The following is a 288,358-nucleotide window of genomic DNA, read 5'->3' on the forward strand; positions in this document are numbered from 1 at the left end:
GAAAACAAGTTCTGTTTTTCTTGAGAATCTTTTCCTGAATTCCACCCTCTCCCTGGACCTTACGGGCTCCCACATTCTTTAAATATATAGACTGGCTCTAATCTGAACCCAAAGTGCACTTGAGTTTCATAAAGATGTTCCATGTGCTCTTTCTTTAGGGTAATTATGGCTATGTCGAGGAAAAAAGAAAAGAGAGAAACTCCATCTTTTTAAAAATTCACTTTTTAAAAATTTCAATTTGTTATATATGACAGTAGAATATATTACAATTCATATTACACATATGGAGCACATTTGTTCAATATCTCTGGTTGTACACAAGGTAAAGTCACACAATTCATGCCTTCATGGGTGTACTTAGAGTAGTGATGTCCATCTCATTTCACCGACTTTCCTACCCCCATATTTCCTCTGTTCCCCTCCCTCCTCTTTGCCCTATCTAGAGTTCATCTAATTCTCCCATGCCCCCCTCAACCCATTATGAATCAGCCATCCTTAAATCGGAGAAAATATTCCATATTTGGTTTTTTGGGGATTGGCTAACTTCACTTAACATTATATTCTCCAATTCCATCTATTTACCTGCAAAGTCCATGAATTTATTTTCTTTTAATGCTGAGTAATATTCCATTGTGTATATGTACCATATTTTCTTTATCCGTTCATCCACTGAAGGGCATCTAGATTGGTTCCCACAGTTTAGCTATTGAGAATTGTGCTGCTATAAATATTGATGTGGCTATGTCCCTGTAGTATACTGTTTTTAAGTTCGTTGGGTATAGTCCAAGGAGTGGGTTAGCTGGGTCAAATGGTGGTTCTATTCCCAGTTTTCTAAGGAATCTCCATACTGCTTTCCATATTGGCTGTACCAATTTGCAGTCCCACCAGCAGTGTATCAGTGTACCTTTTCCCCCACATCCTCACCAACACTTACTGTGATAACTTCCATTCTGACTGGAGTGAGATGAAATCTTAGAGTAGTTTTGATTTGCATTATTTTAAAACCAAGCATTTATTAGAAATTGTTCCATAAAAAGAACTAATTTTAGTAGTTAGAACTATAAAATACACTTCATGAAAGTCATCATAGTTGAATTCTATTGCTAATGTCTTAAATTGTCATGCTACCATGAAGTATTTCTCTGTTACACCTGGGGAAAGGCCAAGGAGATTAACTTAAGCTGCTCTAGAACTTATAACTAATTAATGGCAGAATTAAGACAAAAAATTTGAGTTTTTAAGCCTTTTACTTAGCTTATAAAATGACAATAAGGAAGAAAATGACAATATGCCACTTGACCTTTTCTCCCAGAATAAAAAAAATCACCTGTGTTCTGCCAGCATTCTTTCAGTGATATTTTGGTTTCTGAAGAAATAACATAGTAGGTATCACAGTATGGCAAAATAGATAATGTGGTCTCTACTTGGTGCTTTAACTCAAAGGCAGACTTAGAAGAAGTAGATATGTCCCTGAGAAGCCTGTTTCAGTGGGATTCAACTTAGTTTCAGGGATCATCTAAAACTTATTACTAGAATTAGAAATGAACAAGGAAGACAAAGGACTGGGAGTACAGCTCAGTGGTAGGGTGCTTGTCTAGCATGCACAAGACCTTGGGAATGTTCCCCAGACTGGGGTGGGTGGGTGGGGGAATATGACATTTAGACATTTAGATGGCTATTGCTAACTTGAATCCCTTTCAGAGCATTATTAGCATAACTAATTCCTAATTCTTTCCCATTTGGTAGATGTTATGAGGACTAAAGAAATAATTTTGAACACAAGTCTGTTCAGGCCATATGCAGCAATGGAAAACCATTTACTATCCAGTTACCATGTGTTAGGGGTATGCCAAATAAGCACAGCTATAGATCCTGTCCAGCAGGGAAATTTGACTAAGAAAACCCTAAACTCTTTTTTAACAACAGTTGTCTTTGGATCTTAACATAAAACAGTTTGTTCTTAAGCCCATTTTTTCTTTAAATAAACCAGACCACACTTGTGGGGTCACAAAACCCAAGTATCAAAGCACTAAGACTGAAGACAAATCAGTTAGGATACCTACTATATGAACAGAACATAGTGTTTGCTTTGTCAAACCTTTCTACTTAACACCGCTTTCCAATCAATCCTTCTCGAACTCAGTCCTCAATTTTCCCAACTTCAACATTCCAATGTACCCAGGTCATTATTGGATTCAGCTTTCTGGGTTTTTTAATTTGCTATATATGTCCTCTACACTAAATGTGATTAATCGCAAAAAAAAAAAAAAAAAATCTTTTCAAGAAACCTTCATAAAAAAAAAATACCAGATTCCCCATTAACAAGACAAAGAAATCAAGTTTAACATTAAGGCCAAAACAGATGACAATAGTCTGTCAAAACATATAGACGGCACAAGAAAGCTCTGACCTCAGATGCCCTCTGCTGAAGGAGTCACTGGCAAAATTCCAAGGTGTAGTAGATGTGTCTTTCCTCACTCTCCTTGAACTGCTGGATGCTGAAATCATCTGACTGGGAAGGGTCATTTCTGCCCCTGCAGATAAAGCAGATATTTTTAAGAGACTTTTTTTCTAGATTTTTTTTTTTTCTTCTGCTTATGTAGATGTATTCTTTTCCTGGTACTGGAAGCCCTGGATTATTTTGAGAACTCCCTTGAGGAATCTGCTATTATATCTGTGGCTTCCTTCTTGTATTTCTTCTGATTTTTTTTTTTTTGTGTGTGTGTATGTTATGTGTGTGTGTGTGTGATCTTTTGTGAGATTTGCTTCTTTTTGTGAGATTTCTTTGACTTCTTTGCTGGGCTTCTGTTCTCGCGACTAAAAGGCTCAGGTGTCACTCCAGATAAACTGGGCTGCACAAAATAACCACACAAGAGACACAAATACCTTTTTCTTTGGGGTCGCTGTGACGGCTCCTCTGACCTTAAGGGTCCGCAGAAAGAGAGCGAGCGAGAGAACGCGCTGACCCCTGTTTTTGAGGGAAGCTATTCAAATGAGGCAAGGGGTCAGGTTTCAGGGGGCTGAGTCTATCTTCATGATGTCCACTGTCAGCAGGTTGACTGACACCTGGGTAGGCCACACCCAAGGGCACAGTAAGAGAAGGGGACGCACACAAGGCCCTTCCACGGAAGATTCTATCCTAAACAGGGCAAGGGGTTATATTACAAAGGAACAGGTGAGCGTAGCTTCACTCATGGGGCTGTAGCAAGACACACCCATGCACGAGACATTTCTGTGACTGAGTGCCTCAGCACCCAACTGGGGAGTGTGACCCCATCACAAGGTTGGTCTCCCACACTTCTTATGTTTGCAGGGTTCGCAAGTAGATGATTTTACCTGGGGAGATGTTTCTTTTCCCAATGGTAATATCTTGCTGATCAACTGTCGGTTTCAAACTCTTCAGGGTACAACTCTTTAGAACCACTGTGACCCCATCTCTCTGGCAAGTTAGCTTCATAATCCTATAGCTTCTTGTTCCAGGATTTAGCCTTCAGAAAATCATCTTCCAGTGTTGCAGCAATTTGATTCTTTGGCCTCCAGTAATCTCTCTGACTTTCTTCATCAAAACCATCACGATGTATCCGACTGGAACTTCTGGGTGACATTTTCCTTTTCGTCCCCTGGTAAGCATTCTCCATCTGTCTCTCATAGTTCTCTTATTTCCCACTTATCTGACTCCTCCTGAATCTGATTGTGAACATCTGTATGCCAGATGACATTCCTCAGGAGGACTTTCCCCAGTGGAACCCAGGATATTCTTCACTCCCTCAATCCTGAGGAAATCAGGCATCTTGTTAGTGTGAGAAAAAGAATCACTCCATTACAAGATCTGCTCTGACCCAGGGAACCAAGGAGTCAGGGATCAAAGGCACCGATACAGTTTCACCAGCGTCAATGCAGCCTTGTGTGGCAGGGATTGGGGGAGGAAGGTGAAACTCCATCTTTTTTGAGCTCATGAGTCTTCTGGTGAATTCATCTTTGGTTCTGTGCATTTAAATTAATATATTTTGTTCTGGATTGTTTTGTCTAACTGAAATTATTTTTTAGCGATCCAATTTTTTTTTTTTTTTTTGTCTTGCTGTTTTTCTACAGACACTGATTATTTTTGCATTAATGCTCAACATACTGGAAACTAAAAGACATCTTCTCTTTTGGAGAGTCCTGAGAAGAAAAATAAATAGCGGTGATAGTGGAAGTAAATCTGCCCCCATGTAGAATGAATGACCAGCTGGACCTTTGCTTTCAGCATCCACCATGGCTGACAGATGTTACTCCAAACACCACCCAATGGCTCTTCCCATGTCTGAGTCATACTGTAAAAAATCTGTGATAGGCTCTATTTTAATTTTAAAGGGTTAATTATGACAGCGTGTGTGATAAACATCTGTGACTCTTTTGTCTCCTACCTGTGGGGATCTATTATCTGGTAAAAGGGTATAAAATATTTGTTTCCAGTCTATATTTACATATACTTGCTCATGCTTGTGTATTCTATATTGTGTCTACATTCATGTTCCTGTCTATATATCATGTACATGGTACCAAAACTGGCTTACAGATAAATGAGCACTCATTTAAAAAAAATAGATCCAAATTGTCTTTTAGTTCACATGATTTAAATTGGTGTAAAAAATGATAAGAGTAAAAATATCTTTAAAATTACTATTCCATGCCTATTTCTAGATGGTCAGTCAAAAGAGTATCACCTTCTATAAAAATGTTTAAAATATAATGTGAATTCATATTAAAATTTTATATTTTTATAAAAATCGTTTTATATTTTCATAAAATATTTTATATTTTTCTTCCACTGAAAAAAAGATGGTTTAAAATGTTAACTAGGTTTCTCTGATATCTAGGTTTGTATGGATAACCTAAATTTAACTGTTACAAATGGGTAAATTAGGTTTAATATAAATGATATTAATCTTCATATATATGGTTGTTAGAAGAGACAACTGAATAATTTACAATATTAAAATACTAAAATATCAACTTCTAAATATAAATTCAAGTACTCTTGGATTGAATTTAAGTTCAATATAAGACAGCAGATATTGGGGCATATTAAATGTAAATTTATGAATTGGTGATAAATGTAAGAACTTTTTAAGATTGCTTTGTTTCTAGATTTCACTAAAAGCAAGGTTACTAGGAGTTAAAGTTCTAAAAGATGTAATTCTATATGAAAAAATACAAAGGACTGAATTTCTGTTTGGAATAGAAAAACTATAAAAGTAAAGTATTTCATCAAAATAAAACGAAATAACATATATATATAGATATATCTATATATATATAGATATATATATATAGATATAGATATATATAGATATCACAGATACCCATTTTGGAGATCAGGAACAGGTCCTTATTCCCCAGTGTTGAAAATTAAACATCCAAGTAACACTGAGGCAAGTGTAGAAAGCAAGTTTTATTTAAGAAAGTAAATCTGATAGAGACAGATTTCTCCAAAGAGAAGGGGACCCAGAGCTGGGTGTCTATAGGATGGGATACATCTTGTTTTTATATAGACCCAGAACCTTTCTTTATCATCACTGCCTTCTCTTTCTTCTCCATATATGTGCCTGGGAGCAGGGACCTGGTGGTTAATTGTTAGCAACACAGAGTGCCTAGGAGCATGATTGCAGAGACTAACAGCCCATTATCCTCTGATAACCAGCCCTCATCCTCTGTTGACCCCCATCATTTATTACACTGACTGCCTGACCTTCATTCCTGCCTCAGTGTGCTGTGGAATATGACATATCTTGTCCACTTAGGCCAGGTGGTTCAGCAGGCAGATTATTTTCTGGCAAGAAAAAGCATGTGGAGGAGGGTCAGTACAGTGGGCCCATTTTATAGTATTATTTTCTTAACCTCTTGTTCCCACTACTCTCATCTGTCTGACCCCTTAAAATAAACACACACACGCACACACAAACACACACACACACACACACACACACACACCTTCGCGATGGCAAAAGGTGTGACTTTGCAGTCAAGGGAGAGAAATTAAGAATGTCCACGTGCCTCTGCCTTTGTCAATACTTTATTCACTCAAATCACTCAGTACAATTTTTTCACCCTATAGGTTCTTAATCAAGAAAATGACAATCCTTAGTGCTAGGCACTGCAATAGACATAATCAATTCACAGCAAACAATTCTAGATTAATTCCAAGCATTGCAATTATCATGACTTAATCATCACTTAATCATGACAGGCTCAGGACAGACATTCCTTCTGCATGCTAAGTCAAGTTTCAGATCAAAAGTCTTAAGCCTTAGGCTTTAATTCCCTAGATGCACACTCACTCAGACCACGGTGATCAGATTAGGAACCAAGGCAGGCTTACTCCTAGGGTGGAGCTGATGGATGGTTGAGGAAAGGGCCAAAGGGAGAAGTTGCGGCTCTCACCAGGGTCAAGATGTGGCTATAGAGTTTGAGAGCAGTGAGGAAGATACAGAAGATCAGGCAAACGATGAGAAGAGCTGGGACGTCAGCCAAGGTCCTCATCAGGCTCTCCAGCATGAGGGCATCAGTGTTGGCTGGCTGAATGTCTGTTCATTTGCCCCATGATTTATACTAAATTTGGGGGCTTTTGACCACCCTTTCAATACTTATCAGCTGCCACTGGTTCTCTCAGTGATGTGATTTACCCTGGGTTTAAAGCATCTGATCTGATGGTCCCCACCCTGGCTTTCTTGCCTTTCTCCCTTATTGGGGTGAGGACAACTTCACTCTGAGCTTGTCAGGATGGGGAGAAGTGACTTGTTTGTGTCTGAGAGCCATACTGGAGGGCTCCATAGGTGTGCCCGGTGAGACTGCAGGTTTCAAACTGAAGTTTTAAAATGGAGTTGCTTAGGCTCAGGCCTAAGGCCATCCTTATACATCTCTCTCTCTCTCTCTCTCTCTCTCTCTCTCTCTCTCTCTCTCTCACACACACACACACACACACACACACACACACACAAAATCTATTATTTCTGAAATGGGGATTTTAAAATATTTCTGGAAAGGGAAACTTGATTTATTTAAAGGCTGACAACATGGAAGATATTTTGCCACTTTTTCCGCAAAAAGAAAGTTAGGAGTTCTCTTACTCTTTCTGCTTAATGCATGTTTCAAATGTAATGTTGAATAATGTTAACTGACATTCAGACAGACTCAGTGTTACAGCTTAGAAATTAGAGGTCACCCACCCCAAAGCTCATGTATGAGACAATGCAAGAAAGTTTCTTAATCCAATAGGTGCCCTAATCCCCAAAGGCAGGTGGGATGTGGGTGGAGGAGTTGGGTAGATGAGGACATGCCCTTGGGGTATATATTTTGTCCTTGAACGAATCTGTCTCTCCTCTGATTCCTGGTGCCATGTTCCCAGATGCTTTCCTCAGCCATCTTCTTCTGCTATTATGTTCTACCACGCCTTAAACCCTGAGGAATGGACCTGGCTGCCTGTGGACTGAGACCTCTGAAACCAACTTTTTTTCTATGTCCCCATTTCTTCCTTTTGAAATGGAAATTATTACTATGTATCTTTATATGTGGGCTATATGTAACTTGCTTTTGATATCACAGGGGCCCTTGCTGAGAGTTAGTCTTGAATCAGAGGAAACTTTGGACTTGAACTTTTAGGCAATCATGGAAGTGTTAAGACTCTGTGAACTCTTGGAAATGAATTAAATGTATTTTGTATTGTGAGATGAACACAAGCTTTTGAGGACCAAGGGAAAAAAAAATGATACAGTTTAGATATTAGATTCTCCCCCAAAAGCTCATGTGAGACAATGCAAGAAGTGAACTGATCAGGTTATGAGAACCTTAACCTAATCAGAGCATTAATTCCTCCCCTTCCCACCCCCTGCCCCCAATTGGGTTTAACTGGGTGGTGATTGTAGGAATGTGGGGTATGGCTGGCTGAGGGGAGTCTGTCACAGGAAACCAGGGAGCTGAAACTACAAACCTGGCTCTCCTGTTCCAATGAAAGAAAATTTAAAGTCAGACACCAACAGCCATGCAAGATAACTTTATTATAAGTGACGGTCGAGTAGAAGTGAGGAAAAAATGAAGAGAATGCAAAGTGAGGCTCAAGCAGAGAGCACTCTCCAGACAGCGTGGGCCACCTCCAAGCAGAGAATGACAAAGAAGACAATGCTGTCACCAAGTTTATTCCTGTTTCATGATTGGCTTGAAAACGGATGTCCTCCTTCAGCAACCTTCATCAATCAGGTATTCAACTCCTTCATGTTGGGTGGTGGAGGTTTGGACCTTAGTTGGTCCTCTCCATAATTGTCATAGTATCCATTATTGGGGTGGGGGCTTCATCTACCAGTCAATCCTTGTTCATGTGGGCATTGGTTTAGTGACCAGTCAGAAGCTACCTTACTGCACCTGCACCACTAAAGAATCCTCCCCCACTTCTGAGCTGGTAAGAGATACTGGGGCTCAGGAAATACTTAGGCTCAGGCCTAAGACCTGATCCCACCCTGTCCCAAGCAGGAACACTAAGCAGGACTCACACTGGGCTGATGCTCCGCCTCAGCACAGTTCTAAGGGCACCTGACCATGGAGCCATCCTCCTCTCCACAGGCCACATCCATTCTGAGAAACACAGGGCAGAGAAGAACACCACAAATGGATATGTGCCCTACTTCGCACCTGGCACAATGAGACTTTGAGACAATTGCCTTTGATGGGAGATAACTGAAGGAACTCAGATGCCAGATGCCGGAGGTATTCACAGTCCTCACTCATGCAGATCCAGATGTCATCATCAATCCAACAGGTGTCCTCAATCTTAATTTCCTGTTTTATTTTGACCCCCTAAGTTCTTCTTTCTTGAGGTATTCCCCTCATTATCTCTTCTATTTTCAATTGTTTATCCTCAAGGTTTATGTACTAATGTTTTTCCATAGGTTAGCTGCTAAAATTATTTACTCATGTTCCTTGGCAGTAACTTAAAAAAAAAAAAAACGTTAAGAGTAACTTCAAGTAAACCTGTGACCTTGCTATGCATTTCACAGTTCATCACTAACTGCTACCAAACAGGTAGGTCAATGGGAGCATGCCCTTGGAGGATATAGTTTGTTCCTGAGGGAAGCTGAATTCTCTGGTTTCTGGTGCCATGTCCCCAGCTGCTTTTCTCATCCACACTCTTCCACCATGATGTCTTGCCTTACCTGGAGCTCCAAGGAATGGAGTCGGCTGTCTATGGATGGAAACCTCTGAAATTATGAGCCCGAAAATGAACTTTTCCTCCTCTAATTGTTCTTATCAGATGTTTTTATCACAGCCAAAAAAAAAAAAAAAAACTATCAAAAACACTCAGGAAACAATAGATGAGAAGTTTGTAGAATGATTTTTTTTTTTAAAGGCAAAAGTCAGCTTAAGAAATAAAACATTATAACAATGGTGTGTCAAGAGGAAAGACTCACTTGAGATAAGGCTCCTCCTCTTATTCTACTTTATCTTAGGATGGCTTCAAAGTAGGGTAAAATTAAGGTCATTTCAACTTATGTTCAAAAGAAAGCTTATTGTGACCTCAAAATAAAAAGACAAAACTTTATTTAGTTTTGGGTAAATAATAAAATATATTTAAAGGTTGCAATTTAAGGGTTGCAAAAGAGTAAAATTCGTGATTGACTTGCTTAACTTATGGGACTTTTTAGAGGGAAAATAGATATCAAAAATTCATAAGTGTTATAAGAGTTATGTTTCTTGGTTCAAAGTTATGATATGAACCAAATGTTTTTTGCTCTTGTTAATTTCATTTTGAAATTCCTTCCCTTGTAAAACTTTATTACTGTTGCCTGTGTTTGTTGAAAGTACTACTTCTAACAGAACAATCTGAGGTAATTAGCCATTATCCCTAAGACAGACAGGATCTGACTCCCAGTACTAATACTGACCCCCAATTAAATGGAAGAGTTGACACAGCAATATTATAAAAATTAAAATTAATTAATACCCATTAATACCACTTTATGACTGATGAAAATAGCCTGCTAGATATTTAAAATCAAAACTTGGAGAACAAAGCCAAGAAAATAAAGATCTAAGAAAAAAGCAGCCAACATTTTAGCCCTTGCCCTCTGAGGTCAGCCAAGGCCCAGGGAATGATGTCAGGGCCCTTCTGAGGGCCATGGGACTCTAGTGAGTCACCCGACCTCCTGACCATGAGGATCATGAAGATCCTAGAACAGGAAGCCAACCAGTGCACATTCTACAAAGAAGAGGGTCATTGGAGATGGCAATGTCCCTGATGCCTCTAAGAGAAGCCACATGTGGTTAGCAAGACCATGACTCATCCTGGCAGATGGCAGAACTGGTAGAAGAAAGCTAAAGAAGCTAAGAGGCTGCTCACAAGTTCTCAAGAGAGACCCTGAGGAATCTGACTTTAATAGTAGATAGGAAATGGTTAATTTTTGACCAACTTGGTCTTACACACTTGGCAAGAAAGTATGCTCAAAGCACAGCCATACACAAATATAAGGAAATATAAGTACATTTTAACTTACATCTTTACTGTAAGTTAAGATGTACATTTGTGTCAGCCCCGCCAAAAGGAAATGAAATAAAGCCAGGTGGCTATAAAGAAAGTGTTCTTACACAGAAGTACTTATCACAGAGGACTTTGCCAGAGTCACTGGTTTGTCCTGAGTCAATGTGAGCCTGGACTCAAAGACCTACAAACCTTCCTAACCTCCTACATTGGTGGACTTTATCTGTTTTTCACTTGTGGGATAATCTGGCCCCAATAATCATCTCTCAGATTGGTCTAAAAGACATAATGTGGCATTTGAAAGCCCTAACTAATATAACTGAGAAAGCCGGAAATTGTGCAGATAAATGGATCTCTCTACTAAACACAGAAGAAATGCCAGTGGGGTGGGGGGAAAGCCTATTTTATGAAAATCAGATGGCACTAGATATTTTAACTGTAGCTGAAGGGGGGGCACTTTTGCCATTATAACAATTAAATATTATATATTTCTAACAACTTCGCTAATGTTTCTAAAGCATTTATTGGCCTTCACTCATAAATTAATGCCATGCTGGATCCCCACCACGGGCAGGGACCTAGAAGAAACTGTCCTGGTGTGTCCAAGCCTCCACTAGCTATAATTAATTACATCCTCTTAAAAAAAATTACCTTTTCTGGACCATGTCTTCATTATATCTTGCAACCATGTCTCCAGAACCCTCCCTTTTCACCAAAACTGTGTCACAACCCCCAGTCGCCCTGGTGGCCGAATATCAAGACCTCAGAAAGAAAACATGAGCTGGTTAAGAACACAGGGAATTGCAGCAAAACCCAGGAGGACTAATTTTCGAGAAAAATCTGACTCTGTGAGCACCATACCCTCTGCTCCTCGGAAGTACTTGGAGTTGCCTCGCCGTGTCACCTCCCCTCTCACCCTAGTAAACTTTTGCCTGAAACTCTTATTTCGCTGGATTCTTCCCTGGGGAATCGCAGGAAGCCGCACCGCAGGGCTTCAGCGGGGCAGGTCCCCGTCCTGAAGCGGGACAACTTGTTTCCTTCTTCACTTCCCATCCGCCCGGTACCCCAGTTGGAGCCCACTGCAGAGAAGCCCTTCTCCGAGGGGAAGCACCCCTGGGCCGGCTCCTGTCCTGGGCCGCGCACCTGAGCATCTCGGCGACCCTGGCGGCCCCTGGGTTCTTGATTTTATTCCCCAAATCATCCTCTTCAGCCTCCCTTCCCCGCCTCCGGGTCTTTCCTTCTCCTTGCAGGGCCCACCAGTTCGCCCGCGGCCTCGCGGTGCCTAGCAGTCTGCGGAGCGGGCGGTGAGTGGGGACAGGGACGCGGGCGCCACTGCAGAGGTGACGCGGGGACAGAGTCGGGCCGCGGGGCTTTGCGGGGCGGGCGGCGCAGAGTCCCGGGCAGAGGCTCCGCAGCTGTTCAGTCGCTGCACCGGCAGGTGGATGCCAAGTTTGGTTTTTGCGGTGTAGACACCGCGGGCTGGATGGCAGTGACCTCCAGCCCTGGGGCGGTGGTGCCCGAGCGCCCCCTGGATCTCCGTGCGGGGCAGCCGCCCTGGTGGAGACTCTTTGTCGGAGGGACTCATTCCGCCCTGGGGACAGGCGCTCTCTAGGGGTAGCGGCACTCCAGCTGGCCTCTCTTTGGCGTGTGACAAGTCCCTCTTGCGGGGTCTTCTGGTGGCTCTCACAGGTGATGCCTGGCTGCAATCCTCTTACCTCCACTCCACTCGGGCCAGCCACTCGCTAGTAAAAAGGTTTAGAGTCACTTCTTTATGAGGCTGCCAGGAAGGATAAGGGAGAGACCCTATCACACTGCCATTCAGACAAGCCTGGAAGATGTAATTATTTGGAGTTGTAACTCCATTCTTTCTACAAAATAAATAATTTATATGTCTTGTGAAATCTGTATTCTGCTTCCCCCCCCCACACACACACACACTTTATTAAGATTCCATATTGTTTGTGCTTTTTGGTGTTTAAAATTTTTTTTTTATTGGTGAATTACCTTTATACATAATAGTGGGATTCCTTGGTATGTATTTATACATACACGCAGTACAACAATATGATTTGGTCAATTTCACTCCCCAGTACCTCCCCCTTCCCACCCTTCCTCCCCAGACCCACTTCCTGGACTCTATTGTTCAGCATTGTTTTTAATTTTACATCGAATAATCAAAGTTGGAACCACCAAAGCAGATTCAGGAGAAGAAAATACTGGATATGGTTGATTTCCCACTCACTAAAAGGGATATAGATTCAATTTTTTAGATTGCATGTGTCTCTAGTAGACATAGGGAATCTTCTATCTGCTTGACATCATGTTTAATAATGAATCATCAGCACCATTTCCATTAAATTTGAAAAAAATAGGAATGTTCATTTCATCATCACGTCATCAATGTGACATTATGCATTTCAGTGCCTAGGAAATCGGGTAGAACAACTGACATTATTCTAAACAGAAAAAGAAGCCAGAAAAGAGCCACTGTTACTCACACATGTGGTTGTATTCTTTGTGAATGTTGCTGATACCCAGACAAAGCCATTCTTATCAGACCCAGACAAAACTGAAATGGGAAAACAAGGAAGAGAGAGGCCTCCTGCCTTCTTCTCCTAAGATAAGTACTTTTTCAAGGACCTCTAACGGCTCACAGGAGATTATGTCTTCCAAAAGTCTCCATGTTTTGCAAGGCTTCATTTATCTAGTGTTTTCTGTAACAAAGTTTAAATTTTACATTCTTTAAGAAAGACTGATCTAATGCAGACAAGATGCTCACCCCAGAACATTTGCTCAGCAAGACTGATCCTTCTGTGAGCTGATGCCAACCCCAGCCTGGTCTTCAAAACCGAGGGACTGTGTCTATAAGTACCTTTTAAACACATTTCTCCCTTTTTGCCTTTGAGAACTTGCCTTTGTAATCTCCCTGAAGAGGTCCATAGTTGACTGTGGGATTCATATTCCCGATGCTCTGTTATTCCCCAATAAACAGCATTATTCTTGGAGATTCTCTCTCTGATTATTTTTCAGGTAAATACTTACACGTCAAAAGAAACAAAGCTATTTGGAAAAGTAAGAAATTTAGCAAACTGACCAACAACATTTAATTTTAGCCTGCATTTTTAAAAAAATATTTATTTTCTAGGTGTAGATGGACACAACCCACAATGCCTTTTTATTTATTTTTTTAATGTGGTGCTGAGGATCGAACCTGGGTCCCAACTGCACTAGGTGAGCGCGCTACCACTGAGCCACAATCCCAGCCCTAGCCTGTATTTTTAAAATCCTTGTCAGGTTATCAACAAATATTCAAATATGCAGGACCTATTTTTAAAAGATATGAAACTCTATCTACCAGGAAGGAAAATTCTTTTAACAGTATTATAAAAATTTGGAAAAAGTATGGATGAAAATATATTTATAACTCTTTGTGAAGATTTCATCTCTCTCTAAAACAATCTATAAATTTAATATAGTATTAACAGAATCTTTTTTTATGATTTCACTGTTTGATTCATATGGAAAATGAACACTTGAAAGTAAATAGGAAGATTTTTAAAAACAAATTAGGTGGAGGATTTTCCATATATTAGGAAATTTTATAAAGCTCTAAAGACAATGGAGTAGACCTAAGACCAGCTAGGTTAATGAAACTGAAGAGTCTGAGTCCCAAGAATAAATGGAAATATGATACTTCAAAGCCAAAGGTAAAGCTGGGGAAGAAATTCTTAATAGCTCATGCTTGGACAGAAAGGAATTTATTTTGAAAAAATATAATATAGTTCTGTTTTTTGTTGTCTTAACTCCCATAGAGATTCTAAGTGATTTACTAATTTAAATATGTTGTGTGTAAATGTAAAAGTAACCAGCACCCTGACCAACTTCATTAATCTTAGTCTATAGAAAATGTTAAATTGACTCTAGATGCCTAGAAAAAATTTTAAAACCCTATTCAGGTTACCAATGAATAATAAAATATACAGGGTTTGCAGGTCTCTGAAAATTTTTGCACAATGCAATTGAGAATGCATTTTAAAGCATGATTTAAAAACCAAACTTCATTAAGTAATAAATATTTTAAACATTTTCATTCAAAATGGATGCAAAGTGAACACATAATTAATAAAATATGCTAACATTTCTACAACTCGAACAAGTGATTTTCAAAATCAACAATTTAGTTTGAGGGTAAAGGCTAAAAGCCAATTCCCATAAAGAGAAACGCAAAACATTAAGCACAGTTAAATGCTCAGCCATGCTGATTAACAGAGAAATGCAAATTTAAATAAAATATTTTATGAACTGTATTAATTTTAAAAGTATTACAATACTATGTGTTGCTAATTTTTGTAAAATTATATTCTGGGTTCCATGGTTTGAATATGTCTCCTACAGTTCATGGGAATCCTAGCTGCTCTGAGAATTCTGTTAATACTCAAGATAACTTGCAAGACATAATATTATATATAGCACAATAGCTTCCAAAGTCCACTATGCAAAGGAAAGTCTGGGATGCCCATTGTCTTATTTGTACATTGGCACACTATAGTTAAGATGGTGATCAGGTGGCCACTTCCTGCAGTTACAGCTTGTTTACAAGAGAAAGCTCAAAATGGAGTTAGTAATGTTAAAGCATGTCACATTGATTTTAATTGAACACCCACTTACTTAGGTTTACAAGAAGCTTAACCTGTCAAACACATATCCAAATACCCTTACTTTGCAATTTGGACAGAAGTCACTACACAGCATCTGGTATGTATCTTACCCACCTCTGACAATGTTTTAGGTATTGACAACTTGGAAAGATAAACTCCAAACCATCCTGGGGGAATCTTGCCTATGGTCACAGGTATTAAATCTGTCTTACGTGGATTTATAGATGAGGAAGTGGTCACCTTTCCTCCACCATGGAGGACAGTGGTCATCAGACAATACGGATTGCCAAGGTGTCACAAAGAAATAGGAGAGACTATTCTGGGGATGCAATGTAGAAGTCACATGGGTCATGGAGAATGACAGTGGCTTACAGAGAATTAGTGGTGACTCCCATATCTGCTGCTGTGCAGAACATGACTTCTTTGCTTGAGAAATTAGCATCTTACTGGGAACTACCATACAGTTGTGAATATAGCTGACACCTTTGTTAGTATTTCCCCAGTCATGGACTCCAGAATCAAAATTCTCTCATGTGGAAAAGACAACAGTGGACCGTTCAGGTGCCTCCACAATGACATACATAGACATACAATCTGCCATGGAATGGGGTCCTAGAATATGACCCTCTTTTTCTACCTATCAATCAATTTGTAGTGATCTGCTATTTTCTTTGTTCTGTCTTACCCTTTGCATGTAGAAGATAATTCTTGGTTGAAGCAGGGAGCTTTCCAATAAAAATTTGACAAAGAAAATATATCCTAACACATTCCTAGTGGAAACATGTATTAGTAAAACTGTTTTATGGAAACAGCTGGTAACACTTTATAGTGTTCATTTAGTTGTTGGAATTTATCCTGCAACACATGGTCCCAACTGTTCAAATGAAAATCTGTTGATGTTTACAGTATGATTGTTTGTAATCCAGGAAATTGGAAACAGTTATAAGTTTATTCATAAGGATTTAGTCATATAATCTATGATAGATATGTGATCATATGACAAGTTAAATTTTATATAATTAAGAGTATTAGGTTGCCCTAAATGTTCTGACATAGACACATGTCCATAGCACATTATAAACTAAAACAGAAAGAAAAGAACAAGATGGAAATTTACTTTTTACTTGAATTATACTTTAACTTGCTCTTCTGTTTCTGTTCTCTAATTTATAGCATATGCAGTTTCTGTATGGATACAGTACAGATAGTTTTTATTTTAGCATATACATATGTGTGTATCTGTGTATGTATATGTATGTATGCATGTAGTATGATGTGATTTTTGTAAATAAGTGCTAACAATATAGAAACAAACCTTTATAGGAATACAGACCAAATTATAAGTGTTCATGTTCTGTTACATAATTCTATATGTATACCTGTTTCTAAAGAAAACGTGTTATCATTGCAAGAAAAAAAAGGATTTTCTTCAACTATGTATACAGAATATTTCTGTTTTAATCCCTGTTCTCTTGCTAAGGACATAGTACCACAGAGTGTAGAAGCCATAAAGAAAAGTAGTTTATTTTGACTGCTTGGTTCTGGAGGCACAAGTCAAGGGGTCACACCTGGGATGGCCCCTTGCAGGCACCGTTCCCAGGACAGTGCTGTTGGGGGAAGTAGAACCTCTGGGAGGTGGGGGCCTAGTGGGAGGCCCATAGGTCATTGGAAGCCTGCCCTCAAAGGGGATCATGGGATCCTGGTCTCTTCCTTTCCTCTTTTTCTTTTTTCTCCTGTCCATGAGATGAGTGTTTTTGGTTTTTTTCTTCCTCCATCAAAACAATGGGGCCAACTGATCATTGACCAGAATCTCCAAAACTGGGAGACAATATAAGTCTTTTCTTGTTATAAAGTGATAAAAACAGGTATTTTGTTATAATGTTGGAAAGCTGACTAACAGAAAATATCTATCTACATAAATTCTGCTTCTAGGAATATATCCCATAGATATAAATGCACAGTTGCACAATAAATACATTTTTTTCTTATTGTTTGTAGTAGCAGAAATTTTGAAGAAATTTAAATTTTCATAAGTTGATTGTTAATTGTTAAATTGTTTAAAAAAATATGGAGCAGCCATTCGAAAGATAAAGTTTATATGAACTTAAAGGCAATCAATCAGAAGATTTCTAACAAGGAAAAAATGGATGCACAAATATGCACATAGGTAATATTATCATTTTATTATAATATATACATATTATCTTGTGTATGCCTAGAATGTTTTCTGGAAGAAACAAATATCTGATATCAGTTGTTGTCTATGAAAGATAAGAAATGGGATTGGCATAGAAAAGACCCATCCAACTGAGAGAAATAATCAGTAGGTAACTGCTCCAACCTTCTTTAACTATTCCTTATAAACATTCTTTAAACACCTCAGAAGTATTTTAATATTTTTATTTCATAATCTTATTTTTTTTCTTTTTCCTCTTTGCAGTTAGCTTTATATTTATATTTAATGACAGTTATCTATTTGAGAATAGGTGATTATTCTCAATATGCCTGCCATACCCATTATTTCTAATTCTTTGGTTATTATAAAGAATTTAGCAGCTACTATTCTATATAGCAGGATCATGGAGTAAGTGCTGGTATATGTTTAAGAGAATTACAAGTTTAGCTTTATGATTTGACAGAGCAATAGAGCAATATTGTAAAGGAATGCAATAGTAGTGGATATATATATATATATATATATATATATATATATATATATATATATGTAAAATTCAATGAAGTATCTCCCACCTGAACTAATAAACAATCTAAAAGCAATTAAGTAAAGGAGATTTTACAATATGCACATTCAGTTTTGGGTGAAGATGAGACACACAACTTGCATAAATTCTGTGTTTTATTTTGATTCCAGATCTGTACAAAATTATTTTTAGCGGGAACACACATCCACCCCAGTGGCATAGAGGTATCATGAGGGTATTTGTGTCAGATTCCTAAGGAATGTATTAAAGAGCTTTACATAATACATCACACCAACACTTCATTTAGTATGTATTGATTGATTTCCAAACATGTGCTGTTACTACTTCATGCAGTGAGAATACAGGCATGGAAAAAAGCTAAAAGTTTCTTCCCCTAGGAGTTTACATTCTGGTGGGAATTTCTACCCAAATCCAATCCTTTTTAAAGCTCTTTCCTCCTTGAAAAATTCTACGTGCTAACTGCCGCTGCATCTCTCTCTCCTTTCTCCCCCATAGTTTCCTTACCAGAAGCCTGCATGCTCTACTTCCCCTTCCCTCCTCCAATGCTCTGGGACCACACAACATCACTTCCCCACTAGAGAGGGACATGTGTTTCCTTTTCAGCCCATGGTTTTGTTGGGCAATAGTAGCTTGCACAGACCACAGCTCTCCTTTCCATAAACACGATGCTCATAAAAACAATCTTCAAGAGCTCTGTTTATCTCATGAGACATCTAAAGACAGAATATTTTGTGAAATGAATTCCTCCTCTATTCATTACACTCACTAAAATATCTAACTCCCTTGCAACTAATGTTTTCATTACCCATGGCAAGGTCACATACGAATCTCCATTCATAATCCACAAAACTTTGACTGAGCCAAAAGCATAGACGTTTAAAACATATTCCCAAATCAAAGCCCAGGTACTCAGTTTTGTAATAATTTCATATTAAAAAGCATATTAAACTATCCATTTGTGCCTTTTGATTTTACCAAACCTATCACCATAACTACTTTTTTTTTCATAAAAAAGAAAACATTATCTCATGAATTGTTTTTTTTTCTGTCCTCTTTCTCCACTCCCCCACCCTTCCTCAAAGGTCAATATTGCAGAACTTTGATATGGTCCAAAAGCAGGAAGCCACAGTGGTTAAAGCACAGAGGAAGCTGTATGCTTGAGGAAACCAGTCTAACTTGAGGTCAAGTTCTGATGACACATGTCACTAGCCATTGAGACCTAGCGATGGGCATAAATTTATCTTCGCTGTGCCTCAGTTTCTAATTCTGTTATAGTACCTGCCCTATGGAGCTTTTTATATAATTAAATGGATTAATCTCTCTTTCTAAGCTCTATGTTGTGGAAGTGACAGTTTAAGAGCAGGGATGGTTAGTAATGGAATGGCCAAGTTCTAATACAACATATCATTCATAAAAATAATGATTTCTTGGGTGTCTTGGCCTCTCAACTTTCTTCATGTTTCTGTGAAGACTTAAGAACTTTTTAAAAAAGTAAACAAAGGAATACTTAACAAGTCTACTGAAGTTCTGTCCCAAGAATCTGGTTGCACCCTGTTATGGTTTGGATGTAAGGTGTCCCCCAAAAGCTCATGTGTAAGAAGCTCATGTGTGGGAAGGTTCAGAGGGGAAATGATGGGAGGTGAGAGCCTTAACCCAGTCTGTGAATCAGTCCCTGGATGGAATTAACTGAGTGGTAGCTGAAGATGGGAAGGGTGTGGGTAGTGGGGGGGTCACTGGGCGTTCGTTTGGGGCATATATGTTATATCTGGCAAGTGGAGTCTCTCTGCTTCCTGATCATCATGTGAGCAGCTTGGTCCACCACACTCTTCTACCACACTCTTCTACCACGATATTCTGCCTCACCTTAAGCTCTGAGGAATGGAGCCTGCTGTCCATGAACTGAGACCTCTGAAACCCCAAGGCCCCAAATAAACTTTTCCTCCTCTAAAATTGTTCCCGTTGGGTCTTTCTGTCACAGCAGTGAAAAAGTTGACTAGGAAACACCCTAAAACTATAAGATTAGGGAAGAAGTAAGGTCGATACTCCGGAGCAACCCTGCCAATTCTGATTTGAATTATTTTTTTTTCACAGCAGCAACTTCACTGATCCTGCACTGAACGTTTGTGTCAATACTGATTTCCTCTCTCACAGAGTTCTGGTGAGCCGGCTATGTTAATGCTCCTTCGAGAGTCCTCAGGCAATCTCAATGGAAACACACTGCATCGGTGACCTTTAAATTTTCGGTTTGGAGGAATGTTGGCCTAGTGATCTGTTATATTTCCAATTGTCTTTATTATGCCTCATTGAAAGAAATGAATAAAAAGTGGCAAATTTTAAAATTAGCAATAGATTACTTAAAAGTGTCTTCTACAAACGGAAGGATGAGATCCTTTTGAATGTGATGTAAAATTACATGGTCTTGCTATTCTGTAGTATTTTTTAAAATTAGGAATTCTTTTAAGTGGATTAAGTCAATTTAAATTCAATATTCAGTTTCAAGTAATACATAGGTATTTATACTGAGGGAATAACTATGTGTGTATTCAATGGTTTATACACAGGTACATTTTATAGAATTCATGATTCACAAAAAAAAGTAAAATAATTGTGATTTGGATAGGAAATGTCCCCCAAAGTCATGTATTAAGGTTTTGGCTGTGAGCCTGTGGCATTATTAGAAGGTGGTGTGACCTTTGGAGAAGGGTCCTAGAAGGAGCAGGTAGATCACTGGGGTCAGGCCCCTAGAAGTTTTATTTTGTCCCTGGCCTCTTCCTTTCACTTTCTGTGCCACAAGGTGAGCACCTTTGCTCTGCTCTTCCCACCCCACCTTGAGGTTCTGCCTCAGCACAATTGCACAGTGATGGAGCCAAGTGATCATGGACTGAAATCTGTAAGATCACAAGTCAAAATAACCTTTCTTCTTTTAAGTTGTTTTTCTCATGTATTTTGCAACAGCAGCAGAAATCTGACTAAAGCAATAATAATAGTACAACAGTTTGAATAAGTGAAAGTATATCTAGTCTTTGTAAGCTATAGCCATTTCTTTGTCACCACTGAATTATGGCTTAAAAAATATTGATTATAACCAAAGTATTTTAATAACATGACAATATTATAGTACCTATAATGAAGATCCTAATTTGTTGTAATAACCCCCTCCCATGAATACACACAAAGATCTATATGCACACAAAAGCATTATACCAACATATTAAGAATGGTTACTTTGGAAAAACAAGAATATAATTCATTTCTTATCTGTATTTGCTTGCATTTCTCATTTTTACATAGATAAAATGTTTTTTTTTGAGAATAAAATATATTATTGTATGTTTGTTTATGTAATGATCTTCTAAACTTTTGACATTTTTATTTATTTGTAACAACTATAGTACATTAGCCATTATTTTCTGTGGATATAAAAAATACTAATATATTAGTCTTTTACTGCAAAGGCAAATCAATGTTTCATGTTTAGGTACAGCATATCTTCTTGTTTAGGACCATTAGCATCATCAAACAAAAATAAAATCAGCTTGGTTAAAAACAAAGAAAATCACATTTATTTGAAACAAACTAAGTTTGCAACCTGGGAGACACAAATTCAAGTAGCCTTACATTTGTGTTCCCAGGCTAAAAGAAAGTGGCAGCTGTTTTTAAAATCTGAAACTGCAAGAGGTAGTTACCACTTTTGTTGAAGATTATGATTGACACCAGCAAAAGTGAAGTGAAAATTATCTTGTGAAAAAGGGATGGGTACCCCTGAGTCTCTGTGCAGTTGGGAGAAGAGGTTCATCATACATAAGGCCAGTGGAGGGTAACAATGTTTCAGGAAACTGTGGTTTGGCCCAGTCACCTCACATGGTGAAGGACACATCTGTATTGCAGTTCAGAAGCAGTATTCATAGGGATGCACCTGAAACATGATCCAACCATGGCCTCCCAGCTCCATTTCAAGTGCAATCTGTTTTTTGACAGAATATCGAATTGTATGCATTCAGATGAATTCCCTATGGTGAAAAATAAGGTTTATGAGATCCGAACGCTTGAAAATTATCAACATTTACAATTACCAATAGCTTCATCAAAGCATTCTCATAAGCAAATGTGTTATCTTTTATATGACTAAATCCTAGAGTAATAGGAAGTAAAAAATATTTAATTCTTCACATTGCAAATATCAACCAAAAAAAGAACCAGGCTATAATATAAACAAAGAAAGTGTTTATTCAGGAACAGTAATCATGATTCAGTTATCCAACTAAAAGGGATAAGGTGTGCTCAGACAAAGGACAGGGAAAGGGGAGCTTTTAAGGAATCCAGCAGAAAGATACTCTGATTTTGATTGCAAGATTGAAATCTTTATGAGTGGTTGGTAGGGGCTGCAGGTAGAAGGTTTCATAGTAAGATTGTTGCAAGGCAATGAGCAGAGTGTCTTGTGAGCTGTCAGCTCTGGAGAAGGAGGGGGTTGCCTAGTCAATCACCCACAGCCAATTCATACTTCAAAGAGGCAGATTCAAGATGGAGTTTGTCTGACTTTAAGCAAATTCTATACAAGGTTTATAAAACAAAAATCACCCTCAACAGTTGTATGTTAAAGAATATTACCCTAAATGCATGTATGACTACATGACCTGTGTGATTCCATGTCATGTACAACCAGAAGAATGAGAAGTTATTCTCCATTTATGTAGGATGTGTCGAAGTGCATTCTACTGTCATGTATAGCCAATTAGAACAAATTAAAAAGAATATCATTAATTGTACATAGTAGGATTATAATGAATACCATTTTCCCTAATTTTCTGAGGCTGTTTTTAACCCTATTTTTTATTACCTGCTTTCTAAAAAGTCTAATATTGGAGCTGGATGTGATCTCAACAACTCAAGAAGCTGAGGCAGGAGGATGGCAAGTTTGAGGCCAGCCTGAGATAATAAAAATAAAAAGGGCTGGAGATACGGTCCAGGGGTCAAGCACCCCTGAGTTCAATATCCAGTACCAAAGAGGAAAATAAAAAGAGTTTAATATACGAAAAGTCCCTTCATCTGAATGATAGAGCATGGTGTTCCTGTCCTAAGTAAAAGCAGATGAAGTATTCTAGCTCATTGCCCTTCATTTAGTTAGAAATAGTAAAGGCCATTCAGCAACGTCTCCATTTCTTTTCTTACAGTTCTTTCTTTCCATCTTAAATCTAGTAGGCACAGTGCTCATAAAATCTTTTTTGCCAGAACCATGGAGTGGAGGTGAGAAGGAGGAAATTAGTGGTGTCATAGTCTTAACTCATGAATGTTCAGAAATACACATTAAATGGCAGGTTTTAGGTCACTGGGGTCAGGTCTAGAGGCTGTGGCAGCTTTGTGGAGTGAGCCTGTGTCCAGGACGATGACTCCTGCACTGTTTTAACGCTTCCTCCACCTACTTCAGCTTAGTGACTTTCCACTTCCCTTGAACCACACAAACGACCGCCATCTCGACTGCAATAAACAGTGATAGAGTGGAAAGGACGGGGTCACAGATGCAGAAGGCCGTGATTTTAGTGGGCTTGACACTCATTTTCTCTGAGCTCATTTCCTCCTCTATTAAAAAGGAATAAAAGTAGGTATCTTAGAGTAGGGTTGTTATTAGAGATTATATGTAAACTGACACTCGCTGTGCATTCTGTAAACGATAGTCTTAGTTGATATTGTTCTTATTACTTATCATCACCCAGAATTCAGAAATATGTCAATCATGAAATAATTTAGTTTCTCTCTCTGATAATAGCCTTTTTTTTTTTTCTATTTGAATCAAAGGAATTCTAGCCCATCTCATTCTTCTAAATCTCATTTCAACTTCTCGTTCCCTTCTTTGAGTTATTCTTATAATATTTGCATACATATTTTCAATTTAAGTGTTCAATTTGGCTGGGCACAGTGGTGCACACCTGTAATTCCAGTGGCTCAGGAGGCTGAGGCAGGAGGATCACAAGTGCCAGGCCGGCCTCAGCAACTTAGCGAGGCCCTAAGCAACTTAGCAAGACCCTGTCTCAAAATTTAAATAAATAAATAAATAAATAAATAAAAAGGGCTGGGGATGTGGCCCAGTGGCTAAGCACCCCTGGGTTCAATCCCTGGTACCAAAAATAAATAAATATATATTCATTTGGTCTTGATTTGGCCCCTTCTTCAGCATAACATACCTCAGCCTGAACTGTTGAGTCCTGCTTTCCAGTCCTTCTATTTACCCCACCACCTTCCCTGTAGTTAAAGTCATCACCACCCACTGTTTCCCTGGCCTGAAAACTGGCACTCTCTTGTGTCCTCTCTTCTCCTTGGTCTGTCAGGGACTCCTGTGGGTTCTCTGTCCAACCCATGTCCTGCCTCTGTCTGTCCCTCCCCAGGGCCAGCCTGCACCGGCCACCTCAGCCAGCAGCAGCTGTCACCTGCACTGCAGTGGCCCCCTCCCTGCTTCTGCCCCCACCTCTCAGGATCCAGCCTAAGTCAGATCTGCCCACCCCACGGGTTAAAATCCTCCAGTTGTCGTGATGACCAGTTCCAGCCCCCTCACCATGGCCTTTAGGTTGTGAGCCGACCTCTGTCTTCTGGGTTCTCTTCCTTCACTGTGGCCCTGTCACCCGACCTCTTTCTCTTTCTGTCCCTGGAGCACCCCAAGCTCACTGCCACCTCTGGGCCTCCACTGCCACCTGTGAGCTCCCTGTCTTCCTGGAACTCTCCCCACCATTTTATTGTGCTGTTTCCTTCTCAGGGACCAGGAAGCTCAGAGGCCCCTCCTGGGAGAGGCTTTCTGTGACCTTCTGGAACCTCTGCTCCATGATCTTCTTCAATCTTCAGTTTTATTCATAGTGGTGCTTTGTAAGTTTGAGTTTAAATATCTGTTATCATGTTTTTAAACCTAAAACCACCAGCAGTGTGGACAAGTTCACTGTCTGATTGTTACTGTATTTTCCCCCTCTGGAGCCCGGTTTGGTAAATATTTGTTGGGTTAGTGAAGGAATGCACGAAAGGGAAGTACAGACGGAAGTGTGGGAGGATGGACAGTCTCATGTCCAAATTCTGGTGATTCTTTAAAATTTTCACAATCCTTGTGACAAGCTAAGTCATCTTTGCTTCTCGCAGGGTTGGAGAGGGACCTTGTCCCCTTAACCAGAGTTTTTTTTTTCCCCACTGGAACAGGAAGAAGAGGATGAGACAAAAATGGTATCGCTACTACTTTTAAGAGAAATTTGATTAAAAAAAAATCTGAAGGGCTGGGGATGTGGCTCAAGCCGTAGCGTGCTTGCCTGGCATGTGTGTGGCCCGGGTTCGATCCTCAGTACCACATACAAACAAAGATGTTGTGTCCGCTGAAGACTAAAAAATAAATATTAAAATTCCCTCTCTCTCTCTCTCTCTCTCTCTCTCTCTTTAAAAAAAAAATCTGAAGTCAGATATTATTGATGCCCTATACTAATTCATGACTGAGTGTTTCTCTTTTTAAACTGTGGTGTGTTTTTAAAGAAGTCTGCTTTCTCTGACTGGGATCTTATTTACTTTGACAAAGTTAACATTTAACTGATCCCCAGTTGGAGGTAAGGACAGTGGGAGAGCCAGACGATGAGAGTACCAACTAGTGATTGGGGTCAGAGCCAATAGGGCAGAGTCATATTCACCACATTGAAGTTAAAACCTGACTTCAAATCCCAGTATCTTACTTTTTATCTACATGAACTTGAACAGCAATAATAGAGAACACAAGTCTGCATCATCCTGGTTTTAAGCCAGTTTAAGCCCTGGGTCTGCTACGTAAGCGCTTTATGAGACAGGCAGGGATCCACAATTACTTCATCTTGTCACTCTTCGTTTTTGTACTTGTGAAAAGGGCATACATATTTCATAAAGTGTAAAAGGATTAAATGAATCAATAATCTAGAAATCTCCCCACTATGCTTTTGGTGCATGGCATGTCTTGTTCTGTGAAAAAGCAGCCTCATTACTTTTAAGAAGCTGTCATGTGGCCATGTGACTTCCAAGTGAGAAGACCATGCCAACTACCAGTATGTTGAAATGCTAATGATGTAAGATGCCTGCATTTGATTTTGAACATAGAACCCTCTGGACCATCTGTCCCTCCACTTGCAGATTACCCCGGAGGCTTGCCTATGGGATACTACAGTCCACAGCTGCCCAGCACCTTCTTCTTGTTCAACTTGGTAGTACCCATCCTATCCAGGATCAGTAGCAGGTATCCTCTGTTAAATCAGCTCACTCCAATTCCATGGGTGCCATGGCCATTTCCCCTGCCTGGAACACTTTGCTCAGTTACTCCACACAAATCTGAACTATTTTCACAGGAAGTATGACCATAGGGCGCCAGTAAAAGATAAAAGACTGGATATTGTGAATAAAGGAGGCCATCGGACACCAGAGCCCAGGCTTCTGGGATGAGGAATGGTGGCGCTCACTGAAGAGGGTCAATGAATATGGGAGGCTTTAGTGAATATTGTCTTTTTAAAGGACTTGGGTTGACTTTTAAGATGGTCCAGATACCATCTGGAAGGAAAACAGAAAAAAACAGGAGTAGAGAAAAGCTCTTGGTTGCTGGCTCAGTTACCTCATTCCTGGCAGTAGTGGTGGCTGTCAGAGCAGGCAACCCAGAAGGACACTAACAGCTTAGTCGTAGAGGGCTTCCACCTGTGATTTCCTTCTCCACTGCAAGTTTCATCAGCCACTTCACTCCCTTAAACACCTGTTTTCCAAATATAAACAGGTGTCTCCCAAGCAATTGTAGCTGCCCACCATGTTCCTGAAGTCCCCCATGAATTGATGATGGCCTATTTTCTTTCTATACAAATATTATGGAGCCATGCTGACACCTAGATCAGAAATGAGAGGAACAGGCAGATTCAGTGAACCAAATGCTATCAGCTCGAAGAATTTACTGGGAACAAAACTTGTATTAAATTAGTCTCTTTATAAAATAACTATAAAACACACATAGAGACATTAAAATGCTAGAACAAACCTCTTCACTGTGTCAAAATTTAGGAATTTTATTCTTAATAGATTTGTTAGATCTTTTTCATACTTGCAAGTAAATATGGGAATTTGTCCTTACAAATCTGACATCTCCTAGACCATTTCTCTTTCTTTTAAAATGGTAGTTTTTAAATTGTTCAAGTTAAAAAAAAAATAGTTGTTCACATTCTCCTATTACCCTGACAGAAGTTAAATAAAAGATAAAATATTTTCACTTTTCTCTTCTTATATGTGTTTTGAATTTAAAAAAAATAACAAGAAGAATGAAATAAAAATGATATAAGCTTTGGAGTCAATGTGTTTTCAACTCTGGCTCTATCTTAGTAGTTCTGAAACCATGAACATATTTCTTAACCTGTTGGTGCTTCAGTTTATCACAAATAAGATAGTGCTACCTATCCCTACCTTGTTGGGCAGCTATAAGAATTGGTGATGTGTAATACAATGCCCAGCACACGGTACTGAATGGGTGACGGCTAGATTGATGTTACCTAGTTGAAATGCCTCTTTGGTTGTAAGTGTCAGGTGCATGCCCAGTAATTTTCCTCTATCTTCCTCAGACATCTGAGATCTCAGGTATGGATTCTTAGGATTCCTTAGAGGAACTCTGTTCAATATAGCAGCATCATAATGTTTCTAAGTCTTGGCTTTGCCGATTAGTCTACTAACTTGTCAAAAGACTGCTTCTTAACCATCATGATATTTGGATAGAAATTGCCTATATTAAAGGGCTTTGGTTATCAGGATATTTTGTTCATCAAAGGACATTTTAATCAGCAGTAAATGTTTTTACTTTTTAGACTTAGGACTTTAAAATCCTCAAAACTTTTTGAAAAGATACTAAACCATTTTAGTGGCCACTTTAAAAAATGTTTTTATTAATACACAATAGTTACACATAATGTTGGGGTCCATTTTGACTTAATCATAAATGCATGGAATATAATTTGCTCCAATTCAGTTACCAATGCTTCCACTTCCTTCCCCTTCTCCTCCCCCTATTCCCCATCCTCCACTCCATAACCTTCCTTCTATTTATTTATTGTTTTTGAATTGGTGCTCTTTAGATAAACATAAAGGAGGCATTCATTGTGGTATATTCAGATATGTACATAGTGACCACTTTTGAAAAGATTTAAGATATGTTTATATCCCCTCCCCTGACTGTGTTTTCATACACAGAAAAGCCTTCCTTAGGCACAGACTGCGTTCTCTCCACCTCCTATAATCAAATATGTAAGGGGAATGTCATACCGAGAAACGTCACTTGCAGTTTTATTTATTTATTTTTGTAAAGAGAGAGAGAGAGAGAGAGAGAGAGAGAGAGAATGAATTTTAATATTTATTTTTTAGTTTTCAGCAGACACAACATCTTTGTTTGTATATGGTGCTGAGGATAGAACCCGGGCCGCACGCATGCCAGGCAAGCGCGCTACTGCTTGAGCCACATCCCCAGCCCACTTGCAGTTTTATTTATTTTAATATCTATTTTTTCAACAAGTTATTTCATTTTTTAATAACTTGTTCAAAAAATATTTAAGGAAATAAAGCATTTTGGTAAATTTTACCTGCCCAAGAACTAGTAGTGACATAAAATTGTAGAAGATGTAATCAGTCTTCTAGTAGGTTTTGTATCTTCTCTTCCATTAAAATGTTCTCAAGTATGACAGATAAAGGACCATCAAATTTCTATCTTGGGAGTGATGACCAGGCAAAAGTTAGACAAAAATTTCCTCTAATGGTGCTCCCAACCTCCCTTCCATGTTCCCCATCCAGAATGCTTCCATTCCTTTTCCCTAATCCCATTCACATGTTCCTGCCCTCTTAGACTCTCCCCTTATGAAAGACCCTGGAATTATTAGCTTGAGTGAATGAAATTAGAATGTTCATCTCTCAGAGCTACATGTGAAATAACATAAATTTGTCCAACATTGTAGGAGGCCTTCCCTGGTGGATTTACCTTCCTTAAACCATTGAGAAAATTATAATCTCTACGGTTGGTCCATGTGCAGACATCCTGGACTTCCAAATTGTGTCTGTTAATTTACTCTACCTGAGATAAGCAACTGACAAGAGGAAAGTAAAGTTAAAACTCAGAGTTTTGGAGGTTTCATTCTATGATCATTTGTTCCCATTTCTTTGGGCCTATATGGAGGCAGCATGTCATGGCAGAAGAGCAGGGTAGAATAGCATGCACACCTCATGGCTAGGAAACAACAGGGAAGAGGAGGAGAAAAATAGGATTTTATGATCCCCTTCCAGTTACCTAGAGACCTCCTGGTAGGTCCTGCCTTTTAATGTTTCTAGCACTCCCTAGTAATGTCAAGGTGTGGATCAAGATTTTAACATGTAGACCTTTGGGAACATTTCAGGTCCAAAGCAACTCCAGTCTACTGGTGGCATATCAGAGACCAGTGAGACCCACCGAGGTAGGAACAGCCCATGTAAACAGCTACTTCAAGATACTGACACTGGCCGGGTGTGGTGGCACACACTTGTAATCCCAGCAGATTGGGAGGCTGAGACAGGAGGATCTCGAGTTCAAAGTCAGCCTCAGGAATGGTGAGAGTGTAAAGCAACTCAGGGAGAACCCGTCCTTAAATAAAATACAGGGCTGGGGATGTGGCTCAGTGGTTGCGTGCCCCTGAGTTCAATTTCTGGTAACAAACAAACAACAAATAACCTGACACTGTAGCAAGCTGATGTTTCTGATATTTTAGACAAATGTATTAGTTTTTTACAGTGGATCTAGAGGAAACATTCTTATTGGACAATTCTTTTCATATCCCTCAGATCAAATAAAGATAAGCTAATTTCAGTTAATAAAATACATTTTTAGAATTTAATTTGTTATAAAACTTTTATCATCAATTTCTTTTCTAAGGCTAACCGGTTTTAATTCTGTCATTTCTATCTCTCTTAACCGCTTGTTATCTGCCAATAGTTGTTCCAAAATTTTGAGATTCTGCAAAGTATATATAATTCTGCAGTGGTCAGCAATATTTTAATCAGGTAGAAATTTGCATTATTGAATACCCAGTTCCTTTTTTATATTGATCTCTTTCTGGTGATATAAGAGAAAAGACTGTCCTCCAGAAATTAATGTGGGGAGTTATTATATTTAACTTTATATATTTATAAGTCTTATAATCATTAGCTTTAGTCTGAAAAGAATTTTGTACATTATATGGGCAATCCCTTGGGTATGCTTAATCTATCTACCCATAATTTACCTTTAACAGATAAAGACAAGAAGTAGCAGAAAAATGAATTGAATTACTAGATTTACTGAAATCCAGTCCAATGTCTTTTCTTTCAAAGTAGGAAGGCAAATTTGGACACATGAATTCTACCCTGTGTTCATCAATGAAGTTTTGCTTGAGGCTGTAGCTCTGCAAACTCATTCCTCCACAACACAAGGCCTTCAAATCTTCTTGGTTCCTTTTTCTATGTTAATTAGTAATGACCCTGATCATCTTACCAAATCAACTAACTTATCACACAGTGTATAATTTCATTAAAATAGCTTTATAATTAAAGTTCTGAATAGAAGTAATAAATAAGATCAGCTTTATACAAGACACATTTAATCTTTTATGAAAAAATATTATCTTGCCTTGAGATTAAAACAAATATTTTCAATACTAAAGGATATTAATACTTGAATGAGATTAAAACAAATGTCTTCAATATTAAACCACATCAATACTTAAATGAGATTAAAACAAATATTTTCATCCCTAAATTATATTAATATTCATAAGGTGATGGAATATTTTGATGTTGCAATCAGTCCTGTGTGTTTCAACTGAATTTTAATTTTTTTTAGTTGTAGATGGACACAATGTCTTTATTTTTTCATTTATTTTTATGTGGTACCCAGGATTGAACCCAGCGCCTTGCACGTGTGAGGCGAGTGCTCTACCACTGAGTTACAGCCCCAGCCCCCTCAACTGAAATTTTTAAAAAACTATTTTTCTTTTTCCATACACCCTGAAAAATGATGCAGGAAGCCTCATTGAGGCCAGTTTTAACAGCTAATTATTTAAGATAGTTTTCTCATTTTATCTCACAGTGATGACAAAGTTTGAAAATAATAACAAATATGATATTAAAAACAGTGCAGACCAGATGGTTTACATCGTAAATGAAGACACCGATGACTTTACCAGGAATGCTTATCGGACGCTAAGGCCCTTCGTCCTCAGGGTCATTGACTTCATGGGACGAGAGATCATGACGATGCAGAGACCTTTCCGATGCACCTGCTGCTGCTTCTGCTTCCCCTCAGCCAGGCAAGAGGTAGAGAAGAGCAGTCTCAGCCATTGTCTCTTCCTGATCCAGCCTCCACCGTGTGGTGTGCTCCTTCCAGGGCTCCACGGGAGGGTTTCTCACTGGCTCTGCTCATCAAAGGAAAGAAGATGGCAGGAGAAGGAAGCCACATCCTCTGACCTGTGAAGAATTACACAGGGATTTTTCTTGCAGTTCATTCTCTTCAAGTGCTTGTTGGTGGCTTAAGCTCAAATGAAGGCTATTTGGGCCATGACTCCATTTCTGTCAGTTGTGTCTACTGAATTAGAAGTCTGTGGAGATCAACAGCAGTCACACACTTTTTGAAATGCACGTACATATTCCTGCGCAAGGTGATACTAAGCATAGTCACAATTGGAAAGGACTTAAGACATGGAATTAGAATGCAGATGTGCTGAGTTAAATTTGCTGATTTTTCTATTACCTGTCAGTTCTAGGAAAGTTGTTTGCTACAGGAAAAAGGAAAGCAGTTTTAGTGAGCAGCCAATCAGAGTCTGAATTGTAGATACACCCCTTGCATAAATTTGTACTGTTTACTTAACATCTTTGGGCTTCAGTGAACTTGTACACAAAGGTGCATAGAAATACTTTACAGAATTCCTGGGATATTTAAAATGCATGTTATGCTAAGTATCAGCATTTACTAAATGTTAATTAATTCAGTCCTCCTTGTGCTTTGACTTCTTCAGTTATAAAATGGAGATGTGAGTACTATCACTTAGGATTGTTTTTAGAATTCAGAACAGCACCTGGCCTAGAGTCCAGTGTTCAAGAATGTTAGTTATCATTCCTAGATGTTTTGCTCCCTTGTTACCAGCTTTATATTTGAGATGGATCTTCACTACTGTCCTTGATTCTTTTAAATATACTAGAAATTTTCTTCATATTCATTACCTGAGTTTTCTTCTTGTATCTTATATGTGTAACTTTACAACATTACAGGAAGCCATGAGGTTGTAAGCTAACCAAAATTGCAAACTTGGGGCTGAGGCTGTAGCTCAGTGGTACACCATGTGCTTAGCATGAGCCAGGCCCTGAGTTCAATGTCCAGATCCTCACAAAGAAATTACAAACTTTCCAAAATTATGGAAAACTTATCCCACAGTACTATCTGGATCTCATTCTGATTTCTATAGCTTAACTTGTATTCATGCATGTCTGTGTGTATTTAAGTCTCTTCAGTCTTATCAGCTGCATGGATTCCTGCATCCACCGCCATAATGCAGATATTGGTAGCTCTGTGTCTCGACAATCTTCTTCTATAATCACAGGCACCAGAATACTGAAAAGTCAGTTGACTATTTTTAGCAAATAATAAACAGGCCTGTTTTGTATTTGAGGGGAAATATGACCTCTTTCCTGCAGGTTCCTCCCTGTGGGGATAACCACGGAGAAATGGCTGAGTAAAGTGTGGCCAGGACCTTGACTTTCAGCACATGCTGCAAGATGTTCAGTAGAGCAAGACACACATGCAGTGCTACCTCTCCAAATGGTAATTTCCCTGATCCTTAAATGAGTAAGAACACAGAGATTTTGTGAAGTTCGTATGTGGCATCCAACTTCTTCCGCTGTTTCATTTGTAGTTGGATATACAGTGTCCTCTTGGTGTCACTCTTGGCTTTTGGGCAGAATACTGGAATCTGTGCAGGGCTTCTTATAGCATCCACAAATAAGGAGCAAGAGAATGCACAAGCCCAACCTGTGGCTGTGGCTGGGGCTCTGCTTCTCAGTGAAACCAGCACCCACACAATACTCAGCATTTTCTGTAAATGGATTAACCAACTAAATCATGCTATGCAGTGGGCAGGTTTACAGTATCACTTATAAAATGATTACTGTAATGGAGAAGTTAACTAACTAGCTGTCATAAGATAACTTGCAAACAATTGCCGGTACATGGTATTTTTCCAAAAATGTGAGCTCTTTTTTCAGATTGACAAAAAGAGTAAGACAACACTAAAAATATTAAACCTCTGAGAGACATAGCCAACCTAATGTTTTTATTTACATCTGACTGTATGTAATTCACCATGCCAAAAATTTCCAGGGTGGGAATATAGGTCCTGAATAATCAAATAGCCTAATACTTTATCACAGATAAAGAGCACTTATAAGACGGGGGTAGAAGTCTGTTTAGATACACAACAATAAAACTGTAAAATTCATAATGGGTTACATTATAGATTTTTCTTTGGTTAAAAATTATTTCATTGTTACCTCAGTTGCTATGGATAATTCCTTATTTCTCCACAAATGTAACAAAATACATTCCCAGAAATGTCTGCTGGATTTCTTAAAATTCCTCTCTGAATGCCTTACAATACATCGTCACTCACTATATAAATTCATTAAACTGATTATTTCTCATTTCATTTCATCATGCCACCAAATATTGCTTATGTAACAAGAACTTCATTGTAGGCAACAGAATATGTAGGTGAGTCTTGTTCTGGGGAGGAGGAAGTACATTATTCCCATGACCAAGTGACATTACGATACTTGTCCTAAGCAAGTGGTAGGGTCCTATTTGAGATACAGAAGTCTTTTGGTGTCTTCAGATAACCTAAAGGGGACACAGTCTATTTAGTCCACAAAATCTTACGTGATCCTATGGATTTTGTGAAATGCACAGTAATTTGTGTTCATACTTCTCCACGAGTCTTCCTAAAAAAAAAAAAAAAAGGAGACTCTCTGATCCTAAACTTTTACCACACTGAGAAAAATTTAGAAATTAATCCAAATCATACTTTTTGCAACGAGCTCCTCCTAGTGCCTCATTTGAGAATGAGCAAGGAACCCCAGCATAAGAACTGTAAGATATGCCCTAGCTTAGCTAACAGGCTGCAATCTGCTTAAACCTTCTTGGCCATAATTCCCCCATTTGAAATTACGTAATCACTGCATTCTTTTCTGGCATTGCAATTATGCCATCTCAGTGTAAGTTGCTTCTAATTTGAAGAAGAAAACATTTACTTTCACAACTTCTAAGCCTAGTCAAGTCACATTTTCACCTTCTAGATCAAAGCAAGCCCTTGATGGTGTAGCTCAAGGGCACATCAGCAGTACTGTCTGGAGTGCAATGGCTGCTGTGAGCAATGGCCAACGCCAGCCACCTTGATCTCTATCTCCCACTGGACCTGGGTGAAGAGAGGAAAGCCATGATTTCAGACCTTGCTTCCTTATTATGAGCCTGTCATTTTTTAGTTATCCTACAATTATTTTTCTCATAACAACCAGTATATACGTGGGACATGATAGTACATGCCTGTAATCCCAGCTACCTGGGAGGCTGAGGAAGGAGGAAAGAAAGTTCCAGGCCACTCCCAGCAACTTAGCAAGCTCTATTTCAAAAAATTAAAAATTAAAAGGACTGGGGGAGTGGCTCAGTGGCAGAGCACCTTAAGTTCAATCCTCCCTACCAAAAAAAAAAAAAAAAAGTCAGTACAGCATACAGTAAAAATAGTACACTTGGAAACTAGTATACCTCCTGATTGGTTCCCATGACTTGTTCACTTACTAGTTACATGACTTGTAATCAGGTTTATTGAAAAGTCGAGTGTGTAAATTTTGGTTGTGTATTCACCTCCACCTAAGTCAAAACCAGTATCTGAAACTTCAAGATAGTCAATGAACATTCATGGAATGAATAAAAGACTAAATGAATGAAAAATCCCAGTAATTGTAAAATACTGTGCTAGGTATTTAATGAGACAAGAAGATGAATGGAATAGGACTCTATCCTTCACCAAGTATAGAGCAAGTAAATATATAATTATAGCACACAGCTGAACAAAAACCACTCCATAGAATAAATTTAAATTAATCAGCTGCACATCAATATCACGTGGTTCTCACAACCACAAGGTAGGGGTAGGAGGAGGTGGTAGGACTGGGGTGACTTTGACATGTGCTCCTCAGGTAAAAGCTGTATACACTTAATCAACCATGTGTGCATCTTAAAGTATATACCCAGGTGATGTTTTCTGAATTCTGAAGAGTTAAAATATGTGTTCACCAAGATAGACACATGGTATTTATTAAGCAAATAATTTTTACTGAAAAATTCATGAGTATAGCTTAAATATAAACAAAAAGTAAATAGCAAATCCCAGATACACATATTGTAATTATTAAGTATAATAGTTTTCCTTCAATTGTCTCATAGTTCTTAGTTCTGCTGCTTTTCAAGAGAGAAGTCAGCTATGTGAAATGACCTAATTCTGAGATTGCTAGGTTTAAATCAAGATTTGATTCCAGGCCAGATAGATATGTATCTGGGCATATCTGGAGAAAACACAACATAACATAAAATAGGTGGAGTAATATGAACAATTGCCTGTAATACAATAATGATAATGGTGATGCTGATATTGGTATGAACACCTACTCCTTTTTAGTGTTTCATAGATATATATGATATATATATATATATATATATATATATATATATATATATATATAAAAATATATGTATATATAGGTGTAGTTATGATTCTAGTTACATTCCATATATACATGCATTTTATTTTTATAAAAAGCCTATGAGATAGATTGGCATAATAACCCCCATTGTAGATACGAGGAAGTATTCTGCACAAGCTCATCAGCTCCCTATATGTCTATGAAGTCATTGTTTGATACTGGCTGTACCCTAAACTTTCATACCCTGTACTTCTCTTATCTCTGTGTGATGTTGGGTCACTTTGTGTGCTAATAAAGAAACACAGAGGAAAGGAGAAGATAGTGGGGGCAATCATCACATGTGTTTTGAAGTTCAGGGTGATGGCTAAGAGCATGTGAGGTGTAGAGGAGGTCCTATCTACAATGAGCTCTCTCCAAATAAGTTTGCCCTTGTTTCTAGGGTGCCCTAGCAGTACTGCTAACTGAAGTCCACTTTTTTTTAAGTAAGCAATTTTTATTGAAGTTTAAATTGTAATATAGAAATACATTTTAACTGACTTAAGTCCAACACCAATGAAGAGAAACATTATGGCACCAAATTTTTCTTTTTCTATTATACTGGGACATCTTGTTACTCAATGTATAATTTTCATTTTTCTAGGCTTTGTTTCACATAAATTTCTGCAAGTTTCCAGTGTTAGAAGCCTGAAGTCTTTTAGGAGAAAAGAAAAAAAAAATAAATCAGTCCTCCAGCCATGAATGTCACCAATCTACTGGGATATTGCTCCAAAACAAAATCCCCCTTGAGACTAAGTCCTCTATAGCAACTCAAAACATTAGGTGCTGTGGTCAGGGAAGACTCAGACAGATCAGGCTGATTGAAAGCTTCCTCAATGAAACAATCAATCAAAAGCATGTTTGAGATACAAGTCAAAATAGTGTTCTAACCACTTGATTTAAAACCAAGTAGATTTTATGTTTATAAACACTTTTTTAGTTTTGCTTATGTTTTGTTTATAATTACAGAAGGAACAAAGCATCATCACTGCTCAATTCAGAAATTATTAAGAAAATATTGTGAGTACAAGAAATATAAAGTCTAGCCTGGCATGGTTGTGTACATCCCAGCAGCTCAGGAGGCTGAGGTAGGAGGATCACAGGTTCAAAGCCAGCATTAGCAACTTAGCAAGGACCTAAGCAACCTAGTGAGACCCTGTCTCAAAACAAAAAAAAATGAAAAGAACCAGGGAGGTGGCTCAGTGGTTCAGCACCATTGGGTGAAATCCCTGGTAAGGAAGGAAGGAAGGAAGGAAGGAAGGAATGAAGGAAGGAAGGAAGGAAGAGAGAAAGGAAGGAAGGAAGGAAGGAGAGAAAAGAAATATAAAATCTAAGTAATTTTTCTGGGTATCTAAAAGATTCCAACTCTTGAAAGCCTATATTGCTAGTCATTTCCTGATGAATACTTTTGGAATTTTTAGTTTTATTTATCTATCCTTACATTCTGCTACATGGTAATATATGAATATCCTGGGCAGTTTTCCTTCTGGGCAGTCATTAGGTTGGTCCTATGAAGGTCATGGTGGAAGGAAGATGACACAGGAACAGTTGAAGTCATAGCACCCACTTGACAGAACAGTCTTCAGATGGAAGACCCCTGATTGTGCTTTGAACCAAAGCTTACAGTATACTATTAGTGAAAATTAGTGGCAATAGGTATACTTAGTGATAAAAATCCTTTTATATCACTACTTAGCAAAGTTAGTAAAGGCATGGTTCTCCATTATAAGCTAATCTCACCTATTAAAGAACAGAGTATAGCATAAGGTATACAGTTCAGTCAGTGCATCTCAATCTGTAACTCTGTATGGGTCCTTCCTGATAGTCAACATTCAAGATGCTTAAATTTTCTTTGTTGAAGACTTTTAATGTTGTCACTTGCCTTCCAGAAGTTTCCATGCCAATAAAAAGGAGACCGAATTAACATGCCCTGAAACTGAGAGCCCTTCTTTCACTTTCCACCTGGGGTATAAGGTTGGTCCAAAAGCCTACAGGTTAAGTGTGTTGCTTCATTTGTGGGGCTGGGAGGAAGACAATATGTTGAGGGAAGAAATCAATTAAAGGAATACAAATGCAAAAACACTAATTAAAATTAATACCCCAAATGAGTAATTGGAATCATTGTCTTAAAGACTTAACCTGTGAATGAAAAATTTAATTGCTTCTGCAAAAAAAAAAAAAAAAATCTGTATGAAGTAGAAACTGGTTTCCTTAACAGTAGAGAATATGGTTCTAGAAAATGGAGGTAACTGGATATAAGTTTCTGACAGCAATTTAATAGAAGAGTCCCAAATTATTAGGCTGAGGCCAATACCTAGCAAGGACAAAAGCCTCTTCTTTGGGGAATTTTGAATAATACTTGCAGAAATATTATGACGTGCATAAACTGAACTGAATTGTTTTCACAAGTGTGGTGATGTTTTACATAGTAATTTTTTTTTCTGCATGTACTTCAATTTCACAGCAAGAGTGGCATAAAACACCTAAACACAGAAGAGAACATTCATGCAAGAGAGCTAACTCCTTGATGTAATAATGAATACACTTCAAAATGATTATGCTGTCCTTCATCTACTGCTTTCTGCATCTACAAGGTGGTGGTTAGGGAAAGATTTCCAGGGTTTGGTCTGGTTGCCTTGTTACCCAGACAGGTAATCCCAAGTATACAAGTACCAATAATCAGAATTCATATGTTCCAGAAAATATGTGACACCATTTGGGAAAATCGCATTAAGAAGCTCTATTTCTTCCTGGAAATCCCAAGATGGGTGTCTTTTGGTGAGGAGGCTTCATAAAATTCTTCCAAGTATTAAATAAACTTTCAACTAAGTCAAACCCACTGTAATCCCTAGCAAGCTTCCACAGGGGACCAATGCTTTCAGCAAGAGGGTGGTACCATATGCCTTCAAAATGAAACAGCTCTTGGACACAACCATGCTACTCTCTGAGTATATAAGCTTCCTGCTTGTCAAGTTTTGTTATACTTAGGACTGTCATTGCACATCTTTCAAAAGTACATCCCATTCAGATCCTGGAAGAGTGACAAGATCCCCCAGACCCTCGGTTTGCATCAGAGTGTTGCCAGGAGAAGCAAACCTCCACCAGCTTCTTGGTCCCTTGAATAAATGTGCAGCTTCCATTACTGTGAGAAGGTAACCAACCAACAACCACAGAAAATCAACTAAGTTAAACCTCTTCTTCTGCCGCTGCCGGAGATTGTTCCAGCAGTTACTAAAGTTTAGTTTCCTATTTTTTTTGCTATAATTCTATGTAAATTTTTAAAAAATGATTTTTAAAACTTTGTGTGCACTTGCACATGCGTGTGAGCAAACATTGAACTTGAGTCTGTTGGAAAGAGAGGCAGATACAGTTCAGTTGCTCTCTCTTTTTTTAATATATGGCAGCAGAATGCATTACAATTTTTATTACACATATAGAGCACAATTTTTCATATCTTTGGTTGTATACAAAGTATATTCACACCAATTAGTGTCCTCATACCTGTACTTTGGATAATAATGATCATCACATTCCACCATCATTAATAACCCCATGCCCCTCCCTTCCCATCTAACCCCTTTGCCTTGTCTAGAGTTTATCTATTCCTCCAATGCTCTCTATCCCTATCCCACTATGAATCAGCCTCCTTATATCAAAGAAAACATTTGGCATTTGGTTTTTGGGGATTGGCTAACTTCACTTAGCATTATCTTCTCTAACTCCATCCATTTACCTGCAAATGCCATGATTTTATTCTCTTTTATTGCTGAGTAATATTCCATTGTGTAATATGCCACATTTTTTTTTATCCATTCATCTACTGAAGGGCATCTAGGTTGGTTTCACAATTTAGCTATTGTGAATTGTGCTGCTATAAACATTGATGTGGCCATGTCCCTACAGTATGCTGTTTTTAAGTCATTTGGGTATAGACCGAGGAGAGGGATAGCTGGGTCAAGTGTTGGTTCCATTCCCAATTTTCCAAGAAATCTCCAAACTGCTTTCCATATTGGCTGCACCAACTTGCAGTCCCACCAGCAGTGTATGAGTGTGCCTTTCTCCCCACATTCTCGGCAACACTTATTGTTGTTTGTAGTCATAATAGCTGGCATTGTGACTGGAGTGAGATGAAATTTTAGAGTGGTTTTGATTTGCATTTCTCTAATTGCTAGTGATGATGAACATTTTTTCATATATTTGTTGATTGATTGCATATTATCTCTGAGAAGTGTCTGTACAGGTCCTTTGCCCATTTTTTGATCGGGTTATTTGTTTTTTTGGTGCTTAGCTTTTTGAGTTCTTTATATACCCTAGAAATTAGTGCTGTATCTGATGTGTGAGGGGTAAAGATTTGCTCCCAAGATGTAGGCTCTCTATTCACCACACAGATTGTTTCTTTTTCTGAGAAGAAACTTTTTAGTTTGTGTCCATCCCATTTATTGATTCTTGATTTCAATTCTTGTGCCATAGGAGTCTTATTTAGGAAGTTGGGGCCTAATCCGGCATGATGGAGATTAGAGCCTATTTTTTTCTTCTATTAGATGCAGAGTCTCTGGATTTATTCCTAAGTCCTTGATCTATTTTGAGTTGAGTTTTGTGCATGGTGAGAGATAGGGGTTTAATTTCACTTTGCTGCACATGGATTTCCAGTTTTCCCAGCACCATTTGTTGAAGATGTTTATCTTTTCTTCAATGCATGTTTTGGGCACCTTTGTCCAATGTAAGAGAATTGTAGTTCTGTGGGTTAGTCTCTGTGTCCTCTATTCTGTACCATTGGTCTGCCACTGTGTTTTGGTGCCAATACCCAGTTCAGTCTCTTGTAGGCTGCTGCTTTCCAGTGCTGCTTTCCAGTGTGTGGGCCCTCAAGCCAACTTTTTATGTTATACCCTCAGTTTGCTGTTTTCTGAGACAAGAATGCATTTTAAATGTGAACCCCTCAACAAAGGCAACATGTCATTCTTAATTCATAGTGGGTAATTTTTTTCCTTACCTCCAGCACAGGAGGAAACAATCAAGCTTCCTCTTCTTTGCTGGTGGATGAATGTTTCCTAGCCCACCTTTTTACTGGGGTGTATCACTTTAAATGATCTCATTTTATTCAGGGCCTCTGTTATAATATCCCCCTTGCTCTGGCCTAAGACCCCACTCACCACTGCTTGCCCATGATAAGTGAAATCAAGAGCTCTTGTTAAAGGAAAATTAGCAACTTGCAGAAGCCAAAGAAAAGTGTCAATGTATTTGTGAATACCAGAGTATTCCTTAGTTTTTGGCCCCACAAATTTCTCTAACTTTTCTCAGAGCTTAGCTTTGCACTAGATTTTAATTACACATAACTTTGGCATTTCTAATTCTTCACATGATCTTCTTTGTGTTTCTGCCACAAAGGGGCCTGGTGTGATTGTTAAAATCTCAAGTGTGTTTTTGCATAAAGAACATAGGAGAGGATATTATGACATCATCAAAAAACTAAAATAATTTTCTGCTTTAGAATTTTTATTGCTGACAGTAATTTAAAAGATGCCCCTTTTTTTTCCTTCTGGAGATGACAATAGATGGTGTCTCTGTCATAATGTAATTTATGGAATTTCAGATCCTTTGAACTCGTTTGTTTCCATTACCATTTTATTAGATAATAAACCATCCAATTAATATAGTAGTGACTGTTTTATACCCAGGCACAAAAATATTTATCTTGCGATAATTATTAAAAGCATGATTTTTCTTGAAAGTTTCCAAAGCATATTTTCTCAGTTGTCTTAGCTTGTGTCCATCTTGCTGGCTTATGGAGAGATCCCCTTATATTATCTCTGCCCTTTGCCTGGGAATAAAATCACTTGGGAGATAGACCCAATAGTGAAGCAGACAGCATTTTCATGCTAATAATGCCATTTTTAAGACATAGTTACATTCTCTGGCAGAAATGGCCTTGCAGAGGGTACATGGTCGGAAACACTCTTACCGCCCTAGGCAGAGCTGGGAAACCACAGTCCTCTCTTGTGGAGACTGGCCACTAGAAACTCACTTCACAGAGGAGCTATGATGTGCGTTCCCTGCAGAGCAGCTGCCTCTTCAAACAAACAGCATTGAACTATTCATACCCAGTCTCTCCTTTCAAACTCTCCAGGCCAATTATTCATCTCTGCTCCCTGAGGCAAGAAAATGAGAGAACAGAGAGAGGTCAGGGTGTTCTCTAACACCACTAGAATCATGGAATCATGAGTGGAAAGTAATTGTAGTGGTGGTCATATCTGCCCCTTAGGTCTCTTAGATTTTGCTGACTTTATATGAAACCAGGAACAAAGAGACGATTTCCAACCCCGAACCCCTGCCCCACCATGTAGCTAGATGCAGTGTTATGATGAAGTTCTGGATCATTAGAAGTGGATAGTATATTAGAAGATGATTAGCATACACACTTTCCTGACCCTCTCTTCATTCCTCCTGGTACATGGTGACATAAGCACCCTTCCTGGAACATGAACTGATTTAGAGAATGGAAACCAAAAGTGGCAAGTCAACATTGCAGATGAACCTCATTTTCCCAGAGACTCTCAGTGTCAAGGAAGCTAACACAGAGCCATCCTGTGATCTCTAGATTAGCCAGTGATAGACTTTCTCTGAAGAAATAAAGCAGGATTTTTGAGTATGTGTTACTTTACCAAAACGACAATCCTGAAAGATATATTTTCTAATGTGCAAGTTCTTTTAAATATATAGATCATTAGATGAAGCATTATTTAAAAAAAAAATCTGTGAAAGAGTTGATGACTATATCTGGAACAATTTAATTAAAGTACCATGATCTGATAGAATTTTTTAATTTGTTCTAATTATTATAATCAGAACATATATAACTAGAATGCACTTTGACACATCATACATAAATGGAGCACAATTCCTCATTCTTCTGGTTGTACATGATGTAAAATCACACCGGTCATGTAGTCATATATGTATATAGGGTAATAATGTCTGATTCATTCTAAAATCCTTCCTACACCCATACCCTCTCCCCTCCCTTCAGTCCCCTCTACCTAATCCAGAGTAACGCTGTTTTTGCTTAGCTATCCACCCTCCTATTGTGAATTCCCAAAATGGAAGAAAACCCTTGAAATACTATGAATGAAATCTTAATGGATATTGAGTTATTTTCTTTTGTAACTGGCTTTTGGGTGACATGATTGAGTAAGGGAAGACTGCCAGGGACTGTCAGAGACTAGAGACCCTAGTGACACCTAAAAGGAGAAGCCAGTATTTTGCATCAGCTATTTAACAAGGGGACCAAGATGGACACCGTGATGGTCAGAGAAGACCACGTTCAACAGATTCATTAAAAGAAATTTTCAGTATGGATTAAAAAAAGATCCAATTTTATGCCACATACAGTTGTTATACTTTAAAATAAAGACACAAAAGTTGGCACTAGTAGGTAAAAATATGTGTGATGTAGACATAAGAAGACTCGAGTGTCACTTCAGACAGACTCATTTTCACAAAACAGGTGTTAGCAAAGATGGTTGAGGGCATTTATGATACTAAAACATTCTATTTTATTTTGTGCAAATATTGAAATATAAAAAGTATACCTAAAAACAGATCTTCAAAATTTGTGAAAATATGTAATATATCTCTTTCTTTCTTTGGTACCAGGGATTGAGACCAGGAACACTTAATCACTGAACTACATCACCAGCACTTTTTAAATTTTTTTAAATTTAGAGACTGGGTCTAGCTAAGTTGTTGATGGTTAAATTGTTGAGACTCTCCTTGCACTTGCTATCCTCCTGCCTCAGCCTTCCCAGTCAGTGGGGTATGCCACCACTTCCGGCTGTAATATATTTCTAAATAATCTGTGGATGAAATAAGATATCAAAAGAGGAAACAATACTAAATAAGAAATAAAACATACAACATCAAAGTTTATATCTAAAGTGAAGCGTTTAAAGTGGTGCTTACAGGAAAACTTCTATTTTAATCTATATTAGGAAATTATTTCTAAAAAGAATTCTTTAAGGTTTCATCTAAAGAACTAAAAAAAAAGATCAAAGTACATTCAAGAACAGAATTAATAAATGCAAGAACGAGATTCAATTAAATATAAACATCAACAAAAAAATATTAACAAAATTCACAAACCTCATTAGACTTACCAAAAAAGAAAAGGGAGAAAAAATAAATGTGTTTATTAGGAATGGAACAAATGAGATACAACAGACAAATTTCTGAAAATTCAAACATGATTTACGAGAACTAAGGCAAGATAAAACAGACAACCTAAGTGTTCCTGTGTTTACCTCTGGAATTAAAGTTGCTATCAAAGCCTTACCTGCAAGGAATTCTTCCTACCAAGATGGTTCACTTATGAATTCTAACAGTTAAGAAATAAGTAATACCAGGGGTTAGGGTTGTGGCTCAGTGGCAGAACGCTCGTTTTGCATTTGTGAGGCACTGGGTTTGATCCTTGGCACCACATAAAGGTGTGGTGTCCATCTACACACGCACACACACACACACATACACACACACACAAACACACATACGAAGAAATAAGCAACACCAATATTACAAAAATTCTGACAAAACATAGGAGAGAGCTGGGGTTGTGTCTCAGGGGTAGAGTGCTTGACTAGCATGTGTGTGGCACTGGGTTTGGTTCTCAGCACCATACATAAATAAATCGAATAAAGGTCCATTGACAACTAAAAAAAAAAAAAAAAAAAAAAAAGAACTTAAAAAAAATCATAGGAGAAAAAAACACTAATTGGTCAAGACAACATAAACTAAATATGGAAACCTGACAAAAATATTATAAAACTAGAAAGTAACAAACCAATATTCCTCATAAATAAAGACAAAAAAACCTTTAACAAAGTATTAGGAAGTCAATTCCTCCGTAATGTATATTAAAGAGCAATACATCTTAATCCAGGGGTTCTTCCTAAGGAAGTAAGGCTGTACAGATGTTCCCAACCAACATAATTCACCATAGTAGAATTACAAAACATAGAATCAAGATGAGTGTTTCAATAGATTTCAGAAAGGCATTTGGCAAAATTCATCTGTGCCAATTCTCAGTGAGAGAGGAACAATAAGACACTTTCTCAATCTGAACCTGACAAGGTTTGACAAGGATGTCAAAGGGATCCAACAGGTACAGGAAGACTTTTCAAACACTGCTCTGGACACCTTGAGAGCCACGTGGGACTAATTAGCTTCAACACCATCTAGAGTGAAACACAAGAACGAGCTAGGGCTGTGTTATAGAATAAATGTAATAGATAAGTTGGTGAAGGTTTTAGAAAAATTAAAAGAGTACAGTATCTTTGTAACTTGAAGATAAGCAAAAGTTTCTTAGAATGAAGGAAGCAATGACTGCAAAAGACAAAAACAATTAAAATATTTCATGGAAATTAAAAATTTTTGTTATCAAAGACAAGAAAAAGAATAGATGATACAAATACTGGAAAGACATATTTGCAAATATATCTGACAAAAGACTGTTATCTCTGTGTGTATAAAACCTCTTTAACAAAGTAATTTGAAGACAAATAACTTAAAAATGAACAAAATATTTCAATGGACATTTAATAAAGGATGAGATATGAATAACCAATAAACACATGAAAAATTGTTCAACGTCATTTGCCATTGGGAAAATACCTTTGAAAGTCATAAGAACGTAACCATATATAATCATCAGAATGGCTAAAATGAAAAAAGAACTTGTTGAATTTTGGAGAGAATATAAAGCAGCCGTGACTCACACATTGTTGAAGGGAGTGTAATATGGTACAACCACACTGGAAAAAGTTCTGGCAATTTCTTATAAAACAAAGCCTATGTTTATTTTTTGACCCAGCAATTCAACTCCTAAATGTTTATGCAAGAGAAATGAATGCACATGTTCACTAAAACACTTGTCCAAGAATGTTCATAACAGCTTTATTCCTAATAGCTAAAGGCTGGGAATAGCTTGTTTTTCTATCAACAAGACAATGGATAAAGAAACCGCAGTATATTCATACAATTGAACTCTATGTAGCAATACAAAGAAACACTTCCCTTAAGTCCTGTGTTCTCAGAACTGTTCCACAACCACCATTTTCCGTGCACTGAGGAATGGAATTGGGCCGGATAGCCTCGGTTCCACATGCAAAAGCTAAAGAATAATTTCAGAAAATTGTTAATTTTCAAAACACTGCATGAGTAGAGGAGTACTTTTTACTTCCATTTAGATTAGAAGGGTTTGGCTTAGGTTCCACATGTTTGTAACCCATCTTTCTCAAATGACTGCAATGAAAATTCATACCTCTAAGTGAAAAAGTTGACTTTCCAATTGCACAGATGTTGGGAACATTGATAATGCAAAACAGCTTTCTCAGGTTTTGTTTGAGAGGGGAAAAAAGAAAGGCTAGAATCAATATGGTTGCACTTTATAGTTTACGTTCAGTTTACGTGTGTGACGTAACTTGTGGAGACAGAGATCTAGAGCTTAATTTGGCCACTACATGAGTAATTTTCATAGATTGTAACTTCATGATTATGCATGAGCAGATCCATGTACCCTTTTTCTGGCCATCAGAACTAGACTAAAATGCTCGAAGCCCTCAGGGCAGCTCTCCATGATCTTCCTGCTCATCTGCCTCCAAAGGTACTGACATTTACTTTTGCCCTAACTTTCTTTACTCCCAACACAAAACAAAACTTACTTTCCTGTCCTCTCGTCTAAAAGACAACCAAACCCCTGGTGCATGGACTCCTTCCAGCCACCAAAGCATACCAAAGCAAGCCAATGATGCCCTTCTTTCCTTTCTCTTCTGTCCCCTATATCCCATCTTTCAGAGTAGAATATTATCCAGAGTGTGGGTTTGAGTTGGCAACATTAACAGAATCTGAGAGTTTCTTAAGAAAAGAAAGAAAAGCTAATTCAAGAGCCCAACCCTAGACATACTGAATCAGAAACTCCAGGAATGGGGTCAATAATCTAGGTGTTAACAATCTCAAGTTAATTTTAAAGAATTGAACCCAGGGTGTTCTACCACTGAGCTTCATGGCCAACTTTTTTTTTTTTTTTTTTTTTTTTGTGAGACAGGGCCCTGGCTGGCCTTGAACTTGTGGTCCTCTTGTCTTAGCCTCCCAAGTCACTGGGGTTACAAACCTGTGACACCATTCCCAGGTCATGGTAAAGTGTGAAAAATATAAAAAGCCCTGGAATAACACAGTGGTCTCAGAACTTCCACAGGCCAGAATCACCTGGGAGCTTTAAAAAACTATTGATGCTTGATCTTGGTGAAGGGTACGTGGGTATTCGCTGTAATGTATTTCAACTTTTCTGTGTGTTTGGCAATTTTTATAATTAAATATTGGGAAAAACAATATGCTTGCATTGTTACTTATCATTTATACATACATTTGATGAATTGAGTTGGACAGTCTTCAAGGCAAATTAATTAAAGACAGATGCATATGAGATTTAATTTTTCTCATGATTTCCAAATTTCTCCTTGTTTATTTTTCCCCATTTTTCCAAATTTTTTCCATATTTGTAATTTAATTCACTGATAATTATCTGCATTATAACTCATTCAGTTTGTTATGTCATGGTGCTTATCACATAGGAAAAGCAGAACTGAGAAGTGATGCTCAGAATTCACTGTTGGGGGTGTCTGCAAGTCTGCCCTAGCACACCCTGTTCTGACCTCATAAAATAGTTGGAAAATCATACTTTATTTGCTCAACAAATTGGTATAAGATTGGAATTCCTGTTTAATTTTTAAAATTTTTTAGCATTCATGACGTTTTCATTGATGACTTTGCACACTGTTCTTATTTCTCTTGACAATCATATATTCTCTCTCTCTTTTTTTAAATTAAAATAAGTGAAAAAAAGAAAGAAAGAGAGAAGAAAGAAAGAAAGAAAGAAAGAAAGAAAGAAAGAAAGAAAGAAAGAAAGAATCAAAAGGCAAAAAGAAACTCATAAGCCTGCAGCCTGAAAAGTACATTTGTGGCTGGCTGGATAATTAGCAGTGGTTTGTCAGATGCTATTGAGGAAGGATTTATGCTAATAGTGATTCACTTTATCTTATAGGAAGACATTAATTTAATCAGCAGCTCACTTTCTCTTTAGCGAAAACATTAGCTAAATTGCATGGGGGAAAATAAAACCCAGAAAAAGAAACTAATTGGAAACATTGCTTTCAGGTAATGAAGCACTTACACATCCATTTTAGGGTTTCATTAAGTTTTAGTTTTAGGAAGTTTACACACAGCTCACCTGAAAAACACATAATTTTAATGGGAATGTATAGGTGCCAAAGCCACTGTGGGAAATTTTCTTTTTCATATTGTTGCATTTAATTTTACCAAACATTTCATCAAAATTTTGGTGGTCTGGGGGCAAACAAATGAACTAGACAATATTCCATTACTTACAGAGCTAAGGAGCAAAAATTTAAACCTCTACCAGGTGGTAAGAGCCATTAAAGAGGAGTCTATAGGAACACAGGGAAAGGTGGTGCGTTCTGTCTGAGAAGCAGGAAACTTGGACAGTGCTGTCATCTCTCTTTTCCCTTTATGTCTTCTCACTTCTTCTTCTCTCCTCCCCACCCCTTCTCATTTTGGGGATGAATTCCAAAGGTGGAAGTGTTTCTTCAGGAAACCAGAGGAAGTCACATCTGTCCCACATCCTGCAGCTTGCCAAAAGGTTTGCTCAAGCCAAAATGAAGAACATTGTAGACAGCTACAGCACTCCACGGAGTGTCTTATTGGAAAACTCTGGAAGGCAGCCTCGTGGCTGGAGAGCACTTTGGCACCAAGTGAGCACAAGGAGTACCAGCCCTGGTGGGAAGAAGAAATTGATGTCTGAGAGGGGAAGCAGTTTTAGTAATGATGAGAAGAAATGGAACAGTCCCAGGATTGTCCAGGGATGTTTTTGTTAGTTGATTAGCCTAGGTTTTTTTTTTTTTTTTTTTTATTCATACTGATTACAAAGATAGAAACTATTTAAAGAGCTGTCTAGATATTTTCCAGAAACAGGAATGGTTTCATAATTTGTTGGACCCAAAGAAAACTAGAAATGTGGAGTCTCTTGTTTAAAAAAAAAAATATCTCCAAGACAGAGACAATAACAATTTAAACCACATGTGGAACCCCTGAGCAATTGCACAACACCTAGGCCTATGAAGCCAGCATTGGAAAGAGGGCGATATCACTTTACATGTGGAAGAAAGCTAACCCTTCCCTGTTCCATCCAGTTTAAAATGTTGTAGGCACCAAGATAGAGTAAATGCAGGTCTGAATCCCAGCTTCATCTCATCAACTAAGGATTTGGGGAAAGTTATTGTGAGTTCATCATAGAAATATAGCATAGAAACAAATATTCCATTCAAGTTCAAACAGCACATGTAGATTGTACATATAAAATTTATTCTTGTGTATTTATGAATAACAGAATGTATTATAAAATAATAATGTGTGAAATTAGTGGCATCAAGACCTTACTATTTGTTTTGGAATAATTGAATTAGCTAAAACACTCTTTGGGGTTTCTTTTTTTTCTTTGCTCCTTCAGCTATCAATTTCATATCTCATTCCCAGTGCTGAGCTGTCAGTTACAAGTTAGATTCACCATAAAAATATTGTTAAGAAAAGGTATTTTTTTGCCAGGGACGATGGCACATGCCTATAATCCTATTGGCTCAGGAGACTGAGGCAGAAGGATTGTGAGTTCAAAGCCAGCTTCAGCAATTTAGCATGACCTTTAAACAACTTAGCCACACCCTGTCTCTTAATAATATATTAAGAAGGGCTGGGCAGGTCACTCAATGGTTAAGTGCCTTTGATTTCAATCCTAGATACCAAAAAGAAAAGAACATGTATTTTAATATTTAAATTAAACTTGTATATTTATGTTAAGACATAATGTCATGTGCATTATACATTCTGTGTATTTTATTCTTCATTGTAATCTTTCACCATTATTTTTTGTCTTCATAGGTAGATGCTTTTAAGTTATATAGTTCTTAATAACTTTGAAGAAAATATAATTTATATTTTGTCCTTCAATATTATGCATAAGAACAGGAGAGCTATTTCTCAATTTTGGAACCCTCTCCTTAAGAGTGATCTGACAACTTCCTGCACTGTCTCCAGGTGCTAGTAAGCCGGCTTTTCCCAGCACATCCTTAAGAAACTGGCACTAACATTTTAAGTATGTGTTCTCCTGAGCAAGATCACCTCTATTCTTACTCCATTAAAAAGGGAATGCACCAGGGCCAGAGTATTTCCACAAGCACATCTGTTATGGTTTTGGATATGAGCTGTCACCCAAAGGTTCCTGAGTTAATGCAGGAGTAATCAGAGGTGAAATGATTGGATTGTGAGAGCTGTGACCTCATCAGTCCATCCTGTTTGAATGAACTGACTGCTGGTAACTATAAGCAGGTAGGGCAAGGCTACAGGAGGTGGGTCATTGGGGTATGCGCTGGAAGGGTGCATCTTCCCTGCAGACACTTCCCCTCTGTCTGTGTTTCCCAGCTCCCATGAGCTGAGCAGCTTTCCTCTGCCATGCCCTTTCTCCATGATGTTCTGCCCCACCTCGGACCCAAAGGGATGAAGTCAGTGAAGTCAACTGAAAGTGGATTGAACCTCTGAAACTGTGAGCCCCAGATAAATGTTCGCACCTCTAAGTTGTTCTTGTCAGGTATTTTGGTCATGGGGACACAAAGCTGACTAACACCACATCTGTGTAAGATGCTGCAAAAACAGGTTCCTGCTGATCCTCTGTGAATAAGTTTCTGCATGCTTTAGGAGATGCTTGCTACTGTGAGCCCTGAGCCTTTGAGAAACAAACCTTATTAGGTCACTGTGGGATAAACAGAGGCAAGAATTGAAGCTTTTTTAAAAACCATGATAAGGATATGAGATCTTCCATTTTAAAAGATTTTTAAAAGTATAATAGAGTTTTGTTAACTATAGACACAATTATGTAGAGCAGATCTGAAACTCATCTTACAAAACTGAAACTTTTGATCTATTCAGTAGCAGCTCTCCTATTTCCTCCTTTTCGGTCCCTTGCAAGCTTTTCCTCTTTGCTTCTAAGAGTCTATTTTAGATATCTCAAATGGAATGATATAGTATCTGTCCTTCTGTGACTAGCTTATTTCACTTAGCATAATGTTCCCAAGTAATTATGTATCTCATTTTACCAGCAAGAAATACAAAGTCAGGTGGAACCAGTTAAATATCCAAAGTCATAAACCTAGTGATTAGCATTGGTGTGCCATTTGAACTTTCTATTCTGAAAAAAAAAAATATTCACCAGTGATATAGGCATCTGGAAAAAAAAGTTGATAAAAGTATTTCTCAGTCTCTGCTAGATTGTCTCACAATCCCTTTACATTTATTGACACATTTTATGCTATAACAAACCTCCAGGACAGGTGCTATTGTAGCATCTCACAATGGGGAAAACTGAGAACAAAGCAAGTTTGGTGACTTCGTCAAAGTCACCTGTCAATGAGTTGCAAAGCTGGAGTTCAGTTCTAGGAGTTCTGGAACCAAAATCCATGTTCTTGCTTTCTAGCTGTCCTGAAACTCACATGCTGGCTCAGGAACATTTCTCCAGAGTTGGGAAAGGTACCCGACCATAGCTGCTCTTTGGCTATTTACCCAACTTATCCTAAGGCAAGAGAAGAAGATCTCCCCATGGAGGGTCAGATTGGACATCCTCAGGGGGACATGACAGGGGTTTCAGTTCAAGGCACTGGTCAGGGCAGAGTGTAAGGACAAAGGTAGCCACAGGTAAAAGTATCAACTGCAAATGTTTCTTCACACACACACTCCATTTCCAGTGTGAACTCTCTGACTTGGTTTGTCCTGCACTGAAAATTATGTGATTATTTGAGGCATAATCTAGATTCAAAAGCCACAGGCTCACTAGGATGTATCTATTTTTATTTGCCTGGCTTTTCAGAAATTTGTAGAAATTCCCAATTCCTGAAGTTGAGCTCTCAATTCTCCTAAACTTTTTTTTTTTTTTTTTTTTTTTTTTTTTAGTTTGGATCGAACTCAGGGGCACTCAACCGCTGAACACATCCCCAATCCTATTTTGTATTTTATTTAGAGACAAGGTCTCAGCTGAGAACTCATGACCTTCTATCTCAGCTTCCCAAGCCACTGGGATTACAAGTGTGTGCCACCCTAAAGAAATTTTCTATTTTTTCCCTTTACATTTGAGGAAGATTCTAAGTTTATTCTTGTTGCTTTTTTTTTTTTTTTTTTTTCTTTTTTAGCTTCATCAAGGACTGAATCTCAGGAAACAAAAATTGGAAACAAACATTTCAAACACTCATCTGGCTTGAGTGGCTAGCATGGCCCTGATCTATAGGTAGATTCTTGATTAATAAATAAGACAGGAGAAGCTGCAATGGTGAACAAAAGGAGAGCACTAGTGAGATATTCTAAGGCAAAGTGCCTGAAAAGTGTCAAATCAGAGATAAGACAAATGCCAGGTTCCCAGGGCAGAAGCCCAAGCATCAAATGAAAAATGGAAAAACAAAAATAATTAAAAAAAAGAACCAAAGTTAGGAAACACATGGAAATGGAATGTAAGTGTTAGCAGGCCAGGAACACCAGAGAGCAGGGAAGGTCTGGGAAGACAGCCAGACCATTGTGTGTTCTGGGCCCATTCCTGTAGCTCAGTGATAATGGTTGCACAACTGGAGTACACCCAAACTTGAAACTGTACACTCTGAAAGGGTAAGTTTATAGGAAGTGAATGCATATCCCTAAAGCTGCAAGTTTTTCAAAGTATATGGTTGGGATAGACAAAAAAAAAAAAAAAACTAGAAAAGAGAATATAGCAGGAAAACTCTGTCCCTAGCAATTCCAGGATTCTTAGATATTAACTCTAAACACTGATGCATATGTAAAACTGAAAGTGTAATGTCATCTGCCAGCCATGGCTTTTAGCATAGTTAAAAATCATGAAATTTAAGCCAGGCATGGTGGCACACACCTGTAATCCCAGCAGTTTGGGAGGCTGAAGCATGAGGATCTGGAGTTCAAAGCCAGTCTCAGCCCAAGTGAGGCACCAAGCAACTCAGTGAGACCCTGTCTCTAAATAATATACAAAATGGGACTGGGGATGTGGCTCAGTGGTTGAGTGCTCCTGAGTTCAATCCTCAGTACCAAAAAAAAAAAAAAATCTTGAGATTTAGATAAAAAGATCTGAGAAAGTGGCAGAGGAATTGCTAATTTTCTTGATCTGACAAACATGATTTTAGCACTCTAGTATGTGAAAGTAAGTTTATTTTCCATTCTGAGTTGTTCAGAACTACCAAAGGAATATCAAAGGTTTATTTTAAAATACTATGTTTTATTGGTTGTAATGATATAATTCATATAAAACACTTTCTTTAAACCTATAACTAAAAATGTTCTTGTTCTATTTCTTATTTTTGAGCAAATATGCATTGTAGTTGACAATATATATCCTTTATTTTTTACCAGTAAGATGCTCAGTCACATCTTGATCTATTCAAGTTAGGAAACATTCAAAATTTGGATCAGGCTCAGTAGAGCACATACAAATGTTAAATTTAAAATAAACACGTAATTGATATCATTAGGCCACGTCCAGCTCATGGCTAACTTCGCAGTAGATGTAATAACATTTATCATATTTGCTACCACGTCCAAGAACATTCTTACTTTGTTGAAAACATCTTCAGGGAAAAAGAAAGAGAATATGTAGACATAGTTTAAATAAAACAATAGTTTTAATCCCTTCTTTGGACGTGTACCATAATAATGGAGAAACAAATTACAAGAATAATTGACATTGAAACACTTAATTTATCCAATATGTGCTCAGTGTATTGTTAGTTTACAGGGTGTGTTGTTAAGTGATCTTGAATTTTAATATAATTAAGGCAATGAAAAAATTTTAAAAAATGGAACACATATTATGTCCTTGGGCCTAGTGCCTGCACGACTTTCCGTTTGGCAGTACGCAACTGTTCAAGAATTCTAGTTAAAAGATACAATGTCCATTTGCAGTACATCTTAAATGCAAAGGTGTCTTGGCCTCTGTGGTAACAATTGTGGTTATACAGGTGCCAACGTAGACACAGGCTTTGCCTCCATAGAGTTTAGTCTGTTAAAAAAAAAAAAAGCGAAAAATAGACTCATAAAGCTACGAAGCTCATGGCAGGAGTGTTTAACCCCTGGGTCAAGGAAGGCTGGCAGGAGGAGGGGTTCAAAAGGCTCTGGGGTCAGGACTGAGCCCAGGCCTAGGCAGGAGTCACCTAGGGCAAGGGCAGAATGGAGGCAGGAGGGGGAGCAGAATTGTAGGGGAGATGACAGAGCCAAGGGACAGCTATGGCAAATAACATGGTTTGGGGGAATTGGTTGGTAGTGGGTTCTGATGAGGACCACCAGGAAGTGATGGGTGAGATACAATGGAGAGGCAGAGGGGTCTCACGTGCCACCCTAGAGGCTGGCTTCATCCTGCACGTGTCAGGGAGACATGGTGAATTTAAACAGGAAAATTCTGTGGTTTCAATTGTATTCAGTTACATTATTATGATGGCATATGGAATGAAGTAATTTAAAGACTTTGGTAGCATGAAGGGGAGAAGAGAAAATTATTTGACAAATACTTGGGGAGTCAAGATATATTCACATGTAACCGTTGATTAGAACTAGATTAATGAAGTATGGAAAAGTTTTGAAGAAGACTTCTGGTCTCTAGCTAAGTGGATTGTGGCACTTTCAGCCAAGATAGGAAACATACAGGAAGAGGTCCGAGGTAAAATGAACTTTGTTTTGGACCTGGGGAATTTGGGGTGCTGTGTCATACACAGAAAAAAAAATTGCTGGCACTGTGAGCTGATAGCCAAAGACAGGGATCTGAAGGAAACTAGAGGTTTGAGAATTTTAAACTTGTAAGTAATTATCCAAGACATTTAAAAAGGGATTTTCCAACAAATGTGTGCCAAATAATGTAACCAGGTAAAATGAATATATAAGGATGGTGTGGAAAAATAGGCCATGAAAGAGACAAAGAAATGCAGAAGTCTGAGAACCAGGAGGAGGCAATATCATGGAGCAAAGAGCCAGAGTTAAGAAAAATAAAGACTGAATTGTTCCCACTGATTTAGGAATAAAGAGGTCATTGGTGAACAATGTCAGAGTCATTGCCATGGAGAACTGAGACAGAAAAAAGTTGAACACACAAGAGTTGGACACTCCAAAGCAACAGAAATGGAAGGGACAGCAGGACTGCCAGGGGAGAGGGGAGGACACAGCTGGAATCTGGTGTGTGTTCTCTCTCCAGGAAGCAGCACAGACACACCTGGGGCTGAGAAGTTGGTGCAGCCTGTTGGCACAGGTCGCCTTGTTGAGAGGGGATCAGCCAGGCCACACCCCATAGCCGCTTTCACAGGCCCAGCCTGGACTTGAGTGTTTTGTAATTAATATATGCACTTTTGACATTGAGAAAGAACTTTCTCTTTTGTTCTGCATTCAGGGATCTGTTTGAGTGTGTGTGTTTCACCTGATAGGAGCGCTTGCTTTTCTGTATTTTTTGAATTATTCATAACACAAAGATTCGTTGATCATTTTTAAAATTTTTTAAAAGATGTTGATGAATCTTTATTTTAATCCATATACTTATATGCAGTGCTGAAAATCAAATCCTAGTGCCTCACAAATACTAGACAAGCACTCTAGCACTGAGCCACAATCCTAGCCCATTCACACATTATTTTTAATCAGGAAAAATACTGAGTATTTTCAATTATGAACCTAACAAAATCAGTGGACAAGGGAAGCCAAAGGAAAACATCTTATTAAATTAAATGAGTGGGGAGTGAATGGTCTCTTTCTTTGTGACATTAACTTGGAAAGTGCTGAACTCACAAGGTAGCATACACTTAACCAGGAAAAATACATAAACACTGAGAGCAAACAAATTATACAAGTGAAGTAACTAGACTTATTTTTAAATGTTCTATTATTTATTTTTGGATGCTTATACAAAAACCTGTTTCAATTAATACTATTTCTCTAAGATTTAAAACTCATCACAGTGTAATTATATACTATGAAGACTGAACAAGAAAAAATAGAAAGTAGACTTAAAAAATGTTTGGTAACTATTATGTATTTGTGACTATATTGCTGACAAATTAGATTTTGAAGCCTAATAGATATAGTTTGCAAAATTATCATTTTGTATTTAGTCACTGTCAAACAGGTGGCTCTGTTATTGTGAAATTTATTTTAAATTATACTCTCTGTATTTTCTTTGACCAATAATTGGCCTTTATATGTGAAGATAATTTTAGTTCATTTTAGAAAATGGTTTTGTATATTAATATGTTAAGTATGTACTTATATTTTTATTGAGTCTTTCCTTCCAGAAGCATTATATATTTTTTCTGTTTTATAATATTTATTAAAGCTGAGGTCCCATTCATGAAGTCCCTAGCCTTGCTTGTTATATTTACTTTTAAATTCTAAAGTTTATTCTATTGTGCATGGATCTATTGATTGATTGATTGATTGATTTTACTCTTTTCTTTTCTAGGATTAGTGGAGATAATATTGCCTGGGGGGAAATACATTTAATAAATGCATTCATAAATATAAAAATTTTAAGTAGGAAAATTATATAGTATTTGAGAAAGACAAAAGAGGCAACTGTTGCAAAGTTTCTGAGGTAGACATGTGACCCTAAAATTCAAAAAAGGTACCCGGATGACTGGGAGACAAGGTCAGAGGGACCAGGCCACATTGGTCATTGTGAGTACTTTGGCTTCCTCTCTGACAACATAGGCAGAAGAATAGCAAGTCAACCGTCCTTTTCTGATGCATTTGAAGAAAAGCTCTTGACCCAGCCCAGTGCTCAATTGCCCCTGTTTATCTATGTAAAGAGCAGGAAGGATCTGTCCATACTTAAGTTTCTTCTTGGCCTTCATTGGTGGACACTGTCCACCTGGGATTGCAGCCAAAGAGTCCACCATTCTGCATTGGCTGCCCACACCATGGGAAGCAGGGAATGCTGCCCCTCATTTTCACCCTGACACCCACTGACACAGAAGGATCAAACAAGTGAGAGTTGGTGATGGAAGACACAGTCACCTTCTAATCATCTCCTGTAAGAATCTCCTGCTCCAGATTCCAAAACTATATCTGTTGATCTTGACCCAGTTCTACAATGTGCTCTTCATTTTTACTTCTCCATACCTCAAAATATGACAAATACTGCTACTTTGACTTCTTCTACTACTACTATTTAATACTAACACTACTACTACTGCTACTACTACTACTACTACTAATAATAATAATAATAAAGTAACAGATACCAATTAAAATGAAGATATTTCTATAAACTTACGAATAGCATTCATAACAAATATCCATTTGATCGTTTAACAATGAAGCTTACATATCCTCTGATATTGTTTAGCAAAACATAATTTATTTTATTTTTTTTTTAGATATTTATTTTTTTAGGTGTAGATGGACACAACACAATGCCTTTATTTTTATGTGGTGTTGAGGATGGAACCCGGGTCCCGCCCGTGCTAGGAGAGCGTTCTACCTCTGAGGCACGATCCCAGCCCCAACAAAACATAATTTAATGCAGACAACTGGTAAACCAACAGTCCAAAAAGTCTTGCTGGGTAAAGCAAAGCAGTAGTTTAGCTATCTCTGACTGTGGAATCATACTTGATTGAGATTATCAATATCATCATTATCATTATCATTGTCATCATCATTTAATGCTTTTTCACCACTCATTATTTGCTCTATTTTGCTAACCCCTTTATACACAAGGTTATCTCAATCATTAAACAACCAGTTTGGCAAACACTACTATTTTACTATTGCAGAGGATGTCACAGAGATATATAAATATATCTCAAATCCCAGTTGTTCTTACCTGATTCCACAGGCAGGGGAATCAGCAGGGACTCTATTTACTAAACCAACCAAAAGGGTTTGGAGAATGGAAACATAAAGGCCACACAGTATATGAAAACATGTAAAACTTTGTTACAAAATCCTCCTCCCAGTTTACCTACTGAGCAGTTCAAAACTTGCCTTAGTGAGCCCCAGGCAGCTCTCAAGCAAGCTCTGCAGGGTATGCAAGCCAAAAATTCAAACTTTAGCTCCAGGGTACTCTCTTCCTGAAAAAAGACAGCTTTTTCTTCTTTCAAATACTGATGTGTATTGTGAAATAACAAAATGTATTATATTAATTTGAATTACTCATAAGAAGAAGAGAGAGAGCGCAAGAGAATGAATGTACTGTCCCTAATTTCCCAAATGTGAAAAAACCACGATTGGCGTCATTGACAATCATCTTCATTGATGTTGTCGTCATGGTTGTCACTTGTGAACAGGTTTTTCCCACAAACACACAGTGACCTTCTAAGCAGCATTGGGTATGATCTCGCCTACCAGAAAGCAACCTCTCTGCTTGTGTTTGTTCTCAGGTTCCACAACTGGAGGCTGGATAGGAACCAGGCAGGCCTGGAGTCTCCTGCATAATCAGTTCATGGAGCACTTTGGATGGCACAGGAGGTCCACCTTGAAAGCTTCAGAAAAGCTGTTGATTAGAAAGTGGCATATTGAAAGGAAATCTATAGCCCTCCCTTGAAAATTCTGCCCTGTGTTTACAGCTCTAACACATTGAGGTGCTAAGTTGCTTCTAAACAGTTCTTCAAATACCTATGACAACTGACCCACCCTTCCATTTTTCCAAATCTTCATTTTTCCAGGGTGACTATCTTTAGGTTCAGCTGTGTTTTCAAATGGAGACGTTTCCTGAGGTTCCCTCACTCTCCCATGGCCTTTCTTTAAGATGTTTTCACTCCACAGGACTCTGGAATGAGACCCAGGAACTAAGTGACCCTGCAGATACCATCTTAGCCCTGCAGAGTGTATGGTAAAACCATGTCACATTTTGTGTGTGACTCTGGATGTCTACTACTCTAAGTTGTAGCATTAATTTCTTTGGCAGTCACATGAAATGGCTGAATTTTTCTGAGTACGCAGGTGATTTACTCTATAATATTTGTTTATTTTTCCTGAATGCTGCCAGATACTTTTTGAATTTTTTAGTTGTAGATGAACACAATACCGTTATTTTATTTATTTATTTATTTTTATGTAGTGCTGAGAATCGAGCCCAGTGCCTCACATGCGGGAGGGAAACACTTTACCACTGAGCCACAACTCCAGCCCCTATAGATCCATTTTTAATTAAGATTTTGTTGTTGTTTTAATAGAGATCATATGTAAAATCACCATACTTAAAGTCAAATTTATAGTTAAATCTCTGCAAAAACTTTCACGAATTCCTTCAATATCAACCAACCCAATCATGAATTTATTAAACTTCTCACAGTTTGAACTTACTCATCTTTACTTGATAAACCTTTCATTTACTCAGATTTGGCTTAATAAAGATTAAAGAGAAGTACGTCAAAAAAAAAAAAAAAGTTTGAAAGCAACTGTGTGATCATTAACTATTGTTCTTTCAAAAAACTTAAGAGCATTTCTATTAATTCCTTTTAATATCAGCATGTGAGATTTTCCCAATTCTTTCTGTCCTCAGAAAATTTTGATACTACAGATTATTTCAATCTTGGTTGGGAAACAGAAACTCTGTCTTGTGGAGAGAGATGGGTACCCGACTGTCATGGTTCAGGCTGCTATAACAGAATGCCACAGATGAGGTGGCTTAAACAGCAAACATTCATTTCTCATGTTATGGAGACTGGAAGTCCACAACCAAGCTGCCGTCACTGTCAGGCTCTTGGTGAAGGCCCTCCTCCTGGTTTACAGAGGTTGTCTTTTCCATGTATCCTCACCTAGTGAGGAAGACAGAGAAGGGAAGCTCTCCCCTCTCTCCTAATAAGCACCCTAGTCCCATTTGTTGGATGCCACACTCATGATTTACTACCCCCCATGCCCTACCTCCTAATACTGTCACATTGAAGGTTTAGGGTTCCAACATAGGACTTGAAGGAAGTACAAATATTCAAATATTGACTTCATAACACTGACTTTTTAAACAAAAATGCTTAAATTTCCACCAATACTTTATTTGATGATGATGATGATGATGATGATGATGGTTGTGGTGGTGGTTGGATGTGAGGTGTCCCCCAAAAGCTCACATGTGAGAAAATGCAAGAAAGTTTGGAGGAGAAATGATTGGGTTATACCCTTAGTATAAGCAGTGAGTTAATCCCTGATAGGATTAATTAAATGGTAGGGTGTGGCTGGAGGGGGTGGGAATAAGGCTGTAGCTTTGGGGTATATATTGTATGTGGAGAGTGGAGTCTCTCTCTCTCTGCTTCACAGTGGTGTGAGCTGCTTCCCTCTGCCACCCTCTCCCACCATGATGTTCAGCCTCACCTTGAGCCCTGAGGAATGGAGCCAGTCTTCTAGGGACTAAGACCTCTGAAACCCTGAGCCCTCAATAAACCTCTACTCCTTACAGTCGTTCTGGTTAGATCCTTTTTTCACAGAAGTGAAAAATCTGACTAAAACAATTATTATTTAGTATTGGGGATTGAAACCAGGAGCACTCGGCCAATGAGCCACATTCCCAGCCCTATTTCGTATTTTATTTAGAGATAGGCCTTAGAGCCTTGTTTTTGCTGGGGCTGGCTTTGAACTCCAGATGCTCCTGCCTCAGCCTCCAGGGCCACTGGAATTATAGGCATGCACCACCACACCTGGCCATCAAGGCTTCTTAAATAAAGTTTGGGTGTCGGAGGAGTGGGGGCTGGGTGATTATCTCCTTTTGCCACAGTTACTCCCAGCTATGATTAGACCTTTTAAACAAGGTTTGTCAGACTCACTCAAGGTCTCAGAACATTGATCATAGTTGTTTTCAAAGGGGTGCAATTGTCCTTACTAGTGCATATTGTTTAACAGTTCAAAGCCAATAGTTTTGAGAAGTAGCCTCATGTTTAGGGATGCTCCTCTCCTGTGACTTGACAGCTACTACCATGGCAGGTAGGCAATAATGAAGTTAAAGGGAGCAGTTTTCTAATGTCTTGGAAGGTTGTCATTGCATTTGAACTTGGAGACTAAAGGCCTTTACTTTTCCCTTGCCTTTTATTTTTAACTTCTCTCCAAAAGAATCCCACCTCAGGAACATGCTATATGCTTCTCTTTGAACGATCTCATCAAAATGTAACATGGCATTAAAATGGCATGTATTTTCTGATCTAGTATAATTGGCTTTGACATTGCTATAGTTGGAAGATGGCCCCCAGAGCTCATGTGTTAGAAACTTCATCCTCACTGCAGCAGTGTTGGGTGATGTGGCCTAAAAGGAGCTGACTAGATGAGTGGACTGATGTTGGGATCGCAGGATTGGGTTAGCCATCACAAGAGGGGGCTGTTAGAAAAGTGAGCTTGGGTCCTCCTGTTCCTGTCACTCTCCTTGTCTAAAACTGTACTCCCTTGGTGGCATTGTTCAACATACTCCTCATGATTCAGAAAATTTCAATTGTTCAGCCCAACACACATTTATTATCTGTCTTCCACAACAAAATCACAATCTACTCTGTTCCCAAAGTCTTCCTCATATAATCCAATGGATACGTTAGTATGTTAACTTATTTTCTTAAAATTGTGTCCCATGCTTACATTTCTAAGCATAACACTTAACAACTGTATACAGCTAGGAAAACTTATACAGTTCTTAAGCTGCCCCATCTCTGTTTCTCTGAGCTCCCTGGGTTTCTTCTACCCTTCTCTACACCAAAGCACAGCAAGAGTCCTGTAAGGCAAAAAGAACCAACATTTTATATTTTTCCCTTCATAAGTCAAGGATTTCTTTTTTTCCCTTTTTTTCTATTTTTGTACCTGGGATTGAATCCAGAGACATTTTACCACATCCCTAGTCCTTTTTATATTTTATTTTGAGACAAGTTGTCACTAAATTGTCGAGGGTCTCACTAAGCTACTGATACCGGCTTTGAACTTGCAATCCTCTTGCCTTATCCTCCTGAGCCATGAGAATCACAGGCATGCACCGTTATGCCCATCTTTCTTTTAATTTTGTTTGTTTCCAGATACGGCATGTTCATTCAGTACCTTCAGCAGGTATGTGGGTGGAAAACGTTGATATGGAAGAGGCACAAAACTGGGAACTGATAATCAGAATGACTGGCATCCTAGAACATCAAGGTGTGGTAGGAGCAGGTGGTGGCTACTGGGAAAGTGCATAGTAATTATTACATTAATGGGATCACAAGGGAAATGTCTGTCACCTGGACCCAACCCAGATCTTCATTTACACACATCTTTGCATGTATGAGACAGATAGCATGCTTCCAGTTAGTTTTCACTATTCATTTTTCTTTTCACAGATTAATAATCAGAACCCTTTTTAAGAATTTAACTCTTATTTTGATTCCCATGATACCCAAAGAGATTGATCAGGGCAATATGTTTTCAATATTAGTTGCATGAAATAACAGAAGAGTGCCCAACAGTGTGTGTGCTTGTGCTCCCTTGTTCTGTGGGAGTTCTAAAGATAGAATTTCCTAGCCTTTCAAATTATGACAAGTGGCCGACATTCCTCACTGTAAGTTCAGCTTCAAACTTTCTTTAAGTTTAATTATTGGCATCTTTTAAAATTGTATCATATTCCTGGGTATGTGCAATAGCATTTCAGAACATATCTAGTTGAAATATATGTTGAACATATATTATTATGTATCCAGACTCAATTTGAAATCTAAATATAATGATGAATCTGATTACAAAAGTGGTCTGCAGAACGCAACAACATTTTGGAAATTTCTACATTGATCATTTGCTTAATGGGTGAATAGAACAGGACAGGAAGAAGGCGCTAGCTGGGGAGTTGAAATACTTACGGAAGAACTGATGACGTGCACCTCATCCTCACACATTTTTTTGTTACAGAAGTGCCATTTTATTTGTTGTGCTTTGTCTTGTTCTGATTTTTCAATATGCAGCCTTTTCCTCCCTCAGGATCTTTACGCTTTTTGTTCTGTCTTTCTGGAATGCTAGTGAAGACCATATTTATGTACACCTGGCTCTTTCTAATCGTTTGGCATGAATGGCATTTCCTCTGGTGTCCTAGGTGCTTTTTCTGAACACCTTTTGCAATGTAACCCCACCTCTCCATCCTCCATCATTCAATCCCACCACCTTGTTTAGTTTCTTCCACACTACCTGTCATGCTCTGAAATTACCCTGCAGTCCACTTACTTGTGCATTGGCCCTGGCATGATAAGTGTTCAAGTTCAATAAGGGCAGACACTCCATGTTATTCTCCGAATCCCCAGCACAGGGCTTAACTTCCTCAGTATGTCGGAATGGAAAGGTTAGACAGGATTTCCCCAGAGAGGTGACATCTGAGATGAATCTGGAAGAACGAGCAGACATAGCTCAATGGAAAAGAGGATATGAGACAGTGACACAATATTTGTCATTTTGTCAAAAAACATTATGAGCCAACACAATGCAATGGTTTCCTGATGTACATAATATTCAGCGTCTTGCAAAACACAGAAAACAGGTAGGGCAGTGGAAGAAGGTGAAGCAGAAATACTAAATGGATGTAAGAAAGTTAGGACAAGAGAAACAGCAAGAGTTTTCTTGGAAACCATAGACCTTATAATGAAAGATTTTTCTTAAGAAATAAAAAATTTTGTCAAAGAAGTAATATCATCGGCTTTGCATTTTAGGAGAAATTTCTGAGCATTTGTGTGGACAATAGATTTTGTTTCTTTACATGTCTTAATTTTAAGACTTCAGTTAATTTTTTAAAAAGTTCATCGTTTTAAAATTCTGACTTACCCCAAGAATTTAGTTCCTAAATGTGTTCCTAAAATGTCAATTTTTTTTTAAAAATGAGCCAACAACTCACAATGCATATACATACTGTACAAAAAGGGGCTATGCTAATTCTTTATCCACATTTAAGGACAATAGCCAACTCCTAGGTCTTTAGTGCTAGTCATGCCTTAGAATAAAAAAACTTCATTTTATAATTTTATGGACTGTGATACTTAAAGTTTCCAGGTATAAAACTTAAATTTGAAATACTCTTCTCATCCACTGATAATTAAATAATTTGCCTGATCTCAAGAAATATTTTCATTTCTCCTTTCTGCTTTTGGGAATGCTGACCTCAAAAATTTTCTACTTCCACAAACTTTTATTGAATTACAGTAAGCATTTTGGCATTTTTCAAAAATGCATAAAAAAGAAAATCACATAGCCTGATCATCAGTGAAGAAAGTATACTCTAATTAAAAGTATTTGAGGGGCTGGAGATACATAGCTCAGTTGGTAGAGTGCTTGCCTCACATGCACAAAGACCTGGGTTCAATCCCCTGCACCCTCCAAAAATATATTTGAAACATTTTGTAGATATATATTTATTAATAAATATAAAGTAGACCTAACATAAAATAATGTTAGATTTTTAAAAGGTAAGAATAAGATTTAAATATATCCAGCTGAAATGACAGAAAAGGTATTTAATATGCTGTCTGAAAGGAAAAATAAGGAAATGTAATATAATTAAGTTTCAAGGAACAGAACACACTTTTTAAAAATGATTATTCTAATGTTTTTTTCTTCATTGAAATGAATATCCTAATTACAATTATAAAACTATGACAACAGTCTTTAGATTCAAGACCGACTTTGGTACACCTGCTGAGCCAATCATGTCATCCTCTCGAACTAAGGTCTTGCCCTTCCTACCATCTTTCCACCACTTCCATATCCTGGTGAGCCCATGTTTATAAGAGCAATCTGTACTTCCTTTGTTCCCGTGCTTGTATAATCACATATGAGCACAGTAGTGTGTGTGTGTGTGTGTGTGTGTGTGTGTGTGTGTGAGTGTGTATATATATATTCATATATATATGAATATATATATATATATATATATATATATATATATATATATTCATGTTGTAGGTATTTGCTTTAGTCCATTTCTCCTACTAGAAAAAGTAGTTTCAACAAGGTAACTTATAAACAACAGGAATTTATGTGTTATGATTCTGGAGGCAGGGGAATCCAAGATCAAGGTCAAGAAGACTTTGTGTCTGATGAGGGTTTGCTCCTCGCTGCTCCATAGATGGTACCTTGTTGCTGTTTCACTTTCACCTGGTGGAAGGGGCAAGGGTTCTCCCTTAAACCTCACTCACAAGATATGAGCCCTCCTGACCTGTTCGCTTGTTAAGGGCTTCAACTCTTTCTATTAATTCATTGGCCATTTAGGTTCCCATTTAGGAGATTGGGGCAGACACCAGCATTCAGATCACAGCAATATCTTCATGCATCCAAGTACACGTGTGTAGGTTCTGTTTTCACAAAAACGACAACAAAAACAACCAAAAAAACTCATCATTTTTTAGTGCAATTTCACTTCAAAAAAATTTAAGATCTACTTTTTGTTTTCTTTTTAAGCAATTATTTCTAATTGCGCCTCTTGAAGTAATAGTTAAATGATTTTGATAGGTGTTCCATGTGTTCCCCAAACACTTCAGTCATTCTTTTATATTGTTTATTACCATGTTTTTGCAAATGCAACTCATTCCGCACTCCATGTACCAAAGTCACTTTGATCCAGACAGCAAAAACAAAATCAAGCTTTTAAAATTATATAAGCTACATCCGCAGTCACATAATGATATAAAAATATCTTTTCAAAGTCACTGTCAGCCTTTCTTTCCAATATTGTGGAATGTGCAAAGATTCAGAAAAAGAAAGAGAGACAAACTGCCAAAATTTTCAAAAAGAGAAAAATAATATTGACAGTGAGAGACTACACACACACACACACCACATTGTATTTGTTTCCTAGTGCTGCCTTTTAAAATTTATCATAGGGCTGGGGTTGTGGCTCAGTGGCAGCGTGCCTCGCGTAGCTTGAGTTCAATCCTCAGTACGACATAAATGTAAAATAAAGATATTGTGTCCACTTAAAACTAAAATAAATAAATAAATATTTAAAAATAAAAATAAAATGTATCATGAACTGGGTAACTTTACACAACAAAATTTTGTTTTCTCATAGTTCTGGAGTCTGGAAATCTAAGCAGGGATGATTCTCTCTTGGGGGCTCTCTTAGCACCTGGCAGCTGCTAGAAATACGAGGTGTCCTTTGACTTATAAACATGTTATTCCAATCTCTCCTGCTGTGTTAGATGGTATTCTCCTTGCCTGTCTCTGTGTCCAAATTCCTCTCCTCATGCAAGGACATGGTCACTGGATCATGGAGTGCCTTAATTCATTATGGCTGCATTTTAAGTTCATTATATCTGCAAAGATCCTATTTCCAAATACGGTCATGTGCATGGAAATGAAAGATTTAGGGCTTCAACGTATCATTTCGGGGGAAAAAAATTCTACCCATGAAACATTGTAATATCAATTTCAGGCAAATTTATAGTAAAAAAATTAAATAATGTATGCAAGAATTTAGTGAAAGGAATAACAGATAATTTTAACAAAATTCTGTTCTCCAATGTGACATCTTAAATAATGGTCTTATTTCTCTTCCCTGATTGGCAGTGTAGAGAGACTGTGAAAATGTCATGGTAAGGGCTGGGGATGTGGCTCAAGTGGTAGCGCGCTCGCCTGGCGTGCGTGCGGCCCGGGTTCGATTCTCAGCACCACATACAAACAAAGATGTTGTGTCCGCCGAGAACTAAAAAATAAATATTAAAAAAAATTCTCTCTCTCTCTCCTCTCTCACTCTCTCTTTAAAAAAAAATGTCATGGTAAGTATCATTTTAAACATACATTTAGCATAAATTTTAACTTTCATTGCTATGGGCAAGAAATTAAAAGGTGAATTGTGTCATAAGACAATCTAAGTGGATTTTTACCTGGTTGAATAATTACAACAAATATTGATTTTGGAATTTCTGTCATCTTAGAGGTGAGTCTTTTGAAATGGACTATCAGATTTTTTATTTGGCTCAACATTTTTATCAGTAATAAGATATTAGACATTGATAAACAAAGTACCAGATTTTCTATGATTGAGGGCTGGAGGTGCAACTCAACGGTAGAGTGCTTGCTTCACATACCCAAGGTCATGGATTCAATTCCCAGTACCACAAAAATAATAAATAAATAAGCAAATGCCTACAATAAAAAAATGAGAAAAAGCTCACATTTTAGGAAAACATAAATTAACCCTATCTGATTTTAGTTACAAGTTCAAGAAGTTAAATGGGCTGAACTGAAGAAAATGAAATTATATAGGTACAATGTGATTTTTCTGTTTCTAAAACAAAAAGTTCCATTACCCACACACATCTTATCCACAACTCTACAGAGCAGGTCTGATGAGCTCCCTAGACAGGGCTAAGCACACTGTGTTGTCAGGTAGCCACTGACTGCGTCACTGGATGACACCTCTCCAATTCAGCCTCAGGTCAGCAGGTGTAGTCGTAAAGGGAGCAGGAAACTTCCACCTGAGGCACTTGCTGTGGTTTGGACATGGTTTGTCCTTTTGAAGGACCTCATGCTAGAAGCTAAGTCCCCAGTGTGATGGTGTTGAGGCAGTGGAACAGAATGGTGAGTCCCAGTGGGAAGTAATCAGGCTCCCCTCTTACGGATTAATGCAGATCTCACAGGAGATTAGCCCTTTGGAGAGTGGATTGTTATAAAACACAAACTTGGCTCCTTGGTACTCAGTCAGTTCCCCTTCTGCTAATCTTCCATGTTATGATGTCACCAGAGGTACTTTGTCAGAATGCTGGCACCATTCTCTATGGACCTTCTAGTCACCAGCATCATGATGAGCCAAAGAAACCTCTTTCTTTGTGAAGTATATACCCTCAAGTATTGTGTTGTAGCAACACAAAATAAAGAAAAACAGTGCTCTAGAGAAACACATTTTGTTAGAAGGATTTCTATTTTTATGGACTTTTTGGTTAATGAGTTACATTATAACAACATGTGTCAAACCCACCCATGAGGAGGAATGCAACTAGGAGAATGTATACCCTGAAACACATCGTTGCTGGCATCCTGTTCCTATCTAAAGCTGCACCCACATGGGAATGTTTCCGATTGTCCATGTGTTCTTCTCATGCTTATTGGTTGGGAAAAAAGTGTGTCCTGATGGAGAGGTTTTAGATAGCATAGAGGATCAACACTGAAAACTGTGCACAGTTCACTTTTTACTGGTTGATGACAAAATCACCACGCCATTATTCCAGTTGCTGGACAAACTCTGACTCCCACTATGCCTTTCTCCTTCCACCCCCTACTCTGGCCTTGTTATCATCTTCACACACCCTGGTTAAAAGCCATTGAGTTTCAGTTTTCTCACCCTCACATACAGAACTCACTGAACCCAAGAGTTGAGTTAGGAAGTAAAAGTTCATCTAACATATACTAATAATTATAATTCCTCCACTCTACAATGAAAGACAGACCCTAATTAACTAATGTTGGAATTCAATTAATCACAAATACACATGAGTGATGAATATGTCAACAAATTTAACTCAACTAGGCTTCACTAGTAGAAGTGCATTGGCAGCTCATTGCATTTTAGACGCATCAGAACAAATATTAGAAGGCAATTAATAAGCCTAAGGAAGTTGATCTCAAGGTAAGGGATCCGCCATCATGAGAAACATCACAAGAAATGGATGTCTTAGGAAGAAAACATTCACAGAGACTACTTACAAAAAATTAAAGGATTATTGTATTAAAGTACAAATGCATTCTCTTTTGGAACCAAAGATGTGTCGTGGATATTGGTTTTGTTTAATAAAATGTGCTTTTGAACATTTTGGTTTATATGGAAGTGACTGATTTAAAAGGTTAGGGGTTAGTGAATTCCAATTATGATATCAGCTTATATTGGAACAACTCTCCAGAGTAAACAATAATAAACTAGAAAAAAAATTAACAAGCTTATTTGAAGGCACTGGAGATCAGTCAAAAGCAGACAGAAACTAGAAAACATCTAACAATTAAAAAAAGAAAAGCAACAAAACCTAATAAAATATATGATTGTTCTGTTTTTCTCCCAGTCCTTGGTCAAAGGACAGTTAAAACTCAAGTGTTTATAGTTATTGAGCTATGATGTCAGTGAAGAGGTTCCTCATCATCAGAGGGACTCAAGTGGACAAAGATAGAGGGAAGAACACACTACTTGCCTATAAACAACATCAAATCCTTTGCTGAATGTCGAACTGTACAAGTGTGTTAATGAGCTTTCCATCACTGTAACAAAATACTTGAGATAATCAACTTAAGAAGAGGAAAGGATTCTTTTGGCCTACAGTGTGGGAGGTGTTGGTCCACAGTCAGGTGGCTCATTGTGTTAGGGCCTGTGGTGAAGCCAGCACATCATGGTGGGAAAGTATGGCAGAGGAAACAGCTTAACTCATGGCAGTGGAGAAGCAAGAGAGAAAGAGGAGAGGGCCAGGTCCCAATATCCTCATCAAGGGCACAACCCCAATGATCCAACTTCCTTACCCTAGATCCCACTTCCTAATGTTCTGCCACTTCCCAATATTGCCATGGGCTGGGGACAAAGCCTCTAACATCTGGGCTTTGGGGGACAGAGATTCAAATCATATGGATCAACATGTGAGGGTCAGATGAATGAAACCAGCAGGAAGCAACAGCTGAGAGGACAGAGCAGGGATTTCCATCCCTGTCTATCATGAAGGAAAGAGACTGGAACCTGAGGCTAGACCCAGACAGAGGGGCTTGCTAACCCCTTCAGGCCTCTGAAGACTGCCCTACCCGAGTGCACACGAAGGTTCCAGAAGTGAAGAGTGTTAAGCCTTCAATGTCTGCCAGAGAACAATAAGTGCTCCTGGAGGAAGGAATGTCAGAATCCCTTAACGTGCTATCCAGTGTCCTGTGTACTACAAAAATCTAATACATATCCTAAGAAACTGGAAATTATGCCTATTGTCAAAAAAAAAAAAAAATCTTACAGCAAAAATGAAGCCCACAGAAAGAGAACCCAAAGTGAAACAAATAATGGACTCTGGTAGTAAAAGAAATATTATAAATATGGTCAAGAATTTAAAGAAACTTATGTTCTTAATGAATGGATATAGAATCTCACCGAGACACATGGAAGCTGCAAATAGCAGTCAAACAATGCCTGAATCATGAAAGTATAATATCTGTCATAGAGTTACCAGCAAATTGAAATTGGGAACAGTATATCTTTTTTATTTTTTCTTTTTCTGGTTGTATATGGAGTATATTCACACCATACCTGTACTTTGGATAATAATGTCCATCACAATCCACCATCATTAATAACCCCATGCCCCCTCCCTTCCCATCTAACCCCTCTGCCCTGTCTAGAATTTATCTATTCCTCCCATGTTCCCGATCCCTATCCCACTATGAATCAGCCTCCTTATATCAAAGAAAACATTTGGCATTTGGTTTTTGGGGATTGGCTAACTTCACTTAGCATTATCTTCTCTAACACCATCCATTTACCTGCAAATGCCATGATTTTATTCTCTTTTATTGCTGAGTAATATTCCATTGTGTATATATGCCACATTTTCTTTATCCATTCATCTACTGAAGGGCATCTAGGTTGGTTCCACAATTTAGCTATTGTGAATAGTGCTGCTATAAACATTGATGTGGCTGTGTCCCTGTATTATGCTGTTTTTAAGTGTTTTGGGTATAGACCAAAGAGTGAGATAGCTGGGTCAAATGTTGGTTCCATTCCCAATTTTCCAAAAAATCTCCACACTGCTTTCCCTATTGGCTGCACCAATTTGCAGTCCCACCAGCAATGTATGAGTGTGCCTTTTTCCCCACATCCTCACCAATACTTATTGTTGTTTGTATTCATAATAGCTGCCATTCTGACTGAAATGAGATGAAATCTTAGAGTAATTTTGATTTGCATTTCTCTGTTATCGATGATGAACATTTTTTCATATATTTGTTGATTGATTGTATATCATCTTCTGAGAAGTGTCTGTTCAGGTCCTTGACCAATTTATTGATTAGGTTATTCGTATTTTTAGTGTTTAGCTTTTTGAGTTCTTTATATACCCTAGAGATTAGTTCTCTATCTGATGTGTGAGGTTTAAAAATTTGTTTCCAAGATGTATAAAGGAAATTGGGGCTATTCCAACATGATGGAGATTTGGGCCTTGTTTTTCTTCTAATAGGTACAGTGTTTCTGGTTTAATTCCTAGGTCTTTGGTCCACTTTGAGTTGAGTTTTGTGCATGATGAGAGATAGAGATTTAATTTCATTTTGTTGCATATGGATTTCCAGTTTTCCCAGCACCATTTGTTAAAGAGGTTTTCTTTTCCCCAATATATATTTTTGGTGTCTTTGTCTAATATAAGATAATTGTAATTTTGTGGGTTAGTCTCTGTGTCCTCTATTCTGTACCACAGGTCTACCTGTCAGGAACAGTATACCTTGAAATAAGACCTATAATTTAAATTTAAAGAGAGAAAAAAAATGGAAAAAAATGCAAACAAAGTCCTGATAGTCTTTTGGACACTCATGTGATCAACATACATTTAACTGAATTGTCAAAAGAAAGAGAAAGAGACAGACAGACGGGGAGGGAAGAAAGAGAATAGGAAAGATTAGTAATTTAAAGAAGTAATAGGATTGGTACCTAAAAATGCCACCTTTGTCATCCATGAAAGTGTGCAGGCTGGAAGACAAACAGGTCACACAATTTTAAGACAGGTGTGAGTCATTCTTCTTTCCCACAAAACCTGTGAATTGGAAGGTATGATCTTGAAGGCATATTTTCAATTATTTGTTTATCCCTCAAAGCAATGTTTCACAAGACATCTTTTGGTCTTAAATTTCGGGCATGTTTAATGTGGCCACCATGCATATTTACATTCATAAGTTCAATTTTGTGGCTCCTCTTATGAACTTAGAAACCAAGTAAATATTATATTTTTTATTTCTATGGCTTTCAGGGCCAATTTCTTTGTTCTACACTTCAAAAACCCATTTATGCACTTAGAAATGTCCCCTGAAATTAGTAATGGCAGAACAATATTAATTGGTAAATGGGTTCCGACACAAACACTAACAAATAACGTGCATGCAAAGGAAGATGGAAAATTCTAGAACTCTACACCCACATCCCTTCCCCTACACAAACTTCTCCCGCAATGGAACAGTGCCAAAAACTCTTCAGGGCTTAATCAATTTTACTTCTGTCCAGCTGTGATTCTTCATGAGGTCAGATGACATTTGGGTGCCCCCCCCAACCCACCCGTTTCCAGCATTGAATTGTGGTCTCCCCAGGAACCACCAGGGACCTGAATCTAATTAGTCTGAAAGAAGCCACTATGCCTAACAACAGTAATTAACAAATGGCATGCTTCTCTCACGTCAGAAAACACAGCAATCTTGCTCCCATTTCTTCTCTTTCCTGGTGCCCCCCACCATTCCTCCCTGATCAGATTGGCTCTTTCAATCCTGTGAAAAGGAAAAGAAAACGCCTGGGCCCCTTGCCCCGGGGCTTCCAGCCAGCCCTGCGCCGCTGCTGCCAAGGCCAACTCTTCCAGCCAGGGGTCTGGGCCGGGAGCAAATGCAATACAAAAGACTTGCGAAACACAGCTTTCTCCTTTTTTCCATTAGCAAAGCTTTCTCCCGGGCCCGGCCTGCCTCTCCAGATCAGAGGCCACCTTCGACTGGCTCCTATCTTTTCTTTCACCTCCTATGAGACCTGTGACAACTTGCTTCCTTCTTCATTTCCCATCGCCTAGTACCCCTAGGTGGTGCCCACTGCAGGGCGCCCACCCTCCAGGAAAAGGCACCCCGGGGCGGGCTCGTAGGCCTGGGCCGCGCACCCGATCGTCTGGGCGACCCTGGCGGCGCGCCTGGCCCCGCGCCCGACTCCCATCCCCCGCGCGCTTTCTCTGTTTTTATTCCAAAAATCCTCCTCTTCCGCCTCCCTTCCCCGCCTCCAGGTTTTTCCCTTTCCTCGAGGAAGCGAATCAGATCGCGCAGGGCGTCGCGGAGCCGAGCGGTCTGCGGAGCGGGCAGTGAGCGGGGACCTGGGCGTAGGAGCGGGGACGGAGCCTTCCCGCGGGGCTTTGCTGGGCTTTGCGGGGCGCGCGGCGCAGAGTCCCGGGCTGCAGCTCGGCGGTTGTTCAGACGCTGCATCCTCAGGTGGGTGAGAAGTTTGGCGCTTGCGGTGCAGACAAGGTAGCGACTTGCAGCCCTGGAGTGGTGGCGCCCGAGCGCCCCCGGGGTCCGTACCCCTGATCTCCGCACGGGGCAGCCGCCCTGGTGGAGACTCTCTGTTGGGGGGACTCACTCCGTCCGGGGGACACGCGCTCTCGAGAGGCGACGCACTGTACCTGGCCTCTCTGTCGCGTGCGACAGGTCCCGAGTGCTGGGTCCGCTGGTGGCCTGGCTGCAGTCCTCCTGCTCCCACCGGACTCGCCAGCGGCTCGCTAGTAGAAGGGTTTAAGGTAACTTCTGTAGGTGGCTAAGGGGAGGCGGGGATGGAGGGGAGGAAGGAGAGTTACAGGTTTTTCACACCGTCAATTCAGGCAAACTGGGGAGATGCTATTGATTTGAAAGTGTACTTGTTCTTAAAAAAAAAAAAAAAAAAACTGTTCACATTTCAATATTTTCAAATATTTTTTTCGTTTATTTTATGGCTTTGTTGAGCTACTCCTGGGACCTATAATTTAGTCTTGATTTCAAACTTTACATTGCATATTTAAAATCGAGCAATTAAAATAAGCATATTATATATTTAAAATGGAACCATGTAAAACAAATACATGAAAATATTGTGCATTAAGTCTTATTTCCCACCTACTTAAAAGAGGATAGACTCAGTATACTAAATTGCATGCTACTGTAGTAGCAATAGATAACATTCAGCTCTCTGCTGTTATAGTTCATTGTGAAACACAAGCATCCTTTCCATTCAATTTGAATGAGGCAAGAATGCTTATAATCGTGCTCTTAAGACCTTGTTGGGCATTGCACAGGCTAGTAACATTAGTCACAACACAGCAACATTCTGATTAGAGAAGAACACCCCGGTTTTCTATCTTGAATGTTCATAGGCAGCAACTTCATAGGACAAGAAAGAAGATTTAACATATTTTTCAACTGCATTATACTAAATTTATATGAGGCTTCACATGTAAATTAGAATATTCAATAAAGCAAAATCAACTTGAATTTGGCATGAAATAAAAAATTGAGAAATCTGTCCTATAAAATATATAAAATTCTAGGAATTTAAATAAAAATAAGCTACATGTTTATATAAGAATCCAATAAAATATATAATATTTAAGTAGGTAAAATGTCATTTCCATAAAATAATTTACAATGTAAATAGAATCCTAATTGGCATCTTAATTTTTATTAACAAGGCTGTTTAGCTTATGAAAGACTACTTGAAAATATGAAGATCTCAGTTATATATATGGATAACTTGACCATATGATTAAAAGGTATTATAGAGTCATAGTTTTTAAAAGACAGCGAGCTGACCCATTACCAAATATTTCTGTGAAATTGAAGAGACAGTTTTAAGAGTAAAAGGAAAACTGACATTTGAAGCATACATTTTAAACAAAAGGAGAAAAAGAAATGACATTCAGTTGATTGTGTTTGCACAACTAGGTATTTATCTGGGAAAACTAATAATACAACTGGAACTTTTCCTCATTTAATACACAAATATAGTCTATTTTAATCCAAATATATAAAGCCTAAAAAGAAAAAGAAAATCTGAATGTACACATGGCATGTGGGGAAAACATTATTCTAAGCATAATACAAAACCTAGAAATATTTAGGGATAGGATTTTTATTAGCACATGCATATGAAAACTAGATACACACAGGAGGACATTGGGCATTGGAGTCTTATAGTATTGAGGATCAAACACAGGCCCTCCCCATGTGCTAGGCAAGGACTCTGTGGCTGAGGTGCATTCCCAGCCCTTTTAAAATGTGTTTTCTTCTTCTTTTTGAGAAAGGGTCTTCCTAAGATGCCCTGGTAGTCCTCTAACTTGAGATCCTCCTGCCTCAGCCTCCCAACTTTCTTCAGTCTAGATGTGTGTTACCATGCCTGCTCAGGCCAGCAGTATATTTACAACAAAATATATTTTGCTAATATTACCTAGAACTCTTATGAATGATCTTGAAAATCAACAACCCAATTGAAGATTAAGAGTCCATTCAAAATAAGATTTTAAAAAAATACAGGTAAGCAAAAAATGAAGGCTCTCAGTCATACTAATTCAAATAAATTAAGATATCAACTTTTGCCTGATAATACTTACAGTTGTTGATAATGACTTGAGAGGAATATACTTTTACAAACTTATAAGGATAATGTGAATTGGTAAAAAAAAAAAAAAAAAACTTTAAAGATGATAACTATTAAAACTTTCAACTGTTCCTTCACTTATTGGAATTTATTCAGTAAAACATTCTCCCAAAAGTTCAAATAAAAGTTTATGTCAAGCCATAAGCCAGGCATGGTGGTGCGCATTTGGAATCCCAGCAGCTCCAGAGGTTGAGGCAGAAGGATCACAGTTTCAAAGCCAGCCTCAGGAATTTAGTGAGATTCCAAGCAACTTAGTGAGAACCTGTCTCTAAATAAAATATTTTAAAAAGGGCAGAGTTTAGTTCAGTGTTTAAGCATCTTGGGTTAAATCCCCAGTTCAAAACGAACAAAAATCTATGTCAAAAATATGTGTCAAAGATGTTCAGTAGGATTAATTCTAATATCCTAAATGTGAAAACAATTCTAAAACCATTGATTAGGATTTGGTTGTATAATTATGGTTCATCCAGTGGTGAAATCATAGATAATCTAAAAAAACCAAAATATTTGGTAGGTCTATATGATTTCACATGGAAATATGTCCAAATATATTATCAGAAGCACAACCAAAATAAGGCAGAGCATAGTATATGTACTCTGTGTATGTAAGCATATACAAACTGTGCTGTACATACACACGCATGCACACATTTGCGCACACACAGAGCAGCATGTTTTGTAAATAATAATTTGCAATACAGAAAAAGTTAGGCTGATATGGATATTCATGTTCTATCATATATAATGAAAAGTTATGTTATTAGAATAGGAAGATCATAAGATGCTCTTGTGATTAGTAGTTTATACAGAATATATCCCTCCTGAATATATTAATTATCATTCACAAAGCTTTCCATAATCTCTTCATTTGCTTTCTCTTTGAAGATAATTCTTTTAGGTACTGTTGAAAATCCTTTCCTTTTTCTCCTTCCCTAACAAGGATGCTTACATTTATTGTAGGCACAGATGTGAAATATTCTTTCTGAAGGATTTCACAATCCATTAACTGTTAAAACGAAAAACTATAGGACTGTTCTTCTAACACCTCTTATGCCTTTCATGAGCATTGTACTGAAATTTATATTCCTAGTTCCCATCCTTTACGATAAGAGAGAGATATGCTATTCTTTGAGATGGAAAGCATCTAAAATGGACTACAAAAAAAATTTAAACAATTCCATGCAAAAAGTACGGTTGTTAAACATGACAAATTTTGAAAAAAAAATTTAAGCATAAAATATTAATATCATTCTTCTGAAAAACAGAAACAAAACTAATAATTAAATAAACTAATGACAGGCAGTACACAGAAATGGAGTAGTAAATGACTTTCAAACTTAATAAAAGCTGTTCAGCCTCCATTATCATATATAAAGAAATGAAACTTTTTTTTTAACCTAGCTGAGTAGAAATGGCAAAGGTTCTGATAAAACACTACGTTGGGTGTATAGTTTTTTTGGTTTGTGTGTGAACTAATTCAAATCTTTGGAATATAATCTGCTTTTATCCAAAATGCACAAAACTTCAATCTTCTCATTATGCTTCCAGGAATTTAATGCACAAATTTTACAAATATATATATATATATATTACATATATATATGTAAGTTTGTTTCAGTATTGTTTGCAATAGCATAAATTTGGAAACAATTTAAAATTTCATTATTAAGCATCCAGTCAAATACCTTATGGTACATTTATTAAAAATAATAATGTCAGGTGAGCTGAAATAGTCAATAAGACATTTTAATAAATGAAAAAGACAAGTATATGGAAAAGTATATGGAATACTGCCGTGTGTATTTAAAGTCATATACATTTGTTTGTATATGCTTAGAAAATCTCTAGGAAGACACAGAGTCTAATATACAGATGTTTAATAGAGATTGGGTAGGAGGAAGTCTTTGTGTCATAGCAATTTATGCATAGCTTGACTCTTTGAATAATTTTTGCATATAACATCTATTTAAAAATGTCCTTTTTATATAAAAATAGATTTGTACCAAGATGATCTAATTTTAAGCCACATGATATCCTCCTGTTTGAGTAGCCAAAAAATGACACATTAAGTGTTATCTGGCAATTTTCCATATAGTGTTGATGGTGTGGTAATGTTTTCTTAAATATATTATAGAAACATCATGAAAATATTGTTCTTCTGATAGTTTTTTAATATTACATAAAACAAATTTCTTTCTTGGAAACTAAAATGGAAAAACCTAATAATCTCTTTAAACAATTGGAACTAATTTAATATATTTAATAAAAGTTATAAGTTTTCTTCCATGCAATCTCATGTTTCATTTTAAAATAAAGCTACCATAACAAACCTCCAAGATCGTCAACATTGGCTACAAAGAAGGAGATATTCTACCATATGCTTTTTCTTTGGAAGGATTCATGGTGTGAATAAAATGAGAACTATATTTAAGTTGTAAAACAATACTATAAAACTAATTAGATGTTATCAACATTTTTCATCTGTTCATAGTGAAAATTAATCATTTACAAATTTCTTATAGGATTGATTTTATGCAAAGATGCAAGTAAATTAATATATATAACATGTACAGTTGTAACAAGATTATTTTTATGTGACATTTTTAATGGATATTTTTATCCCAGTAGACTTGTGTTTATCTTGTCAGTTTAACTTTTATAAATGCTTTTTGAGTTTGATAGCTCATCTAATTCCAGCCTGTATTTTAGCAGCTTTTTAAGGTGTCAGGGTGTGGAACACGCATGACTCAGTCGTTTCAGTCGTTAGACCTTAATCCACTCATATGGAGCCCACTCAACTATTGATTTCTCTGGTAACCAAGAAGCCCAGAAAACTAGTCAGCACAATGCAAAACAGGAACCAAGCATTGGGCTTAAAATCTGTAAAGGGAATTTTACATAAAAGGGTATACATATGTTTCATCTTTGGTGAACTTGGAGAAGTAGTTAGTGATGCATTCACTGTAAAGGAATATATTGTCAGTTTTCTCCTTTTTTAAAAAAAAATCTTGACATGAAGTATATTTTTTATTTTATATTTTTTGCAGAAAAATTAAAAAGGAAATATTGTTTACATCTTAACATATTTCCTCCAAGTTTTCCATAATTAAAAAAAAAAAAAACAGGGACTAGGGTTGTAGCACTTTCCTGGCACATGTGAAGCACTGAGTTTAATAAAAATTAATAAATAAATAAAATAAAGTCATTGTGTCCATCTATAACTAAACATAAAAATAAAAAAACCGATAAGCCACAGGTGTAACAAGATGCATGATTGTCTTTTTCAAAACAAAACAAAAAACATAACTATCATAATTACCCAATTTATATTGTTAACATTTTATGATGTTTATGAAATCATTTTAACTAAAATTTTCAAGGAATTATTCAAGGAATATGATTTTTGTTGTAATGTTTCACTACAATGGGTTTACTTAACCATTGTGCTAGATAATTATGTAGTTTACAGTTACCAGTTTCCATTCCATAGTCTTTCTATGGAAATCAGAAAGTATCACTTAAAATAAAAAACATTACAGCATATTTTAGATTTTGGTATGGAGGAAATGTAGTAGGGTTTACAAAAGAGATATGGCAAAAAATTATATTAGTATTGTACTGGTAACATTTTTGCATATTGATCTTGTGTCTTGCCACATTCTGAACCAGTTCATCAGTTGTAACAGTCTTTAATGGATTCCTCAGAAACCTGAAAATACAAGAAACATCACAGTTCTTTATTCCTAATCTGGATGCCTCATTGCTGCTGTTCTAAGCTAATTGTTATGGCCCCAAAACCTCCCTGGTCATTGTAGTAGAAGTGCATCAGTGAATCCTGTCATCCTTTCTCTTAGGGGAAGCAGTCAGTCTGCCTCAGTTACTGTGATGTTGATGGTGGAGTGCCTATAGGTGCCTCTGATCAGATTCGGGAAGTTACATTCTCCTTCTACATTGTTGAGTGTTTGATTTTTTTTTTTAATCAAAAAAGGGCATTGGATTCTGTCAAATACTTTTTCTGCAATATATTGAGATTTTTGTTTGCCCATTTTATTACTATGGTACATTTATTTATTTTTTTTGCATGATAAACGTTTTTATTAGATAAATCCCAATCAGTCATGGTGTATTACCCTTTTTATATTGCTGCGTTCAATTTCCTAGTATTTGTTTCATAATTTTTTTGTGTGCATTATAATTATACATGATACCGGGATTTTTTATGCTGTATTTGTACATGCCCATAACATAATTTGATTAATATAATTTCCAGTACCTTCCTTTGCCCTCCCATCCTCCCTCCCCATCCACTTGCTCTGATGATCTCCCTTCTATTATTATTATTATTTTAATTAGTGCATTATAATTATATATGTATATATATGTGTGTGTGTGTATATATATATATATATATATATATATATATATATATATATATATATATAATTATATGTATATGCACATGCACACACACAAATGCGATTCTCTTTGGTGTATTCATACATAGACATATCATGGTTTGGTTGACTCATTTCCCAGTACTTCCCAGTGATCCTCTCTCCTCCTTCCCTCTGTCCCCTTTCTCTACTCTATTGGTCTCCTTTCTATTTTTTGTTTGGGTCTTGCCATGTTGCTAAGGGCCTCACTAAGTTGCTGAGGCTGGTTTTGAACTTCCAATCTTCCTGTGTTAGCTTCTCAAACTGCTGGGATTACAGGCAAGCACCACCATGCCTAGCCTCCTTTCTATTTTAGTGAGATCTCTTTTTAAAAAATTTGTTTTCTGCTATCCCACTGCCACCAACTTCCACACATGAGAGAAAACATTTGACTTTCGAGGTCTGCCTTATTTCATGTAGCGTGATGTTACCCAGTTCTACCCACTTATCAGCAAATGACACAATTTTCTTCTTCTTTATGCTGAGTAAAACTCTGTTATGTATGTGTACCTCTTTTTCTTTATACATTTATCTGTTGGTAGGCACTTGGGCTGATTCCATGACTTGACTATTATGGATTGAACTGCTGTAAATATGGTGTGCCTATGTCACTGTACTGTACTATGCTGATTTTAGTGTTTTTGTGTCTGAATTCTTTAGGGATATTAGCAGAGCTTCCTTTTCTTGGGATGCCTTCTTGGGATTGTGATATCAGGTTCATACTGACTTGATAAAATGTTCTATTTTCTGGAAGTTTTATTTTATGGAGGAGTTTGTGAAGGATTACTATTTATTCTTTATTAAACATTTTGTAGAAGTCATCAGAAGAGTCTTCTCTGTCAGGATTCCTTTGTGGGGAGATTTTTGAGCACTCTATCATTCTCTTGTTATAATTCTATTGAGGTTGTGTTTCTTCCTGGATCAATTTTGATGGTGTTTTTCTAGGAATTTTTCTAATCCACTAGTTTAGCTAATATTTTTGCAAAGGTATGTATGATTTTTTTCCTTTTGTGCATTATTGCTGGGGTCAAACCCAGGGCCTCACACATGCTAAGGATATATTCTGCCACTGAGCTATATCCCCAGCCCAGTTCTTTTTCTTCCATAATATTTTCTCTATTTTCTTCAGAGTGGTTAATTTTTTCTTGATTTATCATTAAGCTCAGTAAGTTTTTCCACGTAAATCTGCATTTGTCAATTGGACTCATCCAGTGATTTTTAAATTTTGTTATTGCAATTTTTAGTTAAAATTTTTCCCTTTGCTCCTTTTTACATTTTATTTCTTTGCTGAGACATTTAATCCTCTGAATTTTTAAAGCACTGCTTTAAATTTTTGTCATATAATTGCAAAATCTATGTCATCTAGGCATTAACATCTTTTGATTTTCTTTTCATGGGCTGACATTTTTCTGATTCATTGAAACTTAATTTTGTATTCTGTCCTAGAAATTTTAAAATATTATTTTATGAGTCTCTGAGTCTTGTTTAATTCTGTAGAGAAAATTAATTTTATAAATATTTTTGCAGGCTGTTGACCCAGTTGGGTGGAGGCCACAAGTTCTATTTGCTAATTCAAGGATGAGTTTCATTTTTGTAATCTTTAACATGATATTCAGATCTCTCTGGTGTATATACAACCCAGAAAATGACCAGTCTGATACAATGTTTTCTGGGCAGTGTTTTCATTTACTTCAGTTCCCAAAATTTTCGTGAGTTAGATCCTGAGGATCAGACCCGTACATGCACTGTTTATGGATGAGCTTAGGAGATCATAAACAACTTTTGGGGGACATTTTCCCATATTTCTGCTGCTCTGTGATCTCCTTGCTATTTACCAATTTTCTGGGCCTCTCTTTTTGGCTTCTCTAGCCAGAAACATGAGCTTTCTCTTACTTTATTCTCCTGTGGGCCTTCCACTAATTCACTTGCATTAAAGGATAAGTCATAGCAATGGAGGTTCAACCCAGCCTCTTGGTACCACAGCATTTGTATGAAGGAAGAGTCCCTTCTCTTATTATTGCCCACACCTGCCATCCTGCTGTGATACAATTAATACTTTCTCCACAGTGGGATTATCAAAATCTGGGGCATGAAGGAATGGGGCAAAGGAACTATTAGGGAATTCTCAAACTATTGTGAGCTTCAGAAATCCTCTTTTCCTTGCTCAAGCTAAGCAAGAGGGCCTCTCTTAGCACCTGGTGCCTGTGACTGCATTTCAGACTGCCTTGAAATAGTTTCAGGCCATGAAGACCAGGAAAAAAAAATATACAAAACTGATTCTGTTTTGATTATACTTCTCTAGGCTAATTGCTTCATGCTCCTGCCTCTATTATAGATATGTATGCATGAATTATTGTAGTAACTCTTCAGTGATCAAGTACAATATCGCAGTTCAGTTCTGACGCCAACCTCCCAGAAATAGCACAGATTCTGAAAGTTTAAGAGCACAATTCCAACAAGACTGCCCTCACTCCAGACACCAGCCACAAGTTTGGAAGTTTCCAGGCCACCAATACTTAAGAAAGTGGTTACAGATTTGAGGATTCCCATCCACCCTCACAGAATTCAGAACAGTGATTTGCTTAAGATTAAAGCTCTAGTACAAAGGATCCAAGTCAGAAGCAGTCAAGGGGAGAGACACATGGGTGACAACTGAGACCGTCCTGAACATCCATTAACTTCCTTAACTTCCATTCCCTCTCTCTGGGGCGACAGGAGATATCACCTTCCTGGCACATTGGTGTTTACTAACTGGGAAGCTCACTCAAGCCTCCATGTTCAGTTTTCATTGGGGTTTCTCAGTCTCTTTTTTAAGCAAGGCATATACATTTTTTTTTTTTTTTTTTAGAACTGTTAGCACACTAACTGATATGTACCCAGCTTGGATAGTGGTTGTGAAATACAATGAGGGGTATAAAATGTGAATAATTAGAAAACATCTACATTTTTATTTGTTAAGAGTTGATTAGGGTTTTCAGATGAATCAGGTGAAATATTTATGATCTCATTTACATTTTATACTATGAAGTATACAATAATACAGACTTGGTCCATTTTCCATAGTGTTTCAGGATGATTGAAAAGAGCCTCAATGTTTATATGTTGAAAATATGATGAACATGATAGTCTTTAAGTTTTAGAAGAGGTATCTAATGTAGTTTTCATTATCTGCTCTTTTTAAAATCTCCTATTAGGTAAAACCAATCATCTGAATAATATTACTAATGTTGGTATTCTAAAGGAAAATCAAATCCTGTAGACATTTAAGCCATACTCTAATTTGTTTTTTTGTTTACCTACAAATAGGAAAAAGCCCTTTAGCAATGTTTTACATTTTCTTTTTCCCAGTTCTTTTGACTTTGAAATTCATTATAAGGGGTGTTTATGATAGTGCATCTTCTAGAACCTTACTCACTGGAGGGAGAAGCTGCTGTCTGCTCAAGACCCCGCAGAAAGTATTACACGTGGATAATCAGTAATACAGGTTGGAAGGCTCAATGGCTATTCACTGTTTTTGCATATAGACATTTATTTTGTTCTCTCCATCAGTGGGGATATTTTATTAGTGAAATAATAGTAACCATGCAAATGAGGTCTTGCCATGTGCCCACTCTTTAAGTCCCATCTACATGGAATTATTTTAGTCTTCATAGCAGTTCTGTGAGGTTGATCCAGTTGCCACATGCTCATGATACACAGAATAACCCAAGAACAGACTGGTCATCATGGTCACTTGGCTCTTAGGAAGAAACCTGGGACTTGAATCCACACTAAGGACCACTGTCCATATTGCCTGACAAGTGCTGGCGTACACCCTGTAACAGCCATGCAATCGTCTGCTCACCTCCAGGTACACTGAAGAGGGGAATAAAATCTCTGAAGGATGTCAGTCAGCCCAAAGGATGGCAGGAGAAAGGAGAAAGATGGGAGATGGTGGCACCTGGTATACTACTGTGCAGGGACTAGCTATTTTTCTAAAACAGCTAAAGATCTGTCCATAGATGGCCTCTTGCTCTTTCTTTTCTTCTCAGGGATGGGGGCATTGGAGACAGGTAAGACCCCAGGTTTTAGAATGCATGTGCAGGTTCCAAGCCTTATGCCTAGAGATTTTCACTAGCCCAAAACTTTTCCTGCCCAGAGGCCGAGACAGATGATAGATCCCTACTGATACTAACAGGAAAGAGCTGAACACTGGATTTTATGATCGAAGTTTCAGATATCCCTGGTGTGGACTCTGTAGCTTTGTGCTCCATGACACAGAAGTGAAATTCAAGAGTGAGCATATAACAGCTGCAATGTTGCAGAAAAGCGATATTCACGCAAACCCTCCCTTGCTGGAGGATGTTGTATGAGATATCAAGGTTTCGGTGCAATTCAGCAAAGCCCATTTTCACCAACCTGGTCCTCTCCATCTCATGACTCCTTCCCTTTGCATCATGTTCCAGTCAGTATAGCTTCCCCTGTATTAACCATGCATACCCCAAATGCCAAGGCCTTTGCAACTAAGAGTTGTCTGGACCTTGTAACACTGACCTGTTAGGGAGGCATGGCTCAGTTTTCTAGACCAGTTTCCATCCAGTATGCCAAAAGTCGTCTCTTCAACCTGTGAGGTTAGACCACCATTAATCCCTTTAGCCCCTCTTCCTCATGCAACCATTTTTCTGATTTATTTTTCACTGATTTCCTAGTATTTCCATAGAAGTTAAGGGAGTATAAAGGTCATTGCATTCTAGCTTTGCCCAGCTAGAAGTTGTCCTGCTTCACAAAACATTTTGACTAAAATTGTTGTAAAATTGTATAAGAAATGGATGAAAAGTAAGGGTGGTGAAAAGAAAAACACAACTAGTGGTCCAAAATACGAAATAGGCTTTTTAGATTTAAGATTTTCTCCCTTATTACCTTTTAGACAAGTTGTCTATGATATATTTTGATGTAAGTCCTCCACTTCCTATGTTTTTTTTTCTTTTTTTTTAATTGGTTATTCAAAACATTACAAAGCTCTTGACATATCATATTTCATACATTAGATTCAAGTGGGTTATGAACTCCCATTTTTACCCCAAATACAGATTGCAGAATCACATCGGTTACACATCCACAATTTTACATAATGCCCTATTAGTAACTGTTGTATTCTGCTACCTTTCCTATCCTCTCCAAAGTTCTTTAAAGGACCTATGTTTTTTTTTTTTTTTTAATTTTTTTTAGCTGTAATTGGACACAATGCCTTTATTTATTTATTTATTTTTTTTAATGTGGTGCTGAGGATTGAACCCAGGGCCTTGCACATGCTAGACAAGCACTCTACCGCTGAGCCACAACGCCAGCCCCCTTCTTATGTTTTTATGCTTGAGTTTTGTTGTGTTTCTTAGATCTGTGAGTTTATACACAACTAGAAGTCCAAAGGACAGGGGAGGTAAATAGCCCTTCAAGCACCTATAGTATGCCATTTCCTTGACTTCAATTCATTAATGTTAGTTGATTTTTAAAATGTTATAGATATCCAAGTTTTACAGATTGGCTTATTTACTTAATTGTGCTGCTGGGTATGAAACCCAGGACCTCAAGCATGCTGGACAAGCCCCTGTCACTGAGCTACACCCCCAGCCCTGATCAATCTACCTTTTCAAGTTGTTATTCAATCACTTAAATCAGATTTGGATTTTAAATTTCGGCCTGGTATGATCTGTTAGTTTTCTTTATATCAGTTGTAAGTGTGCCTGATTATAGGATCATCCAGGACTATCATAAAAGTCAAGATTTTGAGGTTTATACCCCAAAGGTACTACTTAAGGTTTGGGGTACAAGATTCTGTGAATTTTTTCAAGTTTTATTTCGAAAATGAAATATTTGAAAACTAATAATTTTCAAATCTATGTCCTTACCTAGACTCAGCAATTATTAAAATTTGTTCATTTTTACCATTCCATAGAGTTTGTCACTATTGATAGCTCCATAGGTGATAGATAGATAGATGAACAGATGGCTAAGTGGGTGGGTGGAGAGAAAGATGGATAATCTTGACCCTTTTCACCAAGGCACTTTAATCTGTTTGAATTAGTTTCATGGCTATCATAGAGTTTCAATAGTGATCATGATCCCTTGATACTTTGCAATCCCCAGATTCAACAACAAAAAAGAAGCAGCAGACTTAACTAGAAGAAGATTACATATAACTGTCCAATGATTCTTGTTCATTGTAAAATCATGTTTTGCATATGAAGATGCAGGTTTAAACATATGTGTGCCCTTTAAGGACAACGTGTCACTTCTGTTTCCATCAATCTGATAGGACTAGAACATGGCAGGGGTTGGAGCCTTTTGTAGACCACTACCAACCCCTTTAGCCCCTCTTCCTCATACAACCATTTTCCTGATGTTTTTCTTATTCATCAGCTAGTATTTCTTTAATAAGTTTTCCTCCATATATGTATAGGATAGTGTTTTGTTTAGTTTTCCTCTTGAATATTCTAAAATGGAATCATTATATATGTTCACCCATCACTTGCCTTTTTGATACTTACTCTACTTGCGTGGCTGTGGTTTGCTTTGGCTATGGTTCACTTGCTGGTGCACCAGAATGGTTGACCACTGATGGTCACGTTTTTTACTTCTTTTAATATGAAGAGGGGTGTCAAGAGCCTCTTGTGTATATCTGTGTACGTCTCCAGGAGTCACTTGTGAGTATGTCCTTGGGAGTGTTTAGAGTTGAAACTTCCAGAAAGCCATGGTCATTATCTTAAATAGTAGGAATAAATATTATTGAAGAATAGGACTACCTTGCTGAACTCTTTGCCTCACCTAGAATTGGGTCTTTTTTGTGCCCAAATGCCTTTTTTTTTTTTTTTTAACTTCTTGAGATACACAGAATATTGTACTTACTATAGTACTTACTATAGATCTGAAGGTGAGTGGACATGGTCCAGGACTGGATGAACTCTCCCCTCATCAGACAATCATTTGAGCCAAGAATCTACACACTGTCTCATGCCACTGTGGTTTTCATTGCATCCAGTGGTCCACCTGGATGGCCCGCTCATCTTCTTTGACCTATCACTTCACTCTGATGACTTTTTACTTCACTTGAACACAAATTGCCACAGCCCATACTCTGATAAACAGGGTGATGTGTGAAAAGGGAACGGTCTTAGGATTTAGAAGTACTTGCCTTTAAATGGGATGGCCATTTATCAATTAAAGTGATGTTGTTATAATTATATATATAAAGTGCAAGGCCATTTGCCTAGTCTTTGATAAGTATTCAGTAAATTATAGCCTCTGTTGAGATTGTTCTCCTTGTTACTTTTCATCACCCAAAACTCAGAAATCTGGAAGTCATAAAAAAAAAAAAAAAGAAAGAAAACAAATCCTGATTGAATCTGGAAAATTAAATTTCAGTCCACCACACCCTTTCTTTCAACTTCCAGTTTCCTTCATCAAGTGTTTCTCATAATATTCACATACATATTTTCCATTTAAAAGTCCAAGTGGTCTTGCTTTGGCCCCTTCTTCAGCATAACATACCTCAGCCTGAACTGTTGAGTCCTGCTTTCCAGTCCTTCTATTTACCCCACCACCTTCCCTGTAGTGAAAGTCATCACCACCCACTGTTTCCCTGGCCTGAAAACTGGCACTCTCTTGTGTCCTCTCTTTTCCTTGGTCTATCAGGGACTCCTGTGGGTTCTCTGTCCAACCCATGTCCTGCCTCTGACTGTCCCTCCCCAGGGCCAGCCTGCACCGGTCACCTCAGCCAGCAGCAGCTGTCACCTGCACTGCAGTGGCCCCCTCCCTGCTTCTGCCCCCACCTCTCAGGATCCAGCCTAAGTCAGATCTGCCCACCCCACGGGTTAAAATCCTCCAGTTGTCGCGATGACCAGTTCCAGCCCCCTCGCCATGGCCTTCAGGTGTGAGCCGATCTCTGTCTTCATCTCTCACCTGGGTTCTCTTCCTTCACCGTGGCCCTGTCACCCGACCTCTTTCTCTTTCTGTCCCTGGAGCACCCCAAGCTCATTGCCACCTCTGGGCCTCTGTGCGAGCTCCCTGTCTTCCTGGAACTCTCCCCACCATTTTATTGTGCTATTTCTTTCCCAGGGACCAGGAAGCTCAGAGGCCCCTCCTGAGAGAGGCTTTTCCTGACCTTCTGGAATATCTTATTAGCTTTCTTCATAACTGTGCTATCTAAGTTCAAAATATTCGTCAACCTGTTTCTTTTATTTGTACCCCACTGAAGTCTAAACGGCAGCAGAGTGAGCAGCAGAATGTTGGGGTTTTGTTTTTGTTTTTGTTTTTTTTTCTGTATTCTCAACCTCTGTAATAATGTCTGGTATATAATAGGAGTTCCGTAAGTATTTGTTGAATTCATGAACTACTGAAAAAAGGGTAACTGGAGGCTGAGAACTTACAGAAGTTTTCACATCTATCACTCAGTAATAACAGTAAGTACATATCGTGTGTGTATATATATACGTGTATATATATGTAAAAGCATTAACTGTTTTTGTTTTTCAGGATTGACTGGATTTCTTCAAAATGTCAGGTACTATTTCATGAATAAATTTGAACTCGATTTATTTTCAAATGTGAATTGTGATATTGCTTTCCTTAAAAAGGGAGTTGTTATCATTTTGAAGGTTTTTATTGTTTAGCATTTGGAGATGTGTGTGTGTGTGTGTGTGTGTGTGTGTGTGTGTGTGTGTTTGTGCGTTTGCATGTATTCTGTTTATTCCTGTGAGCATCCCTATCTGTCTATTAGAAATAGTTTAAATAGCATTTCATATTGGCCCATATATATCGAAAGATCTTTTGAGTATGTGGAGGAAATTAGAGAAGTAAAAATATGTCTACATAGAGCCATGGTGGTGAAGAGCAGACAGTGACATATGGCCTTGACAGAGAAGACCTGAAGGTAGGACTGCGGTTTCTAGGAACTTCAAGAGAGAACACCGCGATTATGAAATCTGTGTTTACTATGGGATAGAATTTAGCTGTTTGCTTAGGAAATTCAGAACATTTTCTTACAAGGACTGAAAAGCAAAGTCTCTCTATCCTCAATTGGAGGACGAGGCATATCCTCATGCAAAGGGACTTCAGTCCCTCCCCATTAGCAGTGACTGTAGATGATAGGCTGTTTTAGATAGAACATAGTAAGAAGGTGAGTCACCAGGTATTGACTGATCTGTACATAACAGACATGTGCTCCGCTACCAGTTTTCAAAACTACTGAGTATTTGTGGTGGTAGATACTAAATTTCTTTCAACACCATTTGTCAAAAAGAATAAGGAGAAATTAAGGTCACTGTGTATTTGCATATATTCTCCATATGATAGGAAAATGGCTCTTTGTTTTCATGAGGGAGTTTATTACACAGGCAGGAGTGAGCCTCAGATCAGCTGAGCCACAAGTGTGAAAATTATTGCTCTAGTCACAAGCACAATGAATTCTTTTAATTTATCTGGCCTAAAATCTATAATATGAATTAGTAGGTTAATGTGTAATAGATGACGAATTATAGCTTGTCATAACAAATATAAGCATATTCCTTGACGCATACCAAAAGAGAAAAATGATTGCATTTTATAATTATGTTATCATTACCCTTGTCAATCATGTCTTCTCTTCCTCAAGATCTAGTCCCTACAGCCCAGGAGCAGCCCACAGGTGAAATGGAAACTCAAATAAAATCACCAGACGCACAGCCTGATGCTCCTCCTGACTACAATTCTCATTTTGTGGCAGGTAGGATAAATATTTAGAAAACTATAGTTACTTGGTTAAAGTTGATTTTCACATTAACTGATGATAATAACATTGATTCATTAAGTAAATACTGAAAGCTGTTAGAATGCCAAGGTTTTTACAGTCCATCAGTGAGTACGTATTACTGTCCTCATAGGATGGACAGGCTACTGAGGAGGAAGTTGTACAAACGTTGATAGCATGTGTTATTTGTGATCTACTGTGGACATAAGAAGAGAATATGCTAGGGCCATCAGGATAGTATCTGACTCTGTCACGGGTTTGGGAAAGCCCTGACAGAGAAAATAATTTCTAAGTCTCAGTACACTTTGGTGGTGACTTAGAACAATGGGTACTTATGTACAAGCAATATAAATTATATAACTAATATAAATTTGAATTATTCACCTCTTTTTAGAAAGCACATTGGCGATGTATAAAAAAATTTAATATATAATTACTTTTCACTCAAGAAATGATTTTAGTTAGTATTGTTTAGAGACTTAGAAAATTCTAGATATGATAGTGCTATTTTTTTTTTGAATAGGTATTTAAATGTATATTTAGAGGTGGAAATGACTGGGTAAGGTTCTGAAAGGGTAAAGAAGTCCCAGTTTCTGTAGGATGATGGCAGAGACCTTTTCTTTGCTCTTATTCTATTAGCCATGGAGCTCAGGTGTCCTTGGGCCCCACAGTGCATTCTGAAAACAGCGGATTTTCCTTGCCCTTTTCCTAAATTATATTTCTGCAGATGAGATCCTTTATAGCACCTCAAAACCGGCCAACCTCTCCCAAATCCGCATACTGACGCTCCTAAGGTCCAGCCATACTTTATTTAACCATTTCTCTGTATTTCGCTTCAGTGAAAAACAATGTACATAACCTATTTTATATTCAGCAATCACTCTGTATGTATTACAGCAAAAGGTCCGCCATTCCTCAGAAGCAAACACTGGTTGTAAATCACAATTGCTCATCTGCAAAATTACCTATTTTTCTCAATGTCAAAAAAACTAGTTAAAGAATAGAAGACATCCCTTCAAGTGAAATGACTATATATGTTGAAAAAATACTAGGAGTGCAGAGCATGCAACCAGTGAATTTTCAGTTCTAAACATATAGTAAAAGCCCACTCTGATCACCACCCAGTGGCTGGGGGAAAATAGGGACTTATGACATAAACTGTATTCTGGTAATTCACAGTAAGGAACTTGAAACACTGTGCTTGAGATACTTGGTTTTAACAAATGCATTTAAATTTAATTCTGTAATTTTCACTTGCCTTATAGTATCAAGTATGTGCTTTTACTAAAAATTAGTTTGTCACTATTCTTATTTAGAAGAATAAAGAAATCATTGTTATATGTAGTTCTACTGGAAAAGGAAATGGCATGATTTTTTAAAATCAGAAAGAATGATAATATACAATATAACCAGGAAAACTCAAATCCCATATGGTACAGTTTCTCATACTAGTTTTGGTAGATAGTTCTTTTTAAAAGTTCTTTATTTTATGGAAGTGTGAGATTCTCTAGTTACACAAAATTAAATGTGATGTTTCGCTTTCTTCTATTATGTTTTCGTGCAGAACCAATCAGAACTGGTAAGGTCAGTTTCAAAGCTCAGAATGGAGAATAATATACTAGTTTCCCACACATAATTTTTTTTCCTCACTTCTCTTAAGTCTGGATAAAACATACTTTTAATAAAAACCATTTATTTACATAAAATTTGTAAATAAATTTTCTTAGAAATATAATCATTATACGGAATAAGTCCCCTAATGTAAATTATGATTTTCTTTATTGATTTATTGACTCAAAATTTTATTACATGCTCTGGTTTTATATTAAAAGTACATGGTATGTTAATAATCAACTCAGCAAACTGAATATTGATTAGTATTCCTATGGTGTGATAGTCATTATGTACCTTATATCATTAAAGTGATATGATGACTGGTAGTCTTTAGGAAATTTGTGTAACTTTTATTCATTTAATGCTGACTACGTTGTGGTCTAACGGCTGTAGGCCTTTTCATCTCATGCAGCTCCAAGTGGATCTCCTTTGTAGTCACCGTTATTCTCTCTGTTTTCTGCTCACTCTCATCCAGCCTCCGTCAGAAACTCTGTGTGCCTTCCCCGAAGCACTGGTGATTCCTGGCATTCCTTGATGCTCAGCTCTGTCCAGCCTCCCACTTTCACCTCCTTCATTCGCCCTCCTGTCACAGGCTCTCATAAATGATCTTTGAAACACTAGTGCTTTTGTTTGCATTGTGAATCTCAGGTCCACGACCCATTTCAATCTGTTGGGCTCTAAACTTACATCTCCAACAGCCTGTAGACTGCTTCCTCAGGATAGCTATGAGTTCTCAAACTCAACAGTCCTCCATCTATCTTCTTCATCTTGCTCCCAAATTCATATCATTTCTCCCTATTCTGCAGGCTCATAAGAGCCCAAGTCAGAAATTCTTTCCACACATCCAGCCTGTTGCTAAGACACCACTGTCTCTTAGATGTTAATTATGATTTCTGCGCATTCTGTTCCTTTTGCTACTGTCAAACATCCTTCCTTCCATATGGATGCTCACAGTGATCCTCTATCTAATCTAACCCTCTCATATACAAAGAGTTCTAAACATAAAACAACCACTCCACTTTCCATTTTACTGATAGAGAGTTCAAGCACTTTGTAAGGTCTTTTCTATTCTGTACTCCCACCTGTCTTTCTTTATTTACTGAATCTCCATACACAGCCCCCCCCCCTCTCTGTAGTACAAAGCTTCTTCTGTTCACCTGCTCAATCTGGTCTATTTTCCAGTAAAATCTTTCCCCATCAAGGAGGTGCTGGCTGGGTCCAATATGTTGTCATGTAGGTCACAGTGTACCTCCTCTACCTAGCGTAAGTGCCCTTCCTCTCTAATCCCTTAACACATTATGCATGCATCTATCATTACAGCAGTAACTTGCTTCATGTTACCCATTCACTTTTTCTTACGAATCTGTGTATCTTCCTCAGGATTAGGTGTCCTTAAAGGCAGTCATGTGTTTGTTCCTCTTTCTGTTTCTAACCTTGAGCAGGACCTGTAATGGGCTTATGGATTGCTTCTTACTTAAAGAAATGTTTATCTCAGCCTTGTTTAAGATAGCATTAGGAGCATCTGTTTCACACTTCTTGACTTTTATACATGAGATTTTTTTTGAGTACCTGGAATGTCCCAGACTAAATTAGCTGCAAAGGCCACTCTTCCCTTTAATGTCCACATCATAGGACTAAAAGCCTTTGTCCAGTTTGGCTTGCACAAGTGCAGGTATGCTCTATATCTCATTCCAAAGAACTTGGTGAATGTCACTTCCTGAGCTCTCTCAGCATTGGTTGCCTCCAGAACAATTCTTTGCCCCAGTGATTTCCCAGTATGTATGTGTATGTGTGTGTGTGTGTGTGGGGGGTAATATAGATTATGTTATGTACAACTTAAGAACCTTAAATAGCTACTACCTAGGATTGCTTTTCCAGTCTGGAGGTCCAAGCTCTCCACAGAGTCCCCTTTTGGGAATTCTTCCTTATTTCTGAGTATTAGCATAATTAAACGAAGGCTGGGTGCCTCTGCAGTCAAAATACTTGAATTCTAATTCTATTTCTGCCACCTATCATGCAGTGACACTAAGTGGATTACTTATCTTCCTTATGTCTCTGTTTCCCCCTCTGTAAATTAAAGATAGCAATAGTACCTACACACAGATTGATAATAAGTATAAGAATACTTAATACTTATAAGTTCATTAAGGCAGTTCTTGGAGTATAGGCGCTCAGTAAGTGCTTACTACAATCTTTCTTGTGTTGTTTTTGCACCATCAGCCAAGCTCTCTAACAGTAGTTCTTCCTTTTCTGCTTGGTGTCTGGGATCCAGTTCTTTGGGGGCTCAGGGAGACAGCATAGTCTCCTCCCCTCTCAAAAAGTCCTTTTCCTTTTGCAGGAGTGGACTTTTCATGGTCAACTGTCTGTGGGGCTGGCTCCATTTTTCAGGAGCTATCAGTCCCTGCAGTGTACCAGCTCTGTGGCACTGCATCTTTGATTGCCAAAGACACCAGATTTCCTGGTCTTATAGTCCCACAGCCACCCAAACCTGAAAAATTTGGAGAAATACACACCATTGATGTAACTCCAACAACATAGTCTAAGTTGGACCTCTCAATCCCAGTCTTTGTTCGGTCAAGTAAATTTATCTAGGCACGAGGTAAAACTTCAGTGTACTTACCTCTCACACCTTCCTGCTGCCCTGTGGACTGACAACCCAATAATTTTTGAGCAGATACTCAAGAAAACACATATACGTACATATACACATTACAAGGACACAACTTAATCTTCAAAAAGAAACCACACTTTAAACTATATTTAGTTTTTTTTTTTTTTTTAATTTCCCCTCAAGGAGGAAATATGCAGAGAAATCTCTCCAGCCATGGTAAAGAAGCTCTTGTCCATCAGACCATGGTGATTTAATTGTGTCTCCATCTTCTCAGTTTCACAGCAGAACCTTAGTTTCCTTTATATTGATTAGTAAAAGTTCTATAAGACACTGGCTTCAATCATTAGTGATGATGTTAACTATGGGTGGGTTAGCTACCAGAACCCATCCATAGTACACAATGCATATGCAGATATACTTGTAGACATTTATATATAACTAACACCAAGTCATACTCAAAACAGTGAGCACCTAGTATACTGGCAATAAAGTTTGAATGTTTCTTTTTAATTTTAGTCTAGTCTATATCATTTTATTTTAAAAATTGAAATTTGGATCATTAAATTGATTTTATTGTCCACAAATGCATTTTCAGTTTGTAAGACACCACATCAAAACTGTGTTTCTCAAACTTAATGTTGATAAGTGTTACTGAAATAGCTATCGATATAAGAAAAATATGCTTTGAGACAAAAAGTGTTACTAGACATAAAGGATAGTTCTAAATAATCAAGGATCAGTTGAACAATAAGAACAATTATATATGTATTTACATAAAAAGGACTTCAAATATGTGAAGGAAAAACTGACAGAACTTAATAGCAAAATGGATAATACAAAAAGCAATAGTTGTAGACAGTAACATCCTACTTGAAATCATGAATAGAACACTGTATGATCAAGAAGACCAAAAGGGAAACAGAAGATGGAGACACTACAAACCAATCTAGACATAGCAGGTATCTGTAGATGACTTGACCCAATAACAGCAGAGTATACTTCTCAGTCCACAGAGGACAACCTCAGGGATGGACAACTGGTTAGCATAGAAAACAAGGCTCAGTAAATGTCAAGCTGATGAAATTCAACAGAGCATGTGCTCATACCACAATGCAATAAAGTTAAATATCAGGAATAAGGGAGGGAAATTTGAGAAATTTAAATCTGAAAAATGAATCAATATGAGGAGATTTAAAAACACCTTAAAGTTTCTGTAAGCATAAAACTATCTCAAGAGAAATGAGAAAACAAAACACAGTATACAAAATTTGTAAGATGTAGCTGAAGTATTACTCAGAAATCTATACCTATAAACACATTTCAACAAAGAACAAAGATTTCAAGTCAATAACTCAAATTTCTGCCAAAAAAAAAAGAGAAAAGAAACTTAAATCAAGCAATATGACATAATAAAGATTAGGGCAGAAATAAATAAAATAGAGAAAAGAATAATAGGAAAAATCAGAAGTCAATTTTTTGAAAAAAAATTTAAAAATTAAGCAATTTTAAATCAATTTGACCAAGGGTTAAAAAAATAAATAAAAGACTCATATTGCTTCACTTAAAAATGAGAGTCAGGCTATTACTACCAATGTTGCAGAAATTTTAAAGTATTATAATGTAATACTATGAAATTGTATGCCAACAAATCAGAAAACCTAGATGAAATGTACAAATTGCATTTTACCCAAGATACAAGCCATAGAAATTTACTAAAATGATTTAATATTGATCTGAAAAGACCTATATAACAAGTATAGAGATTAAATTAATAACTTAAAAATTTCCTACAAAATAAAGTCTACGCCCAGATGGATTCATTAGTGAATTCTTCTAAGTGTTTAATAAAAAAAAATTTTGATACAAATCCCTTGGAAGAATAGTTAGTACTTCTGGACTCATTCTAGGAGGCCAATATTATTCAGCTAGAAAAGTTAGATAGAGACATCACAAAAGACAAAACCACAGACCAACCTTTCTATAAATAGATTCAGGTGTATTCCACAAAATACTAGGGAACCAAGTCCAGCAACCTAACAAAGGAAGTATACTTGGAATTCATTTTAAGGGTGAAAGATTGGTTTGTTGTATGAAAGTTACTCAAATTTTATGTTTTATTGATAGAATATAGGAGAAAAAACCCACAAGATTACATCAGTAGATACAGAGAAAACATTTGAAAATGTCCAGCATCCTGCATGATTAAAACAGTCAACAAGTCAGGAATAAAAAGGAACTTTTCAGAATGATAGACATCATCTTAGAAAACCCATAACTAACAATGTATTTAATAGTAATGACTGAAAACATTCCCTTTAAGATCAAGAACAAGACAAGACATCTTCTCTTGGTACTTCTTTTTTTTTTTTAAAGAGAGAGAGAGAACTTTTTAATATTTAATTTTCAGTGGACACAACATCTTTATTTTATTTTATGTGGTGCTGAGGATCGAACCCAGCACTCCGCGCATGCCAGGCGAGCGCGTTACCATTTGAGTCACATCCCCAGCCCTTTTCTTGCTACTTCTATACGTCATTGTACTGGAGGTCCTAGCCAGGGCAGTTAGGCAAGGAAAAGAAATAAAAGGCATCTGTATTGGAAGCAAGAAGCAAAATTATCTCTATTTTCAGGATATATATATATATATATATATATATATATATATATATATGTAAAAAACTATTATTCCACATACAGTAACATTAAAAATAATAAAATAATTCAAGAATTCAAGTACAGTGACATGTGCCAGTAGTCCCAGAAACTCAGGAGGATGGGATCAGACGATTGTCTAAAACCAGGAGTGTAAGGCCAGCCTGGACAACATAGTGACAACAACTGACTCAAATAAGTAAAGAAATAGAAATAATATGGATTAAGTTTAATGAAATTACAAGACTTGCACAATGAAAATTATAAACTTTGTTGAAATAATATTTAAATAAATGGGAAGGAATTCCTTGTTTATAGATTTGAAAAATAAATATCATTAAATGGTGATATTCCACAAATTGATCTACTGATTTAACACAATTTTTACCAGTTTCCCAGTAGGCTTGACAAATTCTAAAACAATACATAGAAATGTAATAGACTCAGAATATCTTGAACAATCTTGAATACAAATTTAGAGAACTTACAGTCTGCAATTTCCAAGGTTGCTACAAAGGTGGGGTAGTCAATACTATATAATACAGGCATAAATATAAACATGTACACAAATGAGATTTCAGTTAAGTTTATAAAACTTAGGATTTCAGTTAAGTTTATAAAAATTTAGCAGAATCTGTTGTATATCTTGATAGGCAACCACGGCTCTGTTACTTGCAGACTTTAATTAATTAATTGTAAAAATTGGGAAAGCAAAAGAATGAAAAAATTATTAATGACAATTATTTTTTAAAATTCTTGATTTTAGACCTTTGGTATAATAAAAACATCCTAAAGTCACACATCAGTTGATGTATGGTAAGTCATCATCTTCATTACTCTTAATACAATGTTGTATCTCTTTAAGGAAATCCAGATCCCTTAACTGACTTGTAGTGACAAAGACAAAATTCATCAGTTCTGTTTTGAAGGTGGAGTGGGGAGAAATGGTGGATAGATAAGTACTGTGGATCGACTGTTTGTGTCCCCCTGAAATTTACCTGTTGAAGCCCTAATCCCCACGGTGATTGTGCTCAGAGGTGAAATCTCTCAGAAGTAATTAGGTTATGAGTGTGGAGTCCTCATCATGGGATTGGTGCTCTTCTAAGAAGTGACCCAGGAAGGAGGATTCTTTTTCCATGAAAAGACATCATGAAGGTGGCCCCTGGAAAACAGGAAGTGGGCTCTCAGCAGACTTGATCAGGCTGGCATAGGAGTTTGGACTTTACAGCTTTCAGAAATATGAGAAAGAAGCGCTTATTGCTTAAGCCACTCAGTCTTATTGCTTAAGAAATTTAAATGATGTCAGAATTGAGGAGGCGTCTGAAATCTAGAGGAGGATTTAAAAACTTGTGATTGACTCAAAGCCCAACAAAGGGATGGTCATTGGACCATCCCTTTGAAGTAAAATAGAACTTACTTTATTTCTTTTTTTTTTTTTAAAGACAGAGTGAGGGGGGGGGGGAGAGAGAGAGAGAGAGAGAGAGAGAGAGAGAGAGAGAGAGAGAGAATTTTAATATTTATTTTTTAGTTATCGGCGGACACATCTTTGTTTTTTGTATGTGGTGCTGAGGATCGAACCCGGGCCGCACGCATGCCAGGCGAGCGCGCTACCGCCTGAGCCACATCCCCAGCCCCAACTTACTTTATTTCTAAACTTAAAAAATAACAAATGTAACAATAAAAATTTAGAGTGGTGATTATGTACTAGGCCTTGTACTAACTAGCCTATGAGAACCTAATGAAGTATGTGTATTATCTCCAAAAAGAGAATCTAAGGCATTGGAGGCTAGCATGTTCATGTTTCAATCCTTATTTTTGTAATTATCTTATAAGGTTTAAGAGAATTAAATGAATTAATATACAAATAAATCCTCTTAGTACATGGTTGGTAGATGGTACACACTCGGAAAATGAAAAAAAAATTTTTTTTTTGATACAAGGCATGAACCTATGGGTAATTTCCCATTGAGTTATACTCCTTGTCCTCCTTTAAAATTTTTTTCTTTTTTAATTTTTTATTTTGAGACAGGGTCTCACTGATTTGCAGATGATCTTGCTAAGTTGCTGAGGCTGGCTTCAAATTTGTGATCCTCCTGCATCACCCTCCCATGTCACTGGGATTTACAGGTGTGCACCATCTGGCCCAGCACAGCATGTTATTTTTAGGAAGATGTTGCGTGGTCCATTTTATCTTCACTTAAAAAAAGAAAATAAATCACACTCGCTTTCAGTATTCTGTAGTGTTAATGATATATAATGGATGCTTGCATTTGTTTTTTAACCCAGGACCCCCTGGACCGGCTGTCCCTCCACCTGCAGGTTACCCAGGCGGAATGCCTATGGGATACTATGGTCCACAGCTGCCCAGTGCCTTTCCCTTGTATCAACCAACTGGTAGTATCCATCCTATCCAGTATCAACCTGGCAAATATCCTGGGCCCAATCAGCTTGTTCCAGTTCCATGGATGCCACGGCCATCACCCATGCCAAACTGCCCTCTTGGCCTGGAATACTTAATTCAGGTACTCCACCCAACTCTGAATTGTTTTCCCATGATGTGTGTGACCATGGAGCTCCAATAAGGGACAAAAGTCTGAGTAGACTGGATGAAGGGGCTGCTCAGTGATGACAGAGCCTTGTTTATTGAGACGATAGGAAACTGGTAATGATTTCAGAAATGTGGAAGAGGAACACTGAGTACAGATGATTTTGGTGGGATGAGTGTGGCTTTCATAAAGGAATCAGATTCATATATTAGATATTCCATATGGCCTCTTGGGAAATTACTGAGTGCCTTGGCCCATAGCTTTTGCTCCTTACCCATTATTTTTCTTATCCCTTCTTGTCACTTCCAGATACAATATAAATAAAAATAGGGGACTTCCAAGGTGAGGGTATTGCTTCAGGCCAAGTTCCAGAGATCCCTTCCATATAATTAGAAACAATGAGTCCCAAATTTCTACCTGAATATGCATTCTGGAGCCATCAAGATCTCAGACCACAAATTAGGGCAAAAATGGTGGTGAGGGGGGATTGACATAAAACTCCTTGTATGTATAATTTTGTCAAAAGGAACCCAAATATTACAAATAATTACAATTCTATAATAAAAATCATTTTAAAGAAACTGGGGCAATGTGTAAAGTGTACAAGTAGTATTGTTTAAAGCCCTGTGTCAAAAACTCAAAAAACCTGCTTAATGAAAGTAAGATAAAACTAATGGTAAAAATTTCTTCTGAATCATTTGACTCTTGTTGGCTTTTGAAAAAAAGAAGGTGTTGAAATATAAGTAAGGCATTCCCAATCCAGCATGTATCTCCCCAGGTAGTCAACTGAGTTTTTCTTGGAGTTGCCAGTTTCTCTTTTTGATTCCACATATTGATAAGGATCTGTTAATACTGTGTGTTGAAAACCATTGGTACAGTGTTACAGTGTTGATATATGAAAGTCAATACAGTAAGATCAGGAAAAGTTGAAGTGTACATGAGCCAAATTTTTTATTCAATTACTGTTTGAGTAGATTAAAAATAATACAAGCCCAGTCATTCAAAATGGTGGTATAAGCCCTTGCATTACTTCAAAAGTTTATGAAGGTTTTATAGTGAGTCAAGTTTAGATACCTTCATTTATATACTAGATTAAAAATATAGAAATTTGTCTCTGAAATCCAGTATCTTTTGGAGTCATGTCTCTTTCAAGATTTTCTGGCTTTGTTTAAGTATTAGAAGAACAGTTTCTGCTATTACTGTAATGGACTTTAAAGTAGTATTTTTTTATGAGTTCAATTTTCCCTTTTAGGAATGTTATATGTTTAAAAAACTTGAAAAAAGGAAACAAATAAAACAAGGTTTTATTAAAACCTGGTCTTTAATTTCATATCTACCTCCCTACTAACTAAAACTCTGAATAACTTTTCTCATGCCACTCTATGAAGTTGTAGTGAGAATTTTTAATGAGATAATGGTTGTTATATCCCTGATATTTTTGGTACACAGGGTGTACCCAGTGGATGACAGCTGTATTAGTGTTTATTAAAGACACCCTTGTGAGTAAGCACAAATAGAGTCAGTCATTTTTCTGATGGTCTTTTTGAGAACTCACATGCAGGTTGTATGATGCTTTTTCAACACTAACAAGACTCCATAATAGTCCACAGCAGGGTCATATTATTTCCAGAATACTGGCTTTGCCAATGACTTCACCAACTGCTCAACTATCTCCTTTTCCAGCATAGTGTCTTTCTGGGCAAACTTCTTCCACACATTCATAGGCATCTAATTCTCAGAATATTTTTCTCTGCAATGGACACTTTCACCACTGAATGAATATTTACTTTTTAATTCTGCATTTTAAAATCATGGATTTTATAAATGGAAATTTTACCTATATTGGTAGCTACTTTTTGATATTTTATATGTTTAGGCCGCATCTCTTGATTGAGGTTTTTATATAAGAAAAATATTTTAACTAATATCAGTTATGTCTTTCTACACCCTATGTAATTAATCATACCACAGAATGTTCACACCCAGTTATCTTAAGTCTTATATGTTACCACAGCAATCATATATTTTTCCCCAATTAACATATTGATGAATATTTAGTGAAATACAGCATTCCAGGCACATTCTGGGCTCAGGGATTAGGAATGGTCAATGATCTCAGTGCTCTAAAATTGTACAGATAATGATCAGTCTGTCCGCAAGGAGATTGCTTCTGTTCTGCTAGAATATTATTGAGTATAACAGATAATGGACCCATCAAACTCTTTATGCCTAGAATGATTCTAAGTTAAATTAAAGTAGTATCTCTAAGTGAGGATGCTTCCTCTCCTCTCCCCAAGCCCTGTTCATGCTCTCTCTGCTCTCGTGGACCAGCCTTTGGTGTAAACCTCTTCCAGAGGCACCAGAGGAATAATGTATAAATGAAGACCCCTGGGGAGGTTCACCCTGGTTCCTTTGCTCTAAGCCACTGAGAGAATTCCTTCTTGGTGCCTGATCCATGTTAACTCGCCCTGAACTGCCTAAGAGGCACATCTATGGATGACAAGTCAGAGAGAGACAGGTAATCACACGAGCTGATCTAGGAAAAAATCTATGTAAACACAGCTTCTTCTAGATGCTGTTACTATAGCAATGAGATGTTTTTCTGATGTATCAGCCAGCTTTTTTTTTTTTTTTTTTTTTCTATAAAGTCAAACTGGAGGAGTGTTTTTCTTATCTGGAAAACTCTGCTAATATTCTTCTGATCAGATGCAGATAAACTAATTTCAGTTGATAGTTTTTTTATTCCACTCAATTTCAAAAAGTTTTTTTTTTAAATTGAGTCGAATAAATATATCAGGTATCACTTGATATAGTTTGATACCTGTCTCGCCATTTTATTTTTTAATGCTAAATAGATTGGATATTTTTTTACATTCTAATTGTTTTGTTCTATTCCCACAGCTGGACAACATACACGTTCTTCAGCATTTTGAGCCTATTGAACGTATGTATAATTTTGTTGTGTTCAGCAGTGTATTGATCATGGGAAAATCTGCATTATTAAATATCTAGTTGCTTTTTTACATTGATGGGGTTTTAGTGGTTCAAAGAGAGAATATTACCTTGACTTTAAGAAAACAATAAAGCAAATTATTTTGTATAGTTTTATTTATCCATCATATAAGCTCTTAGGTTTGAAAAGGATTTATGTTTTATCCGATCAGTGTGTTCTGCCTTTTACTTATACTTTCTCTTCCATATTCACCTCTCATTGATAAATAAAAGGAGAAAGGAGATCAAATAAGTTAGCCAGGAGCCCCACAGCTAATCATGGCAATGTTGGGGACAGAATCTAAATCTACTGAGTTCTCAGCCTTTGCATTGGAAGTGGAAAGAAATGGTCACAGTCAAGATCAAGCCTGTTCCCTTTCCACCTGTTCAAATGGCTGACCTGCCTATTCTACCTCTGCATATTGACTTGGCCACCACATAGAACCTCTGACTTTCCTTGTAACTAGTAATGACCCTAGTCATTTCAGCATATTTCTTGAGCTGATTAATTCACAGTTTAACATGTAATTCATTTAACTCAGATACCTCAGGAATATTATTTTCATATTTGCTTTTATGTAGAAGCACTTTTAAAATTATTTTATACTGAATATAGGAAATGTTCTAAATTTTCAAAATTAACTAATACTTATTGGTCATATGAATGATTTTTTTGGCCTTCTAATCAATTGAATATATTTCACCTGAAATTGTTACAAGTCTGTTTTGCTTTAAGTTCCTAAGAATACTAAACCAAGAGTCCAGGGTTCTAGCTCAGTGGTGGAGCACCTGCCTCGCACATGTGAGGCACTGGGTTCTATCCTTAGCACCACATATAAATAAAATAAAGGAATTGTGTCCATCTATGACTTAAAATATTTTTTAAAAAAGAGTTCTTTTTTCCCCTTAAACAAAGATTTCTTGAGGTCCATTTTAACTGATTATAGTTTAATATGTTTTTCTCATTTTATCTTTCAGAGATGACAAATTTCGAAACTAATAACAGATATGATATTAAAAACAGTGCAGACCAGATGGTTTACATCGTAAATGAAGACACCGATGACTTCACCAGGAATGCTTATCGGACACTAAGGCCCTTCGTCCTCAGGGTCATTGACTTCATGGGACGAGAGATCATGACGATGCAGAGACCTTTCCGATGCACCTGCTGCTGCTTCTGCTGCCCCTCAGCCAGGCAAGAGGTAGAGAAGAGCAGTCTCAGCCATTGTCTATTCCTGATCCAGCCTCCACCCTATGGAGAAACCTATTTTTTTTTTTTTTTTTTGCAGTTCTTGCTTTTCAAGTGCTAGTTAGAGGGTCAAGGAAAAATTAAGGTTGTTTGGGCAACGATGTCAATTCTAAGTTTCTGTCTACTGAATTGGAGAATTTGTAGAGATTGACAGTAGTCACACCTACATATCTCTGCATAAGGCAATGCAAAGAATAACAGATGTTTTTAGAATGGAAGGGAGTGCCAATATCTTTACACTACCCATCACAATTCACACCTTTCTGGAGAGAGAAGGAGCAGCTTAAATCAATGAAGTGCCTTTGTAGCTGGAACCAGAGTGCTGAGTTATGGTTTGGTTACTTATCTGTGCAGTTTTAGGATTGTTGTTTGCTACGGGAAAAAGAAAAGCAGTTTTAGAGAGAGGCCAACTAAAGTTTGAATTCCATATACACCACTTGTTATAGGGCAGGTCGCTTAGAAAACACACCAAGTCCCAGCTTTGTCCAAATTTAAGAGTCTTTATTGTCTGACTGCTTTCTATAGGACCCAAACTGTCTCTGCAGGAAACAGTCCTGAGTCACAACATTTTAGGGTATTTAAAGGCAGAAACCCGCAAAAAAACGCATCCAGGTTGTCATAGCAACAAGCAAGCAAGCAGGGGTACAGAAGCTAAATAAAGCCATTAGCAAAACAATGCAATGTCCTTAATCATATTTTCATTCTCATTCAGAGTTTCTCATGGGACTTTCCATAGTCATAAGCAGAAGGAAAGTGGGTCAAAGTGACCCTAGTTGAGTACAAGTTAAAGAATGGTTACTAACATCTAGATAATCATTCTCAGACAAGGTACATTGCCCGAAAAAAATGGGAACCAAAGAGAACACTTTTACATTGTATAAGAATTGCAATTTTGTGTTGTTTTCAAATATGCTATGCTAGGCAACTATTAATGAGTACAGAGTTGGGACTTCCCCATGGGAGAAGCATTTCTTACATGATAATGGAGTCTGTTTGGTCATTGCCCATATAGTCTAGCCCACATCAATCTGGACAATTTACTGAACCTCTTGAGTCTCTGATTCATATTCTGGGTAGGCACTACCTCGCAGAATAACTTGGATGTTTACATTATAGGTTAAGGGTCAATATTTACTAAATATTAATTTACCCACTGCCTACTCCATGCCTTAGTTTACTTGTAATGTGGAGATATTAATGGTACCTATCTGACAGGATGATTGTTATGAGGGACAAGTGATAAATAAATATCAATTCCTGAGCACAAAGCCTGGCAAATGATGTAGTTGTCAGTGAATATTATCCGTGATTCTCAAATACTCCATTGTAACTATTATTTTTGTTATAAGAGCCTTATATTTGGAATGAATCTCTACCTCCCTTTTGGATGTAGTAAGCATTGTTCTTCACATATATGTGTTGGGTTTTAAATCAAAGCCTATAAATGCAATCTTCTGAGATTACAAGAAGCCAGGATAGAGAAAAGCAAATCAAAACCAAAAGCAGCCCAATTGATGGAATTTTGTCCCATAACATGATCTAGATTTTATCTATTATTTTTAAATTTATTTTGTGTGTTTTGTTTGTGCAATTTTATCAGCTATGCAGATTCCTGTATCCACTACCACAATACAGACACCAAATAGTTCCATTAACTCAGAAATTCTCTTCTATTACCACCCTCCTCCTCCTCCTTCCTCTTCATCTCTAACTCCTGGCAAACATGAATCTGTTCTACATCTCTGTTATTTTGGCATTTCAAGACTTTTAAAATGTTAAACATTACAGAATGTATTAGTGAACCTAAACATCAGATGGTACCCAATTAATACGTACAATTTTTGCATTTTTATGTATTGGATAAAATAAATTAAACCTTTTTTTAAAAAAAGAAAACATTATATAACAAAACAAAGCCATATATTATGCGACCAAGATTATCAGTTTTTTACTTAGATTGATTACCTCATTCCTTTTATGATTGAATAATATCCCCTGGTATGAGTTTTTTAAGTGACTTATTTTTAGGCTGTTTTGATATGATAACATCTTAGGCTTAAACTTACATGAGATATTCCTTTACAATACTATCAAATTTATATGTTTGTGTTTAAGTATGACTTTATGTACATGGACAGTGTTTTGATTTGACAGTGCAGGAAACTGGTCCTGCCCTATGTTCTCTATAGTCCTTTCCCAGAATTCTTAGAAAAGTACATATTCAACCAGAGAAATAGTAGAACTTTCACTTTGGAAATCTTTATAACTCTTATTAAGTAGGAAGATCTTGTTTGACAAAGGAATATTGTAATGATAATTAAATAAAGCAAAAGAGTGGGCAATATTTTAAGATTCTCTTTAAAAATGGCTGTATCTTCCCACCTGTGCACTCTGCTGTTGGAATGCAGTAGTCCCTCCTCCTCCACTAGCATCTGCAGTTTTGCTTGGCAATTTCAGTTTCTCTGCTCTTTCAGTTACCTGCTGTCAACTGTGGTCTGAAAATATCAATGACAAATTCCATAAATAATCAGTTCATACATTTTCAATTGCTTTTCTGAGTAGCACAATGGGATATGGAACATGAATCATCTCTTTGTCCAGCGTATCCATGCTGTATATGTCACCTGCCCTGTGGCACTTGAAAGAGACCAGATTCACCTAGCTTTTACTACTGTATATAGTATTGTTATAACCATTCTATTTTATTATTAATTATTGTTGTTAACATTCTTACTGTTCCTACTTTATAAATTAAAATGTATTATAGGTATCTATATTTAAGAAAAAATATAGTATCTATGGGTTTCAGTACTAACTGTGCTAACAGGCATCTACTGGGGGTCTTGGAACATATACCTGGAGATGAGAGAGCCACTGTCATACAATTTTCAGAATGCCTCTTTCCTTTTCCTTTTTTTGTTATAATGAACAAGTCTGAGATTTGGCTTTTATCTGACTTAAAAATCTAAAAGTTAGCTTATTACTGTTTCATGCATTGTGTCAGAAGACATGAGATTCCTAGATCAGAGACAAAGGACACTGATACAGCACAACAAGCAACATGAGCATCAGTATGCTCGGGTTGGTCCCCCCGCCCCCTCCCTGTCCACCTGTCTAGGGGTTGACTTGGAGAAGCTGTGTATGTAAGCAATGCTACGTGGGGGCAGTTTAGAAATACTGAGCCTGAACAGCTGGCCTTCTTATAAGAAAGCAGAATTAAGCCTGCCCTTTGTCCCAAAGGGAAGCATGACCTCATCCCACAGGCTGCTTATTAAAATACAACTCTAATTATAGCCCAGGAGACCTAGACTTCATCTCCCAGAACCAATTTCCCTGGTCCTTGAGTGCAGGAGCATGTCTAGGCTGTGGGCATGTGTGTTGCATTGGTTTGTGTTCACCTTCCTGACCTCCCTGATTGCTGCCTCCGCAGCTGGAGGTGCAGTGTCCTCCTGGAGCCACAATTGGCTTTGTGGCAGAGCACTGGAACCTGTGCAGAGCCGTCTACAGCATCCAGAATGAGAAGAAAGAGAACGTGTTGAAAGTGCGTGGACCCTGCTCTACCTATGGCTGTGGCTCCGACTCTGTTTTCGAGGTAAATGCCGTGAACATAATGTTTCTACTGTTTTGTTTTTTTTCTAATAGATCTCAGAATTATCTCGTTTAGACAATTTTATCATGTGAATGAGTTACAGAGTAAGAAGAAGGTGTTCATTAACCAGTTGACAGGCAATGATTTTCAAGTCACTATGAATAGATTACTTGATACTTTCCAAAATGTGAAATGCTTTTTGTTTGGCTCCCCACCATCCCTGCTTCTATTTTTGTACTTGACAAAGAAAAATAAATCATTGAAAACATCAAAACTTTTAGGAGTTAGTAATCTGACTTAATCCATTTTTTTTTTCCTGTTCTTGGTTGTATTTACTTGATCATTTTTTTCTACGAATTTCCAAGATGGCAATATAGATTCTAATGGAAGTGCCCAACATAACACAGAACATGTAGTGCACTCCGAGTTGTGCCAATTGCTTATGTGTATGATAGATGTCTACCTGCACCCTCAAGAAATGGATAACACTGTCAACATGGATAAAACTCCTCATAGGTTATATTATAACAGTTTCTCAAGAAAGAAAAAATCCTTTGTTTCACCTTTATCACAGGGTTTACAGAATGATTGTTTATATCAGCAAATCTGACAAAGAAAATTCCTAAAATATTTCCTGAACTCCATATAGAGTCCTTTCTGAAGGCCTCAGAATTCAATCCAACCTATCATCTACTGAAATTACTCTTATGTGTTTCCTATAATACCCAATAAATTTCCCCTAGTTCTCATTTTATATCACCATATTATTAAACATTAGTTACTTATAAAAGACAATTTTGTAGAAAATATAGATAAGCCAAATTGCAGGGTAGGCTGTCCCTATTGCCAAGGGACATTCACGTATACTCCCTGTGGTGAGAGCCAGGGTCCCCTTTGGCATCCTGATGTATGTTTAGGCAGGGTGGATTTCTCTCCCAAAAGCTCAAGCCACAAGTAGTGGACAGTACCATGACATCTGCTTTTGCTCTTAGGTCTCTCCCATTTCCCAATTCCCATCCTTTGTTCTATGGAGAAGAATTTAATGATCAATTCCAATTACAGTCACCAAAGGAATTCCCAGAGATGGGGACATTGACTCTGGACACTAGAGTTTTTGGCACCCATGAAGGGAAAGAATTTCAGCATGCACCAGTCAAAGACACAGATTTACTCAGGAAAGCAGAAACACATTCAAGAAAGAATGCAGATTATCACAGGGTAGTGACATCTTTTAGGGTAAAGTAAGAAATACATATTGAAGGGAGATTGCCACCCATCTTCAGAGGGAGATTCTACTTGGTGTAGATGTTAATATTTATAGAAGTGCAGATGCTAGGAGCTGGATTAGAGGTGAAGTCTGAAGTTACACAATATCCTGCCAATTTTCCCATGCTTAAATATTGTCATCATGATGACATCATTTTTGCAGGAGAACATGGGCAAGAATGAAGGAGGTCTTGGACTGGGTTGCTCAGAAATGCTTGTTTTGCATTTCAAAGGTTCAGGGGGTTTCCTGAATTCCAAAGGCTCCTGAGTGCTTCTCAGTCTATCTTCTTTTTCCTGTATCCCCAAATTCCTATCTCACTCTGACAAGGTCTCCTGCTAGCTCATCTGAAGATGAGGAAAGAGCAGTCGCCTGAGGATTGCAAGATATATTTCAATTTAGTTTCCAATCAGTTTTAAAACATGTAATCCTTCTTGGCCATAATATCCTCACTTGAAATTATGTGATTATTCTTCTCCTGCCTGAATTTATGCTATCACAGCATGAACTACTGTGTGTGGAAGACTGAGACATGTGCTTTAATACTTTTCAATCCTCATCAAGTCTCATTCTTGTCATTGTAGGTCCAGTCCCTGGACGGTGTGTCCAGCATTGGCAGCATTATCCGTAAGTGGAATGGTCTGTTGTCCAACATGGGAGATGCTGACCACTTTGACATCCACTTCCCATTGGACCTGGATGTGAAGATGAAAGCCATGATATTTGGAGCTTGCTTCCTCATTGTGAGCCTTTTGTCTTTTGACTTATCCCAAGGGATTCAGCGTAGCACAGTAGAAAGGGAATCAATTTCAAAACTGACCCATTTCTGTCTGTGCGACTTTCGTTTTTATTTTATTTTGTTATATGACAGTAAAATGCATTACAATTCATATTATATTTATAGAGCACAATTTTTCATATTTCTGGTTGTACACAAAGTAGAGTCACACCATTTGTACATGTACTTAAGGTAATGATGTCTATTGCATTCCACCATCATTCTTCCCCCTATAACTTCTCCCTTTCCTGCCTTCCTCTTTGCCCTATCTAGAGTTCATCTAATCCTTCCATGCCTCTCCCCACTAACCACATTATGAATCAGCATCCTTAAATCAGAGAAAACATTCAGCATTTGTTTTTTTTGGTTTGGCTAACTTCACTTAGCATTATATTCTCCAACATCGTTCATTTACCTGCAAATGCCATGATTTTATTCTCTTTTAATGATGAATTGTGTATATACACCACATTTTCTTTATGCATTCATCTACTGGAAGGACATCTAGGTTGCTTCCACAATTTAGCTCTTGTGAATTGTGTTGCTATAAACATTGATGTGGCTGTGTCCCTGTAGTATGCTTGTTTTTAAGTCCCTTGTGTATAGACCGAGGAATGGGATAGCTGGGTCAAATGGGGGTTCTATTCCCCTTTTTCCAAGGATTCTCCATACTGCTTTCCATATTGGCTGCACCAATTTGCAGTCCCACCATCAATGTAAGAATGTGCCTTTTTTCCCACATCCTCGCCAATACATATTGTTGTTTGTATTCGTAATAGCTGCCATTCTGACTGGAGTGAGATAAAATCTTAGAGTAGTTTGATTTACATTTCTCTAATTGCTGAGATGTTGAATATTTTTTCATATATTTGTTGACTGATTGTATATCATCTTTTGAAAAGTGTCTGTTCAGTTCTTTGGCCTATTTATTGATTGAGTTATTTGTTGTTTTGGTATCAGGATTTTTGAATTCTTTATATATCCTAGAGATTAGTGCTCTGATGTGTGAGGGGTAAAGATTTGCTACCAAGATGCAGGCTCTCTATTCACCTCACTGATTGTTTCTTTTGCCGAGAAGAAGCTTTTTAGTGTGAATCTATCCCATTTATTGATTCTTGATTTTAATTCTTGTGCTATAGAAGTATTATAAAGGAAGTCAGGGCCTAGTCTGACATGATGGAGATTTGGTCCTACTTTTTCTTCTAATAGGTACAAGTGATTCTAGTTTAATTCCTAGGTCCTTGATCCACTTTGAATTGAGTTTTGTGCATGGTGAGAGATAGAGGTTTAATTTCATTTTGTTGTATATGGATTTCCAGTTTTCCCAGCCCAATTTGTTGAAGAGGCTATCTTTTCTCCAATGTACGTTTTTGGCACCTTTGTCTAATATAAGATAACTAACTATGAGGGTTAATCTCTGTGTCCTCTATTCTGTACCATTGGTCTATAAATCTATTTTGGTGCCAATACTGTGCTGTTTTTGTTACTATAGTTTAAGGTCTGGTATAGTGATGCCTCCTGGTTCATTTTTCCTGCTAAGGATTGCTTTAGCTATTCTGGATCTCTTATTTTTCCAGATGGATTTTATGACTACTTTTTCTGTTTCTATGAAGAATGTCATTGGGATTTTGATTGGAATTGCATTAAATCTGTGTAGTGCTTTTGGTAGTATGGTCATTTTGACAATATTAATTCTGCCTATCCAAAAACAAGGTAGATCTTTCCATCTCTAAGGTCTTTTTAAATTTATTTCTTTAGCATTCTGTAGTTTCTTTGTAGAGATCTTTCACCTCTTTAGTTAAGTTGATACCCAAGTATTTTATTTTATTTTTTTTAATTCTATCATAAATGGCGTAGAAATCCTTTCAGAGGATTTCTCATTGATACACAGAAATGCCTTTGATTTATGGGTGCTGATTTTATATGCTGCTTTGCTGAATTCATTTACTAGTTCTAGAAGTTTTCTGGTGGAATTTTTTGGGTCTTGTAGGTATAGAATCATATCATCAGCAAATAGTGCTAATTTGAGTTCTTCTTTTCCTATCTGTATCCCTTTAATTTCTTTCATCTAATTGCTCTGGCCAGTGTTTCAAGAACTATGTTATGTCTGTGTCACATTCTAGGTACATATTTTGCAAAGCGTTTAGCATTTGAGATCCTCAGTTTCCTCATGTGTAAGTAGAGATAAAAAAGATTTACATTTTTAAGGATGTGGATATTAGCTATCACATAAGTAAAGTAGTCAGGAGAGTGCTTGGAAGATATTAGGCATTCAATGGATTTTACATCATTTCATATTATTTATCATTCTCACTACTTCCTAGTACTCATTCTGTGATTTTTTAGTGAAATCAATAGCTCCAAGCCAATGCCCTTTCCCCAGTTCTCAGTGCCTGTCATTCTACTCCTGGTGTTGTACCATCCTCAGATTTATTAAGTTTTTCCTCCTTCTAATGATAAAGTTTTGTTAATCACTACTGAAAATGGAAAGCTTATTGTCTACCACATTTCCAGATTTTTAATTGCTGCTGTTAACATAAAGTTCCTCTTCATAAAGATTTCATTAGATTTATTTATCGTAACAGGAATGGGAGACTCCCCTAGTAAATTATAAAGGATGATAGTGTACATATTTTATGTGATTATCTATGTACTTATCCATCTGTCAACATGTGATTCTTTTTCCAATTTCAGGACTTCATGTACTTTGAAAGGTCTCCACCACAACGCTCATCAAGATAGAGAGACACAGCCAATCATCAATTATGGTTAATGCAAAAAATCGGAAAAAACTGCCTTAGGCTTACAGTTAACCCTCAATTATTTGCAAGTATATGTCTCTGCTTTGCAGATTCTTTGTATTGGGGGTAAGCTTTGACAGCCAGACTGAGAGTGTGAGTCCAAGACTACAGTCAGAACATGTGCTTCAGCTCAGAATCTGTCTACCCGGTGGCCTGGGAATTCCTTCTGAGAAGCGAAGACCACTTACCAAGGAAGCACACACAAACAAGCTTTTTAATGCTGTGGCCCTGGGATGTGGGAACATGAATCCAGAGTTCCCACACCTATAGGTAGTGAAATGGCAGACTGCTGTTGGGACCTGGCTTCTATCTCTAGCCCTTTCCCCTTTCTTCTCTCTATTAATATGTCCTTTAGTAGGAGGCAAACTCAATTTCTGGTAAAAATAATTATATACTTCATCTGTAAAGACCAAAGGGTAGACAGACAGAAATATTACATTGTATTGTAAAAGGAAATTTTTACTTGTGCACCAATATCCAAACCTCATTCTGGCCAGGCACAGTGGTGCATGCCTGTAATCCCAGGGGCTCAGGAGGCTGAGGCAGAGGATCTTCAGTCCAAAGCCAGCCTAAGCAATTCAGTGAGGCCCTAACCAACTCAGCAAGACCCTGTCTCTAAATCAAATATAAGCAATAGCTGGGGATGTGGCTCAGTGGTGGAGTACCCCACTGGATTCAATGCTTGGTACCAAAAAAATCCCCCAACAAACAAACAAACTAAAAAAGCCCATTCTGCCTAGTATATAAAAGTTTCAGCAAGAAATTCAATTTTATTACAAAATAAAACATGTATTCTTTTTTATTATAATTTTTATATATTACATGCTATTTTTTTTTTTTATTCCTGGACATGGACAATCAGAAGCTGTGTGTATCTAAAGGCAGGATCAGACTATCAGGAAAACAGCTGACCAGGATCACAGCTAACCAAGATCTCAGTATCCTAGGGACATTAATGTCCTTACAGGAACCCTGCATTCAATACATCTATACATAATAATTTGCACATTCAATGTAGAATGTCTGTTGGTCACCAATGCCTTACACATGAATGTCAAATATTGTTTGTTGAATCTCTTTATCTCACTGGATGTGATACAAAATAAATGACTTTTTCCTTTCAAAATCCCAGGTGACCATAAAACTGCTCCAGTGGCAAGAAATGTAGATACATTTTCAATTTTTAAATGTAACATTTTGTGTAGCGGTTTATAAAAGTGCAAGCTACAAATCCTGATGCTGCTTAATACTGCTTTGCTGCTTTTTATTTACATATTGCATAAATTTTACACGAAGAAAATAGTAAAACACAGCCACCGTGGTAGTTCTGTATGGTCTATAGATTATCAATAAGGATTATGCAGGACTGACAGAGTGGAAACATCCCTTGTGCTTCTTTGTAGTTAAAAGCAGGGTGGGGCAGGGCACAGCAGTACATGCCTGTAATCCCAGCCACCTGGGAGGCAGAGGCAGGAAGATTTCAAGTCCAAGGTCAACCTCAGCAACTTACCAAGGTCCTAGGGACTTGGAGAGCCCCTATTTCAAAATAAAACATGAAGAAAGGGCTGGGGTACAAAAAAAAAAACAGGGTGTTTAAATGAATACATGGTCTGACTTGACTCTGTTGCCTGTCCACTTCATTCCCAGGTATGGACTGTGTTCTTCCAACACAGCCAGTGATAGAATGGGATGCATTCCTCTATGACTTATTAGCTAAAGCAAACCTGAGTATTCTCAGATGGAGTGTTTTGAGACGAAAGCCTTAGCCCTCATTCTTTTTGCAATGAAAGAAAGGAGCCTCATTTTAAAATTATACTAATATTTTAATGGTAAAAGTTGTTTACTTAGTTATTTGTAATATTCATTTTTACATGCTGCTAAGAGCTTTTTTTTAAAAAAAATGCAAGAGCTGCTGCTTTCTAAAATAATAATTGCCTTATATTTGAAAATGAAATTATGATCCTAAACAGATAAGTGGAAAGTGAGGTCTGACATTTTATACAGAAAACCAGACAAATTGTATTCAGAAAGTTTATGTATGTGAATTTTTTATTGTTACTTTTTAGTATTCAAAGACCTGAAACATATTAATAGTATAACAGGACATATTTTACTTTCTGTTTAAGGTTTTATGGTATTAACATATCTTTTTTCAGTTACAATATCTCTTTCTTTAAAACAATGTTATGCATCATATTTTTAACATATAGTTCACATTATCATTTCTTAATGGCATTTCATTGTGTAAAATTAATCAGGTGGACTAAAAACCAAACAGAAGCCGTTTTTCTAAAATGCATGTGTTTTTAAATATTTGCTCATGTTGTTTTGGCTTTCAAATAAATGTAATGTGGTTAATAGTAAGATACTGTCTAATTCTTTGAGTTATGATTGATTCTTTGAGGTTTTTTTTTTTAGTTGTTGAGGACTTTTGTTTTAATTTATTTAGATGTGGTGGTGAGAATCGAACCCAGTGCCTCATATATGTTAGGCAAATACTCTACCACTGAGCCATCATCCTAGCCCATGATTCTTTGAGTATTTTTTACCAAAGGGATTTCTGAAGCAATTTCAGATTAGGGATTAGGCTCATTCAATGTCCTTGCCTTTTTATATAATATAGTATTCATAAAGTCACTTCTGTGGTGTTCAACAGTAGAAACTAAGATTCCTATGTAACCAAGTTAGTTACAAGAGCTAATCCAGTTATTTAAGGTGCATTTGAATTTCTAATATAATAGCAATGTTATTGTATTATGCAGGAAACCTGCTAGTATTTGCAGCTATGTCACTAAACACTGCCATTTAAAGTACTTTTTTTCTTAAGCAAATTTTCCAGAAATTATGCAAAAGAGATGGGTTACAAAACTATTTACTAGGTGAATTTTCCAACCAATTAAACATTAAGTTCAAATGTAGAATAAACAGTTATTCCAGAAACTGACATCTTGCCTCTATTGGAACAAACTGGCTACTTCTCATTTTTTTCTCTTAATTCTCAAGGTTTAATTTAATTTACATTGAAAGAGGAAAGTTTGGAAAACCCAAAGATCTGGATTTAATAGACAAATATCAAATTCAGCTGTTTGACAAGTGCTGGCTAATGTTCAAAGTGGATTGTTCCCATAACTTCACAATGCATTTCCCATTTGCCCCAAGGCTTCTTAAGTTATAAATCACATAAAAGAGAAAAACAGAATGGAACATTGTATATTAAAGGTGAGACAGTATGCTTGACAGGATACCAGTTAGCCTGTCTAATAATAGAAGGTGGTTGGCCCTTACTCAGAACTTGCTAAAATGAAAAAAAAAAAAAAAAAAAACCAGCAAAAATAAAAACAATATATATATATTTGAAATATTTGTTATAGCCACCAGTCAAAAATGTTACCATCTGGGGCTGGGGTGGTGGCTCAATGGTAAAGCACTTGCTAGCATGTGTGAGGCACTGGGTTCAATCCTCAGCACCACATAAAAATGGATAAAATAAAAGATACTGTGTCTATCTACAACTAAAAAATAGAAAAAGTCTTTTAAAAAAAATGTTACCATCCTCTCTACTCTTTTATCCTTCTAATACTTAATTTATTGAGCATCTGCTAAATTCAGGCACTGAGCTATTTCTGCAAGGCAAAGGGAAATACAAAAATGCAAAATAAATAATTACTGCTTTCCAGGGCTCACAAGCTAGTGAACAATATAGACGTTTAAACAAAACACACATCTTTGGAACATGCCCCAGAAGGGTGTTGGAATACTCACAACCACATCCCACTAGCCCCATCTCAGGTACCATAGAATATTTTTCTGTCAGACAAGTAAGACAGGCTGCATAGGCTGCATGCCAGGGAAACTTCCTGGCACTATTGGAGGTAAGATGAACTGCATATATAGCTACCTCTGCAAGATGAATTCAGGGTAAGCGCAATTGAAAAGACCAGTTTAGCAAACTCCTCAAACAAAGCAGGGATTGACTGTTCACTACAGCAAACTAGCAAACTACAAGCCCAGGACAGGGTCTGATAGGTTTAATATGCTCAGTGTTTTTCAAATGAATGGATGAAAGTCCTAATATGTGTATGACACTCACTGATAGGTGTTCAAGGAGACAGAAATGAAAACATAGACTTCCATCCCCCAGCAAAGATGACAGAAGTAAATATATTGTTGCAGTGGAAGCTAAGTAATGATTGCATGAAACAAATACACATTTGTTTCTGAAAATGTATATTACTAGCTTCTCACAATTGCATCATGAGGTAGAGTTCGGTCCCAGCTTCATCAGGAGGTGAGAGTAACATGGAGATAGGGTACTAAGCAGTTTTTTTTCCCCCCACTGAACAGTAATGAAGGAAAAATTAAGCTTGAATTAAAAGGGAGGAAAATGAAAGTCACTGGAGGAGGCAGAGAAGACCCTGGAATGCAGCTGAAAGAAAAGCTGCTGGTCTAGATGGGAACCAGAATGTGGCAAGCCCGGTGGTCCTAATCCTATGTTCCCAGTTGCCCAGAGTAGGTTGGAGGTGACTGTTCCCTGGTGGGTGGTAAAGTCATGGAGATCCTTGGGCCTGGAGTGAGGGCTGTGCCTCTGCCCATAATATCTCCACCGGTGACAACAAAGCAAATAAATCTTTAAAACAGAGCTGCTAGGTTTATCTCAAGATCTAATTCCAGGCCAGGTGAATAAGCTCCTGGGCACCTGTGGTGAAAAGCCAAGCTAAGCAGGAGATAGGTGGGATAATGTGACCCATTGCCTGTAATAACAATGATAACTGTAATGCTGATAATGATGAGAGCAGACACCACTTTCTAGTGCTTTGTATATTCCATGTATAACTCTGCATGGAATATATTAATCTATTTAATTCTCACGGCAAGCGTACGATACAGCTTACTATGATAACTACCATTTTAATTATTTTCTTTTTTTTAATTGCTTTTATTTTTTAAATACATGACAGTGGAATGCATCACAATTCTTATTACACATGTAGAACATAATTTTTCATATCTCTGTATATAAAGTATGTTCATACCAATTCGTTTCTTGATACATATACTTTGGATAATGATATCCATCACATTCCACCATCCTTGTTAACCCCCTGCCCTCTCCCTTCCCCTCCCACCCCACTGCCCTATCTAGAGTTTTTCTATTCCTCCTATGTTCCCTCTCCCTACCCTACTATGCGTCAGTCACCTTATATCAGAGAAAACATTTGCCATTTGTTTTTTGGGATTGGATAACTTCACTTAGCATTATCTTCTCCAACTGCATCCATTTACCTGCAAATGCCATGATTTTATTCTCTTTTATTGCTGAGTAATATTCCATTGTGTATATATGCCACATTTTTTAATCCATTCATCTACTGAAGGGGATAACTCCCATTTTAGAGATGAGAAAACTGAAGTTGAGTATTCTGCACAAGGTCACACAGCAATCTGTACATCCACAAACCCATTGGCAGGAGCTTCAGAAGCTACATGCTAAACCACTGTCCCCTGTTCTTTGTGGATGTTTGATTATACCAGTATTAACAAATACAGAGGAATAGAAATAGAGGACAGTGGTGGCTTGTCACCACATGTGTTTTGAAGTTCAGGATTATGGCTGGAAATCCATGAGGATCCAAGGAGGTCCTGCCTGGGGCATGTTCTCTCTGAAGAGGTTTATGTTTGCTGCTTCTGGTGCTCCCACAGTGGTAGCAACTGAAGCCCACTTTTTACATTATTCCCCCACTCTGCTCTTCTCCAAGTCAAGTTCATGTTAAAGATGACTCCCTAGAAAATGTCAACAACTCTTGTTTATGAATTCACAGAGAATATTTTTGTCTATACTTGTACCATGGGTCAAAAAAATCAAGATTTCTCTTAATTTAAGCAACATGTTTGCTTAAATTGTCTTAGCTAACAGTCATTAAAATAACTTATTAGAGTCTTTAGTTTTTTATTACAATATATGAAAACATAGATAACACAGTTTTTAAGACTCTTGATTTTTTTATGATGTCAAAGAGATAATTAGAATAACAAAATATTTATCAATATGCAGCCAAGCCACCCCCTAAGTGGGAAAGAAGAAGAAAATCCATGAACAATAGGGGGCAGCACCAACCTATGAATTTCTTTAGTAAATGGTATTTGTTTATTAGTAAATGGTATTTGTTTCAGCCAAGAATTTATCATCTTAATCTGTAAATTTTAATGAATAGAACCAATTTTAGAGTCAGAAGGCACTTTAAAGACTACTTGCTCTACATTGTAATCTATAAAGGTAGAAGCTGAGAGACAGCCAGGTTATGTGTCCAAAGTTACATTGTGAATTAGTAGTAGAACTAGCCCCCAAGTGCGGGTCTCCAATTTTTATTCATTTCCTTGCCACCATACTAAGAATTTAAAAGAGACTAAAACATTTAATGCAACTTCTTTTATAACATTGATATGTTAAACAATAAAAAAATTAAAACCAGGTTCCAATTTATTTTAAATTTCAAAACTATTCTAAAGCACATGGTCACACAGTATGCCTCAAAACACCAGCATCTTGTAGAGATGCATGGTAAGGATTACAGGGTTCGTGCCAATCATGGACAAGTAATGCAAATATCAACAACGGTAATGCAGCTACCCTATGACCAAGTGGGAAATTAATTTTTTAATCATTGGATGAAGACACTTAGGAAGAAACAGTCCATCCCAATATTCTGGAAAAAAAATTATGAAATATATTTTTCCTGTGATTTGATAGACTTAGCTGTTAACATGGTTTCTAAGTAGCATGAAAGAACATCTTGTTCCTTCAAAGGAAAGAAGTCCTTGCATCTGTTTTTCCCTTGGCTGGGATCGACAGTCGCGGCTCTCATGAACCAGTGCTTTGACTCTGTGGCTCACATTGTGGCTCCAGGCTTTGCAGAGCGTCTAGTTTAGTGGAGAGAAAGTGAACATGTTTTTCAAAAAAGAGGCGAACTTATTTCAAATTTTGATATGGTTTTTAATACTCAGGAGTGTTGATTTCAGATAACTATTAAGGCAAATGATGACTTTTCATCATAAAAATGCAAAATTTAAAATATATATATTTAGATGTTTTGTGTGAAAGGCAGTTATATTTTTTTTTCAAAACAGGAAAATCTAGGAATGTCTTTCACAGAAAATAAATAAATAAATAATATTCACACATCCCCCACTATGTTGTCTGTTCAAAAAGGAACATCAGACAAACAGAAACAGAATCAAGTCATCACCTGAGCGGAGAAAGGGAACTATGGCTCATGACCATTAAATATTCTTCCCAGACAGAACTAGCCTGCCACCTGTAGGCCTGACAGAAGATAGAGACAGAAGATGTCTGGGGACATGGAAATGGTTAATCAGAAGTCCGGCAAACCAGATGACAATCATCCAGGAAAATATACCTAATCATGGTCAGCATCTATTTTATCGCCTTGAATTTCTTATGATTATTTTTCCTAGTCGTTAGAGTAGTTCCATTTTCCTTTGTGTTTCCTGTGTCTTTGTATCTCTATCCATTCCACAATGCTTTGTGGGTTTCATTCAGGGAGTGTTCCTGCTACTTATTTGAGATATGGACAAAGGACCTGCCCAGACATAGAAATCAGGGAAGAAATGAAGCTGTTGTCTTCATTGATAGCTCTGTAAATTTCAGAGAAAATGTGTCTTTATTGTTGGTGTGAAAAACAGCATTTGAGAGATGGACACAGGAGGGAAGCTAAAGTCATTTTTATCCTGACTAGGTTGTGTGCTCATCAGCTTTGTGTCACTGTGACCAAAATATCTGATAAGAACAACTTAGAGGAGGAAGAAGTTTATTTTGGCACACAGTTCCAGAGGTTGGCTGAGTCCATTGCTCCCGGCACAAGGTGAGGCAGGGAGGAAGGGTTTGGTGGAAGGTAGATGTTTCATTCATGACAGCCAGGAAACAGAGAGAGCAGGAAGTGGGAAGAGGCTTCAGGGGAAAGGTACCTGGCTGGGACAGCCCCCAAGTGACCCCCTACTCCAGCCCCACCCCTCCTGCTGACAGTTACCACCCAGTCATTTCATTCCAACTAGGATGGACTGCTTAGGTTTTAAATTCTCATAATCTAATCTTTTCATCTCTGAACATTCCTGCAAAGACACCTCATATCCAAATTATAACAGGATGTTTCAAGGACATGCCATATCCTCTGGTCTATAGAACTGTATAGGATCAGAGTTACTCTTTCTGTCTCAGGCCGAGGTGGGAAACCAGAGCTGGAAGCTGGTCTCCAGGCTTGTCACACGGATGTGCAAGGAATATTGATCTCCTGCAGACAGGCTACCTCCCCAGAAAGAAGCAAAAGAGAGAGACTGAGCTAATCAGGCCCAATTTCTTCTTTCAGGTTCATTAGTTTTATAAACGTCATCCTTGCTCCCTATGAGGAGCAGATAGTGGCCAGGAGGGTTCTCTAATGCCACTCACTATCTCTACAAGGAATCATCATGGGTAGTGATGGTGCAGGGGTTGTGCATGCCTACTCCACACTGTTCCCCTTTCTTCCCTAACACTATACATTCCGACCGCCCTGACTCTTCATGAAGCCTGGTATACACATGGTGTTTCTTTGCAGCTGGGTGTGGAGACACGCAGTGTGCTGGCCCAGTAGAAATGAAGTGTGGCAACTTCTTTCAAAGATTCACTGCTGACTCAGGAGGCTGAGGTGGGAGGATCGTAACCTCAAGGGCAGCTTTAGCCACTTATGAGACCTTGTCCCCAATAAAAAAATAAATAAAAGGACTGCAGGGTAGCTTAGCAGTCAAGTACCCCCTGGGTTCAATCCCCAGTACCACACACACAACACACACACATTCACACACAGATAACTGACACATCTTTTTGCTCTGATTTATTATCTGCTTTCCTGAAGACTCAACTGTCGTAATGATGGCTGGCACTAGGGCACCTTTCTTGAAGCAGGAGCTGATCTTAAAAATGGAAACCATGAGTGGTGGAACAAGACAGAGGACACGTGGCCTGTTGCAGACTTCTTAGATAAAGTGGTACTGCCACAAAGCTGCCACTAGATTCCCAGACTGTCCAATGACAAATTTTTATGTAAGAAATAACATATGTATCTTCTTGAGTGTTACCTGCATCTAACTAAGCTCAGTAATAAAAAAATAATCCCCCAGCACATGTGCTTTTTAAATATACAAACCATAAGCCAGGCGTTCATTTAAAAAACATACAAACCATAAGCCACACATTCATTCAAGAGTGGATAAATTTATTTAAACATAGTAAGCTAATTTTAAATTTTAAATGTTTTTCTCTCCAGGACATATTACTGTCAGAGTATAAGCATACTAGGTTATTTGCAAGTGCTTTCTTAAAATTGGACAAATTGCTGAAATTGAACTTGACTATAAAGAGGAAAAAGTATCCCTCACACTGGAAGTTTCCAGTCTTATGTTTCCATCTCTGTCTCTCCTCAAATAAAACAACTTCTTCTATTCATTTTTCCCCAAATGTAATAGAATTTCCAAAGTTTTGTAATTAGACCCCCACCTCAATAAAGAAATAGATGTAAAATCATTTTTCACTTGAATGACACTAGAGATCACTGAACAAACTCCCCTATTTAAAATTAGTTGGTTTTTTCTTTTTCCCAATAGAATCTTCAGGCTACCTGATTTTCCCATTAACAAGTAGTTGTCCCTACTTCAGAACACAGTGTCATAACACAAACTCCAATTCCTGGAGAGTCCAGGCAAATGTCAATCAGTGAGTTAGGACTAGCAGATACTCCTGCAAACTGGAGAGCACATGTGGCATGCAAAGGGACATGCTGGGATTCAGCACCAGCAGATTTTCCCAATGGAGCATGTTGAGACTTACATGGGAAGATTGTCAGTCAGGGTAAGCTAGGTAATGTTGTGGTGACAAACAGCCCCAAAGACTTAATGGCCCAAAAGAACAAAAATCTGTCCTTTGCTTGCACTCTATGTCTGATGCTCCATCAGTAGAATGTGTCTGTTCAGCACACTCAAGGACACACCCTGGGAGAGACTCCATCTTGATATGTGCTAATGCAGAGGAGAGGGGGCAGCACAGCTCACAGACTCAGATGTTCTTCCCAGAAGCAATCTACTTCACCTACAGCTGCGGTTTATTGCCCAAGCAAATCATAAAGATGCAATTGACTTCAAATGAGCAGAGCATGCAATCTTACCATGTTCCCAGAAGACGAGAAAATAGTTTTAAAATAAAATACCTTGTTTATGTTCAGTATGAGTTTTTCTTCTTTTTTCTCTTTTCTTCTTTTACCAGCTATATATTTAAAACATATCTGTGGGATTTTGCTTTCTGCCTTCTTACTTACCACATTATGTTTACCAACTCACACTGAGGATTTATTTGGCAGCTGAGTAAAAGCAGTGGCATATTTAGGGGTTGGTGGGGGAAGACAGTGAAAATAACACACAGGTGAGTTGAGTGCACGTAGGAAGTTCCTCCTTCCTGTGCTTCGTGAGAAAGCTGCAGGCGTTTTCCCTAGTTTAATGTGGAGACTGACGAACTGTTTGTGAGGCTACAGAACAACTGGAAATCTCATAAATTGTTTCAACCTCTTTGAAAAAGTATCTAGTAAAACTAAATATATCCTTATTCTGCAAGGGAGAAATCCCACTCAGGTATACACTCAAAGAAAAGGATTTATATTTGCCAAACATGTGCAATAATGTTCAAGCAGCTGTACTCATTAGAGACCCCAAAATGGAATTAGAGATCATCTTGAATGAAACAAGCCAAAGTGAACAAAATACCTACTGGATGACTCCATTGCTATGAAATTTGAGATCAAGAGAAGCAAATCTATGGTGATAGAAGAGCAGTCACTTTTTGGAGGAGCAACTGACTAGGATGACATTATGAGAAGGAACTTCCTAAAGCGATAGAAATCTATGTCCCTTTGCTAGTGGACACGCAGGTGTCCATAAAATACTGAAGAAAAGAATTGAACTGCTCGTTTAAGATTGGTGTACTCGCTGTGTGTGAGTTACTTCTCAATTAGAAATGTTAAAAATACTTTGCCTGTATGTTTTTTAATGGCTGTTGATGAAGATGAATCCAGAGTTCAGATGGACTTATTATTCAAATTTCCATAACTTCACACTTGAAAGTTGTATAGTAAGCTAAATTATACTAAGTTTTGTAGAAAAAAAAAACATAGATCAAAGTTATAACCCTGGATAGTTCTGGAAAGAATAGAGAGTATCCATCCATATTTATTTTAGATGCTGCTGCATTACTTCAAGGGTCCTGCCCTTTGATGTTGGTTTCGTTGTCCAAGATGAGATCCAGGCATGAGTACTATTTAACATCCTCTAGGTGTTACGTGTAGAGCATGTTAAGAACCCCTGGACAGGAACCACCAGTTCCTTGCTATGACACACAGAACTCACCTGGAATGCTTTAACAAACTCCACACCCTGTTCAGATTTCAAAGTGGCTTGGGCAAGTCTAATGTGCAGCCAAGTTTGGGCAAATCTGCTAAGGCCAAAAAGTGTCCACACAACTTTTCTCCTTCAGATAAGCCAGTAAAATTAAATTTTTACATATCCTGGCCACATTTCCATATCAAATAAAAGATGACCAGTTAAATGTCAATTTCAGACATCAAATTTTTGAAAAAAAAATATGTCCCATGAAATACTGACATTTAATTATACTCACAGGAAAATATTCATTGTTAACTGAATGTTCCTGAATCAAATCAAATTTAATTGGTGGGAGAGAATCCTTCTGTTTTCTGACAATTTCTATTTCTAAAATCTGGCAAGCCTTCAAACAAAACACATGTTATTCTAAAAATTACTGACCAGCAATGCAGATTTTCTCTATAAAGAAACATTTAAAAGATTAAATACTCAAGGAGAAAAAGAAGAATCACCTTGCACATGCCCTATAAGAACTCGTGTCACTCTTATTTATTCATCTTCCTTCCCTAGGAGTTCAAAACTGTTAACAGCCGGCTCAGTGTCTTTGCTGTGCACCCTTCACCCAATTCAATAAAAGGAAATAACCCCCCAACTCACTCCTGTAATTTCCACTCCACCCTCCATTCTTCCTTCTTTTCATCAATTAAACCTACTTCAATTTTGCAAATCCTTTATTCTGAATCACACAAATAAGGTTCTATATTAAGATAATGCATAGATGCGCTGGCCAAAGGGTGTGTGTGTGTGTGTGTGTGTGTGTGTGTGTGTGTAACTGTGTATGTCAATTATTAGGACCTTTTATCCGAATATCATCCTGCTAATTATTCTTGTGGAAATGTGAGCTGGGTATCACTGTTAAATTAGGAATTTGGATAAACTTACCTCCTGGACTGCTGATTTTAGGATCAATTTCAAATATAAACCATATTGTTTACTCCTATAAATGGTTTACTGAAGGGAAAGAAGGATTTTATTGCCATCAACTCCATTTCAGCTCCATTTTCTGAACATTTCCATTAGCCTCACAAATTGCCATTAGAGACAACAAATACATGATAAGAGAATAACAACTACTTAAATCGTAAGTGTTTTTAACATTCAATTGGGGTTAGGGAGCACATATCTGATAAGTGTTCTTTTTTGCCATTGTAAGGCCTTGGAACTTGTGCATTAGACTGTGTGGGCTTTCGACCTTGGCTCAAACCCAGCAGTCACTCTTGCTAAGTGACTTGGGCTGGACATGAAGAGCTCTGTGCTCTTCCACTATGGCATCTGTAAAATTAAAACCAGAATGTCTGAATTGCTTGGATAACAGTATTATTACAAGAATTTGAATAAAATGATACATGTGGATGAGATTGGGTTTTACAAATCTGAACCATTTAACTAGGTAAAAGAAACAAAGGAAGCCCAGAGACCAAGCGTGTTTTGCCTCACACAAGCAACGTAACCAGTCTCTTGGGTAGTCTTTCATGAGCTATCAAAGCAAACTGACCCAGAAATACCATCAAGGGATAAAAGAAATGTCTGGTTAGCAGGCCAACTCTTAAGAACTGATTTTTTTTTTTTTTTTTTAAGGAAAAAGAAAAGATGAAAAGTGCCAAGCCACAAGATTAACCTCTTCTGAGGCTCCTGGCATGCTAACTGGGCATCGTGGATTTGTTAAGTAATTCTGTTCCTTTCCCTTGGTTAAATGGAAGCATTAAGTCAGCTGGAAGTGAAGTTGAGTCACAAACTTACGGGAAGATCACCAAAGTCTGAGTGGTAAAGTAAATGAAATGGGAAAAAAATGTGGATGGCTACTATCTTTCCATATGTCTAGATTAGCTAGTCTAAAGTTTTTCTTATGAAACAGAATCATTTCCTTTTTTAGAGTTGGAGGAGAATGTTCTCTTGGGTTCATCTAAGTTTGAGTATGTGACATTTTGAACAAGCCCTAAACTAAAAAACACTGTTACATTTTTTTTGAAGAATTAAAAGAATAATTGAACAGCATATTTCATGTTCAAAATGAAAAGAAATAAAATTCATTTATATTGAACACATGTCACCAAGTACAGGTGAACTATGATGGGCTTTTTGAGGCTTTGAATCTTAGGTTTATGGACAGGAGTGGCTGGTGACTTTGTACTTTTCTGAGCTAAAATGTCATTTTCCAATTGGTAAATACTTAAAAAAAATAAATAATGATGAAAACTCAGTGGCAGTTTGCTGGCACCAGAGAGAGAAACTTAGGCACAAAGGGATTCAGTCAAGACTAACTTAGCCAACTTGGCAAAAGTGAATAAAGCTGAAATATAAATCTCTTTTGAGTGGGATGCCCAGGAGAAGCCAGCTAATTCTTGAGCTGAGAGATGGGATATACAGCTGATTATATGGTAAGATTGCAACGTTGTTACATGTGCACGCTGTCTCTCTCACACACTACACATAAATCATCAGCATTCCCTGTGACGTATGTGCAGCCACAGCTTATGTGATTCTTCTAGTAAGAAACACATCAAAATGAAAACTCAGGTAACTCTGAGGTGGCTGGGTTATAAGTGATTTTATTTTCTTAATTTCTACTGTATTCCCCCCCCCCCCCGCCATCTGCCAATTCTTCTCATTCATTCTCTTCATACATTCCCATGTTTGCCTCCAAGGTCCCCTGGATCCTTCTGAAGCCTTATCCAGCCATGTGCCAAAGTATCCCACTTCACCTCTGACTCCCCAAGCCTTCTATTGGTTCTCCTGCTCATTCTCCATTCCCGAGGCCCAGCTGACAGGATTAGACTGTTCTTTACCTTAAGCTCTGAAGAATTGTTTCCTTCTCTGGAACAGGAACACAAAACTGTGACATTACTCCTATCAAGCAGTGGGGTCCATGTCCCCTCCCCTTGAATATGGCAGACTTGTGACTCTCTGTTTCAAACCAGGTGGGTGTGGCCGGAGTGACGACACAGGGCTTATGAAGCTACAATGAAAGGCAGTGGCCTTTCAGCTTCTTTTTCGGGAAGGCTCGTGCTGGCATCCTTAAGCTGCTGTGCAAATCTGAGTTGCTGAGGCTCTACGCAGGGCACAGGATCAAGGCCAGTGGAGGGATGATGCGTGAGTGCTGAGCCCAACAATCAGAGCCAAGAACCCACTCTGTGGGTGTCCCTTAGCCTTGGATTCTTCCTATCTGATGCCCCAGAAATGGAGAAACAGTGTTAGGCTGTTAGTCCTGCACCCTGTCTGAGGTCCTCAGGTGAGAATCTATGAACTTAAAAAAGTGGTGTGGTAAATTGTACCACCAAATCTGGGATATTTTATTACACAGCAGTAGTAACCAAAACAGAACTTGAGTCAGCCTTTTCCTCCTCCTCCTCCTCCTCCTCCTTTAAAATATTTTTTTAGTTATAAATAGACACAATATCATTATTTTGTTTTTTTATTTATTTTTTATGTGGTACTGAAGATCGAACCCAGTGCCTCACCTGTGTGAGGCATGTGCTTTGCCACTGCACCACAACCCCAGTCCTTGAGCCAGCCTTCTTGCAAAAGGCTGAAGTTGGCTGCTCCTTTATGACCCAGGAATCAAATGGGTTACCCATTTCCCCAGGTTTTTCTCAAATATTTCAGCAGCTCCAGGAAGAAATTACTTGGTGGTACAAAATACCATACCACTTTTTTAAGTTCATAGATTCTCACATGAGGAGCTCAGACAGGGTGCAGGACTTACAGCCTAACACTGTTACAGAGATGTGCCAGGAGGTTCTAGAGACAGAGATTCCTCCTGGTAAGTGTTGACCTTCCCTTCACAGGCCACATGGTAGCACACACTTATAATCCCAGCCACTTGGGAAGCTGAGGTAGGAGGATTACAAGATCCAGGCCAGCCTGGGAAAGTAAGCAAGACTTTGTATCAAAATATAAAACAAAAAGGGCTGAGGATGTAGATCCATGGCAGAGCACCCTGGGTTCTATTCCTAATAACACATATTGTGATAATAATAACAACAACAATAACTTGGGGTTAGACATCTTAGATGAATCTTACACTGAACAGAAATTAAATATTTTTTACCCTATAAAATCCACTAACACATTCTTTTTCATGTTCACTACAGATTAAAAGCAAGGTGACTATTTCTGAGTCAGCACATGTCTAAAAGTATAGAGCAAATGTCATACCATTTGTGAGGTTGAAAACCCACAGATAATAATAATAATAATAAATCTCTTTGAAATTAGAATCCAAAACTCCAAAAAAAAAAAAAAAGAATTGCATTGATAAAACTAAAATTATGTGTTAGATTTCTACTCTTCTCTGCCTCATCCAAAGATGTCATATCCCTCCCAGGAAATTCCATGAAAATGTCATATAATGCTCTACCAACTTAATTCACAGTTCAGTTGGACTAACGTGCATCCTTGGAGGAAGTTGGCTGGGAGCTGTTCAGAATCTGAGGCAGGTGAAATGTTTTGGTGCAGCTTTGGGTCTGTAGTGGGTCAAGGGCCCAGGGGGTAAGAGGGGATGGGTTCTGATGAGAACTCCCTGCAGAAGCAGCACTTCCCAAGGCTGAAAGGAGACTTGATACATCATTATGAAATCATGTTAACTTTCACAATCAGCTGTTTTTTATTGCTGAAATGCACAAGTGACTAGTGGTAGCATCAGTGATGTCAAACTGTGCTAAAAGAGCCTTGTGGCGATTCAGGGCAACGTGAAGCCTGGGCCTCACCTTCCACAACAGCCTCTTCACAAGGTCAGGCAGCCCAAACAGAACTTGCCTCAAGTAACCAGCTAAAAGAGCACACAAGATCTCTTTTATGGATGGACACGTGAAAGCCTCAGCAACACTGGACAGCCAGGTTGTAACATTGACTCAAATGGTCTCCATGGTGACTCTGATGTACTTAGGAGCACTCGCTGCTCTGTGATTTTTCAATGTTTTTTAGCATGCGTTTTTCTCAAGTCTCTGCAAAAAGAAAATTAATGCTAACATTAAACAAAAGGCCAAGTTTGTGGGGAACTTCTTCTCACATCAGTGCTTAAGATCTCTCCTAGAATAACACTGGATTAAGCTTAGACTGAAGAAAAATTTGTTTCTGTTGATTGTAGAATTATTAAAGTGTTATTAAAACTCTACTGAATTTGAGCCAATATTGTGGTTATACTGTTTGGTAAAATTTTTTGACTTAATGGTAAATAAAATTTAGGTTTAAATAATATACTGTGAAGTTTTCTAAATACACAAATGCCATCACAAATCATGCACTGTCTGGACAACTTGCTAGTCAGGCTGTTTTAGGTAATGGAATTTCAAAATCTGGGGATGTCTTTACAAGGAGCACAGTACATGTAGAATTTCTTATCCTGCCCTGTCCTTCATAAGACTAAAAGTAAACAATGCCACTGGGCAGATTTTGGTAATTCTCTCAGAGATGAATAATGCAAACTTACATATCAATACTAGCCCTATGGACTAAAATAGCTCTTAATATCAAACTGTTGGGATTTTAAAACCTACAGTTTTCATATTACATCTTTTATGAAAATTTGCAAAATGATTAAATTATTTAATAACCATGTTTTGAAATTTTACTCTATATATCTTAAATTTGAGTCTTATTAAAAAGGCTTTTAACAAAGCTATTTTTAACTTAGAATTTATTTTTTTTTATTCGGCATCCACAAAGTCTTCTGCTTCTAAGAAGTCTTAAAGGTTTTTTTTTTTTTTTTTATAATATGTGCTATGTTGCTTTTTTGTCTATAAATTGACTTGGTATTATGTGTGCAGATCATTTTAAATATAAATGGAAAAAAAATCATGCTATAAAGTCCTTTTTAGGGGACTGGGGCTGTAGCTCAGTGTGAGGTCCTGGGTTTGATCCTCAGCACCACATAAAAATAAACAAATAAAATAAAGGCATGCTGTCTATCTACAACTATAAAATAAAATTTTTAAAAATCCTTTTTATTAAAGTTGTTTTTTGCAATAATAAATAAAGGATGCATTCTCCTTCAAAAGTTAAGGACTCAGTCCATCAATCCTGAATGTGAAACTTCATTGAAAACAAACGGTACTTGGTTTTTATTTTTCTTTCCTAACTTGTATGCATTCTACATTATTTTTAATAGATTTTTATATACCACATGTAACATTTTATTTACAGACGCATTTTGATACTCTCCAATTATGATAAACATTCTCAGGACAGTTATATCATTATTCCTTAAAATATTCTCTGAATATTTTAGGGGAACATGTGTTGAGTTGCTGCATAGTTTAAGGTGTTAGAGTTGGTTCTCTTGCATTCCCTGTCCTGACTTTGGGCCAAACCTTCTTGCTGTGACGGAGGCTCACAACCACTACTGAAAAGAGATTATTCCTTAAAAACATTTTCTACCACGAGAAAAAGAGAATCCTATTTTAATACTATCCCCCCCCCCTTTTTAAGTTTAATGCATGTTTTTTGGGTTATTTATTTATGGGTATGATTTCTCATTTTTCTATTCCCTTTTATGGAAAGAAGTAAAAGAAATGCCTCTGTACTATCTTTGTATCCAAAGGAAGCATCCCTTCAATTCATTCTCTACAGGGAAGTTGGGAGGTTATTTTTCAACAGTCAATCTGATCATGTCCCTGTGTTATTTCAAACTCTTTGGTGACTTCCAATTGACATTTATATAAAAGCAGATCTCTCCTGCCTACCTCATCTACCCTGCCCCTTTAGTGCCACCTTCTCTCCCACAGCCCCTTGCTTACCAAGAGTCTGCTGTACGTGTTTGCTGTCCTGCTTTATGACCTCCAAATCCCAGGAACACCCTCTCCTTAATTCTCCCTTCATCCAGCAAATCTTACTTACACTTCAGGCCTTTGTTTAAACATCTTTACTCAAAGCCTTCCCTTAAGTCACCCTCTACACCTGCCCATGCCCAGGCCCTCCGTGCTTCTCTGTTTCTTGTTTCATCACGTTAGACACACTTGGAATTTTTTTTCCACCTTTGTCCTCTGATAGATTGGACATTCCAAGCAGGACTGAAAACACACCTTCTATCCCCAGGACTCAGGATACACACAGTGCACAAAGCTTTACAGAGAAGTAATTAATGTATTTGGCATTCAATAAAGCATCAAAATGATTTAATAAAGGATATTTTCATCCAGTTCCTGAGACCTGCATCTATTGACTTAAAAAACCCAGAATGCATTGCATTTCTTTAAAGGGCAGCATGAATAGTCCAGGAGGGTAGGTTAGTCAGAACCACAAATCTGTCCTTGCTAACAGGCTATATATAAATATATAAAGATCTTTTAAAAACATTTCGCCTTGGATCACTTCCTCCTCACAAACTAAGTTGAAATTTTATTTTGGTTTAATTACATAAATGCATTAAAATGAACAGATCTTTCAAGATATCAAATATATACACTTACATGAACACCACATCAATCAAGATTGAGAACACTTCCATTCCCAGGGAAAACTTCCTCTTATCCTTTCCAGGTAAACCCCCTCCTTTCCCTCCATACCCCAGCAGAAGCCCTTTTCTGATTTCAACTCCCAATGGAATGTTGCTTATCAGCACATACTTTGGATGAAAATTAAAAATGTGAGGTCAAATGAAAATGGATGGATATTTAAAATGCATTATTTGAAAAATACAAAAGAGTTGATTGACTTAAAGTTTATTTCTTCAAATACTTCTTATTCTCCAAATTTCATCCAACATAGTGTACTCATTTTTTATTTTTTCTAGGTCAATTGTAAAGTGATTGCGAGAGGCACACAAAATTTACTTATTTACACAATGAAAAACAAGCAGATGTTTTAAAAAAAACTTTTGGGTGCCTTTGAACCTTCAGGCACACCACTTATTATTAAAAAAAAATCCCAAACAAACTAACAAAAACCCAAAACAAAAATCCTCACAACTCAGCATCTTGGAGAAATAGCAAATATTTCATTGCGTAATAAGCAATTTATAAGAAAATGGATTTCTTCTGAGGAATTCATCAAGAATCATGTTATGAATGCTCTTTATAAAGAATTAGTTGACTTTAACAAATACTGCTATGCATTTTATTAAAATTAGAAAACAAACAATTTTATAAAACAGTTGCAATTTCAAGAGCTGGCTTCATAGTTTCTGTAAGGCAATTTTGTAAAAGTCAAGTCCTTCTGTTTCCTATTGACTTCTATTACCAAATGACAGAATTATTTCAATAAAAACATTTTGGTTCTTATTATATATTATTTCAAATTTGATCATACATCAAATTTATTTTTAAATAATAATTTTGAAAATGCCAGTTTGGGGGAGTATAAGATTTATAAGTCTCAACATAAAAATACCAAGTGACATTTTTCGCTTAAAATAATGAGAGACTTCTTCTGGAAAAAAAAATTACAGCTCAGCTCAACGCTCTCACTGAAATGAAAATCTAAATAGTCACTCTCCCCTGAATAATACTGCTTTATGACAACCATGATTTTATTATTGTCCTAACGCCAGCTTCCCACCATTAAAGCCCAAAAGAAATGAAGAAGTAGAGATTTCATAACAAAGTGAAAGAGAGTAGCAATTAAAAACAGAAAAATGCAATTATAATAACTTTGCGTTTGCGTTCAAAATTACACAAGGAGTGTCAATATCTTATTTTATTAATCACTATATAGTATGTAAAATAGGTATGTGTCAATTGCTGAAACCTGGTTTAGGAAATGGAACCAGTGAATGAGGTCTTTATATGTAACAGAAAAAGGAGGAAAAGGTAAATGCTCTCATTCATTCATTGGGTAGTTAATGCAGATCTGTGATTGTCAAGGCACAGTGCCAGCGCCTTGAGGGATACAAACATGAATCAGGCATGTCATTCCCTCAAACGAAAATACAACCTTACACGAGGAACTAAGTACACTCTGAAACTGCAAGGGAGACACAAAAAATGCCAGGCAGGGCAGACATGGAGGGGTCTTTTGCAGATTCAGCGATGGGGGGCGGGGGGTCCCTTGAATAAATAAAATTATTAACTGCTTCCCTTTTTCTGTTGGAATACTAATGCCTCCAAGATCATTCCTTAATGACTAAGTTCATTTCAATGATATAGTTTTTTTTTAAATGTATATATAAAATGTCGATCACTCGAATTTATACACAGTTTTTACAAAGCTAAACAAAGCAACCCTTATTAAGCAAAGGGCTCATGATTTGGCCTATCAAATTCTTTGGAATGTAAGATTTAAGTAATAGGGCTATAAGGAAAAGGATAGCTTTATAATCTGCACAGGAAGGTTTGTCCCTTTTTCCACCTGGCTTGGACAGCAATCTCTCCCTGCTTTGAATCCAAACCCAGATATTTATTCCCTATAGAAGATGGGGTAGATTATGGGACTAAGGACCTCACATCAAACCAGTGCAATAGAGGGCAACAAACAGAAAATGTGAGCCTTAAACAAATTTCTACACACTGAGTAGTAAGGCCCATGCTGTTCTTCAACCCCACCCTCCTTAGGAGCCAGCAACCACAGTCAGAGAAAGCTATACCTCTCTAATACTCAGAAGATGAAAGACTTCTTTAGAGAGGTTGCTTCCAGAGGAAAGAAGGACACTGACATTTGAAACTTTTCCCAAGCAAAATGTTCAGGTCCTCCCAACTTCCATCACTAGTTGACCAAAAGCACCAGTGCACTCTAAGCTCTCTGTGACTTTCTGAGCACCTCATTCATGTATGAACAAAATGTCAAGGATAACCAGGGGGTAGAGCTCCACATAAATACAGTGGCCAAAGCAAAGGAAGGAGTACTCATGAAATAATAGATATTCCTTCATACACAAACACTACCTTTGAGAAAGGAAAAGAAGGTGTATTTGGAATACATAAATGAGGTGCTTTTGAAGATGAATATTCAGAAGTAAGATAGAGCCCCTAAGATATAAATTATGTCACCATACATTTGGAGTGGAAGATAAATTTATAGACTTTTATAAAAGATTTGGGGTTGTAGCTCAGTGTTAGCTCACTTGCTTAGCAAGTTTAATCCCCAACCCTATGCAAAAAAAGAGAAAACAAAATAGAATTTCTAAGAAAGAGAAACAAAAAGGAAAAGAAATGGAAAACAGGAGAATAAAAGAAAAGGAAATTAGTGAACCAAGGCAGTAGGGAGAGTAGAGTAAAAAGAGTGCAACAACTTTAAAAAAAATTCTAGAACTGCTGCAAGCATTTTGGTAAAGCCAAGGAATCAGCAGAGAAGAGCCAATAGCATCAGAGGAAAATAGATATAGAGACCTAACTCATGATTCTTGGGGACACTTCCATCCTTGGATACCTAGGCATGCACAACGGTATTTACTTAATTCAAGGTGTATCATAGTGTCTCTGTAAATTTTAGAACACAGAAGATTTTAATGGGGGAAGGAGAGAGAGAGAAAAAATATGTACTTAATCAGAAGTCATTGTGACAATGAAACAAGTGATCCAAAGTTCCAGATGAAAATAACATTCAACCCAAAATTGATATTTATTTATTTTTTATTTATTTTTAAAATTTTTTGTGTTAATTAGTTACACATTATAGTACAATGACCTTGACATATAATACATTTGATTCAGATGAGATATAATTTCTCATTTTTCTGAGTGTGCAGGTTGCAGAATCAGTCATGCAGTCACATATATACACACAGTAATAATAATGTCTATTTCATTCTACTATCCTTCCAAAATTGATATTTAAAGCATGAGAGTGGACTGAAGGGATTTTTTTCAAGTTTCCAAAACTGACTCTGTTCCATGTGATTCAGAAAAAGCTGACCCCCATTGATAGGTCAAGAATAGATCCCGATGAGCAAAACATGAATGGTAATCATTTCCCCCTGGCATGATTGGGTTAAGAAAAACCACGAAACCTAATTCTGGCCAATAATGCAAGGGCAAGTCTTTTGGGTACCTTCTGGGTAAAGACAGGTTTATTCCTGTTTCTTTTATTTTTCTGGATAACTTTCTGTCAACATCATGTCAGAACTGCTACAAACTTTTTTGTACCAGTCTAAAAATCATTACAGGGAAGAGCCAATGGCACCAAAGAAAAATAGAGATAGAGAGAGACCTAACATACTATGTGTGAGGACTTTCCTACCCCTGGACACGTAGTCATGCACAACAAGTTTTATTTAATTTCAATCAAATCAGGAGGCTGAGAAACCAGCCCAGGGGGCCAGATACTAAGTGAGAGTAGAGGGATCAGAACCCAAGTTGGCCTGAGTCAAAGACTTGAGATGAACACAATGGCATATTGCAATTGCTGAAGTATCTTCAGAGATCCTTTAGTAAGGCAAATCAACTTGGTAAGAGAGAAATTGAGGCATATAAAAGTTAGGTGACACACCCTAATGGTCAATAGTAAAGACCAATGCCCTCCCCCCAAAACCCCTAATAAATGACCTTTCAATACTTTATTCTTGCAATAAATAATAACATTTTTGGTACTTTTTTTTCTTTTAAGTAACTGAAGTGGTCTGTTTTATATGTTTTTGAAGAGATGGATAGACAAAAAAAAAAAAAAAAGACACAAAAGAACAGAAGTTCCACAACTTTTATTATTTAATTATATAGCAATATCAAACAAGTGTTATCATTATATGCAATAAGTGACAAAAAACATTATCTTGAAACAATAATTTGAATTATTATCTTAATTATCTTCGAATTCTTCTAGTAGGCAAAATTTACAGCATTTACTTTTTTCTTTAATAAATTTTATTTAGATATACTATAGATTTAGAAAACTCAATTTGATTTAATTCATCATCTAGAAGAGTGATTTGCTTATGCATGTAGGTTTTCAAGGAAGAGTCTAACTGGTCTTGGGATCACAAGAATGTCTCTGATATAGTGCCGCATGGTAACTGTTGATTGATTTTGGACAATCTCACTGTACGAAGACTAATTATAACTGATTGGTTTTGAATGAGGCAATAATGCTATTTTTTTCCAATATTTCAATCATTTAATATAGTATATGTCATTTTAAATTTTTCAAACTGAAGAATTCAAAGGAGGCATTAAAGTAATTGATTTCATAATATATTTTATTTGCAGATTTAAAAATTTTAAAAGTAATTTTTAAATACTTGTACTTTAAATAATTATTTTGCCTTTTATAGTCTATACCTAATCTTTTTTTTTTTCTTTTCAGTTTGTAGTAATTAAACTTCGCACCTAAACAGTTTTTCTTTTTTTTAAATTTTGGCATAAAACTGATGTTAATTATCTCTAAATTGTGATTTTTTTAAAGAATTATATTAATGCCTGGAAAAAGATAAGAGAGCCCACACACATTAAAAAAGTAACACTACAACAGTGATTAAGAAAAACACTGTGATTAAGTAAAAGATGAATTAGAGGGCAGTCACCAAATGACTACCCTCTGACTCTAGCATGGTGGGGTGATAATGTCAGATAATTTAGGAAATACAATGCCCACAGGGAGTCCACAGCCCAGTTCACATGCAGTAAGCAAAAGAGTGATCATTAGGGCCAACTTCAAAAAGGAGTAAGCAGCTCTGTGCATTGTGATCTGTGCCTGCAAGGTAGAAAATTACACGTGAGGCAAAGCAAGCCTCTGGAACCCTGGAATACTCAGGGAGGCCACACAGACTTCTGAGGTGGTTCACGCAGACTTGGCAGGGCACAGCGGGTTGGCCAATGCCCCGATTTTCTCTTTTGGCATACCCTTTAAAGTAAATTCCCCTCCCTTTCAACTCTATTGCAAAAGTATTTCCTTCAGTGTATGCCACAGAATGCACATCCCAGATTTTAGGAATGATGGATGAAAAGACGGTTAGCACTTTAATGGCATATATTCAAAAAAATGTCCACTTCCATAAGACCAAAGCTTTACAAGTTATTATTTTATCCTCCCTTGTTTTCTAAAAAATATTATAGTTATTTATGATTTTTAACGTAATGGATTTTTGTATTTTCCCAGCTAGGCTGTGCCTTTGGAGAAATCACCAAGTGGCATTATATACTATTATTTAAAACTCAAAAGTGTTCTGGTTAAATTCAAATAGTAGTAACCAATATTCCTTAAATTCAGGTTGGCCATAACCAGCTTTGCCAGAATAAGGATGACCTGACCAGTAGCCCATCAGCCCCAGAGACACCCAATAGCAGGTAGTAAGATATGGTAAAAACAGGAGGCCCTGAGAGGGTTCAAAGGTTCAGAGAAATACAGGACTCCATTCTCTGGAAATTCAGAGAGGTAAGGAAAGGTCTCAGACTGAGATGAATTAAGCTATCAGACAGGGATCCAAGACAGTGACTTAGATACTTCAGCTAAGATGTGTAAGAAAGTGCTGAGACACAGGGGGATTAAGTAGCACTCCCTTTATTAGAAATAAAGGTCCAGTTCTAGGCTGAGTCCAGAATTATTGATCAGAGACTGCTTATATTCTCAATACTAATGGAGAGGATTGGTTCTAGATTCTAGAAGTTGGACAACCAAAGTTTAAATAGGGTTTTATTTGTATACTATTTTAGAGATAAAATATATATATAAAACATAGTGAGAAAGTATGTTATTTAGCACAAGAAAAGAAAACGTAATAATTGACTGGATCCCTGGAACTCAGGTCTCCCTTTTTTTTTTTTTTAATAAGATCTCTATTGGTGGTTTGAGAAATGATTCTTAATGATTCTTCCTGATTACAACTTGGCTTCCTTCTCAACCCAGGGTATTGTACACTCCTAACCATTCCTAATAGTCAGAGGGCTCTAACTGACACTTGAGCTTCATTAGTTTCAGGGTGAACACCCCTCCAGGCAGTACTCAAACAGGACAATGACAAATTGCTAAAGCAAAGAGCCAAGAAGAAATCATTAGAAACTATTATTGAACAAGGAAATGTGGACAGAATGCTGTGGTTCATCGCAATGAGTGCCATTCTGGTGTTATCTATGTCAACAAATATGTGGCAGCGTGGAACTTCAGTGAAACATGTTTGAAAGACTGAATGCAGACACCACAAACTTCTGCCCCTGACCCTGGAGGATGAGTCACAGCCCAGACGGTTCTGTCCCAATCCTCTCAACTCATCGAAAAACGTCTGCTAGGATCATCTTTAGAGTCCTTGTGCACTAACTGGCTCTCAGTGTGATCCTGGCCTGCACATTTTATTTGAACTTGGCTGAGTTTTGTTTTACATCTGACATCATTTTCCTAGGTACAAGGATTTCACAACTCACGTCTATGTAGGAAAAATTCCAGATGAGCATGCTAAGATGGCTAAAACATATAATCAAGGTTGAAAAAGGGATATTTAGTCTAGAAGTGTTAAATGAGAAACCAGGATATGTGTGTGTGTGTGTGTGTGTGTGTGTGTGTGTGTGTTTAAAGGGTGCTTATTTTTTTCCCAAAGACAAATAGGGAATCACAGCAGTAAAATATCTTAGAGGAAAACCTATGCTCCTGTGAGAAGTAACTGAATTCCTTGATGAAGAAATCTATTTGGCTGTTCTTGTGTTAACATGTTCATACTGGATTTGTTTGAAAGGATGTCCAACCTAGAAATAGTCACCTGGTAAATTATTCCCTTCAAATTGCAGCTTGAGGAATTTAAAAAGGAAATTGCTGGGGCCCACGGAGGATGCTACAAACCTCTCATATATAAAGGGCAGCTTCAGCCTGTGGCAACTCGATCACCCTAAAATTAGAATGGCCGCACCCTGGATTTAGACTGTAGAGTCACTGAGTGAAAGCTGTGCTTCACAGGACGCACCCTACCTCATCTCTAGATCTGTTCCTACCCAAAGTTTGGATGTTCAGCTTGTGTTCCTAATGCTAGAGATCAATGAGCTTCTCCCAGGCTTCTGACTTTGTCAAACTCCTTTCATGACTTTTTTTTCTCTCTCCCCAAATTGGTTTTCTATCTCTGAGTGTCCATTCTGGCCTGTCTAGTTGTTTTTCCATCTCATCTATTTCATTTAGCTTTTCCCTCCCTGTCCACCCCCATAGTTATTACATGTGTTCTCTAAGGATATTTGCTCATTCTCCGACAGATGTTCATTGAATAAATATTCTTTTTTTCCCCTCATACACCCACTTTTGAACCACCAAATTTTGTTGGCTGTACATTCAAACTTCCCTAGAAATGGTTACAGCCTGGTTAATGTCACCATCTCTTGGCTGGGCCATGGCACTAGCTTTCAGATTGGTCTGCAGGCTTTGGGTATCATTTTTCCATCCCTCCTCTAACCTGGCAGATGTGATCTGATCCCTTTCAGACCCTCCTTCAGAGTTGGCTCCTACTCTGTTCACAATTATCCAAACAGTTTTCAGTTCATTCAGAGAAAAGGACAAAGTTAGTAAAGGACTATCTTTGCGCCTGTCTGTCTCTGTCCTGCTTTGACCTCTTGGGCTTCATGCCTTGCTCTTCTTACCCACAGTCCCTGGACCCTCCTTGACCTCTTGCCTTTTTACAACACTCCAGATATATTCTGGCTTCAGGGTCCTTGCCTATCCCTGTTTCTTCGGCTTGGATCATAGCTCCCCCACAGTGTGCAGCCACCTCTTTTCTCACTGTGTCCTTGCTTGAGTACCATCTTCTCAGTGGGGCCTCCGAGGGCCCTTAGGGTTTCAGCCTACCCCCTCTTTCATGGTCCTTTCTGTTTACATTTCCTGATTCACTTTCTGGGTATAACTCATTACCATATAGCTTTATCATCTCTTTCCTCACTGGCGAGTAAATGTTCCATAAAGAGAGTTTTGGGTTTTTTTTTCTCCTTTTCTCTGATATTTAAGGAAGTATCTAATAAACTGTCACAGAGGAGAGAGACTTGCTAAAGGATTTAGAAAGCATAATGGAGAATGCTTAACCTCTCTATGGTCAGGCAAGATCCTCTAATAAGGTGTGGTGTAGGAGGTGACGCCTGAGCTTGGGAGATGCTGGTCTGAGGAAGCAAGGAGAAGAGGCCCTTGGGTCTCTCTTATAAAAAGGCCTGGGGACTCAGCAGCTGCTGCTGGTGCTACTCTCATTTCTCTACCCCCCTCCTCACTTCCAGCAAGCCAATCTGGCTTCTCATGGTCAAGATGAGAACATCACAGAAGGGCTGCTACACCTTTGAGCAGAGAAGGCTGGGAATGCCTGGGAATTAACGAGTGCACCTGAGCCCTTAAATCAACGACCAATTGGTCTTAGGGCGGGATATATATTTATTCTAGTTCTCTTGCTCCCTGGGCAAGCTACTTTTGAAGGACAATCTGTATATCAATTTTTTAGGACTAAGCTCTAGGTGCCCACTGCATTAGATTTACACATGCCTCCAGTCCTGGCTATCTTCCCTTTCCTGTGCCACTCTACCTTGCTAACATTATTTCCTTTAAAATCCCACAAACTGCTATTCCTTGAATCTTGGCTCTGGATTGGCCTCTGGAAGAAGTCAAATAAAGACATTGATTCCTACCCAGATTCTAGAGAATAATGACAGCGAACATTTAGAGAGATAATAAAGTAAACCAGATTGGTTGGGTCTAGGATCTAGAAAAAAGATGATTTTAGTTTTAAAGTGAAAGAATTTGAGTTCTAGGAATTTGAATTGTTTCTAAATACTTAATGAAACCTTTGAATTTGGAGGTGAAGTAATCAAAAGGATAACTGAGTATGATCCATGTAATTAATCTAGCTGTTTCATGCAGTGATACTGTGTTGGGGGTTGGGATAGTCTACAGGGTGAACTGCCAGTTACAGAAAAACCCAAGAGGCAACCCTGGGATACATTTGAGAGTGCATCAGTTAGTGAGGTGACAGTGATAATGGAAAAGGAGAAATAGAGATAAAATGTGAAGGGGAAAAAATGACAGGATTTAGAGTCCAGCTGTGTGATGTGGCAAATGTCTGGGGGTGGGGGACAGAAAAAAGACAAAAAATAAAAATGTCTGAAGTCAGACGAGTGATAGAGTAGTATCATTAACAGAGATGAAGAAGCCGGGAACCGGCTCTTGTTTGGTGAGTTAAATACAGTGTGGTTCTGCCAATGGAAGATCCAAGTAGAAATGTTTCACAGACGGCTGGGCAGGCAATTTTATAAGAAGGCAGAAAGAATTTGGTTCAGAATTTGGGCACTTTCAGAGGACCACTGAAGCATCTGACTATTTCAAAAATCCCCCCAAAGAACTTGCTTTACATACAAGCCTTGGAGGCCTGAGCTTGTGATTCTTAACAGAGAAAAAGGAAGGTCATAGTAACCCGCAATGACAGGCACATATTACAGTTAGAACATGTGCACCTGTGCATGGGGAAAGAGGAGGTGTGGGAAGGCAAAATTCCAGATTCTACCAATGCATGTTCTCCAAGATACTGGAGAACTCAGGAATCAAAAGTGAAGTTCAAGGAATTCAGCAGAGACAGATGTAGAATTATGGAGATTTGGCCAAATCTCCAGCCATTCCTAGTAAGATACTGGGACTCTGAGGATAGTTTTCTCAGCTGCCCTTGCTACCCGGTGAAGGATATTATTAAGGAATCCGTTCTCCACATTTTCTTCTTCAGACTAAATAAACCTTATTACGTTTCTGTTACAGGTCATAATTTCCATTTCTTATAATTATTTCTACTCTTCTCTGAACTTTCTCCAGTGTTCCTTGTCCTTTAAAAATCTAAAATCAGAACTTCAAAACACAGTAATAACTGGCTTAGTTATGGGCACAGGAAATGATTCTTCTTCTAAAATGTCACTCCTAGGCAAGGTATCTTAGCAGGTTTTACTTCCTAATTTTTTTCTTTTTTCTTCCTCTTTTCCTCACCTTCCCATCCTCTCCAACCCCCCCCCCCCCATGGGATTGAACACTGGGCCTCCTGTTTGCCTAGCATGTGCTCTACTGCTAAGCTACAACTCCACACCTCTACTTGATTTAAAATCTGTCCTTTGATGTTTATCTTATAATATTATGTTGATTTTAGACAAAATGTGATCATAATGGAATATATCTTTTAATATATATATATATATATATATATTTTTTTTTTTTTTTTGGTTTTAATCTCAAAAGCTCTGAGTTAGAATGGGTGTTGGTTTCAGAGTCTGTTTTTCCAAGTTTGGGGAAGATTTAGGTGGAAGATTCTAGTCTGTTATGACTTCGATTCTCTTTTCTCCCATGGCAGGGAACGTATGAAGCAAAGTTATCAAACTTTTGCTGTCATCTGTACATTGGCCCCTGCTCACCTCAATAGTTTAAACCCTGGGCTAGCTAAAATGTGAGAGAAGAGAGAAAAGAAGGAACATAGTTAGACATTTGTCAAAACTGGAAGCAATGTGGGAGTGCCCAGGAGCAAGGAGCCTGCGCTGGACGACGTCTTCGGGAGTATTTTTCCATGTGGACGGGAGGGAGATCTTGTAGGAAACAGCCCCAGCTTACACACGCTGGGCGCTGATTCCACGGGATTTACAAGCCTCGTTGCTGGAAAGAGTCTACAGCTCTCGGGGCCCTAGCGGTGTACGATGTTCACTGGACAATAAAGTTTCTGTTTAACAGAGTAAAATAAAAACACTGTCTTCCCCTTACAGGGTGGTGAAGCCGGCCCTCTGAATTAAAGGGTCGGGGGACCCTTTCCATGGTTTAGGGCTTGGCAAGACCGGGTTCAGCTAAGATTTTAGCAGCGGATCTGCTGTCACCCTGACTGCGGGGGAGCCTCCAGGTCCAAGAAGAGCAAACCCTCAGCCTCTGGGGCTGAGGTGGAAGGTTCTGGCGCGCAGGCAGCCGAGAGCGTGGGAGAGGGGGGCGCTGCCCGCCAGCCCGGCTCCGGGGGACTCCTCCCCCTCTCCCAGCCCACTCGCAAACCAAAGTACAAGGTCCTCTGTTCCAGCCAGCAGCGCTGCGTGAGCCTCTACACGTAGCCGCAGACAGCGCTTTAAATAGGGTCCGACTTGAGCAAACAATCCCAGACGTGGAGCCCGGGGGGCCAGCACAGGCGACCGCAGCGGCGGCGGGTCAGCGGGCGGCCAATAGCCAGGGCGCGGCCCGCCCTGTCACCTCCCCCTCGGGGAGTCTATAAGGTCCCGGCGCCCGCGGCTGCGCGCCTCCGCCTTGCCCGGCCCTGTCTGCTTTCTCCGCGCTGGGGCTGCCGCCACCGGGCAGGCTCATCTTGCGGGACCGCTGGGGTCCGCAATCGCCAGCCTCGGGCTGACCAGGGGGTCGCTGCGTTCTCGCGAGAAGTGCGCCGCTGCAGGGCAGAGGGGGTGCCGGAGCCGGCGCGGGCCCTTCAGGGGCGGAAGATGGGGAGGTGCACGGTGAAGTCCCAGCTGCTGCTGCTGCTAGCGCTCGTCCTCCACCCCTGGAATCCTTGTCTTGGTGCCAACTCGGAGAAGCCCTCTAGTGTCCGGGCAGGTGAGCATCCCCGCAGTCCGCCGCTGCCCCGAGAGGCTGGGTGGGATGGACGGTCCATTCATCCTCCCGCTCTTTTCATAAGGTTGCCAGGTGAGTAGGGGAGGTCCTATCTCTCCTCCTCAGGACCGCCAAGGTGAGTGGGGTAGACTGACCTTCCGCCCCAAGACAGCTGAAGTCGTCCCCAGAACTGCACCCGGGAGGCGCTGATCCCCGTGCAAGTGAGGGAACACTCACCCTCGTCTTCTCTGGGAGTTTCTCTGTAAACTGAGCGCGCCCAGATTTTGCTTCGGAATTAAGTTGGGGTTTCCTTTTGGTCTTACGAATCCCTGGACACTCCAACACCTTTCCTGCTGCTGCTCTCCTTTCTGCTGCTTGGCATGCTTTATCTGGACCAGGCAGTACTCCCTTTGTGACCTAAACACGGGACTCAGTGTAGTTTCTGATTGATGGTGACACATTCCTTCCAGTGCCCTAGGAAGCTGCTGGTAACACCTACCTCTTGCCAAAATCAATGCTCAAAAACCCTGGTTGTTTTCTGAAAGGCTTCCTGGCCACCCAGCACGTCCAGGAGTCAGCTTTCCTCCTTTGGGATTTGGAGAGGAGACTGTGGACATAGCTTCTCCTCTTTGCCACCCTTATCCTCAGCCCTGGCTGTTACTTGTGTTCGGAAGCTGAAACGGCAGCAAATAGTGCAGTTATATTCATGTAAAACAAAACATTTTACGTTTAGCCAAGAGAGACTCCGCACATGCTTGTCTAAATACTCTTCTGCTACATTTGCTGCAAAGGAGAAAACCTTGGAGTTTTTCACTTTTGTACCTTTCTGCTCAACTCTCTGAAACTGGATATTGCATTTAAATGACCTTCTGATATGCCTTTTTTTGGGAGGTGGGGGCGGACCCTTTTGGCATGTTTTTACCCACTTAAGTTAATTGGGTGCTTTTTTTTTGCTTGAGTTTTCTTTAAGCCTAAGGACAGACATTTTGACTTCAGGGTTGTTTAGAAAGTGACATTTGGTGTAGAGACCAGGCAATCCAAGAAGCAGTGGTTTTGTCTTAATCTTCAGGTGTTTGGGAAAACTCAAGCAGTCTAATCTGCCTTTCTACATTCCCATGGAACAGTACTTGCTTTGTTAGCATCAGAACTGGGAATTCAGGTGGATTTCTGTCAGTTACAGAAGGAATACTGATGGTTTAGAAATGAGTATTTGAACATGTACGATTTCTCTAAATTTGAACTAAATGTTGTCATAATTTAAAAAATAATTCACTTAGTGTAACATCTAGCAAACAGACAACAGGACTTTCAGCAAACAGAAATGGAGGCAAAACATAAAAATTAAAAAAGTTAAACTTTCCCAGAAACTATTTTGTTGTTGTTGAAACACCCAAGGAAACTTTTATAGGGAAATAAAATAACCACTGAGGGCTTTGTTATTTTTAGAGGGTCTCTTTCAGCCCTTGTATTATTTTATTCCACCTCATTACCAACCCTTCCTTTTGTAGTTGCCTTTAAAGTCAAAATTTGGCTTCTTCCCCATTCTGGCTTTTAACTTTCATGAAATTGGACACTCAACTTTTAAAGTTTTGTAACATCAGAGAAAGGGAATTTCAGATATGAATGTTTCTCTCAGCAAAAGACTAAATACAATCTGAGGAATGGTTACTTAGTAGCTGGGCACAGGGAGTTCAGTTAGGAATTAATTTGTGGGAAAATGTTAATTTATAATAGATGGAGCCAGCAGTAGCCAGTTTGATTACCAACTATTGTATTAGAGGTTCTTACAGGTTATGTAGTAAGCTCCTAAATGCAAAAGATACACTATTTGAGTATGTGGTCAGAATCATGGAATGTGATCTATTTTATCCCTTAGGCATTACAATTGAAATTACTATACAAATATCAAGCTTTTCCTTAGGATTCTCAGTTGTCCTAGATTAATAGTGGGTATATAGAAAGATGGTTTCTCATCTCTAACCCCCTGTATATGTCAGTATGTTCCAGCTAGTCATTAAGAAATGGACTAAATCAAAATTTCTTGGCCCTGTTGAGATTTGGATCCAGATGTTGGGGGCTGATCTTTGCATTGTAGGATGTTTGCAAGGCTCCTTGCTCTCTGCCCACTAGATGCCAATAGTATCCACTTATAAATGTGAGAGCAAAACATGTATCCAAAGACAAAAAAAAAAAAAAAAAAAGATGAACAAATGTGTCCCGAGGAGCAAAATGGCCCAGGCTTGAGAATCGCTGGTCTAGATTAGTCTATGTGTATCTGAAGCAATGCATAATTATAGTATTACTGGAGTAATAACAACAACTTGTTTTTTTGAGACTCAGTTACCCTATGTTGCCCAAGCTGGCCTCAAATTCCTGAGCTCAAGTGACCATCTGCCTCAGCCTCCCAAGTAGCACTACCAAATCGGGCAGCAACTCTTTTTTTCAAGAGCATATATTTGTAGTCATTTTCCATTTTTCCACTGTACTAGAGAACATAGTGTTTGCATCACATTTATCCATTTTTGGAATATAGTTTTTCTCAGCTTTGGTGCCATGTGTTGATCAGAGTTAAGAACTCTGCTTTGTGTCACATCTACTGAGAGTTCCACTGTGAACGGTGTTGGTACCCTTTTGGTTGTCGCTTTATTTTTAGATGGAGAGAATCTGAACAAGATTTTGGTTTAAAACTCATTTTCTCCTAGAAGTTTTTTTTTTGTTTGTTTGTTTTTGGTACTGGGAATTGAACCTAAGGGTGCTCTACTACTGAGACACATCCTCAGCCCTTTTGATTTTTCATTTAGAGACAGGATCTATGTAAGTTGCCTTGGGGCCTTCCTAAGTTGCTGACACTGGCCTAAAAACTTGCCATCCTCCTGCCTCAGCCTCCCAAATAGCTGGGATTACAGGCATGTGCCACCACCACCCCAACTTCTCCTAGAATCATTTATAGGAACATTTATAGAAATCATGTGTGAAATATATTTCCTTATGAGACCTTTCCCAGGTAGAACGCTTTGATTCCATCACCGTCAATAAATCAGGTTGAGACACTGATTTATTTCCCCTACTTTGTGTTCTACATGAGAGTAATAGAGGATGAATGTATTCTGGCCAATTCTTTGCAACCAGGATTCCAGAGCTGGATCAAGATTTGTTTGTGCTTTCTGCGGCACCTTGACTATTTTATTGATCTAAATTGGGTCGACACCAAGTTTTGGGCAAACATGAAGGAAATGTTTTCAGATGTTTCTGTCAAGACTAGTATTTTTCAACCATGTTCATTTATAAGCTCTTTAATTTGTTGTGGTACATTTGAGGAGGACAGGAAAGTTTTGTCCCTATCTACCGATGCAAACCAGCAATTTACAGGGTGGAGAGGAAAAGAGCAATGCTTTGGAGAAATTGCTGGAAGGGAAAAGAGAGAAAGGCTGCTCCCAGGGTTCTTTCTGTGTCTCTTCTTGAAATCCTATCCATTGTTGAAGTCTCACTCCTAGAGAATTCTTCCCTTGACTTTTGTTTGGCCCTCCTTCTTTCTAAATTTGTAATAAAGTTGGTTTCTACAAATCCAACCTGCTTTGCATTCTGGGTGTTGTTTAAGAAGTTGTAAGTTCTTTGACATGAAGGACTGAGTTTGATTCATTTTTAGGCTCTTCACAATGTCTGCCCTGTTCTTTGCCACGAACAGATTCTGGGTTCATGTGTGTTGAACCTAGGCCTCGCCCTGAGAATTCTGGAAATGGCATGCAGTCCATGAGATGACTGGTTGCTCTCTTTTCCACAACTTTAAATAACTTCTTTTCTTTCCTGAGGGACCCAGATATGGCCATGGCCTAGCAACATAACTGAAAGACCAGGCAGGCTTTTGTTTCTGAGCTGTAATTGGCAGTTCTTCTCCCTAGCTTACGGTTTCCCTTCTACCTGCCTTACTTGATAGAAAGTGGCGCCTGCACTATTACTTTCAGGAGCTTCAGTGCCATAGTCCTTTCTTGTAGCTGGTAATGTGGAGCCTTGGAATGCTACATCACTTGCTCAAGATCACACAGCTGGACAGCAGTGGAAGAGGGGCTGGTGACCTTCCTGCAGCCTCTTCTCCCTCTCTTCACTGTTGTTCAGTTGGACTCTTAGGACCAACTGGAGAGAAGTAGGGTTAGGGCTTCAGTAACTGAGAGAAGCAAAAGGAATGCTTTGCTAAAAGGGAAAGCAACCTAATTTGTAGGTTTATGTAGATACAGGGGAAAGGAATAGGTTAGCACAGCCTGTAGGAAATCAAAGGGCCCTGGGCCAGGAGACAGACTATGCCCTTGGGCCAAATCGAGGAGGTCAAAGCCAGCAATCTTTATTTATTTATTTATTTGTTTTTAAACCCTTCTTATATTGAACTCAGGACTGAACTCAGAGTTTCTTTACCTCTGAGCTACATCACCAGCCCATTTTATTTTATATTTATTTTTTAAATTTTGAGACAGGGTCTTGCTAAGTTGCCAAGGCTGTCCTTGAACTTGCAATTGTCCTGCCTGGGTCTTCTGTAGTCTCTGAAATTTACAGGCATACATCACAGTGCCTAGCAGCTACCTGTTTTTATATGGCCTGTGGGTTAACAGTGATTTTTACATTTTAAAAATAGTTGGGAAGTATCAAAAGAAAATTATATGAAATTATGCAGACATGTCTTACTGAGGCATAGCCACCCTCACGGGGGCTTGCCTGCTGTATGGCTGCTTGAGTGCATGTGGGAGGAGTCCTGTGTGTGGCCTGCGGAGGAGTCCACTGAGTCTGCACGCTTGCTGCCTTCTCCCTGTGCAGGGGGCTGTGCTGATCTTGCCTTAGGAGGTGAGGGTCCCTTTTATGCTGTGGCTCATGCAGATCTGCTGCTCTGCTGGAAAGAGCTGGGCTTTGGACAGTAGCAGCTGGCTCTGGGCATGTCCAAGGCCTGTTTTTCATTTTAGACTTTGCCAGTGATTCCCTTGGTGTTCTGAATTCAAACATAGAGCTTCTCTGTTACATCATTTTAAACAGCACTGGAAGCTAACTAGATATGTTCTTTAGTGTAATAGTGTTCACATGGTCAAAAATAAATAAAGGACTCTTGTAGCCAGTTGGAAAGGCCATGCATATTTCTTCAGAGTTTGTGTATTTTCTACAAATTTGTTCTCAAAACTTGGTTATGAATTTGTGACTTGCCTTCTCAGAGGAAATAATTAGCACATTTATCATTGAGCACTTTTATTCTTCTTTAACTATTCCTATACATTGGGCTAAATTGAGAAATTAGTGGCTTTTAAAGTGACATAATCTTTATAATTTTCCTTGCATTTTCTGTGGAGTGCTTATCTGACTAAATTAAACTTAGCAAAACTAATTTTCTTAGCTATTGAGATTGTAGTTTCCAAAAAATAGTTATTCTTGGTAGTAGAATGCAGACTGTGGTCTCCTATTTCTTGTCCTTATTACAATCTTAACCCATATGATCTATCATTCTCTATATATGACACAGACAAAAGCTTAAACTGAGCAATTTTATAGGTGTCCTATAACATTTCATAGGTTTTTATAAGACAATTGGCCACAACGGGTAAAGGCCAAGGTATAGTCTATGTTTATAGTGAGGAGAGCTTTTATACTTAGGATCCTCTTCATGAGTTTAAAATACAGTAACTTCAGGCAAGTTGACTATTTCTCATTCAGGATAATTTTTTTAAAAATTACAATTGAAGGAACATTATACAAAAAGGAAAAATTTCTGTTACATATTTTCTTGTGGGTTAAAGAGGGAAATCTACTTTTTTCAATAATTTTAGTTTTTTATAACATATAAATCTCCCTATGTAAAAAGAAAACTTTAATTCAGGTTAGAGCATTTGCATTTCTAGTTATTGGTTGACTTTGAAGTTTTTCAAGTCTTGGTTATATAATCAAGTATTAGCATATTGCAGTTTTTAGGAGATCCTTTCTTATTCATATTGACTTGACCTATGGATATGTGCCCTCCCCTTCTTGAATTTTCTTAAAGAAGAAGTGATTAAGTGAGAAAATGCTTCATTTGTGAGTTCGGAAATATAGCTCATGTTTAGTATTCTGCTATATGAAATTTTGTTTGTTTAGGTTTGGAGTTAAATTCTGTGCAACCAGGGAATAAAGAACAATTTTGCTTTTTAAAAGAGCAGTCAACAGTTAAATTTTTTTTTCCCACTGCTCTTTTTCATTATCACTTTTCTCAACAAAGTATCAGTTCTTTTGCAAGTTTCTGAGTAACAGAGCTCCCGGAGGTGTGTCCAAGACAGAGCTTCCAGTCTGCTGCACTACCCTCCTCCTTTTGGGTTGTTGACTTCTATTTCTGGAGAACCATAATCAGAATCTTCACTAGAAATGCAAATAAATAAATAGATATTTAAGTAAACAAAATTTGGATGCAATTCAAAAACCGTGATTATAACTGTAAACATCCTGTAAAAAAAGTTTTAATACAAATAAGGTTTTTAGTAAACACACAGAATGTGGGGGTGGTCCGAAAAGTGCTTCTAACAAATCTGGGAGAGTTTCTAAACTATGCCAGAGTTAAAATTAAAACTCGTTTGTTATATTGATGGTTTAATGGTTTAATACTGTTTTTGTTATTTTGGATGCGTAAGACTTCCTGGTGTTTATAATGTGGGCTTATTTTTTTTTAGCTTGTTACATTCACAAGTCAAGTGTTTTTTTTTTTGTTTTTTTTTTTTTAAGAGTGAGAGAGAGTGAGAAAGAGAGAGAGAGAGAGAGAGAGAGAGAGAGAGGATTTTAATATTTATTTTTTAGTATTTGGCGGACACAACATCTTTGTCTGTATGTGGTGCTGAGGATTGAACCCGGGCTGCACACATGCCAGGCGAGCGCGCTACCGCTTGAGCCACATCCCCAGCCCCACATTCACAAGTGTTTAAGAGGAATTCCCCGTTTGCTTTCTAGTTACTGCCAACTTATTTCAGAGTTCCTTCCAGAAAGCATAAGAAGAGAGGATTTTTCTTCTGACTTTAATGCTGTGGTCCTATTCCTATGCCCTGTGACCTGGACAGATTAAGATTCTTTATGGGTTGAAGGATCTTGAAGCATATGTGGTCTTTATCTCTCTGGTTATCATACCCAGTCAGTCCCAGGCAGTCAGGTGTAATCCAGAGATGTTAGCTGTGCCTCCTGCCACCCAGCTTGACCCTCCCACAGGCTCAGCAACAAGTAGAAGAGGTCTGTGATGCCCGCAGTCCTCGCCTCCTGACATCAGGAAGACTGTCATCGACTACTCGGTTTTAATTGGTTTGAAGCCATGATTTATGGGGTTTTAGGGTGCTAATTACTTAAAGTAGCTGCAAACTTTAGGTATTTTAAATGCATTCTCTAACAGACTCTTTCCTTCTGAGTTCTAGCTGAATACCAGCAGCTATTTCATTTCAAAAAACAAATCTAGAAATACAAAATGTAAATCATTTCTTAAAAAAAAAAAAAAAAAGAAGAAGAGACTGGTTAGCAGTTGGCAGGCTAGCTGGAGTGGCCTCCCTGATTCAGTGTGCTGGTGAAGTGTGGCGGAGCCTTATGTAGAGGGAAATGGGGCTTTGATGGGGTTTTTCCAGTTTGTCCTGAGCCAGCTGTGAGGCCCCTGGTCTTCAGAGGTCCCTTCTCCAGCTCCAGCCATGCTGTCCTTTCCTGGCCTTTAGCTGGCACCACCCCTGTGACCAGATTGCCCCACTCTTCCAAGGCCCTCCGAAATTCCTTTCAGCCACGTCTGGAGAAGGACAGTTCTCCTTTTCTTCTGACTTCAGTGTAGACGAGGCTGGAATTTTTTAAACAGTGACTTTACTAGGTAACCAAGAGCAAAACAAAACAAAACCCAAACTGGAAAATCACCAAAGCAAAGAAATGAACAGACTTACCAAGTAGACAGACCGAGTTCCTACTTTCCTGACTTCAGTATACAGTTAGAGCCGCACAGTCCTGGCACATTCTTGGGAGGTCCATAAATTCTATGTCCTTTTCCAGCTTTTCCTTCTTCACTCCTCCATCTCACTCCTCACTCTTCCCACAAATTTTGTTTTTTGGTACCAGGGATTCAACCCAAGGGTGCTTAACCACTGAGCCACATCCCCAGCCCTTTTTTTATATTTTATTTTGAGAAAGGGTCTAAGTTGCTTAGGGCCTCACTAAGTTGCTGAGGCTGGCTTTGAACTTGCAATCCTCCTGCCTCAGCCTTCTAAGCCTCTGGGATTATAGGAGTGTGCTACCAGGACCGACTTTATTATTTTTTTTCCTATTCTTTTTCTTTCTTTCTTTCTTTTTTTTTTTTTTTTTTAACACAAAGATAGCTCTTCTCCATGGTTGGATCCCACTGGGATCCCTGGATAGATAAGGGGTACTAGATGGATTATATTTTGTAGTTTCTTGGAGGTCAATAGCATGACTCTAACCATTAAGCACTGAGTGGGTGAAAGTTTTTGCCCAACTTTTTAGTTGTTGGTGGTACTGGGGATTGAACCCAGGGCTTGCACCTCCTAGGTAAGTACTCTACCGCTGAGCTCCATTCCCAGCCCTTTTTATTTATTTATTTTGGTTTTAAGACAGAGTCTTACTAAGCTGCCCAGGCCTGCCTAAAACTTAGAATCCTCCTGCAACAGTCTCCTGAGTAGTAGGATTATAGGCATGTATCACCATATCTGACTTTATAACTCCTTTTGGATTGCTTTCATTCTTGGTTCTGAGTATGAATTTGTAATTGCTTTATAAATCTATATAATTTAATAAACTCACATTTACTTATTGAATTAACTAAGCTTTAAAAATTCTTCCCTAATATATTTTTATAAGAGGTATCTAATAGTATGGTAACTATTTTGATGCAAATGTATTCAAAAAATGATTTCCATTGTATAATACTTAAGTGTGACAATTAATATTTAAACTTTTGAGTATTTATTGAATGACTAGTCTGTGTTCTGTTGCCTTGTGTGGAGGAAAAATTAAAAAAATAATAAAGCAAACAAACAAGACACACACCAGGCTCAGTTCCCCTTCCACATTGAAATTCTAAGACTATTAACAGGAAAGTAATGCACATGCAAAAGTAAAGAAGTCTGAGATGGGCTTAGGATGAAGCACGAGGAAAAGTGTCCAAGTTGGTATCAGGAACCCTGGGTCTGGAGTCCAGGTCCTCTACCCACCAATCTCAACCCATTACTGAGCCCCTCCAGATGCCACTAGTCACTTGTTATCTTCTCTCTCTGTTGTTTGGAATTTTTTGAGTTCTAAGCATCAGGATGAGTGGTAGAGACAGAGTCCTGCATGAAGCAGAAAAGCAGCTTCAAAGAAACTTGTGATTAGTTTACTTGTTGGGCCAGAGGAAGCATAGGCACATGTTTGGTTTTGTGTTTTCAAATCTGCTTTTGATTCTAGTTGTAGTAGGAGCTGGATTTGGCTAGAATAGATGTTACTTTTTTTGTTAATTAGCTTTTGATTTAGAGGTAAGAAAGGAAAGCCAAGATTAAGTAGAATTAAATTTGCATTATAAAATATTCTGAGTGTTTTTTATATGAGAGAGGAAAACAGTTCCATGTTCATATGAAACTATTATCTGTCTTCTGAGAGGAATCTTATACTATTCATCATATTTAAATATACTGAACTGTTTTAAAAAATAACTGCATATTTGCCTGCTTCCTTTCTATTAAAATTATACATAGATTTAAAAAAATGATGCTGGGAACTTTAGAAATTATAAAACATCTTTTTATGATATTTGCTCTTCAAATTATTACTGATATCCGATCACCTGCATGCACCTTTTAGATTTGTTGAAAATCTTTAAAATATGATGGCATTTTGTGAACTAGAACCACGTTAACTGAAAAAGAAAATCTGTTCAAGGGAGAAAATACACACCCATGTGTTTACTAGTCACAGAGATTACTCTTAAACCCTAAGACTAGAGCAGAAAGCATGAATGCCTTTTGATCTGAACTTTCCTTCTTTGATATGCTGCTAGGTGGTTGTCCTCACTGAGTTTGTTTGTCCTGTGTTTGCAGCTCTGGAATGGAAAGTATGTTGTGAGTGATAGCCTAATACCTGCTCCTCAGAGGAGATGGTTTTGTTCAGCGCTGTTTTCTCTTTTTCTGGCTCTTTTTCCTACAGTAACCAAAAGGATTTGATGTAAGTTGAAGGAAGTAGTTCAATAGAACAACTGGAAGGGAAAGAGTGTAACTGAATTTTGAAAACAGATACAGTAATTGCTTTTTCAGGTGTGGTCATCAGAAACCACAGGAGCATTTAGCTAGAGCGTTGGTCTTGGGAATTAACCAGGATTTATTGAATAAGCAACTAAACATCAGTAGTTGTTGCTCCTGTACTGTATATTAGGTTAAAAAAAGAGCTTGGTTTATTAAAATGATAAACTAACCTCTATGTTACTCTTAAATATCATGTACTTGTTAGTTTTATGTCCCTCAAAAGAAAGCAATTTTTTTATAGTGTAGACCGTCCTTTAGCAGCCAACCTCCTCTTCTTCATAGAAGTCATTGAGTGGCTCTGTTACACCAGTACAAATGGCTCCACGGTTTATGACTGAGTTTATTGTGTGAGATTTTTAAGAAAAGTCTGAATTAGAAGCCCCCGTGCTAGCAATGGGAAATTTTAGTTATATAAAATTGTACAGAAGTATGATTTGGCCTTGAGATTTATTTGTCAGGTTTATCCTAACTGATGTTGTAACACTTCTATTAATCATAACAAACGAAGGTCCCAGCTACTTTTTGACATTCCATGACCCTCAGCCTGTGGTGTGATGTTGTTGGGCCCTGGTGGGACATATACCCTGAGACAGTGTGTAGTACTGTGTTTGCTTCTCATTTGGTTGTAGAAGATCAGCTGGCTGCCTTGGCAAGCGGCAGCAAGCATGCATGCAGGGATGAGCTCCATGGATGTGAAGGGCACTTCACATCTCTTGGTACTTCTGATAAATTGAGGCACATGGGCTGAGGATATAGCTCAGTTGGTAGAGTGCTTGCCTTGCATGCACAAGGCCATGGGTTCAATCCCCAGCACCACAAAAAAAAAAAAAAAAAAAAAAAAAAAAATGAGGCACAAGTCTGTTGGGTCTGAATGACCTCGAGAGAGGTTCTACTTTCATTCTGATTAAACATTTGACAAGGAATTCAAGATGACGTCACTTCACTTTTCAGATATTATAGCAAATGTAGAAGCAATACAGAAGAGAGTGCTTTCTGGATATGGCCGGAGAGGGTCCTCTGTAGAGGATTGAGGTGAGAAAATTAAAGGTATATATGCTCTTGCCTGGATTGCTGGGCTGCATGATTTCTTTTAAGGTCAAATATTCACGAAAGACACCCCATGGGAGATAGATAGTGTAAGGTAGCAGTTAAGAGGATGATGTTTTAGAATCAGACGTATGAATTGAATACCACTTCTACCTCATATTCATGGGCTGTTCTTGAAACAATTTTCTTAACTTCTCTAAATTGTCATAGTTTCTTTATAATAGTAGTTGCTTCATAAAGTTGATTTTTTTTTTTGTCTGTTTGTTTTGGATAGTGGGTATTGAACTCAGGGGCACTCAACCACTGAGTCACATCTTCAGCCCTGTTTTGTATCTTATTTAGAGACAGGGTCTCATTGAATTGCTTAGTGACTCTCTCTTGCTGAGGCTGGCTTTGAACTCGGAATCCTCTTCAGTCTCCTGAGCTGCTGGGATTACAGGCGTGATCCGCCTCTTCTAGCCTTCATAAGATTGATTTGAGAATAAAATGTGAGTATACCTCTAAACAGCTTGGCACAGGGCCTGCAAACAGATTGCTGGCTATGTGCTCCAAGGCTTGTTCTCATTCTAAACAATATAATTATAATCAGCATTCTTCTAAAGTGGAGCCTAGAATGAGCCGAGCTAATTCTTGTGTTCTGATAAGGGAGAAAAAAACATAGGCTATCAGGGAATTCTAAAAATGTTTTAACAATTCAAATATAAAGGCAACTTTTTTCCAGGGGAACTCAAAGAAAAAAACATCATGAATGTTTAGTGCAGATCAGTCTCTTTGGTGATGTTCTTTGATGGTTTACTCAAATTCAAAGCTTTAAATTTTCCTCATTCCCATGATTTATTCTTGATATTCAGGAGTGTCATGGCACCCACTGTTCTCTCTCTCATTTTAAAATTTTCTTTAATCTATAATAGAAACTGTACATTTATGTGTATGTTTGTGTAAATATATGTCTGAAACAGATAAGAACTTAAAAAAAAAAAACATAGTGCTGTTATCACACTCAACAGAGATTCCTTACTGTCCTCAAATATCCATTCAGTTTCACTTTTTAAGTCCAGTCTCAAAAATGCCTTTTTGTAGTTAGTTTGTTTGATGAAATTCTCTTCTCAAATACCCTTCCAAACTGTCACCACCTTAGTGCAGGTGGCAGGACCCTGGCAACCTGAGAGTCATATTCAGTCTGCGTTCTGTATTTCAGAAAACTCTTAATTCTTATGTTTTTAAAATCAGGACGTTTTACTTAAAAACCTGTTTTTCTTTGCTTGATGGAAAAATAGAAAAGGAAGCCTGTTAGGAACCCTGGACTTGCCTTCCCACCAGGAAGCAAGTGCTGGCCTGGGAAGAGCCCTCCTGTGGGTGTGGCTTGTGCACTTGTGTCCCTCCCGGTCCCCAGTGCCCACTTGGCTCCTTCACTAATGGACTTTTGCAATCTTTGGTTTGGCCATGGATCACCAAATGAGCTAATGATAGTGCTTCTTAAATTGCTTCTCTTTTGTTATCATTGTTGAGTCCAGTGACTCTTAGCCTGTGGGTGTTTGGTAAAGTCTGTGGACATTTCATTTGTCATTAGTAGTGGGTGCTCTCCTGTGGGAAGGGGACAGGCATGCTACAAAAACATCTTACAGTGCACAGCACGTCTGCCTGCCAGAAAGGACTACGTGCCCCGAACTGTCAGCAGTGCTGGGGCTGGAAATGCTGCAGTATGGTGACCCTTGTCTGATTCCAGGCCCTGCTCTCATTGTTTCCCAGTTTGATATTTATATGGGATTTATGATCAGACTGAATTCTTCACTCTTCAGCCAGGAAGCTATGCTTTTGCCCAGTCCCGACCCCTTTTGGGAATATTTCCAAGTCCCTGGACTGTGAAAATTCTACCTATCATTTTTAAGGCCTCAATTTTAGTTCTCTGATGAAAAAATTTATGATGACATTTCATCATACTATTCTCCAAAATTCCTTTAGAAATGGAAAATTCCTTAAAGGTCTATTTTAACACTTTCCCTTACTACAATCACTGCTTCTCTAGTTCAAGAAACTAAACTTAGAGATATTAAGTCAAAAATCTATGGTTTCTCCCAGTTCTTTGCTCTCTCTTCTATGCTGAATTCTTGCTAAAATATAAGCTTTTATTTAATTAGATATGTAGTGAGCTATTCTCACCTTTTCAAGTGAAAACATTATATCCCTGGGTGGATTTCAACTGCAAGAAGACAGAAACAGCATCTCCTGTTGTTGGTATGGAATCTGTGAATTGCTCTGCCTTAGCACCTAAGCATCCAGAAGCTTCTTTGTCTGCTGGCCCCACAGAGGGACAGTGAGATCACTTACAAATAATACAAACAGCAGACACTTGCACTGGTCAGGGTTCCATTCAGGAAAAAAAAAAAAAATCAGTTCATTTTAGGTACCTTGAGTAGAGGCAGCCTAACAAAGTAGTTATGAAACTGTATAGTTTAAAAGCATGGAAGAAGAGTGGACTTTAGGTTGGGTCTGCAGAAGTGACTTCCAGAACGTGAGAGAGCTGACCAGATGAGGAGGTTGCTCCTTCTGTTCCAGTTGAAGGGGATCAGCAGGATGCCTAGAAACATGTGGCTCACACATACACTGCTATAAATGTAATTCAAGGTTGGGAAGCCGTCTCCACATCTCCTTATGCCCATGAGGCTGGTGATAGATTCTAGAATGCAAAATTAGCCACTGCCTCTGCTATTTATTTGTATCTCTCTCTCTCTCTCTCTCTCTCTTTCTCTCTCTTTTCCTGTCTCTGCCTTCCTCCTCTGCTGCCATGAAGTAAAAGGCCAACCTTGAACTACAAACACAGGGTAGTCTTTCTGTCATGCTTACTAAAAGAAAAGTCTGAAAGTAGTAGACCAAACCATGTGTCTTTCAAATCTCAGAGGAATGAATCAAAGGAGGGGAGTAATTTTCATCTAGACACTCAGCTTCAGAGTAATTGGGGAAATGCACCTTTAACTTTTTTTTTTTTTTTTTTTTTGGTACTGGGAATTGAACCCAGGGATGCTTAAAACTGAGCCACATCCCCAGCTTTTTAAAAAATTTTACTTATTCATTTTCTTATTTTCTCAGTGAGTTGCATAAGGCCTCCCTAAGTTACTGAGGCTGACCTTGAACCCATGATCCTCCTGCCTCAGCCTTCTGAGCTGCTGGTATTACAGGTGTGTGCCTGGTTAACATTTGATTTTCCTGGAAATTTCTTCAGTAATTATTTTTTTTTCTTGAAATTTGACAAACCTGTCAATAATTTTCGAATTGTGTGGATAAGTCTTTTTGACAATAGGGTCCCCAGAATGGGCTCAGCATTACACAAAATAAATACTCATCTTATTGACATGGAGATCTGTGACAAAGTCAGCTTAATTTTTTTTTTTTTTGTAGTTGTAGATGGACAGAATGCCTTTATTTTGTTTGTTTGTTTTTATGTGGTGCTAAGGATTGAACCCAGTGCCTCACACGTGCTAGGCAAGTGCTCTGTCACTGAGCTACAACCCCAGCCCCTCACATTTTGTCAGTTTTAAGAACAACTGATGAAGAAAGTGATGGGAAAAATAAATAAAACTCTAAAATAAAAGTAACTAAATAATAGGAATTCATGTTCCCTCACTTTGGGTTTTAGGCTCAGGGATCATAAGTTATATGAGGGACAGTGTAGAGAGACTTATCTCTGTTTACAATTTTATAGTGTTTTTTTTTTTTGACTTTTAGTAATTTATTCATTTTCTTATTTTCTTATGCTTTGCCTTAATACTGCACCCTATTAACTTTTGGTAAATATTTAGCTGACTAATGTTACTTTTCTGAGATGAAACAACTGGGGCTTGTTTAAGGGTTCTGTAATTTGAGAAGGTCAAGAGATAACAGAAAAACTCTGTCTCATTTGGGAAGGAATTAATTTGACTCAGCCTCTTAAGTACGTGACATTAAAAGTGCCAAGGAAAACTCTGAGTACCACCAAAGCGGCACTTTGTAATCATCAATTTGTTTTATGATTTTTATTTGAAAGTTTGGTGTTCCTGTAACTGCTTTTTATGTTTGTAGTTTCTTTGCTCATAACAGATACTATAAATAAGCTTGTGGCAAAAAATTTCTAATGAACAAATCTGCAGAGGAGGATTTTTGCATTGCAATTAGAATTGGTTTTTCTCATATTGCTTTGAATTGGGATGTGCAAACACGATTTCACCTTACTCAACTTTTCTAGGTTATCCTAACTACATGCGCACATATTTATTTTAAAATTTCATTTGTTTTGTTTATTGTTTGTGACAGTTCCAGGTGGTGAGTAGATATGCCTCAGTGATAAATGAATGAAAAAAGACTGCATTGGGAGCAGATGTATGAGATTGATTAAAAAATAATTGTATAGCTTTTTAAATTTATAATATTCAGTTTTTTTAAACCGAGGCATAAAAACTTTAAAGTGTATCTATTAAGGGAGTGCCATGTAAGTAATGTTTATATCAGGTTAAATAAGTTCCTTTTAAAATTTTTTTTATTTGCTCTATTTATTTATATATAACAGTAAAGTCTATTTTGACATATTTATAAAAACATGGAGTATATTTTATCTTAATTAGGATCCCAGTCTTGTGTACATGATGCTGAGATTCACTGTGGTATATTGATATATGTACATATGAAAGTTATTGCAGATTCATTCCACTGTCTTTCCTATTCCTAACCCTCCATCTTTCACTTTATTCCCTTTTGTCTAATCCACTGAACTTCTATTTTCCCCCCACCCCTCCTACACATATCAGAAAGAACATTTGACCTTTGATACTTTTTGGGATTGGCATGTTTAATTTAGCATAGTAGTCTACAGTTCCATCCATTTATACTGGCAAATGCCATAGTCATTCTTCTTTATGGCTGAGTAATACTCTATTGCATATATATACCATGGTTTATCCATTTATCAGTTGTAAGGCAACTGAGTTGGTTCCATAGCTATTGTGAATTGACCTTGCATAAACATTAATGTAGCTGCATCACTGTAGTATGCTGATTTTAAATCCTCTGGATATATACCAGGAGTGGAATAACTGGATCAAATGGTGGTTCCATTCCTAGTTTTTTTTTTTTTTTTTTTTTTGAGGAATCTTCATGCTGCTTTCCAGAGTGGCTGCACCAATTTGTAGCTCCACCAGTACTGTATGAGTCTTTCCTTTTCCCCACATCCTTGCCAACATTTACTTTTGCTTACATTCTTGAAACATGTCTTTTTTCCAAACATTTATTAATTAATTTTGACAAAAAACTTTCAACATTCTTTCTTCTAGCTTTTTGACATAAAAAGATCATTATTGTTATCTATGATCAGCCTAAGGTACAATACCACATCAGAACTATGTGTCTCCAACTAAAACAGCACCCATAGATCAGCACCCCACCTCCCCAACCACTGCTAGTCACCATTCCATTCTTGACTTTAGGAGATGGGCTTTTGTGGATCCCATGTGGGAGTGGGCTCACATTGTGCTTGTCTTTCTTTTCCAGAGTATTTTACTCATCACACTAGTGATCTCTAGTTCCGTCCATGTTGTCCTAAGCAGCAGAATTTCATTCTTTCTATGGCTGAATAGTATTCCATTGCATTTGTGTGCCATATTTTCATTATTCCCCAAAGTGATTTGAAGACTTAAATGTAAGACCTAAGTAGGTTCAAAATGCTGCTATATAGCATATTAGCTTTGTGATTGTGTGTGTGTATGTGTGTATTTAAAATGGTACATCTCAAAAATGTTTGCTTTCATTTTGATTAACATGATAATAAATCTTGGGTGAATGTGAATTTATTTCTGTGATGTGCTTAATACTATAACACGAGTCCAGTATGTAGGCTTTTCATCTCTAAGTTGCTGTGAAGACTGTTCTAAGAAACCTCCATGCGCTGATAGGAATCAGTGAAAACAAGAATGTAACAGATTTGATGGTCATGGCCTAATTTCATTTAAAAATTGTTCCTTTTCTTTTTTTTTTGTACTAGAAATTAAACTCAGAGGCAGTGGACCACTGAGCCACATCCCCAGCCCATTTTGTATTTTATTTAGAGACAGGGTCTCACTGAGTTGCTTAGTGCCTCCCTTTTGCTGAGGCTGGTTTTGAACTCGTGATCCTCCTGCCTCTGCCTCCTGCACCATTTGGATTATAGGCATGTGCTTGCCATGCCTAGTTAAAAATTATACTTTTGATTGCAATAAAATGAATGCTTATAACTGAAAACAAAGGCAGTCAAGAATGAATAAGTCTGTCAATGGCCTTCCCATTAACTTATAAACAACATAAAACGTTATGATAATTTTTTCTATGTCTACATCTTCATCTGTCTTTATAAGCATAGGATACACACACATGGATAGGCATTAAGAACAATTTTGTGCTCTGTCTTATTACGATATTGTAAGCATTTTTCCTATCATTTAATTCTTTTCAAGCCGTGATGTTAAAGTAACATTTTGACATCCACCTCTGGATGATAACATAGATTGTACAACTGTTAACCCACTATTGGTTATTTGGCACTAATGGGCATGATATTGTAGGGATATTATTGTTTGTAACTTTGGGTTTCTGTTTTTCACTTATTCGCATAGGATTGATTAAAAAACGATTGAAAGCAAGCAGGATTAATTCTTTTTTTATGTCTCTCACTAGGTATTATTGAGTGTTCTCCAGAAACTTGCGTGGATTGTGGCCCCAAGCCACAGTGTACGAGATGGTGTGTTGTATGGAATTCTTGGCAGCAGTACTTTTCAGAAGACTTTATTACAGTTTTTAGAGGAGAATAGTATTGGATTCTCTTTATTTTGATTTTTTACTTGTTAAAGTTATAGTGATCTATTCATATCTTTGCCTGCCAAAATAAAACCCCCCTTTTTTCCCCTTGCCTCTTCTGTGACAGCTGCATTTCAGGGGAGTGTGCAGTCTAGTCTGGTGAGAAAGCTCAATAAACGAATCAGAAGAAGGGGTGGGGACAAGGGGGTCGGGAATGTCATTCTAGTGGTTTTTAGGGAAAAGTTTTCTTGTTTCTTTATATTGGAGCAGAGGCTTGCAGGAAGGGATTGCTTCCTGGAGAAGAGGATTACAGGAACCTCACCTGCACTGAGCCCAGGGTGTGCTCTTTTTGTCTGTGGATGGCCAGGAGTCCAGTGTGCCTGCAGTAGGGGCAGGGAGGGGCACTTGAAAAGGATATCAGATTGACAGACAGGACCAGATCACTGGGGACTTGGGCACTGTGGTAAGGAGAACAAGACAAAACTCCTGGAACATTCTGAGGAGGGAAGAGACAAGATTAGTGCAAATAAGAATATTACCTATGAACATACGGACAGTGAATACAATACAGGCTGGATTTCAACGCCTCTTCTCCTTGGGCCCCTCTGGAAGGTGTCTTTGTGCATTACAGTTGCTAAACTGGATACATTATAGCCCTGAATTGATACAGTGTTAGTCACATCATTTTGGTGGCATGGTAAAGAATAGATTGATTAGGGCAGGGATAAATTCAGCGAGAGCCTTTAGGAGACGGTCTCAGTAAACCAGAAGGAGATGATGTGCCATATTTAGGCCTGGCCCAGAGAAGGTGGTCCAGAGCAACTGGGTTCTTCCGTAATGCTGATAGAATTTGCCAGCAGATTGGTTGGGAATGTAAGAACGCAGGAGTGACCGAGGACTCCAAACTGTATACATGAACAGCACAGTCAGAAGTTTAAGTCTGCATTATGTCCTCACCAACTGGAAAGTACACACTGCCTGACACGCTTTCTAGGCTCACAATCAAGAGATGGGAAATTTTTGAGGGACTTTGGTGATTATTTTACTGTCATTTTAATAATCAGTGTTATTAAAATTTATAGACTTTCTTGTATATATAATATTATCCAAGTGTTTATTTGGTAGAGTGCTAGTGTTGAAAAACAGACTTCTGAAACAGAAATCCTGCAAGGGACGTTGGAGTGTTAAACTCTAGGACAAAGGCCAGCACAGCTCCCGTGACTCATGGGGCTGAGAGTTTGGGAGACAGCGTTCTGTGAAATGTTAGTTCTAGCACTGAAAAATTACAGAGTCCCTTGAAGCAGACTTTTAAGTTTATAGAAATTGTCATATAATCAAAGCAAGAAAGACGGGGAACAAATGAGGGGGGCTATCTGGCTCTCTGGCTCTAGGATCAGTGGTGCTGCAGAGCCCCTGAGTCAGCTGTGGTTTGTACCAAAGCATCAAGCGTGTTTGATTTGATGGGAGATGGGAATGTGCTGACCTTGCACCTTTCTTATAATCCAATGCAGTATATTAATTAAAAAGTTGTATTTTGAATTCAGCTTCTATTTCTTGTTATTTATTATGGTTGAATTATGTTTAAAGGCAGGCACTGGGAGATTGACGTATTTAAACTGTGCCTAAGGGCAAGCACTAGGAGACTCATGTTCCTGGAAAATAATGCCCCTCCCACCCTACTCTTCATTAAGTTCAGTGAGAAGATCAGTCTTGCAATGCTGGAGGGTTGGGATTCACAGTACTTATACTGACCATCCTTCTCATAGAAATTCAGCTACCTGCAGTTGAAAACGATTCTTGCTCATTTTGATATGTGCTATCCTCTCTATTGAGAATGAATAGGCAGAGATGAAAATAAAACAGTAGACAGATAGACCAGGACGGAATAGGTTAATTCAGCCGGACAGTGAATTTGGCACTACACTTCTTTGCTGAGTTAATCAAACAGGGAAATTTGTTGGGTTACATAATTTTCTATTTACTGCAACAAAAGGGAAAAGTCCTTTTCATATGGATTTAGGAAATATTTTTCTTGGCAACAAAGAATGTACAATATTTTTCACCTTTTAATAAAGGACATTAAATAAAACAACTTCAGTTGTAGTTTATGTAGAACTACTGTCTTTTTAAAATATTTATTTATTTTTGCATTACAATTTATCCTTACTATTTACTGCAACGCCCACTTCTACTTGAGCGTTTATTTGCTTACACTGTTCCATCCCCAGTGGATGGTAAGATCCATGAAAGCAGGGATGAGCCATCCAGAAACAGATGCTGAGTGCTCAGCTGTGAGAGAGTTCAGTGTTTGGGACATTTCGGTGTGTACCCTCTCCGAAGTGCCAGGGCTTGCTCTGCATCTGTAGTATGAAGCAGTGCTGCTTCACAGTGAGCTGGAGTGACTGTTGCAAGAATGAAATGAGAGCCCATGGAGGACCCTCTGCAGGGCTGCCTGTGGAGTGGCGTCAGGGGTTAAGTATGCAGTGGAGGAACACAAACTTCCCCTGAGGCTGAGGATTCCTGTGCCCCCTCATAGCCTTGCCCGGGGTGCCACTTGGGTGCAGATGATTTTTCTCCCTGACCGTGGTGATCTTTTTTTTTTTTTTGAAAAAGGAAAGCGTAGAATAGCCCAGAGATCATTCTGAATTATTAACTCATCTGGGTGGGTCCTAGGCATCTGTACATTTAAAGCATTTTTGTAGGAGTCTGTGTTATGGGTGAGGGTTCGTAACTGCATTCTAAGGGAAGAAGATGGCATTTATGTGTGCAGGTTCTCTTGTCTTCAGATACCTACTTGTTTTATTTGGGTAGAGCAACTGGTTGTTTGTGTGTGTGTGTGTGTGTGTGTGTGTGTGTGTGTGTGTGTGTGTCTTTCTACAGGGGTTCTGAATTTTTTCCCATGCCATTAAAATAATTATCAAAGCAACTCAAATTTTCACCGAATGCCATGGAAGCCTGAGGGATTTCTCATTGCTTCAGCCTGGAAGAGTTTTAGGTCAGTGTGACTTTTCTTTCCATTTAAACCAGGACCTCCCTGGGTTGTCTCTTTCCTACAAACTGTGTTTGGGACCTGCATGCATTTTGAGTAAGCCACAGGATTAAATCTCTGAAGACTCTGCAGGGAAGTGATTTATTTATCACTGGTAAACATTCATGGAATTTTAATTTTAATATAGTTAACTTTGTACTTTGCACATAACTGCATATCAGCTCTTTTTAACATTATTTATGACAATAAGATAGGAAAGCTATTTAGTGACTTAATTTAATATACAGTGTGAACAAACGAGCTTGCTGCCTCTGAGGCCATTTTATATTGTAAACATTGTAAGGGGCAGCGAGGGAGCCTGCTAGCACACTGGCCTTGAGACACTAGAGTGGAGACCTAGAAACTAAATGTCTGAAGCAGCGGGTGAAGAGGCTTCCGTCTGGGGCCTTATTATGGGGCTAAGCACCCTGTAGGGTTTGATGCATTCTGGGGAATTACAGTGGCACTGAAAAGTAGTCAGAAATGATCATGAGACCTCAGGAAGAGGTTGTGTTGATTTGCTTAATTATGGCCTGACACAGAATGATGCCTATTAAAGATTGTTTAGAAGGAAGTCAAGGGCATTGTGATTTAACTCATTGGAATGTTTTAGAATGAAAAATGCAGAGGAATTTGTGAATTTGAGCGATTTTTCTATTCTTATTTTAAGCCATATTGCACATTTCTGAAGAATACACACCATATAGTTGAATCTTGATAATGTACATTATTTCCACATAGATTCTTGTTTGTTTCCTCCTACTTTGAGAAATTCTGAGATCGAGATGTATTGGGGGGTCATTGAGGCTAAAGAGATACCAAGTGCTACCCCTGCCGGGTCACAGTGAAGCCAGACTTCATTTGGAACAGTTATCTGGTGAGTGAGGTCATGAAGCCTTTTAGTAATGGGACTGTTTGCTTATTTGACTCTCTGGTGTCCAAGTCTTCAGAGCGTAGGTGTTTAAGGAGCTGTGCTAGGAACTGGCCCCTGTGACATCAGCTGAGCTTCCCACCACGGGGCCGCCCGCTTCCTGCTACAGAAGTTCCCTAAAGGAGCTGCTCACTCTTTCTCTCCCTTATAAGATGCAGAGCAGCCTGACCCAGCACATGGGGGAACATCCTGCCCCATATGGATTTATACTGGTGAGGTTAGTTTGCATTCAAAGCAGAGCTATCTTATGAACATCTGCTTTAAATATGTGTTTTGTTTATGACTAATTAATGCCTTGTTATGTTCTTCTGGAGCAGTCCTAGGTTTTGAAGAAACAATTGGTGAGGCATTCATTTCTAATGTGCTGCAGTGAGGAATTAATTGAATGTGACTGGATCAGGCACAGAGAAAGGAGGGAGGAATGAAGACAAGGAGGTATAAGTCAACTTTTTCACAGTGACCTCCTGCTCACAGTGCTCTTTGCCAAAATAGTTTTTCTCTCCCTCACTTACGTTTCAACGTACATGTTGCAGCCCTTTTAAGAAATTTCTTCTTAATGACTTCAAGTGATGGCGTTTAGACAAGAATGTGCAACTGTGGGTTCCCTTATTCTACACATTGTTTTAAGAAAAGACAGAAACGTCTGCATATTGATTTCTGCTTAAGTTTAGAGAAAATCCGAGTAAAATATTGTGAAGTGCAGAGCAGTTTTACATTTTAGGATAAGCTCAGTCATTGTCTTGTCTTATGCATTATAATCAAATTATTAGTATACACGTAGGTTGTCCACTATTCTCCCAGGAGAAAACAAGTGTCAAAGGGAGAAATGATAGAGACTGTGTCCCCTTTCAGGTAGAGGATATGACATTTAGATTTCTTATTCTCTAGAAATTCCCAGTAGGTTCGTCTGATTTGAACATTTTCATGCTTTATCCAAGCAGAAGGCTCAGCTTTTTAGGTTAGTCATTTAAAATACTTTGGGAGTCATTCGTCACTTCTCTCCTTCAGTCATCAAACTGGTCACTTTTTACCTCCTTCACTATTGCTCTTGGTCCATGGCACCATAATCTCTAGCCGAGAATATTGCTAGGAATGCCCCCTTCACCAGGCTCCCTAATTTTCCCTTCACTTCTTTCAGTGAAACCAGAGTAATCCCGTTAAACTTCAGTCAGAGGAGGAGATGCTACATGGAAGTTAGGAGCACAAACTCCTGAGCCGGGCTGTCTTGGGTTCACATCCGGGCCCTGCCATGTACTCTATATTGCATTTTGGCCCACACATTCAAATGTATAATTTGGAGAACTGCAGTACTTGGAATGAGTTCGTTAATAGTATTTGTACTTCGTTATTATTGTCAAATCTTATTTTAGAAGCTGTTATGTTGTTCCTTTTCTTGGAATCCTCTGACAGCTTCCTGTTGCTTGTTGAGTAAAGGCAGAAGTCTTTGCAGAGACGCATCCATTCACTTTGAGTTTTGCGTTTTTCTCATTTTCTCTTGTTCAGTCTCTTCTGGCCATTTGGGTGCCTGTGGTGTCCACTCCTCCCTCTCTCACTGATATATGAGGCCTGAACCAGAACCAGGCACCCCGAGATTCTTTGTATTTATGGTTTCCTCCTCCTGGGATGTTCTCCCCCAGGATCTGCTTAGCTCACTTCCTCTGCATCAGGCCTCCCTTGCAGAGAAACCTGGAAGGAATTAATGAGCTTATGACACTTTCAGAATGTTAATTCTTTGCCCAAAACTCAACGTGCAGCATCTTTCCCTTGCAGAGCCCATGAGTTCTCTGAGCTGTGGCCTTCACAGCCTGCCTTGTCTCGGCTTCCAGCTGCTCTCTCAGAGTTCCAAAGGGTGATTTGCAGTTAATCATTTTCTGGCTTTTTGAATACTGAAGATGGTAATATCCCCCTTCCAATTCTGAGTATCTATATCTTATCTTTGAGACCAATCTAAAATTGATTTCTTCTGTGGTATAACCCCAACTGTTGTTGATTTCTTCTTTCTCTGCATTATTGCATCTCATTGTTTAACCTCCTCACTGGGCTATTATCTAGAATCAGAGATGCCTAATGGTGGTCATTCATTGGCATATTTAGGGTGATGGTTCATACATCCTAAAGTCCTTAAGATGACTCATCTGGCATTCATTGGCATATCTAGGATGCTATATTTACACTATCTAAGATGATAGTTCAGCATCAGCATAAGACATTGCTTAGGCTTGTCTTCAGAATTTTTTGCCCCAGCACTTCCCATAAATACTGAGTCAGAAGCTTTAGGGCTGTGACCCAGCAATCTATGTTTTAACAAGGATTTGGGTAGTTATGATGCCTGCTCAGGTTTGATAACCACTGAACAAAGACATTGCATGATAAAGGAGACTGGGAATATCTGAGATAAAGGTCCAGTTAGTTTGTCAGTGTTCAGCAATCCCCAGGAATGGAAGGAATGTAAAGATTAGGAGGGCCAGAGGTACAAAGTTCAGAGACACAAAATCACATTTCACTGAAATACATCAAAAACTGAAGATACAGCTACAGGATCAAGAGCATCCAGGGACATGGAAATCTATTACTTGGTGCCTAAATCTGTGATTTCAACTTTCTTGTTTTGAGTAAATGTTGAAAGTAAATAATTAGAGTAGGTCTTAGAAGATCTGAGGGTTAGCACTGGGCAAGTCTTGAGAATGATAAGCCTAAGAGTGAGGCAGCCCAATGGCCTGTTCTGAGAGGTGAATGTCTGGGGTACCAGCTCAGAGATTGCAATGTGATCACAGAAAATAATCATTGAAGAAGAGGTTACAAAACCAGACTCCAGTCCTCTCTCAAAAGATGATGTCATGATAGAAACCAGAACCCTGATGGAAGAAAGTAAAAGAAAGGCTACCCACTTACTAAGGAATGGGATACATCTCTGCAAAAGAGCATGGCATAGGAGGAACACACGTACTAAGAGTAAGGTCCATGTGTTCCCCTGACTAAGGTTAAATGGCCTCTGGTGTGGTGTTTAGAGATTAGAAGGACAAGTCATTAGGGTCACCAAAGTATCTTGTTAGCTGCACATCAATTTAAATATTTTACTTGGAAAAAAAGGTCATGTACACATTAGATATCTTACTATCTCTCTGGTGCCTGGAAGATAATGGTCTGAAATTTAAAAAACGGTAGTAATTTTCTGTGTATGAATATAAATCACATTTTAATCACACGTATGTTTTTTACTATATAGTCTAGACTCTTTGATTCTCTCCTTCTTAATTAATAAATTAAATAATACTGTTCTTCTTACATCTGATGCTGTCCCTCGATGCTTCTGTGTCCACGTCGAGGGGCATGCTTACCTGTTCCTCTCCATCCCCGTCTCATGAAATTAGCCTAGATCTGGGAGTGTGTCCAGCATCACAGGGCTGATGAACCATGCTGGGTGAGGGAGGCCTTATTGGGTTGGGGGTAACTGTCTCACAGTTCTAAGATCATTCAGACACAGACCAGAGTTGTCAGTGAGAGTTCATGTTGTGTCTTTTCACATGTGCTCTGGCTCAGACTTCAAGGAGGGCACTACTGAAAACTGAGTGAAGAAATAGGAAGGGGGGAAAAGCAGGCACTTGGACAACAGGGAGCTGATTGAATCAGGGAATATTACATCTTAGGGGAGTTTTTGCAAATGTGACAAATGGTGATTGTTCCCCAATCAAAATAGTTTTATAAAGCCATTTTCTTAGAAAGGAACTGACACATAACTGAGTTATATTATCTTCTATTATTTTTAGTATTTCCAGAGTTGGTATGCTTGGACACATAAAATACATTTTTAAAAAATTCTATTGTTTAAAAAAATGCAGGGTATCTTGTAATCAGAGTTGAAATGAATAATATTAAAACTGTGACATATTAATTCATCATAGGTTTGGCAATTCATAAAAAGACTTCCTTGTTTAGAATGAAATAAAGACAGAGTAGTTTCAGTATTTTGTTTTTTCAGTATAAACATGTAGTAAAAAACATCTATCCAAAAAACTGAAACTCTAAAAATGCTAGAAAAAAATACAGAAGAATCATTTTGTAATTATAACACGTGGAAGGTCTTTCTGAAAGATGAGGCACAAAAATCCAGAAGATGTAGGAATCATTGACTGATTAAAAACAATGTTATAAAAAAAGAAATTTCTTTCTGGTGAAATTCATGCAGTAGAACAAAAAATCAAAAGCTAAATGGTAAATGGGAGGCAGATACTCTACCTAGAAGTTCTACTAGTAATTTATTGCATAGATATTGTCCTATATGTAAGAATTTATTTATGTATACCATTATCAATTATAGTTTTTTAATGGATATGAAACAGATTAAATAGGTTGCTAGCATAATGGTTAATTCGATTATGGTTCCTACATATAATAGAATAGTGTGCACCTGTGCCGAAAGATATATAAAATTTAAAAAGGAAGATATAGATTGGTGTACAGAGTATGCTACTGTGTGCTAGTATAAAATATTTACTTGTATATGCATTGAAATATCTCTTGACCATAATCAGAACCAATATCTTTGTTATCTCCTGAGGGGAAGTCAGCCAGAAGTCTGGAAAATAATATCATCGTTTTAACTTCATTATCTACTCCAAAAGTTAAAATGACAAAGAAGGAAAAAATTAGTCATGTATATGAATATATATTTTTAATCTCTAGCTTGGCACAATGGATGCTGGAAGATTTCTAATGTTTTCTGGGATATACTCCAAAAAAGACAAAACTTCTTACATAAAGATGAGAGTATAAGACAGTTTGTAGCATAAAATGAATGAGGAGATATTTTGTGCAGTCTTAGAGTAATTCCATAAAAGACCATATCTATTAATGACTTTATATGATCTTCATTAAATTTTAAGTCCTCAAATCATCTAATATGGCAATTCAGTTTTTTAGTAATGTCTTTACAGACCACTGTAATCCTATAATCCCTCCAACAATGTGGAAAACTACCAAATTGTTGAGGGAGAATTCAGAGCTGCCCAAGCAGACACCATAAAGCTTTAAGTTGGGCTTAGGATGGGCCACCACCCAATTTAAATTTTATGCAAGGTAGAAAAAATGAACAGTGTCACCTTTTACAAAACAATTTTCTGAAGGTTTAGGGCAGTGTGGAGTGGAAGAAAGTATGTTTCCCTATAACTGAAGATGATAAATGCAAGCTATGACTTTTCTTTTATTCCATTTCAGCCACACTATACTTTTTTACATCTGCTTTTGATTTTTCTTCTCAGATTCATTGTTTTCCATTCCTTTAGGTTAGGCAGACTTGTACAGAAAGATTTTTCTCTTTCCATTAAGTAGAAGTGAAGGTTATCTTGGTTGAAGCCCATCACCCTTACAACTTTCCCTTAGAAAGCGGCTTTCTCAGCATAAGTCCTTCTGCAGGTGGCAAAAGGCAACTTTTCTTATTTGTGTGTGAGGGGGCAGGTGTCCTGGTTCCTAACGTGACTGGTGGTGCTCTTTGTGTATGAGCATAGGAAGTAATTTTAGTGCCTGTGCAAAATATGGAATAATCAGTAATAGATCAAGTGTGCTTCAACAAGCTACATAACCTTGCTACCAGATTTCTGGCAGGGAGTTCACAGTTTCTGATAAAGCATTTGGCCAACAGATGGGTTACCCCATCTCCGTGGAATAAGGTTCTCATTACTGATACATCTTTCTATTTGCTGACATCTTTGAACCTTTGGAATTTAGCAGAATGAATTCCGTTCTGTCTGTGAAGGTGGTAGATCTTTTTTTTTTTTTCCTTTGACATTAAAATTATATCTAGTATATAAATTTCAAAATATATGGAGGGATCAAATGTGCGCTCCAAGTCATAAGTTCTGGAAAGTGGTCTTCTGTGCGTTAATGTTTATGAAAAAGGAAACATGCTGCTTTTGCCAGGACATCCCATTCATCTTGGCCATTTTTTTATTGTACTTGGTATGGATACAAAATTTGCCTTCCCTTAATTATTTCCCCTCCCAACACCCCAGCCAACTCTCTTTTCTAAAATCATATGGGAAAGCTCATTGTTTTTTTTTTTTTTTTTCCTTCAAATGTGATGAGTTGGTTGGGAGGTAGCATATCTGCTCCCCTCTACCCACCACACACACCCCGTAGAGAATTTTTTTTAACTATTCAGTGTATGATGTGATTGCCAGATCTATTACTATGCCGGCCAAACTCCATAGTGTGCCAGGTTCCCATACTTTTCACAGGCTATGGAGGTGACAGTGGGAACCACCTCTCCTGTTAGGATTGCTTGGTTCTGCCTTTGGTTTGGCAGACCAACAACTGTCTCAGGTGTTGGCTTGTTTTTGAATTTGTGTTCAAGTGAGGCCCATACCACACATTAAATTTTAACTCAGGTTTTTCTGACTCCCATTGAAACCTTCCTTGGCATGAACATTCTTGGTTGTTTGGATCTTATGTCCCCCTTTGGAACTCTGGGAGGAATTTGCTGGAACTTTGTGGACAGTTCTTGGCTGCAGTGCAGTCCTTGTGTTTTATCTCCATGTTTCTGGGAGGGAATGATATGGAGGTGGAGGAACGGGTCTCTTTCGTACTCATCTGTCTTGTTTATGATGTTTGGATTGAGTCCTTAGCAGTTAAGTCGTCATAGTTGTTGAGAGCAAAGAGGGGTGGCTAGGGACAGTGAGCCATTACTGAAGAGAGTTATTACATGGTGCTTCTGAATAAAGTATATTTTTTGCAGATTAAATTATATGATTTATATGTCTATATTAATGACTTTCTAAAGTGTGTAGATATTTTTGAAGTGAGGAGAGAATAAATTTATTTAATTTATTTAAATTGGTCACTGTACTCTATCAGGGTATTCATGTTATAATTTCCTTGATTGATGTTTGCTCTGATTAATATGGTTGTGAAAAAGCCCATGATATTTTATATTAAAAATTATACCTTATACTATGAGAAACTGAATCTCTTATTTTGAAGTTTCACTTTTGCCTAGTAATTATTCAAATTTTATTGGTTACAAATACCTACTGACTTTTTGTAATACAAGGATCTACTTTTATGTTTCTCCTAAATGCCTTTTATAGCACTGTGAGGGTTGCTAGCTACTAGGAATTCTTGATCATAATATTAACCTTGCTTTTAGCTCTGACATGAAATTTGTCTTCCATTCAGTGTGTGGTTGCCCAGTAGACAGAATAAACATGTGCATATAACACACCAGGAAATATGGTACCATCCCCCCAAATCAGGAAATCTAAAACCAAGTCTTTAATATTAGCGTATGTTCAGTTTTTATTTGAAGGTTTTTAGGAGTGTTTTACCGTTTGAAGTTTTTGTGAGGTTGGAGATGGTCTCTGTGGTCTCCTAGATGTCTGTCACTTCTGTAGCCTTAATTGGGCCCTGTTTCCCTTGTTAGCTGGTGTTGAGCTGGTTCCTCAACTTTGCCTCCTCCAGGATCCCTCATCCTGCAGCGTTTCTGGAAACACTGGAGATTCTTGTCCCCTAGGCCCACTGCTGTGCTGTTTTGTGACAACCTCCCCCTGGTCTGCCCAGGACTCCCCTAGTCATGAAACTGAGTGTTCTGGGAACCTGCTCAGCCACGGCACACTAGGAAGGCTGGTCTTCCTGTTGACCCACCATCATCTCTCTTCATGTTCTGTTTGTCTGTCCATTGTCCAGAGCCATCTCTGGAAGCCCAGGCATCCAGTTGAACATTAGCAAGTGCGAAGATGCCCTGTGCATAGGAAGTTGTTATTTTTGTTATCTTTAAGCATTTCCTTTTCTCCTAGCTTTCATTCAAAAATTGCTAGGGACTTCTCTGAAGTCACTCTGACACATCCTTATAGGGTTTCTCCTTGGTGAAATTATGACATGAATTGCTCTTGAGGAATTTTTGTCTTGAATCTCTTTCAACAATTCCACAAAATAAAATTTGTTCCCTTGCCACCTACACTGCATGGTTTCAGTTTATTTGTCAGAATGCTTTGAGTGACTCAGTATTTATTAAAACAACACATTTGTACAAAAAGCCCTAGGAAAACCGTATTTTTTAGTGGTTGTGAATCTCGAGTTCAGTCTAAATTGGTTGCCATCTAGCTGTAGGATCCTGGACAAGTCTTGTTTTCTCACAGGAGTTATAATTCACTATAACCCATTAGGTCCCAAGATTTCAACTCTGAAAACATGTAGATATTCAAATGTTATTTGTAAGTTATCATATAATCTCTCTAGGTGTTTCTCATCTAGGACAACAGGGACAAAATGGGTTGAGATGTCTTCAGTGGAGGAGATGCCTTCAGTGGAGGAGCAGAATGTGATTTACATCTGGCTCAAAAATTCCTTTTCTTGAGACTGATTCCTCTCTATATCTTTCTAGCATGGCTTCTGAGTCCAGAACCCGTGCCCAACCTTGTATCACGTACATATCCAGTTAGCCCTGGAGTGCCTCTTGGAGATGAACCTTGCTGCCTGTTGCTAACAGTACGTCAGGAATCCTCCAGACATGCCCGGATTCAGTGATGTGCTGGGGCTGATAGAATTCAGCATTCATTGTACTCCTGTCTCTATATTGCAGCACAAGGATACAAAGCAAAACAGACAAGGGAAAAGGTACCATGAGAGAGGTCTGGAAAAGCCAGGGATAAGCTGCCCATAGTCCTTTCCTGGTGGAATTGAACAGCATGTGCTTAATTTCCCCAGCTACTACTTGTGACAACATGTGTGAAATGCTGTCTATCAGGGAAACTCAGTAGAGAATTGGTGCCCACAGTTTTCAATGAGAATTGGCCACATTGGCAACTTGTGTACCTCATTTCCAAACTCCCAGAAGAAAAGCAGTTGTTTAGCATGAACTGCATTGTTTGTACTGTTAAGGCGCAGAGAGCCATTCTTATCTTGGAAAAGGGGAAGCTCTTCCCATTGGAGAGCCATCTGGTAAGAATCTCAGATCCGACTCTCCAGATGCCAGCCAAGGACCAATCCTGTGAGCAGGTCATTCTGAAGACAGAAGTCTCAGACTTGTTGTCTTTGTACTTCACACACAGAATAAATCTCAAAGTTTGCTTCTAGCCCCTTGACCTTTTGCCACGAAGTAAGTCCATCTGATATATTTGAAAAAAAATGCACTTTGAAGGATAATACCTGGTTCTGCTAGTAGCTTGTTAGATAACTTTGGCTAAATTATTGACTAATTTAAATCTTTACCTCCTCATCACTGAGTCTAAGATAAAAACACTAATTATATGAATTTTTTAAACTCCCTTGTTTTATACACATGTACACATGAGATTTATATTATCACTTGTTCCTGAATACATCATTGAAAAGCCTGAACATTACACAAGGTATGCTCATATCCAAACATTGCATGAGACCCCATCCAGATTATAGTTTTATGCTTTTATGTATCAATTTAAAAATTAAAAAGAAAAAAAAATGCAAAGACATTGCTGTGTGCTGAATACTGTGAGAACTATGCTAAGTACACCAGAAAACTAATAGTGAGAAAAAAGGCATCCTGCCATTCTGAAATCTAGTTGGAAATAGAAATTTTAGTCTTAAATATTAACTGTACAGATTACTTTGTAATTACAGTTTCTGGTAAATGCTCTGGAGGAGAGGTAGAGAGTACTGTGCAATGAGTAATGACCTATTCCTGTAAGTCGGGGAGGGTCAAATGTCTAAGAATTGGTTTATGGTTAAGAATTTCAAGTATGTGTGGCTCCCATCCAGAGATCAGGGAGGGGCATTAGTTGATGGTCTTGCACTCACTCCTGGGTGGAAAGGAGCAGACAATGTTGGGAAAAAGAAAGAAAGAGAAAGTTCAGTGTGGTTGGAGCAGAGAGAGCAAAGGGAAGAGAGGAAGTGGATGAGATTGGAGAGGAGAGAGGTCGTCAGGGACCCCATTGTGGTAACGGAGTTTTGGCTGCTGTCCTAAAATCAATCAATGGGAAGCCATTTGAGGGTATTTAGTAGCAGGGTGCCTTGACCAGATATTTAGGTGTTCTGAAAAGACCTCTGTGGTAATTTTGTAGAGATATGATTAGAGTGGGCAAAATGGGCTTGGGAGGTTATGGTAGATGCCTAGGCAACTGATAATTGTCATAGGTTTAGAATTATGGCTTGCTGAGAAATGCAAAAATTTGAGGTCTTTTTGTCCTCCTCCTCCTCCTCCTCCTCCTCCTCTTCCTTGTGGTACTGGGGATTGAACCAAGGGGTGCTCTACCACTCAGCTCTTAAGTCTGCTTAAAAACCCCAAACCAAAATAAACCTTAGTTGGATCTCTGGTAAAGAAAGAGATGGAATTATAACTTACTGGGGTTTTCAGATCAGCTACAAACTATCTTACTTGTGCATCCTCTGAGTAGAAAAAGATAATGAGATTCTGGAGAGTGTGTCATTCACTATGTCACGTAAAGAATAAAAAAAAAGAAGTAAGTAGAAAAGTGATGGAAACTCTATGTTACCCATAGGCCTAAACTAGTTACTATTTGATCTTTTATAGCAAAATCTTGCTCCCCCCCCCCCCCCCGTTAGTAATCACTACTTAGAAAGCATGTTCCTTTAGTGGAAAATTGAGAACCATTAACCTTTACAGATGAAGGGTGTCTTACCACAAGATAAATTAGTTGTAGAGTGAAAGCAGTGTTCTCGGAGCTGTGTGATAGGAGTATTATTCTTGATTTTTGCAAATTAAAAATCAAGGTCTGTGTGTAAAGGTACTGAGAAAGATAGGTATCAAAGGCAGGTTGCCTAGTGCTGAGCTACTTAATGGGATTCCATCATTAAAACAGTGGATTTCAGCATCTCGTGACAGGATGTGCCAGCAAAATGACTTTGTGTTTTATACTCATAGTTCATTTATGAAAAGGAAAGTTAGATCACCACTGGGTATTGATAAACTCTCCCCTGATAGCAGCAGCTGTTTGGAGGAGGAAGAAGAAATGGTTCTAACAACACGTGCCCATCTCCTCGGAAGCCTGTAGTGCGTTAGTAAGATATAGTGCATTGTGAAGTGGTTTGCGTTTGGTAAGTGATTCTTCAAATCCACTCCACTGTTGTCATGTATTTCTTACCCATGCAATGTATATTGATCTGTTTCTCATAGAGTCAAAAGGCAATGCCAGAGGTAACCATTACAGTTGTGCTTCATTTGCCTGTTCTTTGAGGCCAGGAGCCAGGTTGCCACGGCCCCATCTCTCAGCTGCAGCTGTTAATTAAGGAAAACACCAGACAAGGGGTGAAGCAGGTTTGAGAAAAGACAAACAGACACACATAGAGAGAAAAAGCTGGGGTTAGGTGGGTCATTAACCTCTGATGGAGGATAATGACTAGGAACTAGTGCAGCACATTTATTATATAGATTTCATCAAAAGGTTATTTTGGGGAAGGTTTCATCAAAGCAGTCGATCTGAAGGATGCAGGACTGGTGAGACATTGGGGTTTTCTTGCTATGCTCAGAATTCTGTGTCCCACGAGTTGGTGCCTGAGTTTAAGGTCCAGACTGATGCATCTCTGCACCTTTGCATGGAACCTTCTTGGGCTGGGTGTCATTCTAGCAACTGGGCCAGCTTTACCTGCACCTTTGCACCCAGGAAGTTCCCAGCACAACACAGCCACAAAGCAGGAAGAGAGACCATGACTCAAGTCACCATTCTCCACAGCTATTGTTCTTAAGATGATGGTAATAGAGGTTGGTAGGTTCTTACTCTGAAGTCCCTTTCTTTCTTTGGTCACATTGTTTTATCTTCTTTTGTAGAGGATGGACTGAGTAAGGTATTAATTATAGTTGTTTAAATTATAATCTTGTTTGGTTGTAACAGTTTCTTTGTGCATTTCATCTTTCCTTTTACTTAAGTGATTCAGACTATTAACAAAATTGTAGTACATATTTTTCTTCCAATTTTATGTTTGGAAGATGAGAAATTTCACATAGAAGAAATTTCACATAGAAATTTCACATTGAACTCTTTGTTTTTTAATTATAGGAACTTGCAGACATGCACGAAACTCAGTTCCAACAGTCATCACGTGCAGCCAATCTTGTTTAATCTTTGTTTTCTTCCTTCATTGTTGCTTATTTGTCATGAAGTTGTAAAACAGATCACAGCTACTATACCTTTTCATTGGGTAAATACTTGAGTATGCATATCTGAATATGATTTTAAAAAAATGTAAATGCCTTCAGCCTACTAAAAATAAATTATTTCAGGTTATCAGTAAATATTTAAGTTTTCCCAAGTCAGGGCTCAGTTACAGTTCATGATTTTTAAAGAGCTGAAATGTCTCTTAGTTGTAAGTGAATACAGGTTTTCCTTCCCTTTTTCCCTTTGGTCATTGATTCTATATGTCATTTATCCTGTAGAATTTCTACAGGATAAATGTTCTGGATTTTATTGGTGGCATCTATTTTCTGTCACTCATCATGGTCTGTCCCATTATTCCTAGTAAATTAGAATTGTAAATTATTTTGGAACCTAAGCAGGATTCAAGTTTAGGTCAATTTTGTTTTTAAAAGAAGTGGGCTCTGAATTGACTGATAAGAAGTTGAGAGTGGAGCATCTCAGCACCTTCTTCAGCTGAGTAAGATTATTTCTCATGAGAAGATGAGAAAGATGATGTGCAGAGATGCAGGTGAGGGGTCAGCTCATATACGGTGTCATTAAATGTTCCTTTCTTTGACACAATTGCATAGTCTTTTTGTTTTGTTCTTAGTGTGTAATAAGCAACAGTTCTCAAGTGACAGAGCCCTTATTTGGCATAGGATTGCTAGACACTGTCAGACTCCTCAAGTTTAAGCTTTGCCTTCTGAGTCATTGAATTTGGTGACATTTTTGTCATCTCACGGTCTGGCCAACATTACTTTCCTATTAAGGATGATAAATTCTTGCTGTTAATTTTATACTGGAAATGATTAATGTAAAACTCTGTCTAGTAAAAAAAAAATCTAAGTTTGTAGTTAATTCTTATGATTTATGTAGAAAAAAATAAAAAGTTATCTTTTAGTCTTTTTATTACAGAGAAAAGAGATCTTTAAAATATGCTCCTTCCTCTCATAAAATATGGTATTTCTTAATTTAAAATTATTATGACTGGTACCATGTCAAATTCTTTTAATCTGTTAAGGCTTGTTTGGAACTCTATAAAGGATAATTTGATTTTTTTGTAAAAACAATGGGTAACTTAAAAATATTTAAAATATGTACTTGACAATGAAAATGACTTTATTTTTCTTGGAATATTTATTTCCTATGTTGAAAATTATTTAAGTGATCACCTCTTGTTTGAAAGAAACCTAAGAATGTGGATATTTATTTTCATTGAAATGCTTTTCTTATTGTTTGACAAATGTATGTTTGAATTTACTATTTCTTTTCTTTTCTTTTTTCTTTTTTTGGATACCAGGGATTGAACCCTGGGTGCCTATCCACCGAGCCACAACCCTAGCCCTTTTTGTATTTTATTTAGAGACAGGATCTCACTGAGTTGCTTAGGGCCACATTAAATTGTTTTGGCTGGCTTTGAACTTGAGGTCCTTCTACTTCAGCCTCCAGAGTCACTGGGATTATAGGCGTGTGCCACTGTGCCCAGCTGAATTTATTATTTCTTTATGTATATTTTAGTTATTTATATTGTATTGTTTTAGTTATTTTCAAAACTTGATGAGGAATTACCTTGGTTCCTGTATAATTATTTTAACTGATTATGTGATGCAATTAATATTGACAAGTGACTTTCTATTGCTTAGGGGTTACGTAAGAGTTTCTGAATATTCCCTAATGGATGGGGAAAATCAAAGGGTATAACTCACTGCTTAGAATATTGAAGATATTAGTTTTTTTTTTCTTTTTTTTCTTAAATTTGTAGGGCTGGGCTTGATCCCAGGGATGCTCTACCACTGAGCTACATCTTCAATCCTAAGCCCTTTTTACTTTTTGAAATTTTGAGACAGGATCTCACTAAGTTGCTGAGGCTGACCTCGTACTTGTGCTCCTCCTGCCTCAGCCTCCAGAGCAACTGGGATTACAGGCATATGCCATTGCATGCAGCAACTTTGCCTTTCTTAGTCCAGGGATCCTCCTAAATCTCCAGACTGAGGGAAAAAAAAATGGCATCGCAGCCCATTTGGCATTTGCTGTTGTTTTTGTTTCTTTTATGCATTCCCAACATGCCTTTCCTGATAGGTCTTATTCTTAGTGGCTTCTGTAGGTATTAAGAACTAGCTCCTTAAATCTACCTGCTTCTGCTAAGGAGAGATATTAGGTTGAAAGTAATAATCTTTTATAACATAGTAACTCAAAACTGCATATCTACTAATTCTTTAAAGGAAAAAAATAAACAATAAATAAAAGGTGCAAATTTTGTGGCTTTTGAGACTTGTAAAGAATTCATGGTTAAGAAGGAAACATTACGACTTTGTTTTTAAAACTTACTTCAGATTTGTTGTGGACTTGGATCAGTCTTATGATTAGATCTTTTCTTTGTTTGCCTCATGTCTGTAGCAAACTGTAATTATCTGGTGCACCTCAGTGATATGTGTCATAAATCTGGAAAAATTTACAGGTGACAGTGAAGCTGGAGGATTAGATAGTATCTAAGGGTCTTACTGTTAACAGATTTTTAAAATGTGCGTATAATGGACTTTTTTTTTTCCTTCTTAATGTTGAAATACTCCATTGAGGACATGCTTTTCCTCCAACACTAATGAACTTTTTCTTTACCATTAATATAATTTGTCATTGAGGGGCTAGTCATTTGAATTGAATTTGAATTGCCTGGTTTTCAATAGCCCTGTGTTTCATCTTACGTAGAATAACACACCAGAGCATTCGCATGGGTTAATGAGGTTTCTAATCACTGTATTGAGTTGGAAAGGGTTAGCATTTAAACTCTTGGTAAACCTACTTACATTATTTCCTTCTATCTTTGCAGATAAATTATTAGTCATAACTGTAGCAACAAAAGAAAGTGATGGATTTCACCGATTTATGCACTCAGCCAAATATTTCAATTATACCGTGAAGGTATAGTATATTTTTACTTTTATAGAGGTGGTGGAATATGTGTCCAAAGTACATTTTTCATGTCAACAACAAAATCTGTAATCCTTCAAGGAAAAATGAAATTTGTTTGCATCATTGCTATTTCTATGCACATTGAAAGATATATTTTGGCCTTACTAATATTTGCCATGCAGACAATAAATTTGTTAATATTTGCTAATATTTGATATAAGCATGTTCTATAAAACACAAAGAATATGTAAATGTGGATCTGTATATACATATATAAATAATTTATTTTGCGGGGCTGTATAAACAGTAGTGTTCTTTGGTGACTGAATAATTTTTTCTGATATGGGTTGTCCACAGAGGTGGTTTCTTTACAGGGAATTGGAAGCATGGCTGTGGGAAGGGAGACCTGTCTTGTCCATCACTAAGAGTTACTTTTCCTTTCTTGTTTTGTTTCTGTATCTGTTTTAGAAGAATTTGGGAACACTAAACACGTTTAGAAGACATCTCTAGGGGACATTTTACTCATATGTGATCAGAGGAGACTTGAGGAGGTTGATAGAACTATTAAACTGAGGAGGGAGGGTCTTAGTATTTTTATTGATTTATTCATTTGGTAGAAGGATCTGCTAGCCAGATATTTTCTCCAAATAAAAGGAGAATTAGCAAGTATCTAGGCAGGAAATTAAAAAATAAATAAATAAAAGGAGGGGAAAGATTGCTTTGGCCTGGGGAGAAACTGAGCTATACTTACATGTAATTCAATAAAAGGTCGTATTCCTTAGGCATCCTCTGGAGTAGAAGGTACTGATGGTGATGCACAGCAGCTAGTCAAGAGGTGGAATTTGCAGGGAAAGAGACAGGGTGGTAACAAGGGTACAGAGTACAGTGAAAGTCAGAGGTACAGGTGCTTAATAAAGGATCAATGAAAATATGTTCAAAGTATGTTAAGAGAGACAAGAAATATAGTGACATTCACTGAAGTCAAAGAAGAATTAGGATAAAACATTTCTGAAGTCTTTTAGGAGGATCTTTTGGATTCAGACTGGGTGACAAAATAGACTGTTATGTGCAAGGTACCTGGCTAGGAACTTTCCATATGGTACCTTCTTAGTCATTATATGAACAATGTAAGGTACATATTTATTTATGGGCAAAGAGAACCTGCTCCAGGGTCCATAGCTACAACCCGTGAGGTCTTAGACCACAGTCCTATTTGACTGGCTCTGGAGTTCATGCCCTTTCTGCTGGCTTCCCATTTTGTAATGCAGTGATTTTCAAAGTGTGGACTTCAAACTACAGTACCCTCATCACCTGGGAACTAGTTAGAAAGGAAACACTCAGGCCACCTCAGAACAGCTGAATAACAAATTCTGTGCTTTCTCCAGCTGTCCACGGATTCTGGTGTGATTCTGGTGCACCCTGAGGTCCGGTGCATGCTTCGTGGCCTGACACTGCACTGTAGGACCCTCAGGTGTGGCCAGGGCAGTTGCTATTGCAGCATCAGAGCCTCCAGAAGGGTTGTGAAACCAATCAAGTAAAAGCCAATAATTCTGCTAGATTAGCAATAATTTCAATCCAGCTCCACATGAGTTTGAGTTTCCATGGGTGGAATATTCCTCCCATTCCTCATTATAGGTAGAGATGAAATGATTCTGAGAGATTTGAGGCTGGGAGTCCCACTGGCTTGCTTTGCCAACAGATTATTTGGCTCTGTGTTAAGGACAGTGGCAACTCATGGTATTTATTTATTTTTAGTTTACTTTTTTCATTTGTCTTTATTTATAGTTATGTTCTCAGTTATGTTCCCCCTAGTCTCCTAATACATCAATATTTTAGCACCTTCAGACAATGTTTTGAGAAAACAAAGATAAAACTGTGTATGATAGGAGGGACACATCTTATGCTCCTGTTGCCTCAGGGCCAGGTGTGTCAACAGTGTGTTTCCAACTCAGGAGGCCCTGTGGAGAGACTCAGGTGCCAGTGAAGGTCAAGGGTACAGGTGTAGTTCTAAGGGTACAGATGCACAGTGAAGATCAAGGGTATAGGTGTAGCTTCAAGGGTGCAGAGTACAGTGAAGGTCAGAGATACAGGTGCGGCACTAAGGGTGCAGGTGTACAGTGAAGATCAAGGGCACAGATGCATAGTGAAGATCAAGGGTACAGGTGTAGCTCCAGTTAATTGTGTGCAGGCAGTTTCTTGCATTGATCAATTCTTAACAAGAACGAAGACATTTGAAGATTTAAAAGGTAAAGAAAGTGCCCTGTTATTTGATGGCCTTTGCATTTCCCTGAACAATCCATTTTGGTTTGGTAGGAAATTGCTTCAGGGCCAGTCAAGGAGAACCCTGGGCTTCAGGGGATTTCAATCTTGATCTTACACATTTCCTACCAGATTGAAAAAAAAACTGATATGGAAGATCTCTTCATTTTCTTTTTAATTTTATGCTGAACAAAGAATAATAAGATACAAGAAATATTTCCTCACTCCAGCTGCATGCAGTAGACTTAACTTTTGAAATGATAAAATTGGGAATGGCATTTTTGGGGTGGATAATATTAAAGAAGTATGACTGATCCAGTCATTAATTTCTTTTTTTTCTGGCATCATGATTTAATGTGACACGTGGAGAGTGAGTGGGTTATGGTGTAGGACTGTAAAGTTGGCGATGATTTTAAGTTTTTTCTGGTGTTGTCATAATTTAATCTGAGTTTTGCTTAGGGTTGAAATGTTGATTTCTTTGATAGGTCCTTGGTCAAGGAGAAGAGTGGAGAGGGGGAGATGGCATTAATAGTATTGGAGGGGGCCAAAAAGTGAGATTAATGAAAGAAGTCATGGAACAATATGCCAGTCAAGATGATCTGGTCATCCTGTTCACTGAATGGTAAGAGACACACCCTGTGGATTTTTCAGTCTATATTAAATTATTTTTTTAAAAGGTTGAGATTTATATCTATGTATTATTATACATTAAATTATCTTATTGATGAGGAATCATTGTTTTAAAAAGTAGATTTTTCTCATAGTTATAAAACCATGGTCTGACATAATCGTGTAATATGTTTAAAGTGAGGATTTACACCAGGTGAAATGATGCACGCCTATAATCCCAGCACCATGGGAGGCTGAAGCAGGAGGAGCCTAAGTTTGGCCATCCTGGGAGACTTAGTGAAATCCTATCTCAAAATGAAAACTACAGAGGACTGGGGATGCAGCTCAGTGATAGAATGCTTTCCTAGCATGCACAGGCTTAGGGTTTAATCCCTAGCATTAAAAAAATAATAATAATAAAAATAAAAAAGAGTTGCTATGGACACTAATGAGAAAACATGGTATAGGCTAATGTTTTTGTGAAATTCATGTTTTAGTGAAGAAGTAAAGGTCATGTTGAACTTTTCTGTTAAGAAGGGTGGCTCAACTGATTCTGATTACCCTGGGGTGGGAAAAAGATCATGTAAAGTTATAAACACAAGTGAAATGCAAGAAAGCTGGTGTTGTTGTGAGAGAAGAACCTTCTCAATGTATAAATATCTTTTTGTTTTGGTGCTGGGAATCAGCCTTCGGTTTGCATTCAAAGGATGCTTTAACACCCAGCTATCCCCCTAGCGTATAAATACTGTATCCTCCTAGCCCATAAGTACTGCTTTTTGTATACTCCACTGTCCTGAATAATTTGGAGTATCTGCAATCTTCTCTTAGCTTCTTCTTATATTAAAAAAAAAAATAGATCAACTTGTCATGACTCTTTCAAGTTGTCACTTTTCTTTCTCACATTCTTTGTTTTTTTAATTTTTATTTTTATGTTTTTGGTTACTGATCACTCACTTTAAATCCCTTTGTATTTTCCTCTTTAACTTAGAAAGGACTTTCTGTATCTTTTATTATGAAAAAAGTTAAAAGGACTCTTATTTGCTGATGAAAACAAGAGAGTTTTTTTTTAAAATATAAGGATGTAAATAAGAGACATAAATGTGAACATGAAAGTAGAAATAATGAAGTTTCCATACCATCAGCACCTGAAAACTTGGAAAGAATCCATGATACTTGTATCTTTGGAATTTTCCTGATGTCTCCCAGGCAAGAAATTACGTTCTGCTCATGTTTACTTTTTGGGCAAGATGTGCTTTGGCATGGCATACCTCGGAAACCCTGTGGGATGAGCTTGTGTACTGGGAATTTTTCTACATTGTCTGTCATTATGTATTTTTCCCTAATAAAAAATAAAATAATCCATCATAAAAGCTGTTTAGATGAAATATTGGGTATATTTTGGTTTAAAATTACCATAGATTTCCAATAACTAGATGAGTTAGCTTGAAGTTGCCAAATGTACATTTGGGTTTTGACTGTGAAGCAGATTCTCCTTGTGAAAACTTCCACATAGGAGTGATTTCAGATTCCTCAAACTCTTCATGGGTTTACAGAAGAATCCTACCGTCTTCCCCTCCCCTATCATCCTTTTCCCTCTCCTGCCAATCCAAGCTTTAGCCTTGGGGAACTGGTGAAGTGAGGCCAGTTTGTCTCTAAGGAGACTTGGGTCTCCCTGTGATCTAGAGCCAGCTGGATGTTGGGTTTGTGTATTCAGATGATATTTAAATCCAGCTGGACAGAAACAATGGTCGTATTTTAATAGAAGGCCAGTGTCTTCGAGGTACTCTTGGTGTTTGAGATTGATCAGTGAGTCAGATGGAAGCCATGTCTCACACCTCTGAGAACAGCCAGCCAGCTGGAAAGACGGAGGCCCAGCTCAGCTAAGTTCTTGTCCAGAAGGAGTCATTAAGGTTTTCTCCACCATCACCAGTGTCCCCATCTTGTGGCTCAGCCATGGGTGCAGGGGAAAGTAGCCAAGAGGGCACAGAGGGGCGGAACAGCTGCTGTCATTTTAGGGTATATTTTTTCTCTTATTTTTTAAAACAACACTTTTAAAAAAGCATTGTATACAGTGTGTTGAGTATGATTGAACATTATGTCCGTATTGTGTACTGAGCCCAGGAGAATTGAATTCAGCTCTTTATCAATTATTTTAAATCCATTGCCTATTCTATTTTTTTAAAAAATGCCCATCTTTTGATGAAGGGTCAGAATTCAAGATACATTCATCTTAAGCAAACAAATACCTATTTTTCATGTGATTTTTTTAAAAGGATGATTCAATTAGAATAATTAGCTTTGTAAAAGCATAAGGCACCACTATATAAAAATGCACAGATTTATGCAATTATTTGTTTACATAGGCCTTTAAAATAATTTTTATATCATGACTTGTGTATTTTAAATGTAAAATTTAGTGATTTTGGTATACTGAACAAAGTTGTATAATCATCATTACTATTCAATTTTAGAACATTTCTAATATATGATAAGGGTCCTTTGTCCCCATTTAGATAGTATTTGTGCATTAAATTAGAAACAGTTTTATGAAGTTGTGTCATGAGAATGCATATTCTGAATTGAATTTTGGAACATCTAAAATAAGAGGCTGGATATTTTAAAAAACTCACTCTACAGAATAAGATTTATCATATTTAATTTAGATAAAAATTAATATTTGTCAAGGTTTTGGATTCTTTTCAAAAGAAAACTAAACCTGAGGATCTCTACATATGAAATTGCCTCCAATATTTTTTTTAAAAAGTTATTTAAAGTTTTTTTTTTTTTTTTTTTTTGTGTGTGTGTGTATGTTCTGTGTGTATGTGAGTATTTATTTGCAATTTATAGGGCTTGATGATCTCTTGGTTAGAGCAATTATGGACATGTTCAATGCATTTAGTGGCTTTTAAAGGACAAAAATTGTTCTTTTGAAGCAAACTAATGAAAATTTGAAGGATAAATATTGTTACTTGATAGCTGCAGATTCCCTTAGGAAGAGAAATTATCCTAGATGGTTTTTTAATACCTTTATCTCTCTGGAAGAGCATTTATGATAAGGTACTTTGTGTTACTTTTAGAATTGCCTTATAAAGCATGTATTTCTTTTACTGTGTTCACAATGAAGAAAGGTGAGCAGCTTTAATTTTTCTATGGGGACCACATGTTTTTTCTTTCTTTTGTAGAGACAGTGCTTAAACTAAACTGTAACAAAAAGTGGTGGTCTTGGCAGTAAATTTGATACTCACTGAATATCCTCACGTAATGCTTGCTGTGCTATACACAGTGAACTAGAAGCCAGCAGCATCCCTCGCCCTAACGGAAGCACATGGTGGAACCATTCTACCAGATTTTTGAGTGTCAGATAATGTCATTTAGTAAAAAGGTTAACACTTTTATTCTTATGGACTTGAGAAATTTTCTTTTAAACTAAGAAAATTATGTTGAAGAAAAACTATTTAGAAATAATGTCAGTGAAGTTACTTGAGTTTGAATTAGGGACAGGGCAGAATTTCATTGGCAGTAATGTGTATATCTCAATTAATCAGCACTTGAATGTGCTCAGTTTTAAAGACCCTCAGTATATGTATTGTTTACAAGATATATTTGGTGGTAGTTATTGGCCTTATGAAAAAGGAGTATTTTCTTTTGTGAAAGCATCTGCTTAAAATATTTTGGTATGTAGAAACCTTCCAGTTCATCCATGTATTTGTTTAAACATGATTAAGCCTTTGACATGAGATAAAAGGATTGGCTATTGCCAATTAAAGACAATGTAAGGAAAACTAAACTTAAAAAAATTAGAATGGGTGGGGCACAGTGGTACACACTTGTAATCTCAGTGGCTCTGGAGGCTGAGGCAGGAGGATGGAAAGTTCAAAATCAGCCTCAACAATTAAGCAAGGCCCTAAGCAATTTAGCTGAGGGCGTGGCTCAGGGGTTAAGGGCCTTTGGGTTCAATCCCTGGTACCACCAAAAAAAAAAAAAAAGTAGAATGGTAGTCAGTGCTACACCATGAATGCTGATATATATGGTTAAAATGATCTAAAGTGAAGTCATTATTTCAGTAGTTTCCTAGGTGGCTGTGGTATGGGAGGTTGGTCCAAGATAAATAAACTGTGGCTAAAAAAATGGAGGAGCAATGTAATCACACCAGTCTGTGCTGTGCTACCTTGTGCCCTATCACTGATCCTCTAGGCTGAATTTAGTTGTTTGTTCCACACTGTGAAGCTGGTTTATTTATGTATTGATGTATTTTCTGGGCACCATAGCAAGGGATCCATAAATACTGGGTAACAGTGAGTTGCTTCACAAGGAGAAACAGACCTTTTGAAGGGGAGAAATATGATGAGCATTTCCAAACTTTTTTTTCAAAATTTTTTTTCTTTTATTTATTGGAAAAATAAAATGAATTCTAAAGTCAGAGGGACATTTGGATCTTTGTAAGGATTAAAATGATTAAAAATTGACTTCTAAACAGAAACTGTGAAAAGGATGCTGTTGCCTCTTCTGATCCTTCTAATGTCAACCAGTGTTTGTTTCTTTTGGCTTCTCACTGAGCATCGTTTATTGAAAAAGTGAGTTCATGGAGCCAGTTTTTCTCTCCGCACTCAGTGTGCTGTGTATTGAGCACAAAATGTGATCTGGGCACTGACCGTAGCACTGTAGAGAAAGAGCCATGTGCAGATTCCCAGGGAGTTCTCACTTGTGTCACACCTCCTCAGCCACCAAGACCGAACAAACCTCAGGATGTGTGTTTTTAAAACAACCTGAATGTTGGCATCATCTTAACTTTAGCATCGTTTACTTTAGTAAATTATGCCAAGATCATGTTTTACTGGAGCACTTGGTGAATTGTTTGTTAGAAGATTATTTTTCTGATTTTCTTGTTATTAGTATTTGGTACTGGGAAATGAACATAGGGGTCCTTTACCACCGAATTATATTATCAGCCCTTTTTATTTTTATTTTGAGGAAGACACTCAGTAAGTTGCTTACAGCTTCACTAAGTTACTGAGGCTGGCCTTGAGATTCTCCTGCCTCAGCCTCCAGAGTTGCTGGGGTTACTGGTGTGTGACACTGCAACCCGCTGTTGTTATTGTTATAGAAGTGTAATTTATGCACATTATTCTAAAAGTAACAAGATCTATTGTATTTGTTTTCTAGTAACATTTTATACTTCTCATAATTCAAGTTAATGTGTACCTAGTATGTCCACCTTTGTTTTGTCTTACACAATTTATATAGAAACAAAACCTTCCAATATGATGTCTATAATTTTAATGGTAGATTTATTTAACAGTCTCTTCCTCCTGGGCTGTGAGGCAGGTGGAGTGTGCAGGCACTGAGAACCCAGTCATTAATGAGGGACAACATTTCATTATGTTAGCATGAAAGAAAGCCAAAACACGTCGAGGTTCCTGTTTCTATACTGTTTCATCCTTTCTTTTTTGACAGAAAGATTTAAATCGTCAGCTGTCACTTAAATATATTACACCATCTTCTTGGTCATCGGGGAAAGAGTACAATGTGCTTAGGAATAAAGTGGGAAAGGAGTGATTCTGGTTTTTTATTGCTGATATCTGCTGAGGTTTGAGTGGGCGCATTAGTGACCCATAGGTAGGAATGAGGAAGAAGGAGCATGTGACTTAAAAACACAAGGGGTTTTGGTGATCATACCTGTCTTGGTTGATTGTCCTAGCTCGTCTCACGTGTGATTGCTCTGTATGTATTCCCAAAGCAGACTGTCTACTCTTCACATTTTTAAATTTTTAAAAATTTGTTTTAATTAGTTATACAAGACTGTAGAATGCACTTTGATACATCATGCATTTTGAAGTATAACTTCTCATTCTTCTGGTTATACATGATGTAGAATTCCACTGGTTATATAGTTATATATGTACATAAGGCAATAATGGCATTCATTCTGCTATCTTTCCTACTCCTATATCCTCTCCCCTGTCTTCACTCATCTCTATCTAATAGTGAGTGTGTCTACCCTTCAATTTTGCTCTTCTTAGTAAACATGTATTCATTAAGCACCTATATGTGCAAAATATGGTACTAGCTGCTGTGGCTGGGGTCACCAACCGAGATGAAAATCCAACCCTCTGGGTACATGCTTTGCTCAACAGTTTTGTGTGTGTTGTATTTGGCACATCCCAGCTATGTCACACTAAGTGTAAGGAATTTAAAAAAAAAAGATTTATTTCTTTATTGATTCATTGAACACTTATGCACTAAATGTATGTCAGCATTCGAAGTGTTAATGTTTCAGAGATAAGCTTCATTATTATTTTAGAACTGGAGGGGAATTTTCTTTTAATTAATCTCATCATTCCCCAAATAAAGAGACTAGTGCAGAAGCAGGTGAAGCCTTGTGGTCCCCCCAGAGAGCTGCCCCTGGAGCGAGCCCACTAACGTCTTTGCCACTCCTCTCTCCCTGGCTTCTCTCCCTGCCAGGGGTTTGTCCAGCACTTGGCTGCAACTTTCCAAAACATGGCTTGTGGGAAGCGACCTTCCAACTAGGCAGTCTTTACTGACCCTGCCTCTGCCCGACCTCATGAAGTGAAATGTAAATGGAATTATATACCATTAGGAGGAAAATTTACCAAACAATATTTGGTTTTTAAAATAGTCCCCCAACTAGCTCCCTTTTCCTCTCTCCAAAGTGGCTAAAATTTATGTGATAATTTTCTACTGTGATTTGATCATAATTTATTCTGTAAGTACCTGTGGGTGGATATTTTAAATGGGTTGATTGTGTATGTGTGCCTAGGGACTGTTAAAGTGTGGTGCCTTGGTGTTGGTTTGTGGTGTTAATTTTGTCTCTGGAAATACAGACACACATTTGAAGTGAAGATGTGACAACAGAATTTTTCGTTTTTTTTTTTTTGTTGTTGTTGTTGTTACGCCTTCTAAGAGGCTTCAGTTTATGAGACTCTATTTAAGCTTTCAGACACTAATTGCTAATAGTTTGGATGATTATAACTTTTATATAAGTTTATGCTAGTGATGATAATGAAAATATTGGATTGGGAAAGAATAAGTCACAAATAGGGGAGACTTCTGTTGCTTTATTTTTCCGGCTGCATGGTAGGTTTTGCTTCTTGATGAGACTTGGAGTGATTCATTCATTCACTAATTCATTCATTTGTACAACAAATATTTATTGACTATCTTCAAAATCCAAGGCCAAGGAGATATATAGAAGAAAAAAGACATGGATCAAGCATTTGAAGGAGAAACATGTAGTCTCATCTGAGGTAAGCATTCTTAGCATGAAGGACAGAAAACAATACCTGTGGTGAAGGTGGAGAGGAGAAGAGCTGTGGGTGTTAAGAGGAAGGAAATGGTGTTTTCCAGTAATGGTCATCAAGGAGAGCTTTGTAGAAGAGGTGTCCTGGGAAAGGACCCTGAAATGTGTTGCTTTGGACCCAGTTGAGAAAATAGGTACAAAGAGGAGGTGCCATCATGAGGAAAGGTGCAGATGACACATCATATGACTCAGTTTGGCTATTAACACAATGCTGATTCACTTAGATTTCACTCTACGGGTCAGTAAACTGTGGTTCAGCCCATTTTTATGCCTATTTTTTTTTTTTTTAATTAGAGCTGTATAGTTGGTTTCATCCTGACAAACTCACACGTGCATGGAAATCGATTTCAGTTCATAATCCTCCCCTTTCCTTCCCAGCTACTTTGCCCTCTCCCATTCTCCTTTCTCTGTTCTACTAGACTTCCTTTTGCTTGTCTTTTAATTGATATTTATTATCCTTATCTTCCCTTTTATTCTAGCTTCTGCATAAGAGAGGAAACATCTGACTTTTTTTTTTTTAAGAGAGAGAGAATTTTAATATTTACTTTTTTTAGTTTTCGGCGGACACAACATCTTTGTTTGTATGTGGTGCTGAGGGTCGAACCCGGGCCTCACGCATGCCAGGCGAGCGTGCTACCACTTGAGCCACATCCCCAGCCCAACATCTGACTTTTAAGTTTCTGAGTTTGGCTAATTTCACTTAAGCATGATATTCTCCATTTCCATCCAGTTACCAGCGAACGCCACAATTTCATTCTTTTTTATGGTTGAATAGAACTCAGCCATATGTTTCTATATATATATATATATATATATATATATATATATATATATATATTTACACACACACACACACACACACACACACACAAACCACAATTTCTTAATCCATTCATCTATTGACAGGCATCTATCTGGGTTCATTCTATAATCTAACTATTGTGAATTGTGCTGCTACAAATATTGATGTGGCTCTATTGCTGTAGAATGCCAATTTTAGATCTTTTGGAAAAACACCCAGGAGTGGGATACCTGGGTCATATGGTATCATATGAGGAATCTCCACCCTGCTTTCCAGAGTGGGTGTATTAGTGTGCAGGCCCCCCAACAACATACATGGGTTCCTTTCTCCCCCACAACCTTGCTAGCATTTGTTGTTGTTTGTATTTTTGATCATTGCCATTCTGATGGGAGTGAGCTGAAATCTCAGTGTCGTTTTTCTTTGCATTTCCCTGATTGCTAGAGATGTTGAACATTTTTTCATATATTTGCTGGCCATTTGTGTTTATTCTTTTAAGAAGTTCTATGTTCAGTTCTTTTGTGCATATGTTTGTTGATTGGGTTATTGGGGTGGTTAAGTTTGTTGGATTCTTGGTATATTCTGAATATTAATTCATTGCCTGCTTTGTAGAGCAGTGTTCTGGGAACCCATCCCTGCTTGTTCATTTATATACAGTCTGTGGCCGCTCTTGCACTACAGCGGCAGGGTTACCATGTTGTTTGATGGAGACATTGTGGTCTTCAGAGCTAAACTATTTTCTGTAAAAGGTGAGAGATGGAGTGAATATTTGCTAACTCCTGTTTTAGATCACAGTTGAAAACCACTGATTGGGTCTGGGGATGGGCACTGATTAGAAGTGGGTGATGTGGAGATGGATGATGTGGCAACCCATAGGATGTCTTAATGAGTCTAGGCCAGTGCCTTCTAGAGATGCTGTAGAGGATCTGAATGCTAAACAGATTAAGGAGATGGAATCACTAGTGTTTGGCAGAAGATTTAATGACAGGCTGTGAGAGGGAGGAGTCAAGGCTACATGAACGTTTTCAATCTGGGGATGGAGTGGCTGATGGGACCATAGAACCAGGGTAACACAGAAGGGCAAACACGTGTCAGTCTCAATGACCTGTTGGAGATGGGGCTCTGACATGTCTGGTATGGGACTCAATATGTCCACGTAATGTGGACTCTATGGCTTTTGCAGGACTCAGGAATATTTACCATAGTTAACTGTGGAAAGTTTTATTTTATTCTTCATATTTAAGTGACCTGAGTTCCTATGAGAATTATTTTTATGACCTTTGTGCATTCTTTGTTGAAAACAAAATTTGAGTTTTTGTGGCCAAAATGATTTTAAGTAGAAAAACTTTCTTGCCCTTTGAGAAGTTTTAAATAGATTCCAAAAAAAAATGTTTCTAAAGTACTCAAACACAAAGGAACAGTGCTACTAGATTGAAAGGGGAAAAATTTCAACAACTTTATATTTTTATACAATCAAAATTTACTTGAATTATATGAAAATAATTTCCCTTCACTGTTTTCTTTAAAATACTTGCATGTTTTAAATTAATTCATGCTTATGAATTAATTATTCATGTGAAAATTGCCACAACTCCTCCATGACAGAATGTTGACATTTATAGTTGCCATACAGTGTGTATAGATCTGTACTGTTTTCTGGGATTTCAAAGATTTACTATTCACTTTCCAAAATTGCATTTATAGCGTTTAAATAAGTGATGCTACCTGAAAATTTTTTGAATTAATCTGGCGTAAGCCTTTGATCATAAGATTCTCTAAGCATACCTGCTCCACCCCATTTCCAAAAAATAGATTGGGTTCCTCTTTTCTTTGGCGGTCTATGACAGTGTCTATCTCAGAGAGACAGCACTCACAGCCCAAATAAAAACTACTCTTATGTCTTAATATTCAATATTTAAAAGAATTCTCAACAGCTAGTAGTTTGGAGGAAAATACCTGTATTTACAAACACAGAACTGAAGAAATCCGTTGTGCTTAGAAGAAAAAGAGAAGAAATTTGTTATTTTCTTTTTAAAGTCAAATTAATTCAGTTGTTATTATTTTTTTTAAATAAATAGGAATGGAATAGTTGTTTTGAGGTTTTAATCAGAACAGCTTTATATTTTAAAAAATACCTGCCTCTGGGTAAAAATTAAATTATTTTAACTTTTGGATTGGCACAAACTTAAAAATGAGGTATCCTCTGCCTCTCCTGTGATAGGAGCCTTCTTTTTTAGTTAATAATGGTCTTAGTTTTGGATAACATTGATGCTTACAACATCCATCATTTGTTGTTAGTTTTTAATCTCTTTTTACAAGTGATTGATGAGATCCATACTACTTCTGCTCCATTTTATAAATAAAGGAACTAAATCATAGGGAGGTTCAATAAGTTTTTCACTGTTACTCTTAGAGCAAGTGGTAACACTGGCTTTAGAAACTCAACTGGCAGACTTCAAACTGTGTGCTGTGAGTGATGTTGTGATAAGGCTGTTTAATATGTGCTTTCTTGCCTCTTGATCCTGGAAGGAAAAAAAAAAGTATGGACCAATGTGTATGTGTGTATATCTATCTGTTTCTACATACTCATATGTAGATATTTTAATTTTGAAATGATGATTTTCATAGCTAAAAGTAAAAACAAATGATAAATTTTATTCCTCCAGAACAGTTTGAAATAAAAAGAAATAATCTGTACCTCTGATCCCAATGCTGTTATTATTTTAAATATTACATAAATGAAGCAACAAAACAACAAAATTTAGTTGTATATTCTCTACGTTTTTAACTCCCTTTCTTGCCTTTTCTCTTTTTCTTTTTTTTTCCTAGAGTGAGAATTGAATATATAGTGAGGGTGTATAGGTCAGGGTATTTTTTTCACTTATGAACTCTGGCTCTCCACAAAGAGGGGAGGGCAGCAAGTTGAAGCAAGCAACTTCCTTTTTGAAACATAGGACCTGAGACTGTCTATCCAAGTTTTACCTGTATTCCCTTGAACTGAATAGGTCATGAGGCCACATGGAGCTTCACTGTAGCTTCTAAGCAGGATGGCCATATGTCTTACATTTGGTGGATTCCACTATGAAAACACGAGCCTGAGAATGTATAATGGAGGTCATTTGGCATCTCTGCTACAAGTTTAAATAATAAGTAAAAATTTCCAATACTCCCGCTAATGTGTTTAATTTTTTTTATCCATGGTGTGCTTTATTTTGATAGAATTATTCATATGTAATGTTATAATTTACTAAGTATTATGTCATGCCTAATTATTAGCCAAGCATATTAGCTAGCTCCTTGAGAATGAATCCATCTGGAATATTGACTTTGAGGAAGACCTTGAGCTGGATTTGAGAGCATTTGTTCCCTTGGATTGCTTGCCACCTGGGATAAGTCATTAAATTATTATCTTTGAAAATGTGTGGCCTTGTGATACACTGATATTAAAAAAAAATGCAAAGGTTTTGAGGTTGTAGTGAATAGGGATCATACTGCAGAGCAAAAATATTTTAGACAATGGCTTTTACATTGATCGTTGTGATTCTTTGAATAAATGATGAGAAATAAATCCATTCATAAATAAAAGGTAAATTATATTATCTATTACCACATTTTTTCAAATTTATTGAGCTGTAAAAAATATGCTGGTCAGAACAATTTTTTTAAGATTGCAGTATATATAATAACTGAAATATTAAGTGTATATTCATGATATTTATTCATAAATGATAGTGGATTAGTACAAATTGAATTGAAATATTAGGTAGTTAAAGTAGCAACATTGTTAAAAGATTATGTCTGTATTATTAATTTAGACAACATGTAATAATTTATAACATTTCAATATCAATTTAGAGCTTTTTATTTTGGTGGTGATTATTAAATAATATCAAGACTATCACTGCAAAAACTGTCTTTTCTTTGAAATTCTATTTGGCTAATATATAGTAAACACTAAAATTCAATACAATCCATGTAGTTTAAATCTGGGGAAATTTTTTGATGTGCTCTGTAAATAGCTGGTTAATTAATCTTGTGTTGGATTCTAAATCCTGATTTTTATTAAGGACCTTTTCTTGGTGCTTATATACCTAAATTCCAGCATATGTATTTTAAAACTCATTTTTTCTTTCATTGAATAGCTTTGATGTTTTATTTGCTGGTGGTCCAGAAGAAGTTCTAAGAAAGTTTCAAAAGACAAACCACAAAGTAGTCTTTGCAGCAGATGGAATTCTCTGGCCAGATAAGAGACTGGCAGACAAGTATCCTGTGATGCACTTTGGGAAGCGCTACCTGAATTCTGGAGGTGGGTGACACCTGGGGAAAATGTTTAATGCCAATCTGAATAAATTTTAGGTACTATATATATCATCATTTAAAAAATATGTAGACATGAAGTTTTAAATAACTGTCATCTTATGACTGTTATAAAAATATCAGTGTAAAATCCACAGCACATTTTAGACTTGACAAAGGCTTTTCCCATATATTATGATATTTGGTACTCTTGACAATATTAGGCGTGTAGATGTTACAATTTCTGCATAAGTGAGGAAACTTATGTCCAAATTTAATCCATTTTTTTCCATCATTGCCAATGTGAAACACCTATACAAACTTAATTGAGCCACAAATATACCACTACGGAAACTTTGAAATAATTTTTGAATGGTTATTTTGTTTGCAGAATTAACAACTTGGAACTTAATAAATTGAGGAACTTTCCCTAAAGACATTTGGTTGTTCAGGAAAAAAAACAACAGAGATCCAAATCTGATTCTAATTTTACTGAGAATTTTCTGGCTGTAGTATAATAGGTTTAGTAAGTTTCCTTTCTTGGGAAAAGGTTCATTTTCAATCTATAATCATCATGTAGCTTTTAAAAGTGGGCATTGTTTAATCTGATTATTTTTGAAATATATCGGAGTAAATAAGTGATTTGTCCTATAATCAGTAATCATGTGATTCTTCATTGAACATCTGGGTATACTTAGAGTGTTGTATTATCTATGCCACCATGAATTAAAACACACATTATCACACCCTCCCTTCACAAATAAAAACAAATTGACCTCGGATAATGTTGACTTTAAAATATGTTTCTCTTAGATGGAGTTTAATATAAATATATGGACAGAAGACATAAAAATAGGACCAAGGACTTCTTGGAGAGTTCAGTTGGATGTGAATTGCAAGCCATATTGAGAAAAGGGAACTTTTTGGGTGATCTGCATATGTGTTGCTGACATCGTTTTTAAGTGACAAAATGATTGTTAAGGGATACCAAAGAATCAGCCTTAAGCTTTTTGTAGTCAAAATTATTAGATGATAGAAAATATAAATATGTTAAATAAGTTTGTGTCATTTCATGGGTGATGTATTGAGAGTTATTTAAGGGACATGCAATATATTTGTAGATGTGTCAATTATTTTTTATAAGATTTTTAATAGTTTTTTTAAACCTGTGCCTTATGGGTATACGTAATTGTGAGATTCTCTTTGCTATATTCATGTATGTACATGAAAAAGTTAGGTCATGCCCTTGTCTTTCCTTGTCCCACCTGCCCTTCCTTCCCCTCAATTCCCTTTCTCTACTCCATTGATCTTCTATTTTGATGGAATTCCTCCTCTTGTAAATTATAATTCCTCCTCTAATAAAAGTAGTTTTAATAATAAAATATATTCATATAAGGTATATATCACATATTATGAAAATATATTTCTTTTTATTTGAGGATATTCCGGTTTGTAAAAATGATAAGGAAACATGATTTTTCAAAATCAGACATAGAAACCATTGAAAATGTTATGTGTCACTATTTAGCATACGTCTCTCCACAAACTTGTAGAAATTAAAACACACATTATCTATTCTAAAAATTTTAGAATTTTTTAATTTGGCAGGAATAACAAGAAAATGAGAAACCAGTGGTGGTTTTGTCACTTTTTCATTTTGCTTGTTCTTCTCTAGGTAACTGTAATATTCCTGAACCTGTTTCTTTGAATTCCTTTATTCCTGTGAGAGAATTTTAATTTTAATAATAAAAATTACATCTCCTTTCTATTCAGAGGAGTAGCACCGGTCCCTTTTAAAAAGTATTGTGTGTCAATAAAACACAGCAGCTTGGCTGCAGTTCTGAAATTCAGAGGTGGATCAAATGGGAAAGCTGATCCTATTGTCTATGGCTTTTTCAGACAAATGTTATTGGAGTAGTTAATGCTCATGCTCAAAGGCCAAGGGGAACAATCCAATTTTAGACTTCCTTTTTTCCAGACTATGACATAAAAACCCAGCCAGAAAATGTTTTAGCAGGCACAGTAATGAGTCGGTCAAGTAATGGAAAAATTACCCAAAAGTCCTAGATATAAAATTTCTTTGGGATTTTTGCAATCAGTGACAAGTCCCACATTCCTTCGATTGCATTAGCATCTCTGGCACTGACATTAAAACCACTGTCTTGGAGACTTTCTTCTTTCAGAAACAGTGGGTCCTCTGCAGGGGCTCTAAGAAGAGCATTTTAGAAGGTCACAGAGAAAATTTTTCCGTCTCGTTCTATTCCTAGTTTTGTCATTTTCCCTTAGTAGCACTGGAAAAAGTTAGTTCCCCTTTTGTGTCAATGAATATGGGGAATGTGATTATTTATAAAGTGTCTGATGATTTTCTGTTCTGTAATTGGTCAGGAACTTGGCTTTTGTCACTGATGTATAAGCAAAGGACACTCAGTAACTCCTGTTTGTTTTGTGATGATCTGTGAACCTCCAACCTAAGGTTAAACCTCAGGACTTCAGTTCTGTGCAGCTGTTCAGTGGGATTACCACAGCATAGGTTTGGGGCTTGCAGTTCTCCATTCTCCGTTTCTGCTCTGTTGCAGGATTTATTGGCTATGCTCCATCCGTCAACCGTATAGTTCAACAGTGGAATCTCCAGGATAACGACGATGATCAGCTCTTTTACACAAAAATATACATTGATCCACTGAACAGGGTAACTGATCGTCCACCGGTTCCTTTCTTCCTAATTCCTTTTTTATTGTTTTGGTTGCTGTGTCTATTGCATTTTATTGTTCGTTACATCCTGTTGCTTTGGTTGCCTTGTTAATATGGAGTGCTCAGAAACAAAGAACTTTTATGGACAGAATGGCAGTTGGAAAACTGAATTGCAACACGTTCTTGCCAATTACATATTTTAAAAACAAAGTCAAGGAAGCAAACAAATAGTGCCTGAGCCTGGGTCCTCCCACCTGGAAAAGTACCAGCTAAACTGTCCTTTTGCCTCCCCTTTGAGGCCAAGTCAGCAACCTTGTCCAACATGGGTGGGTCACCGAGAAAAAAAGTGAAAATACAAACTTTTGCTTTTCTGTGTAGTTTATTGAAACACATATTGAAACAACCTGATAAAAGAAACAAAAAGGAGGCCTCTCTCAGCATTATAGCTGCCCCTCTGCTGGGGGCCTACCAAGTCCCTGGTGCCTCTCAGTAGCAGAGTGAATTATGTCATCACAGCTTCTGAGGCTGGAGATTTAAAGAGGCGGTAATAAAGTTCCAGAGACTCTTGGGAGAATGCTTTTGTAAAATTTTCAGATAGCTGTCATTTATTAAGAAACAAAGAATTAGGACTGTGTATTCTTTTATATTTAGCTGTACTCTTTTTTTTTTTTTTTTTTTTTTGCCTAAGATACTTTGAAGCTATTGGATGCCAATGTACTTTTGTAATGTTAAAAAAAATAGAGTACATTCTCGTTTGTCAATCTTTTAGCCTTTCAAAGGTCTCTTTGTATTCCTATGAGCTTCTTTGTTCCTCAGTAAGTGAGAAGCCAGACTGTGTATCCACACTTCACCCAGGGAGAAACAGGCCACAGAATAACTGTAGGAAGTGGATCTTGGGTTTCCTGAATACCAAAATCAAGATTTGTTCTCTATTTCATGTAATAGCAATATTGACTTAATGTACTCAGTTGACTAAATTTGTAAAATAACACTTTTTTTTTTTAATGCTTTGAAATGGCATGTGAAGAAAACCACTTAAAGGACAGTTTTTAATTTTATAGTTAGTTGTGATACTAGGAAAGACAGGGACCTCCCTGCGAGACTTGTAACATGGAGATTGAGGGTGTAGGGGAAACACGGAAGAGCAGTTGGTGGTCCAGAGTGGGTTGTCCCCACAGATATGGTTGGTTGGTGTGATCCTTTGGCTGGAACCCCAGGGAGCTTTATAGCCCATTTCAGTCTGTAGAATTTTTGGGACTATGGAACCTTGAATAAAGGCTATGGTATAGACAGAGTCTTATGCCCTTTTTTAGTAAAAATAATTGTCACACTGGGCATGGTAGGGCACGCCTATAATCCCAGCAGCTCAGGAAGCTGAGGCAGGAGGATCTCAAGTTCAAGGCCAGCCTGAGCAATTTAGTGAGGCCCTAAGCAATTTAGTGACACCCTGTCTCTAAATAAAACATAAAAAGTATTGGGGATGTGGCTCAGTGGTTAAATGCCCTTGGGCTCAATCTTCAGTACCTTAAAAAAAAAAATAGAATAACTGTCACAAAGAAAACAATTTAAATTAGTAGTGGCCTAAATAAGATAAATGTTTTATCTATGTGTTGATATTTTTCCCTCTGTCATATTAAAAAAATTAAAAGGTAGGGAGCACAAGACTGTCGGGGTGCCTTTATGGTGTCAAGGTAGCTCTTTGTTACTCAACTGGGAGCCTTTATCTCTGATTTTTCAATGTAACCTCCTTATCCAAAATGCCAAGTGGAGCACCAGCTATCGCATCCATATTCTGGGCAGTGAAAAGGCAGAAGAGTAAAATATGGGTCATCTCAGTTTCATCAACTCTCCTGGTAGCCTTTTAGAAGTCCCACAAAATGCTTTCTCATACTTTTCTATGATCAGAACATATTTATGTAGCTGCTCATGACACACGAAGGGAATTTTGCTCTTTATTTCAAGCAAAATGCCGCACTGTGTTCTGAGTCTGCTGTTGGGGATATCACTGGGACAATAGTTAATCTTCTGTGGGCTTTTGCCACTCTGGAAATTGACTTAAATTACAGTTTGATGCAAACTGATTCAAGAATATGCTTTCCCATATTTACATAACACAAGCTAATGTTTCGTAATTTATATATATGTAATGAATATAATTTTTTAACATTTCTGGAATTATGTATTTGTGGTGTTGTCACTGGGAAACAAATTTGATTTAAAACTGTATAGCAGTGATTTGCACTTAGTGCTCTCTGTCTCAGCTAAATAGTTCAGTCATTTCAACATTTTCATTAGACAGTCAGCATGAGCATTTTAAGACATAAATTCCCCCAAAGAGCAAACTACACTAACATGAGAGTGGTATTTGCTGTTTTTCTTGTGATTTTCAATATTATTTCTATTCTTAATTTTTAGGAAGCTATTAACATCACATTGGATCATAAGTGCAGAATTTTCCAGGCCTTAAACGGAGCCGTAGGTATGCTTTCTAAATGCCGGATTCCTACATCTGAAAACAGACACCTGTGTTTTGAACTGTCTTCCCTTTGTTATATCCATTTTGGGATGGGGACTAAGGTCTGCAGTGTACATATTACAACCTTTAAAAAATATTTAATTTGAACTTAGCTGGATAAAGTTCAAAACATTCCATTGAAATCATTTCCTAAAACTAGTGTGAAAATATAAGCTTCTGGTCCTAGATAACTTGAAATTTAAATCTCTTACCCTCTGGGAATTGCAAATATATTTATGAATTAATTACACCACATTATCACACATTTTTTAGTTTAAATTCTTTGTACTATGAACTACTTGGAAGTATTAGAGTAGCTCCTTTGGACTCAGCCGCTGGGTAACCAGTGAAACCTGTATAACTAGGCTGTGGAAGAGTGTGTGCGTGTGTGTGTGTGTGCATGTATGCATGTGTGTGTGTGTGTGTGTGTGTGTACGTACTCATGTACACACTTGCACATGCAAATCTACCTGTGTGTGTTTACCTGGAGCTATGTCTTGATAAAAATATATTAACACATTAAAATAATTAATGAATACCTTTTAAAATCAAAGTATCTCAATCCATTGATTCATTCATACTTTAAAAAGTTAAAAATAGATTGTAATTCAGTACAGTTCATACTGTAAAATGATTCTGGGAATAGAAAGCCTGAGTTTGGCATTCTCAGGAGATAGGAATCTGAAACACAAAAGGAACCTGAAACCAAAACCTAGCTTCCCTTCCTCTGTTTCTTGGGTCTCCCTGGATGATTGTATGAAATCTGATTTTCAAAAACTGGAAAAACTACCGTTTCTTTGCAGTAACCCTGCAAAGTAGGCATGGGGCCCGTTCTGCAGATGAATGGCCTGCTCCCTTTCTTATCAAAGGCTCATTTGGGGGAGCACTGTGAAGATGCTTTGTTTCCTCTGCACAGCCCAAGGCTTAGCACCACGCTCATTTTGTCAGAGGAAGTGAGGTGCCCTGGAATGGGTGTGCATCTCTGTCATCATCCTCCTTCTTTGTGGGGATGTGCTGACATCGGGTGGGCACCATTTCTAAGTGTCACAACATATGGTGTGTCTTATCTACAGTAAGTTTTGTAACACACACAAGCACACACATTGAATGTCACTAAACCTCTGTTCTCTTTTTAACTCAGATGAAGTTGTTTTAAAATTTGAAGATAGAAAAACCAGAGTTAAGAATACATTTTATGAAACATTACCAGCAGTGATTAATGGAAATGGACCCACCAAGGTGAGTTGCGGTGATTGCTCTGTAGTTTTTAGGAGGTGGACTATGGAGATGTATGTGGTATGTCATCATCTTTAAAAAAAACAGAAATCAAAAACTGTGTTTTGATGTGAACAATTGATTGGCTTTGTCTTTTATACAGTATATTATCTGATTTAATCAACTAAATGGAAGGTTTCTCCTCAACAGGGTGACAACCTTTTATTCTATTTACAGCACATTGAATGAAATTGTTCTGTTTAATAATGCTGGAAGAGCTAGCTGGAGAGGGGTTCCATCTCTCCATCATTCCATATCCTCTGAACAGGAATTGCTCAGGCCATTGAGGATGATTTAATATTTTCAAAGTTAACAACACTGTTAAGATCTAGATGTAACTTGGAAGTTTCCTCTTGCACTCATTTTATACCAAAGTTAATGACAGATATAATTTGACTAATGAAACTTAGCATGTTTTTCTTTTTCAAATATATATGATTGAGCTTGCTGAAAATGTTATTGACCACAAAATATATGGATGAAAAGTTTGCATGTGTGGAACATAAATTGCTTTGAGAAAAACATAAATTCTGTACTAAAAGTAGTGCTGGACATGCTGAGGTCCTGGCTTACAATACCTGGAAAAGAGATCCACAGGTCGATTTGCCTTGTGGGAAGAGAGGTGGGGTGTAGCCTGCCTTTTCAGAGGAGGGAGGCGCCCACTGCCCACAGCAGCTACACAAGTGGCAGGAAATGGAAGGAAGCTTCTCTTCCCTCAGAATGGAAGGTGTGGATCTGCTCCTCTAGCTTACGATTCCCCTCTGCCCTTTGTCTATTCCACTGTCCTATGGAGCAGTCTTCCCTGTAGACTTCTTAGAAGCACATGACTACTGTCCCCTCTGCCAGCTCCCATCACACCACAAGGGGAAATGCTCCTGTCCTGGTCTGCTGTGGCATGCCATTGAGTCCTGGAGCTCTCTCCACCAGAAGTCAGCATCTGAGAATGGGGATCCTCTTGGGTCCAACCTGAAGCACTTTCCCATGATGCTCTGCTCTGTCTACTAATTTCCTGTTCTTTCCTCTTTAGTCACTTTCTTTTTCTAATGTACATTATGACAGTTTTACATCGTGTGAGTGTGTGCGTGTGCACGAATGGGTGGGTGAGTGTGAGTGTGTGTGAGTGCAAGCACATGTGGGTGAGTGTGTGCGTGCACATATGTGTGTGTGGGTGTGGATTCTTTCCCTGTGCTCCTTTAGTCGGTGCCCATAGGTGTCAGTCCAAGATTTTCCTTTTCTGCTCTATACATGTTCCTGAGTATTTTGCTTCCCTCCCCGTCAGCAAATTCTCTCTTAATGCTGACTGTTTTTTCAATCCTCACTCCCCCTCCTGTTCTTCCAGGGCTCTGGTCTGAATGCTCATTGGTGGATTCCATGTATACCCAGAGCTCAAGCCTCCTTTCATCTGGGCTGGTCGACCAGAATCAGAATCTGGTTTTTGTGTTGGCTCCCACGCCTGGAGCTCCCTGGTCGAATTCTTGCACATAGTGTTTTTATCTTATTTTCTCAGTGCCCATAGCAACTTCCCTGGTTCAGGCCATTGGCAACCTGGAGCAACTAGTTGTACAATGCCTCCTGCCCCCAACAACCTGAAACTAGAATATTCTGCTGAAGCAGAAGCCCCACCACATCCCTCTCTGCAGAGGGCTCTTCTGTGGATGTAGGTCTGAGTAGCATATCTGATCTTGTCATAGTAGGCCCTTTCTTGTTCTCTTGCTTAGGAGGCCACCAAATCCATTCTCCCACATATTCTGGAATCCTCTGTTCCTGACTCCCTACTTGTGACATCCTCCTGTTCATTCATTAGGTGTCAGCTTGGCTCAGCTCTCCATGTATGCTCTGTATTTCTGAAACACCCAACACTGCTTCTTTCATCACAGTGTATACCAGACACTAGACAGACATGGGATTTAGCAATGTTCATGTCTCTTGTTCTTATGGGGCCTTTAGCCTAGGAATCACAAAAATCATATTAGCCATTCACTTTTGTCTCTCCCAGGTCCCGCCACAAGTAACATATATTAAGCCTTTCTGCAGATTTTAACTGAATGTCAGAGTCCATAAACCATCTCAATGGCCTAGCATTATTCTTGGGGGTGATAAGAAAGTTCCCCCCACCAAGGCAAAAATGTCATAAAATTTGAGAAAGTTTGCCAAATGGAATAAATTCTGTTTATGGAGTCCTTTACTGTCTGTATAATGTCTGTTGGAATCTTCATTGTAACTTCAGGGCCAGTTAGGAAAGGGCTGTTACAACTCACCCTTTCCCATGACGAGCGTTCTGTTCCTTCTTGGGGATATGATATCTTAGTCAGATTTAAGTGTCCTTTAAAGAGTAAACTGGGTCCTTAGAATTTAGTGATTATGCTCAAGACCTGATGCTCAGTGATTTTGGTGTGTCTCAATTCCTTCAAAATTTCCAGAAAGGTGCTACCAGTCAAAAGCTATACAAAAGTGGCTTGTCACAAGCACAGGAACAGTGCTTCTCCATTGTTTAGAAAGATCTATGACCAAGAAGTTTTAGGAATTCTGGAAACAGTTTCAGTTTGGGTGATTAGTAGTTCCAGCATTTCAAGCTCTGTGGGGGATCCTATTGTATTTTCTCTGTCATCAACTCACCTAGTTTGGGGTACTGGGTGTAGAACCTGGGGCCTCGTGCACACTGGGCAGATGCCCTGTCCTGGAGTCATACCCACAGCCCTTCCCCATTGTTTCCTTTGAGACAGGGTTTTGGTGAGTTTCCAGGCTGGCTCTGCACTAGTGGTCCTCCTGCCCCAGTTGCCCAGTACCTGGGGTTGAAGGGGTACACCCCACAACTAGCCTGTCCAGTATATTTTCTAATAATTCTACTTGACAACAAAACATGAAGTAGGTTTCATTTAAAAACTATATTTGGTATAATATAAAAACTTGACAAAAAGTTGCATAAATAAGCATTTGACAATATTTTATTTCATACAAGTGTGTTAAAAATAAAATGCAGGTACAAATAGGCTACTGAAAACTTTATTTCGCTGTCACAAAAGGTGAAAGAATTTTTCATGTGAATTTTTATGTTGGCTTTACTTTTTGGTAAAGTATGATTATGGTGTCAATAGTTTTGAGCCATAATATTGAACTAAATATTAATTTAAGCCATATTTAAGAAAAATGTATTCTGTAAATGAGATAGTACCAATGTATATAAAAATGATTTTTTTTCTTTCTTTCTCTAAATCTGATGTTTTAAGAATAATTTAAAAATTATAAGTAGTTTTATTTTTTGTTTGTTTGTTTTTTTTTTTAATATTTTTTTTATTGGTTGTTCAAAACATTACAAAGCTCATGGCATATCATCTTCCATACATTTGATTCAAATGGGTTATCAGCTCCCATTTTTACCCCAATTACAAGTTGCAGAATGACATCGGTTACACATCCACATTTTTACATAATACCATATTAATGACTGTTTTAAAAATCACCTGTAATCTACTACCCTCCAACTATTTTCAGATGTAGTTGCTTTCTGTGCCCTCTCGGTGGCTATCCATGAGTGTTCTTGTTTTTATTCGTTTTTTATAATAGTGTCTAAACAATTTTGTGGCTTTTTAAATTTAGATTTTATTTGAAACACAATTCTGTATTTATTCTAAATAGTTTTGTGCCTTTCTAGGTACAATCAAATATAAATTGATGTTTCTCAAACTGATGACTTTAGTTTGAAACTTTACATTTTTTTTTTCCTGAAGCTCATATATTGTTAGTAAGATGCCATATGATGTTTAAGACTTGCCATCTAAAATCAGATAATACACATCTAAAGGTAATCATCATGAAGTGGGTAGTACATTTACATACAGATTAGGTAAACAGGACAAGATCAAATCACCTGCTTTGCACATGACAGCAAGTCATTTCTGCAACTAATTTGATGTGCAATAAAGATAGTGAACTTAATTTTATGAATAAAAACCACAGTGCTTGGACCACTGTGACCTTGAATAATGCATGGCTTTTTAAGAAGAAGGAAGCAAAGAAGCAAAAAAGGAAAGAACTTGTCTGGAAAAAGTCTCTCTGCCAATGACCATGACATCATGCCTGGAAATATTTTGGTATTGTGAAAGAAGAGCCAGTAAAATACTACCACCTCGTAGCCGGGAGTGCCCAGAGCAGCCCAAGTGCATAAACAGTTCTCTGCCCCTTCAGAGCTGCCAGCAGAAATGTCTGCAGTTTTTATGAAGAAAACAGATGTGAATTAGGGTGGCTGAATTGATGGTGGGTAACCTCAGCCTGTGTGGCGAGAGACCCGAAAGAGGGAGGTTTCCATTCAAAAGGACTGCTTCTAGAAACCTTAATTACCTGTGAAACAAGCTGAAATACCCAGCAGAGAATGGACAAGTTACAAAATCAAATTTTAATTCAGAAATCTCAAGGCAGAGCCTTTTTATGCTCTCATCTCTTAAGACTATTGATCATTTCATATTCATATAGGGATTCCAGCAGGCTGATCAATAATGTGTGCATAAATATTTGTTTTTCTGAAGTGTCTGAGATGGGGAAGTGTCATTCTTTATATGTGATAGGGATTTTAAGTATATCCAAGTATATATGGGGTCCTTCCCATAAAAGAATTCTGTCCCTGGATATTTTAATAAAACTATATATTTTATGCTTGCTTTTTAAAATATCTTTTGAAAATAATGCTCAATAATGGACCCATCTTCACATAAATCTGTTGTCCTTCTCCCAAACCATCATATTTTGTAGGACACAAGTAGTTAAATTAATGTTTCCATTTGTCACTGATAGTCAACAGTACACTTTTCTTTCTGTTTTTGTTAGAGAAACACAGTAGAATGACCACATGGACTCTTGAAATGTCATTAGTGAATGTCATGACTACATATTTCCTGCTTGGTAATTTGTTTTCCAAATTATCATGTAATCCAAAAGAAATGTGAATGAGTTACTTGTCCATGTCTTCTGATTTTACTGCAGAGATTAATTGAGGCTGTATCTATAGTATCTATAGCACAAAGATTTTCCCCTTTTTATTCATAGTGTATTTACTTTAGCAGCATTTATGTCAAAGGTTCAGTTCAATAGAAGTGTTTGGACAGAATCCCAAATATTTGGGAGGAATCTGTGAAATTGGCTCTGGACTCATTACTTCAACTAGGATCTCTTTTAGGATCTTAGGAAGTTAGAAAAATCTAGTTGGCATTGCTCTGTTTTTTTTAGCTTTTGTGTTTAATACATAGATATTTTTCATTTGATTTTATGTTGCTTTTCAAATGAAAAATTAATTATCATACAAACATAACAAGGATTTAGGTGTTTTAACAGTAGTATAAAATTACAGCCAGAGTTCTAGCATAGCTTCACTGGCTGGAGGTAAAAAAAAAAAAAAAATCTATAAATTTATAAATACTTCTGCCACTACTGGTATGAAATTATATAAGGAGAAGTAACTTTGTTTATTATTTATGTATTATCATAATTTACCCTAAAAGATTTTCTCTGAGCCCTAAAAACATCTTTTAGTCTGTTTCCTTCTCTACCCCATTCACTTCCCTCAGTCCCACCTCCCCAGAAAAAAAAAATCGCATACAAATACAAAATCACAGATTTTACAGGTAAAATCAATGTCAATACAGGAAGCCATAATTTAATTTATTATTGATAGGACTTGTTGATTGATCTCTTTTAATCCACAGTGCCTTACTTTATTGTTGATGGGATTTGTTGATAGGATCTATTTTAAAATTTTTAAAATTTGTTTTAATTAGTTATGCATGACAGTAGAATGCATTTATGCACTTTGATATATCATACATAGATGGGGTATAATTTCACATTTTTCTGATTGTACATGTTGATATGATCTGTTTTAATCTTTTTCTGAAACAGTGCCCAGAAGTCTGGTAAGAGGTCCCTTTGCCCCTGTGAATGGGTTTCTGTGCTAGCTCTTTAAACATATTTACCTTTTTACTAACTTACCATTTACATGACTCATTGTGTTTTTGCTAATAAGTTTGTTATTTAAAGCCATATTTCATTGTTTGACATATTTTTATTTTATCTTTTCCATTATTGTTCCTTATATGAACTAAAATGACCTTCATGATTTATACCATGTCTTGACATTTCTAGACATAGCCTGCCCTGCCTAATGGTTCAGTCTGACAAAATTACTGTTTATTGTGCACGCTAAGTGATAAATATTGGTAGAGTAACTAAAGACATGTACCTAGTGCAGAAAACACTCTTTGAAGTTAGATGACTATAGAATGAAAGCACTTTGATGGGTAAGACTTACCTTTTTTCATCTCATTTCCTATCCTTTACTAGATTCTCCTGAATTATTTTGGAAACTATGTGCCTAATTCATGGACACAGGATAATGGCTGCACTCATTGTGAATTTGATACAATTGACTTATCTGCAGTTGAGGTAAGTAGAATGGACTGTGTGAAAAGGAGTAATAAAAAGTGCATTGTGCGAAAATGCAGTGATTTGTAGGGAAAAAAAGGCAAATTATCATGTAGTTTTGATTGTATAGTATGTAATGGGCTTATAATGTTAAGCCACAGTGATTCAGAAAATTGTTTGATTAGTGTTCCCGAACTGTTTTTGAAGACAAAGGTAATAGCTGAACTCAGCAAAAGGGACTTGATTTTTAATACCTAAACTAATGATTGGTTGCTCTTGTGTTATTTTAGTTTGTTGGTATGATTAAAGCATTGAGTTACACTGCTTTGGAATTTTTATTGATTAATTTTTATCTGTACATGAGTTTTAGATTTGATCATGTCAAAAATAACATGATTATCTAACTAAGGACTGTTCTAGGTATTTTACAAACTAACTCATTTAAACACCGTAAATGCCTAAAGTAGTACTAGTGATTCATTTTTACAGATGAGAAAATTGAAGTACATAAAGGTAACAAGTAACTTGCTTAGGGACAAATTTGAAGCGTGGATTTGAATTTAGGTAACGGAGCTCTAGGCTCTCTGCTATTGATGCTTCATAGTTTTTGTGTTTGTCTTTTGTTTTGGTTGTTTGGTACTGAGGATTGAACACAGAGGCATTTTACCGCTGAGCCACACCCCAGACCTTTTTATTTTTTTATTTTAAGACAGGGCCTCACTAAGTTTCTGAGGGACTTGCTTAGTTGCTGATGCTGTCCTTGAACTTGCTGTCCTCCTACCTCAGCCTCCTGAGCTCTGGGATTGTAAGCATGTGCCACCATGCCCAGAATATCATGCACAGTTTTACCTGGATGTCATACTATACACCAAGCTTGGAGTTACTTATGGATATTTCACAGTGAATTGTAGCTATAATTTATTGCTTATATCCAAGCAATTGGAAAAATTTTATTATTTGACCATAACACATTTTTATCCCTTGTTCCATCATTTGACAGCAATTTTAGAACATCCTGTACTAACATTTATTCTTTCACAAAATTGCTCTAGTAACTTGGAAGAATATTATGAGCATGAACAATTGGATTCTACAGAGTGATTTTACCATTAAGGCTAATTTTCCCCTTCATTCAACCTAGGTTTATTGACCATCTCCAGCATGCCCACTAAGTAAAAGCAATATAAGCCAATAGAAAACTCCTGGGAATATACTTCTGATACTTCATGGGTCTGTGCAAACATAGAATATTTTCAGTTTAATGTACTCAGGCTTCTGAATTAAATAATTTCTATTTAATTCACCATCTGAAGGGAGGATAAAGACTAACTTGTCTACATTTAGGAGCTTCTGAATAAAACCCTGTTTTACTTGAAAATAAAACTTTTTGGCCAGTCTTTCAAATCACAAACTGAATGTTTCCTATCTGGAAAGACTGCCAGGGTATTTCTGAATGAGGCTGCATCATGGAGATGTTTAAAAATTTGTCTTGATCTATTTTGCAGAAAGTAATGTTCTTTGGAGGAAGAATTAATGCTTTTATCTGTTTTGTTTCCTTTTGTGTACAGTTTCTGGTGCAAAGACAGAAAACATTTATATTAATATTTTTATTTTTAATTTTTTTTCATGTAGAAGTAGGTCACTTGATTCTTATGCTATTGTGTCTGATAGTCTGTTTAAATATACTAGAAAGGAAAACTATTTCTAAATGCAAAACAAAAAAAATCTGTGCATTTTATGTGTAGTATTATGCAGTAGTGTATACAAATTAAAATTGTATGTGGGAAGCTAAGATCCCAAGTGTAGCATAATTTTAAGTATGAGCCACAGGCAATTTCTTTGTATGTAAAAGTAATTGTGGTCATCCCAGAGGATTGGTAAGAAGGTTAAATGAAATTTTACACACATATATGATGCATCTATATGAGAAATATATAAAATAACATTTTAAGTGTACATTTAAAATAATTTTAATAAACTAAACTATTGTCATCATTATTATATAAAAATAAACAGATTAATTGAGCTGTAATGTGTAGAAGCTCAGCTCTTTACTAATTTATGTGTTCTGAATATTTAACTTCTCCAAATCCCATTTTCCTCGTGTAACTTTGGGATAATAAATAGCCTCGAAGGCCGTTATGAAATTGAACAAAATGCATGAGAGAGGTATGATCTACTTTTGATGAGAGGGTTGGGATCTACATTTTACTTATTCCCCTCATTATATAGAGAACTCTTAGAAAGGGTAGATGTTTTTAGTTTTTCTGTGTTTATTCATTTAATAATAAATATCTTGGTGTGTTGATAAATCACTGGATTAAAGGTTTGATGAGTTAACAAATTAATAGACAAAAGAAGTCTAAAGTGTACAAGGTACTTCTGTGCCAGCAAATATTAAGTTATAACACATACATGCATATAAGGACACAACACATAAGGTATTTAAAGAAAAATCTGTATTCTTTAGGCTGGGTAAATAAGTCAGTTCTAGAGCACTTGCCTAGCGTCCCTGAGTCCCTGGGCTCAATCCCCAAGACAAGAGAAAATAATAAAAATGAAAATAAAAATCCTGTAATTCTTAACTTCCAACTTTAAGACATAGTTTTTAAAAGATGCTATAAAGAAGCCTTCATACCATTCTGGTATTAGCACCTGTACCTGGTGATTGACTGGGTTCCTCCTTCCCCATCTATATTAAGTTTTTCAATCCAGGAACTTTTGTTCCTTTTGCTAAATGTTGCCCATCACAAATACTAACATATACAATAGGTACTTCAGAAATTTTCATATGATGAACGAAGGATAAACAGTACACTAAAACATACCTAAAGAGGATCTAAGAAAATGTTTAAAGTAGAATGCATTAAGATAAAATATGCTAATGAAAGAAAAATAGCTCTTCTCATATTTAATATAACAATGAAAGAATGTAAAAACCTGTTAGTGGAATGAAACAAAAGGGAACATTCGAGGTTAGAAATAAAGCCCTCCATGATTGATTTATTTGAGCTACAGATTAAGTACCTGATTTTGAAAATGCAATCCCCATTCTGGCTGCTTAGATACAGAGTCAAAATAGCTTCAGATCTGAAGAAGTTTCTTGAAGGGCCATCACTGACCAGAAGAGTAGACTGCATCCAGCAGTAGATAGGATAGTCTCTTCTTTAAACACAGCATGTGCTTCAGATAAATCATTTTGACAGAGACCTTTTCCCCAGTGAGAGAGAACTACCATAAGGCAATTAATTTATTTTTAGTTTTAGTTCTTTTAGTTGTAGATGGACATAATACCTTTATTTATTTATATGTGGTACTGAGAATCAATCCCAGTGCTTCACATGTGTAAGCTAAGTGCTCTACCACTGAGCCACAACCTCAGCCCCTGGGGCAGTTCAAAGTTAGCACATTATCTTGAACTGAGATTCTAGTATTTTTTCTGTGTTACTGAATAAGACTTTAATAAAGCTTAAAATAAAACCACATTAATAACTATTTGTTTTTGTTTGCTGTAAAACAAAGGTCTATCCAAATGTAACAATAGGTGTCTTTATTGAGCAACCAACGCCTTTTCTACCTCGATTTCTGGACACATTGTTGACACTGGATTACCCAAAAGAGGCACTTAAACTCTTCATTCATAACAAAGTAAGTATTTGATGAATAGATATTTTATTTTAAAATTATTTGGGAAGTATTTGTTATGTGTGTCTAACAAAATTTATTGCTCTAAATAAATTGGAAGTCCCGCCCCCAGTAGTTACTGCTCTCTCTCTTTAGGACCTAAGGATTTTAAAGTATTGAGCCACAGAAAACTGCCAATGTTTGAAAAAATGGCTGATTGTTATTCCATTTTTGTGTGGCTGAGCTTAATATATAATGAAGAATATGCCATTGGGCCTTATATTGCTTTGCATTTTAATTAATTCTGTTGCTCCTCTTATAGAATTAACTTTTAACATGGGATACTACCTAACATCAGCACTCAAAACAGATTCTAGATAGAGTATGGTTTTGATTAATCTCACAATGGCCTGCTCTTTCCCAAGGGATGTTGATATTGTCATTTCCTTCAAAAATATCCAGAGCCTCCCAAATACCTCCCACATATAATCTAAGCTTAAAGACATTTTTGTCAGTTATTGTCCCATGTATTTATCTCCTTCCTGTTAAAAGTCAGTATTGAACATCATGTAGAAAAACTCAATAGTTGTGAAGTAATCCATTTCCCTCTCTATCATAATGCTTTTTGTTTATTGTTGGTCTTTCTTCCCAATTTACATGTCAGCCATCCATTTATTTTTTCCAGAGAAATTTTTAAATTTTCAGAAAGCCAGCTTCAATGAGTTTAAAAGTGTGCAAGGTTGAATATTTGCTTGTGACGTGTGTTATAATGTATGTTCTTACTTGAAAATGTTTTATTTTTAGGTATTAGTATATTTTCTCTGCTTTCATAGGGCCTTTAAAGTCCTTGATGGCAGGAGTTTTTAATCTTCTTTTATTTAAGATGAACATTGTAGATTTTATGTGATAAGTGATTTTAACAAGCTGTGAAAAGTATCAGCTTTCCACAAAATTTTGAATGTTGAAATGTTGTAGGGATATAGATATTCTTATCCAAATTTTAGCATGTTTGCATCACACTAAATAAATAACTTCTAAATTAGTGGTTTTCCCATTATTTATATTTTCAATAAGGTTTTGCTGAGACAATTATTATCTCTGCTTCAAAGAATATTATATTTTTTTTAATAAAATGTAATTATATGATAGATTAATATCATTAGATTTAAATAACATTTCTGAATATTTTAGAACACACATCTACGATTTTCTGGCTGCAAGCTATTTTTTCCTTCTTGAGTTAAAAACATTTTTTATTACACAAGATTAAGGTATTTATGCAGTGACCTGTGGGAATTTAAATATTTACGTAAGGACTTGACAGGGAGTAGACACTTAAAATATTTTAAGTATCTTCTTCTTTGAGAATATTGATATATAAATATTTTAGATTCTTCATATGATATTTAGGGGATAAGGAAGTATAGCATATTTAATATGGCTATCAACTTGTGCAACTGAATTGTGAGTTATTAGAATATATGACTCTGGAAGCATTCTCTACATATGCATAGTTCAGCCATCTTCTTGTCTTATTTTCTAATGTTTCATTTTTAAAATATGTTACAGGAAGTTTACCATGAAAAGGATATCAAGGTGTTTTTTGATAAAGCAAAACATGAAATCAGCACTATAAAAATAGTAGGACCAGAAGAAAATCTAAGTCAAGCTGAAGCCAGAAACATGGGAATGTATGTCTTATTACATTTACATTAAAAAGTAAAATTATTTTACTAAAGAAACTTTAAGAAAAATCAATTGTTTCTCCAAATTAATCTTCTAACCTTGGGAGTGTCAGATATTTGTGCATGTGCTATGGACACAGTAGCAGGAGTCTCCTATTAGACTTCTGGGTTTGAGTGTATTTGCGTGTAAAAAGCGACCAGAGCTACTGGCAGTTTTCTTCTAATGACAGGAGCTGACATATTTAATTAAGCTATGAACTGAACTTCAGATCAAGATTAAAAAGGAAAAAGCTCAGATAAATGAGGAGTATGACTTGTTTGGCAATGCCTGTTGCATTTGACTTCACTGTCTGAAGGTTGTGTGTGATAAAACCATGTTTTCAATTGTGGGAGAAAAGGAGGGTCCTACTTTCTAGTTGCTCATGATCTAGACAGGCTTAGATTCCTCAGTAGACCTATCGTAGGTCCTTTCTTTAACTCTTTCAATATTTCCTTTAATACTTACTCTGGCAGAGTAAGAGCAACCATTTATTCAGTGAAAATTACTGAATCAGGAATTCTCAAGGATAATAAGATGAAGACATGGCGCCTTCCCATCAGGAGGTATTCCTGTTTGTTACTGGCCCTTAGGCTTTCTGCTGTGGAAGCTCAGGGGCAGAGTTATGGATTCTGTCTAGGCTTGAGGTTGCAGGAAAGGCAGGAAAAGAGAACTCTAAAAAAAAAAAAAAAAAACAGAGAGATGCTAGTACTAATGGTTCATCCATTGGAGAATGTCTGGCATACACATTGGGAACTTATTCTTTTTCTCTCTTTTTCTCTCTCTCATAATTAATACAGATCTTCCTGTCTGGTGTCCTGGCTGATAATTGTTGAGAAAAAAAAATGTAGTATGGAGATACACAGCATTAAGAGCAGATAAGAGGGACCAGCAGTAAGTGGGCAGAACTGAGAACTAAGAAGGAGATAACCCCAAATGCCAAAGCCATCCCATAGGGAATTCACATGTGATGGTAGTATTATGAGCAGTTTGCTCTTTGGAATTCCTGCTGATAACACTAGAAACCAGCTAGAAAATCAGATAGCACATTCAGGGCCTCCTGATAAGCACATAGGGAATAACCATCATAGAAAGAATTTCATGAAAATCAAGTTTACAAAGTAATGATAACTAAAGAGTCATACACTTAAATCACAAGATTCGCTTAAAACTGGGTGATGCAAGATTTCATATGTGCATGTGTGTCTGTGTGTGCATGAACATGCCAAACATATTTTGATTGGTGAGAAAAGAATATTATATGAATAAACACATTGGGGTAAATTATTTTCTCTAATATTAGAAAGCATTAGATACTAAACTGCACATTACCATTGGGACTGGATGTTTTATGCCTTAAAAAATTCAGTGACTTAAAATGTATTTTGCGAGACCTACAGTTTTAGTTTTTACTCACCTGTGAATGTCTGTGTTAATAAGATGGCCATTTTAAAATTAAATTCTGATTGGAAATTGTGTTGGAGAAGCTTTATGTTGTGTGTAAATGCAATGTTAACATATTTCAACCAAGAGACATTTATTTTATCTAACTCTCTTTTCATTTTCAACTTCAGGGATTTTTGCCGTCAGGATGAAAAGTGTGATTATTATTTTAGTTTGGATGCAGATGTCGTCTTGACAAATCCAAAGACTTTAAAAGTTTTGATTGAACAAAACAGGTACTAAGATTTGATATCACTATATTATTAAAATGATAATATTCCACATCACTGTGGACATGCCTTATTGTGTTTAGTAGACTGAGAAAAGTCACGTTGTTTTCTATACACCATAAACTTCTTTTTTTTTCTTTTTCCTGGTTTTATTGATGTATATTTGACAAATTAAAATTGTACAAATTCGGGGCTGGGTTTGTGGCTCAGCAGTAGGGCCCTGGGTTTGATCCTCAGCGCCACATGTAAATAACTACAACTAAAAATTAAATATTAAAAAAAAAACTGGGAAAAATAAAACAAACTTTTGTTTTGTATGATTATGTACAATTTATTATTTTAATATTATTATTGCTTATCATAATGGGATTTGAATCCAGGGCCTCTCACATGCTAGGCAAGTGCTCTATCACTGAATTGTATCCCCCCATCCCTTGTTTAAAATTTTAAAATTTTACTTTGCTAAGTTGCTGCAGCTGACCTTGAATTTGCATCCCTCCTGCCTCAGCCTTCGGAGTAATGGGAATTACAGAAAGGCCTGTGCCACCACACTGAGCAGTGTATGTTTATTTTATTTTGCTTTTGTGCACGTGAGAGAAAGAGCCCAACTAATCATCACAAGGTTGGAGTATTGTGAAAGAGGTTTTATATGGGGAATGGTTGTCCCCAAAATTTCTTGGAGGAGTTGTGTGAGCTTTTCTTATAAAGCACCACTGCATTTAACAAGTAATTGGAGCTGGACGTGATGGTCCTCAGCTGTAATCTCAACAGCTCAGGAGGCTGGGGAAGGAGGATTGCCAGTCTGGGGCCACCCTGGGCAATTTAGCTACACTCTGTCTCCAAATAAACTTAAAAAAAGGACTGGGGATAAAGCTCAGTAGTAGAGCACCCCTGGGTTTATTCACCAGTACCAAACTAAATAACTAAATAAATAGATAGTAATTCTAGAGGAACCTCAGGTTTTGTTTTCTCTTTTGGGAAACCTTAACATTGTAATTAAGTTTCCCTAGATGAAAAGCTTGTACATTTTGAACTCCTAAAGTGTACTTGTCTCAAAGGGATCACTTTCCTGTTACATAGAGAAAGGGAACACTGGGGTAGTGTTTTAATTCATTTCCTGCTGCTGTAACAAAATACCAGAGACTAGGCGAATTATAAATAATGCATGTTTATTTGGCTCACAGCCCTGGAGGCTGTGAAGTCCAAGACACAGGGGCAATATCTGTTGAGGACCTTCTTGCTCCTTTGTAACATGATAGAAGACATCCCATGGTGAAGGAGCTTGAGAGGTAGAGAGAGAGAGGAGAGAGAGAGAGGGAGGACACAGAGCATAGACCCCCCCCCCCCCATTTATAGCTAATGCACTCCCAAGACCAGGGCCTTCATTCATTCATGGAGTGGTGCTCCTTTGACCTCACTACTTCTTAAAGTCCTCCTCTGAGCACCATCGTCACAGTGCCGGTTAAGTTTCAGCATGAGTTTTGTAGGGGGATGCTCAGGCCTTTGCAGGCAGTCACCCTCTATTTTATTTTCTGAAATAAAGGACCAGAAAAAATGTTCCATGTTGCCAGAGTTGCCTTATAATAACCACAACCCATTTTAAAAGTCACGAAAAATGGAAACATACCTAAAAGTAATTTGGGACTTAATTTTAGGAAAACTGGACTATGTACAAATGTCTCAGCCCATCCTCATTTTTTTTTTAATTCAACAAATATTTATTGGATACCTGAATGCCCCAGGGGCTTCTCTGTCTGCCTAATAAGAAGGAAAATATTTGACCTCAATTAGTATAATTTCTGAAATGCTGGAATAAAAATAAAACAGTAGCCATATGAATAAGGTAGTTTCTAGGATGTAAAGTCCTTTAAAACTAACTTTTATTATTTTTATCAACATTTTAAATGAAATTTTCCTTTTTTTACTGTACATTTTGATAAACTATGTTTGGAAACGAGCAGGTACCCATGTAAGAAAAGATATTGGCAAGAAATTTCTCTTTTTATTTTATTTTTTCTTTCAGATGAGCCACATATACATGTGTTAAATGCACTTTATTATGTTATGTGTCATGTTAAGCTCAGAACATGTAACCTGTGGCAATTTAACAATAGGTAATGATGTTGATTGATCTCCCTTTAGAAAGATCATCGCTCCCCTTGTCACACGTCATGGAAAGCTGTGGTCCAACTTCTGGGGAGCTTTGAGTCCTGATGGCTATTACGCCCGATCTGAGGATTACGTGGATATCGTTCAAGGGAATAGAGTGTACGTTACTTGATTTACTCTTCTATCATATAATACTATAGTCTAGAAGTGTGGGCATGTTAATGTACTTCAGATTTTTTACATCTCATTTTTTTTTTTTTTTTTTTTTTTGCTGTTTGTTTAATGGAAATTTGAGGACCACTTGGGATTCTGAAATATTCATGTAAAACTTAATATCTTAAAAAGTTGTTTTAGAATTTCTGAATCTTTAAAGGAACAAAATCATTATTGAAGATACACCAAGACACAATGTATGGTTAATGTGTGTATCTTATGATAGATATCAGAGTAATACTCTTTAGTATTGGAAAGGGAATTTAGTTAATTTATTTAGTAATTGTGATTAAGAGTTTCTTTGACTTTTACACAATTTTTTAAAATTCAGATATAAGCTTTTAAATTTCATATGTAAGCACACAAGAACACAGAAAACTAAAGATTTCTAATACACGCACATATATACACACACACACAACCCACACACAGATTAATGTGAAATAGTTCATCTTCTACTTTAAAGGCAGGCTTCTTCACCAATATCTAATTTCCATTTCTAAGTACTGGCAAGAATATACATGCTGCAGAATGTTTGCATGAGTGGTATTTATTTTGGGGACGATGGTTGATATTTTTTAAACTAAAAGTTATCACAATTGAAATGGGTTTAAACCAATACAGAGAAGAATGCCATATTTTTTTTTTCCATACGACAGTGGACTGAGATGTTTTGCACTTTACCTTACTTTTAAACATGTCAGACCAAATGAAAAGGAGAAACATTTTCATAATTAAAAAGAAGAGCTATTTTTAAAAAGGCTACCTTTTTGTTTGGAAAGATTTGTATGAAAAGATTCTTTGCTTGTGAAGATATTAATTGGTATAAAAACTTTAATTTTGGATGACATAAATATATAAAGGCTTTTGCTTGCTGTAATTAAAAAGCATGAATATGTTAAGAAAACTGTATTAAGATCATAGTTTATTGCTTCAGAGCACTTATACTGACTCTGAGATGATCTATATGCATGTGTCTGATATGACTCATGGGTACAGCTGAAGGGAAACAGATACAGAGTAGAGAGTTCATGTCAGTGGTTTCTGGTTGTATGCCATTGTTTTTGCTGCAGACACTGGTGATTTTCTGTGTCATCTTCCTGTCATTGTTGTCTCAAGTGTAAGAATCTGGCAGAGGCATTTGATCCAGTTCATGTTGTAGGGTACTTCCTGTCTAGGAACTGGGAGAAGGAATGATGACTCAGGATGTACATGTGTGTATTTGCATTTTCCCTTCAGACAGAGACACTGCACACTCCAGACATGGTTAATTTCTGAATTCAGCTAACAGATTGCATACCTCTTGAGATCATTTTCTTTCAGGCTGATCTAATAAGACAAATTCTATTTCTTGAATGTCCAATTCCATCTCCTGGGTCAAGATCTTCCCTTTCTCTTTTCTAAAAGCAGCAGGCAGAGTCCTTCAGGCAAAACTATTCTTATTTCATTCCTAGGAAATGAGTCATGTCCAGGGTGAGGAGGTAGGTGTTGGAAAGAATGACATGGGAGAGACTCCCAACACTCACAGGCTTCAGCTGTATTTCTTCATATCTTCCTTTTTCTCAAAAGATTTGACACAGTTTACTATTCTTCAAGAGAATATAATTTAGGGGAATTTTAGGCTCTACTCCATGGTGTGCTAGTAACAGCTGGCTCTTGGGAATGGGGGAATTCCCCAATGTTAGTGTTTTCCATTTCCGTGGTATAAATACTACTGTCCTGTCTGATGTCAAGTTTGCAAAGTGAAATCACAAACCATTGACCTGGAACTAACGGTCAGCTCTGGGGGCCAGTGTGAGCGAGCTCTAGCACACCACTGCTCTTGTGTCTGTTTCTCTCTTGAACTTTTCAATCACAAATAGAAACATTCTCTAAAACAAAATATTATGATCTAACTGCCATAGCTGTGACCCAACAGACAAAAATGCCAAGCAAATATCACCCTATTTAAATTGAAGTTAGAGAGTCATTTGCCTCTTCAATCTCATAAAACATATGTCTACCAAGTAATCTTTTATGTATGTTAAGTATCAATGAATGTGTTTGTGTGTTGATTGTATAACTTATATATGCAAAATCTAAACACACACAAAGCATTTGTTTTAAAAACATAAGAAAAATGTAAATATTTTTGTATCTGGTATTTTGGAGTGTCTTTTTTACTTTCAGAGGAATATGGAATGTCCCATACATGGCTAATGTGTACTTAATTAAAGGAAAAACGCTCCGTTCAGAGATGAGTGAAAGGAATTATTTTGTTCGTGATAAACTAGATCCTGATATGGCTCTTTGCCGAAATGCTAGAGAAATGGTAAGATGCACAAGTGGCTGCTTGCTTGAATGTTTTCATGAGACAACTTGCTTGGCCAGTTGTGTTTTCATACCTTTTTTTCTTCTCTAATTTGTAAGTACTAGCCAATTTTTTTGGTACTGCATTGAAAAAGTTGAGAGTAGTTTGGGGGAATTATTTTTGAACATTAACCTGTAAAAGTGGTCTGAAAATTTTAATTGAGGCTGACTCATACTCATCACAGCAAGATTTAATAATGAAGATGGAATTTTTATGGATCAGCTTTGGTCTTAAGAATACATCTTCTCTTGTAATTGAAGTTTTATAGCTTTCATTCATCCTAGTTAAAATTAGTTAAATAAGGTTATTAGATGAAATAATCATTACATATTTAAAATGTTTAGAACGTGGTTCCTGCATTTTTTTCTAGCTGGGAGTATACTGTAGTTCTCAACCTCACATTCTTGGAAAGACAGTGGAATGAATCTGACATAAGTGTCCTGTGTACATACATGAATACACCATAGTGAAACTCCACACCATGTACAAACCAAAACTGGATCCTGATTAGAATAAGATGTACTTCATATTTGTACAAACATATCAAAATAGACTCCATTGTCATGTATAACTAAAAAGAACAACAACAACAAAAGAGGTTCCTTATCACAGAAATAGAAAAAAGGTCAAAATAGGTAGAATATTTAATCTGATGTCAAAAATTAATGATACATTGCTGTTCTACAAATACAATGTCAGTTTAAATATTAAACAATTATAGGAAATAGTTTGCCTTTTCAGGATATTTCAAAATGTATTTATATGATTTCCTATTTTAGAAACGATCTAGGTACATTAGTCCCAAATTTATATAAGTATTTGTGGTTTAAGAAAAATCAGAAAAGTTGGCAAGTATTTTTTTCTTATTTTAACAAAGCATGATTTGTTTGAATTTGTTTGTTTTTCCTACAAATCTATGTGCCTTGTTATTATTGAATATCCTCAGTACCTGTGATTGTATTTTGTGCTCATGTTTGGCTAATTTCACTCAACAGCGCATCCCGGAATGGCATCTTATTTATTTTTTCTTTGTCTTAAATATGTCTCTAATGAATTTTGCTTAGAAATGAGCTTGGATTTGTGTTTGACTCCCTCCCTCCCCCCCAAAAAAAATGGAAAGAAAAGGCTGGACATGTTTCTTTGTGTGCGCTATAAGCTTTGCTTGTTCTGCATGTTGTCTGTGAAGGACATGTCAGAATGTCAGCTTTTCATCAAGAGTCGCTTTTTTTTTTATTTACCAAAGAATACCCAAGAGAGTGGGTGTGCAGTCAACTTACCCAATGCTTCTCTTCATTTTAGACTTTACAAAGGGAAAAAGACTCCCCTACTCCGGAAACATTCCAAATGCTCAGCCCCCCAAAGGTGTTATTTTTATTTATTATTTATTTATTTTTTGTTTATGTAATTAATATTAAATATGGTAAATTGCATAGAAGTAAAGTTTATTTAAGAACCTTCTTTGCATTTAGCTTTATATAATGTTGGTGTTCATGGTTTAGTAATCTGAATGTGTGTGTGTGTGTGTGTGTGTGTGTGTGTGTGTGTGTGTGTGATATCTGTGTGATTTTGAGTGGGATATTGGAAGTTAACACTTGGATCTTTGAGCTGATTTATATTTTATAGTTGACAGTTGAAAAAGTTAAACCCAAGTTTCTTGTACTCGTTCTTTTGGGTTTTATTTTGGTGGGTGACAGGGAGAAGAGGTAGAGGTGGATATAAATGCATCTTGATTAAAGAAATGAGACTTGGAAGCTCTTCTTCTTGATTTATTTTATTGATCGCTAACCCTTTTAACAGGTACAAAAATCAACGTCCTTGCATCAGTTGTGTTTGCCATGTTTGTTTGGTTTATGGCAAGGATATGAAATGCATTTTTTTTAGCTGCCTTTATAATGCATGACTAAGTTTTGTGTTCTGTCTTTAAACATTAGAACAACAAAAGAATGAAATACAGTGATGCACTAATGACATTTTTAATTCTTGTTTAAAAATGTAACACTGTCTTCTTTGAAAGGGAAAGAAGCCAAAAGAAGGTCTTACCTGTTGCATTTTGGTGTCTCAAAAATATTTCTGCTTTCAAACAGGAATTTTTTTCCCTGATGTCTCCATCTAGGATCAAAGAGAAAGGCATAAAAACAATCCATTCATCTTCTTTTTTTCAGTTGAGTGTCAGTGCTATCTGTTAGTTTTGTGTAGTGTCTGAATTTATAATCCAATTTTCTTTCTTTTATTTTAAATCATGCACGTTTTACTTGAAAAATAAAATGCATGTTTATGAATGAAATTATGAAAGTTGAAATTAATATACCATACTATATATTTTTCTATGGTTAAACTTATATTTTGTACCTTCCTCTAAGATTAACACTCCTATTTTTTGGCATATAGGGTGTGTTTATGTACATTTCTAATAGACATGAATTTGGACGACTACTATCCACTGCTAATTACAACACTTCCCATTATAACAATGACCTCTGGCAGATATTTGAAAATCCTGTGGTATGTGTTTCATATTCAACTTCTTTTATTACTTATTTTCCTGTGAGTCTAACTGGACATAAACTAGTTGGCTAATATTATGAAAATATGATAAGGGGCGTTTATAAAATGAAATAGTTAATTGTATTTAATGATCTATAGAGTAGATCTAAACTTTACCAAGAACTTGTGTCATAAAGATATATTTTAGGCTTGAGGAACTTAATTATCAGTTTCTTCGGTTTCTCATATTTTCTGTTTTATATATTCAAAAGTTCTATACAATCTTTAATCACCATTTCAGAGAAAAGTTTACAAATAGTTTGTGTATGATATTTTAATTTTTAGGAAAAAAATTCAAGAATTAGCTAAGGAAAATACACAGTATCTCTTGATTTTGTTAATCCGTTTTGACAGTTTTGTGAATGTACACCGGAGAGAGCCAGAGAAAATTGAGGAATAAGCTCCTTCAGCGTAAAAGAAAGTCTTAAGTTGAAGAAAGGATTTACTTTCTAAAGTCTGTTCTTGTTTTCTTAAAGATTTCATCAGATAGTAAAAAGCTTCTGTTTTTGCTTATAATGATTTCTTTCTTTTCGTAAGCTCCACACATTTATTCAAGGGACATGTTCTCTTCCTCTGCTGTTTTTAAGATTTTCCTCCTGGCAATAGTAAAAGTTTTCAGTTACCAAGACTCACTTCACCTGATGAAAATTGTCTTTTATTTTGTGGGAGAGTTCCAGAAATGGTAAATTTAATAGTTCTTGAATACTCTCCTGAATAGAGAAAGAATGTTTTTTGACATTTTGGTATTTTTAAAGTACTTTTGCCCCGTTTTAGCTGTATGTCTTTATCATTCATGGGAGTAGAATTGAAAAGAGGTCTATTTTATGTGGAATTCATATTTTCTTGAATCTCTTAATGTTTTGAGTGTAGAATTATTTGGCTTCTCAGATAGCAGGTTAGCTTCCTGGTAAGATGCCCTAAATTATATCCTGAATTGCACCTCTGTGTAAGAGTTCCGGTCTCTGGAGAGGATAGGATGAAAATGTCAGAACTGAACAGAAATGACTTTTCTTTCTATGGCTTTCTTTGCTTTTTGGAAACATTAGTCTAATTGTGGATATGCTGAGTGCTGTCTCATGGCAAAATACTTAGTGATTGACCCATCATCAGAATTCCTAAGAAATTAGTACAATCACAATTTGCTCAATGACTTGAAAGTTTGCCTAAAATGAAAAGTTACTATTAATGTCCAAATGTAAAATTCTTGGGGATTTTGTTTTCCATAAACTTTAAAGAAATTTTTTTAAAATGATGCATAGGAAAAAATATATTCTTGAATTTCTTGTTTGACTATTTATATTTAATTTTTCTCAGATTTTAGAATTATAAAATGAATAAATATTAGAGAAATAATGAAATAATGCTGAAAATAGATCATCATATTTGTACACTATGTATAAATGACATTCCTTAAAGAATTTGAAGATAGCTTTGGCTTCTCCACATCAAAAACAGGCTCCATATAAACATACAAAACTAAGAATGACATATAAAATTAGCATGATATAAATCATCTGCTCTGCCTAAATCCAGCCTCAGAGATATATTTAATATAAATATTTTTGGAAACATGTTTTTATTAAAATTATTTAGAGTCTGTGCTTATGCTGTGACTTCCAATATTTGTACTTTATAAAAAAGAAAGTTAAAAATTTTTCAAGAGTCTAAATGCATTTAAGAAGATATTGGGGAGATACCTAATTCACTCCATATTTTATCATAAACTTTCTCAATTATGCCAGAGATTGGTCAAAGAGAATAAAATTTCTGAATTAGATGAAGAGGAACCATTTTCAATATAAGGACCCGTTAATTAATTCACTAATGGTTTTTTTGCTATTATTTATTGGTACAATTTTGTTCCTTATTTTATCCTTCTTTTTTTTTTTTTGGTCTTGGGAATTGAACCCCAGGCCTCAAGCATACTAAGCATGTGCTCAACCATAGAGCTAAACCTCTAGCCCTATTTTTAATTTTTAAATGCCACACATTTAATCATTCCTAAAACTAGCCATTGTAAGATTATTAAAGTCTTAATATTCTGAAGCATGAAACATAATAAGTTTGAAAAAAAAAATGTTTCCTGCAATGATGTGAGCACATACAGAATTAGGAAAAAGTTGAAATATAAACTTAGTTTCTGAAAATTCCTGTTCTGTTGAATATACACAGCCATTTCTAAGTTGTTTAATTCATAAAAGTAGATACTTTTTATTTGCTAGTGAAGTTTTTGTGAAAAAAGATATTTGTGTTAATATGTACAATTCTTTTTTTGATAGGACTGGAAGGAAAAGTATATAAACCGTGATTATCCAAAAATTTTCACAGAAAACATTGTTGAACAGGTTTGTATTAATAGGTACTATGATGTATAGAGCATTTTGCTGTATTTTCCAGAAGAAAGTATTTCTAGTGTAATACTACTTTAGTGGAAAATGTGAAATAGAGAAACTGGCCTTTGGGTAAAATTCACATGGCTTATTAGCAACTCTGCAGCCTTGGAATCATACAGATGTGAAAATGGAGATTTAACAATATATTTTAAGATAATACTTTTGGAAAAAAAAATAATGGTACTAAATTTTCTGGCTTTATGATACCTCTCAAAATAAGGAATCATTGAAAGATCTCTGGTATGGAATTCTTTTAATAAAAGCTTATCTTTGAAAGACAGTGGGCTCTCTTTCTAAGGGATTTTTCTCTGAGAGAACTTTTTAAAAATGAGCTCTCTTTTAGATGTGTTCAAAATTATTGTTCATATCTTATTCTCAAAGTATACGCTATCCTCATTTCCGAGATATGCCATTATTTTATGTACCTAGAGAAAGAAAAATTAAACTATGACGATATTTTCTTGTCATTTAAATGCTTAAAATTTTATACATATCAAAGAATTGTTTAAACTTTTCAAGACACAGATAGTATTATGTCTTCTAATGGTGGCACCATGTTTTATAGCCTTGTCCAGATGTCTTTTGGTTCCCCATATTTTCTGAAAAAGCCTGTGATGAATTGGTGGAAGAAATGGAGCACTATGGCCAGTGGTCTGGGGGGAAACATCATGTAAGTTACTGTTTCACACAAAGAGCTAGAATGTGTGTCTGTCTGGGGAAGGTCGGGGTAGATATTCAAGTTCAGAAGGGATATATTCTAACTGTGTCCTTGGCCTAACTGAGCGGGCCAGGCTATCAGGAGAATGCTCTTTTCAGACTGTCTTGAGGAAAGCTGATCCTTTAACACCTAAGAAGTCAGTTATCTGTCTGGGCCCCAGTTTCTCATTTATGCATGTAATTGCAGAGTGTGGTCTGTAAGGGCCCGTGTCCCTGTGCTGGAGTTGCATTAGGTAAGACATGTCTATAATGATTGGTGTCTTTCTTCTCTAAGATCACCTTTTATTCCCTGCAGTGAAAATGATAATGTAAACTTTGTGTGTGTGTGTGTGTGTGTGTGTGTGTGTGTGTGTGTGTTTGTGGGTAAACATGGAAAAGAGGATTTGTTTTGAATGCCCTCAGTGTAGTCCTGCTTTGCGTTTATGTTCATGTGTGAAGACTTGGCAGTGATTTTTACGGGAGTGGGTTCCATGTGTTTCTTTTCCCCTGAAAACCCTCAGAGGCCAGGGATTGTAAAGGAATACTCTGGAATATCACTGCCTCCACCCAGTTAACATCACCCCAGCTACTTACTTGATGAGGGAGAGAAAAGTCTGAAATATTAGGAGGAACTTGAAGTCAGTGTGTTATGGGATAATGGAAGCAAATCACTGAAAGATTTGGGATTTCATAAAACGAAAGCAAGGGGCACGGCGGGGAAAACCTGTTTTCCGTAGTTTGTAATCCAGGGGATACATATATGCGGAATGAGTGCCCATCAGGCAGCCAGGACCCCAGAGAGTCATGATACAAAGTCATTTTTTAGGGCCGATTTGAGACTTTGGAAAGTCTGTTTTAGTAATTGTATAATTAAACCTCCCTATACATTTAATATGTAGGAAAAGGGTCTACTGACTCTGCAGTAATTTGCTTCATCACCGATACATTTGCAAAGCTGTATTATCTGAGTAATTTTGAGTAATTTTGACCACTTTATAATTAAAGCAGATGGTACACCACAATTGAGCAACTGTTATTTTTATTGTCTATTATGAGCTGTGTTTGAAAAAAATACCAAGATAATGGCACTGTGAATTACACATGGGCTCCTCTTTATGGTGCGTCAATGCTGTTTCCAGGATAGCCGTATATCTGGCGGTTATGAAAATGTCCCGACTGATGATATCCACATGAAGCAAATTGATCTGGAGAATGTATGGCTTCATTTTATCCGGGAGTTTATTGCACCTGTTACACTGAAGGTCTTTGCAGGCTATTATACAAAGGTAGTTATCCTCCCACCCCTCCTGCATGCTCCCTGCCACATTCTACATGAATAAGCTTTTTTTTTTTTTTTTTTTTTTTTAATGTTTTTATAACAAATCTCCTGACTGTCTTTGCTTTTTTAGGGGTTTGCACTATTGAATTTCGTAGTAAAATACTCCCCAGATAGACAGCGGTCTCTACGTCCCCACCATGACGCTTCAACGTTTACTATCAATATTGCTCTCAATAATGTGGGAGAAGATTTTCAGGCAAGTATGACTCATCTGTTTAGAGTTTTCTAACTAAATATGGTGTTATCAAGAGGGATTTACCTGTTTCTTTTTTAGATTCTGCTAAGATAGCATAATTTGAAATTTTAACGCTGGTTAAAATTGAAAATAATAAGCAGATACTTTTTTTTTTTTTTTTTTTTTTTTTACATTTTAGGGAGGTGGATGCAAATTTCTAAGATATAACTGCTCTATTGAATCACCACGAAAGGGCTGGAGCTTCATGCACCCTGGGAGACTTACCCATTTGCATGAAGGACTTCCTGTTAAAAATGGAACAAGATACATCGCAGTGTCATTTATAGATCCCTAAGTTATTTACTTTTTATTGAATTGAATTTTCTTCTGGAATGGATGACTGGCATGAACACATCTTTGAAGTTGTGCTTGAGAAGATGAGAGGAATATTTAAATAACTTCAACAGAACAACTTCACTTTGGGCCAAACATTCAAAACACTTTTTGTAAAAAGTTGTTTGATGTTTCTTAATGTCTGCTCTGAGCCTTAAAACACAGGTTGAAGAAGAAAAGAAAGAAAAAAAAAGTAAAAGAAAATATTTATTTCTATGCTTTACTGTCTCTGAGAATAATGACAATTTTCTGGATTTGTGTTTCAAGTTGATAAAATATTCAGGTACAAATGTACAAGTAACAAATAAGCCTAATAATGTTTTCTTATTTAAGAGGAGCCCGAGAAGAATTTTATTTATCAACATGTAAGGGAAATGTAGAATGAATGGATATAAATGGAAAGTTTTGAAAACCTGGGTTTTAAACCTGGGGAGACTGATTCTAACTGAATTTGGGTGCAATTATGTAAGTTCTTTCTTGACCATCTATGCAGGTCCTTGCTCTAGTAGTTATGGGATGATGCAAAGAAAATAACAATGTTTTTCTCAAGAAACAGTGGAAACACACCAAAGAGCAAATCCATTAGAAACACTTTTTTTTTTCTAGAGCATTAAATGATTTTACATTTGTATTAGAAATTAAACCCCATATTCCTTCCCATGGACCATCTAAAGTGGGCAATATTAAGTAGACACCAGATCTAAAATCTGCAAGTGTCCTTATGTGAAAACAGAGTTTTTGTTAGTTTCATTTTTTTTTTAATTGTAGAAAATGGTAAAGAAAAAGAAAAAAAATTTTGAGACTAGTTGCATTTTATGATTTTTATAAAACTTTTTAAGTACTTGAATTTTATATCAGGAAAATAAAGTTAGTGAGCCTGGCTTCTTCCCTTTTTCCCTTTGTCTCTCTTCTTAATCTTTTTGGGGAGGGTTATTCATTTTTTTTCCTTCTAACTGTGATCTCCGTTTTATCCTTTTTAATCTGTGAGTTCTTCTCTACCTTACTCTAATCCCCTTCCAAATTTGTTGACTTCATTTATTACCATTTCTCTGAGTGAGGCATAAATGTCCCTCTTGTAGCTACTGTTTTTAATTTAAAGGTTAAACTTGAAGTTTCTAATCATGGTGCCAAAATTCATTTTTCTAACACCATGTGTTAGAAAATTTTGAAAAATAAAATTATTTAAAATAAGAATTTGTTGTTTTCTTTGTTATTAGTGATTTATCTTTAGAAGTGAATAAATGATGGGATAGCCTGAAATAATATCTGGATACAAAGACTGTTGGTTTTTTTTTTTTTTTTTCAGTTTGTTTTGTAGCTTTGAAAATATAACATCAAGATTCTATTAGTTGGATTATAAATTAATTGTGAAATCTTGGTCTCGTAGGGACTAGGGATTGGATGTGACTCATTTTACAAGTGAGGAAATAAAGGCCACGTGATTGTTCCATATTTAAGTATTTATTTGGTGGCGCTTTTGGGTCTCCTGTGGGCTCATTTGTGTTCCAGGCACTGAGCACATATAGAGGGATCACCTGAATGCTTTTGATGTTGGGAGATGGACTTGGGAAATCAGCAAGCTGTGGTCTATCTCCATTCTCTTCTTTGGTGTCCCTTAACACCTAAAGTGAATCCCTACCCATCAACAAGGTGAGGAAACATTTAGGTAATGATTTGCATGATAGTTTGTGAATTACATAATTGTACTTCCAGGAGAGCAAATGATGTGTCACGGACCCCAAGCAGTCACTAGTGACCCTAGAGGCAAAGCAGGTGGAGTCCCTTCAGCACAAGCCCTCACGTCTTTGGGTGCATTTCGAGGAGAGATGCCTACCAGGTGCTTTCCAGGTGCGGTGTGGTGGCTGGCCACCTACTGTAATTATTGTCATCTCATGCCCTGTTGCCAGAAATTGGATCAGGGCTGTGGACTGAGCACATTTTTCTATCTTTGCTCTTATCACAGATTCCCTGAAATAATATTTAAGAAAAGTACTTTTTACAAAAGGAAGATTCATAGTTAGTGAAGGACAATGAGGAAAACTCCTATCAGTAGCTCAGAGAATTTGAAAAAATGGGAAACTAGTAGGCTTGGAAAGAGAAAACTGCAGCTCTGAGAACACTAGATGACTCTAGCAGGAATCATTTCTATGGTAGGATTCACTCACTTTGCAGAGTATTAAAAAAGCCTTCCAAAAAAAAAAAAAAATTATATGTATGTAACCCACACTCAGATATCTCTAGGAAAGAATCTTTTCTAGAAAAGAACATATTCTGAATAGTAGTGTGAGATCATAGAGGAGGAAGTAGAATTTATGCTTTTTTTTCATTTTGTATTTCTATATCATTGAAATTTTTTATTATGGAAATGTGTTTGGGTATTAATTGTTCCATAAAGGAAAAACAGGAAAAAGAAAAGGGGGGAAGTTTCACAATTAGGTTTGAAAAAGTGGAAGTATATGAATGTCATTAGTAATCATTCATTTGCGGGGGTGGTGCATTAGCAGAGGGGGCTGTATGTACTCACCATTCTGCCATTTTTTCTAATTGTACCTTTTTTCCCCCTTGGTTCTTAGAATTGAACCCAGGACCTCCACAGAGCCTGCAGTTGAACTTAAAACTACACCTCCAGCCCCATTTTCTTGCTAATTCTTTTTTTTTTTTTTTTAATTATTTTTTAGGTGTAGATGGACACAACACAATGCCTCTATTTTTATGTGATGCTGGGGATCCAACCCAGGTCCCGCCTATGCTAGGCAAGTGCTCTACCGCTGAGCCACAATCCCAGCCCCATCTTTCTAATTCTTAATAAAAAGGAATCCACATGAATACTTTTTTCCTAGCGTACATACTCCAGTAATAATCCAGTCTCTTCTACATTTTACTTTATCTTTGAAAAACATAGTCATTTATTGGCAATTTACCTAGAAGGTGAATGCCCCCTATGGAATAAAAACACGGGAAGCTCTACATGTGTGAACCCAGCCATCCATCTTAAAGATGACTCTGTATTCCCTCCTCCTGTTTTCCTGCCTCCATATGCGCTTACCAGTTTTCCTGCTTCCTTAGTCCTAATTCCCATGTTATATGATATTTGAGGGAGCTGCCATTCATCTGGAATATGGAATAATTTATACAGCAGATCTTTTCAAGTTGCAGAAAAGTCACATAGAATTTTAAAATTCTATTCACAGTTGAGATTCTGTAAATCCCTCTCTTGCATCCGGTGTTGACTGTTCAGAAAATTAATGTCTTCAAGAGTTTGTGAACACTAGCTTTGTCAAATACCAGCTTTCCAGTACTCTTAGAAAACAGCAATTACAGGCTTCTGTTAGAATAACTGTTAAGAAAAAAAGGCCCCTGGGGCGAAAAATAGAAATGTATGAAAGTTTTTAACAAAAGCAATGAATTTTAGAATAAGATGAAGTATAAGTAATGAAGAGAATAGAAAACTATACATGTGGATTCAATTTAAAAATGCAAAGTACTGTGTAAATTATTTTGACAAATGAAATAGAATAATTGTAAGGGTGAAAATATAGACTTAGGATTTGTGGACTTCAAAATCTCAAATTTCCCTGACGACTTTTTATTTTTAAAATTTTAAGGGTTGGCTTTAATACATTTGTTTCCTTCTTGATAGAGTCACCTAGATTAGAAAACAGTTGTTTCTGAAAGTGGTTTCATTGATGACAGGTGTGACTAAGGTGGTGATAATATGCATTTATTTGAAAATAATTTGACAGTGATTAGTTTGGCAAGCTGATCTATCTTCACTGTAAAGTGTTTGGCTAAAAATCTGAATGCTAGATTCTTTTCAAAATTAGAAATGGATTTCTGCATTCGTCACAATATAAAACACACAAGTAGTCACCTTCAAAATGATTGTAACAAATGAAATGAGAAAGATCATGACATAAACAAAGAAATAGTTCGTTTCAGATTCTCCTCCAAATAAGGAGTAGCTGGCATATTTCCAGTTATTTCTGATGAAATGGCTTGTTTCATGTAAATGTAAGATATGAATGTATATGAATGTAAATATTAGATTACAAAACAGAATTAAGGCGACTAGGAAGATAAAAATTTATGTATTGTAGTGAATAATGAACTCGTGTTTAATTATTCCAATAATTTTAGAAAAATGATTTCTAAAGACATTCTTATTAATACTGGTCTGAAATTTGGTGGCTTCTTTTGGGAATGAAATCCCTACGGACATCACAGGGTGATACATAATTCCATACTTGCTCACTACAGTTTTGTGTTTGACAAAGCTTAATGAGAAATGGACACGTTGAAAGCATTTTTGCTGCTGATAATTAATGATTAGATAATTAATTAATTCACAAAATGCATGTTTGAAAAATTATATTTAAACTAAATTATCTTTTTAAACTAAATTATTTTTATCTGTTTGCATAATTAATGTATTTTATGAATATTGCCAAATTGTGACATCATAGCCCCACCTTGTGGTCAAAATGGATACTAATAGAGTCTAAATTTTAAACAAAATGCAAGATATTTTTTTCAAATCGTGCTTTCAAAAATTTTCTTAAAGGCTAATACCTGTAAAAATGATAAATATTGGATCATTTTAGAAATTCTTTTTAAAATTCATAGTATCATACATCATTTTAGAAGGAGGAATTGTAACCCCTTGTTCTGAAATAAGCAGTAGCTAGCATATTTCCAGTTAATTCTGATGAAATGGCTTATGTCATGTAAATGTAAGACACGAACATATCTAATAATGAAGTAAATATATAAGTAGGTCTAATTATAACCCAAAAAGCAATTGGTTTGCAATAGACCAAATAACTTAAAAAGTACTAGAGCACTTCCACAGGTTCTATCATAAAAACAATTATTTTTTAATTACCATGTGTCAGGGGAAAAAAATCACAATCATTTTTTACTTCAGAATCAGCACAGGGCTGGTGATTTCTCACTGAGGACAAGAATCCTGTGGGAAAAAAAAAGGGGGGGGGGTGATTCGGATACTGAATGTTATAATTTTTGTTATTGATTTTTTCAGGATTAGTGAAATGTGTTTCTCCTGATGTTACTGACCATCAGGAAACAGGAACAGGAAGTTCACTAAGATAGTTCTAGCTTTTGCCAGCTTTTAAAAATTCAAACGTTCAGCACACATTCTCCCTGACCCACTCTTCCCTTTCCATGGGGCATCCTATGCCCTGGCTGCTTGACTGAATCCTTGTTTTTCATGTTGTCCCAGGTCAGCTTCCCCATTGATCTTCTATAAGCCTAGAGGAGAGGAAATGAAAATTATGTTTTAGTGAAATGATTTGGTGTCAGGAACAGCAAGGGTCCAAACGCAGTCCTCCAGGAACCACACCTCCCAAGCTTCCTCCAGTGTCTAGTTCCCTGTGGGCCCTCTGGAATTAAATACGGCAGTCAAAATGACTCTGTGTGACCTCCTCCTTCACTAACGGGAGGCTTCCTGGCTCTGAGCTCTTGGAACATCTCTTGGGCACTCCCTCTGAACCCAGCTGCTGTGCTGCTATGAGCCCCTGCAGCATGGGAGGGCCACACCCAAGGGTCCAGCCACCAAAGAGGAGCTCCCACACTCGGGCCCACCATGTGGATGAAGTAAGTGGATAACGACCTGATCTGACCTTCTGGTGAATATAGTCCCTATCAACGTCTGCCCACCCTCAAACATGAGACCCCAACGCAAGCCACCCAGCTGAGCCCAGTGAGCCCATAGAGCTATGAGAGATAAGGACAGCATAGTTTGAAGTCACCCGGCTTCCATGGGCTGTTACACAGCAATCAGTAACTGAACAGAAATCCTTGTTTTCACTGCATCTCTAATGAGCCCTCTTTCTCTGAGTGCTTAACATACCTCATTGTTTATGTTATGTCTACACAGTGAGTTAAAAACAAAATTCTGTATTTTATCTTAGCTTTAAACTAGAAACCACTTCTCAAACAGTAGTATGGGAAGAGCATGGGTTTTCAAATGCCAGGGAAGGTGTGGCCCTGTCCTGTGTTTACACTGGCGATTGGTCGCTCCCTGGTTACAGATTGCGTTGCTCACTGGGTGTGGCCTGTTGATTTCCACCAAACCTCTTTTTAACACCTCTTCTGTAGAATCTTAGAAATTGGATAAATGACAGGGTTTAAATTTTATAATTTCAAGTAAAAACATGAAGAACGGATGTACACCTACATCCAAGTTGGCACAGGTGAGAAGGGTTTCATCTACTAAGTTGGGGCATTCGTTTTGGCTTCAACTTCAGGTTATTATTTTTGGACGTCATAGTGTCTACACTACATTTCAGACAGTTTCATCCTCCAACAGACTTTCTTGCAAATATTAACCGAGGATTACACTTTTTTTTTTTCTTTTTATGGTTAGGAAAGAACAAGAATTACAAAAGCAGTGCTTGTCTCTGTGACATAATTAATTGGTATCCACTCTTGGGTGCTGATAACTGTGGATCTTAATTTTAGTTGAGATTTACATGTGCTTCACATTTCCTGACCAGCTCAGTGAGGTGGGGGCCATCTGACTTCCTTTGACCAGTGGCCAATGAACAAGTGATATTCATCACTCATTAAGTCAACCACTTAAAAGGCCATTTCACAGACCCTTAAAGCCCGTATCTTGAGAGGCCCGGATCTCTGAGTCACTATTTGGAAGATGTTGTCCTCCGGAGTTTCCAGGCCCACACAGATCTGTGTGAGAAATGAAGTTTTAGGTTCAGCCATAAGCTTGTTATTTTGACTTATTTTAAGCTAATATAGCAATTACAGATATAAGAAGACACACAGGGATAGTCCATGGCTGAAGATAATTCAACTTAATGATTTTTTTTAAAAACTTTCTGATGTAGAAAAGCAATATGCATTCAGTAATATGCATTGAACTCTACTTTGAACTTTGAATTTTTTTTTCTTTTGCCAGGCTAATGACAAGCAGTGAGATATGCTCTGTTGAGCAGCAGCAGGAAGTCACAACTCCTAGCCAGCATCTCAAGGGTAAAGAACAAATCCTCTCCAGAGGTTGTGCTGCAAACTATGATCCTAAGTAGGTTAGCTGAACTGAAAGTGTTTTCAACTTAGGGTGTTTTCAATTTGTGATGGGTTTATTGGGATGCAACTCTGTCAATATTTGAGGAACGTCTGAACTTTTCATAGAAGATAGATTGAGAAACACATTCATATTCAAATAACAAAATCTTAGGGTTCTTAGGATTTCATGATTTAATTTGTATTATCAACTAGAGAATCTGAGGATTGAAGTGGTCCTCCCACCTGTCCCTCTCCTCAGTCTATACACAAAGGACTTAAAAACAGCATACTACAGGGACACAGCCACATCAATGTTTATAGCAGCACAATTCACAATAGTTAAACTGTGGAACCAACCTAGATGCCCTTCAATAGATGAATGGATAAAAAACTTGTGGCATATATACACAATGGAATATTACTCAGCAATAAAAGAGAATAAAATCATGGCATTTACAGGTAAATGGATGGAATTAGAGAATATAATGCTAAGTGAAGTTAGCCAATCCCAAAAAAACCAATGTCAAATGTTTTCTTTGCTATAAGGAGGCTGATTCATAGTGGGATAAGGAGCGGGAGCATGGGAGGAATAGACGAACTCTAGATAGGGCAGAGTGGTTGAAGGGGAAGGGAGGAGGCATGGGGTAATTAATGATGGTGGAATGTGATGATCCTTACTATTCAAGGAACAGGTATGAAGACATGAATTGGTGTGAATATACTATGTATACAACCAGATATATGAAAAATTGTGCTGTATATACGTAATAAGAATTGTAATTCATTCTGCTGTCATATATAAATAAAAAATAACATAAAAAAGCTAGATAGTCCAAGCTCTGTCCTGCCCTGCCCTTAAACAAATCCCCTTTCACCATCCCTAGTTGTTGGCTGTTCAGATTCCTCTTGAAAACTTCCTTTAGCAAATGTCTATTGGGTGTTTGGTAGGTGCCCATCATTGTACCTGAAGTTTTAAACATGACTTGAACGCCATCTTGTATTCCAATCCAGTGACAGGCAAGCAGAAAACATTTTTTTAAATTTACTTTTAAGATTTGTTATTTTTAGATATACAGGATAGTAGAGTGTATTTTGACATAGTGTACATACATGTAGTATAACTTATTCTAATTAGGTTCTCATTCTTGTGGTTGTACATAATACAGAGTTTCCCTGGTAATGTATCCATATATGAACATATGAATCTTATGTCCAATAGGAAACTTTATTTGTTTGGGGGTAACTGTTGAAATCTGTCTTTTGTGACTTCTACTTAAAGTTTATAATTGTGCATTTGGGAATCATATAAAAAATGAAAGCTTTTCAATATGGGATTAGAAGTACTTAACAGCAAAAGTCATAGTCATTCCCTTCTTCCCTTTACCCTCCTATGCCTCACCCCATCATCTTTTCCACACTTAGGAACTTCATACTCTTGCTAGTCTGCACACCTTGGGCACTCCTCGTGCCTAGGCAGGGCTTGCTGAATTTACAGTGGTAACATCAGACACATAGTTTTGTCAATGGGTCCACTGGGTGTGGTGAGATCTGAATTCAACATGGCAGGTAAAGCTAGATGTAAGTGGTCCAGAAACAAAGAGAAGGGTTACTCATGTTTCATATTTTTAATACAATCTCATATCCAATTACTTTTGGTGGGGGATGGGCAACTTTTTTTTACTGCCCACAATTTGCAGTTTATCAGGGAAAATCTCGTTATGCTTAATATTAGAAGCTGGGTAGCCAGAACTTCACTTTACAGTACTTACTTTCTTGTTTTTGTTGAGTCAAGTATAAAAAACTATTAAATTAAATTTTACCTTATTGGCTTTAAATTATAGTTTTAGGCTGTTGCAATTTTTGTAAAAGCTGACTCTAAATTTTTACTAAGCATAATTTTGTCAGTCTCCTCCTGGCTCATGTTCCCTATGTGATGAGCAAGCTTTTCATAATGGTACTTCTTTAATTTACAAACCTGTTCAGCAAGACCAACCCTAGTTGATGATTTACCAAGTTCTGTAAAGCTTAAAAATGCTCTTTCAGATTATTTCTGCAATATTAAAGAAAAGATCATATAGTCCAGTCTCCCTCTCCATGTCCATCACAGAACACTTGATCTCAACAAGAGTATTTTGACGATTTCTCGTCTGAGCTTAGAACGCTCTTCTTCTCAGAATGCTCTTCCCAGTATCAGGTGCCTTCCTAACTTCCATTGGGTCCCAAGTTTTGCCTCATAAAGAAACATATACCAGACTCAGTTCCTCTTCTTCTGTTAGCCATGGATTATAATTTTCCTAAATCTACTCTGCAAGATAAACATTTCTGGCTTGTGCAACCACGTCACCACCATGTCCTTAGGTCTCCTTGCTTCTCTCTCCTCAGTCAGTATCACACTTGACAGGGTGCCATCTGAGTAGGACACAGAAGCACCTGGCTACTGCAGTGTGGCCTCCTTTGATATGGTCACTATATTTGTAGAGATAAAGTTACAACTTCATCATCTTACCTAGGTGTCATACCACATTGATTTATAAGATCAAGGATTTTCAAATCAGACTGCACATTAAAATTTCCTGGAGAGGTTTGTTAAAAAAAAAAAAAAAATATATATATATATATATATATATATTGACACCCTATTCTAGTCTTGACCAATTAAGACAGAATCTCTGGGGGTAGGGCCTAAGAAAAGATATTTTTAAAAGTGCTTCAGAGATTTTTTTTTTTTTTTTTTTTTTTTAGTATCACTTCCCATTCTTGGGGGTGGATTGTATACAGTGTGGAGTTCCACTGGTAGTGTATCTGTATGTGAACATAGGAAAGTAATGTCCAATTCATTCCAATGTCACTTCAGTGATTCTAATGTGCAACAAAATGAGTTTTCCTCTTAAATGAGGTTACTCTCAAGGTGTATGTAAATATAATTTTTTGTTAAATTGAATATAAATATGAAACTTTCTTTTCCAATTTAATTATGTCTGATGAAAGTATTTCCAGTATTTCCAGATTGAACCCAGGGATGCTTAACCACTGAGCCACATACCCAACTCTTTTTATTTTTTATTGTTTTGAGACAAGGTCTTGCTAAGTTGCTTACGGCTTCACTTAGTTGTTGAGGCTGGCCTTGAATTTTCAATTCCTCCTGCCTCAGCTTCCCAAACCACTGGGATCACAGGAATGCACCCTTGGCCCAATCCAAGTACAATTTTTTTTTTTTAAGGTCAAACTCTGACAAAGTTGAAACTTAAATTACTTTCTAATAGTAACTTTGAAAAGTTTTGAAAGAATTTTGAAAGAGTATGAGGATTAACTTAACATTTTTTTATATTGTTTAGTCTATGTATAATGTAATTTGGATACTGTGTACTGTAAATAATAGTATTTTAAGATCACACTGAGAACAAGCTGGAATGATTGGCAATGATGATTTAGCCTAGTATACACTGGATAGAAAAGTGACTTTTACAAATTCAAGATCTTTCCAAATAAAACAAGATTCAATGCTATGAAACTTGGTTCACTTTTTACTTAAGACCCAGAGTTATAAAACATAATAAAAATAAACATTTTTTTATTACTTCAACTTCTGATATCCTTCAGCTGTTAAAGGAGTGTTTTAGGAAGTTTGGCAGAAAACTTTCCATCTGTCATATCTAAAAATCAATCATGGTATTGCATAAGAGTTAACAGGAACAACCACAGAGGTTCAAATTTTCAGCCCTTAGTCATTGGGTATCACTTGGGAATCACTTTTTTTTTCCAGAGTTGTTAAGATAATCTAGAGTACAGTGAATAAAATTTCATAAAAATTGATGCCACTAGCCATTTATAAAAAAGGCAAGGAGCAGCCCACATATGGCCCCCCTGTTATTGGAATACCTATCTAAGTATGTTGATCATGATCATGAAGTACAATTCTAAAGGCAATATTTCAGGATCTAAAAGTATACACTGATATGCATATAGCAGGTCACACGCACTTCAGATGAGTAAGATAGTCCAAAGGAATGATGTTAATAGTATGAAGATGAAGATAAGAAATGTCAGAAAGCACTTACAGGAAATGATGAAAACCTTACCGTAATTTTACCATAACACTTATCACTGAGCTCCCTAGATGGCCAACTCAAGAGAAACAGCGGGTCATCTGTCTGGAGGTCCCTTTCCACGGCCCCAAAGCCGTTCCTCTCTCCCTCCCAGTCACCTATCATCTTGTCTCTCTGTGCTTCACCTACTGGAACTTGATTTCTTTCATCCCTTTTGTCGGATCACCATATGAGGTGTTCTCATTCTCATAACTGTTACCCTAAGACTAGGTCCTATTAGGGTTGAGAGGTCAATCAACTTGTGCTTTACAACACCCCACCCAAAAAAAAAAAAAAAAACAAACCCAGACTCTCCCATATAAAAGATGACATAAAAACCACAATGCCTTTAAGTTCCATTAATTTAACCTCATGGGTCTGTGGTCTACTGGGTTCAGTTCTGTGGGATTTTCTCTGCTGCATGCCCCTCATCTCCCTCTCAGGCCTGGTTGAATAACCCTGGCAATGTTTTCCTACAGGAAAAGTGAGCACAAGTGGAAACATAAAAGGCCTCTTTGGGGCTCAGCTTGGAACCATTACTTGCCAAAGCAAATAATACAGCTCAACGCAAGGAAAGGGTTGGAGAAATAAACTTGGAACCTTTAGTAAGAGAAAGTGCATTCACTTGGCTGAAAATTGTTGAAACAAGGAATATTGTTGAAAGGTATAAAGTGTTATTTAAAATACATCAGGACTAAGGTGTGTCTCAGAGGCAGAGCCCTTGCCTAGAATGTTTGAGGCATCACACAAGAAAAAAAATAAATGAAAAAAATAGTGATTAGAGAGGGAAGTTGAGGCAGGAGGATCCCTGAGCCCAGGAGCGCAGGGCCTGACTTCTATACTACTGTAAAAAAATTGTCAATTGGGCTGGGGATGTGGCTCAAGCGGAAGTGCGTTCGCCTGGCATCATGCGGCCCGGGTTCGATCCTCAGCACCACATACAAACAAAGACGTTGTGCTGAAAACTAAAAAATAGATATTAAAAATTCTCTCTCTCTCTCTCTCTCTCTCTCCCGCTCTCTCTCTCTCAAAAAAAAAAAAAAAATTGTCAGTTTCCCCATACTCTTCCTCATACCTTTCTAGAACTCCAAGCATATAAATGTTAGTGCTTCTGGTAGTATTCACAGGCTCCTGAGACTCTTATTTATTTATTTATTTTTTCAAACTTTTTCTCTCTTTTTCAAATTGATAATTCTATTGAGTTAGCTCCAAGTTCACTCTTTCATTTCATGTCTCCATTCTGCTGTGGAGCCCATTCTTTTTTTTTTTTTTTTTTAATTAGACTTCAGAATTAGCAGTTTTGTTTTTCAGTTATATTTGGTTCTCCTCATAACACCTATGTCTCTGATGATCTGATGAGGCTTTATATCTTTCCAATTGCTTTAAGAAAGCTTGTTGTTACCTTTTTGAGCATTATATATATATGGTAGCTTCTTAAAAGACTTTGGGAATTCAACATCTGGTTCATATTGGGTTCATGATGTCTACTGGTATTACTGGTATTTATTTTCTCTTTTTTTTGGTCAGAATTCCCTGGGTCTTTTATATGTTGACTAATTTTGGATTGAATGCTAGACATTTTAAATATTGAGTTATGAGTCTGAGTCTGGAGTAATTCTTGTGGAGATGGCTCTGTTCCTGGTCTATTTGTTTTGGTAGGCCACTGACCCAGTTAGTTCTGGGTGCAGTTTCTGACTTGTCTTGTGTGGACTGTGGGTCAAAGGTCAGTGTGCTTTTCCAATCCTCTGCTGTGTTGTGCAGCTCTCCCTGGCAATGCCGGCCATTTGGTGAACAGTCTCAGACGAGGGTGGTGGCCTCCCAGAACAATTCAGGAATACTCTTTCGGGTCCAATCTACCATTTTTTTTTTCTTAGGAGTGTTCCCAGAGGTTCATATAAAACTTTGGGGGATCTCCTTTCTTGAGTCCTGTCTTCCCCATAATCTCCTTCAGACTGTCTTACTCCTAAGGTCCCTCCTTCTTGGCTTTCTGGTTAGTGTCCTCACTGTGCCCTGTATGTCCTGAGATTCTTTCTGCCTCCAGAAGCAAGTGACGGGAGGATAAAAGAAGAAAAGGGGCATTTTTCTCCATGGATTTTGGATGCACAGTTCTCTTCAGGGAGGCTTCTTCCTCAGAACTTTAGGCACTTGCCTGGCTGTCACTGTCCCAGCCACCACAGGTTACAGATTTGGGAGTGGGGCTTGCTGGGGTCAAAGCTGAGAGAGAAACCAGAAAAGGTCAAGGCCTTTCCCGCTTCTTCTCTGCCTTGTAGAGCCTTCACTTCCCAGTACGGAGACAAAAAGGAGGAATTTCTCTTGGAATTCTTCCTGTGCATACCTGATGCCCTGCTCTAAAATATGGGCTGATTCAAAGGCAAAAGGGAAGGAAAGGAAGCTCTGGCTAACTGCTTTGGGTTCCGCTATTTTTCCCTGAGCCACCTGCCACCATTTATTTTCAGAGTCCTCCTGCAGCTGGTCCACAGGTTGTGGGTCGGAGTGACACTGGAGTTGTTCACATCACTCTGCCCGGATCAGGAACCCTTACTTCAGTTTAGAGGATGTAAGTTGCTCTGGAAAATGGGTGAGCTCACTGTGTGCCCTTTGTAGTCCACAGATGTTTATGAAACAGTAAATTTGAAAGGTTTTGGTGGAGTTCATGATTCTGTGGTGGCCACGACACACTGACATTTTAACACAGAGACTCCATCGGAAAACGTTTTTTTTTTTCCCATTTCCACTTTATCGTTCTCAGTAATTCCCCAAGTACACTGCCACATCTGGAAGTGCTCCGGTGTCTGGAGAGTTGGGAGACTCCGTGCTAAATGCTTGGCATACTAAATGTTCTTGTGCTGCAGGACTTCCTGAAACCTCTGATAGGTTCATGTACTCAGATTTCCCAAGGGATGATTGAACAGATTGAGGGACTTATCTATCAGCTGTTTTACTTGATGCTAGTTTTTAAAACAGAAATAAATGTAGAATTATTATTCCAGAAGCATTTTAAAAAATTCTTTTCTGTGGCATCTTTAACATGAATCATATTATTGCAAAGTTGGTCTAACCTTTTCTCCTCCTTTGAGTCAAATCCTCAAGATTTGCTCTTAGACAGACATGTGGTTTTGAAAAGAAGAGGCATTTTGGGAGAATCTGGGCTTATAAAGAAACATATGAGAAACAAAACATTACACAATGAGACATCTTTTTGAAGTTTCACTCCAGTAAAAATGTTCTATGGCTTCATTTTTCAAAGTATGGTCCATTAGTGAGGAGTAGTTGGGATTCTTAGAATCTGGGATTGCAGTGAGAATCCTGGCTATGTCCTTGTGCTATGTTTATAACTAGAGATATAACTTCTGTCTTTAGAAAAATGTTATCTGAATCCTCATTTATTTACACTTCTTCCTTCTTTTAGTAAGAAAACAGGTGTTTTTTTTTTTTTTTTTATAATTTGGGGGCAAACAACAATGTCTCATGTATGTAACCTCATTTTACTGGTTGAACTCTTAATTACTTCCCAGTGTTAATTGTTAAAATTGACATAATTCAAAAGAATTCATCTCTTTCCCTTTAGACTTTTGGTTAATAAGTTTGTATTAACATAAAGTGCAAGGCAAAATATGTATTCCTTAAAAAATAAAAAAGATCTAACTTCAGACAATGAAGACTTAGACATCTTGAACACAAAGTATAAACCTGGCTTCCAAATTAGTTTAGAATCTCAGATTGACTAAAATAGGGTAATGATTCTAGGAAAGAGTCACAGAATTTTTGATGTCTTGATCTTGATCTTGTAAAAGGTAGAAAACAAGAAGAGAACGTTTATATTCAGAAGTCTTGAACTTTGACCCAGAATCCACTTTTGAAAAGGTAATCATTACACATTTTATCACATTATAATCTAGTTCTAATTGTGGCCTCAGTTCACCACTGCTTATCCTTGGAGAAACTCATCAGCCCACATGTGCCAGTGGGCTGTGCCACGCAGAGTATGCTGAGGTTTTCTATCCATGCATTTTTGAGAACACAGAGTGCCATTACTTGTAAATGTATAAGCCTAGGTTAAATACAGTGTAGAGGGCAGTAATTCGAGCTTGCCCACAGTAACAGCACAGTTACATTTGGGGTAAGTCCGGATATATCTAGCATCTGACCAGCATCTGGCTTGTGTTATTGAGAGATCAACTGCACTTTCTGGAGAATGTTTTATGGACACTATCATAAGGACCTTTGCATACACCATGGTATATTTTTATTTAAATGATTTACATAGTTCATCTGTTTCCTGGTTTTTTTTTGTGAAAGCCTACATTTATGAAAAGTTAATATGCTCTGCATTTGTGAAGAAGAATTCCATTTCTAGATAGTAAGTTTTGATGCCATGTTTGTTTCATCATGAAATCATCCAAATATCAAAATTTATGAACAGATGTGGGCTCACATGTCTCTTCTTCCCCTATTGAGACTGAAAAGTGGAAATATTCAATTTCCAATCTTCTGTTGGAATTTCCATGTCAGTCTTGGATGAAAAGCCTATTATTATGGAGAATGGGATTTTAAAAGGTTGTGAAGATGTCCTCGATTCTGTATCCTGGTGTATGTAAGATGGAACAAAAGATACGGTGTTTTTGAGGTTCTGGATTCAGGCAAGCATGAAAAGCTTTATTTTCTTTGAATAATCAATATAACATTTTTTTATGTGAAACCACTTCATATTCTTTTAAATCTCACTCAGTTTTAGTTTGCTACTGTTCTTCCAAAGGTAATCATCTGTGATAAGAGACACCAGCTATTTCAGAAGGCGCCTGCATCAGAAAACAATTTGTTAAGAGCTGTAGGTTGTTAAATTTGCTCTTCAGGACTGCAGATGAAAAGTGCTTTTGGGCTTCAAGATGAGTTTATTTTAGGAGCCTCCTAAGGATTCAGAGAGCTGAGGCTGGGGCAGCCAATCCCATTTTGTAGTAAACAGTAAAAAAAAAAAAAAAAAAAAAAAAAATTGGAAGAAATCTCTAACTGGCAAAAGTTTCCTGTGTGGGTCCTTTTATGCAACATGAGGCTAATCTTTTCTGTCAGCTTCTGTCAATCAGGAAGAGAAAGGGAAAGGATCAGAACTAGTTGTTGAGCCAAGGCAGTGATATCACCTGCTCTTTGGAGGCCTCTTCAAAGTCATGTAGAAAGTAATAACCCCTGGGCTTACCAGAGTTGGTTTGTTTTTACTCAGTTAAGATGTAATAAACTTACTAAAATAACATAATAGGCCTAGGAATGTAACTCCAAGGTAGAGTACTTGCCTAGCATGCACAAGACCTGGGGTTAAATTCTCACTACCTCCCCAAATTAAAAAGAATTAACTGAAGTGTATTAATATAAATTGATAACTGAAATTTGCTAAAAAGTAAGACAATAAATTATTTTATTTAAAAAAAATTATGGATATTTGTATTTAATTTGGTGAGTGGTAGAAATAAATACATTGAACTTTGTAATAATATGTTTTGGATAATACAAAGAAAAGAAAAAAAATTGAAGTATAATTAATATGTTGTGAAATGTGTGGATTTTAAAATGTGCAATTTGCAGTTTGATACATGTATGTCATTCACACTGGGTCAACACGTAAAACATTTCAAACATTCCTAGGTGATTTCTGTCACTACCTCTGTACACACCAAACATTCAGCATTGCTTAGTTAGTTCTCTTGCCTAGACTTCATGTAAGGAAAATCACTCAATATATACTCCTTTATTCCTGACTTATTTGACACAGCAAAATATTTATAAGATTCTTACATAACGTTATGAGGAATTATTAGTTTTTTTCCTATTGAATATTAACCCATTATTTTAAAAAATTCATTTATCCATTCACAGGTTTTGGTTGCTATGAATAAAAACTGCTATGAAGATTTTTACATACATTTTCTTGTGGACATATATTTCGTACAAAATCTCACTCAGTTTTAGTCTGCTACTGTGTTTTATATATTTTGTGTTTCGCTTGGTTAAATTTACCTAGGCTTGGAATATCTGGGTGATAGAGGAGTTAAATGATCAATTTCATAATAAATTGCATTTCCCTGATAAATAAAGTTCTCGAACACATTTACCCGTGTTAATTGGCCATTTATATTTTTTCTTTGAGAAATGTCTAAGTCTTTTGCCTATAGTTAAAATTCAATTAATATTTCTTATTATTAAATTGCCATAGTTTTATATATATATATATATATATATATATATATATATATATATATACACACACACACACACACACACACACACACACATACACACACACAATATTGTGTAATATAAAATAAATATAGTCTAGGCTTATGTCAGCAGGGCAACTCATGCAGGACTTAAATTTTACCTTAAGAACAGGGGAAACATTTGAAGGTTTTTAGCAAACGAACACCACCAGCGTTATAATTTTTCAAGGTCAATCCGCCTTCAGAAATGAACTAATTATAGAGGGTCTTTAAAAAGAAATGAAAAGGAGACCCAGTTAAGAAGATACAGCAAAAATTCAGACAATATCCTGGTACTCCAACATGAGTCTGAGAAAATTTGGCCAACTACAGGCAAACGAGATTGCTGGATGAAATCAGAATGAATAATTGATTGGAAATCATAGCACAGGGGAGAAAGGGCAGACAACACTTATAAGCCGGGTTCTGTTCTGGGCCACTGAGTCTGTTCACATGCTTCTGTTCAGGGGGAAATGATGAGATCACTCTGGTGAATCTGGGACTCCTCTGGTTCGGGAGAGGGGCTTTTCCTACATAAGGATGGATGTGTGTGGACCCAGTATTATGGTGGTCATTAGCCATGGCAGGTTAAATGGCACCTTTCCTCCAAGGAAGGGCCTGAAGCTGTCTCCAAGGTCTGGGTTAAAACAGAAGCGGAGGAAAGACAGGAGTGGGAAACGAGTGTCTCAGAGGAGTAGCAACTGTGGGAGGGCCCTGTGTTCATCAGTCATCCTGGGAGAGGCTGTGCCTCTCACACAGGTGAGCTGCAGGCCACTTCAAAGGTAAGCTAGGTGAGAGGAAGGGCCCTCCCTGAAGGGTAGGGTGTAACTCAGTGGTAAAATGCTTGCCTAGCTCCTAAGAGACCCTGGGTGGGATCTCCAGCACCACTCAGCCCAGTAGGAGACAAAGAAACAAAGGAAAAGGTATGATAAAAAGGTATTTTGTATTTTGAAACACTTTCATGTCCTACCTATTCGGTGGTAATGAAATTTCTGGAAATGAATTTGGTTACTGAAAATGCAGAATGTTTGCTTTTATTAGTAGAAAAAAATACTTCTAATTCCATTTCCTTGTTACTTTGACTTTTCTTTTCCTCATTCAATTTCAATAGTAAGTACTACGTGAGTCCTCTCCTTCCCCAAACTTTTGGGTTTTGTCGATTAACACGATCAATATTAGCAGACAAGTCTGAAGATTTGATTTAATTAAATTCTGTTAGTTGAAAGCACATGAAAGAAATTCCTTTTTATGCATGACTCCTTAAGGCTTTTACTGAAATCTCCAAGGCTTTGGAGGAGACCCTTGATGATAGTCACCATATCAACCCCCAAGAGGAAAGTTGCACTGTGAACTTCCAGGATCAGCAGTTATCACATATTACCTAATATTTTCCTCCCCAACTCTCCCAAGTGTTTAGAAACTAATCATATTTTTGGTACAAAAGCAGACGTAATATAAATATTTATAATTCGCATTAGTCATGAATCTTAATCATGATTGTGTGAGATTCTCTAAATATTCGCTAAACCAAGTCCTGTGTAGGAGTCATTTCTAGCATATCAACAGATACATGTGGCACTGGGTGTTTGTGAACAAATGTGTCATTGAAGGAGCTAAAAGCCGTAAATGCTTTTCCACTTATACATTGTTCCTTTTCAAATACTATCTTAAAACTTCCTTTTCTCTTGTATGATTGAAGGTGTTTTGAGGTATTTCCTTACTACAGAAGGAAACCATACTTATAGTATAATAAAATAAATATGAATACCTAATAGTGTGAAATTCCTGTTTATTCTGGTTATCTGATGTTTCATTCTCATTTTTCACCAATTTACTGTCCCTTTGACCAGTTGTGATCTTTGTTTCATGCAGCATCTTCATGCTTTTGACCAGTAGAACTTTGGTTCAAGAACTTTTTTTTTCAAGGAATCCTTGGCTGTGATTTGCACCTGCCACAATTTAAGTCAGAGTACTTTTTAGGAACTCTGATCTTTGATAAATCTTTACCTTCCTGGAGCTGCTTTTACTTTCGACTCAGCACCACCACTTTGAAGTGTTCAATAGAAAGAAAAGACAGTTTCTAAGACATTGAGCCTGGCATTCTGTTACAATGACTTCAATTCTTTGGACCTCCATAAAACATTAAATGTTTAACCTTCTCTGCCAAATTGAGGCCTAAATGGAGGGAAAATTGACTTGATGGACCAGAGCATATGGGCTGTGGAGCTGGAGTTTATCTGGAGACTTTTCAAACTATCTGCCAAGGGCGTGGAAGCACACAACCAAGTCCACTGCCAAACTCACAGAACTGTATGAATTTCAGTATGAATTTGTGAGGACTTTGGAATCTTCAAAAGCCAGGGGGCACTGAGCTGGCAGTAAGAGAACCTTCCTCCTGATGTGCTCTTGGCTCTCCCACGAGGTAACTGTGTCCTCAGGCTACCCTCTTCTCTTGCCTGGTCCAAAGGCCTTACCTCTGAAATATTGCATGGGGCCCAGAGCTCTGGTACCCTAGATGCAATTTACCTGATTTGCATAACAGTGGCCCCTCCCCCACTTCCTTTCTCCTTTTTACCCTTCCTTGGTGCCTGTAGTCAGATCATGTTGAGCAGAGGTGAAAGGACACTGGTGCTGTGTTTTTTCTTGGCTTTCAGATGCTTCCAAGATCCACAGTGGCCAGGGTCCCCTTCTTCATCTATGTCCTGGACCTCACTGAGCACTCAGGTTTGTGAAGGGAGTTTAGGCTTGTGATCTCTCAGTTACTTTCCTTACATCTCAATAAGTCTGTAATTCTCAATGGGCTAACCAGTAATTACATCTTATTTCTATTTCCATTTCAGTAGCCTGGCAAACAAGCTGGAAAACCTTAGTACACGACCAGACTTAATTAGCATAGCCAGAACTTTTTGCTTCTCTGGATTTTCCTTGTAGGTGGCAGCCTTCCCACACCGTGTATCTTTCCACATCTTAGGTGCTGGTTTTCCTCTTTAACCATCACATCCTTAAAATCAGATGGCTGACAAAAAATATTGGCCTTCTGCCCTCCCTTAGAACTGGATTTTCTTTTATTGGTACTGGGGATTGAACTCAGAGGCACTTGACCACTGAGCCATAACCCCAGCCCTATTTTGTGTTTTATTTAGAGACAGGGTCTCACTGAGTTGCTTACCGCCTCGCCCATTGCTGAGGCTGGCTTTGAACTCTCGATTCTCCTGTCTCAGCCTCCAGGAACCACTGGGATTACAGGCATATGCCAGTAATTAGCACCTGGCTGTGGATTTTTTTTTTTTTTTTAAATGACAAAGTATGTAACTGTAAAACTCAGGATGCCAAAACTTGAAAATTTAACCAACTCCAGCTCTAATAAGTTTTAAAATGATATACGATATTGTAGGTAACAGAAACTGGTGGGCTTTTTAGTCACCTCATTTTTTTCCCCATCTATTCCTCCATTTTCCCCTCTCCTGGTTTTTCATTTAATGAATTTTTCTTCCTCTGATCTCTATTCAGACTCCTTCCTTCTCTGTGTTTCTGCTTCCTGTGACCTTTCCTCAGTCAATTGGACCTTCTGTCTACCTGAGTCACAGGAAGAACAAAGAGGAAAGAGGAAACAAGGAAGTTACATGAACCCACTTCCAAATAGCTTTCCATAGCTTTTAAACATTCTTAGTGCTCTTAAGCTCAGGGGCACAAGAACAATAAGAATGTTTAAAATGCATTCTGTAGCATTATAGATCTGATTGAAATTGGAGTTATGAAAAGTGTTACTAAAGGTGAGAATTTTTCTATTAACAATTTTACAACACATCTTATGGAAAGAATCTGCACCAATTTGGCAGAAAGTTTGTTTTTGGAGGCAGGATTTGTGTTTAGGGCCACGAGTCTTATAAGAAATTCTTATTCTGTGATGGTGTCAAGGCTCCAATTGGCTGTCTGGTCTTTGTTTCTGAATGCTTTCCCCTTCTGAAATAAATTATCATTTCTTATTCTTCTTGTGCCCAGGGTCTATGCATTAGGAAAAGAGTTCCATTTGGGTGTATCAAACATAAGTGGGAGTGACATTAAGGATGACCTACCCTCTGGTTCCAACTTAGCTCCAGCGTAGTCCGTGTTGGGGTACAGCATTCCTTCAACTTGGAGCAGGAGCTGATGTCTGAAGGTGCTGATGGTGGTTCCCCCTTGCCACAGTTCAATTGCATTGGGTTATATTTTCATAACTCAAGCAAACACACCCAGATTCTGGCTCAAGGACTAATTATGCCTATGTTCTTTCTCATTGGCACCCTAACACTTGTAAAATAGGAATAAAAATACCATTTCACAGGTGAGAAAATTGAGTCTAAGAGAGATTAAGACAGTTTATCTCACATGGATTGGTGATTATTTTATTTTTATTTATTTTTGATTTATTTTAGGTACTAGGGATTGAACTGGGGTACTTGACTACTGAGCTACATCCCCAGCTTTATTGTGTGTTTTCATATTTAGAGAAGGGTCTCACTGAGTTGCTTAGTGCCTCGCTTTTGCTGAACTCATGATCCTCATGATCCTCCTGCCTCAGCCTCCTGAGTTGCTGGGATTACAGGCGTGTGCCATCACACCTGGTAGTAACTTATTTTATGATGATCAGGGAATATTCTTTTCATGCCCAATGTATGAAGGTGCTATTGGGCCACTTATTAATTTTCAACATCATCTACAAATGTTTTCTTAATAATGTCATTTCAAAAAAGGACAATGAAATTTATAAATGGTCTTTTGTTTAAAAAAAAAATCAATTTCTCAACCCCTTCCCATTTTCTTTTTGCTTGATTTGGATCAATCAACACCATTATAGGACTCATAAGTTATTTCTAATCTGCATCTCTGTTTGACTTCCACTAACACAAGTTTGCCACAAGTCCAGATGGATTCTTAGGAGAATTTGACTCATTTCTATCTAATACCCTTGGTTATAAAACTGACAAGGATTTTATTATTCTCTTAATTAGTGGAACATTTCCTTTACTTCCTAGCTCACCACACCTATCAGATATTTACCAAGTATTTTTAAATTTTTAACTTAGATAACATACAATACTCAGTAAGTGAAATTACCTTGGAATGCCCTTTCAGGAATTGGTCAGACTCAGTAAGTAACTACTGATGTATCATGATGTTGCTCATTTTTATGTGGTAATTGCCCATGCACAAGAACACAGGGTGGTCTAGAGTCAGGAAGGTTCAGAGCAGACTGACCCATGGAGGAAGTTCAGATATGAGATAGTCGTGCTAAGAATGTGGGGGATAGACGGGGATAGTCGTGTGCTGCTATTCAGAATTCTAGGAGTTATTTGCATCTTTAAAAGCCTGTGCCACAGGAGTATAATTTCTTTGTTTCTTTTTTAAATACTAGAAATACCATCTTATGGCTTTTAGTCCATGGGAGGGCAATGTTGAGCTGTAGGAAAATCCCTTTACTTTTTTCGCAAAAGAATATAGAACCGATTCATTTAAAAATTAATGAATTGAAACAAATTAACTAATTTAAACATACTACAAGATGACACTTATTTAATAATGTCCCGTGTCACATACTGACTGGCTTCATGTTTTTCATACTGATTGTTAATTTGTAAACCGATGTGAATTATCCTTATCACTCAAAGCCAAACCACGCCTGTCCTTCTCGAAAAGGCTGCATTCTCCTCAGTGCAGATTTTCTGTACTCAGATGTTGGAAGAATTGAAAGTATTTACAAAGAGAACATATTTTTATGCATGACCTGCTGCTGCTGGCTATGCTTAAGGAGATAAGGATTCTTATCATTCAATTTCCCAACTTCTGTGACACTTGTCCTTGGGTCAAAACTTGAGGCTACTTGTAGCCAAATGCCATTTTAAACTCTCATAGCAAAAAACTAACCAAATGGAAGGTTTGAGGTGATTCTAAAGAACTAGACAAAAATCACATTTCAGTCAAATTTCAAGGCATGAAACTTGGTCAGATTTCAGAGTTATTTTCATAAAAGGAGTCATGGGCCAATGCTTCCAAGGGTCATTTCAATCTGTATCCAAAGCAAGTCTACTTCAAAATTTGGAAGCAAACATTGTGTGCAGAATGTTATATAATTATGAGTTTCTGTGGGAAAGGAACAAGTTTTGCATTACCCCGTAGATTTATCTGACTCCTAGACTGGGAAAGCATTCTCCTTCTGTTGGACCTCTCTGTCCCAGAACATAGTGATAAGCCAATGGTGCTGCTACCCTAACGTAATCTGGCTGCAAAAGCAAAGGACATTCATCTAAGTTGTGGTGCTGAAGTCCAAGGATGCCAATAAACCTTGGATCAGAAACAGCAGCAGATGTTGATTAGACACTTATATATGCCAAACACAGTTATCTAAGTATTGTTATTAAATTAACTTAAACTTCATAATAATACTGTAAAATCTAACATTAACACAATTTACTAGATGAGGAAACTGTAACCTCAGAATGAGTAAATTGCTTATCTAAAGTCACAAAGCTTCCCAAGGGGCCCTTCAGGGGCCTCGACCTTCATCACCACTCCAGGTTGAATGTGGAATGAAACAAGGACCAGGGGAGGTGATTGGAAATGGGGAAACAAATTTGAATATTTCTTCATTATCTTGTGCTTAATGTGATGTTTCTAAGTCGAGGTGGGTGGGTGGGACTGGAAAAGAATGTAAAATGGAGATCATAGGATTTACTGTTGATCTACCTGCATGTCTTAACATTTATGACAGTAGGTTTTTTTTCTTATTTTCATATTATAATATTATGATAAAAAATTTGTCATCTCCCAAAGGATAGAAGTTGCATCTTAAAAATTCTTTTTATCTTCCCCTGTTCCTAATCCAATAGCCTGGATATGTGGATATGGTAGATTTCATATCTACCATATGAAAAAAATTATGATAACTGAAAAAAATTATGCAGAGTTAAGAGGCAGGCATTTACAAATTAAAGTTCAGAAACCACTGCACCAATATTTAGTGCATAGTTTAGATCTGAGTAATATCTTCAAGGATTCAACAACCAGAAAGAATAGTTTGGGTCTGGACTTCTGTACAGATGATTCACTTCAACCTTACTAGAGAAAGTGAATTTTAGACAATTCTCAGCAGTTTTGTTTTGTTTTTTTCCTGGCTGTTTTCCTTAAGAAAGGTCTCTGACTCTCCAGTCTGAACTTTAAGATGATATGATAATTTGAACCCCATATAATTTTCCAAATTGACATTGTTGACAAACATGTAAAGAGTTCTATTTGACTGTTATTTTAAGTCAATGGGTTTTATCTAGAAGAAAGTAATACTTATATATTTACTATAAATTTTAGTCAAACACTGAATGCTCACCTTTAAATAGAGTGTATAATTATTCATCACATGAAGTCTAGAATGCTGCATAAATAACATTATTATTATTATTTTTTTTTTTTTGTAGTGCAGGGATTGAATCCAGGCCCTTAGGCATGCTGAATAATTGCTGTAACACTAAGTAACACCCCAGGCTCTAAAACAACAGTTTTAGAGGTATTTCACATAGGAGAAATGAGTAGTTTAGTATAACAAAGTAACTCTTCATCGAAAAGTAAACATTGGCACAACTCTGGTATGTGTATGTGTATTTATGTAGGATTCAACACAAAGTAGTTGTATCAGCTTTTCAGAAAGAGAAAAGGTAAAGAAAGCAAAATATTTTGATACTAGTTATTGAAGGCAAAGAGGAGGAAGGTCAGACTGATGAAAGTAATTTGCACAGTAATTTTTCCATCTCCTCTTTCATTCTTGGCCCATTAATAAAGGGCTCTGGTGGAATATGGGCTGCAATGGCTGCAGGTCACATGTGACTCTGGCGGATGCACAATGGTCTTCTGCTGCTGAGTTGCCACTCACACCAAGCTGAGGGGGTGTGCTTGCACTTCTGGCTCTTCCCACCCAGCAATCAGCACCTGATGTACTTGGAAACCTCCAATTCAGGCTTCTCTCCAGAACATGGAGAAATATAGAAAAAAACATGAAATTTAAGAAAGAAGAAGGGGGCTGGGGATGTGGCTCAAGCGGTAATGAGCTCCTCTGGCATGCGCGGGGTGCTGGGTTGATTCTCGGCACCACATAAAAATAAAATAAAGATGTTGTATCCACGGAAAACTGAAAAATAAATATTAAAAAAATTCTCTCTCTCTCTTTTCTCTCTCTCTCTCAAAAAAAAAAAAAAAAGAGAAGAGGGATGGATATTGGAAGAAAGCAAAGAATGAAATGATGGTGGGGTCCTCATCCTCAGGTTATTCAATTGAAATCTGAATTTAGTTTTATGAGAATAGTTAGGGATGCAAATGTACATATAAAATCCTAACCCTATAATATAAAATAATTCCTGTTCATGACCTCCACTCTGTACATGCGTTTATACAAGTGAGTTAGCAATGACTTTGAGTGAAGTCATTTCTAGCATCCAATTTATTTGCAGGGGCCTGGATTAAAATTCATTTTTTATAGGTAAAAATCAGCAAAATTTTTATCCAAATTTGATTAGATTCAGAACCATTCAAAGCTGAGTTAGCTCCACTGAAGGAATGGGGGTAACAAACATAGTTTCATATGCTTATACTTTACTAATTTTGGCCTAATTTCGAAAAAACTCCAGATTTCAGTGATTTCTCAAGGCTAATTGAAACAACAAACACCAATACTAATGCCAAAAATCTTTCTCAGAGTAAAGCCCCTGTTCTGTCAGCATGGAGGAAGCTTCTAACCTATGTGCTTGTCTCTGAGGTCAGGAAAAATTCCTAGGAGGTTATGCAGGAGGTGAAAGATCTGAATCTTGCTTAGCTGGCTTACAATTAAGGAACCAGGACATTTTCAAAGAGGTTATCAACTTTTTAATATTTAAATAAAATTTTTACCTTAGAAGTTTTAGATTTACTGAAATCTCTTAAAGACAGTATAATAAGTTCCCTTACATACCATACTCATTTTTCTCCCTTCTTAGCATCTTGTCTTACTATGCACACACTTCATGGGCACAACTCATGAATACATGATATATGACATAATAGTATTTACTGAGCTCAAAAATTTATTTAGACCTTATTAGTTTTTCTATAAAGTTCTCTTTTTGTACCTGGATCCTATTTAAGATGCCAGTGGCCATTTGGTTGTGTCTCCTTTGCTTGCTTTGAGCTGTGACGGTTTCTCAGCCTTTCCTTGCTTTTACATGACCATGACAGTTTGGAGAGGTATTCATGTGGTATCTTACAGAATCAACCTCATTTTATTCTAATGTTTTTCCCCCTCAGATTAGGTGGGTTGTTATTATTATTATTATTAATTAATAATTATTATTGACAAGGAAGACACAGAGATGAAGTACCATTCCCAACATCTATCAATGGTGCATACCACCCATATAACTTATCTATGTGTGAACATGGGCCACCTGGAAATCCTAGTGTTTGTCAAACTTCTCCAAGTGAAGCTAAGTTTCCCACATGCGCGTCTCCATTCTGTATTAACTGGACACAAATACTAAGAATGGCCTGTACTTCCGAGTGAGGAGTTGAGCTTCACCTCCACTAACATCAATTATTTAGAATTCTTGTGGAGGGAAAACTTGATTCGTCTATCCCATTCATGTATTTATTCAACCATTAATTTATATCAGCATGGATTTGGGTTTTGTTTGTTTTATATTTTGAAATACAGTGAAATGTGATATTATTTCAATTGTTTCAATTTTGGCCATCTGGAGCACTTCAAGTTGGCTTCTGTTTTTTTTTTTTTTTTTCTTTTTCTTTTGCACAGTTTCTTACTTTTCTGGTACAACAAAATGCTGCAGGCTCATCTTGCCTCAATCATAGAATCAGTCCTTTCCTCAAGGAAGAATTGGAGAATAGTATTAGGAGCCAAGTTATGGGCACAAGTGACTTTTAAGTAATTGGTTTTTTACTTCTTTATAGCATGTTATTTTCTATTGCATATTTTTGGAATATTTAGTGAAAGCTTCTATCTGCCTCCAATCTCTGTGCCCTCAATGCCAGTAGAGTGCTCTAATCTTAGTCATGAGGTAGCTGGGAAGACAGAGGCCTCTTTGCAATGTATTTCTGCAGTAACAGCAGCTGGGGGAGGTAATTGCACACTGGCTCTTAAAGCCTCTTCTGAGAAGTGACACTTCTTCTCAAAACTCTTTGGTTTAAAGAAGCCTTTTGGCTACACTTAACTTCAAAGGGAGAAAGGGCATTCCATCCTACTGGGCACCATGAAGGATGGAAAGATGGATTTGTTCTGCAAAAATCATGAATATGTATTGTGATAAAACTAATCACATATTCCCAATAGAAATATGACAGAATTTATATTTTTGTAATTCTTAATTATCTAGTATCCACATTAGGAAAGTACAAAACATATTGTTAAATAATATCCATATTTTATTTTACCAAAAATATTCTAAATATTTTGTTTTACATATAATTATGTAAAATTATTTAAAAAATTTTTTAGTTGTAGTTGGACACAATATCTTTATTTTGTTTATTTATTTTTATGTGGTGCTGAGGATCAAACCCAGTGCCTCGCAAGTGCTAGGTGTGCGCTCTACTGCTGAGCCCCAGCCCCTCATATAAAACTATTAATGAAATATTTTGCATTCTTATTTTTTCATTCTAAGTCTCTGACATCTACTTGTAGTACAGCTTCAGCTTGAACTAGCCACATTTAAAGGCTCAAAAATATGGGCAACTTAAGGGTTGATGTCTTTTGAACAGTGTGTCTTATCACAGTAGCCATTCAGCAAAAGTGGGCAAAGTATCAAGTATTATAAATGGTAAATATTTGTATAAATATTTATCGTAGGAATAGTGTTTTGCCCTTAGGTTTTATCTTCTCAACTTATTTCCTCCTGTGTATTTCTCCCACTTGAAATATAATTTAAATTTCAGGGATGTTTGTGAAAATTAAATTTTAAGACTTTCATCAGAAAGCCATTACAGGTATCTTACATTTTTTTTTATATTTATCTGTTTGCTGCTTTTAATTTTATGTTAATTTCTACCACTACTTGCTACATTCTCTGTCTATGCCAAATTTAAGTGGACTTAGTGAAGCTAAAACATGTGGCTTTCACCCAAATTGATGTTAAAATGTGAGAATTAGATTCAAAGGTAAAATTGAAGAGATTATAAAATGCTGAATTGTAGTTCTGAGGCCTGGGAGTATGTCTACAAGTGCCAAATAAAATTCCACAGTGTAGGATAGCTTTACATTTCCACAATGCCATCCCTTTTTCTTACACTTTTCAAAATGTAAACAATCTGCCTGTTGTTTATATTTGTTTATTCATGAATGTTGGAATGTGAGATACAACATTCAAAATAAGCACCAACTTTCTAAATGAATAATCAAGGTGCTGAAATATATGAGCCACAGAAAAGGAACAAACTTAATCAAAAAATTCTTTTAGAAAGTCCAGCTCAACCTCCATATTTAGAATTGGTTCATAACAGGGATTGGGTAAGCAATATCCTGTCATTCAACAGAAACTCTTTTCTAGAAAGGTCCTAAATTGTACATTTCCATAAATCTTTGTGTGAAAAGAGTTAACATATGTTGCATTGTCTTCATCTTTGAGTTATGATAAAAAAAAAGGGCCCATGGTTTGGTAAATGATGTTAAATTGGGTATACTTCTAAAGTATCACTTATGTAAGAAGGCTTATTTTAATGTGATGCCGACTTTATTCAGTGTTACAATATTGAATAATTATAATCAGGGAAAAATGATATTAGTTTGGGGAGCATGAGAATGTGGTCACTGTGGTCCAGATACAGGAATGTAACTGCTGAGAGGTCCTGGCAGCTGTACTGCTCTGAATCCTCCCAGACTTGCTTCCCACAGGCTGTTTGCAACCCATACTTGAGCATGGCAGGGGTGGAAACCGTACTCCCACAGTTCTCCAGGCATTGTCTGGCTCCTGGCCTGTTTTTTTCTCACACAGATATTTCTTTGAGCAAAATTCTAACATTAAACCCACACTTCACACCTGCCTCTCTCTTGTAGGACCTGGATGAATAAAATAAGTCTTTGAGAATCACTTGCCTTTTTTGACTTTTGAATGAGGACATCCTCCCATCACAGCAGGGCGGAGGAGCCATGGGAGAGGGAGTCTTGTGGGTGTGGTGGCCTCAGGTGGTGTGTGGTGTTGGAATCAGTGGGGCAAGAGGAGCTTCAGTGGAGGAGGTCAATGCAGTTTGCAGCAGCTCAGCATGGAAACAGAGATTGGGGAGGAAGGACAGTGGAAACAACTGTCAGAGGCAGGAATTAAAAATGTGGAAAAGGAGAACGTTATACAAGCTTGAGGTGATGGATTCATAGTGTAAACTGGCAGTGAGAAAGTAGTTGTAAAATAGCCTGTATGCACTATACACGTTCCCTAGTTCTGTCTGAGATAACAATACCCCAACAACAATACGCATGCCCTCATGAAGATGTTGACTGCTCTTAACACTCTTCATCAAAGGAGGTGGGCCTCTGGAGGCTACTTACAGAACCAGAGGAGGGAAAGCATTCCAGAACAGTATTTTGTGTCAGAAAGAAAGAAAGTTTCAAAGAATGAAAGGGTGGTCTCAGAAGGACCCAGAACCCACCATGGAGAGATTCCCACTGACCTACTTTGGGTGATTTTGGACGAGGTTGATAATAATGGATTATAATCAAGAGAATTAAATAATCTCTGAGCACTTACTAATATAAAGAAAGGAAGGGTAAAAAAGAGCCGTTCTTTTTCTTATGATGTTAGCTAGTAAGTGTAGAAGTATAATAAAAGTAGACAAATCACAATTAGAAAACAATCAAAATAATGATTAATTCAGCCAAGAAATATCAGTGGATGTTGAAACTCTGGGTGAACATTTAATGAGAACAATGTGTTCTTAAGTCTCAAAGTATTTCCCTACAGATACTTAACTGTCAAAAGAATAGACATAGCGTGAAGAAAACCCAGCTGAAGCCCCCTTAATTAGTGGTCAGAGCTAATGTCAGAAATGGGAAAATTCAAAGTTATGCTTGACTTAAGAGGATGATGACAACTTAGCATAGCATCTTTTCTGTGAAATTCCTCCCCAAAATGTTTAAGGTGCTTCTCATCGTGAGGCAACATCAGAAAAAAAGAAAAAAATATATAACACAATTGGAGCTGCATTTAAAAATACAAACCCCACTGAGAGAGCCCAGTTAAAATTTTCTTTATATTAAACAACTTAAAAGAAGAAGAAAGTTGTCACTGATGTGTGCTCAAGGACCTGACTTCTGTTTGCTAAGGACAAAGGAGCAAGTGTGCATGTCAGGTTGGATTTAATGATGAAGGATATTTTCCTGCACACAGCACAGCTACACAGAGATTTTTTACTTGTTCCTTCCCCCAAAGGGTTAATGTCTAGAATTTTCTTGTGTTTCTAGAAAAGGCTCAAACTCAATCTGAATAAAAACCTTGTAGGCTTAAATTTCTATGCATAAAATTGTCTAGAGTTCATCTATGTCATAGAAATATATTTTTCATTATTTCCATATTTGTTGCTATTTAAAAACTAAGATACTAGGTAATAGATTTGAAGGGTATCAGAAAAGAGATTCTAGAAATATCTATAATAAGCCTTTCCTTTCATTTCCCCACTACTTCTCATCTATTATTTTTGGAGGGGTACTGGGATTGAACTCAGGGGCACTCGACCACTGAGCCACATCCTCAGCCCTAATTTATATTTTATTTAGAGACAGGGTCTCACTGAGTTGCTTAGCACCTCTCTTTACCTGAGGCTGGCTTTGAACTCGAGATCCTGCTGTCTCAGATTCCTGAGCTGCTGGGATTATAGGCGTGCGCCACCACATCTGGTTTCTTGTCATATATATATATATATTTTTAAAGTCAGAAGAAGAAGAAGAAGAAGGAGCAGGAGAGTAGAGGCAACAGAAATAAGAGGAGAATATGAGGAAAGCAAAGTGGATAGGAAAAAGAGGAGGAGCCCTGAAAGGAGAGAGAAAGCATATTTATCTAGGGTGCTCAATGGGCAACAACTGAACGGTTGGTCATTCAGTTTATATTTTGTGCCAGATACTATTCTGGTGCTTTCTGTGTTTGTTAGCATGAGGGAAGAAAGGGGGGGGGGGGAATAATTTAATATCTTGCTATATAGTTAGGTAGCATATCCAAATATGAACCTTTCTCTCTCTTTCTCTAAATCTCCATCACTTTTTCCTAAATGATACTGGTAACTAGTTAAGATGCTTTTTTACAGCTGAAATTAAGGGTGGAAATGCCCACCAGGTGTCAGAGTCTATGTAATTTTATGTGTCTTTTAATATAGTTTTTCCTGATTTAAAAATTTGAGCAAAAAGTCAATGTATTGAGTTTATACTTTCATATAGGGTATGTGAAAATTTTACTGTCTTCAAAGTCCATCAAAGCTACTTATCCTGACAGTGGACTTTGGTTCTCAACACTGCTTTCCCCATTGTAGTACACATTAGCCATGAACTCAGGATCTCATGTAAGAGAGGTGGAAGGAAATAATTTATGTTTTTTAATCACTAGCCATGTGAAAGACAATAATACATTAAGAATCTAAGTTATTTTTTGAAGACTTTGAAGACTCCATTTCTTTCTTTCCTTCCTTCCTTCCTTCCTTCCTTCCTTCCTTCCTTTCTTTCTTTCTTTCTTTCTTTTGTCATTCAAATGAAGAATCTGAGAGTTTTGATTGACTTCAAGTTTGTAAAAACCAGTGACAGGCTGGTGGTTTCTCTTTCACTCCTACTTTTCTCTGCCCTTTGCAATTTGAAGCTGTGATATATTCTCTGTGTCAGTATTGATATGCTCTGTATCATTTTGTATGTAGATGTGATAACAAGGAACACAGAAAATAATGCGCTTGTTACAAGGTAATAAAAATAGAACAATCATTGACAAGATGGACAGACTTCAAAGGGCCCGAGGACACCTGTTGTGAGCCAATGGCTAGTAATAAATACAGCTATCTATACAATGGACTTTCAAAGCACAAATAAGAAATCCATGTCCATTAAGTGTTTTCTTGACTTTGACTCCAGGAAATTTGAGGACAAAATTGGCAGCAATGTCATATCACATGGAAAGAATTTTCACTTAATTTCTAAAAGTCAGATGTTTTGATTACATTGTTGAATGAGAAAAATCTTCATTCATCTTTTCAATAATTAAAATTTGCCCAACTGTCATGAACACTGGCTTATAGGGTCTGATATAGAATGGTGTGATGGTTAATCTGGATTGTCAAATTGACTGGATTAGGAGATGCTTAGAATTAAGAGATTTCTGGGTATGTTGATGGGGGTGTTTCCAGAGATGACAGGCATGTGGGGCAGCAAACTGGGGGGAGACCTGATCTTAACATAGGTATCCCAGTTCATAGACCAAGGCCCCAGATGGAACACAAGACAGGGAAGAAGGAAACAAGGCAGATGCAAGCTCGAGTCTTCTTGAATGGGCACGCTGATTACTGCGGCCATCACCCGAAGGACATTGAACTCCAATTCCTTTATCTTCCAATGTGGACTCTGAGCAGTAATTCTCCAGAGAGTTCCCAGATCTTCAGTCACAGAGTTGGGTGCATCCTTGGTCCCTCTTGTTCTGGGGCTCAAACTTCTCCGACTGAGCAGCTCCTGGGTCTTCTGGCTCTCCAGTGTTCAAAAGGCCACTGTGGAACTATCCAACTTCTGAAGATGTAAGACAATCTAATAAATCTATAAAATCCCCCTTTTATAATTATACATGTGTACATATCCAAACTCTGACTAATAAAGATGTTTATATACATACAGAAAGACACAGAGTGCATGCACAGGTTTTGTACGGTTATGCTTTAAGCAACATATCTTTACTTTAAATATACATGAAAAAAGGGAAAGAATAAAAATTAGATCCTTTTTTAGGTCCCAACCTTGAAATGGAAAGTCATAGCTGTTGGTTTCAAGATATTTTGCAGTTGTCTTTATATGTTTGGTATCAATTTCAAGTCTCAAAAAAACACTAAAGATGTAAATCATAGCGCGTATTTTCTGACCATAGTGAAAACAAGTTGGAAATTTACATCATAAAAATGGATAATCTCCAAACATTTGGATTAAGTAACAAGCTTCCAAAGAACTCATAAGTCAATTAAAAACAATAAAAAAATCAGAATGTAAAGTTAGAAAATGTTTTTGACTGAATGGTAGTAAAAATATACTCCTTTGGGGGAAGATTCACCTAAATTAATGCTTTGGAGGAAAATTATTGCTTTAATGCATATATTAGAATTCATGAAAGACTGAAAGACATAACCTAAGCTTAGAGTTCATAAAATTTCAAAAACAGTAAATTGAAGTCAATATAATGAGAATTCATAAAATAATAACAAAAACCCACAAATATATAACAGAGAAAATTGACAAAGCTGAAGTGTGCTCTTCAAAAGTTTGAATAAACCTGACAGCTCCAGCAAGACTAATAATTTGAAAGTAGAGGGAACAGAAATTGCCCCGTTGAGATATGAGAGAGGTAATGTCACTACAGAGGGTAGAAAAAGAAAATGTAGCAGGAATGTGCTTTGATGTTCAGCATTAGTAGTAAACAAAATGCAGATCATAACCACATTATTAGGATGACTACTAAAAAGAAAAAGGAAACAAGTATTGGTGCACAAGGGAAGAAATGAGGACTTCTTACATTCCTCTGGTGGAAACATAAGATGGTACAGCTGCTTTGTTTGGCCCTTCCTGAAAATGTTAAACACAGTTAGCCTGTGACTCAGAAAACCCCCTTAGAGATTTATCACAGAAATTGAAAAGATGTGTTCGCACAAAATGTTTTACACAATTTTCCATAGTAACAGTATTTGTAGCATCCAGAAAATGGAAACCACTCAAATGCCTATCAACTAGTGAATAAACAAAATGTGATGGACCCATTACAATGCGATGTTGGTGGGCCATAGAAAAGGAACAAAGTAGTGAAACATGTTATGACATGGTGAACCCTGAAAACACTACACTAAGTAAAAAAAGCCAGACACAAAAGTCATAGTGTGTATCACTCTATTTATATGAAATGTACAGAAAAGCAAATTTATAGAGACAGTAAGAAGATTAATGGTTTCCAGAGTCCCAGGGTGGGGGGTAATAAAGAGTGACTGCTGTGATCTCTTTTTGGATGGGCAGAAAAGTTCTAGAGTTCCTAGTGGAGATGGCTGTCTAACCTTGGGAATGTTCAAAACCCACTGAATCTTATACTTTAAGGTGAAATTGGAAAGTAGACAATTATACCTCAATCACAAAAGAACATATTATGATGGCAGTTTTGCTAAGATATTTGCAAACAAATGAAATACATAAATCTTGAAAAACATAACTGGCATGAGAACTATTAGAAAATTTAAATAGCTTATGTCTGTCAAAGAAATTGAATTAATGATTTACAAATTTCCCAGATATGCACAAAAACTGGAAACCTGGGTAGCTTCACTGGTGAATTCCTCCAAATATGTCAGGAAGAAATAATGTGAATAATGTCACTCTTGCACAAAAACCTTCAGGAAATAGAAAAATGAAGGGATTATTTTCAATTTCTTATATGAGATCAGGATAACATTGATCCCCAAATCATACAATAACCTTTCAAGGAAAGTAAAATAAGGCTGAATTCTTTTACCAACACAAATGGAAAAGTCCTCAACTAGATAATACAAGTGGGATTTATTCCAGGAACGAATGCAAGATTGATTAAGTATTAGAAAATTAATCATGTAATTCCTCTTTGTTGTCAAATAAAGGAGAAAAATCACATGATTTAACTCCATAGATGCAGAATAATAATTTGATAATATTCAATGCCATTTTCGTATAAAAACAGCCAAGAAGAAATAGAGATATCTTCCTTAATCTAATGAGGGTATCTAAGACAATGACAATATACAGCTAACATTGACATAGGGATAAAATACACATTTTCCTGAAGTTGGTAATAAGACAAGATGTCCACTATTTGTGCTTCTATTCAATATCATGCTAACATTCCTAAATAGCGCAAGAAGGGGGCGGGATAAAATATACAGTCTGAAAAGAAAAAAGATATAATGATCATTTGTGCAGAAATCTGTAGACTATTAGAAGCAATAATCAAATTTAGTTAATTCACTGTTAAATAAAGTACATTGAATGTTTGTTAAACAATTAGGAAATTAAAACATAATTTTTAAATTTACAACAAAATGCCATACCAATTGCATGGAAGACTCACTTTTATTAAGATGTCAGTTCTGCCCATCTTCATCACAGACTCTCAATCAAGGGAGCAATCAGCATTTTTTCTTATGGCAAGTTAATCTAAAATGCAAAAGATTTAAAATATCTAAGGAATTATTTTTAAGATACCAAATACTGAGCTAATTTTAAACCACAGTGGTGAAGAGAGTGCTGCATTGGTGCATGGTAGAAACTTCACCAGCAGAAGCAAATAGGTCTTGTGAGACATGTTTATATTCTTACAGTAAACTGATTAAAGAAAATTGCAGTGAAAATGTAGATGAAAGAAGAGTTATTTTTCAACATATAGTAGTAAATCAGTTGCTATTCACATAAAAATAAATCTTGATCACTATATATACTAAAGTTATTTTGAGATTCATTCTAATCCTAAATCTTAAAGGTAAAATCTAGTTCCTAGAATAAAATATAAAAGTATATTCAGGACCTCGGGATAGAAAAAAAAAATACTGACTTTGTTCCAAACAGTACGAACCTAAGACGACTGATAAAATGGAATATATATTTTTAAAGACACTGTTATGTTCATTGATGAATATTATTCCCAGAGTAACAAGAAACATCAGACTGGGATTAGACATTTTTAAAACACAAATTTTACAAAGTACTATTGCCTAGTATATCAAAATAACTTTTTTAAAAAAATTGTATTGTGTGCTAGTCCCAGGGCCTTGCGCTTGCTAAGTATGTATTCTAAACTTCTATAGGTCTTTGTGATTGACAATACCAAGCTTTGATTAAGTCCATAATGCAAAGAGATATTCAAATATTAAAGAAACATGAAAATGTGCTTAACACCCTCACTCATCAAGGAAATGCAAAATTAACCATTACACAATACCATAATACATCCACTGCAATTGTACCAATTAAAAAGACTGATAAAATATCTTGTGGAGAATGAGGAGCAGTTAGAACCTTCACACAGTACTGGTAGGAGATGTAAATGGGTCCAACTGTGCAGGGACACTAGTAGTGTAGTATGATAAACATACTTAACACCTATAACCTGGCATCACTGCTCCTGAATGCATACCCAAGTGAAAAATGAAGGTGCTACATCTAACCAAAACATGAACATAGTCATAGTATTCACAATAGCAAACAAAACAAAACAAAAGCCTGGAAACAGCCAAAGATCACTGGTAGAATAAATTGTGTTACATTCACACAATGGAAATCTACCTGCAGTAAAGATCTGCTGCCATTTACAACAGCAAAAATATCATACATATAATGTGGTATAAAAAAAATGTTGGAAGAATAGTAAAGAATTTACCCAAAGTTAAAAACCAAGCCGACTATGTAAAGGCAGAATAATGGAAACCCTTAGTGGAATTATCAACTGGCTGGGAGCACTAGGGGAGCCTGTGTTTCATATCATATTTATGCACAATTATTTACCCTTGTTACCTCAAATTTGCATTATTAAATGATGCAGAAAGATTTTTTATAGTTAATTTTGGTTGGTTTAATTTCCCGTGAGAGCTGAACTAAATAGCATGAATCTGTTAGGGGAAAGAATGCTGACATACTAATAATTTATTATGGAGAATGTTCATGATTTAAAATGAGGAATCTCAGACATTTGGTAAGTCCTAATTGATGCTATTGACATGTTTTGATGTCTCTGTCTTGGTCTAATGAGGACTCAGAAATGCTGGCTGGCAATCTCTGCCTCCATATATGAATTGATTAGAAGTTAAGACTAAGAAATCAATTGTCATATAATATTACTTAATATTCATATACAACTATAGAACATTGATTCCAGTAAAGTAAATAGCTAATGACTGACTTTCTAACAGAAGTTTTCTTTAAATACCATTTAAACCTCAGAGATGAAATAAAGTAAAATATACACACGTATATCCCATAAGCTTTTGAATTATATACACTTTCAAGGTTATAGGCACAAAGTTCCATAAGAGTGAATCTTAACAATGCATGATAAATTTTTAAAGCCCCTTGGGCCAATTTGGCAAATGATTTCAGAAAAACAGCACCCATAGATTATGAGAAAGTAATATCTGAATAGCTCACTCAGTTCACACCAATGATTTTGTTCTTTTAATTTTACTCATCACAGAATGCACCAAATAAGCCAATCTACTCAGTCCTTGCTTTGCATAGTACCATGTTAACTGAAATGTGATTAATCTGAACAGTCTCTTCCATTCCCACGGGCTCTGTGGTAACTCAGGTTGCTTACTGAATAAAGCCAGCACACAGACCCAGTGTGCTCTACTTTCAGTTAACTGTATACCCTGCGAAACAAGAATTGTCTGTGATTACTTCTATTTTACTTTGAAATGTTATAAATTAAGGAGGTGGAGATAAATTTTATTTTTCTACTTTAGAATTAGAAATTTAAAAATCTTATCAAATTAGAAAACAGTTGCCTTGTGTTGATATTGAAAAACATCATACAAAACCTTTTTCTGATGATTTAGAGATTTTTTAAAAGATGAGAAATGTCCTTGTTTCTACATCTTGTTCCTTATTCTGAAAATTTACACTGCTTATACATTGGAATTTCTAGGATTTTCTTTCATGTCTAAGAAATGACCTGTAAAAACCTTATGACGGTCTTGATGTTGTTGTGAAGTTGAGCCTGGAAATTGAAGTTTCCTGTGTAGCTATGTAGAGTTTCCTTCTTTTTACCTTTGATGTTTATGTGTTTGTGTTCATTCTAACAAATTCAGAAATATAGAAAAGATTGAACAAAATACCTTTATTGTTGAGACACAAACATTTGTAAACTACAGTATATGATTTCTAGATAGTTTTCTACTCATCAACATCTTTGAAAAGGCCATGAAGCCATTCACATTGGTGCACTCCTGTTATCCCAGTGACTGGGGAGGCTGAGGCAGGAGGATTGCAAATTTGAGATGACCCTCAACAATTTAATGATGCCATAAGCAACTTAGTGAGATCCTATCTTAAAGTAAAAGAAACTGAAAAAATTGGGGGCAAAAACGGCCGGCTGTGGAGATTAATGCTTATGTAAAAACTCAAGACAGAGTTATGAGTTGTCCCTAGGACTTTATTCACTTGCAAATGTCTAAAAGAGCATTTATTTGTGACTAAAACATATGTTACTATTGATATTGAGTAGTATAAGAAACACTCCATATAGTATATAATTTGCCTTAATATGTAAATTCTAAAATCATCTATGGACTGTGTTTGAAGGAACCCAAAGGCTGAGATTAATTCATGTTAGTATTCACTATATATGTGTATTTCAGGGCCTATGAAAAAGGTGTGCCAGGATGGAAACTGCATAATTGATTGTCTCATTAGTTTTATAACTAATATATTTATTAAAACCACAATGTTTTAGATTACTACTACTTTGTGGTACATTTTAGTGTTTAATTGGGCAACTTTCCTGGCCGTCCATGTGTTTGACTCCAAGCTGCTAAAGGAGATCAAAATTCATGGATCACTTAATCCATTTTAGGAAAAGAGATTACAAAAGCTGAAATTATCTCTTGAAAATTGAGTTGTTTGTATGACTTCAGAGAACTTGTTCAACTTAAGTATTATGTTTATTTACTTGATTTCATTCCTATTTCTCTCTAGACTAGGTCCAGTGATTTTTTCCAGATTCTTTGTGTATGTGCTTCTTTCAGATTTCTTTTCCTTCTTTAGTATAGAAATATCATTTTAATTTATTTATTCCTTTGATTTTTATTATGTATAACTGTAGTTTAAAATTAATTAATTTTGAGAATATAACAATTTTTAAGACTATATATATTGTGCAACTACAAAAATTTAAATCGAGTTATAGAAAATATTAATCTCCCCTACGTGCACACACACACACACACACACACACACACAATCTCTTTTACCCATTATCAGTCTGTCCCCGAGCTTCCATGAGCTCACCCCGTAATTGCTGTTATACTTTCTGTTGAGTTTTCTGATTCGCCTACATCAGGCATTTCAAAAATAGACCAGTATGGATTATTAAATGATGCAGAAAGATTTTTTATATTTTTTCATAGCTCAGTATGCCATCTGAGCTTTCATGTATGGCTTCTTTCTCATGGAACAGTATTTTTAAAATTCTTCTATGCTCTATCTTATATAGTACTTCATTATCTCTGTATCTGAATATTATTTCCATTGTATAGATATACTGCATTTTCTTTATTCATTCAACAGTTGATGGACATTTTGGTTTCTTCCACTTCTTGGCTATTATGAATAATGCTGCTACACACATTTGTATACATGTTTTTGGATCCATCTGTGTTTTCAATAAATTTGAGTATATACCAAAGGGGGGAAGTGCTCAGTCAGATGGTGACTATTTAACTTTCTAAAAAAACACCCATACTGTTTTGGAGAGCAGCTGCACCATTTTCTATTTTCCCCAAATGTACAAGTGTCCTATTATAGTTTGGATCTGGATTATCCCCCCAACTCTCGTATGTTGAAGACTTGGTCATCAATGCAGTGATGTTCAGAAGTGGGGTTTTTAGTAAATGATTGGATCATGAGGACTCTAACCTCATCACTTGATGGATTAATAATTTGACAGGACTATGGGAGGTGGTGAAACTGATAGGAAGGTGGGGCATGATTAGAGGAAGTAGGTCACAGGGAGTAGGCTCTTGAGGACTATATCTTGTCCCTGGTCCCTTCACTCCACCTCTACTTCCCAGTCTCTCTCTCTCTCTGCTTCTTACCAGCTATGAGCTGAGCAGATTTCCTCTGCCATGCTCTTCCATCACGGCGATATGCATCACCCCTGGCCCAAAACAATAGAGCCAGGCTACCCAGGGCTGAAACCTTTGAAACTGTGAGTCAAAATAAATCTTCTATAAGCTGTTTTCCTCAGATATGTGTCTGCACAACAATGAAAAGCTGATGAACACAGGTCCCAATTTATTTGCTTTCTCATCAAAAGTTATTATTTTTATTTTTTAAAAGAAAAAGAGCCATCCTAGTGGGTCTGAAATAGTATATTTTTTTGTGGTTTGAATTCGCATTTTTTCCTCTAATGGCTACTGATGTTGAACATCTTTTTTATTTTCTCTGTAGCAGCATCTATTAAAATGACTTGTTCATTATAGAATTGGACTATTTTTCTTTTCTATTGAGGGAAAAGTCATTCGTGTATCCTGAATTTTAGACTCTTACCTGATATACATTTATGAATATTTTATCCTATTCTGTGTTGTTGAGAGCTGTCTATGGGCTTCGTGCGGGCTGTTGTGCATCTCAGAACAATGAACAGGAGAATCTGATCTGGTGTCTGGGAATTTCCAGTGGACATTTCCTCTGGTTGACTGTCCAGACACATTGTAAGCTCTATTCAAGCTCTGCCAAAGGTCTCACGCAGCACCAGAGACGGGGTCACCTGCCACAACTGATTCTGCCAGTTACCAGTGATGAGTTCTGCTCCCTCATATGTTGAAATAGAACATTGGAGAAGCATGCCAGGCAAGCATATAAAGCAAGGTTTATTTAAAAAGCATTAACAAACTTCTCCCGGGAGGGAGAAGGGGACCATAGCTGGTATCCTGGTGTCAGAGAAGTGAGGGTGTCCTGTCTTTTTACATATCCTAGGCTTCCTTTGTTCTCCTGCTCTCTTTCCCTTATCTCTTTCCTTCTTGCCTTTGAGAGTAGCCCCAGGAGATGCTCGGTGGGATGGCCAAAACGTGAGAATCAGATGATGGGTAGGGGAGATGGAGCAGCCTAGGACACTTTAATTTCCAACTTTTTACAACTCCTTGTAGAGACGGACAATTCCTAGGGCAGGTTACCTTAGGTTGGAGCAGGGGCAGGTTATCTTGACTAGGGTCTAGAAGGGGCTCTGAAGCATTTAATTCTGGCTTCACAACCATCCAGCCGCACAGCACCTCAGAGATGGGTGTGACCTGCCAAGATGCCAATCAACCTGCTGACCGCAAGATTTGGAAGCAAGACTCCACCCTTGAATCCTGACCCCTGCCTTTGATGTGCCCCCTTAAATAAACCACGGGAGCCATTTTCTAATTGTCTAGCTCCAGCTCCTCTGTGGACTGGACCTATCAGGGCTCCACCTTTAAAACTATCCTTTCTGATTCTGTGTCTTTTGTTCTTCACTAATTATTCTAGACTTTAATTTGTCAGGACGCTTATTGTTCTGAGCAGTCAAGAATTCCCTAGTGAGGTGCTGGCCACCCTGAGATAATATATATTAAAATTTCCAATTGTTGATAGTATTCTTTTATGCTCAAAGGCTTTTAGTTTTTTAACTGTTATTTATCAACATATATTAATTGTACAGATTAATGGTTTTCCCTGTGGTCTTTCCATTCATGCAAATATTGTGCTTTGCTGGTGTCCACACTCTGTTGTCTCCCGATCTTCCCCTCACTCTCTTTCTCCCCTCCTCAGGACTGTCTTCCTAGTTCCTAATAGTCCCTCTTCTCATTTCAGCTCATCGTTTTTGATTTTAATTTGTTTGTTTCAGTTTCCACTTGGAAGAGAAAATATGCAATACCTGACTTTTTGTGCCTGGCTTATTTTGCTCTGCATGATGTCTTCCAGTTCTGTCCATTTACCAGCAAGGGACAGGATTTCATTCTTCTTCACAGTTGAATAATACTCCACTGAGTGTATATACCATAGTTTCTTTAATTATTTATCTGTGAATTACACTTAGACTGATTCCAGTTCTTGGCTGTTTGAACAGGTCGTAATAAACGTGAGCATGCAGGTATATATTTTGTATGCTGACTTCATTTCCTTCAGAGGTATACCCAGGAGTGGTATAACTACATTGTATGGCAGTTCTAGTTTATCTTTTTGATGAAACTTCAGACTATGTTTCTCAGTAACTCTACTAATTTACATTCTCATCAACAGTGTATAATGTTTCCTTTTTCTTCACAATCTCCCCAGCATTTATCAGTTTTACTTTTTTGATAACAGCCATTCTGACAAGGGTGAGCTGGAACCTCAATGTGGTGAACTGGAATCTCAGCGTGGTTTTGATTTGCTCTTCCCTGATGGCTAAAGACACTGAGCATTTTTTTTCATATATCTATCAGACATAGGTACTTCTCTTGGGAATTGTCAATTCAGATCATTTGCCCCATTATTGACTAGCATATTAATATTTTGATATTTTGATTATTGAGTTCTTTATATGTTCTTGATATTAATTTTCTGTCAGATGATTAGTTGGCAAGAATTTTCTCCCACTCCATTGTTTTCTCATCACTCTATTGATTATTTTGTTTGCTGTGTAGAAGCATTTTAATCTGATGTAACTCCATTTGTCAGATCTTGTTTTGATTTTCTGAACTTCTGTAGTTCTGTCCAATCATTGCATTGCCAATATCTAGAGGCATTTATTCTAGGTTTTCTTCTGATAGTTTCAAGGTATTAGGTCTTATATTAAAGACTTTGATCCATTTTGTGTTGAGTTTTATGCAGAGATAGGAGTGATAGGGGTCTAGTTTCAATATTCTACTAGTGAAAACCTGGTTTTTCTAACATCATTTGTCAAACAAGCTGTCCTTTCTCTAATGTATGTTTTTAACACACTTGTTAAGAATTAGTTGATTAAAGATGCATGAATTTATTTCTGGATCCTGTAATCTGTTGTGTTAGTTTACATGTCTGTTTTATGCCAGTACTGTTTTTGTAACTATGACTCTGTAGTAGATTTTGAAATAATGTATTGTGATGCTTCTAGTATTGTTCTTTTTGTTCAGGATTGCTTTGACTATTTGGGGTCTTTTGTACTTTCATGTGAATTTTTGCAAAGTTATTTCTAGCTCTGTGAAAAAAAGTCATTGGTTGATGGGAATTGCATTGAAAGAGTAGTACTTCGTTTGGGGTAGTATTTCTATTTTAATAATATTAATTCTCCTCGTTCATAACTCTGGGAGGTCTTCCCAACTTATAGTATCTTCTTCAATTTCTGTCTTCAATATTTTGTAATTTTCACTGTAGATATTTTCATATCCTTAATTGGATTTATTTCCAGGTGTCTTTGGTTTTGTGTGCATGTGTGTGTGTGTGTGTGTGTGTGTGTGTGTGTGTGGCTATCATGAATAGGATTGCTTTCCTGGTTTCTTTCTCAGTGAGTTCATTTGTGGTGTATAGAAAAGCTAACTTTAAAAAAAATGTTTATTTTGTTTCCTGCTATTTTGCTAAATTTGTTTATCAGTTCTAATAATCTTCTGATGTATTGTTTATATATATATATATATATATATATATATATATATATATATATATATATAGAATCATACCATCAACAAATAGAAATAATTGACTACCTCCCTTCTTATATTTGCCATTTATTTCTTTCTCTTGTCCGATTGCTCTGGCTAGAATTTCTAAAACTATACTGAATAAGAGTAATGACAATGGGTAGCCTTATTTTATTTGTGCTCTTAGAGGAAATGCGTTTAGTGTTCCCTCATTCAGTATGATGTTGGCTGTATGTTTGTCATACATGTATATATAGCACTTTAAGTTCAGGTGTGAACCTTCTATGCCTAACTTATTCAGGGATTTTGTCATGAAAGGTGTGTTTTCTTTCTTTTCTTTTCTATTGAGACAATTAATTGACTCTCACTCTTTGCTTTATTTATGTGCTATAGTATGCTTATTAATTTGCATATTTTAAACCACCATTGCATCCAAAGAACAAAAGCAACTTGATCACGTGCAGGATGTTTTTAGTGTTTTATAGAATTTGATTTCCAAGTATTTTGTTGAGGATATTTGCATCTATGTTCATCAGGAACTTTCTTTTTGTTTTGTTTTGTTCTTGACTTTGGGTAGCAGAGTAATTCTGGTTTCCTATAATGAATTCAGAAGGGTTCCTTTCTTTTTACTTTATGGAATAGTTTGACCAATATTGGTCTTAGTTCTTCATCAAAAGTCTAGTAAAATTTAGCAGTAAATTCATCTGGCCCTGGGCTATTTATTAAATAGAAAACTTGTAATTACCACTTTAATTTCATTATTTGTTATTGATCCATTCATGTTTTTTGTCAACTTGATCCAATTTTGGAAAGCCATATGTGTCAAGAAATGTACCCACTTATTTTGGATATTTCATTGTATTGGCATAATTTTTCAAAATATTTCCTAATGATCTTTTGAATTTCAGTGGTAGTTGTTGTAATTCCTTCTTTGTAATCTCTAATTTTATTTATGTGGTTGTTCCCTCTCTATCTTTTGGTTAGTTTAGCTAAATATGTCTCAATTTTGTTCATCTTTTCAAAGACTCAACCATTAGTTCCATTGATCTTTTGTATTGTTCTTTTTTTTTTTTATTGTACCCAGGATTGAACTCAGGGTCACTCGACCACTGATCCACCTCCACAGCCCTACTTTGTATTTTATTTAGAGACAGGGTTTCACTGAGTTGCTTAGTGTCTCGCTAAGTTGCTGAGGCTGGCTTTGAACTTGTGGTCCTCCTGCTTCAGCCTCCTGAGCCGCTGGGATTATAGGCATGCACCACCGCATCCAGCTATGTTTCTCTTTTAGTCTTTATTTCATTTATTTCTGCTTCAATCTTTATTTTTTCTTTCCTTTAATTGGCTTTTGGTGTGATTTGTTCTTGATTTTCCAAGACTTTGAGATGGATATTAGGTCATTTATTTGAGATCTTTTTTTAAAAGTTTTTATTTTATTTTATTTTTTATGCCTCTATAATGTACTTTGTTGGTTTTTTTGCATTACAATTCTTAATACACATATATACCGTAATTTTTCATATCTATGTTTGTATATAAAGTATGTTGATATCCAATTCAAGTCTCCGTACATGTACTTTGTATAATGATGTCCATCACATTCCACTAATGTAAGCATTCATTACTATAAACTTTCCTCTTAGTACTACTTTTCCTGTATCCTGTTTTCATTTGATTTTTCTGTTTCTTGTTTTATTTGATTCTGGGAATTTCTCCATTTTCCTTCTGACTTCTTCAATAACCCCCTGTTCATTCAGCAGTATGTTGTTCAATTTCCTGGTGTTTGTAGAATTTTTGCAGAGTTTTTTTTTTTTTTTTTTTAACTGTTGATTTCTAGTTTCATTCCATAGTGATCAGATGAGGTACCATAAGTTACTTCGGTATTTTAAATTTGGGAAGACCTTCTTTGTGGTCTAATATATGATCTATTTTGAGAGAAGTTTCATGCACTAATAAAAATAATGTGAATTCTACAGTGTTGAATGGAATGTTCTGTAGGTGCCAGTTAAGTCCATTTGATGAGTCATATAATTTGAATCTAAAATTTCTTAGTTTATATTGGGTCTTGATGATTGTCTGTTGATGAGAATGGGATATTCAATACACCCACTCTTACCACATTGTGGCCTGTTACCCTTTTTACATCTATTAATGTTTGTCTTATAAAATATGGTGCTCTGACATTCTGTGCAAAGATATGTATAATTGTTATGTCATATTGATATTATTCCCTTGATCAGAATATAATGACATTCTTTGTTGCTTTTGATTTTTGTCTTGAAGTCTATTTTGTCAGATAAAAGTATAACTTTGCCTACTGCTTTTTGGATTCCATTTGTTTGAATATATTTTTCCATCCTTTCCCTTTGAGTCTGTATGTCTTTGCAGCTATGTGAGTTTCATGTATACAGCAGTTTGTTGGGTCTTGATTTTTAGGCCCCTCAGCCAGTCTGTATCTTTTAACTGGAGGATCAATTACATACCATTAGAGTCACTCTGTATTTGTTCTTGTCATATGAATGACATTTTTCTCATTGTTTTGAATATTCTGTTTGCTTTTGTCTTTTATTCATCTTAGAATTGATGGTTTGCTGCCATGGTCATGTTTGGTTCTTTCCTATTTCTCATTTGTGTGTCTAGTTTTCTAGCGGGATTTATTCTTTCACATGCTGTCACGATTGTGTCTGTCTTTCTTCAATGCACAATGACCATCTTTTTTAATGCTGGTCATCTTAAATTCTTTAAGTTTGTGCTCATCCCGAAGGTCTTTATTTCTTCTTGGATTCTGAGGGAGAAGGTTTCTGAATATAGTAATCTTGGTTGGTAGTTCATTTCTTTTAAGACTTGAAATACATCATTCCTTGCCCCCCTTCATGTTAGCGTTTCAGCTGAGTGATCTTCTACTAGTGTAATGGGTTTAACTTTAAATGTGACTTGACACTTGTCTTAGAGCTTTTGACATTCTTTCTTTTTTCTGTACTTCTGTCAATATAACTATAATAAGTCAAGAACAAGTTCTTTTATAGTCATCTCTCTCTGAGATTCCAAAATAACAAGATTTGGGGAATTTTTCTAACATTGTTTTAACAAATAGGTTTTCTATTCCCCCAGCATATTGCTTTTCTCCCTCCTGGATACCAATTATGTGATATTGATCTTTTAATGATGTCCCAGAGATTTTGCATGTTCTCTTCATTCTTTCTTACTTTTTCTTTATTGCTATCTGAATTTCCACAGTCTTGTCACCAAGCCCTGATACTCTGTCACTGCCTTGGTTTAGTATATTGTTTAAGCTTTCAAGTGAGTTTTTGTCTTTTTGTTATTGTATGAACCAGAGGCAGTTCAAATAAAAACCAGCTTTGCAACTTGGAACTTCCAGGGTTCCACAGCTTTCTGTGAATAAAGCCAAAGAAGAACCCGTTAGAGAATTCATATTTCCCATTCTGCCTCTTCTTGTGGATATCTGACAGCTGGTTTATAATGCCATTGTGGTTTCATTTTCAAGGATGTCTTGCAGCTGAAAAGCAGGCTGGGATTAGGGGAAGTTAAAATGTCACAAACGTTGTTCTGAATTATGGAGATATAGTCAATTTCTTCAATGAATGCTCTGTGAATTATTGCCTAGCATGTGTGAGGCCCTGGGTTCCATCTTCGGCACCACATAAAAATAAATAAATAAAATAAAGATATTGTGCCCAACTACAATTAAAAAATAAATAAATATTGTTACTTTAGTAATGCAACTTCAAATGTGACAAATATTTAGAATATGTAAAATAATACTTTGAGTGATTTGATTTGAAAAATTGTGTCATGATGTTTAGTAAATGTTGCTAATTATATTTCAAGGAAAAGATTTGAAATTCCAAAAGCATTGCATGATTTTTTTGCGATGATTTTTATTTGTTTATAGTCTCAGTGAACTAAAATCATACTTAATCTTGATTAATTGAAGCATTCCAAATATTGAAAATTTGGAAATTTTCCAGACTTCTTGAAAAGAAACTCGGGTATATCTCATTTCCAGTGCAATTTAATGTCAACTACTGCTTGGTTGAAACACTTTTGAATTTCTCTAAGATAACGGTTGGTTGTTTTCCACTAGGATTTTGCAGTAGCTGGATGATTCTCCAGATTATATCTGATTCATTATTGGAAATCTTGAACACAAAATGACTTTTCAAATAGTACAAGGATATTTCCAAGCTCTTCACATTACAAAAATATCTATTATTATAGGTTTCTGAGATTCCTTAGTCACCTGAGGTCAGCTCAGGACAAGAAACTCAAGAAAAAAAGAGGCTAAAAGTTGGTATTGGCTAAAAACTCCGAGGCTAAACATGAAGTTTCTATTATTACATTCAAAGAAAATACAGAGTGTTCACTTAGTTTGCTTTTCCAGACTTCCTCATCTGAGCCACAAAATTTTCTGGCCTTCAGATTTATAGTTTAGAACTTCCAGTCATAGAGCAGCATATTTATTTTGAAAGGAACACATGTGCTTCAAGGTGTAGGAAAAAGAGAGTAATTAGAATGGACTGAATTCTGTTAACATTTACTTTTCTGTTTCTCATTCTGAATGGTTACCAATCTGTTGACTAGCAAATATGTCTCTTTCATGCAGTATCTTCATCCATGGGGACTTTGTTATCCTGGGAAAATAAGACTAAGATTTTGTGTCTGGATATTCTGAATAGACCTTCTAATGAATAGCATCCTAACTGGTGAGATCAAGTCTTCCGTAGTATAGATTTCTGCATAATATTTCCACAAATTCACAGCGGCCCCAATAAAAGTTTTATTGACAGTCATGTGATTTTTAATTGCAAACATATCCTAGAAGTGTGGTGGAATCTAACTTTCTAGGAAAAAACAAACAACAAACCTGATTTGTCAAGAGAATTTTTTAATACTTATTTTTCAGTTTTCGGTGGACACAACATCTTTATTTTATTTTATGTGGTGCTGAGGATTGAACCCAGTGCCCCAGGCATGCCAGGCCAGTGTGTTACGGCTTGAGCCACATCCCCAGCCCATGATTTGTCAATTTTGATAGCAGACTTCATGCTACCCCTGTAGAGTTGGCAAGAAGTACATGATAGGTTGCCTGGAACCACCATGGGAGAGCTTCACGTTCCTATTTTATTTTTCCTAACATTTAGTGCATTTTATTTAGACATTATAGTGGGGTTCATTTTGACGTTTTAAAATGCATATAACAGGGAATGCTCAATTTCAGTCCCCAGGACTTTCCCTTTCCCTTCCCTTCTCTCCCCTTCCTTTACTTTATTGGTTTTCCTTCTTCATACCTATTTGTTTTTAGTTGGTACATTATGGTTATATTATGAGTGGGATGCACTAAGATATTTTCATGGATCCACGTAACATAATTTGGTCACTTCATTCCATCTATTCTTAGTATATTTTTCAAAGCCCAATATTTTGATAATTATTCTCCTCTGTGGTTCCCTGAGAAAATTTGGACCTATGACTCCATCCACCATCTTGGAGCTAGATTGAACTATCTGTTCACTCTCACTTCCATGGTGGCCAGGAGATCTTTGGAAACCTCTGTTTCTACGTGTCAGCCACAGCCAACTGGCTGGCATGGGGAAAGAGATCTCTCTGGGTTTGTGTAACATCTATTGAGCAAATTATGCTTTCATATATACTCACTTAACAAATTGTCCCTAATGCAAACTACTGAAATCTTGTTCAACAAAACAAAAAGCACTTATTCACATGAAAGGTCTATGCTCTGTGGACTGACTGACCTAGAGTTAAGAGAAAACAGTGTTAAATCCTCAAATGCATCCACAGACTACGGATTTTGTTCATCAGCAGTTTCTTAAATGTTTTCAGTGTTCTTGTCTACATTTGGAAACCTGCTTCCAAATTGCTCACAGATTGTAAAAGCACTAATTGCTAATGCTCTTTTTTGGTTCATTGACTCCCACGTTCTCTGGCAATTGTTCATATCAGTTAAAACGTGAACCTCCTCAAGGTATTGTTTTTCACAAATGTAATTTAAATATTGTTTTGTTAATTTGTCAGGTTATTTTAAATTATGTTTACAACATCAGTGACTGGTATTACACGGACCTAGATTAAATTTTTTAGTAATTACTGAATTTAAATAATGGGATAGCAAGCATGTGACTAGATGGCCAGGAGAAAATGAGGCTTGGTGAGACTGGAACTAAAGAAAATATATTTTAGAATGTACCACTTCCTCTTTGTTATAATTATACCACAAAAATGCATAATTGGGCATATACCTGGAATGTGAAATGCAATAATCTCAAAGTCAGCAAGTACACTGCATCACTTTGGAATGTTTCCAGGGATATGAATCAGTTATCTATAAAGAAATGAATGTAGGGGTGATGTGTGTGTGTGTGTGTGTGTGTGTGCATGCATGAGAGCGTTTTGGTGTTGGTATACCTGTACTGAAGAAGGGTACAGGTAGGAGGAAAATGAATCAAAATATCAGAATAGGCCTAATGATCTTTATTCTGTAATTCTTCCATAAGAACCTGTGTTTGCTCCTAAAAAAAAAAAAAGTTAGACATTTTGAGAGATTTGTCTCTTCTGAGACTGGAGAACCTGGGAAGATTCTGAAACTGCAGAATATTAGTATATTAGGAAATAGCACCTAGAATACAGTAATATGGATCATGAAAGGAGAAAGGTAAGGGAAATTTGAAAATTTCTCAGAAATACTTCCCTTACAATATAACTGAATGGTCTCCATTTTGAAAGAAAAAAGAAGCAAAAACATCTTTTTCTTATCTCTTACAGAATAATATGCTGAATAGCACATGTTCACATTGAAGATTGGAGAGGACAGCAGAAATTCTCTCTGAGTTACCGCACACAACAATGTAAGGGACATTTTACGTGATTATTTATTCTTTTAGGTCTCTAATTTTGTTCCTCAATTAATAATTCTCACTAGCTTTTAATATTTGTTTCAGTGTTGTTGCAATAGAAAATAAATGTGAAAATTTACATTGTTGATCATTTCTTACTTTATCTGAAATATTTTGACTTGGAAAAACCATGTATTCCTGGCATGTTCTTCTCTCAGTTGTGTACATATCAAATGATTACTAGAATAAGGTATTCCTTCTTTCCTTTCTCCATTTTTCCTTCATGTTCCATTGATTTTTTTTCATGCTTGATCATTCTCTGACTTGCAGAATGTATAGTCAAATTTATTTGCAGAGCTATTAGCTTCTTTCTGATCTTTCCTTTTTTCCTTTTTCTTTTTTTAATTTGGTGTGTGTCTATTTACCTCTTTTCTTTCTTTCCTTTTTTCTTTTTTTAAAGCTACAAATCTGTCTATCAGTCTGGCAATGACTCCAGGAAGTCAGTGGAATAGAATCAAGCCAATAGACTTATGAAAAGTCTTGGTTCTTTTACTCATCAGGGAAACATAAACTGATGAGTTCCATTAATTAGACCCCTCTTTGGGTACTATTTTGAATGGTATAGTATGAGAAGTAAAAGTCATGGCACACATATTCTGACTGGAAGAATTGAGCTAGCATTAAAGATTTTTCATAAAAGGTGGTAGTACTCAACCTTGGATGCATATCAAAGTCACTTACAAGGCTTTTAAAAATTTAATTGCTTCAGAATGAAGAGAACTCAAAGGGTGTCACACAAACCCTTACAACAAAAAGAGGTGAAGAAACTATAAGTTCATAACTTTTCTTGAATCCATCAGAGAGCTGATATTGCAGAGAAACCAACCAGTCTAAAATGTAAAAGAGACAGTTTCTTACAGTGATGGATAGGACCTGAGCATTTGTTTACTTATGATGTATATAGTAAGAGGATACCAGTCCAAAGAAATCAACTAGACTGAAAAAAAAATGGTGGAGAATTGGTGTGGGCTGGGCATACATGGTAGAGTTCCTGGTGGTTACAGATACAAAGGACATATTCATGTTGAAGATGGGAGAGGACAGCAGAAAATAACAACCAACAAACCTAAAATCATGTTATCTCTGGAGAGTAGACAAGAGTACATAGTTGGCCCAAATGTACAGCTGGGGATGAAGCAAGGGCATTGAGAAGACCACACCTCTAAGATGCACAGACACAGTGTTTTCCTAAGACCGAGTCTTGATCAGAGCAGAACAGAGTCCACCCCACAACCAGATCAATGAGATCAAATAACAGTGAGTCAAGACTACAGCTAGCATCAGAAGACTGGCCCACTCAAGGCACACAGAAAGAGGAAGTTTAAAGCTGATGGTGGGAAGGCACTGAGAAACTTTGGGAAACCAGTGGTGTCCCAAGATGTTGCAAGAGAAATTGGAAGCATATTATTCTGTAAGAGATAAGAAAAAAAATGTCAATCCATTACAGATTGCAGCACTTCTGGGACATTAAGTTACCACAGGCTTGCATGCACTCTTCCCCTGACTCTGTTCTGATGCCACCTAGAAAGAGCACAAAATCGCACAGTTCAGGGGCTTAGCCCCACAAGATTTCCTCTCCTCAGATGTCAGCTGCACAACCCAGGCTGCCACCTGCACTTTGGACCAGAGATAAATCAGAGGTTCTCACAACTCTCTCCCTATGTTCCATTAATTTGATAGAATATATTTTAGAACTCAGGACACTTATGTCTACCCAATTTATTGTAAGTATATATATAGCATCAGTGTATTACAAATTTGACTCGTATTTAATTTAAGCAGAGAATTTATACTTTCAGATGTTTTCATGTTACCTATGAGTTTCCTTAGAGATTGAAGGACTTCTTTTATTATTTGGTATAAGACAGATATGGTGTTAGAGACTCTTTTTGCTTGTATTTAAGTCTTTATTTCTCCTAAATTTCTGAAGAAAAACCCCATATTTTTGGATGGGATTTTTGGTTGAGTTTTTTTCCGTTTAACATGTTGAATACATATCATTTTTTTCAATCACATTTTTAATTTTGTTTACTATATTTTTTAAGTGCAAGGTTTCTGTTTGATATATACAGATATCTATATATGTGCATACATATATATATTCATTCAACATGTTAAGTAGAAAAAAATGCCAACCAAAAATATTATATCCCCCCAAATATACAAATATATAGGCTATTCAAATACATAACTAAATATATATGAAATTTATATGTGTATGTGTGTGTGTGTGATCATTCCACTCTCTCAAGCCTATACGATTTCTGCTGAGAAATCTGTTTGATTTTTTTTATTTTATTACTTTAATTTCTATGTTAAATTTCTCTTATAAATTTTGGAGTTGCTTCTGTATTTTCTTGAAGTTTGCTGGGCTTCCTTAACATAGCTATTTTGAATTCTTTGTCCATTTCCAACTCTTTAGAGTTCAGTGCATTTGTCTGCATCTCTTCAGAGTCAGTCACTTACTCTTTATTTTGTCCATTTAGTGACATCACATGTCCCTGGTTGCTGTTGGTTCTTGTTCACATATGTCACAGTTTGCACATTGAAGAAATTGATATTTACTCCAGTCTAGTTGCAATTTAGCTGTCTTGGAATGTTTCTCAACAGTCAGCCTGTCCATAAATTTGGAGCAGACTGGAATAGTCCCTAAGACAATGACCACTGTGGTCATTCCTGCACTAGGGAGCACCCTTAGTCCAGGATTGCCTTAGCTGGTACAGCCCAGGCTGGTATTGTATGGCCACCAATGTTGGCACAGCTCTAGAGCAAACAAAAACTGATAGTCACTGAGGCTTGCCTGAATTGGAGGTATGTCCAGAACCAAGACCCTATACTTGACTAGGAGTGATGAGTGTGAGAACTTGAGTCTTTGTAGAGGTAGTTGGTTTCTATTTGGTTCCAGGCCAAGACTGCACACTCAGTCTGCAGGTACTGATCTGGAGTCAGGGACCGATGGTTCTGTCCAGTACTGAGTTTTACTCTGATGGACTTGTTACTGTGATCTAAGGTAAAGTCCTTTGCTTACTTAACTCCCCCGCCCCAACCAAGTGGATGGTTTCTCTCTTGATGCTGTTCTTCTTGGGGCTGGGGGAGGGCAACAAGGGTAATGAAAAATTATCCTTTACCTCTTCAATGTGTCTTTTCTTATTATGCTACCATAAGCCACTGTGGCCTTTCTTCTGGTTTCTGTGGCTCCTATGAATGTATTTCCACATGTGGAGAGTTGTTAAAATCAATGGTTCTTCAATAGAATCATTGGTCTATCTTGCTTCGTCTGTTTCAGCAGTCATGAGGAAAATTACAAAGGATATATTTGAGTAGCTGGATAGAAAAGATGCTGTGCTGGTCAGGTTTCCATCATTGTGACAAAAATAACTGAGTAGTACAACTTAAGGAGGAAAGATTGATTTCAGTTTGTGGTTTCAGAGATCCCAGTTCATGGCAGGCTGGCTCCATAGGCTGGGTCTGAAGTGCTGCAGAACATCGTAAGGCATGGTAGAGGAAAGCTGATCACCTCATGGCAGCCAGGAAGCAAAGGCAGGGAGAGAAAGGGGCTTGGAACAAGATGTAGGCCCCAAGGGCACATTGCACATACCCACTCCCTTTAACAAGGTTGAAGAGTTTCCACCACCTCCCTGCACTCCATTCAAATTATGAATCCATCAAATAGGTTAATCCACTGTTAAGGTGAGAGCACTTATGATCCAATCATTTGCTAAAAAACCCACGTCTGAATAATGCTGCATTGGGGACCAATGCTACAATGAATGAGCCTTTGTGGAACATTCCAGATCCAAACTGTAACAGATGCATATGGCTACGTGTTTGGAAAGGGGAGCAGACCTTCCATGTTTCTCCCAGCACTTCCATGTGTTGAACAACTGGAGGCTCTTTGGATCCTGTCCTTTTGTTTACTTATGGAAGCTTTGTAACATAGACCTGACTGATTATATACCATTGGGCATTGGTGATAAACTTCACCTTTAGCTCTTTTATCCTCCCACCAGATTGGAGGATGGGGCTGGAAGTTCTAACCCACTAGTCACATACTGTTCCTGACCATCAACCTGCCATCCTGAAGTTATCCAAGAGCTCACAGGCCATCAGTCATTTCTTTCATATACAAAAAGTTGTTAGTCACTTTGGAGACTCCAAGTGCTTTAGGATGTGTGTTCCAGGAAACTAGAAAATGGAGAAAATGATCAAATATTTATTTCCCATTATAAATCACAATATCATAGTCTCACTGAGGGTAATAACCATAGCTTCAACAAGATGTAAGCTTAAACAGACTTACCTCTGGCTAGATGAATGTGAGCCCCACACTGATACCTAGCACAAGTTATGTAGTTCTCTTTTCCAGGTATAAAACTTTTTACATCAGGCTATACTGTCTTACAAATCTGGCTATTTTTAACCAAAAAATTATGAAGTGTACAAAAGGCAAGGAGAAAAATCACACACTGCTAGGAAACAAAACAATCATTATTAGCATTGTTAGGCATGACACAGAGAAACTGTCTGACAGAGAATCTAAAATATCAATGTGTAGCATATTAAATCCTCTAGCAGATAGTGGGATTCCATGTAGTTTGAGATGTGAACTTTTAGAAGAGAGGGGAAGTAAAAAATAAGACAAAAAAAAAATACTAGTTACAAGACTGTCTGTAATAGAAGCAAAGAATGCCTTTGATTGGTTCACCAGTAAAGAAAGAGGAAGAAATCATTTGCTAAATAAGACAAGGCAGAAATTATTCTTACTAAAATACCAAAAGAAAACTCAGTAGGTATGGAGGCTGGAGGAGAGTTTGACCGAAAAGGTAAGTAGGAGGAATTGTAGGGATAATTGAACTTTTCTGTATCATGACTCTGTGGTTAGAAATATGGCTCCATACTTTCATGAAGACCCACAGAACAGTGTACCAAAAATAGATTTTTGTAGTTAAAAAAAATTTAAAGGAAGAAAATGCTCCTAATTCCCCAAAGTATTAAACCAGCAGTCCAGGAATGGAATCCTGGCATCAGCAAAATGATTTTAATGTGCAAAGATCATAGAAAAACTGCTGGAGTTGCCATGTACAGTGGTGAACTTATTGTCATCTGTTGGTTGCAAAATTTCACTTTCATTCAGAAACACCTGGGAATCTTTGAAGACTCCCATCTTTCTTGTTGTCCATCTCCCATCACCCAATATTGTGATTTGATTTGTAAGATATAACAGGGCTACTGGGAATTTTTTAAACTCTCCTGGTGATTCTAACGTGAAGCAAGTTTGGGAGCCTGTTGGCCTACAGCAGTGTGTCCAAACTTCAGCTTGCATCAGAATCATTGAGTGGATTAACACATAGATTACCAGGTCCTAGTTCCATATTCCTTGGATTTGCACTAGGGATTGTAAACTTGTATTTTTAACAAGGTTTTAGAAGATGTCAATGCTTCTGGTTCTTTAACAACCTCTGGTTTTAGAACAGTGCTTCTTGATTATTACTGTGCAAAACATCTCTCAGATTAAAATATTATAAACAGTCAATCTGCAGTAAGGCCTAAAATTCTGCATTTCTGACATACTTCAGGACTAAAGACTTCTCTTTGACAAAAACAGTCTTAGATGCTTGCATTGCTATAGAGCAGCAGCCGCAGCAGCAATGACAACAACGAAAGCAGTGCCAGGTGATTTCTGTTTACATTTTAAGTTTGAGAAATCCTGCTGTGAGGTTGGTAAGTCTTAAGCCCTGTGTCATCCACAACCTGACTGCCCATTAGTCAGCATACTAAGTGTTGATCTGTCTCTTAGTGGTGTGAAATATACAGAAGTGCTGAAGATCAAAACATCAGGGCCAGTATACTTTTGAATATGCAAAATCACTCAAAGCCTGTTTATTAGAAGATGGCCTAATGAAAAGGAAACTTAAGTATTTATTTTAAAAATCACTTGTCCAGTAAAGTAGGCCAAGGCATCTCATTCCCTGAAAGATGCAGTGTTGCATCCTAGTGTTATGTGGTGGTGAATATGCTCTGTTATATGGAAACAGGGAACAAGACAGCAGATGGAATTAAATCTGTTAATTAGCTGGCCTTGTGATGGGAAAATTATCTTAGATTATTTGCATGTACCCAATGTAATTGTATGAGCCTTAAAAGAGGAAAATTTAGGCAGAAGTGTAGGTCAAAGAGTTATGATGTAAGGACTCAACCTGATATTTTTAGATGAAGATGGAAGGAGGGACCCATGAGCCAAGGAATACAGGCAGCTTCCATGGGCTGGAAATGGCCCTCAGTTGTACCTCTGTCCTACCATCATGTCACAAGGAACTAAATTCTGCCATCTGCATATACAAGCAAGGAGTGAATGGATTCCATTCTAGAACCTCCAATAAAGTACGGAATCTGCTAGTACCTTGAATCTGTCCTGGTAAGCCTGTCCTAAACATCTACCCTTTAGAATTGCAAGATAATAATAAATTTGTGCTGTTTTAAATTAATGTTGGGTTAGTACACCCACCTCTTCAGCTCCTCTAATGTTGACTTTATTTCTTCTGTTGAAAATGCCCTTGCTATGAATGTTAATAACTTCAACAAGGCTGTAGTCAAATTCTTCTAGTCTGTAATGTATTACTTCCACATATGGTAATTGCATATTTGCCTTCTATTCCATTATAGGCTGATGATAAGTATAATTCTCAGCAAGCAGTATCTCATCTCTAATTTTCAACTTCTCAGTGTGTGGTTTAGCTTATGTACTTAGAAAAAGTTTGATGACTTAAAATTGTATTTACATGTACAATTGTTCTTTCATATCCATGAGCTTTGTAACTGAAAATGGATTGAAAATATTTGGATAATGATCTACTGAACCTGTATAGTCTTTGTTTCATTATTTCCCGATTAATAGTCTAACAACTACTTAGATAGTTCTTACTTTGTATTACATATTGTAAGTAACCTAGAGATGATTTAAAGCAGAGTAAGATTGTGTAGGTTATGTGTAAACACTGTGCCATTTTATATTAGGGATTTGAGCACCTGCATTGTTTGATATCTGTGGGGAGCCGTGGATCACATTTCATGGCTACTGAGGGATGACTGCACGTGAGCACATACACACACACACACACACACACACACATACACACACACAATTCAACCTCTTAAGACATGTTTTTGATTGAATGTTTCATTTCTATGTAATATTATATGTCCCTCTTGGCTATAGACCATCAGCTATTGCCAATATCCAATTAGTTGCTGCTAAGAAAGTGGAGGCACCTATTATAGAGCATGCTGGTAGTTTCCTCCAAAGGCCAGTGGGTCTGTGCAGCCAACCACCATAGGCTCCTCTTTAGAAACAAAACAAAACAAACCTCAAATGAAAATAAATAATACTGTTAAATAGCTTGTGATAAAGTCAGTCTTCTAGTAGACTGAAACTAACATGAAAAATAAATGAAAGACTGTTTTTGCTTAGCTCTTGAAAATCAATTTAAATATATGATGACATAGGTAAAGAAAAACATGACCTGCAAATATTTCTATATGTGAAAATCTTAATACATCTTTGCTTTACAAATGAAAAGGAGAGAAAGAACACTGTGTTTGATATAGAAGCCAACATTCTTTGACCAGCTCCAAGATTGTAAAATTAAACATTTACAATGTAAGGAAAACTTTCCTTTTCTTTCTTTTGGTGGAGAAATCAGTGTGAATTTTTAAGTAATTTTGAATCATAGTAACATGGTCTGTGATTAGTGTCTAAATCACAGGGCCAAGTTTTCCAGAACAATTCTTTTAGATCTTTGAAGGATTTTAGAAACAGTATGTTTTGTGATGCTATAACAAAATACTTAAGATTAGGGATTTATAAAGGCTATTTTCTCACAGTTTTGGAACTTGGGAAGACTGAGATCACAGGGCTGGCATTCCGTGGTTAGTGAGGAACTACCTGCTGAATGCTGCAGATAGAAGAATGTTGTTTCCATACCTGGAAGAAGACAGAATGCAGGGGGCAAGCTAGCCAACGCTGCCTGAAGCCTCATTTATTTATTTATTATTTTTCAGTATGAGGATTAAACCCATGGGCACTTAGCCACTGAGCCATATCTCAAGCCTTTTATTATTTTTCTAAATTTTGAGACACGTCTATGCTAAGTCGCTGAGGCTGGATTTGAACTTGCAATCCTTCTTCTTGTTTCCCCAGCCAGTGGGATGAAGCCTCTCTCAAAAAGGCCTCAATCCCACCCACAGTGGAGGGCCCCCATGGCCTAAGTGATCTGTTAAGGCCACACCTTCTAATGTCATTGCATTGGCCATTGAGTTCCAGCATGTGAACTTGGGAGGGCAGACAGTCAAAACCATAAAACAGGGAGATATCTCAGCCAGGCCAAGTTCTCCACAATGATTGTGTTAAGAAATTTTAAGGGCATTATGGGGAATGACATTTAGGCACACGAATAGCAACTTCAATGACTGATCTATAGAATTTATTTCTGTATATATGTTTAACGTATGTAAGAATAAATTAGCATTTTATTTTAATTCTATTTTCTATCAATATAAACACAATCATGAGTTGTGATACTCCATTATCATATAATAAATGTTAAATTCAAGGAATTTCCCTTTGGATAACCCACACAGAGTTCTTTTGGTGGTGGGGGGGGGGGCAAAGTAGCTGTATTATAAATCTCCTTAAGTCTCATTAAATCATATTGTGGAATCAAACTGGTAGGTTTCCCGGATTACAAATTGGTCATAGACTTTGATAAATATTCTTAACCTAGCTGCGTAATACAATTACCTGGATGTGGTTTTAAAAGTACCAAACCTCCCTCTGCTCCAGTATTCTCATTTAATTGATCTGGGTGAAGTCCAGGCAGTATTACTATTATTCTTTTAAAAAATATCTGTGCACTTGGGCGCTGATGATGTAGTGTTTCCCAAAGCACATAAAATTTATGTTTACAATATTCTGTAGTCTCTTAAGTCTGCAGTAGCATTATGGCTAAAAAGTGTGCATACTTTAATCAAAACATGTTTATTGCTAAAAGTGCTAGTGATCATCTGAGCCTTCAGCAAGTTGCAATCTTTTTGTGGGAGGAGGGTCTTGCCTTGGTGCTGATGGCTGAAGACTGGTGCTTGATCAGAGTAATGCTTGCTTAAGGTTGGGGTGTCTATGGCGATTTCTTAGGACAACGAAGGTTGCTGCATCACTGACTCTTTCATGGAAGATTTCTGTGTAGCATGCAGTACTATTGGATAACATTTTATGCTTCTTAAAACTTCTTTCCAAACTGGAGTCAATGCTCTCAAACCCTGCTGTTGTGTAATCCTTGAGGCTTATGTGTTGAAATTCTTTGTTGTCGTTTCAACAATTTTCACCAGGAATAAACTCCATCTCAAGAAATGGCTTTCTTGGCTCATCCATAGACACAATTCCTCATTTGTTAAAATAAATATTGGCGCAATTAAGTCCCATCTTCAAGCTTCACTTGTAACTCTAGTTCTTTTTCTATTTTTACCACTTTTGCAGTTACTTCACCCATGGAAGCCATCCATGACAGACACAACTTCTTTTTTGTTTTCAGAGTATTATTGGTGCATTACAGTTATACATAACGGTGGGGTTTGTTGTTGCATATTGATAGATGCACACAATATAACAGTATAATGTGGCCAATATCACTCCCCAGCGCTTCTGCCCTCCTTCCTGGCCTCCCCCACCTTGGTCCCTTTCCTCTACTGATCTCCCTTTGACTTTCATGAGATCTTCCCCCACCTTTCTTTTCCTTTTTCCTCTCTAGCTTCCACATAAGAGAGAATACATATGACTCTTGACTTTCTGAGTTTGACTTCTGACTTTCCCTTAATATAATGTTCACTAGTTCCATCCATTTACCTTCAAATGAAATAATTTCATGTTTCCTTATGGCTAAATTAAACTGCATTGTTTATATAAATCACATTCTTTTTATCCATTCATCCATTGATGGACACAAAGGCCAGGTGCATAGTTTGGCTATTGTGGATTGTGCTGCTATAAACATGGGTACACATGGATCACTATAGTATGATGACTTTCATTCTTTAGGATGAATACTGAAGAGTGGTATAGCTAGGTCAAATGGTGGTTCCATGACTGGTCTTTTAAGGAAACTTCATACTGATTTTCATAGTTGTTGTATAGTTTACAATCCCACCAACAGTGTAAATGGGTTCTTTTTCTCCACATCCTCTCCAGCATTTGTTATTGTATTTTCCTTTTTATGATTGTCATTCTGATTGGTATGAGATAAAATCTCAGTGTAGTTTTGATTTCCATTTCCCTAATTGCTAACTAAGTTGAGAATTTTTTTTCATATATTTGTTGGCCAAATATAGAAAATATATTTCTTCTTTTGAGAAGTGTCGGTTTAATTCATTTTGCCATTTATTAATTGGGTTTTTTTTTGGTGTAAAGGTTTTCATGTTCTTTATATATTTTAAGTAATACTCCTCTGTCAGAAGAGTAGCTAGCAAAGATTTTCTCTCTTCACATTACTAATTGTTTTCTTTGCTGTGCAGAAGCTTTTTAATTTGATGCATCCTCTTTATTAACTCTTGACATTATTTCCTGAGCTATATGGGTCCTAGGGAGAAAGTTGTTTCCTGAACCTTGATGTTAAAGTGTTGGCCCATGTTTTCATCTAGGAGTAGTATATTTTCTGTTCTAATTCCTAGATCTTGTTCTATATTGAGTGGCTTTTTGTGCAGAGTGAGAGATAATGATCGAGTTTCATTCTTCTACATGTGGACAACCAGTTTTCCCGGTACCATTTTTCAAAAGGCTATCTTTTC

At 37.2% G+C, this 288,358-nt stretch overlaps 2 protein-coding genes and 2 pseudogenes across 3 annotated transcripts; 2 read left to right on the forward strand and 2 right to left on the reverse strand.

The window, feature by feature from the left end:
• Positions 1 to 2,434: 2,434 nt before the first annotated feature.
• On the reverse strand, positions 2,435 to 11,196 carry LOC143407924 (uncharacterized protein NKAPD1 pseudogene; annotated as a pseudogene).
• A 27,077-nt stretch (positions 11,197 to 38,273) lies between these two features.
• LOC143407925 (S-adenosylmethionine decarboxylase proenzyme-like) lies at positions 38,274 to 56,701 on the reverse strand (annotated as a pseudogene).
• Positions 56,702 to 72,376: 15,675 nt separating this feature from the next.
• Positions 72,377 to 113,733, forward strand: Plscr4 (phospholipid scramblase 4). The gene is made up of 9 exons (XM_076867454.2): positions 72,377 to 72,884; positions 88,020 to 88,047; positions 89,137 to 89,247; positions 98,435 to 98,670; positions 101,596 to 101,638; positions 102,664 to 102,890; positions 106,368 to 106,529; positions 108,375 to 108,533; positions 111,263 to 113,733. The coding sequence occupies exons 2-9, from the start codon at positions 88,041 to 88,043 to the stop codon at positions 111,308 to 111,310; spliced, it is 993 nt and encodes a 330-aa protein (XP_076723569.1). The 5' UTR covers positions 72,377 to 72,884; positions 88,020 to 88,040; the 3' UTR covers positions 111,311 to 113,733.
• Positions 113,734 to 141,803: 28,070 nt separating this feature from the next.
• On the forward strand, positions 141,804 to 227,813 carry Plod2 (procollagen-lysine,2-oxoglutarate 5-dioxygenase 2). Of its 2 annotated transcripts, XM_076867138.2 has the most exons (20): positions 141,804 to 142,203; positions 179,171 to 179,262; positions 181,998 to 182,134; positions 194,381 to 194,544; positions 197,111 to 197,223; positions 199,641 to 199,704; positions 200,882 to 200,979; positions 207,346 to 207,447; positions 210,949 to 211,074; positions 212,620 to 212,741; positions 214,347 to 214,451; positions 216,588 to 216,713; positions 218,937 to 219,078; positions 220,417 to 220,479; positions 221,506 to 221,619; positions 223,941 to 224,006; positions 224,620 to 224,724; positions 225,890 to 226,036; positions 226,160 to 226,285; positions 226,464 to 227,812. In XM_076867138.2, the coding sequence occupies exons 1-20, from the start codon at positions 142,092 to 142,094 to the stop codon at positions 226,617 to 226,619; spliced, it is 2,280 nt and encodes a 759-aa protein (XP_076723253.2). In that variant the 5' UTR covers positions 141,804 to 142,091; the 3' UTR covers positions 226,620 to 227,812. The 2 variants fall into 2 exon arrangements, with proteins under 2 accessions (XP_076723253.2, XP_076723252.2); XM_076867137.2 differs by lacking the exon at positions 220,417 to 220,479 and having other exon boundaries at positions 142,068 to 142,203; positions 226,464 to 227,813.
• The last annotated feature ends 60,545 nt before the right edge of the window (positions 227,814 to 288,358 follow it).

This window comes from Callospermophilus lateralis, chromosome 10 (assembly GCF_048772815.1).
Source record: "Callospermophilus lateralis isolate mCalLat2 chromosome 10, mCalLat2.hap1, whole genome shotgun sequence".
Lineage (NCBI taxonomy): Eukaryota > Metazoa > Chordata > Mammalia > Rodentia > Sciuridae > Callospermophilus > Callospermophilus lateralis.

Bases quoted from the DNA above. Each gene is read 5' to 3' on its own strand.
- Plscr4 (XM_076867454.2), top strand. The intron at 98,671-101,595 runs GTACTCCACCCA...CTATTCCCACAG, and splicing joins GCCTGGAATACTTAATTCAG to CTGGACAACATACACGTTCT. The intron at 102,891-106,367 runs GTAGAGAAGAGC...CTGCCTCCGCAG, and splicing joins GCCCCTCAGCCAGGCAAGAG to CTGGAGGTGCAGTGTCCTCC.
- Plod2 (XM_076867138.2), top strand. From the start codon at position 142,092: ATGGGGAGGTGCACGGTGAAGTCCCAGCTGCTGCTGCTGCTAGCGCTC. The intron at 207,448-210,948 runs GTAAGTAGAATG...TGTAAAACAAAG, and splicing joins TTGACTTATCTGCAGTTGAG to GTCTATCCAAATGTAACAAT. The intron at 221,620-223,940 runs GTATGTGTTTCA...TTTTTTTGATAG, and splicing joins AGATATTTGAAAATCCTGTG to GACTGGAAGGAAAAGTATAT.